The sequence below is a fragment of the Phodopus roborovskii genome, unplaced genomic scaffold (assembly GCF_943737965.1).
Source record: "Phodopus roborovskii unplaced genomic scaffold, PHOROB, whole genome shotgun sequence".
NCBI classification, from domain to species: Eukaryota; Metazoa; Chordata; class Mammalia; order Rodentia; family Cricetidae; genus Phodopus; species Phodopus roborovskii.
In genome coordinates, this window is record NW_026125397.1 from 25,999,958 (window position 1) to 26,285,544 (window position 285,587).

General features: G+C 43.9%; 3 protein-coding genes across 4 annotated transcripts; 1 reads left to right on the forward strand and 2 right to left on the reverse strand.

Annotated features, from left to right (window-relative positions):
- Window positions 1-13,820: 13,820 nt before the first annotated feature.
- Qrsl1 (glutaminyl-tRNA amidotransferase subunit QRSL1) lies at window positions 13,821-38,443 on the reverse strand. The gene is made up of 11 exons (XM_051175590.1): window positions 38,327-38,443; window positions 29,334-29,493; window positions 28,532-28,630; window positions 27,391-27,487; window positions 23,878-24,045; window positions 20,817-20,992; window positions 20,624-20,736; window positions 18,720-18,912; window positions 18,144-18,261; window positions 16,225-16,430; window positions 13,821-14,330 (listed from the first exon to the last, which is right to left on the reverse strand). Exons 1-11 carry the CDS (start codon window positions 38,348-38,350, stop codon window positions 14,113-14,115), a joined length of 1,572 nt encoding a protein of 523 aa, XP_051031547.1. The 5' UTR covers window positions 38,351-38,443; the 3' UTR covers window positions 13,821-14,112.
- Window positions 38,444-38,939: 496 nt separating this feature from the next.
- On the forward strand, window positions 38,940-72,299 carry Rtn4ip1 (reticulon 4 interacting protein 1). The gene is made up of 9 exons (XM_051175591.1): window positions 38,940-39,237; window positions 42,759-42,910; window positions 43,770-43,838; window positions 44,623-44,747; window positions 50,916-50,964; window positions 54,547-54,683; window positions 59,707-59,890; window positions 61,916-62,008; window positions 71,896-72,299. Exons 1-9 carry the CDS (start codon window positions 38,955-38,957, stop codon window positions 72,001-72,003), a joined length of 1,200 nt encoding a protein of 399 aa, XP_051031548.1. The 5' UTR covers window positions 38,940-38,954; the 3' UTR covers window positions 72,004-72,299.
- A 3,023-nt stretch (window positions 72,300-75,322) lies between these two features.
- Crybg1 (crystallin beta-gamma domain containing 1) lies at window positions 75,323-179,637 on the reverse strand. Of its 2 annotated transcripts, none has more exons than XM_051175593.1 (21): window positions 179,511-179,637; window positions 123,318-124,786; window positions 116,191-118,498; window positions 112,165-112,212; window positions 111,966-112,084; window positions 109,686-109,845; window positions 106,949-107,088; window positions 100,828-100,954; window positions 98,737-98,772; window positions 97,584-97,741; window positions 96,443-96,569; window positions 96,196-96,341; window positions 91,471-91,597; window positions 91,247-91,279; window positions 90,085-90,197; window positions 88,515-88,644; window positions 85,551-85,690; window positions 83,457-83,580; window positions 82,942-83,100; window positions 81,077-81,239; window positions 75,323-76,537 (listed from the first exon to the last, which is right to left on the reverse strand). In XM_051175593.1, the coding sequence occupies exons 1-21, from the start codon at window positions 179,550-179,552 to the stop codon at window positions 76,449-76,451; spliced, it is 5,958 nt and encodes a 1,985-aa protein (XP_051031550.1). In that variant the 5' UTR covers window positions 179,553-179,637; the 3' UTR covers window positions 75,323-76,448. The 2 variants fall into 2 exon arrangements, with proteins under 2 accessions (XP_051031550.1, XP_051031549.1); XM_051175592.1 differs by lacking the exon at window positions 179,511-179,637 and adding an exon at window positions 171,671-171,841.
- Between the last annotated feature and the right edge of the window lie 105,950 nt (window positions 179,638-285,587).

The following is a 285,587-nucleotide window of genomic DNA, read 5'->3' on the forward strand; positions in this document are numbered from 1 at the left end:
TCTTTATAATAATGGGAAAAGTTGCTTTCTGCACAGGCTACACTGCTTGGGGTCTGTGGCTCCCATTATGATGCTACACCAGGCTTCAAGTTCTGTGCTCCCAGTGCTTTTCTCCTCTGGGCAGTGGCAGGGACAGGGAAATGGTAGACATTGCATAGCTCTCAACCCAGACTCTTTTATCCTTTCCTACTGTTGGGTCTGTCGGTACATTCCACACTCTTCTCTAGACAATGCTGAATTCAGCTCTCTTCGGGTTTCCAGCAGTGTGAAATCTCTCTTTCGTCAAGGTTTGCATTATCACCAACAGATAAGAACAAGCAAAAGAACAAACTTCATGATGGGGGTGGGGATGAGCACATATAGACATATATGAAGAAGAAACATTAATGAATATGACCCTAAGTTCAAAGAAACTCCAGAGTATGTTGAGAGATCAAACCTAAGGTTCTGTGAGATGGAAGAAGCAACTGAGGTAAAGTCTAAAGGCTTACATAACATTCAATAAAATTATAGCCACAACCTAGAGAAAGAAATCGGTTTCCAACACCTCCAGGTCAGAGCATCTGATATAGTCAAGATGTCAAACAAACAAACAAAAAACCCAAAAACCAAAGGGACTATAATAAAAGTGGAAAGAGAAGGTGTGGTGGTTTATGTGAAAATGGCTCCCATAGCTCATAAATGTGGATACTTGATCCCTAGTTAGTGGAACTGTTTGGGAAAAATTAGAAGGTAGGGCCTTGTTGGAGGAGATGTGTCACTGTTGGCTTGGAAGTTTCAAAGCCTAAACAAGGCCCAGGCTCTCACCACATCCCCCGCTGCTGCCTGTGGATAAGCTGTAGCTCTCAGCTACTTCTCCAGCACCATGCCTGCGTGCTGTCCTGTTCCCACTGTGACGGGCGTAGAGTCATCCTCTGGAACTGTAAGCAAGCTCCCATTTAAATGCTTCCTTTTATAAGTTTCCTTGGTCTTCAAGGCAATAAAACAGCAACTAAGAGAAATGCCAACTCAGCAAGGCAGAAGCATCAGGATAATATCAGATCCTTTACCAACAACCATAGGAGCCAAGAAAGCATACATTACTAGCCAAGATTGATGTGTTCAGTAAAAATTATCTAAAAATTATCTCCTAAAATTGACAGAGACATAAAAACATTTCAAGACAAGCACAGTTCAAGCCAGCAAAGCAATCCAGCACAATGGAAGCTTCCCAGAGAAATAATACACACAGAGGAAGAAAGACAACTCAAAACATGAGAACAGTCAAGAATGCCTTTCATGAGGCTAACTGATGAACAGAAGGGGGGAACCAATCATGTCCAAACTAGGAAAGCCCCAAAGCCCTCCTATTAATGTCGAAGAAAAGAACCAATGACCCAAACAAGCAGAGCAACCAGCAAACTACAGCGGAGCAAATCTCAACCGCAAGCTTTAGTGCAAGCAGATTCATGCCACCATAGAGGAAACACGCACTAAACGACTGCTTTATAAACAAACAAACAAACAAAAAACAAAACAACAAAACAAAACAAAACTCTAACTCAGTGTCATCCCTGAGACACTCACACAATGAGCAGAAAATGAGACAGAAAAGTTGGAAGCCCGCTTTCCAAGCAAATAGCAAAGATTCTCACATCAAATTGACTAGGCCTCAAATCACTACTAGAAGTATAAAACTGCCCTACATATTAAGGCAATAAATCCAAACAGACCTAACTTTTATAGATGGGAGGCAGAAGCCAGAAGATTTCTGTGAGTTCAAGGCAAGCCAGATCTACATATTGAGTTCCAGGCAACCAGGGCTATACAGTGAGACCCTGTCTCAACCTGCTCCACTGAAAAGAAAGAAAGAAAACCACAGAGCCATCTTTCCAGGCCCTCCAGTACACATCTTCAAACTGTTACACATTCTTAGCCCTCAGGGAAATGGGGAGATGCAAATTAAAACTGCCTCAAATCTCAGCCCTGTTCATAATGGCTCCATATACCACAAATGCTGGTGTGAAGAAAGAAGCCCTTTCTGCTAGCATGACTGCAAGCAGGTGCAGCCACGGTGAAATTAGTGTGGAATTCTTTCAAAATATAACGGCTATCATATGGCCCAGCCCTATCACCCCTGAACACAAAACCCAAGAACTCTACATGCTGTGATAGCGGCTTACCCATTCATGTTTATTGGTGTTCAATTCACAACAGCAAGGAAATAGAACCATCCTGCGTGCCCACAAACTGGTAGATGGATAACGAAAATGTACTACATAGCACAACGGAGTTCTACTCGGCTGTAATAGAAAGTGAAATCATGAAATTTGCAGGAATATTGATGGGCCTGTAAATTATTAAGTGAGGTGTCCCAGACCTTCAGAAAGACAATGCTGCACTTTTGTTCTCCTAGGCAGACCCTAGCTTGTAACTGTCACATACTTGTATTTAAGAAGGAGTAGGTGTAGATGTGTGTCAGGAAACTAGAAGCAGGAGCCCAGGAGGGGAAAGAGATTTTAAGGAAAAGGTGTGAGGAGAAGGGTAATAGGACACAGGCAACACGGAAGTGGAAGGGTGGCTCTGGGCAGAAAAATACCAGGAGGGACAGGGAAGCTGGATAGGAAGAATGGGAGAGAGTGGGTAAAAACAAAGTATTTATGGAAATGCAACAATGAAGCCTGTTACATCCTATGCTAATAAAAAGAGAGGGGAGAATTCCCCTGTCTCCATTCTGCCTTGGACTCAGCTCCCTCGTTATCAGCTTCCTGTTTAAGATGCAGAGCAAAAGCAGCAAATTCTTCAGTATCCAGCTTCAGTCTGTGCAACCTCTCCCTTGGGGAGACTAATGAGGAATGTTACCTATTAGGGAAGTAGGGACTGGGGGGAATGTGTGCTGTTTTATTTTTGCTTTTGTGTTGTGGGTGGAATCTGGGGCCTTACATATGTTAGCGCATGCTCTACCACGGGGTCATATCCACACTCAAGAAGCACATAGGGTCAGGGAAGGTTGTACAGAAATTCTGGTAACCTTCTGTGCAGACTCAAAGTATCTTTATGTTTCAATTTAGTTGTTGCTGCCTCCCCTGTATCCCACACCCCCCTTACAAAACTTGAGAGCTTCAGCTCATTTCTAGCAGTTTCTATGTGCATTCTGTGCTCCATTTTTTGGTTAACCCATTCTTCCTGGCACTAAATATTTGCCTATTCCAGTATTTGAGTAGGAATTAAAATATTTTCAACAAATATAAATTCAAATACCACCATGTGAGTTCTGGTGAAATATGTGAACTAAACAGTAATGTCAGTGATCTCTCCTAAAATTAACTCTTCAATGACAGCAAGTGCTTTGTAAAAGGCATAATAAAGTTGCAAAATCAAAAAGAACAGGAGCAAAAAAGCCAAGAGGCATCAGAAAATTGGAAAAGGAAGGTGCCCACACCAGTTTCAGGACAAGCTTTTTAATTCCACATCACTGGAAAGCCGGCTGCCTTGTGGACTGGAAGGCGTTTAAGGCATTTGGCAACATACCTAGCCTGTGCCCACCAAATAACAGTTTTGACATTTGCCAAATATTCCCTGGGGGACATGAAATTACCTCCAGCTGGAAAACCACTAACTTAGGGGCCGTAAAGTATCCCCAAGGACAGCCTCCACATAGGCTTATTCCAGCCACCTCGCCCCTCTCACACATGAAAAGCTCAGAATTGGAGGTATTGGCAAAGAAACAGGATGGCCTGAAAATCTGTCTAAGATGCATGCTCTCTGTCAGAGCCATCCTTTGGTCTCCAATTGCAGGACCCTGGGGGCAATTGAAGTTCACATTGTAAGCATTAAGTGAAACTTTATGCAGATGGGATCCTTATCCATTGCTCAACTCAGCTCTGCATACACGTGCATCCAGGTATACATTTTAATTGCAAGAGGATGGAGGAGTTGTCTAATTAAAGGCTAACCAGGGTGGGCAGTGAGATGGATCAGAGGACAGCTGCGTTTGCTGCACATGTCTGGCAACCTGTGTTCAATCCCCAGAATCCACATCAACATGGAAGGAGAGAATAGATCCACAGGAAGTTGTCTTCATATTTCCTATGTGTGCTTGCACGGGAACACCTGGCATATACATATGCATGCATGCACATGCTATAAAAATGTCCATTTTTGAATTTAGTATATCGACACCCCCCCCCAAATCATCCAAAAACTCAACCAGTGATCCTTCCTTCTCCACTTCCCCCAGACCTTCTTTTTCAGGCCAAACATGAAAGAAAATGAGAAAAAAAAAAAAAAAAAAAAAAAAAAAAAAAGGAGGGGGCTGGCTCACTGGGTAAAGGTGCTTGCAGGCAAGTACTACAACCTGGGTTCAATACCCAGAGCAGGGAAGTAACTGACTCTACTCTGCCCTTCACACACAGGCTATAGCAGATAAACACAAGTACACACTCTCTAAATTAAAATCTACTTTAAAGAAAGAAGAAACAGAAACCAAAAAATACTGTAGGAGCTGATGGAAATCACAAATTTTAGATGAAGCTTCAGGCATCAGTTACTTGTCTCATTACTGCAGCAACATACTTGACAGAAGAAACTTGCAGAAGGGTTGCTTAAGGTTGGCTATTTGAGGGTGCCATCCATCCTGGTGGGGAAGTCACATTCATCCACATTCAGGAAGCAGAGCTGGGTGAAGGCACACACTCAACTGACTTTTCTCCTTTTTTATGAAGTCCAGGACCCCAGCCTATGGGATGACACCACCCAGACTTAGGGTGAGTTTTCCCACCTCAGTTAAATCTAGATGAATCTTCACTGGCATGCTAAGAAGCTTGTTTCTATGGTGATTCTAGGTGCCATCAAGATGGCAATTAAGGTTAGCCATCATTTATCCTTTTTCTCAGCTTGTTTTTCAAATGCTGTTCTCCCTTGGGTAAGGGACAAGAAAATGGTCTCTTGTGCTACAAAATAAATGTGCTAAATAAATGAGGAGGCCATGAAGAATACCAGGACCCCATGAATGGATGACTTACAATTTGAGAAAATTTCAAAAAAAAAAAAAAAAAAAAGTGGTGAAGGGCTGGAGAGATGATGCTCCTCCAAAGACCCAAGTTCAGATCTGGCACTTACATCAGGCAACTCACAATCTCCTTATCTCCTTAACAGCAGCTTCGTGAGATTCAGTGACTTCTTCCAGGTTCCACAGGCACCTGTGCACATACATAGCACGCACGTGTGCACACACACACACCGAATAAATAATAAAATAAATCTTATTTAAACCAAGAAGATGAGAATTGTTTATTAAAATAGGTTACCATGAGTCCACAATAAGATAAATAAAGCAGGGGAAGAAATAAGGGGCAAGGTGAGTTTTCATTTATTTAGAATTCCAGCCCTGGTACTTGGAAGAGAAGAGGTTCCAAGGGTTGCTAAGTTTGGTGTGGGAGTTCTGGCATTGGTAACAGGTATTGGTAAAATATCAGACTACTTCTGCACAAGATACCAATCTCATACAGGTATTTTCTCTGGTAACTATATACAAAGAAAAAATACAAATAAACCAACAAAACCCTCTGGAAGATACAAAGCATGGGACCACAGTAGACCTTATCTCTGTGATAGTTCTCATAAGAACTAGAAACATTGTAGCAAAGAGCTAGAAACATTGTCCCCTAGAAACATTGTAACAAAGAGCTAGAAACATTGTCCTGAGAACTAGACACATTGTAGCAAAGAGCTAGAAACATTGTCCCCCCCCATAAGAACTAGAAACATTGTAGTAATGAGCTAGAAACATTGTTGCAGGGGAAAGCTAGAAACATTGTAACATTCCTTCCAGGAGTCTGAGTTGTTGGTTCCAGTGGTAATGAGGGGTAATTGGACACACCAAGTAGACAATCATCCTACCTGATGAAAGACCTGGGCTCAGAAGCTATGAGGTAGGAAATGCCTTCAGAACCATTCCACACTTCTGTCTATGCAATGTTTGACTCCATGTGAGATTCCCACACTTTAAGGGTCTAGTAAAGATGACCCGTGACTAGCACAGCAGCTCTGGGCCATGCTGCTTCTTGGTTGAATTTTGTTGTATTAGTCATTTTTCCTCAGCTGTGAAAAATACTGGACAGAGACAGCTTACAAGGAGGAAGGATTTAGGCTTACAGTTTCCTTCTGTCTGCTGTTTCCATTGTAGTGGGGCCTGTGTTGAGGAGGAGGATGACAGGCATTATATGGCAGAGTAAACCAGCTCATCTTAAAGTGAACAAGGAGTAGACCGACAGACAGGATACTGAGTGTGAGCTATACTCCCCCAGTGACTTACTTCTTCCAACTCAGCCCTACACTGACTTTCTACCACCTCCCAATGTCTCCAGGTTCTAAATCTATAGTGGCTCTGTTATTGACTAAGCCAAATCCCTTAATTACCTCTCCAAAGTCTGTCATCTGGAAACCAAGTTTTTAAGGCATGAGCCTGGGTGGAGATGGGGTGGGGGACACTATATAGTTGTTTTATGTGGTATAGAAATTGAACCCGGAGCCTCTCAAAGGCTGCAGTTAAGCTACTCAACCCTTGGTTGAGTTCTAAATAGTTCATTGTTGCTCTTCAATTTTTGTTTGTAGTGAATTCAAGGAGATGCTATGGGTCCAGTACCTCTGCATTTTAAATTTTTGTGATTTTTGTTTTATGTGTATAGGTGCTTTATTTGTATGTGTCTGTGTATCATGTGCAGAATAGGCTAGCAGAATAGGGCATTGGTTACCCTGGAAATTGAGTTACAGATGGTTTTGAGCCACCGTGTGGTGCTTGGCATCAAGTCCAGGTCCTCAGAAAGAGCAGCCAGTGTTCCCAGCTGCTGAGTCACCTCTCCAGCCCTTAACTCTGCATTTAAAAGGTTTTAGTGTGACGCTAATTTTGGCAAGCCCTCTATGATACAATATTTTAATTCCCTACCCCTCTGTGGACGTGTGTGTGTGTGTGTGTGTGTGTGTGTGTGTGTGTGTGTGTACTAGAGAGAGAGAGAGAGAGAGAGAGAGAGAGAGAGAGAGAGGGAGCTTCAGAGCCTTCCACTGGCTATTTTCTTTCTTACTTACTTTTTTTGTTTTGTTTTGTTTTTTGTTTTTTTTTTTTTTTTTTTTTTTGTCGAGACTCTCTGTGTAGCTTTGGAGGTTGTCCTGGAACTTGTTCTGTAGATCAGGCTGGTCTTGAACTCACAGAGTTCCATTTGCCTCTACCTCCCAAGTGCTGGGATTAAAGGCACGAGCCACCAACGCCCGGTTACCGCTGGCTATTTTCTATCTGTGGATTTTACCCACAGACCAAGGAAAGTCTTCAGAAACCAGGAAATGCTATGGGTGGCTCTGCAGACCTAATAGACCCATTTTCACCTGAAACAGGATTCCATTCATTACTATGCCCTCACTACCCTCGCTGCAACCAACTACACATACATCGTAAAACCAGGTGCCCAGGACAAACTGTAAACACAAGGGCCCTTGCTCAAACAGTACTAACAAGTTCAAGAGGGCAAATGGAAGACCAAGAACCAAACCACTGTTAGCACCTTGTAAATATGAAGTCATCGGGAGCTCTGTGCCCAGCCGTCCTCAGAATACATAGTCGCACTGGGAAACCATTGTGTGAGCTTTTTCACCCCAGCCTCTTTACGTTGATGGCTTCTAGGACCCAAGCCTAGTTCAGCTCTTGAAAGTGACACGTTGTCCTATTTTTGTTGGAATAACTGCCCTCGCCCTTCATTCTTGATGTCTTTCTTTTTTTATTATGGATAGGTTCAGCTGTGCCCTTTTTGGCTACTCATGTACTTTTCCCAGATTTCGCTAACCATCTCTGCACTTCTCTCCAAGTCAGGCTCCTCAGTAGCTGCCCCCATCTTTATGATAATAGCATCCACTTGGCTTTGCTGATTAAGCACTAACCTGCCCTGCATTTTATATGTGTGTGGGGTGGGAGCATCGAGGAAATCATCTATGTTCTCTGCGTCTGTCAGTGTATTCAGCTCTTCATCCCCAGCCTATGGAGGGGGACAGCCACAAAAACCGAAGAGATGTTGGTGCATCTCACCTGTCACCAGTGCATTCATTGTTGCTTTGTCAAATCATGTATACTCTAGATCCTCTAGATCTGTGCCTTTCACGCTGTACACACTCCAGCCTGTGCACACTGTGCACTCTGGATCCACTCACAGGATCTGTGCCTTGCACACAGTACACATTCCATATTGTGTACACTGTGCACGCTGGATCCTCACTCTAGCCTGCTTACTTCTCTGAACCTTATAATCTTCTGCCACCTGCCAAAGCAGCGCTGGCATTTCTCCCTCGCTTTGAGAGGCTCACCGCTTCCCTGGCTTCTGGGAGCCTTCCTATCAGCATGTTTGCACTGTCTCCTGGGTGTCTTCCTAGAGTGCTAAATCTAGTATTCCATGAGAGCATTCCCAACTATTGCTTGGGTGTCTTGCCAGAGTGCTGAATCCTGCATTCCTTGATAATGTTCCCACTAAACAAGCCCCTTCTTGTGGTCCTACTGCTAGGGGCCCCAGAAACAGACCAAGCTACACAGTGGTCGCCCACATGCAGAGGGCATAGCTGTCAGTGCAGAGTTCATGAGCTTCCACAAGCTCAGGTCAGCTGTCTCCCTATCATGATCTTGACCCTTGCTCATATACTCCCTCCTCCATCTCTTTGAGTGGACTCCCGGAATTGGAACTCTTTGGCATAATATTAAGCCTAGTTCTAATGACTTATTATACCCACAGATTAAGTCATCTCTTAACCCTCACCAGAGAAACTTACATTTGCCATAGATGATGATAGACAGAGTACCTCAACTGGCTAATGGTGTAGAAAACAAGGGACTGTGGAAAGCCCCGTCTTAAAGGGAGCATCTGTATCCCATCTCTTTCCTCAAAGGCTCTGGGGTCATTGTGGAAGAGGGGATGGAAAGCTGGCAGAGTGCCAGAGGTGGTGGATGGCTATAAGGATGCAATGTCACTGGACACAGCAGAGCCTCTGCACACACGTGCTCACAGTGGTTACAGACAGCATATGTAAGACCTGTACAAGCTCAAGCCAGATCAGATCCAGCATGAAGAGGGGATTTGGGCATTAAGCTCCACCCCTAGCTGAGGATATTGGTTATTAGCTGCTGAAAGGGTAAGGGTCAGTTTTCTCTAAGAGTGTGTCACCCCTCAGGAAGCAGAAGCAGGCAAACCTGTTAGTTTAAGACCAGCCTTGAGTTCTAGGGCAGCCAGAGCTATGTAGAGAGACCTTGCCTCAAAATACAACAAACAGCAAGAAGAATATAGCCCAAATAAGTCAGTCACCCACACTTCTGTGTGGCAAGCCACACATCCAAGAATATTTGGGCAGCACGAATTGGCCTAAATGGTGTGTGTGTGTGTGTGTGTGTGTGTGTGACACACTTGGGTGGGAAAGGAAATGGGGATAGACCTTGGAAGAGCTGTGGGAGAGGGAATGCAAATAATGAAAACTCGCTATACACAATTCCCAAAGAATAGGCGAAATAAGGAAGAAATAAAAAGGAGGATTATTTAAAGATTAAATCTAATTACTTGGCAGGTATATTTTTCCCCACAAGGGTTTTCTAGAGTCATCTTCGGCAGATAATAAGCTTGACCGAGAATAATTTCTTCAGGTTTTAAGAGCATCATATTAATACCCAGAAAAGCATGCCCTATCTTTTAAAAGGTCACTGTACATGGTTGAAGCAGACATTCCCTTCCTATTGGCAGCAATGATATGATTTGTGCTGGAGTTTAAAGTACAAAGTTTTAATGATACACTACTACATAATGATGTTAACACGTCTTTTCTCTTATTTGGCCTTCGAAGTCCCTTCCATCCCCACTCAGAACATCTGCTCTCTTCATAATTAGTAAAACTTGTTAAAACCATTCAAATCAAATTCAAAAGGCAGAAATTCCTCTTGCCTCTTCGTAAGGGAGGTTACGCCCAAGGAGTCCACAATTAAGCAAAACAAAGCTGTTCTGGGAAATGGGGATCAGAAAAGTGGCCCCCCCTTTTCCCCGCAGAAAGGGGGAGATAGAGAGAGGATAGTCATGAACTTTCCCCTGGTGGTCAACTGACGGTAGGGGTTTATATATATATAGATTGATAGAAGTTTGGGTTAGATGGGTTAGTGCAGATGGCAAACTCAGGGAATATATGCATAAGATTTGTGCATTTTATGGTATGTAAATTACACATAAAACACTAAGTATTAGATTGAAAGTATAATATGATGAGAAGCATATGTTTTGATATATATTTAAATAGGTAGATGAGTGAATAGAGATAACAGATCACATGATAAAAACAAGCACTGTAAAATTCAGAGCATAGGTGGTGGGTACGTGGGTGTCGACTGTCTTACCATTTTAACTATTTGGACAAAATAGAGTGAAAGAGGAACCCAACACAAAGATCTCAAATTCTAATCCTCCCTTTATAGCGTCTTACCATTCAATCCACCTTATTGCTGAACCAGTGACCCAAATGCTATTGGCCATTTCCATGAAGAAAAGCAGCCTCCTAACTAACAAATAGTTCACATGTAACTTTAAAGAGATAAATGTCTCCAGGCATTATCTATAGAAGGGTCCTAGTGGAGTACTGAATTAGAACTAAACGCCTTATTATTATAGATTTTCACACTCTGAATCCAGCCTCACTTCCTCTCACTGTGCATGCTAATGACTTGAAACATTTGGATACTCTGAGTGCATTCATGCTATCAGAGCCCATAAAGTATCCTATAGTGTGCATTAAAATTGCCAGGTATTATTATTTGGTGGAAACCATCTACCATTCTCATCCATGTCCTATCTTCCTGTAGGCCCGTCTTGTAACCAATTTATCTTGGAAGATTCACCAGAATGAAATTGCTTATGACTAGATGTCACATGGGTGCCTCATTCACTTCTTTCCCTGATGGATATTCTAGTGGGCTCTTGGTAACATTTACTTTTAACTTTTCCCAACAACGTAATTGTAGCTAAGACACAGAATCCTCGGGCTTCATTTATCGGTCTATATGTTGGATTAGGACATGATCTTCATGGAGAAGAACTTAACTGCCAAAGAATTTTCCCTGTGAGGATATGGGGTGGTTGCGTCTGAGTAGGCTCCATCCTCGAGTGTCCCAGCTCCGCTCTTTGGTTGTCAGAGCCAAGGGCCTTTGAAAACCTCCATGTTTCCCAACCATGAGGTAGCCAATTCTGCATCAAAAAACATGAAAATCATTTAAAAATCTGCAACCTATCTTCAAAAAAATACTAGATCACCGGGGAGGTATATATTACAAAAATTAGGCCCGTGCCATTAATTTACCACACTCTGTCTGTGATCACGCCAGGCGAGTTCAGAGCATCACTTAAATTCAACTGTCCCTTATTTTACAGATGGGCGTAGATGCTCAGGGGTGTCACATAGTGCTGACGGGCAGTCCCCACCGTCAGAGCCCGGTCTATCTGATCTTTAAATCCCCTGCCTTTGCCCACCAGCAAAACTGCTTGGGAATTCCCCACTGTAGCGCTTTCCAGTCTTTAGTACCGTGGCTGTACCCCTCACCCTGGTTCTCATTACCACTTTATTGGTTTCTTCAACTCTTCACTTTTATACTAATGAATTTTTAATGAACTGCCTGGAACCCTTTTGGGTTTATAATCTATTGAGGTATATGTGGGGGAAACCCTTTTACTTAGCATCAATTGAAAAAAAAAATTCTCAGTTCTGTTCTGGTGCACACACTGCTTTTGAAATAACTAAGGCAAGCTACCCATTTTAAATGGCCTCTGATTGCCAGAACCACCTTTTTACTCTCCTAGTAGCCAGAAGGGGTATTGCATGCTGAAACTTAGTGCTCAGGAAGCTGAGGCAGAACTGTGAGTTCGAGGCAACTGTGATGGTCAGGGTTGTGATGGTCCTTGTTGGTGTCATCTTGACAGGACCTGGAACCACCTGGGACCCAAGACTCCAGCACACCGGAGGGAGTATTTAGACGTCGGCCTCTGGCCAGGCCTGTGAGACACTACCTAGGTTAGGCTATGCGAGGTGGGAAGACCCACCATGAAGGAGGGCGGCAGCATTACCCGTGGTGGGTCCTGGACTGCATTAAGAGAAAGCTGAGCACAGGCATTCATTTCTGTCTTCCTGATTGTGGACCCAGTGTGACAGTGTGCGTCAAGTCCTGTCACCCTGATTGCCGCAACGACTGTACCCTCAACCTGTGAGCTGAAATTAGCCTTTTAAGTTGTTGACTATTTTATCACAGCAACAAGGAAGCAAGATAGCAACTCTGGTGTCCCCGTCTTCAACAAAACAAGTGGGAACCCTAGTTGTTCTAATTCTGAAGGTATGTATTTACATTAGAAGCATCAGGCCAGGGACCGGCAAGATGGCTCGAGTGGGTAAAGGCCCTTGTTGAGAAAGCCCAGAACCTACCTGAAAGCGGAAGGAAAGAACTAGGAAAGAACTCTCTCTCTCTCTCTCTCTCTCTCTCTCTCTCTCTCTCTCTCTCACTCTCTCTCTCTCTCTCACACACACACACACACACACACACACACACACACGCATTACTTTAAACTTTTGGGCTTCCTAGATTCTCTATTAACTACACATTACCTTTTAGCATGGATTCATCCTGGTACTCAGAACAAGGCCAAACTTTCCAGGACTTTTGGAACTTTCTAGAACTATCATCTTTTTAACCTGTTAGTTTTGATCTATGAGGAGGGCATTTGACCCTCCTAGATGTGGAGGGCCAAATGCAATGTAGTTTTCTTATAGATATTCTTTTTTTCTTTCGTGAAGTCAGTTGAATTTAAGAGTACAAGTGAGCCTGGCACATGGAAGATTTTACGTATGATCAAACTGAAATCTGCAAGTGGAAGGGAAAATTGTTAATGAAAGGACAGGCAGGTTGAATTCCAGACAAAACAGTCCAGGGGCTCTGCTTCAATATTTCCTCACACCCTTCTCATTTATAAAGCTTTCTTCCTAAGCAAGTACATTTATTACTGGAAGTCAGGTTCCTACTTCATTTATCAACAATATACAGGCGTCAAACTATAGTGCCTGATGAATGTGAGGTGACAAGTATCCTGTCAAAGACAGAGGTACTCAGTGACACTTCAGAGTAAATGTAACATTTCTATTAGACGTTGTCTAATCTGGGCTCAAGAGGTCCAAACGGAGAACACCGATAAAGGGGACCAAGAGGGTACGGGACGCTGAGACACTTGGGGAAAGGAGACCTTAGGGTGTCATCTCTCTGCGATCCTCACCGCAGTGTCACGTGTTCACACTCTGTGTCACCTGGGCGCTTTGAACCTTCAGCCCTGAGCTGAAGAGGGAGGCGAGTCAGTGTGACACAGAGCTGTGCTGGCTCTGAGAGAGGTGAGGCAAACATTTAACCAGAACAGGGGTGGGGGAAGTTCTCATTTTAACTGTCTCCAGAGAAGCAAAAGGAGTCTTGTGCCTGGCTGAGGAGCCACCCAGCCTTGTATGGCTCTGAACCTGGTGGACCACTCTCTTCCTCCTATGTCCAGAGCTTTTAGCAAGGCGAGTCTTGTCTAGTTGTATGCATTTCTCACATCGCTGAGGCAACCTCTACCACAGGATGACCTGCCTGTCAGAACCTCAGGAGTTAACGTTATTGTCTTGTTAGTATTTTGCTATAAAGATGTACACATTTTGAGGCATTTATTACTAAACTTAGTTTTACTCTAATTTCTGTTCTTTTGAATGAAAATTATGCAGCATGCATTTTTTAGGAGCTCGTATTTTTGTGGTATAATAAAATCCAGTGATTGGTTTTAAAAGTTATTTAATGAATGTATAAATATTACATTTAACAACATTACAGGGATTTGAAGAAGTGATTCCCAGGGCAGACAGGCAGTGTTGACACTGAACCTAATCACAGGGCTGAGCAAGATCACTGGGCGCTCTAGAGAACAGCACCTCTTAGTCATTTTTAACAGCATGATCCAGTGGTGGAGAGTCAGTCCAGGGGCAGATGGCCTGCCTAGCAAGCCTGAGGCCCAGCGTTGGATTCCTGGCATCCCACTACCAGCCAATTCCTTGATTCATTGATCCCGATTAGGTTAGAGAAGCAGAAGTTAAGTTTCCATTTTCAAGAACCAACGAGCCATCATCCATGAGGTCTTGCAGTTGAATAATGGGAAACTGTACTTGTTTTTCAAGCCATTTGGCAACTGTCAGAAGTTGCTGGTCACAAAATGCACGTCCGATTAACTGCAGTCCTATTGGTAATCCTTGGTTTGAGAGAGCCACAGGGACACTCACTGCTGGCAAGCCTGAGAGGAAGAGACAGAAGCCATCAATTGATGAACCCTCCTTCCTCGTGCTTATAAAGACAGAATAAAGCTTAAAACAAACTAAGATAGCTAGATGTGGTGGCGCACGCCTTTAATCCCAGCACTCGGAAGGCAGAGGCAGGTGTATCTCTGTGAGTATGAGGCCAGCCTGGTTTACAGAGTGAGTTCTAGGACAGCCAAGGCTACGCAAATAAACCTGTCTCAAAAAAAAAAAAAAAAAAAAAGTTGGGCAGCCGTGACAAATGCCTTTAATCCCAGCACTTGGGAGGCAGAGGTAGGTAGATCTCCGAGAGTTCCAGGCCAGCCTGGTATACAGAGTGAATGCCACCTCTCCATCAACTCCTGCTTCTAGGTTCCTGTCCTGCTTGAGTTCCTGTTCTGATTTCCTTTGATGATGAACTGTGAGGTATAAGAGTAAGGCACTTTCCTCCCAAACTTGTTTCGGTCATGGTGTTTCATCACAGTAACAGAAACCCAAAGTCAGACACATAAATTGCTTAGGAATGATCAGGTAGCTATCCTTTTGTTTTCTTTGTTTCTGCACGCACATGTGGGTATCAAGGCGACCTAAGTGTTGGTCCTTGCCTTCCACCGGGTCTGAGACACGGGCTCTTGATCACTACTGTGTATGCAGGCTATCCGGCCAGCTGACTTCCAGGGAGTCTCCAACTCCCATCTCGCTATGGCAGCTTTGGAGCCACAGATGCACAGGACTGCATCTGGCTTCATGTGGCTGCTACGATCTCAACTCTGGTCCCTGTTTCTGCAGCCCTGTGAGCGATCTCCCTAGGCAAACAGCTTAGTTTCCCAGTGGTCACAACGGCTTTCTGATATAGGAAGTATGTGGCTTTCCTGCTGAAAGTGGCTCAGCAGGCTTCCTTTTCTATGTGAAACAACTTTAGCTTAACTCATCACTACAGCCACTGCACTGTTTACTTCATCCCCTTTCCCCTCCAGCTGCTGCCCCCTCTCCCAGGGAACCCACCCCGGCCTCCTGAGCCCTGGGGTGTGAGGTGAGCACCGCCTTTTTTCAAGGGCCCTGAGGTAAAGAACAGTTGAACCAGAACCCCATATCCAGCAAGAATACCTTTAAAGGAAAATCTAGACATTTACATGAGCAAAGTTTAGAAAATTTGCGGCCAGCTGACCTACCCTGAAAGAGAGGTGAAGGAATGTCATTAAACATGAAAGGAGTGATAAAAGGAAAGTCTTGGTCCTTCAGGAACAGAGTTGAAGGAAAACAACAGAAGTATGTGGCACCTGAACTACAGCCTGGTATAGTTCTACAAACAATCACAGATACATTGAGGTGATTACTGTAAACATTAAAAAGAGATCATAAACAAAAGCAAAATAACATTAAAAGACAGTTCTAGCACTGCTGAGAGAAATCTGAATATGGACTACATTTAGATTATTATTATTGGGCTCATAATGGTTTCCTCAGATGTGACATTGTGTTTAGGGAGGAGAATTTTTATCCTCAGATGCGTGCTAGGGTACTCAGCTGTAAAATGTCATGTCTAAAGGGTATTTTTTCAAATGGGACAGCCCAATACAATGTGTGTGGGAGGTGGAAAGACAGAGAAGAAAGCCAGGGCAAGATATTAACAAGGACAGGCTTGGGTAAGGGAGTATCATATCAGTACACAGTATACCATGTTTAAATGTTTTGAAGATAAAAATTTTGCATATTGCTTAAGAAAATGTGCTATTACAGTACGCATGCACAGGACATACACATATCCCCCTCGGCTGTTGTAGAAGGGAAGGGTACTCCCTTTAGGAAACAATCCTACAGGAACCTGCAGTGAAGACCAGGGAGTCAGTTTAAGCTTTGAAGCAGAGCACCCCATTCCTAAGGAATCCTTACCAGCCATATTTACAGCTTGTGTGAAAATATCATCCTGGGCACTTCGTGTCCTGTTGTCTTCTTTGATGAACTCCAAGTACGGCACTGCCTCCCTCAGGGTGGTCGGAGTCAGCAGGACATCCACACCAGAAGCAAAAGCATTCTTGAAATCCCTCACAATGAGGCGCCTCACTTTCTGCGCTTTGACGAAATAATTCTCATAATTTCTGTGGAAAAAGACAAAGCTATCTTAGAGACTTTTTCTGTTTTGTCTTTAAAGGCAGGTCTCTCAATTAAACTAGTTAAAGAGCCATTGGGTCTTCAGCTTTACCATCAGGGGCCACTAAGATTTATTATTATTATTATTATTACTAATTTATTTACTGTGTCGGGGAGAGAGCAAAGGAAGGGGTGAGTAGAGGTCTGAGACATTCAGCCAGACTCACCTTTCTCCTTCCACAGTGTGGGTCTCAGGAATTAAACTCAAGTCATCAATCAGCCTAAAGTGCCTTTACTTACTGAGCCATCTTGCTAGCCAATTGCTATTTTAGTTTTTGAGCATGGTGGGCCTAGAACTCACTATGTAGACCCTAGACAGTGCTGGAATAAAGATTTGGTCACCACTCCTGGCAGTACGACACTAAGATTCCTCTTTTGTTGTTTTGGTTTTGTTCGTTTTTGTTTGTTTGTTTTTTTGAGACAGGGTTTCTCTGTGTAGCCCTGGCTATCAAGGAATTTGCTCTATAGACCAGGCTGGCCTCCCAAGTGCTGGGATTAAAGGTGCGTGCCACCACTGCCCATCATTTATAATGATGAGTTTTGTTCAACTACAATGTTATTATAAAACTTTACACTGGAATTTATTCATTAGAATTTGCTACTAGATGCAATTCTACCAAATAACCACAAAACAATACTGCCCAGTAAGGAAACTGCTAACCCAGAACATTTATTTTAGGGTGAGATAGTGTGATTAAGTTACTTTCTTAGTACAACAGATTAAAAACTTGTATCTCAAAGGCTTATGCAATTCTCTATCATCATGTCTCAGTCTATCTACAGTATAATGGTAACTAGCTAGTCTCACTATGCCTGAACTAGATGGTAGGAAACAGCCCTGGGAAGCAGGTTCCATCAAGAGAAACAAGGAAGGCACCCAGTGCTGCAGTTTTGTATTTTATGAACAGTTTAGTCTAGAAGGGCAGAGATAAACTTGAATGAAGGATGCTTAAACACTAGGAAAAGATTAGGGGGAAAGCCAGACACAGACAGAACAATAACTCAGTGATACAAAGGGAAGGAGGAAGAAAACTCTTTAGCTGCTCCTGGACTCTTTACACCTTAGGTTCCTCAGGTGTAAAACTGGACATGACGCATGACAACTCCAGTTCCATTGAGAACCAACCACAAGAAGGTAAAAGTGTGGTTTTTTAACCCCAGAAGAGTGCTACAGGAACACCATGTACCCTGCCCACTGTTTGACCAACAGGCTCTGCAGAGGCACAGATGCAGGTGCACCCTCTCCCGCTCTTCACTGATTCCTTCGAGGCATGATCTTTCCCGGCAGATCCCCGTCTGCATCCCCATTGCATAGGATAACCAGTCTACATACAGGAGCTGGAGTCTGAACTGTGGTCCTGATGATTATGCAGCAAGAACTCTTTACCACTAAGCTCTTTATTTTTTCAAATCAGGATCTCACATCCCAGGTTGGCCTTGAATTCACTATGCAACCAGTGATGACTTTGAAATTCTGCTCTCCCTGCCTACATTTCCGCAGTGGATTACAGGCTAGTACTACCACAATATTGATGTTGGGCATCAAACCTGGGGCCTCAGGGGTTGGCCAGTATCCTGCTAACCGAGCCCGTGCAGTACTAGATATAAAAATTTTAAGGTTTCAAGAGTAGCAAAAAAAATTCTTTAAGAAATTGTCTTACTCTTTTAATAAGAAAAAGTTTCCTGAGAGAATTCTTCCTCGTACCACGTCATTGAACCCTTCTTGTCTGGTTGCAGCATACATGGCTTCAGTAGACACATCCATGCCAGACCTGTGACCTGAGAACAAGAAGTAAACATTACTGAGAAAGAATTAAAGGCTATAAAACAGTATTGCGAACAATATAGACCTTAGAGAACTTTCTCTCCAAGTTCTTTTTCTTTATTTGCTTTGTGATTGACTAATCAGTTAGTTATGAGAACCATGGAGAGTAAAGAAACCATGAAAGAACTTTGACATCCATCCATCCATCCACCCACCCACCCATCCATCCACCCACCCATGCAAACTTTGATTGAGTTCCACCTTGTCAGACACTACATCAGATGTGCTGGGTACACAAAGACAGTCCCTTCAAGACTTTCCCTTCAGTGCAGAGAACCAAGCATAAAGACTTTTGATGAATATTTCAAATCCAATATTAAAATAATAGAGAAAAAAATTGATTTACCTTCCTGAATTATTATAATAACTAGCATGTGAATGATCTTTAACAACCCCAAAGCAGCCATCTTACCATATTGTAGCCCATCAAATCTTGCCATATTTGAAGCCACTTCTGATGCACACAGCACGTGGTAGCAGATGATTGAGTAGCAGGTGTGTGGCAAGGAGACCTCAATCACTTTGGCACCCTCAGACTCAAAGAGGTCAGCAGCTCGGGACCAAAGAGACTGTATTTCACTTGACAACTCTGGTACCAGATATTCCTTAGAGGAAAAACAAAACAAAACACAGGAAAGTCTATACAGATTCATAAACACCTGTATAAAATCTTTGGCAATACACTACACTAAAACACTGATAATACAGCAGCTGGTAGGTTCCTTGCAAGACTGGACTAGGAATGTTGATGGCATGCGAGACAGTACTGGACAGTATTAACTGGCACAGCAGTGTAGAGCTTGGGATCCGATCAGGGGTTCATATCTGTTAGATGTCTACATTTTTCAGAACTTCTCTCTGTTTATGCTTTCACACCCCATTACACAGCTTCATCATCCGTTTTATGGATGGAAAGTATTGAGAATAGGGAAGAGATGCAGCATTCCTAGCGCGATATATATCATACCAACATGGGATCTAGGACTCAACTAGGCTCACTTCTAAAGCTATTTTGTTTTTTAAAGAAATTACAGATAGTTATCTCGATGAAAGTCTTTTTAAAGTAGCAATTCTCTATAGTAGGGGTGTCACCTGATAATGTCTGTGGATGCTTTGACTGTACAGTTGTAGTGGTGAGGGACGCTACGGGAGAGGGGTGGAAGCCAGGGACAGAACGTTCCAGAATAAAATGGTACCTAAAACAGGTTAAATGTTAATATACTGTCAGGTATATAGCTGGCTAAGGTGGTACATCCCTACACTTCAGCACTTGAGAGAGAGGCAGAAGAGTAACTGAACTGGAAATCAGTCTGGGCTCAGCACTTTAGCGCTCTTGTTTTACCTGAGCTCCGTTACCAGCACCTACACCAGTGGCTTCCCAGTGTCTATAACTACAGCTCCAGGAATCTGATGTCTCTGGCCTTGTGGACACTTGTACTCATGTATATATAGCCACATGCAGACACATATACCTACATATAACTTAAAATAATGAAAGGGGCGGGCTAGAGAGATGGCTTAGCAGCTAAGAGTGCTGGATGTTCTTCCCAAGGACACGAGTTTAACTCCCAGTGCCCTTGTCAGACAGCTCACAACTTTACAGCTTACAGACAGCTCTGTAACTTTAGTTCCAGGGTATCTGATGCCTTCTTATGGCCTCCACAGGCACCAGGCCCACAAACAGTACCAAATACACACAAAGGTAAAATATCCACACACACACACACACATTGCTTCTAAAAAACTTAAACAAAACATCACAAAACATGTATATCCAGACACATAGATGCACATACACACACACATGCATGCACGAATGTGCACATACACACACACATGCATGCACGAACACGCACATACACACACAGAAACAGGTCTGATTTTTTTTAAAGTGTCAATAATTTATTACTTACATGTATAGATTATAGTAATCAACTTTTTTTTAAAGAAAACAGAAGTATTTCTTCATTTACATATTGCCTATGGCTGCCTTTTCACTATAATGGTTGTGTTAAAAAGTCCAGATCTATGAAGTACGAAGCCCAAAACGGCATCAGTTTCTTCCCAAGGGAAGTTTACAGACCCGTGTGTGTTTTATAGGATAATCAAACTTAATCCCCGCAGCTCTCAGGGTCTGTATTTCTCTCACCCTTACTTCACAAAGGGGAAACTGGGCTTAGAGAGAAGTCGCATGCTTAAATCCACATGGCCAATCAATCACGGTGGTGGTACAGGGATGCAAACAACCAGTTGGCCTCCTAAGTCTGTGCTCTGCATTTGGCCAGTCAGCTTTTCTGAAAAGTAAGGAGAAGTTACCTTTGGGATTCCTATACACAGTCTGCTCACATCCATCACACCAGGAATCATGGGGGGCTTAATAGGGTCTTGTACTGTGGTGGAATCCTTGGGGTCATGTCCAGCCAGTATACCTGCAAGAAGGAACCCTCATGTGTGACAGACATAGTACTTTACAGTGAGGCTTTCAAATGTTACGTAACCACAGAAATACCTAACACAATCGCTGTATCATCCACACATCTGGTGAAGATTCCTGGCACATCCATCGAATTCACCAGGGGAATGAGGCCATGACGGGAAACTAAGCCATAACTTGGTTTGAAACCAACAAGCCCACAGTGGGCAGCAGGGTTTCTGGTGGAACCTCCAGTATCTGACCCTAGAGCCCTGGATTGAAAGAGAGTTCTGTTTAGAGGAATGACACTCTTTAATTGCATCTGGAATCTACTATTTCAAAGTGTACTTCCCTTTAATTATATAGAGTAACCCATACTCATCTCAAAGGACTCATATGGTATAGAGAAGCACAAAGACCCAACAATAAACACTGTTAACATTTCGGCAGATTCAACCCCCCCTCTTGCCCCTTCATCCTGAGTGCTGGAATCATGGCCTGTGACACTAAGCCTGGCCTTTCAACTGTTTAAAAATGTGTTGTCTTTTCTGGAGAACATTTTGTAATTGTAAGCTTCCATCCGTATTTTGTTTGTTTATAATGACCTCTTGATGCCATTAAAATAATAAAGATTGAGGATATTTTAAAATATGTCAAGTGACAGCAGGCAGTATGCCTTCACAAACTAAACCTTCTCTGCAGAAACCCAGACCCCAGCCTTTGCTCCACCATGGCTGGAGAGGTACTGTAATTTTTACAATGTTGTTTGCATCTGGAATGATAACTTTTTAGCAAACCCTTGTTGATAAATAACTTTACACATAAACCTCAGCTCATGTTTGGTTGCTTTTAGGTTGATGGTTTCTAAAAGGCAGGGTTAGTGAACACAAGGGTCTGTTGTTATAAATTCTTAACCTATATAATCAAATTACTTGTTGTAGATCAGGCCAATTCGTGTATTTATTTCTAGTGAACTGTGGTTTTTTTTTTTTTAGCATTTCAGTATCATCAATGAGTAGTACTTTTTAAAAATTTGGCTAATCTGATTAAAAAAACCACTTAAATATTCATTTTTGAAAAACCTATCATTACCCAACATAGTGAATGCTCATTTCTCAGCCTCGTCACCTAGAGTGCACATGTTTTTCTTATTAAAAAAAAAAAAAAAAAAGTAACACAGTTCAGACAGTATATTATGTAGTAGAAGAAACTAATTAAAAAGAGGGAAAGAAACCTCAAGAACATCACGCTAAGTGCAACAAGCCAGTCACAGGAAGACAGAAGCAGAGCACTCAAGTCCACAGATAGTAAGGAGGAGGCTGCTAGAGACTGGGCGTGGGGGCAGTTCATGGGTGCTGGGTTCCGTTTTCCAAGATGGAAAAAAAAGAAAAGTTTTGTAGATTAATTGCAAAATTACATATACATATTTTTGTCACAACTGAAATTTTAAACAATTATTTAAAAACAAAACTTCTAGATAGTACATGCTTACTGTGAAATTTAAAGTACCACACAATCATATGATATAGAAGTAAAAATAAAAAAAAAAAAAAAAAAACCTAAAAAATCTGCTGAGTGTGGTGGCGCACGCCTTTGATCCCAGTACTCAGGAGGCAGAGGCAGTCGGATCTCTGTGAGTTCAAGGCCAGCCTGGTTTACAGAGCTAGTTCCAAGACAGGCTCCAAGGCTATAGAGAAACCCTGACTCAAAAAAAAAAAAAAAAAGTAAAAGTCCTCTTATTGAAGAACCCATAATAGCCCTGTTACACACTTTTATCCAGATAACCCATGTGTGACCCACATCTGTGCCTAAGCAACGCTCACTCTTAACAGGCATTATGTATACTGTTTTCACTTAATGCACGTTGGGTAGCTTTCCACATCACCTCACAGTGCATCCTTTCTATGCAGCTCACTAACACTCTAAGAATCTTAATTTTAAAACTATAATAAAACAAACAAAACACTGCCAGGGAGACAAAAGCAGACTACTTCATAGTTTGGAGACACTCAATCTGAAGTTACTTTTGGTTGATGTTTCTGCTGATTATATACAAATATATAATCTACTGATTATATTGAAAGTAATGCTTTGGACTGAGTAATGTTCCTAACAATAACATGCCACTTGCACGCTACAGAAAATGCAAATTATATTTCCTTTCTCACCAAGTCCATTTAACTACAACATCAGTCTGTTGCTTTCATAATTTTAAAAAGATACTGTCTCTTATTAGCATTCACTGATGGCTGTGTAAAAGTAAAACCTACATTTCCACAGGAATTACATGTCAAAATGCCATCTTCTCAAAGCAGATTCAGAAAGATAACACTAAGTGGGATGATGGGGGGGGGGGGGTAGAAAAAGAAGCCGCACCTGATCCTGCACCTTCTAACATGTCAGAACTCTCATTAATATTAATGCAATGCTATAACATTCCAGAGATAAATGAAATGGCTTTTCTTCTTAACAAGCTCCACAGTTCTAAAATATGTAAATAAATTACGGGTTGCAGTGCCTGTGAAGGAATGTAGTTTCACTGGATAATTAAAGCGAGGGAAAACATATACATATTGTATTACTGGGGAAACACATTCAACTTACTTAAGATGAGACTGATAAGATAAATCATTATTTACTATTCTCTGGGTGGCTAACAATGATTGCAGGGCCAGGAGTGGTAGCACAGGCCTTTGACCTCAGCACTTGGGAGACGTCAAGAGGATCAGGGATCTGAGGGGATCTGAGGGGTCTGAGCAGCTTAGCAGCAGTGAGCTAAAGCGGTACCATTTGCATAGTGAACCGACGACAGAATAAATTATTAAAAAATAAGATTCATGAAGTTCACTCAAGTTCAATGTCTTATCTGGTAAGATCCATAAAGCCATGATTTTAAGAACCAGAGACTACAGACTACAGAAGAAAAGTTAAAATGTCATTTTAGATTAATTTTTAATGTACAAAGCTCACGTAGTGGGATAAAGCTGACTATACTTAGATGTCATTCCAATACACCTTTGAACACAAACAGCTCACCAAAAAGAAACACAAATGCCAGGCAGGGTCTCAATTCCTGTGCTGCCGGGCTTTGGGTGCAGTTTGACCTCTGATCTTTTGCACTCAGGTGGGGTTTAAAGCAGAGACAGGGACATCTTACGCAAAGCACGTGAACGATGCCACAGCGGCCGCACTGCCGCCTGAGCTCCCTCCAGTTATCAGCCAGTGCGAATCGCCGAGCTCATCATGCCGCCGCCTTTCTCTGTATTGCCTGGAGTAACTCCAGGGGTTTTTAACTGGCCCAAACACACCATCTGTGCTTCCAGATCTGCGATGGAGAAGCAAAGCGATACCTCTGAAAAACTTCATTTTACGTCCCCAGGGAAACTCATGGAACCTTTCTTAACCCACTGTGGCGTGAGTTGGAAAAGGCTGAGACTACGCACAGGCAGCTCCCCATCAGGCAGCTAAGGAGAAGGTGGTGCTCAGGAAAGAAGAAAGTTACTAGCTAAGGGAAGACTTATCCCAGTCAATCAGTTAAAGATGGTTTCCTTTGTAAGCTAAGATCTTTCAGTTGAAAAGATTCACAAACATTCAGACCATTAGAAAAATCTTTTAAAGGAATCTCCCCTAGTCAGAAGGTTTAAGAAAAGCATTAGGTGTGGTAGCTCATACCTTTAGCTGAGGCAGGAGGATATCCATGAATTCTACGCAAGCCTGGGCTAGAGTAAAACCTGTCTCAAACGGAAACAAAACCACAAAAACTATGGAGGAGGAGATGGCTCAGCGTGTAAGAGCACATGTGCAAGCAAGAGGCCCTTAATTTGAATTTCTAACACCCACACAAGACAGACAGACATGGCCACATGCCTGTCATCTCAGCATTTTGGGGAGGGTGAGCAAAGAAGGCAGCTCCCAGGCTGGTCTCGGACTCAAGAGGTCTGCCTGCCTCTGCCTCAGGTATGCGCCAATAATTTACATGACAGGTCTTTTTCAGATTTATCTTTTGAAACATTTTCTTTTTCATTTTGAAGTAGCATGTTTCAAAACTTCTTAATTTTACTCGAGACCAACCTACCAGTTTTTATTTTGCATTATGTTATGTCCTAGCAAAGAGATTTTTGCTTAAGTCGAGGTCACAAATTTTTTTTTTTAATAAGTTTTCTAAATTTTATCATTTTAGCCTTTACATTTTTAACTTCTGTTGTGGAACATTTTCATAGCATCTTTTTGCTTTTATGAAAAAAACTTCAATAGAGTGCTTCTTGATTTAAGTTTGCTACATCCCTCCCTGCTATTAGATGCAAGCTATGATTTCCAGCTAATCACAGGTGAGGGAGCATCCTCAAAGAGTCACACTGGGGACATACTAAGTCTACATTTTGATCAGCTGAGGAAAGAAAATACCCGAAAAACCATGTCTGAGTTCTTTTCCATGGATGAGCTCATTAAACACGGAAGTATCTACGGAAGTCTAAGAGATATCATATTAACGCAGTAGTCAAGGGCTGTTTCTACTAAACAGGATCACTGAACAAACATGTTATAAATGCAAAAAGAATTATAAAGTGGAAAAAAATCTAAAGTGCTTTTGGTGAATGGCTGAATATTTTCCTCCCCAATATCAGGAGCAAGGCAAGGCTATCTGTTTTACACACACCCCCATTTTAATTATTTGTATATATGCCTATGTCTATGCATATGACTGCAGATGGCCATGGAGGCCATCTGAAGCTGAAGTTACAGGTGTCCCACTGGGAACTGAACTCAGGTCCCCTGCAGGAGCAGTGAGCACTCTTAACTGCTGAGCCATCTCTCCACACCCTCCCCCCACCATTTCACTTTTTCCTCAATACTGCATTGATGGTCTTAACTGGTTCAACAAAGCAAAATGTAGATAAGTAGTAAGAATTAAAAAAATAAAACTGTCTACACAAAATATTCCAAAAAATCCATACAGATCAATTAGAACTAACAAATGAATTTTAACAAGGTGATGGGCTAGGAGGTCAATATAGGAAAAAAATTAATATTTTTTTAAATTTTTTTAATCAATGACATTTTTAATGCATTTGCTATATAAATAATTAGAAACACAGGGCTGCAGTGTGCAGTGACTCTGACACAGGGCCACAGTGTGTGCAGTGACTCTGGCACAGGGCTGCAGTGTGTGCAGTGACTCTGACACAGGGCTGCAGTGTGCAGTGACTCTGGCACAGGGCTGCAGTGTGCAGTGACTCTGAAACAGGGCTGCAGTGTGTGTGACATTAAAACGGCATCAGTGTGTGCAGTGACTCTGACACAGGGCTGCAGTGTGTGCAGTGACTCTGACATAGGACTGCAGTGTGTGTGACATTAAAACGGCATCAGTGTGTATAGTGACTTTAAAAAGAACAAAGTGAGAAGACTCTTACCACCAGTGTCAAGACAGATGTTGACCCTAGTTTACACGTGTGTTTTTGCAGTGAACAAGGACAAACTTGTCTAAACAGTGGTGAGACTAAAATGCCCATAAGTAAAAAACTGAATTCTATTCACATTATATACAAAAAAATTTAAACAACGTGGGTGACCCAGCTAAGTGTAATAAAACTAGGAGAAAAACCTGCCATTTTGTTCTGGATAAGGATTACGGAAGCATTAGTACAGGTCAACATAGAGGCACGAATCATGGAAAAAATAATGATGAGCTGGACGTTATCAAAACTAAAAATGTAGGCTCTGAAGCGAAGTCAGTGTGCTGAGTAGCACTGACTATCAATGCGGTGGGATCTAGAAGCATCTAGGAGTCAAGCCCTGGAACTAAGAGTCTGGGAGGTGGGGAGACACACACTTAACTGTGGGCAGCGCAATTCTGAACCACTCTGACTACACATAGAGAAAGCTGTGTGAGGAGCAGCAGTCATTGCTCAGCTTCCTGACTGCCTGACTGCACAGGCCATGTGACCTGAGCCCCAGGCTACAGCTGCCACACCCTCCCTGCCATGGACCCCCAAACTGTAGGCCAGAATAAGCCCTTCTTTCATTAGGGTGACATCTCAGTTATTTGTATTACAGCAAGAGAACAGTAACTAACACAGACATAATGAAAAGATAAACCAAAGACATTGAGAACAGATTTGCAAACCACCTTGGATAACAAACTTGGTCCAGAACATATCAATGAGCCCTTATAACTCAATAAATAAGCCCACTTACAAAAGAGTTGGACCATACTTTAGTGAAGGTACACAGATGGCAAAATAAGCACCCGAGAAAGCATTTAACATCATTATTCACCTGGGAAATGCATTCTAAAACTCAAACAATATATCTACACACTTGTTACACAGTGTAAGCTCACACAGGGACTAAGATGTCACTGTCCTCACGAAGCTGGAGACCTGGCTTAGGCATTTAGAGCTTATGGCGCCAGTTCCCACCACCCACACAGAGCGGCTCTAAACTGCCTGCAACTCCAGCTCCAAGGGAATCAGTGACCTCTTCTGGCCTCCACTGGCAACTGCAGATGCCATCCGCTGACACAGACACATACACATAAATAAAATAATAAAGTAGACATTTTAAAAACAAAGACTCCTCAGGAAGTAACCTTGTTACCTTTAGGTACCTAAATGCAGTGAAATTAAAACAGATTTTAAATAAAAATAGAGGAAAACTTCATTTTACTCACCCCATAGCAAACTCATCTAAATTTGTTTTCCCCATGAGTAGAGCTCCCTGATCCAACAACTTCTGAACTACTGTAGCATTATAAGGTGGTATGTAACCTGGAAAAAATAGTATTTTTATTATATGAGAAAAAACAATGAATAGGAAGCATGATTTAAAATTTTAATTAAGTAATTACTATCAGAGTATAAATTATTCCTAGTTTAAATAGCAAATTGTACTTTTTTCCATGAGTTAATTTTTCTCCTGTCAACTGTCCATTTTCCTGTCATTACATCATTCACTATTTTTATAATCTGAAAATGTTGACTTAAAGAGCACTATAAAATGTTGGGTGGTAAGATAGATCATATCCATTTGACATTAAGTCCATGTCATTAAGCTCAAAAGCTCTTTTTCTTAGATAATGTTATGTCACATAGTAATTTTTATGAATTTGGTTAGAAGTAAGCCTATGCACGCAGGAGGCAGAGGCCAAGAGCATCTCTGTGATTTCAAGGCCAGTCTGGATAACATAGCAAACTCAGGCCAGCAGGGCTACATGGTAAGACCTTGTCCCAACAACAACAAAACACACACAGACTGAAAAAAAAAACAAAAACAAAAATAAATAAAAATAAAATACCAAAAAACCCTCCTCTAGCCTTTATTCCAAAAAACAATCTAGTCTACCTAATGAAAGAAGACTCATAGAATTTTATTTACTTTTTGTGGGCAGTATTCTAGGTATCTTTTCTTTTTTTCACTTTTTTTTTTCTATTAGGATCCAAGTATTTTGATAGACATTCTTGTTTTCAGCCTGATAGATTAAAGAATAAAACTAAGGGTTACTGCACAGTTCCAGGAGATGGTGAATAGGTGCTGATGAGTTCTCTGTGTCCACAGGAGTGATGCCAGCCAATGCCAGGTCCTCCTAGAAAGGCTCCCAAACTTTGTAAGCAGTATTCATTCACAGAGCTGGCCAACACCTAAATTGATTCTGTATGTAATGAGCAAACAATGAAGGGGCAAAAATCTAGCCTAAGTACTTCCCACAAGGCTGCAGTTAATCTCAGGTTATCTTGAAGCTTTGGTATTTTCTCTTTAAGCTGAAAAACACTTATTTTTACTAAAGTATTGATGTTGCAGTCATTAGATTTTACCTTTTAGCATATTTGATGCACATGTTGTCTCAATGCCAGATGTGCTGAAGTTGTCTTTCACAGCAACAGGAATGCCATCTAAATCTCCAAGTGACTGACCTGCATTAAAAAGCCAAAAAGGTGGGGGGTGTGGTAGAAAGATGGCTCAATAGTTAAGAGTGCATGTTCAGCATGAGGTACTCAGTTCAGATCCCAGAATCCACATCAAAAGCTGGGCATGGCCACATGTTTTTCTGGAGACAGGGTTTCTCTGTGTAACAGCCCTGGCTATCCTGAAACTATTTGTAACCAGGCTGGCCTTAAACTCTCAGAGATCTGCCTGCCTTTGTCTCCCAAGTGCTGGGCATAAAAGGCTAAAAGGCATGCGCCCCCACAGCCTGGCATGTGTCTTATTCTTATGCCCACCTTCCTGTAACCCCAGTGCTATGAGGGGTAAAGATAGAATGATTACAATGGCTTGCTGGCCTCCAGCCTCTCTCTAGGTTCAGAAGGAGACTCAAAGGAATAAATTGGAAAGTTGACAGACCTGGGGGTGGGGGAAGAGACAGAGAAAGAGACAGAGAGAGGGGAGAGAGAGAGAGAGAGAGAGAGAGAGAGAGAGAGAGAGAAGGACAGAAGGACGAAACTTCAGCAATTAGTTTATACTGGAAATCATTACAGATAGGCATTATATTTACACTAAATACTCAGGAAAAGTTCTAAGTTTAAAGCTTTACTTACCAAAAGGACACTGTTACACCCAGCTAAATTGTTCCTCTTGAGAGAGAATAATGAAATACAATTGAGCATAATTTACATTTACCTTGTTTGTATCTTTTCTCCGATTCTTCAGCTTGCTTTAAGGCCACCTCTTCTGATACAGTAATGTAAGCGTTTAGATACTTGGTTTTCTTGATGAGAGAGAGACATTTCTTGCAGAGCTCTGTTGGTGTGACTTGGCCCTGTTTCAGGGCTGCAGAAACCTACAGTAGAGATAATTCAGAATTGTCTCTTTACAGATTCTGTACAAGTACAAATCTTGTATTGAGGGAGCCATAAGTAATAGAACATGGAAACAAAACATACAAGTGATGCTTGGTCTCAAAATCCAGAGAACCTACTTTTGGACAGGGCAGTGAGCAAAGGGCAGTACTGACCAGATGGATGATGGGAGTGGTGGGGAGCAATCTCCCCCTTTGTCGACTTACTTTGTTTCTACGTTAGGCTTGGGCAAAGAGTAGTTTAGGTGAGCCATGCAGGCCTGAGGCAGCTGAGCCCAGCCTGGGTGTAGGATGGGTAGGGGAGAGCTGTTCAAAGAGTAGCTTACTGTAGCCCAAGGGGTACCCAGTGGAAAAAGAGGAGCACTATATGGCACTGAAACAGATCTTTTCATCTACTGGGGATTTCAGATAAGACCTACCAGGTGTTCAGAAAAATGCAGAGACATAATATACAAACATATATCTTACATAAACTCAGAATTTCTGTCATTTTGTGCATTAAGAAGGCTGGTGGACAAAGGGTTAAAATGCATGCGGAGCAGGGCTGCAGAGATGACTCAGCAGTTGAAAGTTTGGTGCCAGCACCTAACTCAGATGGCTCACAACTGCCTGTAACTAACTCCAGGTCTGAGGAAGCTACAACTCCTCAATTCTCCTGCATGCATGCACACACCCGCAAGTGAGTGTTCATGCACACACACACACACACACACACACATCCCCCAATTTAAAAAAATGCGTGAGGAGTGACCAGTGAGTACCCGATGTTTGGCAGTGAGACCTGAGATGAGGTGTATTGTTTGTCATGTCCAGCAAGAAGTAAGAGTAAGTACTTGCTAACAAGAACTCAAATATGCTATCGGGCTTTTTCTTTGGCAAAGTTTGCTGCATTATCCACCTGTAATGTGAGTTCGGAGACAAGAGGGTCTGGAAGGGAGTAATTCTTAAGTATTTACCAAGAGCCAGGCGCTGTTGGTTTATTTGTCTCATCAATTCATTACCAAGTCAGGCATTATTAACCGCCTTGGACAAATGAAGAAACTGAAGCTCAGAGGCTGTCATTTGTCCAAAGCCACACGACAGTACAGGGTGACTTTACAATATACTCTCCTTACCACTTCTGCATCTACTCTCATGGAAAGAGTTTGTTCTCCACATTGACTGTATTCCTATGTCTTGTGTATATCAAGCAACAAGAGTCTGCGTTTAGGGGAAGGGTCTGCAAATGATCTGCTTTTGGCCACTGAAAGTATCACCAAGGCAATGACATTCTTAGGGCTGAGAGCTGTGGGGAAAAGTATGGGGAAGAGGTTTTGGAGTGGTCCCCATGCTCATGGACAAGAAAGGCCTTTTATAAGGGAGGCAGGGGAGTGGTCCTGGGATGCAAGGGACAGTGATGAGATGTCTGTTTCGTCATGCTTTAGGAGGACAGCAATAAAGATGACAGTGTGTTCTAATACTGTGGAATAGGAAGAGAGAGGACAGTGAACCCCTAGAAGCAGAGACTCACCAGAGAGAGAGAGAAAGAGAGAGGTGTAAGGGCAGGCCTGCCCAGAGGCAAAGCTCACCAGTGAGGACTCGTGCCTTACTCCTCCCTTGGTTAGCTCACCAGTGAGGACTCGTGCCTTACTCCTCCCTTGGTTAGCCTCCTAAGGCTCCGAGCTGCTTTCCAGTTTAGCAGCTGGCAAGAGAAGAAGTGTAAGCCATCACTACCAGTCAGAAAGGGTGAGTGTCCAGGTGCACTTGCTCGCAAGAGTGCTGCTCTTCGTCGGAGCCATTTTTGGGTACTCCCAATTTGACAAAATCGACGAGGAAATTGGAAAAGAGAAATGAGACCAAAGATGCTAATTAGACAGAATGAACTGAGCATGGAGTATGAGATGCAAATCAGACAGCTCTCCTGGGACAAAACTGTGGCACTACATCTAAATATAAAACACCAACTTTACTTTAAACACTGTCCCTGAAAAGTACTCTCTCCTGGAACTTCTTTGCCAATGGTAAGTGGGCTTCCCAACTTTGCTCCTAGCTATCCTGTACTAGAGTCCCTGGGGAAAAAGGGTCGGCACACAACATCCTCTCGGTCCTGTTTCCTGTTAACCTTCTCTCAAAGCCCCAGGCCGCCTTCTCCGAGATGACGCTCCCCCTCGACGCTCCCCCCTTCCCCCTTGTGCTGGTCCACAGTCTGGCGTCGCCGCCTTTCATTTCTGGTAGTTTGAGTGCCTAGTCCCCTGTCATCTTTGTCACTATTGTCAGCCTGGGTCACTTGAAGTTCACAGTCGGGGCTGATGGTTCATGTCTGTAATCCTAACATTTTCGGGGTGGAAGGAAGAGGGTCAGAAATTTGAGGTCAGCCTCAACTAGGTAATAAGTATGAGACCAGCCTAGGCTACAGGAGACCCTGTCTCAAAAAAAAAAACAAAAAACAAAAAACAAAAACAAAAAAACAAACAAACAAAAAAACCCACACACCCACACACAAACTCCTTCAGTCCATGTGCGATGTTACCTGGTCTCTCCATTCATTCCCTGGCCTTACGTCACACAAACAGTCCCTTCACGTCACTCTACTTACCTTGGTTGAGGCCTTGAGTGCAGCCATTTTCCATACCCTGAAATCTCCTAAATCTAAATCTCATTGTAGTCATCGCTCATCCCTCACCCCTTCATTGAGTATCCACACATTCCACCCCACAGTCATGAGGAGAGCCATCCATCCGGTCAACAGGAGGCTGAGAAGAGGCCTCCAAGCTCCAGATAAAGCTGCAGGCCTGGCCGACGCCATACTTTCAGCCTGGCGAGACTCCAACAGAGAAACTACTAACTATGCTCAGATGACCCACAAAACCCAGATAGGATTATGTGACTTCAAGTGAGAAGGTTAAAACTGTTATACAGCAATAGAAGATGAACGTACTTGCTTTGAGAGATTTTGGAACCACTCTTAGAAAAGTAGAAGGGAAACAATGTTTGAAAAATGCCATAATGAAAGGTAATACTTTGCTAATTTAAAAATGTGAGCAGGGCTGGAGATGGCTCAGCATATAAGGGCACTTGCTGCCAAGTCTGATGACCTAAGTTGGGTCCTTGGGACCCATGTAGCAGGAGAGAACCAATTCCTGCAAAGTTGTCCTCTGACCTCCATATGTGTGTGTCACGCCACATGTGTGCAAACATACATACATACATACATACACACACATGCACAAACCAGTGAAACATAATTAAATTTGTTAATAATCTAACTGAAATCTTCAAGGGCAGAAGAGGAAAACTACATGACCGTGTAAATTAAGTCCTTCACCTCATTAGTAACACCCAGCACATTGTTCTAGGTACCTTCCAAGACACTGTACACTGCATTTGCATCCACACATGAAGGCATGGCCAGTCATGCAGGAGGAAAGCCAGGATGGTGTGATGCCTGGATATAAGGGAAAAGCATTCCAAGGAGGGAGAGTCATGTGGGTATGCTGCTTTTCTTCTTCTTCCTCCCTCCTCCTCCTCCTTCCCATCGTCCTCATCATCATCATCTCCACCTTACAGATGAAATAACTGCCTGCTTGAGGTCAAGGAATTAGAAAGAAGCAGAGCTGGTATTCAACTAAGACCTGATCTTGTTTCCAAAATCCACTCTCGGAGCTACCAAATCACAACACTTCTCTGTATATGGCTGACAACCCCCCCTCCCAAATACGGCTATGATGTTTATTCCCCTGTAGATAACCTACAGATAACATAAGGGATTTGTGGGGGATAAAGCAGCTCTCTTTCAAATGAGAATTCCCTAGATAAAGGCAACTTTGCAAGTGAGCTTAGATGGCTCGGTGGTTAAGAGCACTGGCTACTCTTGCAGAGAACCTGGAGTTTGGGCCCCAGCACCCACATGATAGCTCACAACTGTTTGTAACTCCAGTTCCAGAGAACTAGACACGTACTTGTAGCCTTAGAGCAATCCAGATATGTATGTGGTACAAAGATTAACATTCAGGCAAACAGTCACACATAAAATATAAGTATTATTCCCTTTTTAAAAGAAACACAGAGTGGCTGATGGGTACTTTTTCTCTATTTAATACACTCACTCAGTTTTAGTGTGGCTACTGTGTCCCTGACAACCATCAGTTTACACAGTTCTAGAGCCAATAGTTGATGCCTATTTTTTTGTTTTCCAGTACCTCTGAGCAGCACACCCACACAACCTCTTCCTCCTCGGAAGAACCCCTTCCTTAAGTCCAGGCATCACACTATCCTGGCTTTCCTCCTGCCTCTGTGTCTCTTGCTTAATTTCCACTTGCTGACCTCTCAGTCTAAGTTTGTCTTCCTCACTTTTACACGTGTCCTCTCAGGTAAGTGTGTCTGGCCTCATGGCTTTAGTTACCCCCATACTTTTACCCATTTACATCCCCCCATCGCACCTGATTCCTGAGAGCTAAGTTTCTTTATCTGCCTCCTTCACAGCCCTCACTTAGATATCTAAAAGGCATCTGAAAACGGACAGCTTTAGGGCAGAACTCTGGAGAAGCTCCTCCTTACCTAGCCTCTTCACAGTTCTGAGAGTTTGTGAGAAGTGTTTCCATGTCCCTAGATGCCAGGCTCTCTCCTTAATTCATCCCCAAACTTCACATTCAGTCAAAGAGCAACCTCTCACAATAAAAACACTCCTTCCTCTCATTATTCCTATCGCTACAGACCTGTCCCTGCTGCCAGCATCATTGACTGCCATGGCAACAGGCTTCCATCTGGTCTTTCTGCTCCCACACTTCTCTTCTAGATCAGAGTCCTCTAGACTTGCCTGGAGGAACTACCAAAAGCTTAGACCATATCCACGAGCTTGAAATTGTGCAGAGGTTCTCCTGGACTTGGAGCCAAATCCCTCACCCCATCACTGGCCTACTGTGTCTCTGACGTCATCTTCCTCCAGTCTCCTCACTGATTTGCACCCAGCATGCTGACCCCGTGCATGGCTTGACTCTGTCAGGCTTGCTCTGGCTTCCTGGTGTGCACTCACTCTCCCATCCGTCCAGAACATTATATCCCAGCTCTTCTAGACCCTCCTTTCCTTCCTAGCCTCTATTAAACATCATCCACTAAACCAGAGAGGCTGTCTTCAACCAATCCCCAGTGCCTAGAACAGGCGTTCACTGAATATTGGAGGAAGAACAACAGTCTAAAACTGGGGGTCTACCTCTCTACAGAGCAGTGAAGAAATCGGTGATGACAGGTTCATGTATATTTGAATGGGCGTGGCAGTAGTCCAAAGGAGGGCTTGTTGGGGTAGGTGTGATCTTGTTGTAGAAAGTCTGTCACTAGGGTAGTTTGAGGTTTCAAAAGCCCAGGGCAGGTACAGTGTCACCCACCCTCTGCTTGCTGCCTGTGGATCCAGATACACAACTTGCAGATCTCTACCGAACCATGGCTGTTTGCATGTCTCCATGCTCCCTGTCATGATGATAAAGGAATAAAACTCTGAACTGTGAGCCAGCCCCAATTAAATGTTTTCCTTTATAAGAGTTGCTGTGATCATGGTGTGTGTCTCTTCATAGCAGTGGAACACTGACTAATACAAAATCTTTTTAGTTTGGAACCCTGAGAAGCCAACCCATACAAATGGTTGGATTAAATGCAGTAGCCAGAGTCTAATGCCAAGAGAACTGGGATCAAGCCATGATAGACTAAGCTAAGAGTCAAACCATCCTAAATACGTCTTGATAACTATCCTGCAAAACACCTTTCCCCTAAGACAGGGTCTCACTGTGCAGCCTTTGCTGTTCTGGAACTGAAACTCACTGAGATCCACCTGAGGTTGAAGCTGTGGCTGCCAGCCCTTCTGGACTTTACCTCTTATTTAGCATTACATTCTGGTGCCTTGTCTCAAGGTTCTTCTGCTGTTCTGAGCTCCATTAATGTTCCTCTAAATTGCCTCAGATGTTCATCACAGTTTCGAGCTTCTTACTCTAACTGCCACCCCAACAAAATTTCCCTTTCTTAATCAATTATCTCAACTACGGTATTAGGAAGCAGAGAACTTGGATTAAACTGGTGAGCTTTTACAACAAAGAGAATTAATCTTCCACTATTCCTGGGTATCTGCACACATTAAAAGTAATGTGTACTGAGTTAATCAATCTCTAATTAGTAAAATTTGGAGCATTAGAACAGGAACATGGATAAGTTACAAAGCAGACAGAAGACACTTCTTTGCCTGGTAAAACAATTATCAATGAGTCTTCGAATACAATGGGAATTAGCATTATCTGTTAAAGGAGTTAAGTAAAAGCTATAATGTCAAGGCAACTTCTTGGTCTTTCTTTGGGTCAACTTCCGTTATGGGTCCCCCCCCCATGAAGTAAATGTTTTCATAATGGCTTATTCAATGTCAAAAAGGGGTACGTACCATACACACACATCTCTCTCTTCCTCCATAGGTTTAAGAGAGAAAAAGCAGGCCACATTCTTTTTATAAGCTATCCTAAACAACTTTTGGGGATTCCCCCACTCCCTTTAGTGAACAAATTTAGCAAGTCTAGCCTGGGCACAAGATCCTACCTCAACAACAACAAAAAGGGAGGAAGAAAGAAAAAAAAGAATAATTTTTTTCATAACAATAGAATATGTCACATACAATGTAGGAAGGTAAAACAAAAATGTATTTTGGAGAAAAGTTTTACTAAAAGCCTATGGATTTAAATGCCTCATTACAACTTAAAATTCCTGAAACCCTGCCAAGTTGAGAAAGAAGAGACTTCCCAAACGGAGACACAAAAGGGAAATAGTAAGCAGGACAGGTACTCAACCAGAGAACCTACTGAGCCATACACTCTGGGCTTGGATCACACAGATCTTTCTAATTAAGTCTAGAGTGAGAACCAGTTCAAGTTTTAACCAAGGCCCAGGTGATTCTGAATGTGCATGCAGACTGTTGTAAAGATTGAGAGAGTTTGACCTCAAACCAAAGTCAGATGACCCATATTAAAACAAGAAGAATAAGAGGGCAAAAATAATCAAGCGGCAGGACACACTGTAGAGGGCTTAGTGGTTTAATGACCACAGGAAGTGAAGGTCAGTCTACAGGCCAATGGTAAAGTTGTGCTTTGGCGTTTGCTTCCTTGCTGGGTTGGTACAAGGCACCTTTGCTTTAGAGTGTGTTATGGGGCATCAGTAAGAGCTCTCCAGAGCTACTTACAGTTGGAGTCTAAGGCAGGGCTTCTCTCTGTAACAGTCCTGGCTGTACTGGAACACACTTTGTCGATCAAGTTTTAAGCTGTGCATCACCCACGGTCAGCCAAGGTAGGGCTTCTTAAGCCCTTTCCCACTCACAATCCTTTCCTGCCAGGGATATTTTGCAAAATCCTGGCATGTTGACATATAAGGAAGGTACACAACTCATTTATTGGCAAGTCACAAATAAATTTATTTTTAAAACAATTTAGGGAGGGCTGGAGAGGTGGTCCAGCAGTTAAGCGCACTGGCTGCTCTTCCAGAGGTCCTGAGTTAATTCCCAGCACACACACAGTAGCTCTCAACTATCTAGAACTGTAGTCCCATGGGATCTGATGCCCTCTTCTGGCGTGCAGATAGATGTACATGCTGACAAAATACCCATACATATAAAATAGACATTTAAAAAATTCTTTGGTATACATTAAAGATTAAAACAAATTTGCATACCAATAAAATGCATGTTTGTTTATTTTTTAAATAATTAAATCTTGGCTGAATATTTCGATACCACAGGATGTAGGCTGCTTCAATGTTTTTAATTTTTTTCAGTTTACCAATATTTCTTTTTGAAAATTATCAGTGCTGCGAACACCACTTTGCATAAATGCCCTGTACAAAATGGTGGGACCATGTTTAGGGCTGTATCAGAAATAGCTGAATAACCCCACATAAAAATTCACTTAATGATTTTAAGTGAAACTGAAGCCAATAATCAAGCACCTTCACACAACAAAATCTAAAGACACACGCACGCATTCCATACTAAGGGTATGGCAAGCTTAGAAATGATCTAGGAAGATACTAAAAGTTTCTGCTTCCTGCAGTTAAACGGCTACGTTTCTCTACGTTTAGAAAAGTTGCATATACTTGGATAAAAGAACCACTGCAATCCACAACACACATACAAACCCCGCCGCAGTTCCTAACACACAACAGTCTCGCTCGCGAGTTGAGATGTTTCAGGCAGTATCAGCTGGGGAATGCAGACAGTATTCAGAACCTTGCTGCTCTGAAGTCGAGAGGAAGCAATGGAGAGCGCCGTCGCAAACACCCTGAGACTCACAACGAGTTTGATTGATTTTTGAATTGCCTTTGGCTACGGTCTCTCCGAGCCCCGCCCCCTTAAAACTGCTGTCAAATTTTCTGCTACCTGTGTGTGGTTGCTACCTACAGCTTATGCAGGGGTTCAAACGTGATGTCCAGGCGTGAAGGAATCCTAGTTAGTTATTTTTGTGCGTGTGCGTGCATGTGTGTGTGCAAGCGTGTAAATCAATGAGCATACAGAATGCAGGTTTTTAAAGCCACCAATCAGTGCGTCCGAACTCTGCACGCTACAAATTCGCCCCGCCCCTAAACGAGCACAGCCGGGATGGGATTGAAATGGCCCGGGACGGACGGATGTCACTTCCCCCACCCACGGCTCGGCGGTGCAAACGCATCTCCCGACGCCCTCACCCCGGGAACGGGAACGGGAACGCGGTGTGCTGCCTGACCGGGCCGGGCCGTGCGTGGGTGACCCGGGGCGACCTTGACCTCCGAGCCCTCGGGCGCCTCCGCCCTCCCGTGTCCCCTCCGGGCCACATCCACTCACTTCTCGCAGACTCCGGCCCAGCATAATCCTCGGGTTCAGCCCGGTACCGGACGGGGCTCGGAGCAGAGGAAGAAGTCGCCGTGCGCCACTGGCGTTTACATGGGCGCAGACATCTTGGAACCCCACGGGGGCCTCTGCCAACACCGAGCGCTCGGATTGGTCGAGCTCCCGGCTGCGGGAATGATCCCTGCACGCGATTGGTTGGCGCTGCGGAGGCGGGGACCGCGTCCCGAGTCAGGAGGTTTCCAGTTGCCGGCCTGGCGGTTGCACGTGCAGTTCGCTCGCCTAACCTAGGGGTCCCTGCTTGTTTGGGTTTTTGTTTGTTTGTTTGTTTGTTTGTTTAAGGGGAAGGGGAGTGAGAGGGAGGAAGGGGCATGCACAGAATACTGGCTGGACGTGAACCGGAGCATTTCGGATGTGGGGAGCGTAGCTATTCTAGTTTCGTCCTTCCGTTGCTTCTTTAGGTCAAGTTCGTTTCTGGAAGCTCCTCCCCCTCCTCTTAATTGACTAGTGGGTTTGCAGAATTTGGCAGTGTTGAAGTGGGCTAGTTTGACCCAGTCCCGGTGGTTCCTTTCTTCCTTTTTCTTTTCGTGTGTGTTTTGAGGACGCGGCTTCATCCCTGACCAGGATGGAAGTTTTGAAGTCTTGTTTACTTAGAAGAAGGGCTTGCGCCACCGCCGCTGCCGCCTGCTTCTGGAGAAGCAAAGCTATCCCAAAGCGGCCAGTTAGAGAGATTAGCACTACGCCCGCGAGGAGCACTGTCATGCCGGCCTGGGTGATAGATAAATATGGGAAGAATGAAGTTCTTCGATTCAATCAGAACATGATGTTACCGATCATACACTATCCAAACGAAGTCATTATCAAAGTCCATGCTGCCAGTGTAAACCCAATAGATGTTAACATGAGAAGTAAGTTGTCCAGACTTTTAGTCAGAATTTCGTTGGGCGTGCAGGTGCTTTGTTTGTGTGGTTCGTTTGTTTGTGATTTAAAACAAGAGCTCACACCCTAGCCCATGCTGGCCCCCAGCTCATTGCATTGGGCAGACTAGTCTCTACTCTGCGCTCTTCCTTGCCCTGCCTCTCCAGTCCTGAGATAGCAAGTGTTGGCTTAAGTGTCTCATTCAGGTTTATTTTTGTTACATTTATTTATTTTGCGTTTGGGTTCGTGGGACAGTGCTCAAGTGGAGGTCAAAGGACAACATGTGGACGCTGGGGGAATTGAACTCTTACCAGGTTTGGTGGCAAGTGCCGCTATAGGCAGAGTCCATTTGGAATCATGCGGGACTTTTTTGATAATATCCCTGTAGTTCCAAAACTTTGAAGCCACAGTAGCAGAGGAATACTTTAATCTTTATTGAATGTGTTTGGTTGCTTCCTTTCAAGTGTGAATTGTGCCTACGGTGAATTTACTGGGTGGTGATTTTAGGGTTAGGCATAGGTTTCAGAGTTCAGTTATGCTTCCCCATTCATCCAGAATTTGTATTTCATAATTCCTGTATCCTTCTTGCTCTCCCATATTCATTCAGAGCTTCTGTTACAGGCCCGGTGGACCAAATAACAGAGCAGGACTCCAGGATATGGGCACAGTATTCTCTCATTTCTCATAGTGCATTTTGTACTGTATAACTAAAACGTGTTTCCTTTTATATGCCTGTTGAAATTGGAGTATGTTATCCTAATTTCTCTTGCTTGGCCATGTTGAAAGCATATATAATATAAGGAATGGTGAGCATTCCTTATATCCTATACTATGATTCTATAATAGTGAACAGATTGGTTTGTATTTATGAATGACTTTAATTATGGAAAAAATTGACAAAAAATATTGTCAGTCTTGCTATGGGTTCTCAGTCTGTGTCTTCTGAAGATGAACATGTTTTGAGATGACTAAGATCAGTATTAATTCCGAGGCACTTAGCCTCCTGGTGTTTAAGGAAGCTGCCATATGTTTAACCCTGGGTCAGTGCTCTGAAGGGCTTCTATGTGACTTAATGTGTGATGAACTTAATTTCTCAGTATATGTACATATATGTGTACACGTATGTATTATCTGGTTACAAATTAAAGGTAGAAGAAAATGTTTAGGTCAAACTGCATAGTGTAGCAATTCTCAGTTTTGACTTTAAGTCTCATTTGTATCTAAAAAGCACTGAACTATGTGAGCTATAACATCTTATGAGAAATGCAAAGGTAATTTCTTTTTATCAGATGCAAGCACAATGTGTGCTGTGTACAGCTTTGTTTCTGTAGAATGTGTCCATATCTTTCTAGGCTGCTATTGCATATAATACTGTAGCACATTTTACTTTATAGACTACTTTTGAGATGATCTACTGTCTTGTTACTTTACTGGGTAATACTATTTGAAAGTTATCTTCCAGCCCACAGATGCTTTTTGAGAAAGTGTTGTATGTTAGCTTTGGTAAACATTTGAGTAGAAAATTAATTAATTATTTCTCTTGAGAAGAAAACAAGAGACACATCTATTTTCACAGATAAAGGCTGTTTTCCTGGAAATGGTTGCTACTGTTGGACATAAAATAATAAATCATAGGAATGATTAAGACCATGAATAATTTTAAAATAATATAGCCAACAGCATATTCAACAAAGTTTGGTTTCTTTAGATGGGATTAAGGTCTCTGAAATTGATGACATGTTGGGGAATTTTCTAAATTAACCCAACCCTGGACAAGCCAAGCCTGTGTCAGAGGGAGGCACTTTTGTCTTTTCTAAGAGTCTCTTGTGGGCTGAGCTGGCCTCAGACTGTGGCTGAGGATGACCTGCACTCCTGATCCTCCTGCCTTTATCCCAAGGTGTGTGTCACCCAGGTGGGATGACAAGCTTAATAAACCCCATTTGGTCACCAAACAGGATCAGTTTCTCACAAAATCTGGCTGCATTCTGGTGAGAGATGAGGTTAGCTAGGTCTAGCTACTCTTGGTATATTAGCATATTAGGGTTATTAAGAAAATGGGACCACAGAAAGGGCTGAAACCCTTTTTGCAACTTCACAACTGAATTGTGACAAGGCTAAATGTACACTTGTGTTGCTCAAACCACAAAGGGATCCAGCAGGTAAATTGCTTATGTCTTAGCAGAGGGAAATGAATATGAGACGGGAAACATGGGCACATGCCCTTTGTGAGTCTCCTATACAGTGCTGTGATGCAGTGCAGTTCTAGCTAGCCAGATGGCAAATGTGGAGGGTTGGTATGGATTTTCTGGAACTATCCCAACTTTGACTTTTCCCAAGTGCCTTGTTTTTTGTTTGTTTGTTTGTTTGCTTTTTTAGAAAAACAACTTCTGCAGATCACCTACCTGATAGCACAGCTTCCCTCCTTACCTGCTTTTCACTGCTGTGTAGATTGATTGTCACTGTGCCCGCCCTCTAAGGTGGACTTCCCACTTGTCCTTTTGATCTCTCCCTCGCTCACTTACTCTGGGGCATCTGCACTCTCCTGAGTTTCTCTTCTCTTGTGTAGTGGGTCCTTCACACAAGCATACAGCCTTGTGATTTCTTTTTGTTACTTTCTTCTGCCACTGTCTGTGTTGTTATACTTAGTTTGTTTAGAGTCCCTTATTTGAAAACAGCATTAAATAGTTTCAAGGGCCTTCCCTTGGCTTTCAGAACTTCTCTGAAGTAGCTAGGCCCAGTTATTACTTTGGATTATTATTGCAGAGGAGCAATTAATTTATTTGAACCAAACAAGTGGTTTTTAGCTTTACTTATCTGCTATCTGTGTAAATGTCCTTAAAAACAAGATGTGTGCCTGTGTGTGGTACCACACACCTTTCTTTAGTCCTAACACTGGGAAGGCAAAGGCAGAGGCAGATGGATCTCTGTGAGGCCAGCTTGATCTACATAGCAAGTTTAGGTCAACCAAGACTACACAGTGAGACTCTGTTTTAAAAACAAACAAAACTCCAAAACCAATGTACCTGACTGCCAAGACATATTGCAATGCAATTGACCTGATCAGACATATCAGATGTAGTTCAGTGGCTCTTTTCCACTAAAAAATTTTTGTACTTGTTCAGAACCACTGTTCTAGATACACTTTTAGGAGATGGAGACTACAACTCAAACTCATAATCTAGTGCCTAGTATCAGCTACTTTAATATGTATGGATTCTTAAATGGCCTGACCATTTGTCTTCTTTACCAGGCTTAGTACTAAATGTCTTGTTCTTAAAAAATTTCATGTGAGCATGGTGGCACATCTCTGTAATCCCAGCATTCAGGCTGAGACAGGAAAATCATCAGTTTAAGGCAGCTGTCTAAGTAATTTTCTTAAAGAACGACACCCAGTTGTTTTTATGCTTCACTGTGTGGTAGCAAAACCGTAAAGCTTATTGTGTTAGAGTCTACGTTTGAGCAGATGACATCGACCTACCTGTATCATACTGTATCTTAAAATCATTTGTAGGCGGTTATGGAGCAACAGCTTTAAATATGAAGCGAGACCCTTTGCATATGAGAACCAGAGGAGAAGAGTTTCCACTGACGCTGGGTCGGGATGTGTCTGGTGTAGTGATGGAGTGTGGGCTTGATGTGAAGTATTTCCAGCCTGGAGACCAGGTGAGTTAATCCTTCTTCCTTATCTCCCCTCCCTTCCCCTCCCCTCTCCTCCCTTCCCCTTTTCCCTCCCCTCCCCCCTTCCCCTCTCCTTCCCTATCCCTTCCCGCTCCCCTCCCCCCTTCCCTCTTCCCTCTCCTCCCCTTCCCCTTTCCCTCCCCTCCCCTTCCCTCTTCCTCCCTTTCCCCTCCCCTTTTCCCTCCTCCCTCCCCTCCACTCCCTCTCTTTTCTTGCTTTTGTTTTTGAGACTGGTTTTCATGTAATCCAGGCTGGTCTCAACTTGTTACATAGTGTCTTAGTCAGTCTACTGCTGTGAAGAGACATCATGACCAAGGCAACTCTTATAAAAGGAAGCACTATTAAGTGCTGGGAAGCATGGTGGCACACAGGCAGCATGGTGCTGGAGAAGGAGCTGAGAGCTTTGCACACTGATCTAAGAGGCAGGGGCCTAGAGTGGCATTTTAAACCTCAAAGCCCAACCCCAGTGACACACCTTCTCTAACAAGGACGTGCCTATTCCAACAAGGCCAAACCTCCTAATCCTCCCCAAACAGTTCATCAGCTGGGGACCAAGCATGCCAGTATATGAGCCTATGGGGGCATTCTCCTTCGAACCACCCCGGGTGCCCTAGTAAGTTGTATATTCCCAGAAGAGTCTTGCTGAATGCAGCAGGTATATTAGTATGTGTGTCCAGTGTGGTTTGAGTTGATAAATCCAGAATCATATCCAGCAATGAACTGTTATCATATGAAGCTTAGTGTTTTGCACCAGAGCCCTTCCCACTCCAGGTAGCCATGAATTAGGGCATGCCTTCACACTTAGACATTTCTGTGTCTAATAAGATGCACATCTGCATTCCAGGTCTGGGCTGCAGTTCCTCCTTGGAAACAAGGCACTCTCTCAGAATTCGTTGTGGTCAGTGGGAATGAGGTAACTCACCATCCCTGCTAAAATGCTTAGCTGTATAAGGAAGGCCGGCAGGCATCTCGAAAGTCATTGGTGGTTTTTCAGATTAGGTCCATGTTTTATGGGCAACATTGAAAGAGCTAAAATAAAGACTAGGAAACTTTGATAGGTACATACTATTTGATGCTATTTATTAGCTGCCTGCATCTGTATCCACAGAGCAGAGACTTAGGCCGAGGTTTAGAACCCTGCAGTGCTCTTCGCTCTACCCAGTGTGAACCAAATCTACCCAAGAGAGAGGCATGGAGGAATTAAAGGTCATCAGGGACCTAACAATTAATAGAGAGAAAGGTATAGTGAGGGAACCTGGAGTTACTAGGGTTAGGAATTACTAGAATAGAAAAAAGTCTAGAAAATTACTTTCTAGAAAACAGAGTTGAAGAAGTAATTAATCTCAAAAACGAATTAAAATGTGTTTATTGGGATTTGAGGTTCATTTGAATTTATCTCTGGGTAGAGTCAGGTCTAATGTGACTACTATATATAGTCTTTTTAAATAAACAGTGAAGTGGTTTATCTAATAATGTAGCCTGCAAAGCATTCCTGAGCCTCTATGATACAGGTAAAGAGCTGTTTGGAGACTATTCTGAGACCAACTTTGGAATAGGGTGTGCAGTAAACACTGAGCCCAGAAGTACTTTGTAAATTTCTGTGTGAAAATTCTGGCTTTTGCATAAAGGTAAATACTTAGCTGTGTATGTAGGCTTGCAAGTTCCTGTTTAGTTTTGACCATTGTCTCTCAATGTAGGTCTCGCACAAGCCCAAATCACTCACTCATACTCAAGCCGCTTCTTTGCCGTATGTGGCTCTGACAGCCTGGTCTGCCATAAACAAGGTTGGCGGTCTGAATGCCAAGAATTGCACGGGAAAACGGTAAGTCCAGTGGTGATATCTGAAGCTTCCCTCTCTTCTTCTGGTCCTTCACAGCAGATCTGTGCTTGTTTAGATTACCATTAGCTGTGTGCCTAGTTAGGCTAACATTTGAAACATTTTATTTTACAGCCTTATTCTATGGATTCTCAGCTGAATCAAATGGCGGGTTTTTAAAGACATATAGTTGAGCTATCTAGGCATTTGAGTCTCCTATATTAGGCATTTAAACTCTTTACATACATACATACATACGTTCATACGTATGTATGCCTGTGTGAGGTTATGTGCAGCATACCAAGAGTGGTGCTTTCTTACCACCAGGACTTGCTTGCAGGTTTGTGTGTTTTAATGGGGCTACAGAATGCCATTGAATACTCTTGAGTTTCCTTGGGCTGTTTTTATTCCTTGGAGTTCAGTTCTGATGCTGCAGGGACAGTGTGTGGTTTATGTCCTCATCATCTGTATTTTCTCCTTCCCTTGCTGTTCCGTGCTCAGCCGTGGTCTGAGAGGATGAGTTCAGGAGAGTCAGATGTTTAGAATCCAGAGGGAAACCTCACATTCATGGAACTTTTGTTACAGAATATTGTTAGATTGTTTTTTATAATTTACACATTTTCTATTTATTATTTTACCCATGTTATAAACTTGATTTACTTAATAAAGCGTCTGTAGTACAGATACCCACAGTGGTTCTGAAATGCACTGCGGGGAAGGGGCTGTTACCTTTCATTCATGTTCGCTTCTGCTGCTTCATAGCTGCATGACATATCAATTGATTTCTCTGACTTTTGTTTTGAAGAGTAAATGAGATAAAGTACGTAAAGCTGGTGGCACTCAGTAAATGGTGGCTTCTGTTACTAATAAGGACAGTATAATGTTTAGAAAGTTCACATAGGGACTGTTGAGGAGGCTCAGTGGATTAAATTAAAGGCAAGCATTTACTCTAAAGGCCAACCTTGCTTTTTAAGTTCTCATGAGTTATCTTTTCCGAAGTTGCCATTGTGGTCAAACATAGTTTAAATTGAATGACCACAGACTTCCTTCCTTACTAACATGCAGACATCTTCCAGATTTTTATACCTTAATTGGAGGCTTTATTGTCTTGGTTCCTTTCCCTTAAAAATTCTAGACTCATTTTGCCTTTGTGGCTGTGTGAATGATACAGCTACAGGCCTGTGTTCCTTTTGGGTCTGGGGATCTCTGAGTGTATTTTAGTATACTGTGAAAAACAATGTAGGTACAGAAATTGATCTGATTTTCCTTAGATTCGTCACTGTGAATGTCCAGTTTGCTGTTGACTTGTGGGTAATTATTTGGCTCACTGTTACTGTCTGTTAAAGCCTGGTACTGGGAATTGGAGTCCTGAGTTCTACTCTCTTCTGCTGTTAACGTGTGGTCTCTTTGCTGTTTCCTCTGAATGTCTGATCATAAGATTCTAAACTGTGAGAAGAACTTTGAGAAGTGGGTTAATTCTGCCTTTTAAGGTCATTATATATTTTTAAATTTTAAGCACAATTTAAGTGATATTTTATTTAATTTACTTGAGTGTGAGAGAGTATGTGCATACCACACCATGCATATGCAGGTCAGAGGACAATCTGTGGAAACTGGTCCTCTCCACCACATGGGTTCTGAGCTAAAAACCAAAAACCAAAACCAAAAAACAAAACTCGGTTGGTCAGACTTGGTGGCAAGTACCTTACCCAGTGATCCATTTCGCCAGCCCCAAGGACATTAAATATGATATTAGATTTGATTTGTTAATTGATGTAGCCCTGTGAGAAAGGTCCTCAGTAATTAACACCAGGAGCTTCTCTTCATATGCATAGTGCAGGACACCTGTGTCGCAACCAGTAGTGAGAGCCTGGCACCTGTGCCCTTCACCCTTGTAGAACAAAATACCACAAAGTGGAGTCTGGGAGTTCAAGATCAAGAAACTGGCCCTCTTGATTTGATGTCTGGAGAAGGCCAGCCTCTGGCGTCCAGACATTGCTGCTGCTTCTTGCTTATCCCCACATGCTGACAAGGCCAAGATCCTCCAGAATGACCAGTCAGGAGGGCTCTGCCCACGTGACCCAGCCAGCTCCTGCCCCTTCACTCGGGGGTTAAGATACCAGCATCTGAGTTCCGGAGGGGATGTGTTACAGACACTGGAACTGTAGCAATTGGCATTGATGGCCCTAGAAATGTCAGCTTGATGAAATCTTTGTATGTGAGGTACAATAATAGCTTACCTTCCCACTTACTTACCTGTGACAATCACAAGGGATGGAAATACCTGAAAATACTACAAACATGAGAGAGAGAGAGAGGAAGAGGGAGAGAGAGAGAGGAAGAGGGAGGGGGAGGGGGAGAGAGAGGGTCTGACCCCTGGCTGGCTGGAGTCATGGTGATTGATAGCCTCCTGACAGGGGTGCTGGGCACTGAACTGCGGTCTTCGGGAAGAGCAGCAAGCATTCCTCACTGCAGAGCCGCCACTCCGGTGGTACATTAGTGTCTCTATGCTTCTTTAAGGAGACTTTAGACACCTTTAGACAGAACTGACCTGACCACAGGTTCGGATCTGGAGTTTAAGAGAGCAAGTATGGTGGCATGTGCCTGCTCTGGAGGCCAAGACAGAGGGTCGGGAGTTCAGGCCACCCTCAGCTAGCAGCAGGTTTGAGGCCTGCTCCCTGGTACTCTGACTCAACAACAAAGAAGAATGCATAGCATTATAATAATTATTCCTGTTTTCCCATGTTTTCTAGATGTGCCACTAGAACAGTCTCAGTCTTCAGCTTAAGCTCTGTGGACTAGGAAGTGAGCGGCTGTGTACTAAAAGCCTGGGCAATTTTACATTAAAGTGCTCTTGCAAGTATATTTCTTGGGCTACCTCTATATAAACCAGTGGTTCTCAACCTGTAGATCATGACCCCTTTGACAAACCTCTATCTCCAAAAATACCTACATCACGAGCCATAATGGTAGCAAAGTTACACGTATAAAATAGCAGCAAACATAGTTTTATGGTTGGGGGTCGTCACGATGTGAGGATGTATTAAAGCGTTAGGAAGGTTTCGAACCACTGACATAAACCAACCGACAGACAGCACACTTTTGGTCGCCGTGCCTAGGTTCCAGCTCCAGTTACATTTGCATGTGTAGTGTGGCCATTACAGCAATCAAGGTCCGAAAATGCCCCTCCCGGAACAGCATTTAAGTCTTGCTGTGAGGGAGGCCCGGCACGGCCTTAGCGCTCGGAGGTACTTCACGGACTAGACTACAAAGTGGGTTAGCCACAGGAACCATCAGCTTATGGCTGGCTTTAGAATTCATTTTGCCTGCAGTCCTTTTGGAGATTTACTTTGTTTGAAAAAGAATAGGCCCTGCTTGGCCCTATGCAAAACCAAAGTTTGCACGGCCAGAAAATTGTCTCCAGCACTTCTGAGCCTACTCCTTGGTTTTTCTCACTTCAGGGCGCCCTCAGGTGTCAGCACTGGGAACTGACACTGGTTGCCGAATCTGGCCCTTTTGGGAGATAATTTTGCTGTTTTATTTAGGAAATTAAGCTGCTTCAGATTAAGGGTTATGGGGAAGAGACAAGCTGACAGGAAGGAATTGGAGATGTGTCTGGAAGTTGGGCCCCCAGGCAGCCGTTATATTTGGTATCCTTTCAGCCCTGTCTTCTTGGGGGAGATGCTAGAGTCTTTTTTATTTTTTTTTAAACTATTTATTTATTTTTATTTTACACATCTGGAAGAGCAGCCATTGTTCTTAACCTCTGAGCCATCTCTCCAGCCCCCTAGAAATGAATTTCAAGCTTTGCTTTACTGGAAGAAATGTTAATGCAGGCTGTCAAGTAGCCAGGTGACCCCCGTCCTCAGGTGACAGCCATTACTGTGCTGCTTGCAGGGTGTGATAGTGAGGAGATTCTTTTTCTGAAGTCAAGCCCTGACCTGGCGTCTAGGATAGTTTGCCAGTGCGGGCTGTGACGGGAGGTCTCTGTCCTTCGGTGCCTACGAAGTAGAAATAGGTGCCCACATTGAATGAGAGACAACAGGCTCTCCACCCGTGTTAGCTTCTGAGAGTGTCTCCTTTATCCCCATGCGTGGAATGTGTTTGTCCCCGTCCCCTTACACAGAAGAAACAAAACAAGAAGCAGACAAAACACCAGGCCTCAGTGTTTCTAAGAATAATAGCCACTGACCTGCAGCTTCCCTAGGAAAATATCTTTAAGCCACCAGAGAGGTATTTTCTTAAACAAATAGCCTCCTGACTCAAAAATTACCAAGCCTTAGACAACTACAATCTTGATAAAATGCCTATCCCATTCTGTCTTAATGTAGATTAAAAGAAAAGCTTGAAGTTACTTGAAGGATAATTTCACTAATTTAGATAATGAGCAAAAAGTCAGCATCAAATGTTTTATGGGTAAATTAATTGTTACATGATCTATATGACAGGTTTCCTTTGTTACATGTTTTGGTTCAAGACAGGGCCTCGCTGAGTTGCCCAGGCTGACCTTGAACTTGCAATCTACCTGCCTTAGCCTCTTGAGTGCTGGGTTCAAGGTGTGCCCATCTCAGCTGCCAGGAGCTTTCCCACTTAGGAGATACTAAGGCTACAAAGCATGAGAGTTTGGAGGAGTGAGGCATCTCCAGTTTCTTCCTTTCTTTGCCATTAATCATTCTGTGCGATGGAAACTACTTGTAGAAGGAACTTGATTTGCAAGGAGACTTCTGTTAATTATATTTGATGGCATTTCAAAGGGAACAGCTGGCTTGGAAATTATAGTAATAACTTTTAACATATAACAGATGATAATAATCAGCCTCTGATTCGACTGAGGGACAGGAAAAATGAAGTTAGGGTTAGGATTATAGACTGAGTGTGTTCTAGATTCAGTGCGCTGGTTAGCGGTGGGTGGTGAAATTCTGTACTGTCTGGTAGCGAGGAAAGGGCCCATAAGTAGCAGTTGTGTAATAATAGTGGCAGACAGGCTGCCGGCACTCCCACCACTTAGTCTCAGAAGACTGTTCATCTGTGGGCACTGAGTTTTCATGAAACAGTCTCCCGTAACGTTAATATGTATCAGATACCAGACAACCATCATGCCGTGTCCCTACACCTCTATTGGTAACACAGCACCAAACTGCAGTTCAATACAGTTTCCTAGGCTTTGAAGCCGTACCGTCCAAGGAGGCAATTCATTCCAGAATAAAATGTAAAAGTATGGAAAGCAGTGATTCTTTCAAGTATTTTTACTTCTCTCTCTCTTTCTCTGTGTGTGTGTGTGTGTGTTTGCGCGTGCGCAGGCGTGTGCGTGCGTGCGTGTGCGCACGTGCGCCACAGCACGTGTGTGTAATTAGAGGACAATGGACCCAGGAGTCTGTTCTCCTCGCCCCCTGTGATTGAATTCAGCTGGTCAGGCTTTCATAATATGCACCCCTACCCACTGAACCATCCTGCCTGCCTGAGGCAATGACCACTGATTGTCATTCAGACCACAGACTTGTTTGGGAGTGGATGGTAGGCCTGTACCGTAGGCACACCTGTCCTTGCATTGTGTTTAGAGGCTCAGCCCTCACCCCCTTTATACTTAACCTCTACTCCCCTCTCCATGGACTCCAGACCTAGCCCCCTGTTCCATGTGGCAGGAGGGCGCTGAGTGGATGTGGTAAGAGGCCGGAGCTTGCTTGGGTGACTGTGCTGCCAGGACACGCATCTCCTTCCACAGGAAGTCATACAGAGGGTGAGTCGTCTCTGACAGTTGACTAGTTAGCAGGACATGCCTGAACACAGGGGGTTCCTTCCACCTTGGCAGGAATATGGTCAGGATTGACTTTCCTGAGAGAACTGCATTAGAAAACACCTCAGGTTCCTCCTCACAGAGGGGCGGTGGTGACTAGCCCAAGGAAATTGCAAAGCAGAGTCACAAAGACGCACCCAAACTACCAGGAAATGGGAATTGTTAGTATGCTGATATTTGTGTTCTCAGTTAACCGTTTGTGAAATGTTTCATTTTAAGTATTTGCAGCTTCTTGGTGAAATCTGTGTAACTCAATCTTGGAAAGAAGAATAACTTTATTTGCTTTGGGGATTGTCAGTGAGGCAGTTACCTCTTAAGTTCTGCTTCTCAGGCTTGTCTGTCTGAGATTCTCACTGGTTATATTTTGTTTTCTGTCGCAGTGCTTTAATCTTGGGTGCCTCCGGTGGAGTTGGTACCTTTGCCATACAGGTAAAAGACTTTTTAAATCTTGTGACTAGGAATATTTTTACTTCTATGAACTTTAATTTCATATGTTATAAATTAGTTTTCCTTCGAAGCTGGGCTTAGTGTACTGGTTAATTTTGCCAGCTTGACCAGTTAAGGAATTGCCTCTACCTACTGGCTTGTGAGCATGTCTGCGGGGCGTTTCCTTGATTCAAGTTTGATGCGGGAGGGCCCAGCCCTTTGTGAGTGGCACCATCCCTGCGCAGGTGGTCCTGGATTACATAAGAAAGCATGAGCAAGCCATGGATTACAAACCAGTCAGTAGCATCTACCACGGCCTCCGCTTCACTTCCTGCCCTGACTTCCTTGATAATAGACTATAGACTATAAGCTGAAATACTTTACTCTCCACATTGGTTTTGGTCAGTGTGGAAAGTAAGGTATCTAGTAAATGCCTTTTAATTTTAGTGAACCAAAGGGACATGTGATAACATACAAGGAAATATTAACCTTTGCAGTCATTTAGTGTAGAAAAGCTGAGTGTGTGGAATGAAGCCCTTTGGGAGGAAGACCACGGTGGCCGTTGGAGATGAAAGTTTGCAGTTTAACGGTAAACAGCATTACCAAATGCTGAGGCTAGCTTCCAGTCAGAAATGTTGCAGGCTTTTTGTAGAAACTGGTAAGCTGATTCTAAAATTCTAAAAAACATGGTAGCCAGAATACCTCTAAGAAGGTAGTGCACTTTCAGAGCAGTCTGCATATTCAGTGTAAAGCCAATAAAAATGTGAACTGCTTCTTTCCCATAAAGCAAGTTTATTCTGAAATGTATATGGTGTTGCAAAGTAACCCAAATAGTCAAAATTTTTAAAAAGAATAGAATTAGTTCCAAATTTCAAACTTACTACTAAGCTAGAGTATCCAAAATAGTGGGTTAGTGGCACAAAGATCTCTCTAAATAGAGAGGGAGGGAGGGGGAGGGGGGAGAGAGATAGGAGGGAGGGAAGGGAGAACACTAGAACAAAATAGAAAAAAGAACTATCTAGAGACAAATCTGATTATGTGTGGTCAGTTTGTATTTTATGTGTCTATGTGTGTCTTGTGTCTATGTGAGTGTTTACCACATGTGTGCAGATGCCCAGGAGGCCAGAAGAGAGTGTCAGATCCCCTGAAGTTGGAATTATAGTGGTTATGAGCTGGTAACTGATGTAGGGTCCTGTGTGAGAGCAGCCAGTGCTCTTAGCTGATGAGCCATCTCCCTGGCCCCATCATTTCATTTTAAACAAGGATGACAAAATGGTTAGGCGAGGGGAAAATGTCCTTCTAGCAGATGATGAGACAACTTGGTATCCACTTTCAAAAGAAAGGAATTGGATCCTTACCTTACACAATGGACAAAAAAGGAACTCAAGGTTAATCAGAGTTAAATGTAAGGGCACCAATCAGAGTGCTCTCAGAAGAAACCAGCTATAAATATTCATCCCCTGAGATTTGGCAGCAGATTCTTAGATGTGACACTAAAAACATAAGCATAAGCAATAGATTTAAAAAGCAAGAAGTTGAAGTTTATCAAGTTAAAAATCTTGGTACATCAAAGGGCACTCACTATCAAGGAGATTTTAACAAAGTAGCAGCCCGTATGTCTTGGTTACTTCCTTGTGGCTGTGACAAAATATTTGAAAAGAGCACTTGAGGAGGAAAGGAAGTTTTTGATCATGGTTCATCGCAGCAGGGAAGTCAGGCAGCAGGGTGACTACTAATGAAAAGAAACAGAACTCGAACATTACTCTTGAGCCAGCGCTGGGCAGGCATAAGTCCTGAGCATTGACGGCTTGCAGAGATCCTCTGTCTGTGTCACACGCTATCTGTGGTTTTCTAAAGACGCCTGATCCACTCTTGCAGCCTTCTCCCAAGGTGCAGGAAAAAAGGCAGAGGACACAGCAGCAATAGGAACTGCCCTCTGCAAACATTAGTTCCAGACGACAGGGCGGTTCTGCAGGTCTAATGGCCTGGATTCTTCCACAGATAAATTGTAGGAGAACAAAGGGATAGTATCCCATGATTTAGAAGAGGTTTCTCCCCACCCCATATTTTAAAAAAATGAACACAACCAAAATATTGTGCCTGAGCATTGCATATTTAGATGACATTTTTTTCTTAATGTCAGGAATTGATTACTATAAAAAAAATCAAGATAATAGTGACTTAAAAAAGGAGATGGTTAAGAGAGGGGCTTGTCTTGAGACAGGACAAGAAGAAAAACCTGTGAACAGCTGCAGGTTTTCTGTTTCTTTATCTAAGTGGTATTTGCCTTCTAAGTGCTTTTTGTATTTGTACTTTATTTTACATGAAAACTTCTTCACTAAACTGTTTAGTAATAGTCAAAGGTAACCTGACAGTTCTAAGTGGGTCAGGAAAAGCGAGACTTTAGAAGGGAATCGGTTGAGCTGTTTTGTTACATGATAGATTCTTCCCGAGGATTTAATGCTGTTAAATAAACCATAGGGTTGGAGGGGTGGCTCAGTGGTCAGGAACCTGGTTGTTCTTCAGAGACTGGGGCTTGGTTCCCTGCACCCTCATCACACCTCACAGCTGTCTGTAGTTCTTGTCTTGTGATCCAGTGCCCCTGTGTGACCTCTGTGGGGACCAGGCATCATGCATGTGGCACACACACACACACACACACACACACACACACACACACACACACACACACACACACATATGCTTAAAACAAATATAAATCTTTAAAGAAAAGCATAACATAGACTGAGGTCTATTTGGCACATCACTTTCTTTCCTCAACAATGCCTTGCGTGTATTTTGGGGAAAAAATGGACATCTTAGATTCCACCTGGGACTTTGACTCAGGACTTGCTGTTGAAAGCAATCTATTCCTTCACTGCAGAGTCCCTGTCTGTGGCCCCCCACACACACAAAATACACTGCGTATGTTATCCTTCCTCAGTGGTTTTCAGGGCATGTGAGTCCTTGGGAAATAATTTTGTTTTGAGATAGGGTCCTATGCATAGGCTGACCTTGAACATTCTATATGGCTGGTAATGACCTTGGGTTTCTGATCCTTTTAGCACTCATGTCCCTTTAGCACTGATGCTGGAAGTACATGTGTGTGTCACCCTATTTGGTTTGGTCTATATTAATACCAAGTTTCTTAATACATTTGAAGTATCTTGCCTGATACCAGGCTGGAAGTAGTCCCCTTTACCTCTATGAAATGGGCATTGTAGAAAAAGTAGAGAGTGATTTCAGATACTCAAATCTGAATAACATTAGAGTCATGTAATCTTATATTGAGTCTGTTTTTAAATATGTGACCTGTGTTTTAAAATGAAGAGACCATTTATCTAGGCCTTCTTACTCCAAAGGAGAGGACCTAATTTGTGTTCTACAACTGAAAGTGTCCATATTTTCGTAATAACTTGCACCTAATAGCTGATCACTGTGTATATTTCTAGATATCTACGGTGCTTGCTAAGACGAGGACCTAGAAGTTCTCTAGAGATTACTCTGATGTGCATACACCTAGCACCAACCTTTTCTTTAAAAAAGAATTCTTTCACATTCCCTGCTGTGCCCTTCCCTCTGTAGATAATGAAAGCGTGGGGTGCTCATGTGACAGCAGTTTGCTCTCAGGATGCCGGTGAGCTTGTAAGGAAGCTTGGAGCAGATGAAGTCGTTGATTACACATCGGGAAGTGTGGAAGAGCAATTGAAATCCTTAAAACTGTAAGTAGCAGGACAGTGCTCCTCCTGGGAGGGAGGGCTCAAGTACAGTGGAGTGTGCGTGTCTGAGTCGTGCTGGAATCTTCTAAAAGACTAGAAACATTCCTTGTCATCTGGATTCGCTTCCACATGGCATGTACTTGGGAAGTTATTTTTTGTACATGGTCTGATTTTTAAGGCAACAAGATTGGGAAGTGTATTCCCTCTGTGGCATCATCACAGGAAGAATAGAGAAGCCACATGATTATCCCTAAACACATTTTCAGTGTTTTGGCTCAATAAGGACATAAGAAGACACAGTGTAAGAATAAATACTGGCAGGGACCAGTGTGGTGTGTACAAAATGCCTGAAAGCCAGTCTGTGGCTTGGCCTAAGGCTCCAGATAGAACTGACTGGGGGACTCTCCCAAGCCCTGTTGCTCTTGCCTGTGACTTGTCTGTTAATTTGCTCTGCATTAGCTGAGGCAAAGCTGAAGCTGAAAGCGCAGCTCACAAGTATGTGCTACAATTTCAGAGGGTTTTCTTTCTTTCTTAAAATTCTGTGGAAGCCACACTGACTAGATGTGCAGTGTGGAAGGTTGAAAGAGCCAGCCGGAGCTGCGTGTTCTGCCTTTGTCTGCAGCGCCTGTCAGGCACTGTTGTAGACATTGGATGGATGCTGGGGAAGGAGACATTTCCTCCTCCGCAGCCTGCACTCCCTGGCAAGGGTTAGTGCCCACTGCTTGTCCTGGTCAGGGTCGCTCCTGCTGTGATGGAGCACCATGCCCAGAGCAGCTTGGGGAGGAGAGGGTGTATGTGGCTCATGCTTCTACATCACTGTTCATCACTGAAGGAAGTCAGGCCTGGAACTCACACCGGGCAGAAACCTGGAGGCAGGAACTGATGCAGGAGCCATGGAGGGAGCTGCTTGCTGGCTTGCTCCTCTTAGCTTGCTCAGCCTCCTTTCTTATAGAACCCAGGACCACCATTGTGGGGGGGGGGGGTTTGTCCCCAAGATCACATGTTAATAAAGATAGCACGATATAAAACATTTTTACAAACCTTATTTAAAGTCTCACAGTCTTACAAATTCAAACACTTCAAAAGTTCTGTTAGAAAAAAATAAAAATCTAGTCTCTTTAGATTTTAAAGTCTATAAGTCTAAAATTTCTCACTTTTTTTTTTTCTTTTTTAATTTAAAGTCTCTACCATGGGTTCCTATCTAATAAAAAATAACTGAAATATACCTTTTTTCAAGAGGGAAGAATCAAGGCACAGTCACAATCTGAACAAAGGAAAAACTAAACTCCAACAGTATAATAACTTATTGTCCAATATCTGGGATTCACTCACGATCTTCTTGACTCCTTCAAGGGGCTTGGGTCATTTCTCTGGCTCCAGCCCCTGCAGCTCACACAGCTCGTCTTCTAAGCTGGGGCAGGATCCACCCACACCACTGCTGCTTTTGGTGGTCATCGCGTAGTACAGGCATCTCTAAAATGCTGGGGTCTGTGCTGCAACTGGGCTGCGTTTTCACCAATAGCATCTCCTGGGCTTTGTTCAGGGTGCTAAGCGCTAACTTCTCTGCATGACTCCCTTCATGCTTTCCAAACCAGTACCACCAGGATGACTCTTACAGTTATCAAGTCCGGCTGCCAGTGTGAGCTACAACCTTGGCCACCTCTGGAACACAGCTTCTGTGCACTGACTCTCTAGAAACATTGCCCAGAAGAATCCACCTCAGTGATGCTGATCTCTTTTGCCGACCGGCATCACTTGTCCCAGTAACACAAAGGTGCACTTTAGTGGTTCTGGTCTTTTGTTCATCACATTCTATTCTTCAGCTTTAGCTAACTAGAACCATGGGCTCCCAATTCAGAATAGCAAATGGCTTTGAAAGAGAAAGTTTTTAAGAGACTCTTAAACTTCCCTCTAGAACTTCCCAAGCCCGGCCTCTGTGGTCTGCATCGCTCTCTGCATTGTCTTTCTAAGCTCCCACAGAACAGCTCACCAAGCTCTCAACACTCATGGATGGCTTTTCTCACCCAAAGTTCCGATCCTCCCAAAAACAACATGGCCAGGTCTGTCATAGCAGTGGCCCACTCCCCTGGTACCAATTTCTGTCTTAATTAAGGTTACTATTGGTGATGAAATACCATGATCAGAAGCAACTTGGTGAGGAAAGGGTTTATTTGGCTTGTATTTCCACATCACCGTCCATCGTGGAATTAAGTCAGGACAAGAACGCAAACAAAGCCGGATCCTGGAGGCAGGAGCTGATGCAGAGGCCATGGAGGGGTGCTGCCCCCTGGCTTGTCTTCTTGGCTTGCTCAGCCCAGGGGTGGCCCCAACCAAGAGTGGGCTGTGTCCTCCCACATCAATCACTAGTGAAGAAAATGCGGTGCGGCTGGATCTTAGGGAGTTGTTTTATCAGTTGAGGCTCTGTCTTCCCTGATGACTGTCTTATGTCTATCCAGCACGAGCTCTATGGAACACGGAAGCAAGGAAAGGAACAACAATTGGCTGGGGAGGAGGTGGTCCTGGGTGGGCTATTAAAAGCATCAGTTGGTTAGAGGCTTCAGCTGGTCGTGTTCCTGGCTGTATGTCTCCACCCAATGCTGGTGTGTGTGTGAGTGAGTGCGAGTGTGTGTGTGTGTGTGTGTGTGTGTGCGCGCGCGCGTGCGCGCACGCGCGCGTATGGGCATACACGTATGGGTTCACATGCCTATGTAAGTGCAGGCCAAAAGAGGGTGTCATATATTTCCCTCTATTACTGTCCATCTCTTCCTTTGAGGCAGGATCTCTCCCTGAACCTGGGATGCATGTTTTCTTGCCTGGCTATAAGCCAGCAAGCACAGGGTTTTCAAGTCCTGAGCTTGAGCTTTTTATTCTGTAGGGTGGAGCTAAGCCACTTGCGTCTATCTGAAGGGACTGGGCCTGGCCAATTATGGCTATTAAAACATCTTGTGGGCAAAGCCTAATGGTTAGAAGTCATCAGGGGTGGGGCCTGACTAGTTGCTAGGCTTACACAAAGGCCAACACCAGCCTATTATCCTCTATTGGTCTTTAGTAGTGTACATGTTTGTGCTTTGTTTACCAAGGAGAACCTGGCAGCTAGAAAGACACTTAGTTTGTCCCCTCAGCTTCTCTGGCAAGTTCTCATGCTTCTTTGATTGTACTCTTCCAGTAGGGGGCTCTCCTTCCTTCCCTCTCTCTTCCTTCAACAGTGTCTTGCTTTTCTGTTGCTGTGAAAAGATACCATGACAAAAGCAACTTATAAAAGAAAGCATTTAGTTGATAGTTTGCTTACAGTTTCAGAGGGTGAGCTGGTAACCATCGTGGTGGGAAATAACGGCATTGGAACAATAGCTGAGAGTTTACATGGAGGGGGAGAGGGGAGAGAGAGAAAGAAAGAGGGAGAGAGAGAAAGAGGGAGAGGGGGGGAGGAGGGAGAGAGGGAACTTGTGTTCACTAACTAGAAGGCAAAGACTTTTGAAACCTTAAAGCCCACCCCAGTGACACAGGTCCTCTAACGAGGCCACACCTCCTGATCCGTCCTGGACAGTTCCACTCATCAGATAGAATGGCTGTGGGGGCCATTCTCAATCAAACCACCACAGACAGTTTAATTGATCACTGTACTTATAACCTCTGCCCAGAGGTTGCACTCTGAATCTGCCTATAGGAATTTTTATAGCAGGAGAGAGTTACATCTCTTTCCAGTCCAGTCATATCATGGTTAAGACAGCAGAGGCAGGGGCTTTTGGGTGTTTTGTTAACTTTAAGGCCATTAATCATTCCTGGGATAATTTAGCCTACAGTTTGTTTCCAGACTTCTTCTCATATGGTGCCCAGTCTATAATAGCAGTTTTAAGTTTCCCACAAATTAAATAGCCTCATATTTGCTACTAATGCATTAGGAATACAGTAGAAACTTTGCTAATGAGAAGCATGATCCTCTAGGAATGTCACTCTCTTGCCTTTGTAGCCTTTACTTTTTGTCTTTTAGTTTAATCCCATGAAAGACTTTGGTATACTTGAAGCTGGCCAAAGCTATCTTAGAAGCTTTGATGTTTTGACTTTCCCCCAGATGAATTTGGAAGGGGGCAAACTTTACCCAATGGAATCCACATTTATACATATGCATTTTCTAAATAGAAGTTTGTTTTTTTAAAGTAATTAAAAGCTGCTGTGGGTTTCTGTCCCCTTTGAGTGTAGTATCTGTCAATGCTGTGGATTCTATTAGTGTGGGGTGGGGGCATGTCAGAGTAGCACTGAAGGCTAAGAGAAGGTGTTGACTTTTTTCATGAATTATCCTGATGCTATACATAACACACAAAAAGAACATTCCAGAAGGTAAAGAGGATGTATTTCTGGCTGTAGAGGGGATAAAAGCAGTCATTCTTACAGGCAAACAAATTGTGTGTACTGGAAAATCCATGATGACATTGAAAGACAGTTTTATAGTCTTCTTCAAAGCTGATGTCAGGATTCCTCACCTTAGACAACCTTAGCTCTTCAGTGATGTATATTTTAAGCCGGATACTTTTTTGGTGTGAGAATCCATTCTATTCATATTAACTCAAATCACCTGGATTCAGAGCCACTTGCTTATGTCTTAAGGTATAAGATATAAGAAAACTTACAATAAGAAATCAGTTGCAGGCCAGCAATAGTGGAGCACACCTTAAATCCCAGCACTTGGGAGGCAGAAGCAGGTGGATCTAGCTCTATGAGTTTGAGGCCAGCCTAATCCACAGAGTGAGTTCCAGGACATCCAGGGCTACACAGAGAAACCTTATCTCAAAAAAACAAAGGAAAAGAGAAAAGAAATTGGTTGCATTTTAACATTGGGGAAAAAAAGGCGTAAATGGAAGTGAGTGAATGTGCCTTCTCCCCTCTCAACTAGCCCTCTGTGGGATGATGTAATGCCACCCAGTGCGTGAGCTGTCACTGAGCACACCCTGTAGCCAACCGGCATCGAAGCCGAGACGACCTGTGCCCAGTGTAGACTGCCAGGGCGTTTCATTTGCTTCTTTCCCTCCAGGTTTGACTTCATCCTTGACAATGTTGGTGGATCTACTGAAACATGGGCTCTAAATTTCCTCAAGAAGTGGTCAGGAGCCACCTATGTGACCCTGGTGACCCCTTTCCTCCTGAACATGGACCAACTGGGCATTGCTGATGGCATGTTGCAGACAGGAGTCACCATGGGTTCCAAGACATTGAAGGTAGGAAGGGAGTCTTGAATGGTGGGCGGGAGCAGGTGCCTCTTACCTGCCACCTGTCCACTTTCTTTTCTCTCAGAGCCAGCTTACCACAGTGGCTGCCAGCATGGTCTCTAGACTCACATGCGGGGTTTACATTCTGACCTCTGTTTAGTAGCTGTGTGACCCTGTACACATTACTTACTGTCTCTAAACATGGTATCTTCTCCTGTAAGGTACGTTTGCTAATCTGCTATTTACTGCAGTGCTGTAAGCATTAAATAAGATAATCCTCATGAAGAGTGTGGCACAAGACCTAGGGTATCAAGGCTCTTGCTAACGCCAGCCTTGTGATTAGTGTTACTGCTTCTCTTGATTCATCTGATACATCTTCTGTTTCCCTCCTGCCTAACCCTAATGGTTTTCTTTCTCACCGGTCTTAAGACACAGTCCCTTGCACATAAGGTAGAGGCTTCACTAAGGCAGTTTCCTGCTGCTGCGCTCATGCGACAGTAGATACCCAGTCGTTTCTAGACTGAGGCTTTCTCACCCTTAGAGGTCTGTGGTGTTCAGAACCCTAAGGAAACTGTACTTCTACTTAGAGGCTATGAATACTGGTGGAACCATCATGCTGTTGCTGGGACTATATTGTGCTATCCCAACATTTCATATTCCCAGCTACTGTTGACATGATGGAAGTTTTGGAGCTTTCAGATTAATCAGGTTGACTGTCTTGACAGGCCACTGCTTCTGAGACTGCAATGTCTGGTGCCCAGATTGAATGCCCCCAGGGAGTGGTGGGCCTTGAGAATTAGTGCATATAGTCTCAGTTACAGGACTGAGGTAGGCCTTCAGTGTCTGCTCTCTGTTTAATGCCATCACCCCCTGTCCCCACAGTGGGGACAGGAGCTGATAGATTTTCATGTTATAAATTAGGATAGTTCTAGGGAATTGAATTAGAGGTGAAATGGTATACATGATAGAAGAAAAAAAAAGATAAATGTTCTTTTCTTAACCTGACTTAGTACTTCAGATTCAAGGAAAAGGCAGTAGAGAGGCCCTCCAAGTAACAGCTTCTTCCCTGGGTGGATCTAGCCAGCTGTCATCGAACTATCTTTACCTTTCCTTCCCCTTCCTTCCATCATTTTGCTTTTTTTTTTTTTTTTTTTTTTTTTTTTTGTGTGTGTGTGTGTGTGTGTGTGCGTGTGTGTGCATGATTCTTTAATGAGGAGCTTAGGGATTGAATTTGGCAGCATGGTACTAAGTGTCCTTATCCATCTCTGAGGACTCAGGCCAGGTTGAGATGTCTTGGAGCTTGGCTTACTGCTGTTTTGATAATATCTAACTCACCTCCTGCATGAAGGCACCACTGTTGAGTACAGTCTGGTCTACATGATGCGATCCTGCTCGAAAACAAAAGAGAATAACAGTTATAAGTGGGTACAGAAGTTGGGTGGAACCCTTTCAGTGTTAGATTTTTGCTTATCTTCAAGTTGAGAGGTTTTGTTCTACAAAGATCTGGTGGCCTGAGATTCACGGTAACTCCAAGGGTAGACACAGCCATGATGTAAAAGCAATTTCATATTCTTTCTTTGAAGCTTCTTTATTCCTGTCAGAATCAGAAATTAAAAAAAAAAAAAGTGATTGACTGTTGTCTAAGCATGTTTTAGTGACTCTTGTTCTAAAACAGTTTTAACTGAGTTCCGGTGCCACCTGTAAACTTTAGTGGGGAATGCCTGGAGGTCTAGGCACTAATTCCTCATAGGTGAGCAATCCAACACATGGCACAGTCAGACTTCCTGTGTCAGTCAAACATGGAGATGCCCGAGTTGACATGGATAAGTCGTGTTCATCTGCTTATTCCTTAAACATTGTGGAGTATCTGTCCTCCATCAGTTACCATGCTAAGGTCCTGAGCACATACTCATGCATCAACATAACATGGGAAATGGGTTCATTTGCCTGGTCATGCAGAAAACGCCTTTAGTTAGCTGCAGTTAGTCAGACTTCTTTTTTATATACTTACCCTGATTATTTTCCTTCTTTTAGCATTTCTGGCAAGGAGTCCATTACCGCTGGGCCTTCTTCATGGCCAGTGGTCCATATCTAGATGAAATTGCAGAGCTGGTGGATGCAGGAAAGGTAGGTCCACCCAGAAACCCTTTTCCTGGTAACTATGTTATTGACATTGTTGTAGACTGTCCTCCTCCAGGAGGAAGTGTTGGGGTGTGAGGAGGGTGCTGTGTTTTATTTCTGTTACCATGCCATTCATAGAGAAACAGCTCTGTCTGCACAGTAGCTTGCCCTGTTTAATCTACCTGTAAGCTCCTCAAGGCATGCCAGTGGTCAGGCCCTGGCCCACAGACTAGTCTAACATTTACAAGCTCTGCCCTAGCAGGAAAAAAAAAAAAAAAAAAAAGCCCAAGATCTGGACACAGAATCCCATTAGTCCCTGAGCTTGCCCCAAGTTCATTCCACAGAAACCCACCAATCCCAGGCCACCCTGCAGAGCTCTCCCTCAAGAAACCCTATAAAGCTGGCCTCTTGCTTGGTTCTCTGCTGCTTTCTCCTGAGCAGAGGCAGCCACCCTCTTGTGACTCTCCCAATAAGTGTCTTCGGTGAGGTTTGTTGTGCGGTGTGACTTGGTGGCACGCCTTGTCTCCCTACTGCCAGGATACCTCTCCCTTCAGAGCTGTAACACTTACACTATCCCCTTGGTTTATAGATCAGGGGACAAGTCAAGGAGGGGCATTATATGATATTCCTAAAGGTAGCAGAACTGGGAGCTGAGCTGGGTGACTGGTGTTTGGCAATGATCTTTAAACGATGGAACCCACTACACAAAGGGGAGAAGGTGCTAGCAATTTCATAGTAACTTCTGGAGCTTCCTCAGTCTGATGATCCAGAAGGCTAGCCACTTAACAGATAAAAGGGAGAACAGTATTGAATCTCAATCCCCTAACACCTGGGTGAGAAGTGATTCCTCAGGCCTCCATTCCAAGGTTAGTGTGTACCAGAATACAGATATATCTCAGAAGAATGCAGGTATGTGTGAGCATTGATGGAGGCTTGAGCAGAGGCAAGCAGTTGATGTTCCCTGACTGCTGGTGGCTGTCCTGTAGGATACTTCATAGAAAATGAACATTTCTAGAGTTTTAGTTCTCTCTTTTGGGGTATTAAAAGGCTTTCCTGGGCTCCTGGGAGAGGGTAAAAGGCTCCCCAGATTACCGCCTTCGGTCGCTTTTTAAGAATTCTCTCCCACCTCCCCTCTACCCCAGATCCTTAGTGGCCGTTTTTTTTTTTTTTTTTTTTTTTTGTTTTTGTTTTGTTTTTGTTTTTTGTTTTTTTTAAACATTCAAGGCTTGTTTGTTTGTCCAGTTCTCTTAAGAACTGTATGGTCTATGAAAGCCTGGATTAGTAGGAACTATTTTTGTTTTCAAGTTTGTGAACCTTTTCATGGACTTCTCAGTCTTGTGTCCTGAGTAGAACAGACTCGAGTTTTATGTTTATGGGCTTTTCCCACATCCCACAGGCATGCTGCCTTTACTGCCACAAAGAGCAGAGCTATCACTAAGTGAGTGAGGGTTTCACGAGGTTGGGCCCTGTGATCACACTGTCCTTCCTCTAGCGTGCACACATGACAGTGTTTGTCCCGGTGTCTGCTTATGCTGCCAAATGCTTGTCACACTCCCTTGTATTCAAAATATTATGGCCTGGTCTTTACTTGGAAATTGCTATTTACCCAACAGAGATGAGAGGTGAGTTGTATATATGTACCAATTAAATTTGGCAAGTAACCAGTAGAAGAGCTCACAAGGGACATGGGAGAAAGATGCCCCTGTAGTGAACCTGAAGGAGGACCAGAGAGAACTCTCGTTTTACTGCTCAGGCTGTTGGACTTGGGAGCTGTTTTTGACAGTGAAGCGCTCTGGGCCTGTATAAGCCCATAGGTGACTCTGGGTACAATGAGGCCAGGTGTCTTTTCATGTCCCTGCCATGATCTGAATGTGAGAGGTCACTGTCTTTGCATACTGGGAAACTGTGAGGAATAACAAAGCTCCAAGGAGTACTTAATGAATCTGGTTGGTGGGAGCCTGAGAGAGGAGGTGCATTGGTGTTTGGTGGTGTAAAGGCACAAAACGACTAGCCAACTGCTCTAGGTTAGATAAGTATAGGAGTTCTGCTTGTTAGACAAAACCAATATTACTAGTTTCTTGAAAATTCCAAAGGCATTCTATTCAAACAGAAGACAAAGGAGTAATGAATAATTTCTCACCTTTTTGTTTTTAAATACCCTTTTTAAATTTTATTTCCTATTAGGATATTAAAATGTTCTTCCTTCCTTATTTTGTAAATAGCTGCCAATATTCCTTTGCCCAGGTGTGCCAATATTTATTTGATCTTTTTACCAGTAACGCTTCAGTTGATAACCAGCTTTGTTTTAAGTACTAACTATGAATATATCCATTTCAGTTCATGGGAATGCAATTAGTGAGCCCAGAGTTTTTGACAAATAGTAAGACAGCCAGCTTTTGACAACCTGGTTAGTGCTGGGAGTTTCTCCGGGCCCCCGGCTCGGCCCCTTTCTGTTTACTCGCTGTCATCTTGCCTTCTTGCTTGTTTCTCATCAGGACTGACTTCAGGTGGCTGATGCAAGGCATCAGCAACAGCCGTGTAAAAAGGCAGGCATGGTACCCCATGCCTGTGGCCTCAGCGTGGGGAGGCAGAGGCTGGAGGCCCTCAGGGGCTTGCTGGCCAGTCAGTCTGGCCAATCAGTGAACTCTATCAGTTAGAAACTATGCCTCAAAACGAGGTGGAACAATAGAGAAAGACACCTCTGTCAACCTCTGGCCTCCATGTGAACACACTTAGCGCATGCCCACATAGAGCCAACCCTGCACACACAAGCATCTGACTTCAGTGTTATTAATAGAGCCCTGTGTGCGCCAGTAAGCATGGCGAAGCTCCAGATCTACGATGCCACAATGTAAGGAGGCGGTCATATCAGCGCTAGCCTCACACTGTCACTTCTGAAAACATTTCTGGCATTAGAGTCCTCGCCTTTAATGTGTCCACCATTCTTAGGCCCGAGATGAACAGGACCAGACATTTGCAGGTATGTAGGGACCTCACAGTCCTTTCTTCTTGACTGTCACTATGAGGTTTTCTGGTAATAGTAGAATTTCATGTTTATATTTACTGTAGTCATGTACAGTTTGGGTCTGAATTTTAGGACTGATATAATATTTTCATTGTCTTAGCCAGGGGTTGGCACAATATATAGTCAGTAAGCTAAATCCAATCTTAGGCCTATTTTGTATGCCCCTTGAACTAAGAATGGCTTTTATATTTTAAAAGCATTTTAAAATGTTTATAATTTATTTGTACGTGTATAGTGTGTGTGTGTATGTTCATATGTATACAGGTATGCATGCTCCTGTGTATGTGTGCATGTGTGTGTGTGTATGTGCGCATGCGTGTATGTGTGTATTCATATGTGTGCAGGTATACATGCTCCTGTGTGTGTGCGTGCATGTGTGGTATATGTATGTGTTCATATGTGTGCAAGTATACATGCTCCTGTGTGTGTATATGTGCATGTGACGACCAGAGATAAAAATTGAGGGTCTTCCTCTCCACCTTATTTTTTGAGACAGGGTCTCTCACTGAATCTTGAGCTAGACTGGCTGGCCAGAGCACTCCAGCTACTTCTCTGCCTCCTCATGCCTCCCCCCTCCTCCCCCCCCCCCCAGCTGGGTTACAGATGCCTGTTATCGTGCCCAGCTTTTTAACAGGTGACTGAGTTCTGAACTCAGGTCCTTGTGACTGTGCCTACTTTTACCTACTGAGCCATCTCTCCAGCCCCAGGTTTTACATTTGTAATGAATCTTTAGGTGATGTTTTATTTTATTTTTGTGAGTCTTGGTTTTGCCTGCATGCATATCTGTGTACCACTTGTGTGCCTGGTACCTGTGCAGGCCAGAAGAGGGCATCAGGTTCCCTGGAATTAGAGCTAAAGACGGTTGTGAGCACCCCAGTTGGTATTGGGAATTGAACCTGCGTCCTCTGGAAGAAGAGCCAGTGCTCTCTAACAGCTGAGCCATCCCTCCAGCTGCCAAAACAACACAACACACAACAAAAACTCTATCATGTGTGGCTCACAACATTGTTCCCTATTTAGTCCATTACTGAAGTTTGCTAAGCAGTGATATGGAAATTCATTCCTCCCTCAGTGCCAGGTAGGACAGCTGCCCCAAGTTCAAAACCAGCCTAGGCTGTAATATGAGACCCTGTCTTTAGAACAGACAGAGAGGAGTTGTAGTTTCCTAACCATAAAGGAGTAGAAAAAGCAGAGGGAAGTGTCTTGATCCTTTTCCTAGGCACACAGTTAACCATAGAAACTGTAACCATAGAAACTGGTCATATATAGAAAAGGCAGAGAGGAGCCCTGTGCCCGTGGCAGAATGGCAGGGAGCAGCCAGCCTTTCCTGCTAGTGTTTCCTGTCTGTGCAACTGCTGCCCAGGCTGGAAACCAGTGTGGAAACCAGTTTGATGGATCAAAGGATCGTGGTTGCTAGAGCACTGAGTGTAATGGGCTCCCTGCCTGGGCCTGCAGCTCCCTGCCATTCTCCTAAGCACAATGGGCATTTCCTGTTTTTACACTATTTAGCAAACTGTTCTGGGTTGGAAATGAAAAAGCTATAGCAAAAAGTAAGCTGTGTTTATACCATTGGTTAATATAGTTTAGAAAGAGAAACCTTGGTACCTGTCTACAGTCAATAGGCAGCCGCTGGTTAAAAAAAACAAAACAAAACAAAAAAAAAAAAAAAAACTGGTGTTAGTGGGGGAATATCTATTTACATTTGCTTATGTATGCACGCATGTTAGCTTCTGATTGAAATAAGCTACCATAAACACTTATTATTTTATAATCTTGAAAGTCAGTAGTGTGAAATGGTCTGGCAGATCTGTGTTCCTCCTGGAGGTCATAATTTGTTTGCTTGCCTTCAGTGTTTAGCAGCCATGGGCATTCTGAGACCTGCCTTATTCTAAGGACTCTATGATTCTACTTAGTTGACTCAAGGTGGTCTGCTTTGGGCACCTTAACCTAATCACATCTGCAAAGACTTTTGCCACTTATTGTCACAGGCTTAGGGAATTGGGATGTCAGTGTTTGGGTAGGGCCAGTATTCTGTCTGATCTAATGCACAAGGACCTTGGAAACTGGTTGCTCTTGAAGAAGGAAACTAGATGGAGACCAAGTATCGAAGGAAGATGTTTTATTTCCTTATCGTTTTCATATTTTTATTTAAAAAACAAATACCTGCTAGCCTTGAGCTCCTAAGCTCAAGTGATCCTCTTGAGTGGCTGGGCTAACAGGTGTTCGTCACCTACTTAGTTCCTATTGATTGAGTGACTGAGATGAGGTCTTGATATGTAGCTCTGACTGGCCTAGAACTCTATGTAGACCAGTTGGTGTCAAATTCACATAGATTAAAGGCGTGCACCATACACAGCCCCTTTTAATATATTCTTTGCACAATATTTTGTTTGGTTTTTGAGTTTGAGACAGGGTCTCTCAATATAGTCCTGGCTTTCCTGGAAGTCACTGTGTGGATCTGGCTGGCATTGAATTCATGGGGATTCAGCAGCCTGAGTGCTAGGATTAAAGGTACACACCATCTGCCTGGCTTCTTCATGAAGTTTTTGTTTTTTGTTTTTTGTTTTTGTTTTGTTTTGTTTTTTTATTTTGAGACAGGGTTTCTCTATGGCTTTGGAGCCTATCTTGGAACTCTTATAAAGCAGGCTGGGCTCAAACTCACAGAGATCAGCCTGCCTCTGCCTCCTGAGTGCTGGGATTAAAGGCATGTGCCACCACTGCCCGACTTTCATGAAGTTTTTGAAGCCCTTTGATGTCATGTGGTTAATGTTCATGGGTCTCTCCAGAATTCTAGTTGACCACTGACGCTTGGTTGGGAGTGCCGTGGTCTTGCCAGAGTTTCCTGTTTCTTATTTTCGCTGCCATCAGCAGAGCGCCTGTGAACTGGGGTGTACAGTGCTCACTGAGGACCCTCTAGTGCTCCGTTTCATGTGTCTGCTGTCAGTAGTTACCTCCTCATCAGCATTGTCCAGCAGAGCTTACTGCCGAGTTGGAAATGGCTGTCCACGTGGTCTGCAGGCAGCCAGCCACTAAACCCTTTGTGACTGTTGAGTATTAGAAAAGTGGCTAATGCCACTGGGGACTGACTTTCCATTTGGTTACTCGCTTGATGAAATGTTAACTAGTCACATGTTTAGAGGCCACCATATTAGACATACAGCTTTGAAAGGGATGCGTTGGCTTCTGAGGTAGATGATTTCCAGCCCCTTTGGGGTCCTGCTCCATAGGAAGACCGTGGCGGTTTGAGGTTGGATCATGAGACCAGTAGAGGAGGGTCCGCCTGCCTGGTATTCCAGCATCTCATCTTGTAGCCTTGATGCTTCTGAATTCTTTCACATTTTCTCCTTTTCCTTTTTGTTCCGTTTAAAACAGGGCTGTAGGTCTCACCGTATAGTTCAGGCTGTCCCAGAACTCACATTGCTTCCAAATCTAGTCCCTGGCTCTGGGGTCACATGTGTGACCGTCATGCCTGACTTTTCTGATTTTTTTTTTTTTCTAAGTTCTTGAGGTTGTTTCCGTGAGAATGATACCAAGCCGTTCTCTCCCCTAGCTGGAGAGGGGTACTTCCTGGAGTCTCTCTCAGAGGACACCTTCATCCACCATCCCCTTCCAGTCCCGCATCCATCTTCCAGCTTTAATGTCACTTTCTGGGCACAGGAAGTGCCCAGGAAATAGCAACTAGAAAAAAACTCACCCCTTCCTTTGACTTTGCTGTCTCTTAGCTATGGGGATTTGGAGTTACCATCCTTCCTTCCTTCCACTGACAGGCCAAACAGAAACTGGGACATAACTCCCAGAGATGTCTCTGGGACTGCGGCCTGGTGCCCGTTAACATGGCTGTGGGTTGGACTTCCACCAGTAGCTCTTGGATCTTCTGTGGTGTCTGCACCTGTCAGTCTATCCTGTACCTCACCTTCTGAAATCTGCAGCTTCTGTGCCTGGGGGATGCGCCTGTAGAGGATGAGGGTGAGGAGCACGGACAGACTGACTCAAAACCACCCTCATCCTGTTTGGTAGGGTAGTCACTTGGCTCTGGCTTGCCCAGTGTCTGGTAAACAGCAGTGCTGTCCTAAGGTTGGTCACACTGAGGAAAGGTGGCGTTCCTGTCATCCCTGTGTTAAAGAAGGGATGCCAGGCAGCAGGTGCTAGATCCCAGTCCTGCTAAGGAAGGGGAGGTACGCTCAGGAGACCCCACACTTGCTGCTGTGGGTGTCTCCCGGTCAGCCACCTGTGAGCCCCGGTGTCTGTGCAGCAGGAAGTGGCTTTGCCCCTGCCTGCTTTATAACAGGGCTCCCAGTGCCAAGCGGACCATAGCAGTGTCATCACATAAATGTCCGTACTTCACCTTTCCCCCTCTGTGGAGCTTAACTCTGATCCCTTTCTCTTTGACACACAAGCGTTGTAGGTCCAGTGTGCGGCTGTGCGCAGACACGGTCTCATTATCCGCCTAATCTCCCTGTGCTGTCACGCATTCCGCCAGCGGTGGCATTTGCCTGACTGTGATTTGAAAGCGCCCTCTGCCCCGTTTCTCATTGTCACTTAGGGGAACTGCTGAATGGCTCATTATGCCATGGTCAGCCCTCTTGAGCTCTTTGTCACAAAGGGCCTGCCCAGTCAGATTAAAGTGTGCCCGCTGCGGTGGCCCTGTCAGCAGGTCAGAAGGCGCAACTTCTGTGCTGCCCCGGGGGGGGGGGGGTGGTTCTGGAGTGCAGTCTGCTTTGTGTACCTGTGCTAGGCTGGTGCTTTACAGGGAGAGGCATCATGGGCAAGGTAGAATGAAAGAATATGTCAACGGCAGTGTCGGTGACTGAGGGTTAACAAAAGGGCACAGGCAGTCCATGGGAGTGTGCACACACCTCTCTGGACCTTACTCCGAACTGTTCTGTCGCCACCCCAGGGTCTGACTCCACTGTTCCAAGAAGGACTGGAGAATGTGTTTGGAGTGTGCATGTGGGTCATTCGTTTACCAGTTTGATGGCGTTCATTTAGACAGTGTCCTGCAGCTCTGAGCAGAGTGGTGGGATCTGGGTTTCGGGTGGACCGTGGAACAGCCCCGGTGCCACCTCTGTCTCACCAGAGAAGGCCGCTCAGGGCAGCGCGTAGTGTGTCCCTGCAATGTTGTGCGAGGGTCTGAGGTCCTACTCAGTGCTGGGGACGATGAATCCGTGTACACAGCACTTGTCATCCCTCGGCTGACCATGGAAGGCAGGCCAGCATTCAGGTTGTGATATCGTTCCCTTCCTTCCTGGGTGGAGATGAAAAGCAGCGGATGATAATGACAGTCTCTGTGCAGTGGTGGTGACATCAATTACATCCTGCCATATCTTTCAGCAATGGTGTGACACTCAGGCACATTAACTGAGCCCAGTGCTCCAGTTTTTTAAGATTGGGGTGACCTGTACCCCAAAGGTATGTGACTTGGGGAGTCTCCCTACAGTGAGAGCACTTCCTGCTCTTCCTGGGCATCTGAGCTTGCTGTGATTTGTGGATGCCGGAGAATCTTCCAACTCTCAGGAGGAGGAGCGTGTGGTACCCAAGAAGCCTGGAGAGTTACTCAGAGGGAATGACATCAGAGGCATCTGAATGTCATAAAACATGCCTTCCTCTTGTCAAAGGAAAAGGGTCACTTGGGGTCAGCGTGTGCTGACACCGGTCAGTGGAACTGTGAGAAGCAATCCAGTGGTGTCGAGCGCACACCGGCTGCTTCCGTTAGACATTTGAAAGGAAGAGTTCAGGTGGACTTGTGCATGGAGACAGGGTGCTGCCTGCTTTCAGCTTTGTTAGTACTGCTGCACTGTAAAGGTAGCCAGCAGTAGCCGCACACCACTGAGCTGCGGGAGCTGGTGGTTCCTCATCCTGTGCGTTGTAAGCATTGTGGTGCTTTTGAGTGGAACTTCAAGGCCCGGAGAGCTCACACTGGACTCTGCTTCCTACCGCGGGCTCTTTATTCTAGTGTCTTAGTAAGCAGCACTACATGTTGGTATTATTGACATATAGGACCTATACACAGATGCTTATACATGCAGGTGTTTAAGGCTAGAAAACAAACTCTGCGCGTGTGCACTTCTGTGAGAGGAGCACACAGGTATATGCAGCCAGGGCCTTGCTACTTTGCCACCCTGTGCTGCTTCCTGTACAAGTAGGAACACGACAGACGTGTACTTGGCTGTGGTACGTGCAGCTGAGGGGAGAGCTCACGGTACCTGAGCAGTTCAGAACCCACTGCATGTGGGCACAGAAAGGCTGGGAGGCCAGGGATGCAGGGTTGCAGACGCGAGGCAGCAGAGAGAACAGCACGTGATGTGAGAAAATGACAGGGAGGGCCAGTGGGGGCGGCTCAGTGCAGCAGCGCCTGCCAGGCAAACCCAAAGCCACCTGTGATTGCCAGAGCCAGGGCGAAAGGGGCAGAAGGAAGGAACGGACTCCCAAAAGTTGTCCTCTGATTTCTACATGCACCAGACAGCACGTGCATCTACATCCACATTACTCACACACACCCGTGCACACACATACACCACACGCACACACACAGCAGACACACAGTCACATACGTCATACCACACCTGCACCAGACACACAGAACACACACACTAATAAATACAATAGAATTTTCAAAACATGAAAATAGCAAGCAGCGTGAGGGGTGAGGTAGGGTGTAGGGAGCTCTTGCAGGGCTGAGTTGGAGTGGCAGCAAGACTGGGATGGAGAGTAAGGAGGAGTAAAGTTGAAATTGCAGGTGAAATTGGAGGTGGAGGTGGAGTGACTGGGGGAGCTGTGGCCCCTGGGCAGGCAGATCTCTACAGACACTGTGTGCCTCGGAAAGCACAGGCTTCTCCTTGACCCGTTGGTCTCTTCTTGTGTTTTGTAGATCCGGCCAGTTATTGAACAAACCTTCCCCTTCTCTAAAGTCCCAGAAGCCTTTCTGAAGGTGGAAAGAGGCCACGCCCGAGGGAAGACTGTGGTTAACGTCATTTAAATGAACGTGTGCGCGCCAGCTACTTTAGGTTACTGCTTTTGTCTGGCTGAGTGCCTGTGAGCTAGGTATCTAGCTCCCAATAGATATTTTTCCAAGTTAGATTGTAAGTTTCATGATATGTTTAAACCTAAATATGGACGGGTAAGAGGGCTCAGCAGATAAAGGTACCCGAGTTCCATCCCAGGGACTCACATAAGCAGGGAGCAGAGAACTGACTCCACAGAATTGTTTCCTGTCCGCCTTCCCCATACACATGCCTCCACAATGATAAGGAAAATAAATAATTTTTTAGTGTAGTGTTGTGTGCGTGTGTGTGTGTGTGTGTGTGTGCGTGTGCGCGCGTGTGTGCGTGCGCGCGGACACATGTGCCAGCGTGCATGTGGGTAGAAATTCCTGTCCTATCCAGTCCCATAACCCTTTATTCACTAATTAAGCACACAGATGCTTATATTAATTATCAACTGTTTGGCCTGTTGCTCAGACAGACTTATTACTAACAAACTCTTACATCTTAAATTAACCCATTCAGTCACGTGGCTTGGTACCTTTTCTCAGTAAGGCATTTTCATCTTGCTTTCTCTGCCTTTCCTCTTCCCAGAATTCTCCTTGTCTGGTCACCCTGCCTAGATTTCCTGCCTAGCTACTGGCCAATCCGTGTTTTATTAAAATAATCTGAGTGATGAATCTTTACAGTGTACAAGAGCATTATCCCCAGCAGGTGTGCTGTGGCGATCGCAGGGAACTGTTCATGTAAGTTCTGGGTGTAGAATTCAAGGCCTTAGGCTTGGTGGCACCTAGGTGCCTTTCCCTAGGAGTCATCTTACACATTTTTAAAATGTTTTTTATTGAGCCAGTATCTTTTTTAAAAATACTTTTAATATCCAGGCAATGGTAGTGCACACCTTTAATCTCAGCACTTTAGGAGGCAGAGGCCCATGGATCTCTGTGAATTCAAGACCAGTCTGGTCTACAGAATAGCTTACAGGACAGCCAGAGCTACACAGAGATACTTTATCTCTAAAAAAAAAAAAAAAAACCTTAAAATTATTTAAGTTAACATACAGAATAATTTCTTCATGGAATTTCTCTGTAGGTGTCATTAAAATATAGCCTTTTTTGCTAATCATTTACCAATGCTTGATACAAAAATGTCAGCCCCTACACTTGCCTGCCTGCAGTCCATGAGAAGTACATAGTGTTTTGTTTTAATTAATTAATTTTTTAATGTCATATGTATGGGTATTTTGGCTACAAGTATGTGCACGACATAACATGCCTTGTACCTGAGGATGCCAGAAGTGGGCATGTCATATCCTGGAACTGGAATTAACAGGTGATTGTTAGCTGCCATGCAGGTGCTGGGAATTGAACCCAGGTCCCCTGGCAGAACAGCCAGTGCTCTTAACCACTGAACCACATCTCTCCAGCCTTTATGTGGTGTTTTTGTTTTCTTTTTTTAAAATTTATTTTATATAACAAACAATTATAGACAATATGTGGGAATTTGGGCGTTGTTCTTTCCAAACTACTTCCTGCTGGTAAGGGGCGCTGTCATGGGGGGAAGTTTTTGTTTTCTTACGCTGCCTTTTCACTCAGCTTTGCAGATTCCTGGGACCTTCTTGCAAATCAAACCCCACCATCTTACCTTAATGTCTGTGTGATTCTAAAATGTGTGGTGTATGGATGGATGTCGGCATGAAGAATTCATTTCTTTCTGAAATCCACCAGTGATTATTTTCCTAACTGGCTGCTATAGGTTGGATCAGAAACAGCTCCCAAAGACCTGTGTGTGTAGCACATACATGGGACATATTGGGAGGTGGTGGAACTTTAGGACCTCCTGGGACAAGTGGGTAGGTGCTGTTGGAGGAGACATCGGGACCCAGTTCTTTCCTGCTTCTATGTCCTGATCACCTGGTAGGCAAGCAGGTGGAACATTTTCTTGATAGAATTGATGTGAATGTGCCCAGCCCATTGTGGGTGGGTTCTGGGGTGCATCAGAAAGCAAAGGGAGCCAGCCAGGAGGAGCCAGCCAGGGGCCCTGCTTCAATCCTGCCTCCAGCTTCCTGTCGTGAATCCCCCATACAGGACTATAAGGTAAGAAAAAGCCCTTCCTCCCCATTTTGTTTCTTGTTGGTGTTTTAATGCAGCAATGCAAACCTAACAGTCACCCACCATCCTGTGCTACCTCATTGTGGTCTCAGAAGCAGCTGAAACCTCCTCCTTAGATGTTATCCCAAATGATGGGAAGCCGGGCTCCCTTGTTTTCAGTGGCTACTCACTGTCCTTAGCACATCCTTAAGTGTGGAATTGCTCATGTGTATGTGTGTGTGTGTGCGCGCGCAATTTTGTTTCATTTTCTGAGACTAGGATCTCATGTAGCACAAGCTGGCCTTGAACTCCTAACCCTCCTGTCAACCCTAAAGTGCTGGGATTATGGGTATATGCTGCCACACCTGGCTAACATACTGCAAATAGGCTGGGCTTCCTTCAGCAATGGAGTTATGCCTCTGATGGCTTTTCCATGGACGCTGCTACTGTCTACTGTTGTCTGACCTCACATGCCTTACCAATAAGCCTGTCACTCTTGAATCTTGTTCAAGATGTATGTCGCTGTTTTATACTCATCTTCATTACTGCATCTTAGATACTTGTGTGTAGCCTTTCATGTACATAGACATGTTTGAAGAAACTCTACACTCCTTGTCTCCTACTAGGTACCTGTTTAGTGTTATGTTGGTTGGATGTGGGGTTCCCTCTAAAGTCACTCCAGAATTTCCTCCGAACAATTTATTTATTTTACATGTATGAGTGTTTTGTCTGCATATATGTGAGAGCAGATGGGTATCATATCCCATGTATTTGGAGTCATAGACAGCATGAACAGCCATGTGAGTGCTGGAAACTGAACCTGGGTCCTCTGCAAATGCATCAAACAGTCCTAACTGCCGAGCCATCTCTCCAGTTCCTGCACAAAAAAGCAGGATGTGGTGGCATATGCCTTCTAATCTCAGCATTCGGGAGGCAGAGGCATGCAGACCTCTGAGTTTGAGGCCAGCCTGGTCTACATGGTGAGTTCCAGGACAGTCAGGGCTACATAGAGACTTGTCTGTGTGTGTATAATTTGTAAATGCCAGTGCCACTTTACTTTTGTCTATCTAGAAGTTCTCAGCTCTAGCCCCGGAGAGCTCCCAGGTGGCAGTGGATTGCCCAAAAAGTGCCTAAAAATGCCTGCAGTTAGCCTGCTGTGCTGCAGCTTGCCCTCTGATTCTCGGCTGTCCCAGAGCTGCTAAATTGATTCTAGGGTCTCATCACATGGTTAATGAGGAATAAGTTTATTCAAGAGATAAAACCAAACAGGCTTTTGATAGGATATCTTACCCCACCATACTACAGTGACATACACAAAGCCTACAGAGATATACACATAAGAAGGCAGCCATGCTGGGTGCTGTTTGTGCACACGCTGTTTAAGCTGCAGGTAAACTATTCGGATGAGCATACGTGCCTGCCCTTCCTTGGCTCCAGAGAGGAAACAGAAGTGGCCTTGTTGAGCCTCTGACGAGAGCACCAGTGTCATGACGAGGGTGAAATAGGGAAGATGTGTCCCTGGAAATGTCATGTGCTATTTGAGCAGCAGAATCTGGAGCAGTGTACCACGGCCATTGTTCCCCTACTGCCTGTGCATCCCCTTCACTCCTGGAGCTTCGCCTATCTGCTGCCAGAACGGAGGTTGATGGTGGCCCCGGAGAGAGCAGGCTGAAAGGTCTGATGTAGAGTATGGCTTCCGTATTAGCAGGTGGCAAAGGAAGGGTTAATAAATTACGCCATAATACTGTCCTGATAGCAGCTGTAAGGAGGGCATTAAACTCTAAACTCTGACACTCGAGGGCAGCCCACAGAAGAATTAAAATAATGCAGTTCTGCTTGTAAGCAGACACCAACATGAAAATTTGCAAATTAACTGAAAATAGTGTTTAGTGTCTGAGTATACAGGACTTTCCCATTCTGCCATCCAGCAGTAAATGGTCCTGGAAAATGTTTAAGGCAGTGGATCAGAGCATTCTCCAATGCAAAAAGTCTTGTGAAGAACAAACTTGGGCCTTTATCCTTCCTGGTAAGGGAATCTATGTCCACACTCAGAGGTCTTGTCTCCTCCTGTCACTGGGAATAAGTTACGATGTGGTCTTGAGCTTTAAAACATCTACATCCAAAAGCTGCTACCAGGGCAGCCTGTTTAAGAAGTTACTGAGAAAATACAAGGCAAGAAACAAGAACAACAGGCTTGTGGCTTCAAACTCAGACGCCTTTGAAAAGATCATTTCCCTGTCGTTGCCTTCGGTCCACTTCCCACTGGGCTCCTCCATCAGCTCTGTAGTCTCATTTTTCTTCAGTCTGGTGGTCAGAGAAGCTCCTGGAAACACTCCTGCGTTCTTGGTCTGGCCTCACAGGACCATGGCTTCCCACACTTGGGTTAACTTCTCTGTGTTCACTGTGTTGAGGATGATGTGATTTTGATCATACTGCGCTCCTCCTGAATGAAAGGGAGAAAGTAAGAGCCGTGCCAGGGGAGAAGGGAGAAGGCGCATGGCAAACACGGGAAGAGCAAGAGAACCTGGGACAAAAGTGCCGTGCCCTGGGAGCAGCCATGGTACCCGGGGGCAGGGCCAACTTTCTAGGGTGTGGGATCCAGCGACTGCACACCGCCCACCTTGCCTTCCAGCTCTGCCTTTTCTACCCAGTGCTCGGAGGCCTCTCCAGCCACTATTACCACACGATGGAGTGGGGGAGATCACGGATGTGAGAGACTGGTGAGCAGGCAGGCACCCCTGGTGGCAAAGGTAAGAAAGGTAAAGGTGGGGGGAGCGGTCAGAGGCAAGGACAATGAATTCTGCACGATTAAAAAAGAGAAATAGGTGTAACGAGGTTAAAGGTTTGAATGACACCCAGACAGGACACAGAAGACCCCCACTACCATGAAGTAAAGCAGAGTAAAGCACAGCACCACTGTAAGAACCCCGTTCTTCTCTCTCATTAAGAACCTTTCTTTCCAAGGGCACTCACTGAAAATGTGAGGCGTGTTAGTGTTAGAAGCAGCCTGTGCTTTTTCAGTAGAAGTAACAGTGTGCGATAAACAGCCTCTCTGGTGCCTTATCTGGTTTAGCCGAAGCCTCTCCACCAAGGAGCCTATAGAAATGAAAATCTGCGTTTGGATGTTTCATCCTCTGACCAAAAACAACATGCTTCTCCTTTAAAACATTTAGAACATCAAAAGGGTCTGAAAGTAGCTGTCTAAGAAACTGACTTATTGTCACTTAGCACCCACAGCACTCTGGAGCTAGGTGTAGTGCAGAGCACAGGGAAAGAAAGGGAAGCCTTTCAAGCCTCCCAGTTAGCCCCCAGAAAACCCCACACTCTCCAACACAGCACAGTTGTAGGCTGGAGATACAGCTCAACAGTTTAAGAGCACCTCTTGTTCTTGCAGAGGGCCTGGGTTCGATTCCCAACAACATCATGGCTGCTCAAAAACCATCTACAGCTCCAGTTCGAGAGAATCCAAAGCCCTCTTCTGACCTTGAAGGACATCAGACACTCTGAAGGTACACAGGCATACACTTTTTTAAACAAGATTCCAAAAGTTCATAGAGTATTAAGGACACGGTATCTTTTTCATTCTGGTATTTTCTTTGTTTACCCCAGTGCCACTAGAATCACAAAACCTTCGAAGCTCCTGCAAAATAATCTGATTCATTCTTTTGCCTTTGAGAAGAAATTTAAAATATGCCAGGTTTTTTTTTTTTTTTCTTTCAGAAAACATGATTTCTGTGTGAATGATGTAGAAGACAGGTGAAGAGTTAAATGGCTATAACACCAAAGCACAAATGTGTTTAGAGACAAGAAGATGGCTTTCCTGAAGGTCAGATCTCCGGTGTGCAAATGATGTAAGCCAGGCAGCCCCTACTGGTAGTCCTGATCTACCTATGCCACCTGTGTATTCTGCGTAACACCCGCACCTGCCCGTCTGTCTGAGAAGCATGCTATTGGCACACAGGACTGGGGAGGTGTAATTTGAAAGAAATTTTACACCCTAATTAAAATAAGTCACCAGTATTCCCTTAAATGGCAGCTTACACTACAAAGATACTATCTGGTGTGACTTGTGACCCCACACACACACTTGGCTGAGCAGAGAGATTACAGATTTAAGGCCAGCAAAGGAGACAAAAAAAAAAAAAAAAAAGGTACTGCCTAGAGTTACACTTTTTGTTTTGGTTCGTTTTGAGTCTCTGTGTTTTTATATTAGTTTGCTTTGCCTGCTTAGTGTACGATCCTACCAGGCTTTTGATGTTTTTAAGGTGAGTGTGAGTCAGATTCTCCTGTTGTCATAGGATCCCCATTCTGGAACCATACTACATACTTCAGTGTCCACTAAAACAACTCACTCCCCAAATGCAAGGCGAGAAGAAAGACTTGATCTAGTAAGTTCTCTGCAGTTTTAGTAGGTAACAAGTGAAAAGCACAAGCCCTTCCTACTGAGTACAGAAGGCTGGAGTGCTGTGTATGCATTTCTCTTGCCAGGGTGCTGGCTGTGCAGCCTGCTGTCCTGTCCAGGAGGTGGCACCATGCTCCCACATTCCAAGAAACCTAAGCTCAGGGGAACAAGAAAGTACCACATTGCTGTAGTAGACACAGAAACCCCATAAACACGAGCTAGCACCCTCACTCCAGACTGGGATTGATGCCCAGTGAACACTGGGATAAAACCATAAGGAGGGTCCCATGGACAGTAGAGCCAGCCCTTTTCTTCCCTGTGGTACCCAGTGTTTAACAAAGAGCCTGGCTCACAAGGAAGCCTGCTCAAAGACTGAAATAAATGCCCTAAGGACTACAATTACCCTAGAAGCTAATGCCATCGCTAAGAGACAGCAATACTCAGCTGCATGGGGGAACTAATCATTGTGATTTCCCTCCTAACATTGAACTCAAATACCCCATCTTTCCAATTTAATCACATTTTTCTGGGGATCTTATTTCAGGGAGGTGCCATTAGGGATTGAACCAAGCATTCTATCACCCAGCTACAGTCCCAGCCTCGCTAGTGGTTTTGAAACTCACCTTGTGCAGGCAGCATGAATAGCCCTAAATCAAGGCCAGCCTCTGTGAGGTGGGCCTCTTGTCTATCTACAGATGGAGCGTGGGGGACATGCTATCTGAGCTGTTTGTTCATTTCTCATACCTGAGGGTTCCACTGTGTTTTATGTGTAGTTTTTGGTTCCCACACATCCGGTAGTCACATTACTTAGCTTTGGATATTGTCTGCCTTCCTTCACCCTAGTTTGCCTCCCTGAGCTCAGCCCACCGCCTTGGGCTCTTTGTGTCTATTCTGAGTGGTGAGAGGGCTGGCCACCCTACCTGCCTCGACCACCAGGACTGCAAAGGCACCAACACTGGCGTTCTCCATGCCTTGTTGCCCATTATCCAAAAGTGCCTTAAGAACCAAGCTGCCACTGTTGGCTTTGCTGATTAAAGTAAGAACTGGGCCCGATTCTCACCGTGACTTACAAGCATGGGTAGTATAGTGTGGCCACATGATCACCAGTTCACTGCTACAGCCTTTTCTGATGGGGACGGGTGTGTGCTACCCACTGAAGGCACCTGGGTGTGGCAGAGCACACGCCTGCAATTCCAGCTTAGGGGGCCGAGGTAGGGGGCTGCCCAGTGACCTCCTGCCTCAAAAATAAAAATACTATAGTGAACAAATAAATTGTAAATCATCCCAGTATTGTGATTAAGCTTGCCTTCATATACTCACAAAGGGCAACAGTGCCCGCTGGCTGAGTTTCCATACATTTTTAGGTTGGTTTTGATGACTGTGTTTTAAAGTCATCATCAATGGTATTGTTGATTCTCAAGCCATCACCATCAGCAACACCTAGGAACTTGTTAGAAAAACAGGTGTGGGGCTCTACCTCCAGCCATCCTGAGTCAGTAACTCTACATACGATGCCAGTAGTCTCTGTTTTAACACAAGTGCCATTAGTCCACTTTAGATTAGTGTCACTGAAATTTCACTAACTTGCATTGAAATCCTCCAGGCTGTATGTGATGGTTATTTTGGTTACCAGCTTGGCTACATGTGGAATTAACTAAAGCCCCAAAGTGGCTGGGCACACCTGAGGGATTTCTGTTCAATTAAATCATTTGAAGTGGGAAGATCCACTTCTAATCCAGATCTTTGAGGTGAGGAGACACACCTTTAATCCACAGGTGGGAAAACCCACCTATATAACCTGGGCCACACCTTCTGCTGGAAGCCTAAATAACAGCAGTTCTAAACCTATGGGTCTCACAGGATCACCTAAGACCATTGGAAACCAGATTTATATCTAGGAAAATACAGGTATTAATATTACGATTCATAACAGTAGCAAAATTACAGTTATGAAGTAGCAGCAAATAATTTTGTGGTTGGGGTCACCTCAACATGAGGAACTATATATATTAAAGGATCACAGCATTGGGAAAGTTGAGAACCACTGCTATATAAGGACATGGAAGAAGCCTCCCTCCCTCTTATTGCCCTGGCTAACAAGTCCATTCCTTCACTGGCATTAGAACCTACTTCTTCAGGACTCCAGTGTGTACTGAAGACCAGCTGAGACATCCAGCCCCATGGACTAAACAACTAGTGGATTCTTGGATGGACCTTCTGTTCATTAGCTGACTACAGCCTGTAAGTCATTCTAATAAATACTCTTTTTCTATATATAGAAAGATTCATTCTATAAGTTGTTAGTCTAGAGAACCATAACACACTGTAATTCGTTCTAGAATTAGCATGTCATGCCCCCCCCCACATACACACACACACAACCATCAACTTCATTGATGGAGTAAAGTCACACCCCAGGGCTGGGGATACAGCTCAGCCAGCACATGCTCGGCCTATGTTAGACCCTGACTCCATTCCCAGAAGAACAACAACAAAAAAGCCAGCAGGGTATTAGTAGCATACCCAGCATATTATGACAGGCTTTTCCTTAGCTACAGAAGGGAAGCAAATGGTGCTTACCTTTCACATCCAAGACTAAATTTGGCTTCAACTTGCTGTAGATCCTGCCATCGGACTTCATGCACCAGAACTGACTGTCGGCATTTTGATCAAGGGCCAGTCCAAGTTTAGAGCCAGATGTTACGAGGCTGCCCACGATCGTCAGGCAGCAGTCTTCTGCTATCTGCTTAGAAAACAACAGGCTGTGTCAGGATACACCTCAGCCTGACAAACTGATGTCTGAGACCATGGTACTCACTGGCTTCCCTCCACATGAGCCACCGCAGCTTTCAGCGGGAGTAATGGCAGCCAAACAATAGGCCTTTTTATTTCAGAAGACACAGGTGATGGCGGGTTCTCAATCCTCATGCATGGTAAGATGTCTATTACTATTACGAGAAGCCTCACAGGGACTAAGTGGGTAACACCAGCTGCTCTCTGGAAGGGCTGTTGTTCAATTCCCAGCACCCACAAGGTTACCAACTGTCTGTAATCTCAGGGGATCTGACACTCTGTTCTGGACTCCATGGGCACCAGGCATTAAGGTGATGTACAGACATATATGCAGGCAAACTATCCATATAGTTAAAAGAGAGAGGCCTTGGTGCAACAAACTGCCCACCAGCCAACAGTGAGCAAGCCAAGGCCGCATCTGCAGCTTGTCCGTGGCCTGAGTTCCCTGCTCATGCCCACTGCTCCCTGTAGCTGCATTGGAGGAGCCACAGAATGTGCCCCCAACCCCTGCCCAAAGTTACACTCACTGGCTCGTTGTCTTTCATTCATGAGAAACATCTATATTTTTCTGAATTGGCATGCTATCCAGGTATAAAAAGTAGGAAAAATGCATTGCTCACTGCTAACACTATCATACGTAAAAGCTTATTAAAAGTGGGCTATTCTGGGTAGGTGGCATGGCTGGGGGAGTGGGGGGACCTGGCTAGCACATGTAAGGCCTTGGGTATAGCTGTGCATGCATGCACAGACACACTGTTGAAAGCACTGTGATCATCTGTGATATTTCACTTTTACCTCCTTGACCTACTGAGATGAGTTATTAATAATAATGTCACTGAAATGTTAGAATTGTGGGTACCACTTTCTTGCATCTTGCATCAAGATGATCCCAGGGCAGAAGCTGCCTTTGTCTGAGCTCCAGACCTTCACTCACCCCAACTTCTCTATGCTGTTTTCTTCTGTGTGGCTAGGCAGTACCTCTCCAACAAAAGCAGATTCTCCCTCAGGCACAACAGTCCTAATAAATGGGTGTACCCTTGCTGACTCACAGACACCAAGTTTCTAAAGTATCGGGAGCAAACAGGCAAGCCCATAAAGTCAGGGAGTTAAGATTCCCACAACAGTTCACGAGCTTGTCTCATGGGATCCGGCCATTACTTCCAAACATCTGCTGTGGCAGCTGTGACAGAAGCACCAGGGCCATTTTCCATTTACAGCGCATGACCATTATTAGGAAAGGGACTGGGCTGTACCACACATCCATCTCCCCACCCTACGCAAGAGTTCTCCAAACAGAATCAGGCCTAGAGTGGTTTCTGATGCTATGTGGGTGCTCTAGTTTTATGGCTACAACATCATTACTGCCTTGCTGGATTCATGCTAGATTCCCTTCCTGTTTTAAGTTTCTCTAACCCTGATTCTTATTCTGTCACAGCTGGGAAGTATTTTCATGGGGGAAACTATCCAATTTATTTCTGAAAGGTCTCTGGGAATTGTCTGCGCAACCCTGAATGCTCACCCTGCATTTGATGCATTTCTTGTGCAACTCTAAATACTCACCCTATATTTTTGATGCAAACGTCTTGTGAAACAGAGAATGCTCTCCCTGCATTTGATTCATTTTTCTTGTGCAACTCTGAATGCTCACTCACCCTGCATTTGATGCATCCTTCTTGGTAGACCCAGATCTGGTCATCAGCACCAACATCTTCCATGACCTGGATCCTAAGAAGCTTCAGGTCCTCTAAGTTCCCATTGGTTGACATAAACAGCCCTGTTGCTTTGTTTCGAAGTCTGAAGTAAATTCGTTTCTAGAAGACAAACCCCAAGTGATAGTCACATACAGCTGCATTGTTGGAAGAACTGAGACACATTGACATTTGGAAGAATCCAAAGTGGAACAAATGGGTCATGGGGGCCCAAAGGTCGTGAGCTAAGGGTCTTAGCACTGTTCTCAGTGCTAGAGCGCTAGAGTTTGAGTACATTTCAGAGTGGCCCACCAGAGCTGACGCATACAGATGTGCTATTTGGCTTGATGGCATTTCTGGAACATCCATGCCTTACGATGCCACAAACTTGATGTCCAATACAGAGGGAAGAGGAGACCATGCCAAGCTTCCAATTGAAAATAAAGGCCTATTCACACCATGGGGAAAAATTCACATACCTGAGGAAAGGGGCGGAGAGAACCTATTTGGCGACACCCACTGAACTCATACCAATTTGGCACTTCTGCAGGAGACAGTAGGAACTGTCGGCCTCTGTAGTTACCATATTCGTAAGTAACCCATCTGAAAAGAGGAAAAGCCATAGCAATGACAACTTCCATTTGATGGTGGGTCCTGACAGCTACATTTGCATTCAGAATACCAGATTTATTTATTTAGCTGTTTACTTATCTCCCTTCCCTTCCCTTACCTTTTTCTGTTTTTGAGACAGAGTTTCTCTGTGTAGCCCTGGATATCCTAGAACTCAACAGAGATCTAACTGCCTCAGCCTCTCACATGCCCAGCTAAGAACAGTGTCAATTCTGAGCTGAATTTTAAATACACACTGGAGGGAAAACAAGCCAGTGTAGAACATTCAAAGCCATTTCTCGATAAATAGTGAATTTTTGGAGGACCAGGGATACTTAAATATTTCAGTCAGAATCCACTCTGAGAGAGAAATAGGTAACTTGTTTCCTCTCCAATGAAGCAGTGAAATAATGACATTCTCAGTGCAACTCTCCAGCCCTTTCTGAAAGTTGTTCATAGACTATCTTCAGGTTATGGGTCCTTATTGAAATAATTAACGTTTACAAAGTTCTCGTGTAGGCATCGGTGAGTGTAATGATGAGATTAAAAATAAACCCTTCACAGGTAAAGGAAGGACCTATAAAATAAAGCATGTGAAGCCATGACGGAACCTGCTACTTCCACGCGAACGAGTGACCCTTCCCGAATCCCAACAATGTTAAGCTAATTTCCTTCCACCCACCCCCATGGACTGCACACTGAAGAACCCTACAGACTGAGCTCCCTAGGATCCTCCTCCTGCCCTGTTGACCTTTGGAAAAGGATGCTCTCTACTTCAAACCCCCAAACTCTACAACGTTATCATTTCATCCATCTTACAAAAACAGTCATTAAAACTTACTAGAAAAGCATTAAAAGGTACAGTCGTAATAATTCCTCAACTATTTTTGGTGAAGATGGTACAACCCATCTATCTGCATCAGCTGCCATCCCTTCAATATCTATACATCTCGGCATGCCTTACCTCTTGTTTTGGTAAAAGGAAAATGTTTTCATGAAAATGTATTGCACTGATAAAGATTATATATATATATATATATATATCTGCCCCATATAAAGATATATATGTGTGTGTGTGTGTGTGTGTATATATATATATATATATATATATATATGCATATGCATGCCCCAATTCAGTTTCAGAATTACTCGGAGATTAAAACCAAAATTTTCCCGAGTTTAAGAAATTGGCTGATAGGGGCTGGGCATGGTGATGTACTTTTAATTTCATATGCTTTTAATCCCAGCATCTGGGAGACAGAAGCAAGTGGAGCTCTGTGAGTTTGAGGATACTTGATCTATATAGCAGGTTTCAGACCAGTCAGGAACCCAAAAGTAAAAAAAAAAAAAAAAAAAAAAAAAAAAAAACCTGGTGGTATTGTAACGTGTGTGTGTGTGTGTGTGTGTGTGTGTGTGTGTGTGTGTGTTGGGCTGGGGACAACTTTGTACAGTCAGTTCTCTATTCTAGGGACTAAACTCAGGTTATAGTGAGTGCCTTTTGCTCACGGAGACATCTTACTGCCCCTCCACAGTTGACTTGATAATTTATACATCTGCAGTCAAGGAAAAGCTAACCCTTTGCCAAGCTAAAATCAAAGGGCATAAAAGAGTAAGAAAAGCTAGCTCTCTTTTACTTGTTATAAAGAAGAGAGGCTCCACAAACTGTTCTGTCAAGCTTCCCCCAGGGATTTTGAGTATGTAAGCTAACCTTAGCAAAAACTCTGGATACATGGATGAAACAAGGATGCTTTATACAGGCTTTACCCAAGAAGAAGATAGCATGGAAGTGTGTAATGTTAACCCACATGGGAAGTAAGGGCCACGGAAATGTGTGTGTGTATTCATATGGACATATGTATGTGTTTCTGTATTTTTAATGTGCTTCATAGGAAGAGCATGTTTATAAAAGCAAGGAAAGAGAAGTTGCCTGTTCCAGTAGACCAACAGGTGGGTAGTTTACTCACATGCCACCAATGACCTGGACAGAGCGGATCTGAGTGTTGAAGCCCATGGATCCTAGGTTGACAGTCTCAGCATTCAGCTCAATCTTCTTCCCTTTGAAGTTTTCTCTTTCAAAAAGAATAATTGTTGGTTCAGAAAACTCCTGTTTGGGGGAGATTTGTTCATCTGTTAAGAGTGCAAAGCTTTTGGGGAAATATCATCTACTCTCACAGACAAGGCTCAGGACCCTGCCAGGCTTTACCTACTCATGAACTCAGCCAATCTGGATGTTTCCAGGCTGCTAAGTCAGACAGGAAGGATGGGAGGGTAGGAAGCTTTTCTGTTGCATCTAAAGGTAGGTTTAAATAGACCACAGTAAAGCAGGGTCCTGGAATAGCTTGTGCCCAGAGGAATGGCTGTATGCATGGAACACCAACCCGTTAATGGAATTTACTTTGTTGGGAGGTTTTTTTGGATGGAAAGCCACAGACATTAACAGTGATGGCCAGAAGGCTGTGGTAGTGGTCTGGTGATACTGTAACAAGGAGTCTATAAGCTCATGTTCCCAAACCCTCTCGCAGGAGTTGTGGTCAGGTGAGGAATGAAGACCACGGGTAGAAGGCACAGCCATTTTAGAGAGAATAGCAGCACCTAACTGATTTCCAGACAAGGAAAACTTCAAATTACAGACCCTCTACCTAGGCTCTAATGATAATATTCCCAAGATCATAAATGACACATGAAAAAAAAAGCACACAGGGATCACAGTTATTTCCCAGCCTGCTCCAAGCTGTATAGCAGGGGTGAGATACATTACTCCTTCTTTTCTGTGGATGTGCTCTAACGTGCAGGACAGAGTGTCTGCTATCACCTAACAACAGCAAGGCAGTGTGTGGAGGTGGGTTCCATGGTCTAGGAATTTGAATATATAATACACATGGGGGGGTGGAGCCAGAAGAACATCACAGGATTACTATCTGCATGTTTATATTTATCGTCAGATATAATTTATCGTCAGATATAATTTAATCAATCGTGAAGTGTTACATCACAATTGAAAACATATAGGGCAAAGGACATAGCTCAGTCATACAGTGCTTGCCTTGCATGCATGAGGGCCTATGTTCCGTTTCCAGCACCACACAGACATGCACAAACCCCTAACTCAGACACACAAACTGTTTAATCTCATCTTTAAGTGGCCAAATGACGTAAAATATTTGCCAAGATGGGATAGCACTTAGGAGACTTCAAATAGTTAATGTACCTAGAATTCCAAAAGCTACCTATTTTTTAAAAATTGTTGAATGACAGAGTTGCTGTTGTTGGGGTGTGTGTGTGTTTTGGAACAGGGTCCAATGTAGCCTTGGCTGGCCCCAAATACACTATGTGGCCTGAACTTCTGATTCTCCTTCTACCTTCCGGGTGCTGAGAATCCAGTGTGCCTCACTGTACTCAGTGCTGAGGATCAAACCCAGGGCTTCACGAATCCAGGGAAACACTATCAACACTGCTGTAAGCTGATGAGTTTCCTATTACTGTGTCCCAGCAGCATGTTTAAATAGGCAAGCCGGTAGAGGTGCTATAAAGCTAACACATTCTCCCTATATTTAAAGCTAAGTTCATCAACTTGGAATGCTTAAAGCATCTTATGAGACTAGCTCCCAAAAACAAATAAAAATTTCCAAAACTATAGACATGCCTAGACCTAAGTGTAAGAGCACCATCATCTGGCTTTGTTGTGCTGTCTAGAACACAGTTTATAACCTGAGTTGATCTGGAAAGAGGGCTCAGCTAGCAAGCACATTTGGTACTCTTTCAGAGAACCTGGGTTCGATTCCCAGCACCCACACCACAGCTCACCACTGTAACTCCAGTTCTCAAAGATCCAGTGTCTTCTTTTGCAGGAACTGGTACATGGTAGAGATACGCATGCCCACAAAACACCCATACACATAACATTTTAACAAGAACAGTAACAATAGACTAAACCACAAGGGATTTCTGCAAATTAATAACAAGAAAATAGGAATCTGAAGAAAGAGATGGCAACAGAAACCCCAGATGACCAGTGTAGGAGACCAAGCCACTGGTGGTCAGCCCATTCCACCAAGCTGCCAGTCACGGGCAGTGGGAGGGAGGGAGGGAGAGTTGCCCTGCTGGGGCACTGAATGGATGGCTTTGTCAGCAGATTGAAATGCTGGTCTGCACTTGAAATTCAACACTTCCACCCTGGACAGCCCAGGGGACCCCAATCCCACACACGTCCAAAGGGACTCAGGAGGCAGTGACGGCAGAGTGTGAGGCAGTCACAGTCAACAAACTAGACGTGCAAGCAGCGAAATGGCCAGCTCTTCAAAAATGGTGTCATGAATGTCTAAGTAATGTGTGTAAGAGTGAGAACTGTAGCATGATGATGATATGGAAATAAAAGTTACACATACACACTTTACAAGAGCATTCGAGCTTTGTCTACGAGACAAAGCATGGCTGAAAAAGAGAGGTACAGAAATAGGAGTCAGGGGGAAAAAGATGGGAAAGGGACCAACAACTACCAGATGGCTGTCGTGGGTGTGAATAAAGGGATGTCCTGAGCAAAACAGAGAACACCAGCAGCACAGAGCAGGGGGAAAGAGACAGCTCAACAGCAAAGAGCACTTGCTGCTCTGTTCCGGAGGCCCCGAGTTCAGTTCCCAGTACCCACTTCTGGTGGCCCCCAGGCCCCTGTAACTCCAGCTCCAAAGGATTAGACGCCTTCTTCCAGCCTCTGAGGGCGCTGGCACACAAGTGCACACATACTCATGTGCATGTACACACGCAAGCATACACAGAAATGGAAATAATTTTTGTGTAAAAGGAAGAGAACAGAGTCTGCAGGACAGAAATCTCCAGTCTAGTGCTGCCTTCACCTGAGTAAGCTCTGCCTTCCTCGCTATAACCACCATGATGTGATCAGTGCCTGCCTGTGCCTCGGGGTTCACACTCACCACATCTATGAAGCGAAGGGACTTCAAGGCAGCTCCAGGCAGGCATCCCATTGCCGAGAGGCAAGGATAATGGCCTTCTTCCAGGACGTACTGATTGCCAGAGAAATTTTCTCCATCGTAAGCAACCCAGCTAGAATAGGAACAAACACACGGCATGAAATTTGTGCAATCCCATTTAAGAAATCTGATTTTTATGCCAGGCCCGGTGGTGCACACCTTTAATCCTGGCACTCTAGAGGCAGAGGCAGGCAGATCTCTGTAAACGTGAGGCTAGCCTGGTGTGCATAGTAAGTTCTGCCATAGTCAAAGCCGCATAGTGAGACCCTGTCTCAAAATAAGTAAATAAATGAGAGTCTGATTTTTAAAGGTGTTTGCGATAAAATAAGTATAAAGCTTTTAGCTAACTAATTGTTCTTTCCAAAAAAAATCTGGATATATTTGCTGAATTTCATCTTGTGGCAATTTAGTATGCCAAAGTTGGTTAACTTTCTGGATGGGAATGAAGGCAGCTTCCTGGCTTGCTTGCTCGCTCGCTCCCTTCCTTCCTTCCTTCCTCCCTCCCTCCCTCCCTCCCTCCCTCCCTCCCCCCCCCCCCTCCCTCCCCTTCCTTCCTTCCTTCCTTCCTTCCTTCCTTCCTTCCTTCCTTCCTTCCTTCCTTCATGTTTTTGCTTTCTCACCTCCCAGCCTTCCTGTGGACTCCCAGCCAGTGTCGCTGCAAGCCCAAGAGTTCCCTTCCTTGTGTGAAGACCCTTCTTCAACCTTCAGAGCTAGTCAGTCAGTCACCAGGCTTACTTTTCTCTCCTGGGGCTTGAACTCATGTTTCATACATGCTGGGAAGCACTGTTCCACTGAACTGCATCCAGTCCTTTTTTGTACAGGGTACAGGGTCTCAGAGCAGCACTGGCCCCCACACACTGTAATATTAAATGTCCCACTGCTACTGTCATTAGGCTTAACCCTCCCTCTTCCCTCTCCTCCCCCCCTCCCCCAGCCTCTTAGTAGATGGCTCCAAGGCTTCCCCGGTTTCTCCCACTCATACGAAGCTTTTATAAGACGACTGCTTTCAGCACAGTACTTTGAGAGTTCACTGACCACCCTCACCCCCCACTCCAAGCTGCATCTGTGTTTCCTATGAGTCCATCAAATTCTGTACTCACCCTAAGGGCGTCGGACCGACCCCTCCCTAGTCCAGACTGGCTTCACTTCTGCTAGCACAAGCCCTGCCTGACCAGGATGCCGACCCTACTCTTTCTTTCCTTCCTGTAAATGAGATCTGCCTCGGAGTACCTCACAGATGTCCCAGATCCCGCCCCGTTTACAGATGCTGGAGCAGGCACAGAACACAGAAAGGGGCTGCATTTCCCTGCACACTGAGGTCTTGTGTTTCTCCAGCCTGTGTTGACACGCACGCACACATGTCATCTGACCTCTGAACCCAGATGCTGCAAAGCAAGCTCCCCAATCAGTGTAGTGACTTCACAGTACCAACTACCAACAAGAGTCAGGGACGACTCAAAAGTGTGACTTCTCTGCTCTGATGATCTGCCTCTGCCCCTTGCTGTAAGCTTACCTGCCTCCCAGAACTCTGCAAGACTTAGTCAAAAACGAATCATCAATTTGGTTTATTGTCTCATCAAAACTTTGACTTTGGCCTTGGAACTGTGGCTCTGAAAACAAGTGAATCTTAAAAACAAGAAGAAGAAACACAAAATGATTTTCCTAAACATGCTCAGGGTTTGTTTTATTTTTTTTTTATATTTTATTTATTTTTATGTGTATTGGTATTTTGCCTGAATATATGTGTCTGAATATATATGCCTGAATATATTTGTCTGAATACATGCATGTCTGGTTGCTATAGAGGTCAGAAGAGAATGTCATGTCCCCTGGGACTGTAATTAGACAACTGTGAGCGGCCATGTGGGTGCTGGGCATCAAACCTCTGAGCCCTCTCTCCAACCCCTTAGCTCGGCTTTTTAAATGAAAACCCAGTTCTGAACCTACTAGCTCTTGTTACAGTAAACTGGTGTAAATGTCACAAATCCTTTAATTTTCCACCTGATCAGTGATCAATTATAAACAGGTTGGCTGTACTATCTGTGAGTATTTAATTTAGAGGTGTCATGTGATTGAGGCAACTTTCCAAAGAGCACCCTGGTGTCACTGCTATGCTAAAGGCATGTTGTAGCTGTATTGTGCCCAAAAGTAATTGTTCATGGGTTCCAGCATCAACAATGGGCTAGACTTGGAAGCATGTAGTCTTGGTTCACCTTCTCTGAGAATGACACTGGCTGACTTTTAAAGAATCACTGCATGCCAATAAAAGAGGCTACAGTGGTGTCTCTGCTTCTGTAATTACAGCTGTCTGAAGATCTGCATTCAAAAAGGCCACAGTGAAGCTGACCTAGAGTCAGCAATTCAAGGCTTGAGGGAAACCATATAAAATGTTTTCCAATGCAAACACAGCAAGTGTGACTTCATTTTATAATGTGCCAAGAGAAGCAGGTGCTATCACCTGAATATTTACGTAAATCCAGCATTTTATAATAAAAGTATTATATAAGAAATATTTAGGCATTGGTCAATGCCATTGAGTAAACAGTTAATGTTTTCAGACTTAAGAATGGGTAAAATTAACAAAATGTCCCATACAGCTGGTATTTATACTCACTTTTTCAGTGGAAAATGGATGGTCCCTAATTAAAGAATTTTTTTTTTTTTTTTTAAGTTACCTGATTTCGTTTTCTTGGACACGTGAAAGAATCCTAAACATTTAAAAGAAGGGGGGGAAAAGATTACTAAAAGAGCCATGTTCAAAACCATTTTTCTGCTTTAGCAATTACTGTTAAAAATGATCCCAGAACACCTCCTGCAGCAATCATTTCACAAACTACTGCTCTCACAAAGGGAAGCCATACTAAATTAGTATTCCCATAAGAACCACCTCCTTCCTTACCAAGCATATAGGTTGAACAGAAGAGATCTTGCAATTTTTGCCTCCCCAATCCTCAAAGCTGGTGTACAAGCCTTTGTCCAGGACATACTGCTCTCCTGTGAAGTCAGGGTTTTCATAGGCTACCCATCTGTAGAAATGGAAATATGGTTAGAGTCCTTATTTTACAAATAAGAAAGACTGCCTCACACCTCACACATCTGAAGAGGGTTTTGTGGATCAGACACTGTATTTTTTCTGGTTCCCCATTAATAGTTGTCACACAGACAAAGCCAAACTGCCCAAAAGGACTATGCAGACTTTTTGGTATTCCTAAATACCAGATTCCTATGTCTCAAGAAGGCACCAATGAGGATAATTTTGTGTTGTGATTTTTTTTTTCCCTAGTTTCATGCCAGTGAAATACACCAGATTTTAAAATGGAGTCTGATTTTTTTTTTTTTTTTTTTTTTTTTTAATAAAAAGCTCTTTTCAAACATTGAAAGATTTCTTCGGATAATCTTAACAGGAAGCTAGGTCTCAGATATAACAAACCACAATGAATAATAAAAGGATGAAGAGAGAAAAGCACTTAAATCTTTTCAAACACAACTTAACACATGTATAGAAAATCAAAACTGAAACCGTTCCCGGGGTGCGAAGGACAAGTCGTCTCTCGTAATGTTTACATGAAGGACAAGTTGTCTCTCGTAATGTTTACATGTTAACTTTGCAGTGATCTCCAAAAGGCAAATCCAGTCAAACCAACTAACCGAGGCTACTTCCTGTGCAGAGACAGTGTGCCTTAGACGGGGAAAGGTTTTCTAAGTCTCCCTTCGACAGATTCTCAGTGTAGTCCTCAGTCAATTGTCCTAATGTCCCACTCACAGCCGAATGGCACACGCTATGCTCAAACTTTGCAAGTTGCTTGTAGATCTATTACCTCACAATGCTAATAGTGCTGGCATGCCCTCTTCACAATGGAACTCACTCCACTTACTCAGCAAACACTGACTGACTGCCCATCAGCCACACACCAGAAGCTAGACTGGCATGAAGGACATAAAGATGGAAGACGACAGAATCCCTGTCCTTGAAGTGGGCAGGTAGAGGAGCATCACAAATAACTACTTGTTGTGACACATTCAGGATGGGAAGTAACCTATCCACAGTGACGAAATCAGTTAATAGGCAGGACATGAGTGAGCCCGAGGCCGGCAAGGCTCTTTGCACTTTGTGACCTGCCCGCCTGCCACATTCTAGTAAACTCTATAGAAGTGTCAGTACCACAGCCAAAATGGATCCAGAGTTTACTGTGCGAGGGGTCAACTTGAAAAAAAAAAAAAAAAAAAGTATATCTACAGTTGTCCCCTCAAGATGCACTCCCACCCACCCAGGAGAGAAACTTCAGAAACACCAGAAAGCTCAACTCTGGCCATTTAAATGCAGAAACTTGAGTCCCAGTCTCTCTTAGAAAATAAGTCCCCTCGCCCAGCCTCCAAATCACATGGGCAGTTTTCCAAACTTCTGCATCCTCACTGTGAGAGAGTTTGGAGAGCCTGTTCTCTCCACAGTCCTGACAGTAACTTTGAGGAATCCCTTCCCAAAGTGCATTTCTATTGGAGAGGGAGGGAGCTGGCTGCGGCCCCTGTGCTGAGCAGAAGAGGCCACCGTTTTCCTGAAGTGCCACCTCTTACACACACATATCTCAGGCAAGCCTGTGGTTAGGGGGCAATGGCAACTAGAAGAGAGAGCCCAGCTCCAGCCATGGATGCCTCTTCATAAGACAAGCCACAAAAGAAGAGAAGTCACATCACAGAAGGCTGAGGCAGGACTCCAGGCTCTGTGCCTTCTGACTTGGTTTTGAGGAGGGAAATCACCAATGAAGAGCGAATGTAGCCAGGATAGGGGCCCCACAGCCCTGCTGGGTCCTTATCACTTGCTGAACTAAGGAGTGTATGTGTCCCACTTCCCCATCGAATTAAATAAACAGTGGTTAGGTAAACCTGGCAGTGGGCGAGCCTGTCTGACTCACTCCGATGGAAGCAAGGAAGTGCATTAAGACAGGGCTTGACTTGAGAGGAAAGCATTCTTGTAGGGCCTGGTTAAATCTCCCTGAATCGGGGAGAATAAGTAACATAAACCACAAATCATAACAAAAATTAGGTTGCTTATTTACCAGTAAAAATAAAGCCATTGTAACAAAGCCATTTTTCTTTGAAACTGTTAAAAAAAGAATAGGCCAGTCGCCCTCCTGAAGTAGCCTCCTGCACGGCTGGTACAGGGCCCTCTCCTTCAGTCTTGTCTACACACAGACTAGAAGCCCCTCTGAGCTGTGCATTACCAGTGTTTAATCTTGGACTCCCTCAGCAGCCGCCGTGTTCCACATAAGTGTGTGTGTGTGTGCGTGTGAGAGAGAGAGAGGTGTGTGTGTGTATGTGTATGCATGTGTACTGTGTGTGTGAGTATATGTGTGTAAGAGAGTGAGTATATGTGTGTGTGAGTGTATGTGTGTGAGTGTGTATGTGTATACATGTGTGGTGTGTGAGTGTATGCATGTGTGGTATGTGTGTGTGTATGCATGTGTGATGTGTGTGTGCATATATGTGAATGTGTGCATGTGTGTGAATGTGTGTGCATGTGTGGTGTGTGTGTGTGTGTGCATGTGTGATGTGTGTGTGCATATATGTGAATGTGTGCATGTGTGTGAATGTGTGTGCATGTGTGGTATGTGTGTGTGTGTTGTGAGTGTGTGTATATGTGCGTGTTTGTGTGTATGTGTGTGTGAACAACTGTGCCTCCCTTCTACTTTCCCCAAAACCAAACCTCAATTTCTACAGTAAGAAAATAAAAATGCCTCATCTAGGAAATTCAGCTAAAAATGACTAAAAATAAAAACGTAAAAAAGCCTAACATCTTATTCAAGCAAGCAAGGTGGGTAAAATAGCAAACTAAACAAAAAACAAAAACAAAAACAAAAACAAAACTTTCAATCCTCCACCCCCACAAAAAAGCCAGGCTCAGAGCACAATAATACCTTGTGCTAATGGTTAACCTACATCAACATCTACCCAACATCCTTCAACTTCCTCTGCTAGGGCAGATGACTGACTGGCCTGTGACTAATGGACAAGGATAGCTGGTGAGTGTCAGAACCCACACCCATTTCTCCAGGACTGAGCTGCTCACTATAAATTTTTTTTTTCAAACATAATTAGCGTAAATGCAATCTGAAAACCATTCTAGTTGCTTCTGCCATATGTTCAGACAACCCCTGCCTTTGTAGACAACCAACAATGACCACAAAATTAGGGCCACAGACAGGACCCATAGAAGCACTTTCTGCTAAAATTGGAATCCAGAAGTCACTGACGCCATTCTGCCAAGATGGGCCACAAGTAACAGCCTACACGAAGATGCAGTGCCTAACAACATCCGTAGACATGTGTCAGATATGTCAGTCTCTTGCGGGAGGGAGGCCTCAAGAAATGCAGTAGGGCTGATGCTAGGCTAACAAACACCAACCCTTTTCAACAGAAAATGTCAGCTTTTTCCATAGATCCATTTAATAACATTCTCACTTAGAAGAAAGCAGGAGAGACACCACCTGGACTGTGAGAACTGTTCCCTAGAAGAGATACCTGGCATTTGCCTTTCTGATGTTCCTGGGGAGCCCCACGCGCCAATCATATGCCAATCATATCCACTGAGCGACTGACCCTAGGGATGTGCACGTCGTCATACCGGCAAAGCTGCCTCTCTGGTTCAGGTATGTACCAATGGTCCTCAACAAAAGTTAAACATGGCTGAAGGCTACCAGGTGAAGAGGGCTCACCTGAGGTGAAGCCACAGAAGCAAGGTGTTTGATCCCTAACGTCAGTCATGCCTGCAGCAAAATAGCTTTGTGTTTGAATGGTCATTGTCATCGTCACGGCTCTCACACCGGATCTAACTACATAATGGAGGCTGGTCTTGAACTCAGTGTTTTGGCTTCCACCTCCTGAGTGATGAGATTAAAAGTCTGTGTGTTGAAAGCTGAGAACAAAGGTCTGTGCCATCTCGCCTGGCCTGAAACAAAACCTCCTCTATGGCTTTTCACTATGTATAAGCCAATGAGTTTTGTTCTCATCACTCAGGGTGGAAGCTTGGTCAGTCGCTTCTGTTTCAGAGTCTTCTTTCAGTAGAGACTTGCACTGGCATTAGCGAAAGTTCCCCGGGCCATGATTCCAGCACTTGGGAGGCTGAGGGTTGTGGGGGTGGGGTGAGTAGACAGGTCCCAAGGTCCAGTTGCATGCACTGCACAACTTTCCCGAGAACAAAACAACAAGCAGGAATTGCTAACTCTAGGTAGTCTAAACAATTGTTTTTATGTCAGCATACTAGTGATGAAACACTAGCAGGGTTGGAACTATAGGAAAACCTAATGGGACTTTGTCCCAACCTCACAGTCAATGTCAGCTTGCTCTTTTTATTTGCTTCCCATTGTGAACAAACTATCCATTTAGAAAAAGGTCTGCGTATTTCTACCATGACACCCAACAGCCTGCTCCAAGTGGGTAAGAAAACGTTACATCAGAATAGTTTTAAAGCAGCTATAGAAGAAGCACTGCTATAAATACCAAGCGACTGAATTAATGTTTGCCTGTCAGATATTTACTGAGAACCAATTCTCTGTCACAGATTCTATTAATTTAACAGAAATCTGAGTAAAAACCAAGCTTAAAATCTCAACTGAATTATTTCACTTACACTCCACTTAGCACGTTGATTGATTGTGTCTTTACTCCATATCCGGTCTCCTTTAAATTAGCAACAATTCCTAAGACATCAATACTGGAGCCTTTGGAGCCAAAGTTCTTTTCACTGTACATTATCATGTGAGCATTTGAAAAATCCTATTAAGAAAAAAAAAAATCAAATTCAAAGGGTGGCCGCTTATCATCCAAAAAAAAAAAAAAAAGAATACAAACCAGCCATTTCTTTCTCTTTGACTTACACTTAATATGGGGCGTAAGGACTGAATTTCTCCACTGTAGCCTCCCCAATCTTTCCAGTCCCCATATTCTCCTTCTTCTAGCAAATACTGGTGACCAGAGAAGCCGCACTTCTCATATGCAACCCAACTGAAGAGAAAGCACACATTAAAAATCTTCCCCACACACCAGTTTTACTGACATAAAATTAGGTGTGAATTTGTTTTACCTTTGAAATTCTCTAAATTTAGAAAGGATAGCATATAAACTTATGTGTGTTTGTGAGAACTGTTTACTATTTAAGAGAATTTGTTGACAAAACCTAAGAAGCATATTAGAGTTCTATAAAGCAGTGTAGTTGTATGTGAGTGTGCATGCATTTGGGTGTGTGAGTGTGTGTGTGTGTGTGTGTGTGTGTGTGTGTGTGTGTGTGTGTGTGTAGTAAGAACTCAAATGAGGGGCTGGAGTGATGGCTCAGCAGTTAAGGGCACTTGATGCTCTTGCAGGGGACCCAAGTTCAGTTCCCTGCACCCATGTAGCAGCTCACAACTGTAACTCCAGTTTCAGAGGACCTGACACCCTCTTTTTAGACTGTACATATGTAGTGCACAGACATACATGCACATACATACATGTAGACATACACATAAAATAAAAATAATAAATCTTTAAAGGGAATTAAAATGAAACCCAGCAAGTAAAATGACAAAATTTCTTCGAATAGTAATAAAAACATAAATTTTATAGGACTTCAGTATATATGCCTATAGGATCTATAAAATTCAAAATATCATGAAAGAAAATTAATTAACAGTTCATTAGTTTGGAAGACAATATTTTCAAAAAAAAAAAAAAATCAATCTGTGTGGCTGATTTTATCTGTCTCGCATCAGACTTCCCCACAGCATCCTTCCAGCCACTTTCTCAAGCCCAGTCCACAGGGGGCTGAAGAGAACATGAACACTGTTGAAATTCCCTGTGACACTGGGGACATAGTGTGACAGACACTGGGGGTTCAATCCTCACGATTCCCTACTCCCTCCAAAACACCATGCTATAATCAAGAATGCTCTTTGGGGGAAATGAAAGCATACTTTTTTCATTTTCTGTTTGTTTGTTTCATTAGTGAAAAGAGAGACCCTTACCAGTTGCCCATCTACTTACACGCCTCTTAGGACTTTCATAGACCCCACCGATGTAAAGGGCAGATGGTCATTTCCAGTTGTTTCTTCTGCCTCACCTCCCTCCGTGATAAAACTACACATTTCCATTTCTAGTTCCACACATCTTCCTTCAAAGAAAGGCTTTTCATAAATAACTACCTGCAATAGAAATTTGGGAGGAGTTAAGTAGCTTAACATTGAGTCTGCCATTCAATGAAACTTACTTAGGCAAGGGGTGTGCCTCTGTAGAGCACTTGCCCAGCATCTATGACAGCCACACAAGATACAGGCAGAAAACAAACAAGCTGGATGTGGTGGCACAGGCCTGCAGTCCCAACACTCAGGAGGGTGAGGAAGGAGGACCCCAAGTCCAAGGCCAGCCATGGGCTACACAATAAAGACTGTCTGGAATCAACAGAAACAGCCACCATGACGGCTCAGCAGGTAAAGGCCAAGTTCAGTCTCCCCAGACACACATGGTTAAAGCAGAGTGCCAACTCTCACCAAGTTATGACCCTCACACGTGACATGTCACATGTGCCCACACACCAATACACACACACACACACACACACACACACACACACACACCCAACAAATGTAACTCAAAGTGATAATAATAGTAATAATAGCACTAAATCCTGGAATACACATTAAATTTTTAAATCATATATAAAAATTAGCTACATAACAACACTTACTTAACTAATAGTTACAACAGAAATCATTAGGCTTCACCCATAGTGAAACACTGCAAAGCCAAGGTTTAAAAGGTACTAAAGAGCCAGAGGATTCTAAAGTTGATTTAAAAATGAAAACCCCTATGCCATCAAAGAGCATGGTTCAGGTGTAGGGAAACAGCAGCCAGGGGCCACCGGGGTAGGGAGACATTTGGCTCAAAAACTTTCTTCTGTTGCCAGCAGCAGACTCTGGGATTAGCAGATAGCAGCAGGGATGGTAAAGTTGATACCACAGTGAAGCTTGGAGGCCATGCTGAGATAGCAGTTGCCATTAGCCTCCCCCAGCATGTGAAGCAGGGTGCTTCCTCTGGCTGCAGTGAAGGGGGGCGGTTAGAGGGGAAGTCACATGGTCGCCATGTCTCTCCTAATCCATCACTACCAACATACACACATACTCTCTTCACTTGTTGTTACCTTGGGATCCGTAGGGAATTCAACTTTACGGCCACCCTGGAAAGAAAGAAAAACACCAGCACAGTAAAAAACCTAGTTCCCACTGACGAGTCTACTGTATCTCAGTGGTTGAAGCACCCACAGGGAATACTTTGTTTCATTTACATGAGTCAATGCTAGAGTTACCGCAAGGAATGGAGGAGGAGACCAGCCAGATCAGAGGTTCACATGGTGCTCTGAGCTGAATGTGCACAGCTAGTGTCTGCTTCTGTCTGTCTCTGTTTTGTTTTGTAGAGTACTGGGGACTGAACCAGGGCTGCACGAAGCTATGCAAACACGCCACCACTATGCAAACACGCCACCACTATGCAAACACGCCACCACTACGTCCTAGCTCCTCGGTTTATTTGCTTTGTGATTTTTGTTTGTTTGTTTTATTTAATTTGTGTTCCAGGAGTTAGTGCTATTTTTCTGTTTCTTTTGAGACAGAATCTCACTCACCATGAAGACCAGGCTAGCCTCAAACCTAGGATCCTCCTACATCAACCTCCTAAACTCCTTTCTCTTGCCAAATAGCCCTAAGGTTGGACACAAGGAAGCGAGCTCCACCTTCTGCACCAGCACGGCACAGGCTGGCCCTTCATCAGCAGGGCACAGGTTTGGTTTCCCAGCAGCCTCACCCTTCACATTTCCTGCCTGGCCCCTGGGGGCATCTGACTTTGCAACCAATAGCCTACAAAAGTGCTGAAGTTCACAGAGTGTAGAATAATAAGACAAACTATTATATTAGGTAGCACTTAACACATCCTAAAAGGACTGGGATCATTACTCTTTTATAACTAAAAAAAAAGGTGGGGGCTTTTTTTGTTGTTACAAAAACCCTAAAAATCAGAGAAGGGAGTATTACATAAAAATACTAAATAGGCAACAATCAGTAGTGGGTTAGCTGGGAAATGGTTCACCAATGTGTCTTTATGAGCTTAAAACCGCAGCCAAAGGTCTTCAAGTGGTCCAAATAAACTGAAATCACATAGAAACAGGAAAACTCAACCAAACCTTACACAGCCAAGAGAGTACCTTCTTAAAATATAACTTTTTGGGGGCTCAATAAACCTCAGAGTTTTAAAACCATCAAGCTGCTTTCTCAGCTTGGAATAACACTTCATGCAGTCCCAAAACTAATAAAACTGGGCTCTTTGAAAGTGGTTTTAATATTAGAAAAAACAAAAACAAAACCCTCAAGTCATGTGCACTGAAATCTTCAGATGATCCAGTCAAATGCTTTGTTACAAAGGGAAAATAAAATTGAGATAAAAATAACGTTCTGATTTGTCTCAGATCGGCTCTGAAGTCACCTCAAAGTGGAGTTTCACAAGCTAGTTTGTAGCAGGGGCTTTACTCTCCGGTGTAGCATCTAGTGTCACTTGGCACAAACCACAGCCTGGTGTGGCAGCCCACCCCACCCCCCCAACCTTCACTCCAGCAGTATAGCCAGAGATCAAGGCAAACATGGCGACAAGGAAAAGGAAGTGTGGGCTCCTTCTAAGGCAAATTACTCTGGAGGGTAAGTACTGAACACTCAGCACAGCCTCCTGGCGCTACGGCTGGGCTGGTTGGTCCTCGGCATGCCCTGCCCACCCCTGAGCCTGCCCTGGCTCTCACTTGCACCCAGCCAGCCCCAGCTGTGACAATCCTGCTCCTGGGCCTGACTCAGCTTCACTTATCAGGAAGTTTCCTAATTAAGCACCTGCCCTGCGTCTCCGCCCACCACTTGGGGCTTCATTCACCATTGCTCCCATTTTCCATAAATACTTCTTCCACTTACTAGGCCTGCTTTTAGCTGCAGCTTGACACACACATCTCCTCCATGAGGCAGAAGATGCCCTCAGGGCAAAAGACATACATAGTCTTGTCCCCTTTTCTTAGCTGTGAAATTGAGTAAGTTACTGCTTCTATTATATCTATCCAGCAATAGGACTCATCTGTGCCTGTTATGTATGTGTGTGAAGGGATAAAAGCTAGTTTTGCTTTCAGAGTCACAGCTGGTAGACTTCAGAGGTCAAGCTAACAGAGTTGCTTCCTTCAGAAACACCAATTCAGTCCCATGCTTACCATTTTCAGAGGCCGCATGGATCCAATGTATGCTTCCTCAGTATCCCAAAAGGATAAGTCAGGGTATTCACCGGGCTCTAGGATGAAAGGGATGCCTTGAAATCCAGGTTCTTCGTAGATCAGCCACCTAAATCACCACCACAGAAGCAAAGAGGCAGGAAATCATGATTTGTTCTGTTCTATCCTGTTTGGAACACAGGACCCACTTGACAGAGGAGAATATGGCCACACAGACGTGGCTGCTCCTAAGTGTGGGTGAAGAGCAGCCCCCAGAGGAGCCAGCTGGGTGGTGTCCCCCAGCCTGCGATTTCCTCTTGGCTACCTTTGCCACTTACTTTAAGCCATATTATAACGACTTTTACATGCGACTATCTCTATAACCAGTAGAGACCACAAGTCACGCCATCTCAAGCTTTCTTTTATGCTAATATGTCATTCATAAGTAAAGACTTAGAGAGTTCTACTTAATCATTTCTTGTGGTATCTAAAATTTGTAACAGCTGACCCCTTCCAAAAACTTACAAGGAAGGGCACCTAGAATCTTGGCTAATCCTCACAATAGTGCTACCAGGAGGGAATGCTCCTGTCCCTATTTTACTGGTGAGGTTAAGTCACTTGCCCCAAGGCAGGGCTGCTGCAAGCAGACCCCTGGTACCTACTCCCTGCCATTGTTTCACAGCAGTTACCCCATTGCAGGAAGTATACCAGACATAATCTGTTGTTGTCACACCCACGAATCATCCTCACTCTGTGTACCACTCAGTACACGCCCCTGTCCTCCAGGCCAAAGGCCCAAGGGCTGCCTGTTCCGAGGCGTCAATGCCTTCTGAGTGCTTGACTCTTCCCTTAAAGATATTGTGATTCCGTGTCCTTGTATTGGGCCTGTCAGGGAGTGGCAGCCCCACCCTCTCCTGAGCTAAGGCCAGGGAACCATAAAAGCATGCCCACTGGAGCTAAGTGCAAGTCTCTGGGAAGGTGTGGTACAAGAGAAGTGATTTACCTTGTGCAGATGTTACTGTCCCTCTGGAAACACAGACTAGCTCCTTCCTCTGTCCCTCCTTCCTCCTGGCCCCCAGCCCCACACAGGGGATAACTCTTGCTAGTCTGGCTGAACCATCCGGCTGTGGTACTCTAACAACCACTCTATGTTCCCAGATGTTGTACCCAAAGCAGAAGCTCTCAATGAGATCCTTCATAGAACAGGTTCTGAGCATGGGATGGCTTTCCTCTTGTTTCTGACTTTGGCGTAACACCCTCTTTTATGAAAGTTTGTGTTAAAGATGTCCTTGGGCCTTCTTTAGACCCATTACCCAGAGATTTGCCACCCGATTCCTGCTGAAGACCTGCCAACAGGTGCGTGAAAGACTGGGAGACCCCGTGTGCGGCACACGTCAGTGGAGATCAAAGTCAATAGCATCCTAGGTCAGATCACAGTTACGAAGGCAGAGGGGTCATAGGGGGAGGGGGTGGGAGAGAGAGAAGGTGGTCCGGATGACAGGGCTCCTGACCTGCTAGGGTGTTCCACTTCTAGCTTACAAAAATACACTCAGCTTAGTGCTTTTCTGTGCAGATGTTACACTTCAAATACCACACTTCAGAACAAGTCAGCATCTCTCACTATGATACCCAAGTCAACCTGGAACTCACTTCATAGTACATTAGCCTACCAAGTGCTGGTTCAACGGGCGTGTGTCAGCATGCCTGGCTCTGGGTCCTGACTGACAACAAACCAAAAACCTACAAAAGACAGTCCGGAGGCGACTGGGAAAATGTGGTTCTGGGATGTCATATTATCATAGGACACAATGCTAAGTGTCTTAGGTAAAGTGGCAGTTATTATTTCGTTATGAAGAGATCCAGACTGTGTCTGTAGGAGCAAAGGATCAAAATATCTACAGTGTACAGTCAACTGACAGCAAAGATAAGGAACACAAAGCTGGGCATAGTGGCGCACACCTTTAATCCCAGGACTTGGGAGGCAGAGGCAGGCAGATCTCATGAGTTCAGTCTGGTCTACAGAGTGAGTGCCAGGACATACAGTGCTACAAGAGAAACCCGGTCTCAAACAAGGGGTAACAAACGTGGGAAATGTTAACAATCACTGAATCTAGTGGATTGTGGGCAGGCATTTCCTGATCTATTCTGGCTGGTGTCTGAAAGCCCAGGTAAGGCAAACAGGTGCTAATAGAGTATGATCCACAGTAGAATACATATGGCTACTATAAGACAGCAATGAAAAACACAAAAATACAAGCAAAGCAATGGATGTGTGTAGCCTTAGGAGAGTGTTCATGTATGTGCAGAGTGAGGGAATTGGACCAGAGTGAGTGGCCAGTTCAAAGCATCAGAACTGTCTAACACACACCCTTGGTCCAGACAAAGTAGCCAGCCTAGCCTGTCTTCTTTGCTTAAATCATATGCTCTCTATGAAGTTCTAAAAGTCTTTGTTTTTGTTAAAATACGCCCTAGAACTATGCAAGCCTGCCTTTGCCTCAGGGAGGATGGGAGCTACTATTTGCCAGTCACTAAAGCAAAGGTTTAGAAATTATTCATACTCAACAGAATTTGAAAGGTGAATTTAGTCAAGAATTACTCATTTCCTCAAGAAAGAATATGACAAGGCCATTGACACCCTTACACATGTGCAGAGGAACTTAATCTAGAGTGAATGGGCCCAGGACTATGTTTCCTAATAGGATCTAGAGAAGTCCTGGCCCCTGCAGGACCCACAGCATGGGTGTACCAGCAGCAGGTAAACCCTCCCACCCTGGCTGGATGGGTGTGGTGGCTCACATCTATAATCCCACACTAGGGAGAACAGGGTGGATGCAGAGAGTGAGCCAGGTACACACAATCCTGTCAGCTCACCCAGACTTCCTTTGGCTCTATAAAAGCATGAATGTCCTGAGCTCAACAACTAAGCTCGACAAGCTGGACTTTGAACCATCACAGGCAGCTTCCAGGAGGCACAGAAATGAACGGTCAGAGGAGACATCCAAAGGCAGCAGTCTTAAACACGTTTTTCTTTTGCCAGCCAGATTTTACATTCTCTCCCAGTCCCCAAACATAATGGTGCCCAAGGCGCATGGCATCTTTCCCCTCCACCCTGTCCACTGGCCTCCGGGATCTAATTCGGTACCTAATTGAAAGCCTTCTTGGCGGTCATTTTTCCCTTTAAAACCTGCTTTTATCTGTCCTGCACACACAGAATCCCTTCTCGTTGGGGCAGTGCTGGGGACGGACCTCCAGGACTTCTGCATGCTGGGCAAGTGCTCTAATGCTCAGGTATATCCACAGCCTCGCAACATCTTCTCTAAGTGGAGAAATCACAGGTTCTACCTGTAACCGTTCCCTACATCCACTTACCCTCCTGCCCCCTCGTGTGAACTCGCAGTGGATCTCAGACCAAATTCCCACACTGCTCCTGCAGGCCTCCGTGTCAGAACAGGACAGGGTTCCAAGCCTTCCAAGCCCCAGCCCCCTGCACCTGTCTAAAATTTATCAGCAAATGTGCTCTGTTCTGCTTTAGGTCTTCATCCAATGACTGATGAAGGCAGATTTACAGACACTGACCCCCCCCACACACACACATACATATGGTTAAACATTGGGCTGACCTAAGGGAGTCCTGCTGAGGAGAGGGAGGAGGGATTGCAGGAGCCAGGCAGGTCAGGGACATCACAGGAAAACCCACAGAAACAGTTTCACGGGAACCCAAAGAGTCTGAAACAACCACCAGGAAGCTGTGATATGACTGACCCAGGCCCTCTTCATATATGAGACAGTTTGAAGCCTGGTCTATTTGTGGGACTCCTGGTAATTGGAGTCTGTCCCTGGTGCGTTGACTGGCTCATGGGGACCTATTTCTCATGCTGGATTGCCAAGCCCAGCTTGAATACAAGGAGAGGTGCTTGATCCTATGGCAGATTGATAGGCCAGGTTCTGCCGATGCATGGGGGGGGGCCTGCCCTTTCTGAGCAAATATGGAGGAGGGGTGGGGGGTGCAGAGAGGAAGAGGGAAGAGGGATTGGGAGGAGCAGAGAGAGGGGAGGCTGCAATTGGGCCATAAAATAAAGATAGATGAATGAATAGACAGACAGACAGACAGATATAGATAGATAAAATTAATGTATCTTAGGCCTTATGACTTCTTGCCACCATTACAGCTCCTAAACCACCATCATCTCTTGCTTGCATGATTGGAATTGCCTCCAACTTGTTTTCCTCTCTTCCGCCCTCAATTCAGCCCTAATAGGTGCCCTTCACTTGGTGGCAAGCCACCACCACTCTCTCCCTGCTGATATCTCACTTATGGAGAAAAGGGAAGCATGCATGCTCCTCCCTCTTCCTCTCTCCCTCCCCCTAAGGGGTACTAAGACAGAGGACCATATGGGACCTTCAAGAGATAATCCAGTCAGATCCAATCATGGGGCCTCTTTCTCGAGAATGGAGTCACCCATTCAAGGACTAACGGGTTGTTTCAGAGCTGCTCTGTTACTGCGGCCAAGCTGGTGGTCTCTTATGCACACCTCTCGTCCCACACAATGCTCTGCACTGCCCTGGGGCTTCACTGTCCCTGACTACATGCCTCCCACCCCCTGAAGCTGTGAGCTAATAAACTGTATTCCTCCTAGGTTCTCAGCATGCGACAGTTAGCATGGCCACAGAAAATGGGCTAAGACAGAGAGCGGTTTCCCTAGAGTGGGGACAGGCGTGGAAGGAGCACACTTGACTGCTGGGGGTTGGGGCAAAGGGTTCTCATTCTTAACCTGTCTACTTGGATACTTACTTTATTTCAAGTGTATTTCAAGTATAATTTTTCTAAGTATACTCAAATTATTAGACAAACAAAAGAACAAACAGTCATAAACGTAGCTGGTCTATACCTTATTCCCTCTTACAAAGCTCTAGATAAATCATGGTCTGTCCTCTCTTAGAATACCTCCTGAGACAGGAAGCTCTCAAACAAGGCAGCCTACTTTCATTTCAACCATTGGGAAGTCAAAGCTTACTCGTCCAGCTTCCAGCTGTTTCCCTCAGGACCCCCATGGAACACCAGAAAATGAGCAGAATTTCTACATTTCATTTACGTTCCCTACAGCCACCTGAACACTTTCAGTTCATGATTTCTGAGGATCTGCGGGTTATTCTGTCCTCCAATCTACACAATCAGACCACTTGCCCATGATAACAGCAATGGCAAACCGAGATTAATATTGGCCAACAGAATGCCAAGGCATGACTAAGGAGCACTTGCTCATTGGCCCAGAGACATCCTAGCTTTACAAGACAGACTACGAATCCTTTGGCTGCATGTCCCACTCATAAAAACCTGTCAGTGTTCTCTGAATATGTAAATAGATATATACTACATACACTACCATTGAGATAATAGTGCACTTCAGAAAACTTGTACAAAAATAAAATGTTAAAAGGGAAGAGATTTGAGTGGCAAGATGACTCAGTGAATAGATGCTTGATGACTTGAGTTCAATACTCAGGGCTCATACATTGAAAGGAGAGAACGGATTTCTAAAAGTGGTCCTCCAACTTCCACAGATACTGCATAGTGCGCATGTATGTGTGTGCGTGCATAGTCACACATACAACACGTCTACACACATGCCATATATCACAAGTAAATAAATTGTAATAACTTTTCTAAAGGAAAAGATTTTATATAAAACTTCTAGCAACTTTGCTAGGGGTCTTGGGCTCTGAGATCTGCATGCTCTCTCCCATGCTCCCACATTTTATCCTCATCTCCCCTGTCTCGGATGTTCCCCTTGCCTTCAAAACACCCTTACAGTTTTCAGGGACTTGTGTAGCCCACACAGCAGCAGCAGCGTGTGACAGTGGCAAAAGTAGTAAGTTCGGCTGACCCCATCCCACTTGCAATAAGAGTTATTCAGCTTTGAGTGGCCAGGTTTCCTCTGTGATAAGTGGAAAGTCCTATGTAAAAAATGTGATTTCCATGACTGGGAAATAGCTTAGTGTCTCTAAGATTAACCCCAGCCCAGGAAAAGGGGCAGGGAAAGCATAAAATGACAGCTTGAGTTTGGATCCCCATACCCACATCCTCTAGTATTCCCGATGGAGCCCTGTTTGTTGGAAGACTTACGTGCCCCAGTGCACTTTAATGGAGCATGTCTTCTGTATCACACCGAAGCCTTGCATTTCCTCAGCATCATCAAAGTAGGAATTCAGGAGCCCTAACCCTTCTGGTTCTGTGAACAAGTCAATTTGACTAATTCTGTAATCCTAAAAAAAAAAAAAAAAAAAAAAAAAAAAAAAACCAGAAAAACAAAAAACAAAAAAACACGTTACATATACATATATATTACATACATAATAAATATATCATGTGTTGAAGTTGTAATAAGATCATTATTCTTTCTCTTACAACTAGCTGAAAACTTTTTAAAAAAATTTAACATGTATGCGTGAGAGCCTGAATGTACGTATATGCCACTTCCATGCCTTCTGTTGGTGGAGGCCAGAAGAGGCCTGGAACTGGAGTTACAAACAGTCATGAAACGATTGGTGTGGGTGCTGAGAACAGAACCTGGGTCCTCTGTAAGAGCAACCAGTTCTCGTCACTGCTGAGCTGTGTCTCTAGCCCCTTAGAATACACTTTAAATATACACGTGCAATTCACAGGGCACTGGCCATTTCACCTTCTTCCTTTTCTGTTTCCTGTTGACACTCATTACACAACAAGGATCTCTTGGGTCAGACACCCTGCTGTGATCACACATCTCAGGGTCACACAAAAGGGTCACCAGGAAGGTACTTTCTTGGCATTTTGAAGTATCTCTCTCTTACCTTCATCCGGTATTCCTTGCTCAGAGGACTTCTGGTTCCTTTGCTCACAAGACACTATCCAAGTCTTGTGGCCCTAGTCTAAGCGTGCACTTAGGTTCTTCCCCAACTATGGGGAATCACTCCACAATGATTTTCCTCGACTGTGAGTAGGCCGCTAGGATGTTGGTTTGGCTTAAAATGGAGGGGGAAAAAATACACCCACAGCACTTTATAAATCTCTTCAATCTGGCCACTGTTTCATGACCGTGGGTCTATCAAAGTGTAGGTGTATGTGCTATAATTGTGTGTGTGTGTGTGTGGGTGGGTGTGTGTGTGTAAATGTAAAACATATGTAAAATATTCCACTGAGAGGACATCTTAAAATAGTGTTCCTCAGAGCTGGTGATTGGGTTAAGAACACTTGTAGTAGAAGACCCCAGTTCAATTCCCATTACTCACATGGAAGCTCAGGCACCAGACATGCACGCAGTGCAAAGACACAATGCAGGCAAAGTTTCCATACATGTAAAATAACATAGTGCTCCTCATCTTATATGGCTTACCACACTATGTACTCTACTTGAAAATTAAACTGGCTGTGGTGGTGATCCCTATAATTGTGGGGGCCAGGGGCGTCCAGAGGCAGAAGGATTGCTGCTATTTCAGAGACAGCCTGGGGTGTGTTGGCGCACACCTGCGGTCCCAGCTCGTGATGGGAAGACCAGGAAGTAGTTCAAGGCTAGCCTGAGCTTCGCAAGGCTGTCTTAAAGCAAACAAACAATAAGAAACCCTGATCTGGGAGTAGACAGCTCTTCTCTCTGCCAAACCTGTTCTCCATCCTTCCTCATCGTACATGAGAACCTTCCACTTTCCTCTACTGTGCTCTAAAACAACTGCCTCTATGGAACAGTCATTAGCTAATCTTCCGTTTGTAAGATGCCAGAAATTAAGTTTACAAAGATGGATGTTGACAATACCTTCCTCCTCAACAAGCAAGCAGGAACTTCTATCACCTCTATAAATGGACCTCAAATATCTCAAATAATCTGGGGTTCTGTTGTTGTTTAGAGGAAAGTTTATTTGGGCTCAGAGGCTCAGGGGTCATTTCTTTGGACCTGTGACAACCCCGGATGCCATGGAAACACGTGTGAAGAGTGCAGGGTCGCCTAATGGCAGCCATTAAGCGAAGATACACAGAGGGATTCGGATGATATTTAAATCCACAGAGAACTGGAATGGGGCACTTCCTGCTAAATTATTTCTAGATTGTCTTCCTAAAGTAAAATATCCTTAAATGACTCAAGGAAAGCAGAACTTCATGCAGCAATCAAAAACCTAAGCCAGGGGCTGGAGAGATGACTCAGCGATTACAGCATTGCTGCTCTTCCAGGGGACCAGAGTTCCGCCCTTGCAGCCAAGTCACCAGCTCACAGCCACCTGTAACTCTAGCCCCAAGGGATCCCTGGGGCTTCTTGCCTCCATGGACACCTGTGCACATACTTGCACACACATGCAGACACACAGACAAATAAAAAATAAAGTAAATCTAAAGGGGGAAAAAAGCAGGTCAGGCGGTGGTGGCACACACCTTTAATCCCAGCACTCAGGAGGCAGAAGCAGGCAGATCTCTGTGTGTTCAAAGACAGCCTGGTCTACAGAGCTAGCTCCAGGAGCCAGGGCTACAAAGAGAAACCCTGTCTCAAAAAAAAAAAAAAAAAACAAAACAAAAAAGAAAAACAAAAACAGCAGTCTGTTGTTAGAGAATTTGTCGAAGCCAGGTTACTCATTTAAAGCATTCCTCTGTAATATGAGTGGAAGCCAGAGCGAAAATCTTACCTAGTAGATTAATGATGAGAACTACCTAGTGATTAGGCTGTTTCTTTTCTAGTTATCTTGTTGTGTATACACATATCTGCATTATAGAACACATATCCAAAGAGTATCCATCAAATATTTTCCCATTTATTTCATGAAATGAGGATTTCCTTAAAGTAAAATCATCCCTGACACCCAACTCCTGATGCTGAACAAATTCTACATTTCCCATAACCAACCTGGACCACGTGTCTGATGGAACCAATCACTACAGGCTTATCAGACTCTGCTTCTTCATCCAATATCTCCTCCATGCCCCAGAGACCAGAGAGTTCCAATTCACCTTCTTCTAGAGCGAGGGAGTGCCCTTCAAAATTGGCTTTCTCATACAAAATCCAACTGAGAACAAAACAGAAAAGCCATTATCTCTCACAGGGAGGCAGGCATGATTACTTAATTCTGGCTAATATGTATTGTACATCAGTAACTAGAAATAGGGTAAGCTCTCCCTAAGACCAACCTCACTGGGTCTTATCAGGCCTCAGCTAATTAGAGAACTGCACAGGTATCCTGAAGAATGTTACTGCTGTGCCCTCGTCCATGGAATGACAGTGGGGACTGACAGGTGATCATAGGTGCTCTCTGGATGAACCCTCCCTTTGCATGTATATTACCACACATTTTTCTTAGAGGGACTGCGATGCATACATCACAGCTTAATCAATGGATTACAGTGATACAGAGAACTACATGTGTGTTAACAAAAGTACTTTTGAAAGATTCTCCCCAGCAACCCACAGCACTAAGAAAAACAGCCCAGAAAATGGTGAGGGCTCACACTCTCCCGAAGTCAGTAAGAGTTGCTAAAAAAAAAAAAATTTTGTAGAGATGGTTCAGTGATTCAGTGTGAGGACTGTGAGGACTGCTCTTGAAGAGGACCCAAGTTTGATTCCCAGCACACATTCTGGGTTGTTCACAACCACCCATTACCTCCAATTCCAGGGGGATCTGATGCCTCTGGCCTCCATGGACATCTGCACACACATGCACATGCCCTCACAGACAACCACACATACATACAATTAAAAAAAATAAGTTGTTAAGACAAAACAAAACAAAGAAGGTTGCAAAAGAGACAGTACCTCTCCCACTACGAACAAAATTGTCTTATAAACTTTGTTTTCAGCATAATTTTCAGTCTTCTGATTTGAAAATGAAGCACATTTCACTTTTCTAGTGAATATCTTCATTATTTAGGAGTGGACATTAAAATATTAAAAGTCCCATTGGAAAAAGATGTTGCGTAACTAGTCAGATGGAGATTTTGAAAAGCGTGACTTTTTTGGGTCTTAACCAGGTTTGGTGGTATACAACGTCATTCCAACTACTCCAGATGGTGAGACAGGACCACAAGTCCTGTGTACATAGTGAGAGCCTGTCTCAACTGTTTAAGTTGCCTCGTTTGCATGTGCCTGTGTGCATGAACTACGACAATCAAGTGGTGATCAGAGGGCACTTGTTTAAGTCCGTTCTCTTCCGCATCGTGTGTGTCCTAGGAATACAACTCACTTTCACCAAGCTTTGTGGCAAGGACCTGTACCCACTGAGCCAGCTCGCCAGCTTTGGGATGAATGTGTGCGGGTGTTAGTGTACGCACACATGCAGTCTGTGTGTGGGAGGGAGACTGGGTCTTGATACATAAGCACAGTCTGGCGGGGGACTCAGAAACTCTCTTTTAGCTTCCTGAGAGCTGGAGTTATAGGCATGAGCTATCCGATCCAGTTTTGCTTGTAGGTTTTTTAAACAAGTCTTAAAAAAGATTTACTGACTTTTACATGTTTGAATTTTGTGTTGTGTTTTGCCTGCAAGAATGTCTGGGCAATGCAGTACCTGCAGAGGCCAGAAGAGGAAGCTGGAGGACAGTGTTGAGTGGCGATGTGGGTGCTGGGAACCAAACCCAGGACTTCTAGGAGAGCTGAGAGTATTCCTCACTGCTAAACCAATGCTCCAGCTCCCAAATGCAATTTTTACCAACCTCATTAGATACTCCATGAGAAAAAACCTATGACGGACCCCAGTGTATCCACAACAATGTTACTTGGAGATATATGGGGAAAGTTAAGTTTGTTCTACTGTATTTTTCTGACTGTAGCTAAGCCTGCAGTGCACCCTAACCCCCCTGTAAGCTGAGCCTGCAGTGCACACTAACACCCCTGTAAGCTCAGCCTGCAGTCAGTCACCCTAAACCCCCTGTAAGCTAAGCCTGCATCACCCTAACCCCCCTGTAAGCTCAGCCTGTACTAACTCTAACCGCCTTGTAAGCTCAGCCTGCAGTCACTCTAACCCCCCTGTAAGCTCAGCCTGCAGTGCACACTAGCACCCCTGTAAACTAAGCCTGCAGTCAGTCACCCTAACGTCCCTGTAAGCTAAGCCTGCAGTCAGTCACCCTAATGTCCCTGTAAGCTAAGCCTGTAGTCACCCTAACGCCCCTGTAAGCTAAGCCTGCAGTGCACTCTTACCATCCTCTGACAACTTTCACAAGTATCACTGGAGAGAGGCGCCAAGAGCTGCAGTCCTCAATGTCCCTGAACACCTCGATGCATTCCTCAGAGACGTCAGGCTCACTAAATATCACGATCTGCAAGAAAATGGAAGTGGCATTTTGTCTCCCTTCAGCAGAGCAAGGGAGAACCCGGACCAGAAATGAAATAACCTTACCTTCCCCGGCCGAGGATTGAGTTTATTATGTACACTTCCTCTAACAGTCTGCAATCAGAGAAACAAAAACAGTAAACAATTACAGCATTATAGGCCAGCTGTCTTTCTCTGCCTGAGCCCTGCCTGAGTCAGAACATAACTCACTTCACCATTTATCAGTACAGATGCAGTATACCTCGCTTTGCACTCATTACGTTAGTGTTCTCTTGGAATTTACAAGATCAAATTACAAGATTTCCCAAATGCATTTGCCATTATTGCTTCTACTCATTTAAATGTCTAGAGTATTTCCACCAGTACTAGAAAATTCAGGGCCCCAAAGTCAGAACTACACTTTATATCAATTCACTGAAAAAGAACCAACCAGATTCACTTCAAAGAATCTGAGTAATCTCAAATTAACAAGAAAGAAAGAAATGGAATACATTAGTCACTTAATTTAGAAAGAAATAAGAGGATTTGATGTGTCCGTATGCACACCCTCCTTGGGTCTATGAATGTTGTGTTGCCACAGTAACTTCTCCCTCATGTGACAAGTACTAGTCTAAATGAAAGTGTGCAGGGCCCAGGGACTCTTTCCTGAAGATGTAGCTACAAGAAAGGACGAGGCAAGAAGATCACAAACCCACGGACCACCTAAGATACAAAGTGCATATTCAGTGACTTTTATTTGTATCAAAACAACAAAGTAAAAAGAGGGTCAGGGATTTGGCACAATGGTAGGACACTCACCTAGCATGGGCAAGGCTGTGAGTTTAATTCCCAAGTCAGCAAGAGAAAAGAGGAAAAAAGAGGTATAACACATTTCATAATATGCATGGCATGTGGTAATTTTTTTAAGATTTATCTTATGTGTATGATTTTTTTCTCCTGCATGTATGTATGTGTGCCAAAATGTTCATGGAAGTCAGAAGAGGGTGCTGGCCCTCTGGAACTGGAGTTACCAATGATTGTGAGCCACCATGCATTTGCAGGGGATTGAACTCGGGTCTTCTGCAACAGCAACCAGTGCTGAGCCACCTCTCCAGTCCCGCACATGGTATTTTTAATCCCCTTGTTTTTGATGGAGTACCTTTTTACATGGCTTCAGAAGTAATCATTTTCAAGATTACCTGACAAGACCAGTAAAACTCGTAGCGTGTAAGACAATAAAAATAATAATTACACATGTGAAATATTACAACACATGGGCTACTTCCAGGCTGAACAGGAAGCCTCTCCCGAGCCTGCCTTTGAACTCACCCCTCTTGCCTCACACCAGTGGACTATGACCACAAGGCCTGAACGAGCCTCTTTGTGTGGAAAACAGCAAGTGCTGATTTGCTGTATGCACACGTGAAAAGTCAGTAAACTGAAGGGAAAAAAAATGTAAAACAAAAGCCAAGAAATACACTAAAAATAAGCCACGATGAGCAAAGCCTAAGATCCAAAGAAAGACATTTTGAAAAAAGAAATTATAAAAAGCCTAGATGTCAGTAAAACTATTTTTTCTTTTATGTAGTCTGACTTGGCTTTGGAGAGAAATTACTTTTTCCTGTTTTGTGTGTGTGTGTGTGTGTGTGTGTGTGTATGTGCATGGGTGTTCATGTGTGTAAGCACATAGATTTTTGTGTATAGATCTAAGGCTGGCTTTGGGAGTAGTCACCTATCACTTTATATATTGAGGCAAGGTCTTTCAATTGAATCCACAGTTCACCGACAGGCTGACTCTGGGGACCTTGTCTCTACCCTGCCCAGCACACACACACACACACACACACACACACACACACACACACACACACACACACACTTTACATGGGACCCAACCAGTCCTGAAAAGCAACTACTTTAACACCTGAGCCATCTCCCGAGCCTAAGGAAAACTTTTTTAAAAATCATATTCTGTCAGGTTATAGCCAAGTAATAAATGAAATGGGAATAATTAATAGGAACAAGGGCATAATGAATGGGAAATGGACAGGCAGAAATTTTGTGCCTGAGAGATACTGGTTTTGTTTTTGTTATTTGTTTTTTGTTTTTGAGAAAACTTTTAGGATTTCTATGTGGTACAGGTAGATTGTCAAAGGGTAATGAAAATGCCCCAGGGAGACTAGTTCTATATCCGGTTCCATCCAAAGGCTGAAGCATAAAGAACACAGGTTCAGGGCCAGCCTGAGTAAATCAGTGAGAATGGTAGGCTCGTGGGCTCATTCCCCAGTGCTGTGGGGGGGGGACGTTTGTCCCCAAGAGTCTTTCTTGTTGCCCCATGAGTTCAAAGCTACTTTCACAGTAACAGAAAGTTTATCTGCCCTTTCTGCTCTTTTTCTCTGTAAGGTGTTCTATCACTCTGAAGGCTAAAGGACCTATATGTCTGTTCTCTGGTGGTTTATGTTCCCAGGACCAAGTTTTAACACAGACAGTTGCCCAAAAAAAAAAAAAACTCTTTCTTTGGAGTTCTTAATCTTTAAAAGAAAGTGCGGTCTCTGGGCGGTGGTGGTGCACACCTTTGATAGCAGCACCCGAGAGGCAGAGGCAGGCAGATCTCTGTAAGTTCTAGACCAGCCTGCTCTACAAGAGCTAGTTCCAAGACAGCCTCCAAAACCACATAGAAACCGTCTCAAAAAAAAAAAAAAAAAAAAAAAAAAACCATAAAAAAAAAAGAAGAAGAAAACAGAAAGAAAGTGGGTCCTAAGGCCAAAAGTTTGAAACCTACTAGTTCACAAAATCAATGAAAATGGATCTGTATGTAGCACGGCTGAAAACCTGTGTGTGTGTGTGTGTGTGTGTATGTGTGTGTGTGTGTGTGCTACAAAGTTCAGGTAGGCCTCTGAACTTTACAGCTTCCTGAGTGCTGTGACTGCAGACAGGCTTCGTCACAACTAGGCAACTGTATTATTTTGCAAAATCCTCCAAAATCACAGTCCGTGGTGGGATTATAGCAAAACCATCACAACTCACTGCTGCTACAGCACCCTGCTCAGAAGGAAGGTGCCAGGTCTTTTTTGTGGTCATGCCTCCCCTGGCCTGGCAGCTGTCTCATAGCTGGGCCACTGCAAAGCACGTTCCATTCACAACCCCCCTCAGCTTAACCAGCAAGCTTGGGAGCAGAAGGGCACAAATCAGCATGAAAACAATTCCTGGGCTCCCGAGTGGCTCAGTAGCAGTATGCTTGGCACAAAAGGCCCCTAAATCCAGTCTTAGGCACCAGCAAAGAGAACCGGCAGCCAGATCAGAGGACGAGATCAAAGTCATATTTTGCAGTTCCCTCCATGCAAACAAAATTTTATGCTCCAAACCTGAGGTCCCACTTAGGTACTTTCCTGTCTCCCTGGGATGAGCAGTGGACACTTGGGGAGGGGTGGGTGAAACCCACAGCACAGGAGGAAACAGAGGAGGAGGCACTTGGGTTTGGTGGGGCCTTTGCAAATAGAGGAAGTTGTTTCACGCGTCTTCAAAACTCTAAACATAGCACAGCTGAGTGTTTCTACAGAGAAGAAAATGGTTCCTGGGTCTCTTAACTCTTATACATCTTCTCTATACTTCTCACAGTACAACACGGACGACGTTCCCAAATGCCTTGAAACACATAACTTATTCTCCCTGCTGGACCACAAGTGTCTTGGGGTGGGGTGGGAGGTATCTTGGTGTCTCCCCCCCCCCCCCCTTGAAACCTCTAAGTTCCTTGTACACAGATTTAAAAGAACTTGGTGGAAAAAAAAAAAAAAAAAAAAAAGCCTGGCTGAGAGATGGTGGCCCAGGTCTTTAATCGCAGCACTGGGAAACAGAAGCAGGTGGATCTCTGTGAGTTTGAGGCCAGCCTGGTCTGCAGAACTAGTTCCAAGACAGCCTACACAAAGAAACATTGCCTCAAAAACAAAACAAAACAAAACAAGACAAACAATCAAACAACCCGCCAACAACAAAAATAGATAAAACAAAACTACAAGGTGAACAAATGGGAAGCTATCACACACAACCACCTGTAAAGAAGGGCCTGGGCCTCTAGGTTTAGAAACACCTAACTAAATAACAGTTGGTACCTACCATAGGATCTGCTAATGACATTCCAGAAAAAGAAAGGCCTGGGTCATACCGGCTGGATTTAAAAAGGCCCAAGAAGTCCGTGTCATTGGCCCCCGCATTCGGCGTGTTTGACTTGAGAACGCTTTCCACAGGGTTAGGGTTTTCCATGTGTTCACTGCTCTTCCGTTTGGGTAAGTCAGAATGTTTGTAATCTGGCAAGGGTAGGCTGCTCCGAGAAGCCGGGTCTTCCTTTTCCATGTGGCTTGGGCTTTTCAAGCCCGGCTGAGATGTATTTGATGAGTTGAAATTGAAGACCTTTACGGAGTTGTGCAGCGCAAGATGGGGCTGTTCTTTGTCTGAGCCACAGGGCGGGTCACCCTCCTTCCTGGGCTGCACCACTGAAGACTGAGATACAGATCTGTTCTGGGAAGTGCTAAAAGATGTGGTCATGGTGTTGACTGACGTCACAGAGGGAGAAAAGACTTTGTCTTGTGGCAGAGAGGAGAGCATGCTTGAGAAGAGCGTGCTTTTTTCCAGCCTTGATCTCTTCACGCCACCGTTGGTGATGTCCCTGTTCTCTTTGTCGTTCACGTCTGAGGTTGTCTGAGGGTCACTCTTCCCATTAGTGTTAGCCTGCAAGGACTTGAAGAGCACACTCTGTTCAGTGGACGCACGCTTCGCTCTCAGCTTGGATATGGGGTCATGATTCTGCATCAAGTGCGAGGCTGGCGACAGTTCTGGCTGGCTCTCCTTCTTCTTCCCCAGGCCAATGGTAAACACATTGGGATCGAACACCTTCTCCAAACTGTCCTCGTGAATCGGAGGCATGACGAAGTGGGGGGCTGGAGAGTTTGGGATCCTGGCCTTCTTTTTTTTCTGGGGCACACATACTGTGCTATCCATATTTTTAATAATTTCAGTGAATTTTTCCATATCAGAAGACGAGTCAAAGACACTGTCGTCACTACTAGCAGAAATGTTCAAAAGACTGGTAGGGGTATTCTGGCCAGTGAAATTTTGGCCTGGCCTTTGGGGACTTTCTGGATTACCTTTGCTGCTGGGAGAGTGGATGGGGCTGAACTCAGCCTTCGGGGCTGTTCTGCTGCTGTTCTGACTTGGAGCCTGGACAGGCAGAGCCTTCGAGGGTCCCGGCTGTGTGATGTGTGGGTGAGATTGTGTCACATGCTCCTCTGTGCAATGGGTGTGCACAGGTGATGTGCCAGGTACATCCTCCTGCTGGGGAGCACAAGGGGCAACAGAAACCACTTCAAGGTCATTACTGTGACAACTTGGCAACTGCACCTCTCTAACCTCAGAGCTTTCTGAGATGACCTGGGTGCTCACATCCCGAGGGCTCTCCACGGGAAGTATAAAGGACCGGACCTGGACGAGCACCTTGGATGGACACTCATTCCCCACGGTTTCTGAGCTGTGCTCTGGGGAGGAAGTGTGGCTGGCATCTCCCCCTCCAAGTTTGGAGACTGGCATTGACTCAGTGTTGGGAGACACAGGCAAATCACATTCGTTGCGGTTTCCTGACACTTTTAGATCAGGGCATGGAAAACTGCGTACGGAAACTTGAAGACAGCCATCTTGAAAAGTGTCCTCAGCAATGGGATCAGAAGGCGGGAGAGAAGACTCCCTAGATGACCCAGATGCGGGCTGTGAGTCAGAAACTGCACCCTGTGGCTTTGGAGGAGACTCTCTGGCATTGAGAATGGCAGGGGTGTCCTGTGCAGCATTACTCATGTTGTCAAGTACAAGGTTTTTGCTGTCGGCGGCCTCTGGGCGGGGCTCTCCGGGGAACTCAGGGTCCTCCGCAGGAGCGAGAACAGTGGGCACTGGCAGAGAAGGACAGGCAGCATCTGTTTGCACATCTGCATCATCCCTTTGATTAGGCTCAGGGCAGAGGACCCGATCCTCTGTGGGCACTCCTCCTCCTCCGCTGGTGGCCGGAAGAATCTCTTCTCTGGGGCTCGGGACTTCCTCTGTGCCTTTGGCATCTGTGGATGGTTCCTTGGCCACCAGGCCATTCTGGTGTCTGGTTGGTAAGGCTTTCTTTTCCGGTTGCTCCATTTCTTTGGCTTTCTTGGCTAAGTTTAGCTTAGCTCTCCCAACAAATGTCTTATTAGAGGGAGGGTTGTTCCTTGTGCTGCGGATGTCAGGGTGTCTAGGGCTACTGTTAGCCCGCTTGTTTTCAAATAAGGAGATTTTGTTGGCAGTGTTTCCCTTATGAACTGGCTGGCTAAATGAATTATGCTCATTTCCCAAACTGTCAGGATTCTTTGGGGTTTTCAGATTGAGTTCCACATTTTTGGGTCTGGCAGGGCTGCAAGGAAAAAAAGCAGTGGACAGTTAGCAGCAGCCTGGTGTTAAGTGAACATACAAACCAGCTCACAGAAGGCTACAAACTTCACATCCTCCAGGTGTGGAGGTTGCTTTTCCATGAAACCCCTTAAACAATCATACAAATATTAGAAAGTATTTTCAAGGGATATCTTACCTATAGACGACAGAAGCTAAATCTATGGAACTATTAACTTACCAAGTACTAATGTGCATTCACAGTGATTGGCAATCAATTAATATGCATTCACGATGATTGTCATTTGGATTGGAGGACATTGCAAGGTATAAGGAACTTTACAAAAAAATTAATATTTATTGCATCCCCATATTTTCAAGATGTAGATGAGTTTCCCAGATATCACTTATGCATTTTTATTTATTGTAATGTTTTATTCACCTTTAGTGTTTGGGGACAAGGTGCCATATGGTTAAGGCAGGCCTGGAGCCCACTGCTTGGCTGAAGATAGGCAGGAGCCACCAGGCCCAGCCTCCTTATAACTTTTTAAGAACTGTCTCATGCAGAGGAGAGAAGAGTTGGTTCAGTGGTTAAGAACACTGACTCTTAACTGAGTTCAATTTCCAGCACCTACCTAGCAACTCAAAAACAACTATAACTCCAGTTCCAGGGGAAATCCAACACCCTTTCCTGGCCTCTGTGGGCATTGCATGCATGTAATCACATGCAGACCAAACACCCATACACATAAAAATAAAGAAAAATAAAAACAGTTTAAGCCCACTGTTCAAACCTACTTTAAAAGGTAGAGTATAAAACATATTCATCTAGTATTGCCTCTTAGGATAGTTTGTATCTGCCATCCATCCCCTTATCTGCCATCCATCCCCTTAAAATTACTCTATGTATGTGCTCACCGTCTGAATTTGTAAAGCGTATGTATATATTTTTTAATCTCTGTGTGTGTGTGTGTGTGTGTGTTTATGCCTGTGTGAATTCAGAGGACAACCATGGGTGTCCCACCTCTATCTCGTTGAGGAACAGCCTCTGGATGTTCATCCCTGCACACACCGTGCTATCAGGACTGGAAGCTGCCAGGCCTTCTTGGCTCCACCTTCCACCTCCATACAGGAATGTTTTGAACAAAGACACACCCCCATGACCAGCTTTTATACGGTCTCAGGGATTGGAGCTCAGGTCCCTGCTTTGTTCCCACTGAGCTTTCTCTCCTGAACTGGAAAGTGTTTTTAAATCATTCATAAACCCTGCTGTCAACATTCTGCCTCATTCCCAACAGTTTCCAATGCATAAATATTTCACTAGAATGGAAACTGCTGTGTTCACTGGGCTTGGCAGCTTGCCTCTTGGTAAGAAATAGGATGAGTTATCATCATAACTTACAAGTCCCTGAATTTTTTTTCCTTAATAAGTTTTTTTTAATGTATGTATAAAATTCCATCATATGGCTATACGGTAATTTGTTTACTCTTGGGCAGTCTCCTCTCTCACTTTTCTCAGGTCTAATTACTTACTATGGGAAATAATGCCTCTGAATGGACACAGTGTGTTCTTTCATAGAAACAAAATGTGTTCTGTTGGCAACTGCTGGCCCTGGCCCCAGCCCTGGCTCTCACACCAATATCTGTATGGACTTAGCCAATAGCCAAATTATTTCATGTCTCTGGCCTATTCTCTTTTGTATCTGTACCTTAAAAAGTAACACAAAACACCTAAATGGTTTAGCAGACAGTTATTTTATCTAAAACTTCCATTAAGGGAATTTTTGGAAGTCCCCTGGAGGGGTCACACTAGGGCTAACAAAGGCTGGGAGGCTCCCCACAGCTGTTTTCAGTCAAAATCATTTCCACTATTCTATTGTATGAAGCATTTTATAAGTGCTCCTTGGGGCAGGCGGAGGGACTTGACAGTTTGTAGTAAAGGGAGACCAGGCTCGCCAGGCACTTGGCAGGTTACAAGGTTACATTTGGTTTACCCCATGTACAGCTTGGATGCTCTGTTCTGAATCGAAAACTGAGGTGTAGAGAAAGTAAACGACTCCCCTGAGGTCACAAAGCTGGCTGCAGGGCCTCCACCTAAGCAGGAGCTTAGTCTCTGACATCACATTAGAGGTCAGACTAGACAGACCTGGATAAGCACTAGCTGCTTTCCACTGTATCCCTGGGGGGGTGGGGTAGGGATGGGTGGGGGTCTTGGGGAGGGTTGGGATTATATGGGGGGTAGGTAAGAGTTCAATGAGTTATCAGGTTTATCAGATAGGGAAGTTCCAAGTTCTCCAGACTGGCATCACATACCCCACAGCTCCCAAGGAGATGGTGCCTACTGAGCCTCCAGAGGGTTACAATGAGAGGCCCAGGTTAGATATGTGAGTTTGACATGTGTTCATGAATTTCTCCTGGCACCACCTTCTCTGTTATCTCCATAAATACCCAGGCTCTCTTATTGCTGGCTCACATCTTAAAGAGCCAAATAAAAACCAGACTTGGTGGCCACTGCCTGTAATCTGGAGGCAGAGAGAATCAGGAGTTCAAGGTCACCCTTGGCAAGCAGAGTGAGTTGGAGGCCAGCTTGGGCTCCGTGAGACCCTGTCTCAAAAAACAAAAACAGAAAAACAAGCTCCAGGACTGAAGTCTGAGCTCCTGAGACAAGAAACACAGGGTTTCCAATTGCTGTATTAATTAATGAGCAAAGGTGACATCCCGAATATATATATATATATATATATATATATATATATATATATATATATTTTAAATGTGGCCAGTCAGCACAAGAAGGTGCATAGCAATGGACATCAAAGTGCATTTGGGATGCGAGTGGAAAGCACTCCAGGTAAGCCCATGGCTCCTGGAGGGTAGGAAGCATGTCTGCTTATTAAAGATTTATACCAGATCAAAGCATCTTTTACAACTCAAACTCTCTACTATTAAGCCCTGCTACCAAGAGTCAGTGCAATTAACCCAGCTGGGGCTGATTAAAAGGAAGGCTCCTGTAATTCGTGTTGTAATGCCTTCATTAAGACGTGAGAGGGAGTCCAAAGGGCCAATATACTATAAAAGGAACGTGAAGAATTCAGTCATCATTTTCCAGGTGATATGTTTTTTTTTTTTTTCCTTTAACTCTTTGATCAGATGCACCACCCCCACTTCCCAAGCCAGGCTCACCCCTGTAGTTCTGTAAAGTAGCAAAACTGCCTTGAGTTCTAGGCCAGCCTCTGCTACATGGTGATCTAGGAGCCACCCTGGGCTACAGGGTGAGCCCATCAAAGAACCAAATCACAGTTTCTCAATATCTTTGGCTAATATCCAGCCATAACAGAACTAAAGAACTAGACAAAATAGTGCACCATTGTTAAGGCATGAAAGGAATGTTTAAAAAATGAGTGGTTTAAAAAAAAATAATAATCAGTAGCGGAAAAAAGCCACTTGGCTCAGTTGTGGTAGGATGAGGACCCAGAGAAGAGTTCCATTGTAACATCCCTTCCTGAACCTGTTTACCCGGTCCCTTATTAACAGTGTAACTTTTCTGGTTTTTCCACTGCTGTCTTCTGATTGGGTGACAGGTGGAGCGTCCTGCCGCTTCTCTGAGCTGAGACTTAGCAGGTTTCTGTGTTCCCTCACACTGGTCTTCCACAAATAATGGGCATCATTCACGCAGGTTACTTTCCTGACGCTACCGTTACAGAATAAATAGCTCATTATGTGAAATTGCCTTCAGGCTGCCAGCTGGTGAGGTAGTTCAACGTTATTCATCAAGCACATTTCCCTGCTGGCTTCCAAACAGACCTGTTTCAACGCTTACTCCTTTTAAGAAATCCGATAGAATGAAGCCGTTCTGCTCAAAACGGCAAGGCTGCAAATGCCTTTTTGATCGATGTGTGAGTCAAAGCAGGAAAACTTGGGCACTCGATAATTTCCACCTGCTCAGGCTACCAGTCCTATAGAGCGCCCTCCCCGTCTTGTCCTACACGCACAAATCAGTTACCATCAAGCCCCAGCTCCTGTACCCCCAGAACCCTTCAGCAAAAATACTCCATCATTATTAAATGTGTGGGCTTCTTGCTGCCACAAGGGGGCGTAAACAATGGGGGGGGTAACAGACTGAATCACAGGTGTGAGTCATGCTTTCCCCTCCCCCCCCCCACTCCATGGCACACAGCACAAAGGCACTCAGTAAACACTTTCGAAATTGGTAAACTTAAGAGAGCGCGGGTACAGTCGGTTGTTCGGCGTCCTTTCACTTGGGTAATTTTCAGCAATAACAGCTACCATCTCCGTAACAGAAAAGTTATTTCCAGCCCAGAAACAAAAATATCAACAGGCTCCCTAGGTCACAGAAGGCGGAATTATTAGAGACTTCCTTTCCGCTTACTTTGGACAACAATGTACTAACTTCATTAAAATTTCTCATGAAATCTCCCTTGTCAGAGCCACCAGGTCACACTCAAAATTCTGCTGGCTCCCTGGGACTGCCCTGAAGCACCCTTGTACCTTTGGGCAAAGAATATAATTAGCTAAATCAAGCGGTTAAGTCTTATCGTTACTGTTTATATAAACACCGCGCGCCTCAAGGGATGCCTTATTTTTGCATTCACTTCAGATCTTATATTAAAGCAGGAATTGACAGTGGAGGCTGCCAAAAAAAAAAAAAAAAAAATGTGTCACACTCTAAACCTTAGCTCTGCAAACGGCACCTTCTCTCTTTGAAGTTCTCAACAGGGAAGGAAGAAGAAGAAACCCCCCCCCAAAAAAAAAAAATCATGGGCTACAGACAGCCGCACAACCCTGAGCAGCCCCCTGCCCAGACCGTCTCCACAGCTACTTACAGGGTCACTTTCGTGGTCACAGTGGACCTGCCCACACCGAAATGGTTCCTGGGCTTCAGGCCGTCGGCGTCGGACGCTCCTGCTCCCCTGCCCGACTCTCGGCCACGGCCCCCGTCGCCCCGGCCGTCGAAGTGGTGGGGCAGCGGGCCCCTCTTGTGCTCGGGCTTGATCTCGGGCAGCAGCGAGCTGCTCCGGACCGTGAGCTCGCGCGGGACGACGCGGCCCGCCTCCTCCCCGCCGTCCGCCGCGGCTGGCGCCCTCTTGGGTGGGGACTCCTTGGTGGGAGCGCGCGGGCCGCTGCCGGGCACCGCCTCGGGGACGCGGCTGCGACCCCTCCGCTTGGTGGGCGACGAGGCGGGGGTCAGCTGCTTGCCGCGGTCCGGCTCTCCTCGGAGCTGTCCCCGGGGAGCGGCGCTGGGCTTGGGCTCCGGGCTGGCGGCCGAGGCTGCTCCCGCGTCGGGAGTCGCGTGTGCGGATTTCACTTTCCTTTCCGCAGAGCCGTTCTCAGCGGCCGCGTCTGGCGCCACCTCGTCGTTGAACACCGCGTCGTCCTTGACCGCGCTCTCGGGCGCCACTGCGTCCGCGCCTGGGGAGTCCGTGGATTTCTGCGACTTCCTCCGCCGGCCCGAGCGGCGGCCGCTTGATCTCCTCTCCATGTCGTCCGAATCGTCGCAATCGCCTGTCTCCGGAGCTAGAGGGACCGGCTCGTCCACCTGTGCCACCTCTGTCTTGCTCAAGTAGATGTCCAAAGTTAGCACTTTGGCGGGATGCGCGCGGTCGTTGGAGCGGGCTGAGCGGCCGTTCGCTGCGCCCAGGGAGGCAGGCTCACCTGGTGCAACCGCGTCCCCGGGCCCCCCCAGAGAGCCCGCTTCGGCACCCACGCCAGAGGCTCCGTCGGGGGCCTCTCCAGGTCCTCCCACGAGGTGCTCCTCAGGTGGCGACCCCGACACACCCCTCGCGGTCTCTGGTTGGAGGCCAGCGGCGCCTGGCAACGCGTCCTCCCCCGGACTGCGGGCGGGCGTCTCTGCGCTCTCCAGCCCCGAGCAATTCCCCGGTGAGGAATGCAGCTCCTTGGCAGCGGTGGTGGCATTTGGGAAAGTCTCTCCCTCTGCCTGCGAAGGTTCTAATTGGACTGAATCACTATCGTGGCACTGCTGCACAACCCCTACACCGTTGCTGGAGCAAGGTGACAGTTCGGCGTCGCAGGGGGTTGTCTGAACGAAGCTCTCTGCAGGCTGGCCTTCTGCCTCCTGCCCGGAGCCCGCGTTGGTTGCCTTCGGTTGGCTGCCCTGAGCCTTATTTTTCTCACTCTCTGTTTCAGGGAGTTTAGCAGAGGCGGGTTTGGTATTTGAGTTGGTGGGACTCTCTAACCCATTCCGGCTGTTCCTTCTCCTTCCAGCCGTAAAAAGAGTGCCAAGTTTCCCCAACACTGGCTTCCTTCTGGCGTCTTCTGGTGGTTGCGCTCTGGACTGGAAAAATAAAAGGAGACGGGGAGAGAAAACATGAGAATCCGTTTTGTTCCCCTTTGGTATGTTACAAAACTGCTGGGAACCAACTTGGCAATCGACCAGGTGTAGCTGAAAATAAAAAGGTAGGAGCCAGGTGTGGCTGCACAAGGCTACCTGGTCTTTATTTATGCTCTAACTAGCTCTGTGTGTGTGTGTGTGTGTGTGTGTGTGAGTGTGTGAGAGAGAGAGAGAGAGAGAGAGAGAGAGAGAGAGAGAGAGAATGAATGAATGAATGAATGAATGGTGTGTGTCGCTATGTAGCTCTAGCTGTTCTAGAACTCATACAGACCAAGTTGGCCTTGAACTCACAAAGACCCACCTACTTCTGCCCACTGGATGCTGGGGTTAAAGGCGTGCATGTACCACCAAATGGCTAAATTTAGCGTGGCTAAATTTCTTTTTCTTGTATTTTTGGTTGTGAGCCTAGCCTTTAACAGGTGAGCCATCTCTCCTGCCCTAAATTTCTTCTTCTTAAACGCATTTTCGAAGCTACATTACTTAGGATAGTATTCCGTTACATATTTTTTTTTTTAATCTGAAAAGTTCAAATATCACATGTATACAGTAAACAATTCCCAGCTCTCACTGGCTTCTGCTTATCTTCTTCCTTAATAAAAATGCAAACTTAAGGCAACCAGGCATGACTTTGTGGCCCCGCGGTTCGCCCCCAAATATCTTAGGAATTTTTACAGAAACATCTCCCTTTCATTTTGGGGAGGGGGTGGATTGGGAGTGGCTCAAGGAAAAACGACTGACTAGCGGCCTCCCGGAAAGCAATAGGAAACACTTGGCTTAACCTTAAGCAAAGGTGCTGGAAAGCAGCACCACCTGGCTCCGCCCGGCGGGAATGATTACCCAATGGGGCCCGCGTGCTTGCGTTCAAACCGCGCCGGCGGCAGAGCGCTACCCCGCCTCTTCCCAGCTTCACCTGGGAGTGTGTGTCCCCCGGCTGAGGGGGAAGGGCAGGCAGCGGGCTTGTTGCACGGAGGGAGTATAGTGGAAACCCTGCCTAGCGAGGCAGCCTAGAGGGAGGGGGGCTACAACCCGCACCAGAGGCTGCGAATGAATGAAAGCCGCAAGGATGCCCCGCAAAGGGGCCGGCGCCCGGGAGTGGTGGGTTAGGGAGTTGTGGAGCTGGAAAGGGGAGGGAGCTGAGAGCCACTCCTGGCTCCCTGGCAGATTGCGTGCAGGATCAGCTCAACTCAGCCCAATCCCCTACCCCAGAACAGTCCCTTAAGAGCCAACCCTTAAGCTAAAACCCAGGTGAGAGCCTAAGCCCTGAGGAGGCAGGACACAGCCCCGCCTTTCTTTCCTACAGGGTGAGCGTTAATTCAGGACGAGAATCATCTCCACTGAGGGATTCCTGGGCACTCAACACAGATCCTTGCATCTGAGCTACAAAAGCAGCCAAGGGAGTTCGGAGACTGCGGGAAGTGTAAAAAGACTGGATAATTAGTGCACGAGCTCAAGAGTCAACACCGCCATCTGTTGAGACAGTCTGGCAGCAATGTGTCGTGTAACCCGGTTGCAGTCTAGTGAGGCAATGTGTTACCCGGGGACAGGGGCAATAAAGTCAGAATTCAAACCCATGCCTTCCAGTTCCATCTAGTGCTCCTGCTAGTCTACCACAGAGGGCCCGCAGATGCAGAGGGAACCCATGAACCCGAGTGGCCCCAGATAAAAACCCCAGGCTACACGGACCCAGACCCGCAGTCAGGGCTCCAGGGTAGGTGCTGAGTTCAGACAGGTTCACCAGAGAGCTACAACAGAGGACACAGGTAAAGGAAGAAGACACCCAGAGCTCCTAGAACTGATGGGATATGCTGCTAAATCTACCCAAATTTGGCTTAATCCAGTTCTTCGATACTTATAAAAATAATGGAGGAGGAAATTGATGTGGCTTTAAAACTATATAAAGTATTATGACATCCTAAAGAAACTTTTTTTAAAAACACGACTTCAAGTACAATACCAACTCACTGGGTCCTGCTAAGGTACTAGACACTTACAAAGTGATTTACACAACTCATCTTTCCAACAGCCCTGTCCAAAGCTGCATAGCAGGAAAGTCCTTCTGAGTCTGAAAATAAAGCCCTTTGTTTCTATGTCTGGACAGGCCATCAAGCATACCCTGAAGAAGTAGACAGGAAAACAGGCTTGAGTCTATTTGGCTCAATTCCAGTCCCTGTCAAAATTAAGCGACTAGTGCATGTATCATTCTGTCCTACAGGTGAGGTGATGCTGCAATCCATCTTTCCCATGCTGCGAAGATGCCGGGTCAGCAACCCTCTTTATTCAGTGGGAGTGCCCCATCCCCAACCCCCAATCTTGGTTTAGTTGCTTTATATAAAGCCAGTGGCTTGCTCTTCAACTTGATTTTCAACTCTTTGTTCTCTGACACCCCAGAGGAGTGCCCTATTTTCTAATTTTTTGGATCAGTTTCGTCAAATTTTCAAAAATTTCATATGCTTAGTTTGCTTATATTAGTACTTTTATAACAACTCGTTCAGGAGAGCCCAAACTGTTCATCAACTGGTGAACAGATAAACAACGGTGACACATCTATGCAACAGATTAGCACTGTAGGATAAAAAGACAAATTTTTGACATGCAAGGATGTGGATGACTCTCAAAAGCATTATGCTAACTAGAGGTGAGGAAGTAGCCTGCCTGTGGGGGTGGGGTGGGGTGGCTGTGTGAGTGGATGTGGGCGTGTGGATGTGTGTGTGTGTGTGTGAATGTGAGTGGGTTTTAGTCAGTCCCCAGTATTATCACCAGAAAACATGTCAATGGTAGTCAGAAAGGTCCTCTATCTTGATTGTGGTGATGGTTACACATGTGTGCATGACTTTCAACACTCATCAAGTTGTACCTTTAAAATGAGCAGACTGGGCACAGAGGCCTGTACAAGTTGCCCAGCTACTCAGAAGAATGAAGCAAGATAGTTTTCTTTATTCTTTTCATTTTGTTGTTTTGCTTGTTGAGAAAGGATCTCACTATGAAGCCCTGGTTCTCCTGAAATTCACCGATCATGTTGACAAGACGAGCCTTGAACTCGGGGAGACCTGCCTGCCTCTGCTTCCTAAAGGCATGCACCATCACACTCAAATAAGGGGATTTCTTTGTACCAAGAGTTTATGGCCAACCTGAGTAATACAGCAAGACTTTAGTTCTTTAAAAGGAAACAAGCCTGGTGTGTTGGGATCCCAGCACTCAGGAGGCAGAGACAGGATGATGCCCAGTACTTCTGGTCAGACTGGCCTATATAAGGATTTCTAGGACAGTCAGTGTTATACAGCAAGACCCTCTCTCAAAAAGAAAACAGGAAGGTGTGCTCAAGTGTAATCCTAGCACTTGATGGATAGAAGCAAGAGAATCACTAGTTCAAGGTCATCCTTGACTACAAAGTAAGTTCAAGACAGTTCCGCTCTGCATTAGGGTGTCTCAAAAGAATAAAAGGAAATAAGCAAACACAAAGATGAGGGTGTCCTAACTTGTTATAAGTAAGTTATATCTTAATGAAGTTGTTTTAAAGTAAAGCTTTCCCCTGGGAAGTAAACAACACACAGTTTGTGTCAGGTGCACAGTTCACAGTTCTTACTAGATGGGAGTGTGGGAGCCCTCAAGTCATTTCAAAAGCCTTTTCTATAAACAATGAAGATTTCCTCAAGAGGCCATCCCTTGAGGGACTGACTCCAGAGCCATTCAAAAGGAACCCGCAGAACAGGGCTCACAGGTCCCATTCATTCAGTTCAAGGGAATCCTCAGTCTTCGAGGACATCTTCCTTCCTTCCTTCCTTCCTTCCTTCCTTCCTTCCTTCCTTCCTTCCTTCCTTCCTTCCTTCTTTCCATTCTTAGATTTATTTATTTATTATGTATAAAGCTTTCTGCCTGTGTGTATCCACAGAAGAGGGTACCATATCTCATTACAGGTGGTTGTGAGCCACCATGTGGTTGCTGGGATTTGAACTCAGGACCTCTGGAAGAGCAGTCAGTGCTCTTAACCTCTGAGTCATCTCTTCAGCCCCCAAATACCTCCTTTCTTAATCAAGTTACACATGTCTTTACAGGCAAAGATTGTTTATGTCCAGTGCTCATGGGGAGAGACTGACAGATGAAGAACCAAACCCAGGAGACTTTAGGGTTTAGAGTCTTAAACCTAAAGTAGGCAGGCACAGACTCTGTACCTTGTCCCTTAGTCCTGCTAGGAAGAAGAATGTTTGCAAAGAAGGTCCTGGGACCTACTGGGATTTTTCATGCTCCCTTGGAGTATGCCTACCCCAGCTCTGCTTTCCTGTGGACCTAGGGGTGATTCTGGGGTGCCCTGGGGCTGGGTAATTCTGGGTTTGATATTCCCAAAGCCTATGCTCTGGGGCTTGGCATTTGTTCTGGTGAGGGACTTCTTTTCTGAATAGATTATATATCTGTGTCTATCTGTCTGTCATCTATTTATCTATCATCTATCTATCTATCTACCTACCTACTTACCAACCTAAAGCTTTACTGTGTGGTTTAAAAAACAGGGAAATTAAAACTGTTTTGTTTATTTATTTTGCCCCACTGGCATTGAATCCCTGTATAGGACCAAGCCTCTGCCCTCAAAAAAACATAGGTTTAAGCTACTCTAGTCTTCAACAATCAAAAGGAAAAAAAAGTTACAAATTCCTTCAGCAGAGTAAGAAATACCTAGGGCTAAGGAAGTTTCTCAGCTTGCCCAGCATGCATGAAACATTGTGTCCCATCCCTGATACTATTATGTATAGTGGTACATGCCAGCTATCCCAGTGCTGGGGAAATGGAGGCAGGAAGATCAGGAGTTCAAGGTCATCCTTTACTACACATGGAGTTTGAGACCAGCCTTGGGTAAATAAGACACTGTTGATTATTGTAAAAGTAAGTATCTTAGAACCATGTGACAGCTAACTAAAGGATGGAGACAGAAAGCAAGGGATGGAGAGAGAAAAATAGTCCACAGCACTTTGTTGGGGAAACACACACACACACACACACACACACACACACACACACACACACACCATATACACACACCAAAAGCAAAAACACAGATCTTTCACCCTTTTGATTGCTGTTTGGGTTTAGTTTTTACATTGGATATCACTATGTAGCCATGACTAGCTTAGCCTAGTACTTGATATGCAGTCCAGTGCAACCACAGAGTTACAATTAAAATTGCATTTCCCCACACTAAGTGTAGAGCTGACCATATCTGAGTACAATGTCAGAGACAAGAAATTACATCCAGGGAGGATCCAGATCTGGATCTTATATACTACAGATCTGGCTTTGGATTAGACTCAAACTATCACTCACCTATCATGTTGTCTTCCTTCTGGCTTTGCTTGTGCTAATATATGTGGTCCAATCTAAATACACACAGATAATGCAAGGCAATGAAATGTTCACTAACTAGACTTATTAAGTACTGATATTTTTTCATTTTAAGCCAAACAACAACCACATCCTATTGCGAAAAATTAGTTGTATTATTCTGAAAAGAAAAGAAAAAAAGAGCGGCAGAACCTTTAGTTCCCATCTCTTCTCTCTCTTTTTCTCTTTTCTTTTTTCCCCCTTCGAGACAGGGTTTCTCTGAGTAGCCCAGGCTGCCCTAAAACTCACAGAGATCCGCCTGCCTCTGCCTCCCGAGTGCTGGGATTAAAGGCGTGCGCCACCACCACCACCACCCTCCCACATCTCTTGTCTTTAATTTCCATACTCATTGGTTAGCTATTTAATTATGTAGTCAGGACATGCACAGGTTAAGAAATACTTGGACTATAAATGTCGAATTCCTGTGTCTCCTTTAGTCATTCATTGTGCACAGAGGGAGGAAAAAAATCACCAAATTAGGATTGCATATTTCTACTGCAATGCAAATTAATTCAGCCTGACAGTTATCTTTGTGAGAAAAAGGAAATAATAGCAAGACTGTTGAGTTTACGTTCTGGGTTATCTGGTACTTCTAATTAGGTACACAGTGTTGGGGTTGGGGCTCCCAGCCCAGAAAACATGCTGGGTAACCAATGAGTTTCTAATTAAAGTTTAGCCAAGCTGGGAAATGGAAATGTGCTCATTACAAAGTAGTCTACATAGTTCTCTTTATATTGGCTCGGACCTAAAAGGTGTGTTCTTTTATACACTTTAAAAACAATGGTCTGGACAACTCTGCCAAAGACCAAGAGTAATGACAATATCACCAGGGCTCATGGAGTCTCCGAATCTAAGAGCTAAGGGAGCAAGGACTAGTTTTCCAAGCCAGCAATCCATTTCCAAAGGACATGAGGAAGACTAGGGATACACTGGTTAGCAGACTGAGCAACGGCAGAAAGGCCAACCTGGCTTAGCTACACTCACACTAGACTGTGCCAGGAGGAGATGGAGGGAGGGGACAGCCATACAGAGAATCAGGCAAGCTCCTGTGACCACACACCGTGGCTTCAGGCTGCCTCTGAGACCTCCTATTTTAAAACCAGTTTAGGCACATTTTAAATGTGGCAGAAAATAGATTTATTTCTAGAAAATGGGGAAAAAGCTTACATTTCCAATTAATATATGCTAGAATACCCACCCAGTAATATGCATTAGCAATTTCCTGTAAGTCCTAGCAAGAATCCCTGACTTTTTAGCAAACTCTTTCCTGTTCTATTCTGTCCTGTTCTGTCCTAGTCAAATTGACAGGAACTTACTGTGTAGTCCGGGGCTACTCAAAGCCCATACTCCTCCTGCCTCAGACTCCTGGGTGGTGAGATTACAAGTGTGTGCCGTCACACTCAGCTAATAACTTTCAGATGAGGAAACAGAAAGCAGCTGAGTGTACACCTGGCATCCCAGCTCTCAGGAGACTGAGGCATGAAGACCTCAAGTTCCAGACCAATTCCAAATGCAGAGCAAGACCTAGTGTTATAAAAAAGAAAAGAAAGGGAAGGAAGGAAGGAAAGAAAGGAAACTGAGTTCATGCTTTCATAGAGAGATCTTGGAAATACCAAGGGATCAAAACATTTGTCCTCTCAAAAAAAAAAAAAAAGCCACATTTAAGGGTGTGAGGGATGGCTCAGTTGGTAAGAATGTTTGCGCAGGACCTGAGTTTGGATCCCAGCATGCACATTAAAAAAAAAAACTGGGTGTGTCTGAAGAATGCGGCCTGTCACTGTTGATGAACACTTAAACGTGTTATGGTTAGGACAAACCAAAACTAGAAGCCTACGCTTATATTAATTTGTGTGTAAAAACTGTGTAAGTTCATATGTTATGTAGATGATAATTTTAGAAGACAAAAACCTCACAGAGTGAACACCATGTGTGGCACATGACCTCATTTTCCATAGCTGCACCCGCCTCTACTTTTTTTGGTTTTTGTTATTTGTTTGCTGTTTTACATAATTCTTTATTGACGCCTCAGGAATTTCACAACATGCACCCCAATCCTGTTCACCTCCCAGTCCCTCCGTATCGGCCCCACACCTCTGCAGCATGCCCCCTCAAGTGAATTAAAAACAAAATAAAACAAATTAAGAACTGATGGGGAATGTCATTCTGTAAATGTTTCTCATACTGGTTAATGAATAAAGCACTGTTAGCCAATAGGAAAGCAAGAGAGGAGGGACTAGGAGACAATGAGGAAAGGGGAAGTAGGAAGGAGGAGTCAAGATGGACAGTCTGGAGAGAGCAGCTCCGGTAAGATGAAAGCACGTGGAAATACATAGATCAAGACCAGCGGCGGGAGGAAAAGCCTACTCCTTACATCTGGCGCCCACATGGCTGAAGGGCCCCCGACTTGCCACTGATCTTCCCAGCGCCTCTTCATGCATCCTGGTGACATCAGGAGCTGCAATGTGTCTCGCATTACACCCCTGTCGTCCAGCCCCTCCCACCCCAGAAATGTTCATTGCAGGGAGTCATTGGTCTACTTCGGGGGACCTCTGGCGCCCTCATTGGGCACCATCACTGGGCCCTCATTGAAACTCCTCTCAGATACCCTGCTCACAGTCATGGAGACCCTACAGCCATTGCTCTGCAGCCCCAGAGCAGGTCACAGGTGGGGCAGATGTTAGGTAGGCCAACCCAAGGCCCAGGGTATGGGTCTGGGTAGTAGAGCTGGTTGGTCCAGGCCACTGGGAGCGTTCCTTTCAGGACAGGGACAGAGCCAGTTCTCCTAGGTCTATACCAGCGGGGTCATCTCTTCTGAGTGTGAGAGTCAGTTCTCTCATAGCAGGGGTGGGACTAGCTCTCCTGCTGTAGTGTCCATCAAGGGGCAGGGCAAGCTACCCCAGGGCCAGTGAAGGGCAGGGCTGGCTCAGCATGGCCCTCGAATTTCACCACCCATGATTCCTATGACCCCCTGTGGTAACATGAGCCACGGACATCAGCCCAAACTCTGGCTGCTGTTCAGCCCTGGACCCAGACATAGTCCTTGGTAGCAGCCAGGGCTTGGATGTCACCATGGCCCCATACAGCAGCACAGGCCCTAGGACACCCCAGTTGTCAGCCAGCCCATGGCATTGGTATTGCCTTGGTTGGTTTCAGGAGCAATGGACAGTAAACACATACCCTGGCTGCAGTAGGGCCATGAACCCAGACATGGTCCCTGGCAGCAGCCCAGGCTGCAATGTCACCATAGACCTAGGTAGCAGTGAAGGCCACTCAGATTGGCATGGCCTTGCAGGAGAATGGCCCCTGGATGCTAACATGGCTCCAGGTGGCTGCCCAGACCCCTGGACATCAACTCAGACCCTGGCAACGGTAGGGCCATGGACCCATACATGGGCCTCAGCAGAAGCTCTGGCCCCAGGAGGCGTGGCCCTGGGACTGGTATGGTGTTATTTGTATGCTGGGACTCCTTAGTGTTTGTCTGCCTTTCCTTTCAGAACATGGGCCCTATGGGGACAGGAACACAGTCCTTTTAGCCTCAATGCTTGGTGTCAATAAGCACCGAACACACATTTACTAGTCTGAGGGACACAGCATCATCATTTTGTAGAAGCCTCTTACTCTCCAACCTAGCAAGAGGCAGAGTGCAGTGCATAATGGAGGCCAGCAGGAACTAGCCACATTGCACTGGCAGCCTCCTCTGATGATTTCCCCAAATCCCGGCTCTGAAATATTTGTCCTGTGGGTGTCTTAAGACCCGAATGAGGTGGTTGTAAAATACCTAACACTGTTCTGGGGGAGAACAAGGAGGTAGGAAGGGGAAAGGTCACTGCTCCAGTTTGGATCTGGAGTGACCCCAAAGAGATTGGTCCCCAGCCAGATGCTATCGGGAGGTCTTGAGGTCACTGGGTGGCATATCCCACCCAGCTGTGAGGCGACTTGTTTTACTTTCCATGTGTTCCCTGACACATGCCTGGTCACATGCCAAAAAGCAACGGCCGGAACTTTCAAAACTGGGAGACAAAACAAAAACAAAAAGACCTTCTTCTCTTTATGAGCCGATTAACTCAGGTGTAATGACAAAAAGCTGCTGGACTGGCATGGTAGCACACGCTAGCCTGGGGCACATGGCAAATTCCAGACCAGCCTGGATTACAAAGTAATACCCTTCAGACGAGCAAGCAAGAAGGCAAATATGGAAACCATAAAAGAAATACGCATTAATATTTGCAAGTCAGAACCACAAATAAGGTTGAAAAGGAAAAGTCCCCAAACACCTACTAAGGCCACATTACTGGTACCTCAGGTCTTTAGTGAACTATGTAATACCGTTTCATATGTACTATTTGGCATACTAATCTGTCACTGAGCTAGTGTTATTATTATATGCAGTTCTATATTAATATTAATCACTGTAGTGATTAATTCTGTAGTGTCCACCATGCCCACCATGACCATCATGCCTCGGACGGTGGTTTATTTACCACAGAGAGGACCACAGCTTCTCTGTACACAGATCTTGAATTATTTTCACAGGAAACGTTTCTAATTAGATACCAGGAGAACAAACAGGCACAGCACGAGGTGTAAAATCTGAACAGAGTAATCCCAATACTGGAGAGGCAGGAAAGGGTAGCTCCCACACGCTGGAGGCCACAGTGAAAGCTGCTAATGAAGGAGATAAGCTCAGCATTCCTCATGGAGCAATCCTGCTCCTCCTATACTCTCTAGGACAGAAGTCCTCAACAACTTGGTTTTAGAATCCCTTGACATTCTTAGAAATTAAGGACTACAGGAGCCTTGTTTATGTAGATTATGTCTAGCAACAGTTAGGTTAGAAATTCAGCCGGGTGTGGTGGCTAGCTCTCGGGAGTCGAAGGCAAGCAGATCACTGAGTTCAAGACTAGCCTGGTATACCTCCTGAGTTCAAGGAAAGCTGGGGCTACACCAAAGAAGGAAGAGGAGTGGGAGAATGAGGAGGAAGTTATTCACCAATACACAGGGCACTCTTTGGCCACTAGAACAAGACACCATTGCATATTATGTTGCCTCTGGTTGGACCCCCACTCTACACTCATAAGGGCAGAGGTAAGAAAAGGGCAAATGATATTTAACAGGATTACATGAACGTTTTTACATTTCCAAGTTCCTCAAATACCTCAGGAGGTCCCAAAGGCCCCAAGACTTTGCTGTGAGAAGGAACAGTCACCCTTGAGAAGTCTGTGTGTGCTGTTCCAGGATACTGACAGTTGTTACAGCAGTAGTTCTTGTTAATAATCCCCCATCAAAAGCAGGCCAGGTCCTCTCAATAGTCGGATCAATGAACAGTGAAGCATTCAAGAAGCAGAAAACTCCACAGCAAGAGAGAGACCACTGTCAGCCATCCACCATCCACGCGTGAGTTCATAAGTGTGACGGTTAGGTTTTGTTCTCTCTTTGTTTCATTTTATTTTAGTTCGTCTTATGGTAGGCAATGGCACTGTAGCCCAGGATGACCTGGAGGTCACCATGTAACTCATTTGGGAGGCTGAGGTCTCCCCTCTTAAATGCTAGGAGAGCATTTAATGGTGTGAGTGGCACCACACCCAGCAACATAAATATGATGTTGATTGAAACAGATATAGGTGAGGCTCTAACATAAAATTCCACTTATGTAAAATTCAGGAACACAAAAACTAAATTGTATTGTCTTGGGGGGGTATGCTTATTAGTGGTAAGTCATAAGGAAAAGCAGAGATATGGCTATTACAGCACTTAAGATAAGAGGTATTAGGGCTGGATAGATGGCTGGGTAATTAAGAACTACTCTTCAGAGGACCCTGGCTCAGTACCCAGCATCCATGTGCTAGGTAACAACTGACTGTAACTCCAGTTACAGAGGATCCAGTGTCTTTTTCTGTCATCCATGGGCACTACATAAATAAGGGACACAGGCACATAGGCAGGAAAAACACTTCTTAAATAAATAACATAAATATTTAAAAAGATCATGACCGTCTCTGTGTGATATAGATCCTTATTTAAAACTTCGTCACTTTATCATGGCTATTTCTTCTCATTAACTTTTAACTTTCAAAATACGGCACTAATGCATTAGGTGTCTTCATTACTGAGTGTTTGCTGTTCTTCACTCTCTGGTTTTGTTTTTAATTGTTTGTTGATGTTTTTGCTGGTTCTCCTTGGTCATGGGCCTCACACACCTCCCCCTCTCCATTCTGATCCTGGCCTTGGTGATGAGGTATTGCTGATCAGAAACCAGGAGGAAGTAGCAATATCCTACTTCCTAGGTTGTTTCTAATTACACCAGTGCCTGCTTTATAATTATCCACTATGCCCCACATTTAAATTTTATACACTTTTCTGATGCAAGCTATATTTCACAATAACTAGGAACATTTATTTCTTTGCTTTCAAAAGGCAATGAATGTGTGTCCTATACTAATTGGCCTTTTAATTTTTCTCTTTTGTGATTTCAGTAACCATACTTAAAAATTTTCCTAGTGCCTGGGACCTCTTAATGGCCCTGTGAGGGGGACAGGTACCATACTTCACCCCTGAGCAAACTGCCCAGGCTTGCCTAGCAGGATTCACAGGATGTAGGTGGATCAATGGCTCAGTACATTTCAGGTGTTTATGATTATGCAGTAACACCATGGTTACCCAAAAGATCAGGAATTTCACTGACTAAATTTCAAATGCTTTTAAAGGATCATAATCACAATGCTCCTGAACCCACATCTTAATTTGTTTTTAAATTGCCAAATCATTTAAAAAAGCCATTTGTCCTGGGGGGGGGGGGGCTGGAGAGATGGCTCAGTGCTTAAGAGCATTGGCAGCTCTTCCAGCAACCTGAGTTCAATTCCAAGCAACCACATGGTGGCTCACAGCCATCTATAATGGGATCTGAAGCCCTCTTCTGGCCTGCAGGTGTGCATGCAGATAGAACACCATATACATAAAATAAATAAATCTTAAAAAAAAAAAAAAAAGGAAGCCCTTTGCTTAAGGGCACAGGTGTGTTTACAAAGATGTTTGGCTATGCTACTCTCCCCCTCCATTTCTTGTTCTCTCTCTCTCACACACACACACACACACACAGAAGCAGGGAAGGAGGTTGTCTAAGGCACAAAAGGAGCTGAAAAGCTATGGCTGCCTCAAGAAGTTGAGGCCACCTTGGTCCAGGTGGGGGTGGGCAGGTGCCTGAAGAGGTTGGGAGCCTGTGTTTTGGGGGAGCGAGGAGACTGTGCGAATCATCACGCTGCTCCTGTGAGTTTGAAAGTGAGATGTTCCATCACCTCTCATCACTACGCCTGGCAGGATGTGTGAGCTCAGATGCCTTCTTTCTCTCTGCCTTGGCTTGGGCGTCTGAATTGCATTTGCACAGCCCTCTCCTGCCTGTGCTCCTGTACGGGCTTGAGGCAGACAAGCCTGCACACCCAGGCTTCGCTGCACAGTGCCAGTCCTGACTATGCCTGGAGATATGGGCAGCAGGCTCTGCCCATTTCAACATTTCAAATTAAAATTCAGTTGTCGTCCTCACTAGCCTTATGCCAGTGTAGGGCGCTCATTTTGTTCGTCTCCCTTTATCTTTAATCTTGTGGCACAGACATTAAAAACAGACATAGTTTCCAGAATGATCAGCCCGGCCCATTTACCTCCCCAGCCCAGCCCAGCCCAAGCTCACTCACCTAGGAGCATCCACACGCTGAACTGCTCCATCTAGAGCCTGGGCCCTAATAGGACCACTGACTAAAACATACGAAATTTCACTTTTTAAACTTCAGATGCTTTTGATGGGGCGTATTCGTGATGTTCTTAGACTTACACGGCTGATTATTGTAATTGGCAAATCATTTTTGGAATTTGTTTTGTTTTGTTTGTTTGTTTTTGGTAGAGCATAAGGTATTAGCTCCTTTAAGATGTCTGAGAAAAGATCAAGAGGGTCAAAGAGATTGCTAAGCTGGTAAAGATGCTTGCCACCATGCCTGATGACATGGGTTTCACCCTTGAGACTCATAGGGTGGAGAAGAAAACTGACTATTGCAAATTGCATTCTGATGGTGACATTAGTACAAACTCACACACGCGCACATGCACACACACACATACAATTTTTAAAAAGACTAAGAGCTCAAACCTAAATTTAAAGTCTGTCTTTTTCTAAAGTGCCAAATGATGGGAAGGGGTTAAATGCTAAGAGTTCTAACAGAAAACAGAGGCACCAAAGCCCACCACACACAGGGGTTTAATGCTTATGCCTCTGTGATCAAACCAGTGTGGCAAAGTTTAATAGTTCTTATATACATTTTTTTTCTTAAAAGTTTACGAGATCGCTCTTTTTCTCTTACCCGAATCCTTAGCACTTCTTGAATAATAGGTTGTAACAAGCCAAGATGTTCCCATAACACTTCTGTGTCCCAGTAAACCTCGTTTGGGGAAAGCATGTGCAATACATAATAACTTGTTACCGGGCAGCCGGTGAGAGCAGCCGGCAGCCAACACCCACTGGAGACACATTTGAAAAATAGCCTACATCTGAGAAGGGTGAGTAATAGTGTTTTAACTTCTACCACTGAGAAAAAAGAAAGTCAATCCTGACTCTGGAAACATTTCTGGAAACATTTCTTCCCCTGGAGTGTCATCCTCACCCCCAATCCTAACCCCAGGCGGAAAGATCTGGTATCAGCTTGTCTTTGGAATCTGAATAGACCGAAGGGACAGAAGCTGGGTAAAAGGATCAACTAAGTCCTTCTAGTACACCCCAGAGCAGGACTGTAAATCAACATGAGAAAGGCCGATGGCCCATCCGGAACCCAGATGTATTTAACAAGAGTAACTTGCTAATGATCCCGATTAGCTTGCTAATATCATAAACACCAGAGAACTGGCAGACAGTGTGGACCATAGCCAGGATGTTGCCTTCCCTCCTGCCGGCCGAGGTATGTGGTTCCCACGGGTATTCCTCTTATTTGCAATTGCTCAAGAATTTGCCAGATCTAGGCAGAAAACACTATGTTAGTTAAAAACACTACTATGTTAGTTAAAAACAAGGTCTTGGCAACTGAGAGACAACCAGACTGTGGTCACTGCTTACCATGCTGATGATGCTTCTCCACTTCCTATGGATTCACCAAAAGGACACAGGGAGCAGCTTGCAGCCAGGCCGGCATCCCCACCGCTGGCTGCCTTCTCAGCACAGCTCAGCTGTCCACCTCCAGTCTGCCCTGGTCAACTCTGGCCAGCTCACACTCCCTGCCGGAGCTCGGGCACAGACACTGACGGTTCATGTGCAAAGCTCATTTAATAAGGGTGTGTTTGATTCAACAGTTGAACGGGTTAAGGAAGGAGGTGCGCCCTTTTTTGGGTGTGACACTAAGTCAAACTTGCTGAAAAGACAACCTAAGGAGGTGGTAAGCAGGTAGTTTGGGGGAAGTGCCCTGCATATATTAAACTCTTAAAAATTAAAAATTGTTGTTTTTTTTTTTTTGAAAAATGTGGGTGAATGAGAAACACGAGGAAGGAAAGTCACAGCCTTGCTCTGATTTTTAATTCTCTGGTAAACAAAGTCTATCGTATTTAATACTGGGTTTTTAGCCTATGCTGTTCCAGCCTTATTTACTTATACTTTTTACTTCTCTACAAAAGCATGAATTATATTCCACAAATCACATCTCATATAATATTATTAAAATGCATGTGGGGGCGTCACAACAGAGTAAACATTACATCCTATTACAAAGGGTAAAAGGTACATCCATTTAGTACTCAAATAACTGACACCTGTATTCATCAATAAATCTAATCCAGTAATTATAAATCATTATAACGTTAAGTCTAAAAGGCTTAGTGTTTGGCAGCCTTCTGTTCCTGTAGCCCTCTTCATGCTTGTCCTTTTGGGGGTAACATAGGTCAGATAAACAAGACAGCTGTCTTGTTCCATTAAGATCATGGTCCTCCTAATTTTCCAAAGTTTTATTTCCAACTTAGAAAGCACACGGCACACACTTAACCATCTAAACAGTTTTTAAGCATATAATTCCGTAATGCTGACTAGACTCGTATTGCTTTGCAAGATGTCTCTAGGACATTTTCATCACACAGAAGTAAAATGCTATCTCTGTTAAACAGCGAGTCCCCAACTCTCTGCCCTGTGGCTCTCGAAACTGCCACCCTACATTCCGTATAAGTGTCACTCACTGCTTTGGGTTTCTCGCTCATGTGGAGTCATACAGTGTCTGTCTTTTTTGTGACTGACTTGTTTCCCAGCACAATTACTCAGTACGAACCTGGCATGGGAGCATATGCTTGTAATCCCAGCATTTAGGAGGCAGAAACTGGAGGATCAGGAATGCAAGACCAACCCCCTCTCTGGGGCAAGTAAGAGGCCAACCTGGGCTACAACAGATACTATCTCAGAACACACACACACACAAAAAAAAAACACCTACCAACCAAACATTATCAGCAACAAAACCACCCCACAATTACTTAGTATAACCTGTCAAAGTTGACCCATGTTGCATGTCATCTGTTTCATTTATTCAACCCACAAGATCATCAGGCAATTATTGGTTGCCAGCTCTATCAGTCACAACGTGGGTTAAAAAACAAGAGATATGTGGAGACACATCTTGTGGAGGATGGCACAGATGTGTGGGGAAAACACAATAAATACTGTCACTCAGAGGTAAGTATAAAGATATGACGGGGATGTAGAAATAGCCGACATTTAGGGGTGGCACATGCAGAAAAATGTATGCTTTGTTATGTGGATTAGCTGAAACTTTCTTCCTTTTTTGAGAATTATTATAGTTTATAAGTTACTATTGGTTTAACAAATTACTCTGTAGCTATCATATATATATTAGAGATTTGTGTGTGTATGTGTGTGTGTGTGTGTGTGTGTGTGTGTGTGTGTGCGCGCGCGCATGCATGCGCTCACGTATGAAGGTACCCATGGAAGCCAGAGGCACTGGAACCCCTGGAACTGGAGTTAGAAGTGTTTGTGAGCTGCCTGACATGGGAGTTCGGAATGGAATTCAGAACCTCTGGGAAAGCATCAAGCACTCTTAACCACTGGGCTCTCTCTCCAGCCTGCGCAACCGTTTGTACTGAAACCTTTAGACACTACAAGAATATGTAACAGGGAATGTGACTTAGTAGCTGAGTGCTTGCTTGGCATGTATGGAGTTCCGGGTTCCACTCTCAGCACTGCATAATACCATGTGACACAAAATCCCAACATTTGGGAGGCAGAGCCAGGAGAGTCAGATCGAGGTCATCCTTGGCTACATAGTGAGTTTGAGGTCAACTCAAGTGACATGAGACCTTTCCTCAAAACAAACAAACACACAAACAAATAAAAATAAAGTGGAGGGGGAGAGGGGGGCAACAACATAACTTAAGGCAAGATTTCTTCTACCCACTCAACAAAAACTATACAAGACATTAATGTCTACATCCTTTTACCATGTATTCACTCTGTGAGGGGCAAACTAGATAGCTTATTTTTGCTTCTAGAAGCTTATAGATTTATCCATAAAACAACCGCCACTGTGCAGGCAGGTGTATAATTAAATGCACCAGTAGGCATAGAGACATTTGTAATGCTTGAGGAGTTCAAAGGGAAGGAGATTGGCATGGGTGAGCCTTGAAGCATAGGTTTAACAAGGCCTGGGTGGAGGGAAGGCACTCCAGGAGGGGGCGGGGCCTGAAGGAAGTTGGCCAAGTGAATTCAGGCACAATAGCCAAACTAGAGTTATGGGGCACAGTGAAGGCTGGCAGAGCCTTCTGGAAGGCTGGATAGTAAACTCAGTCTCACTTGGGAAGAAGAACCTTGAGGAATAAGTCGAGAAGCTGAGGTGTAGAGTCGTGGGAAGCAGGACCTCCCGCAGGTTTCTGAGCAGAGAGTGGCACTGGAAGAGGTTGGACATGGGTCAGACCATGTGGCCCATGGGTCAGAGGAGGGAAGGGGAGAATGTTCAGTGAGAAAGAAGACACTGGAGAGAAGGATGAACCCAGAGGCCTGGAGGACAATGATAAGCTCCAGGGGTGGGCCAGGGGCAGCGTGGGTCATGTGGGATTTAGGGGACCGTTACTATCTATCTCCAAGTGGAAGGATTCATGAACCTTGGAAGTTTCATTCTCAAGGCAACACATTTTCATTTAGTCTGAACCCTAAATCAGTCACTATGGTCACAATCTGAAAAGGAAAATACAGGACTGTCTATAAATGTGCCCTTACGTGGTGTGGTAGTATTACGTCAACTTCACATAAGCTAGAGACATCTGAGAAAATGCCTCCATAAGATCAGGCTGTAGGCAGGCACATAAGGCATTTATTTTCTTAATTAGTGGTTGATGCAGGAGGGCTCAGTCCTTTGTGAGTGGTGCTATCCCTGGGCTAGTGGTCCTGGATTCTAAGAAAGCATGCTGAGCAAGCCCCGGGGAGCAAGCTGGTAAGCAGCTCTCCTTCAGGGTCTCCGCATTAGCTCCTACCTTGACTTCTTTCAACGATGGACTGTGATATAGAATTATAAGCAAACCAAACCTTTCCTTCCCTAGTTGCTTTAGCCACAGTGTCGTATCACAGCAATAGAAACTCTAACTTGGGATCCATGGCTAGAACTCAGGTCATTGGGCTCACGCAGGAAGCACTTTTGCCCACTGAGCCATCTCCCCAGCCCCTCCCTCATCAGATATTTTAAATCATAAGGGTCAGTTCATATGCGTGAGTGACTTTAATCTACCAGGGCCACAGCGCAGGCTCCCGAGGAATGGCAAAAGAAAATAGGACATATTGCTAACCATGGTATGTAAGGAGCAAGGTTTTTCCACCCGCCACTGGTCTTGTCCCACCGCTGCGGGACAAATACAAAGGCTCTGTATTTGATATAATGCTGTTGGCCAGGTACTAGTTTCTTATAGGCTAGCTCTGCCTTAATTATTAACCCATTTCTGTTGATCTAATATTTCCACATGCTTTCTTCTTACCCGGGAATGGGGCAGGCATCTCGTCTCCCCAGTCTCTCCATCTTGACTCCTCCTTACTACTTCCTCTTTCCTCCCTGTCTCCTAGTCCCTCCTATCTTCCTTTCCTTTTGGCCAACAGTGCTTTATTCATTAACCAGTACGAGAAACATATTTACAGAATGACATCTCCCATCAATGGTATCCACTATAAATTTTGGAGAAACGAGGAAGAGAAATTGTCTGGGGCAACGAGGGCACAAACGTACACGTGAATAACTTTGTGACATAGAAATAAAGAGCTGATTGCCCTCCGAGTGGAAGGGTGCCCCACCATTCAGAGAGGTGCACTTAGGCGGCTGATCCACAAGGATCCATGGAGTTGTCTGTAAAGTACACAGTGGTCATGAAAAGTTCACGTGGTCAGCAGGCATTGAAGGAAGAAAAACACATGTGCGTATGATCACAAAGCAGCACGTGTTTGGATCTCCATGCATGTTAAAAGGTTGACTATTTTCTTGGCTTAGAAGGGAAAGAAAACAGGGAGTGCTGGTATACACACACCTGTAATTGCTTAGAGGGCAGAGGCAGGGTTAAACATTCCAGGCCAGCACCAGCAGAATGACTCTTCCTGCCAAGCCTGATGACCAGCGTGACTTTGCTCCCTGGGACCAATGTTCAGTTCCCAGCACCCATATCAGATGCCTCACAACTATCTGTAACTCCACTTCTAGAGGATCCAATCCCCTTCTGGCTTCTGAAGGCCCCTGCATGCACATGGTGTACATAAACTCATGCAAACACACACACTGTGATGGCTGTTCTTGGCTGTCCACTGGAATTAACTAAAAAAAAAAAAAAAAAAAAAAAAAAAAAAGGCTGGGCATAGCTGTGTGAGGGATTTTTGTTTATTTTGAAGTGGGAAAAGCCACTTCTAACCTGGATCTTTGAGGTGGAAGGATACACTTGTTTTTGTTTATTCAAGACAGGATTTCTCTTTGTAGCCTTGGCTGTCTTGGAACTTGTTCTGTAGACCAGACTGGCTTCAAACTCTTAGAGATTAATGGTGTGCACCATCAAACACTCAGAATACCTTTAACCAGAACTTTGGGGGCGAGGAGGTTCATCTCTAGTCTAGGCCATCCCTTCTGCTGGACACCTGTAGAAGGACACGGAAGACGGACGGAAGCCCCCTTCTTTGCCCGCTGGCTCTCACCTCGCTATCAAGTCCATTCCTTCGCTGACTAATACACACACCCACATAGATATAATAATAAAAGTTCAAAAATAGGCATGGTGACACAGTTATAATCCCAGCACTTGGGAGGTAGGAACAGGAAGGTCGAGAGTTCAAGGTCAGCCTGGGCTACATCAGACATTCTCTCAAAACAAACAAGCAAACAAACAACACAGAGCTAAGGAAGGTCCTTTGCTCTAACTTCTTTTGTTGCTTTAATTTTTTTTTTTTTAAATTTCATGTGTATGAGTATTTTGTCTGCATGTATGTCTGCGTACCACATGCATGCCTGGTGCCCAAAGAGGTCAAAAGAAGGCATCGGACACCCTGGAACTGTAGTTACAGTTGGTTGTGTACCACCACGTGGGTGCTGGGAATGGGACGTGGGTCTTCTCAAGGGCAGCACATGCTTTTAACTACTAACCACCTGTTGCAGCCCCTGTTGCCATGTTTTGATATAAGATTTCATGCAGTCCAGGCTAGCTTCGCCCTGAATATGTAGCTGAGAAGTATCTTGCTCTCCTGGGTTCTCCTTTATCCACCTTGTAAGTACTGGGGTTAGCTGCATCCATGGCGGTTCCCAGGTTTCTCACTGTCTTTTCTGAAGTTGGCACGTCTGCCTCCCAGCTTCTTGACTTCTTGTTTACAATAAACACCCAGTCTTTTCCCACCCAGGACTCCCCAGGTGTCTTTACTAATGAAAGGGAACTTTTACTATTTCCAGTGAAACAGCAATTCTTTTAATTTTTATAGGAGGCTGGGCTGAGTATGGAATGGCACACCCAGTATCATTCATAAAGTTACGCTGCTCTCTGCCACATAAAGAGCTCATACCTAGAATCTAATTATGCTACAAAGAAGACAATAGTTTCAGATGTCTGATGCATTTTAGGAGAGAGACAACCAAAATGAGGTGTTCCTTGATCCTTGAGCAGAGAATTATTATTATTATTATTATTATTATTTTTTTTTGGAGACAGGGTTTTTCTGTGGCATTGGAGCCTGTCCTGGAACTAGCTCTTATAGACCAGGCTGGCCTTGAACTCACAGAGCCTGCCTCTGTCTCCCAAGTGCTGGGATTAAAGGTGTGCACCACCACCACCCAGTCAAGAAATAGAGATCTTTAGGATGGCAAAAGAGTATCAATCTAGGTATTGGGAAGTAGGTTTTAGAAACAGTGAGAGGAGAAGGCCAGTGTGAATTGTCTAGTATGTGGAGTGACTAATGATACTTTATCAGCAGCAGACGGCAGTACAGTTTCCTGTGGTGCCAAGCTGTACCAAGCCTCAGTAAAATCTACTGTGGCCAGGCAGTGGTGGGGCATGCCTTTAATACCAGCAGCTGGGAGGCAGAGGCAGGAGGATCTCTGTGAGTTTGAGGCCAGCCTGGTCTACAGAGGGAGTTCCAGGACAGCCAGGGAAACACCATGAAACCGTGTCTTAAAAAAAAAAAAAGAAAAGAAAAGAAAAGAAAAAAAAGTTTCTACTGTGCTTATATAATCATATTAAGATAGTGGTGCCTTGGTAAAAAATAAGAAGAAAACTAGTTCCAAGCACAAGGTGGTACAAGGAAGGATAGGAGGAAAAGTATGAAGGGGTGGTCTCAGGGAGCGACTACAGCAAGTGGTGAGGGAGTCGGGGAAGGCCAGCCAGCTTTGCCTGGCATGTGCAATTGGAATTTCCATCAGGGCAGGTGTCCTTGGATGCCCAGGAGTCTCAGGGCATAGTAGACAATAATATATATATATATATATATATATATATATATATATATATGTATATGTATATGTATATATACATATATATATATACATACATACACACACTGTGTGTGTGTGTGTGTGTGTGTGCGTGTGCGCACACTATTTCCACAAGCTGTGCCTGTGAGGGTTAAATCAACTATGCCTCGTGCATTTTGGAAAGCATTTTACAGACCTAAAGTCATTGAATGTAAAGAGGGTGCATGCTATTGTTTCACTGCTTTGAAGCTGTCACCTCTAGTGTAGGACATTCCAGTACTTGCTTCCCAGTTGGTGGCACTGTTTGGCAGTTCTCAGTGATCCTGCTGCTCTGAAGAGATACCTTGACCGTGTTTTATCAAGGAAAGCACGCGGTAGTCTCACAGGGCTGGAGGTGTGGTGGCAGGCAGGAAGGCAGGGTGCTGGTGGCGGGGGGGGGGGGGGGGGGCAGCTGAGTTCTTTACATCCTGAATCACAGGCAGGGGTGGGAAGAGGGAGGAAGGGAGGGGGGACAGAGGGAGAGAGAGGAAGGGAGAGCCTCGGCCTGGGGTGGGCTTTTGGAACCTCAAAGCCCACCCCTAGAGACGCACCTTTTTCCAACAGTGCCACACCTCCTAGCCCTTCCCAGACAGCTCATCACCTGGGGACTGAGCTTGCACATGTATGAGCCCATGGGGGCTATTCTCCTTCAAACCACCACAGGCAATTTAGGAGATGTGGCCTTGCTGGAGGAAGTGTGTCACTGGGGGTAGGACTGCGGTTTCAAAAAGCCACACACCTTCAGTGGGCTGCCCCTGCTTCCTGTTGGTGGTTGGAGATGCACACTCTCAGCTCCGGGTTTCAGGGTCCAAGCCACTGCTGTGTTGGTGATGGACCTGCAAACCCCAATTCAACCCTTCCTTCTCGGAGTTGCCTTGGTCATGGCACCCTGAAAGGCAGTCTCGCAGACAATGAGCAAGAGAAGCCAAGCAACTTGTCTAGGGGCTGCCAGTAAGCAGCGCCCCGAGGAGGACCAGCCACTCCTCTCTACCAGCAGCTTTCAGCACCTAACTCTCCAGAAACCCCTGGTTCTCTGGGTCCCTTGTTGTCGCACGACCTCCTTGCCTAGCTTTCCTGCGTCCTCATCCTCATCTCCAATTGAACGCCTGCTTCGTGGGGCCTCAGCTATCTTCTGGGGCTTTTTATCAGTACATTTCCATGCCACAGGACTGAATCATCCTCAACCATTCAACTCCCCGAGGCTAGAGGACTCTTACAAGCTGCATGCATGGGAAGAACGAAGGCTAGGTGCTCTTGAGCAATCCTTTCTCCCTAGTGACACTGATGGTTCTGTTGGGAGGTGGCCAGCATGGCTGCCATAATCCCCTCAGCCATTGTCCTGTGGCTTATATATAGGACTATATAGCTACTGTCCCAGCACTAACTAGCTCTCTCTTCAGCGTGAGCCCCTTCAGTCTGGTCTACACACCTGCTGCTCTTCTGGATACCTTCCCCAGATTACCACATGCTCTTCATCTGTCACCTTGGAGAAGCTGCCTTGGGACCCCACAACCTAGTTAGAATAATACTCTCTTGCTGTCACCTCTACCCGCTTTCTCTGTTCTGTTTTTCATCTAGTACTTGTCTCTAGCTCACCAGATTAAAATGTGTGTCTCTTTGTTTCTGTCTCCCACTGGAACATCCTATCCTGAGAACAGGGATATTTGCATCTTCCTTCACTGGATGTTCTCACAGCTTCGTGATGCTGTCTTGCGACAGGTGTACCAAATACACAGTAGGCACCCTAGAGCGTTATAGAATGGATACATTGGTCTCACCACATGTTTTACAGGCAAGCCTTGCTCAGCACAGCACATAAACCCTCCAGTGGCGAGAAAGAGCTTTGGTGAGACCCTGCGGGAAAGAATGGCAGAAGTGGGGTGGTCTGATGAGTCTAATAAAGGGGCAATGATGGGCACAGAGACCCCAAGAGCAGTGTTCCAGAACAACAATAGTAATAATCCTACAGAGAGCTGCGCCAAGTCCTTACTAAGTCATCACATAGACAGGCAGGGTGTGTCCAGACATGCAGAGACTGTTAAGGACATTGCCAGGGTTCCATCATATTTCTTAGGGCATCGTCCTCCCACTGGTCAGAGTTTCTAATCATTCTCTTCATGAGTTTAGTTGGTCAGAGTCCCATTAAATCCAAATTTCATTCCACAAGGAGCAGTCAACTTTCTCTTAACATAAACACTCCAGCTAACTCCAGACTGAGGTGAAACATCCTAGCTTGACCGAGGGCTGTGGGCATCACCTGAGCTGTTCATACTTGGCCCCCATTCTGAATTTCAGTCCTGAGCTTTTTTTTTTTTTTTTTTTTTCTTCCTTGGCACTTCACCACTGAGGAAAGAGATTGTATTTCTAACAAAAATGCAGGGTCACTTCCATCTAACCCCATACCCCAAATCCAACGCAAAGCAGATTCAAGATCTATGGGTAACCACTGAACCTATAAAATGGGAAGGTAGGTATAAATCTAATCTCTTGATTGATTAACATTTGTTCCATATGAACCTAAAGTATAGCCACCAAATAAATAATAAATAGGGTTTCATCAAAATTAAAAGCATCTATGCTTCTAAGGGGGGGGGGGAGAAAGGATGGCTCACAAAACGGACATGAAGAGACACTTTTCCAAAGAAGATATGGAAATAGCCAATGAGCACATGCAAAGATGCTTAACATTATTGTTAATCAGAGGAATTACAGTCAAAGCCACAATTGAAAAGCACCCTGTACCTATCAGGATGGATAAAATAAAAAAAGGATACACCAAGGGTTAGTGAGAAGATGCAGAAGCAATGTATATTATGAGTTGTTGGTGTAAATATCATAATACCCCATAATTCCATGACTAGTAAATAGCCAAAAGGATCAAAAACATCTACATAGAAACTTGTAGGTCAATCAATGTTCATTACAGAATTATTCATGAGTTAAAGCAGAAATAGCCCAAATGTTCATCAACTGGTAAGTAAATAAAGGCTGACACTCTTGGTAATAAAGGAATAAAATCCTGACGTAACCCATGATGTGGAAGGACCTTGGAGACACTCTGTTAAATGAAGGAAGCCACATCAGGAGTTTACATAATAATTGTATTTATACCATATGCCAGAATAGAGAAACAAAGTAAGAAAAAGAGCTGGTACTTGCTAGGAGCTTGGCAGGGAAGGAAGGAGGAGTAGCTTCAGGGCTTCTTTGGGAGAAATGAAAAGGCTCTGAAATCCGGGGGTAGTGGTGGCTACACTAGCTTGTGAACACACTAACATGTACCTCCTTGGACATTTTGAATGACGGACTTTATAGATTATGAATACCTCAATTTTTAAAATGGGTGATAATCAATAATGAGGCAGGATCCTTCTAGACTCCTCCTCGTCTTACACTCCAGGAAATTGGTGAGAGCAAATAAGATGTTGCAAGAGAGGATACATATGGGTTCACACTGAAGTTCCAGGGGACAGGAATGAGGCCCAGGGAACACCTCCCATGAACTTCACAGAAGCCTGAGGTCTAACCAGGGGAACCTTCAGACCAGTCCAGATGGCTTTTCGGGGGTGGGGGGAAGCTCAGACACCAGCTTGCGCTTCTAGATGACAGTAACTTCTCAGTTACAGGGAAATGATGACAGAAACTTTTGTTCCTCATAAAATTCAATTTCATGTAATGTTTCACAAGTTAATTTTATTATAGATACTGAACTTACAAATTGTTTCATTATATGTGTTTCTGTGTTAGGAACATTTACTGGTGATCGGAAGAAATAGCTCTGAGGAGAGCATATCACATTTGAGGCCCTAGTTACCACCCTCAACACCAAAAAGTAAAAATAAAAACAAAACAAAAGGATGAATTTGTTAACTTATTCGTAGTACAGGTGTGTTAGAGCATGCCTTTAATCCCAGCAGAGGCAGGCAGATCTCTGTGAGTTTGAGGCCAGCCTGCTCTACCCATGAAGCTCCAGATCAGCCAGGGCAACGTAGTGAGACCCCATTTCATTATAAATGCACATTTTCTGATGTACCACTGTTTATAACACCACTTGGACATTCTTCTTACACTGTTATTGTTCCCATGTGTTCTACTCCTCAGTGTTCCCACTTAGAAAGAAAAACAGCAGTGGTCTGGTGTCTACCTCATTGTTGTTAGAAGGTGTTGACAAGCCGCTGTGTGGAGGCCTGGCAGCTCCAGAAGCTGTGTGATGCAGGGAGTGATGTTCCAAACAAGCCCTCCCCATCGGGGCAATACAAGATAATGAGCAGGTGCTATGGACTGCCATTTCCTTCCTTCAGAGTCATATGCTGAACCCTTGCCCTGACATTAATTGTGTGGTGCTAATAGGATGTGGGGCCTGTAGGGTATGATCAGGTCATCAGGTGAGCAGGGTCCTCAGTCCTGGGATAGTGCCCTTGTAGGAGTAAAGACACAAGGAGGCAGCTGTCTACAGCCCAAGGAAAACACGGTCATTAGGACCTAATCCTGCCGCCCTGGCCACATCCAGGACTGGGAGAAGTACATTTCTGCTGTTTACTGTCTTCTAGCCTCTGGAATTTTGTTACAGCAAGACTATGAACATAGCTCTGCATGCAGAGTAGCACAGTGTGCAAATGGGACTCCCTGCTGTCCTGCTGAGCTTCCAGAGACGAGCAGAAGCAGGCTGGGGTTCATGACGAGGTGACTGGGACCCACAAAGTGCACAGATGATAAAGGAAGCACTTCTAAATCATAAGTGAGAACGTACAAGAGTCAATGGGGGACACTGCAGAGCCTGTACCTGTTAGAGCTGGTGTACTGTTGGCCTCTCTGCCTCACGAAGAGAAAGAACAGGCAATGCAATACCACATCCCGACCACCCACCCCTACCCCCCCACCCCCCGGGATTCATGTTTAGCTGGGGTGGCAGTTTTCTGAGCAAAGTGACAATTGCTATGTGAAGGCCGGTCAGAACTGTGTTCTTTCACTCACACGTCATGGCATGGGTGAAAGCTTCTCTTGTCTTATGCTTCTGTTTAGAGGCATGCATTGCTTAGAACAAACCTTCCTTGGCTCCAAAGGCTTAGGAAGTAAAGCTATGCGATTTAGTTCATTCAGACCATTATAGCAGAATGGCACGGGCTGAGCAGCTAGCTTACAGGTAGCCAACTTATTCCTCACTGTTCTGGAGGCCGGGAATGTGACATCGAGGGGCTGGCAGGGTCAGTGTTTGTTAAGGGCCTTCTCTGTATATCTTCACACAGCCAGCTCTCTACATTCATTCCTATTTTGTCTCTTTTCCACTATCCTCTCTCTCATCTCATTCCAAGCTGGTCTCTGCCTTGCTATGTCTTTAAAGTTTTGGTGGCAATTCTCCTGCCTCAGTCTTCCAATTTCTGGGATTATAGGAGTGGACCACTATGGCTCTGACATTAATAATAATAATAATAATAATAATAATAATAATGATAAGCCGGGTGGTGGTAGGGCACATACCTTAAATCCCAGCACTTGGGAGGCAGAGGCAGGTGGGTGGATCTCTGCGAGTTCGAGGGCAGCCTGGTCTACAGAGCGAGTTTCAGGACTGCCAGGGCTGCTTCACAGAGAAACCTTGTCTCAAAAACCAAAAACAACAACAACAACAATAAATATAATAATAATAAATATAATAATCACATTCACAAAGGTTCTATGTCCAGAAACCAAAAACTCCCCCCTTCCTAATACATTATGGGATAGATTTCCCAACACATTAATTAGGGAGGGGACACAAATGGTCAGTCCATATCGCAAATCAGCAATCAGAAAAGGCATTCTACTTAAAACGTCCAGTCTGGGGTGGAATATAGCTTTGACTTGGGCACAATTTCCACTGGGTTACTCTCTGCCTAATGTCACACGGTCTTTAGCAGATCTGTGAGAGGCACAACCCAAACCTTCAGGCAGCAGTCTACCCAGCAATTACTTCCAGCCAGGTTCTATAATTCAGCATGCACATCAGTTTCCATATTGTAGCTATCACTGGTCTCGTGTAAACCACAGTTTAACAGGCTTTATCTGATTATAAACATAATTGGAATTAAGGTTTAGGAAGGCAGATAAGGCAGATCTAATCTTAACACAAAAGGAAAACAGGTACCCACTTATTATTTTCATTATTTTAGTTGTTGTACACCCTTAACACTTTTAAGGTTTTACATGGCATACAGACAGATCTGGCCTAACAGGACGGCACGAGAAAGTTTATCTGGGTCTTCTAAATCTACTGGGGTGGCGGTGTGACCCAAGCTCCTCTGCAGCTGGTCTCCCTGCCGCCGCTGATCCACATCCCAGCTCAGGCACAGCCTGCTACTGGGAGACCATTCACAGCGCCCGCTCCTCCTCCTTTGCTCAGGGCAGGGACTACTGCTCCGCCTTTCCTGTTGCCACCAGAGGAAGTGGCAGCTTTGCGCACTCCTTCCAAATGGTTGCAGCAGCTTTCTGCTCTGCACTAACCCAGGGAGGATAAAAAGCTCTCTTTATGACTAGAGAGCCTTTTGAAAAGAAGGAAATTTTCACACCCACTTCTGATGAACTCCACCAAAAAAAAAAAAAAAAAAAAAAAAAAAAAAGGCTCTCTCTCAGCCACAGAGACAGAGACAAGCTCTGAAAACCCTGGCCAGAAAATTGCTGGCAGCAGCTCAGATCTCAAGGAAGGGTGTGGCCACGAAGGGACTGTATTCATGTTCTATGTCTCCCCCCACCCCCCACCTAACTCTTATGGTTTGGATATTTGGTCACAACTCAATCCACCAGGGATGAGTGCCGGGACATTTCACCAGGGGGTCTCCGAAGCTCGGGTGAACGGAGCCTAACTAAGACAACCAACCTAAGGAGATGTGTTCAGCCGCAAGCCAAGTGGCAACCTGGCATAAGCTGTAGTAGCTTGAATGCAGCCGATCTCGGGAAGGCTGACTTTCTGCCTCAGCTGAACTGGACACTGCAGTTCCCCCAGTAAATACTCCTGTGATGAACACTGACTCATCAAAGCCACGGCCTCGCCCTGCATCCACTTCTGCCCCTCAGCCTCTCTTTCATTGTGAGACATCGTGAAAGTAAAGTGTCCGCCCCAAAGAGACAAATATTCATCCTAAGCAAAATGCAAATAATGTGACCACTGTGCCCCTTTTGGAGGCTTTGGAATTAAAACCACACGAATTCCAGGAAATAGGACCAAAATAGCAGAGATGATTCTGAACAAGAAAAGCTAGGTCCATACAATTATGCCTTCAATTCTAGATGCTGGGGTGCCTTTCCTCATAAATAGGACTCCTCCTCCTTGCTCTTTATGGTATCAGCAGAATTTCTGCAGATGTTTGTGGCGAATGCTATTCTTTTAAGATTATTTGTTTTTATTTTATGTGCATGCATGCATGTCTGTGTGAGGGTGCCAGATGCCCTGGGACTGGAGTTACAGACAGTTGTCACTGCCTTGTGGGTACTGGGAATTGAACCCAGGTCCTCTGGAAGAGCAGCCATCTATAGCTCCAGCCCCCAGCAGATAGCCTTCTAAGTGCTTTGCTTGGCGTAAGCAGAGTGACTTGGTGAAGCCTGAAGCTGGCTTAGTAAACTAAAGCACTCAGAGGTTTGGTAACTACCGCAGGCTCTCACAGAGACTGGACTTGAACTTTAGAAGAGGGGACTCTGGAAGCCATGCATTTAACCAGCTGCTTGTATGTAGTCCTCCAGAAGGAACTGACCTCACTCCATGGCCCTCGTGAGCAACCCCCACCCCCAATTCACAAAAGGCTCCGCGGCACGTCCAAACCCCAATTGCAAAAGGAAAATCATCTATTAAATTTTGTCTAAAGCTAACCTATTTCAAAGGTGAGTCAGTCTGGAAAGGGAGATATAATTTCACACACTTAATGGTCCAATAACCTTGATACACGATCAACATTGAAGAAAAAAAAAAAAAAAAAAAAACTCCACCTAAAGTTTCCCACGAATTAATCACAGATAAGTCTGTTGCTGCATCGGTCTCCTGTGTCATAGCTGCCAGCAACTTCAGCTAGAGTGTGAGTCAAAGCACGTGTGAAATCCATGCCTCAGCACGCCCTTTTGGTGTGAGGCTAAATTGTGTAACCGTAGACCTGCTGAAACGGTCTTTCCATGCATGGACTTTCTCTCTTTACATGGCACCGCTCAAGAAGGAGGGGATGAGGACGCCCAGGTTCCAAAAGTGGCTCAGTCCAAGGAGCATCAAGCAGACAAACTCCAGGCTTCCCACAGATGCCCTCCCCCTTTGTCACACTACTCACCCCTCCCATGTGAGATTTTTATGTGCAAAGAAGGGACAGGTCTCACGGGGGTAAAGGCACTTCCCTATTCTCTGTGTGGATAGATTAACTTAAACATATCCTGACCAGGGGGGCTGGAGAGATGGCTGAGGGGTTAAAAGCACTGGCTGCTCTTCCAGAGGTCCTGAGTTCAATTCCCAGCAACCATATGGTGGTTTACAACCATCTGTGATGAGAGATCCAGTGTCCTCTTCTGGCTTACAAGCCTACAGAACACTATATACATAATAAATAAATCTTTAAAACAAAACAAAACAAAAAAATCCCGACTGTTGCCGTCTAAATGCATGTGAAACCCTTGCACTATAAGGTTGATGCTGCTTGTGTTTACTTGGTTTTTAAATAGTTGTGTGTGGGGGGGGGAGCGTGTGTCTGTCTGTGCACACAGGCACAAGTGAGCCACAGCAGGAGTGTGGAGATCAGAGGGCAACCGTGGGCTTTGCTCCTTGCCTTCTACCTTTCTTTGAAACAGTTTCTTTGCTGGCCTGTGAATATCTAGACATTCTCCTGCCTCTGTCTCCCATCTCCTTGCACAAACTTTGGGATTAGAGACACTTGAAACACCACCCAGCTCTGGGGATTTGAACTCAGGGCAAGTGCAGCCATCTCCCCAGCCCTAGAGGGGGGCCTTTCTTGTTCTCCATTTGTAAGAAGCAGATGGGCAGCATAGAACACCAGGGGGCACGCAATAGTGTAGTGGGAATGAGTGTCACTTTTTGACTTACAAGATTTCTTTTTTCTTTCTTTCTTTTTTTTTTTCTTTCTTTTCTTTTTCTTTTTCTTTTTTTTTTTTTTTTATTTTTTATTTTGCGCAACAGGGTTTGTCTGTGTAGCCTTGGCTGTCCTGGAACTCACTCTGTAGATCAGGCTGGCCTTGAACTCAGAGATCCTCTTGTCTATGCTTTCCAAGCACCGGGATTAAAGGTGTGCACCACCACTGCCTTGCAGGAACACATTTTCTATTATTTATACTTCATTATTATCAACCATCTATTCCCAGAGCAAACCTTTGGTGTTATCCTTGAAAAACAATAGGCATTTTTATTGCTTTCCTGTTTCTTTTTCTTTTCTAATTTTTTTAACCTTTATTTTTATTTTACATGTATAAGTGCTTGCCTGCAAGTGCGCTTGTGCACCACATGTTTGCAGTGCCCTTGGAGGCCAGAAGAGGGTGGCTGATCCCCTGGGACTGGAGTGACAGGCCTTTGTAGGCCACTGTGTGGGTTCCAGGATTCGAACTCAGGTCCTCCGGAGAACAACCTGTGCTCTTAACCACATAGCCGTCTCTCCAGTCCCCTTCTTTCTTTTCCTGAGTGAGGGTTGTCACTTACTGGCTATTCTTGACCCCCCCCTCTGCCCCAACTCACAAGTGCTGGAGTACAGGTTTGAGCCACTACATCCAGCCCAGACAATGATTTAATTTCTATCAGAAAGGAGTGTGTCCTTTCTAAATGTCAGATCTCTTCTTTGGTCCCTGATCTCTGGATCTCTCTTATCTGCCCAGTTCATCTCTCAGCCAATCCCTGCAAGCAAAGCTGTTTGTTATTTCTTCTAAGTCGCAGCTTTTGTCCCATCATCCACATCTCAAAAACTCAGCCACTGTCCACTGTCTTCAAGATAAGGCCTGCCCAAAATGGCATGGTCTGTTTTTGAAACGGTCCTTTCTTTGTGGTTCTGTACAAACTGTCCATTCTAAGCAAACTGGGGTGACCGTTCTCAATGCCCTAAACACAGGCTGTCCTTGTCTGTCTCCCTATCTCTGCCTGTGGACTTCTCCCTTCCAAAACGCCACCTCACTCTCCTGTTCCAACCCAACTCTGATTCACAGGGCAGAGCCCAGCCTGGAGGCCTCCAGACAATCCAAGCCAACTGAAATTTGTCTCTTAAAGCACTGGCTGTTGGGAACTCGCCTTTCACAGTCACTGTTGTTTTAGGCTCCGTCCCACATGGGCATTTCTCCTACCTTCCCTTTCAGCTTACAGATTCAGCTAGAGCAGGAAACACTTTTGCAGCAAAAGCATTTCCCATCAAACTTTATTCCTCAAACACATAAAAGATGAAAGGCTTGGCTCTCTGACTAGCTCACGGCAACACCCAAGCAATCCTTGCGCAGCTGCTTAACACACTTGGCATGATCTTGTAAGATTATTCTAGAATTCCACAAGTTAATGGGACATGTGTATAGGAATAGCCTCATACCTATATTCATAGTGAAAGTCAAATATGATCTGCTGGATCTTTAGTAATCGGAACAGGAAGACATTCTGTTGGAATAAAGAATGCTTCTTTGTTCCGATTTTTGAAAAACCTAGTCAAACTCTGGCAAGTGAGATGATGGCTCAGAGGGTAAAGACACTCACCAGGCAAGCTGGGTTTGACCACTCAGCTGAGTTCCACATGTGACTTTGGCATTTGTACACACACACACACACACACACACACACACACACACACACACACACACTTCTTTAAAAAAGCATCCAGATTTGACTAGCCTTTGAAAGGAAGGGGGTCAATGGAGGTGGGAGGAAACAGGAGAGGATAATGGGGAGAAAATATATCAAAATGCAATGAAGGAAAACATTATAACATTATATGTACTAAAATATTTTTTTAAATTGTCCAAATCTACCCAAACATCAATTTAAAAAAAAGAGAGAGGGAGAGAACAAGGTTCTAAATGGAATATTCCACACCATATACTTAAGTGTTTTAAAGTTTTGAGTCAAGCTAAAACAATTATCAAATAATGTTCCAATTTCTTTTTTACGTTTTAAATTAGCTTAGACAGTGGGCTGGAGAGATGGCTCAGTGGTTAAGAGCCCTGGCTGCTCTTCCAGAAGTCCCAAGTTCAATTCCCAGCACCCACATGGCAGCTCACAACTGTCTGTAAGGATCTGGTACCCTCACACAGACATATATGCAAACAAAACATCAACACGCATAAGCTAAATAAATAAATAATTTTAAATTAGCTAAGACATTATTAAATATCACTAGGGCACTTTGACAGTGTGCTTTAGTGGGCCCCTCTCCCCTTTGTCTTCCAAACCCTGAGGTCCGTCACCCCTTTCCTAGCCCTTCCCTTGGTCTCATCGTCTTCCGTGTCCCAAGGGTTCTGCCCTTTCGCCTTTGAGAAGCACAATTTTAAATTGTTTTTTTCCGAGAAGCACAATTTTAAATGTATCCCTTGCACACCCTGCCTCCACATTACACACAAGAGGCATTCCGCACCTGCCCAGGGACAGCTCAGCTTGCATATGCACACTCTGAATGGAGGCCCTGGACTACCCCTTGGTCCGTTGGTCTTGGGAAGCCCTTCCAGCTGCAGGGTCTACTCTCAGGGGAAGAAGAAGAGATCCAAGCAGGCCCCAGAATCAGAGCCACTCTTCCTTCCATGCAAAGGAGACACTAAATCTATGTAATTTCTTTTTAAAAAGAAAATTACACTTATTTATTTTTATACTGTGAGTGTTTCGTCCACATGCATGAATGCGAACCGTGTGTGGTGTGTGCCTCAAGCCTACGGGTGCCGAGAGGCTTGAGGCTCCCTGGAACTAGTTGGGAGCCCCTGGTGTGGCTGCTGGGAATGGAACTTGGGTCCCCTGCAAGTGCAGTCAGTGCTCTTACCCACAGAGCCACCTCTCTTGCCCTCCAAATCCATTCTTAGTATCTCATTTCTGTTGTTGCTGCCACGAGTCAGGGTTTTACTATATAGCTCAGGCTGACCCCCAAACTTAGCCTATGGACCACCACGCCTGGGTTCGTTTTATAGTCTGAATGCAGCTGAAACTTCTGACTGAATTTAAGAAGTCAGGCATAGAGGAGCTGGCCTGTAATTCCAGCACTGAGAAGGCAGAGTCAAGGGGATTGCCACAAGTTGAAGGCCAGCCTGGGCGACATTGTAATAAGGCCTTGTCTTCAAAGCAGCAACAATAAAATACTGAATAAAAAGTAAAAGCATTGGGACTTTAAAGACCGATTAAACTTTGGAGGGCGTTTTTAATCTGCCTCAATATTGAGGGCACATGAAAAGGGAGAGACTGTAATTACCAAAGTTTGTATGTTGTTACGCACGCTACAGTGATTCCCGGCAGGCTGCTGACACATTTGACAGCGAGATGGCTTCTATTAAACGCACCTACACTGGGATGAGGGTGTAGCCCAGCAGTGGCGTCTTGCCTAGCTCCACCTCCAGTGCCACAAAAAGAACTAAGAGCATGCTGGCAAAGGGTATAAGACCACAGCTGACTGTCTGAACACAGAGTATTTTTTTTTTTTTTTAAACATCAGATCTTCAGATGACCATAGACATATTTCACAACACGGTCACATGCGTTTTCTTCAACCCTACAGCACTCAGCTCTGAGTCAGTGTAGCTGGGCAGACATAATCTTCACCTTCATTCCTGCTGAGTAAGCCACGCTCCCCTGATAGAGACGTACCCGTGCACCGCATTCCTCGGTGGACAAGGAAACCCATTTTATCTGAGTGCACACACAGGACAAGTTACTGCACAGTTAGTTATAGTGCAGGGGGTGACGACAGACCAAAGGGCTTTGAGAATTACACATCTTGAAAAAGTGTCTTTTGTCCCACCGAAATAAAAGGGTTAACATTTACATAGGTAAGAGAATCTAGGAGAGAAAAGGCATAGGAGCTCAGGGATGGCAGTCAGGGTCGCTGGAGTCCACGCTGCCAAAGCACACGACATGCCTTTCCTGCTCCTGGTTGCCTGGCCTCGTTCTTTTTAGGGTTCACTGTACTGTGCCTGCCACCTTTCTTTTGGCTGTCTCTCTCTTTCTTCTTTCTCGCTCAGGCATGAACTCAGCCAGTAAAAAGGTGTCAGGGACTGTTCACACTTGCTGGAGATGTCATCCTCTGCCAGCCAGATCTCCCTCCTTTCCAAAACTGTACACTGTTGTGAGTGTTCTCTCTCTCTCTCCCCCCTCCATTTATTTGTTTTGTGTGGTATCTGTGTGTGGGTGCAAATGAAGGGCCATGGGGTGTGTGTGTTGTATGAATGTGTTCATGAGGGTGTTAGTGAACATGTTTGTGCATGCATTTAGAGGCTGGAGGCTAATGTAAGTTGTCTGCCTTAATCGTCTTCTATCTCATTTTTGGAAACAGGCCCTCTTTCTGAACATGTAGATCATCCATTGGCTAGGCTGACTGGCTCCAGTCATCCATCTACCAGTGCTGGGGTTATAGGTGCCCACCACCACATCCAGCTTCTGCACAGGTTTTAGGGATCAGGACCTGTGCAGGCTGAGACATCTTCCCAGCCCCAAAAGTCCAATTCTAAAAGGTGAAAAGCAGGACTGGAGAGACTTCTCAGAAGTTAAGAGCACTGGTTGCTCTTCCAGAGGTTCTGAGTTCAATTCCCAGCAACCACATGGTGGCTCACAACCACCTGTAATGAGATTTGGTGCCCTCTTCTGGCATGCAGGCAAAATGCAGTATATATAATACCTATAAATCTGGAGTGGAGGGGGTGAGAAGTAGCAGTGGCTCATAAACCTAAAAATCCCACAGCTTCTAGTTGTTATTTTCTGATAAAATCTGCTCATTTATATGATTCTTGCATAGTTGCAAGTACAGCACAGACAACAAGAAAATAAAGGCCCGATCTCTGGAGATTCCATTATTCCAGAAACCGGAAAATAAGGGAATTTAAATCAAACATTTGTTCGGTTTTTCTCATGTGCCCTTTTAGGTGGCTAAACACTCGATGAGGGCAGGTTCTTCTAACAGAAAAGCCCCAGCTAATAAATGTGGGTTAGGAGATGGACCTAAGCCAGAGTCATTGGTAGCTGTAACACTACCTGGTAAGAACTTTGAAAGGGAGGCATCCAGAGGACCATGTTACTCTTCACATGAAAAGAATGAGAAACTGGTACGTGTTTCATGATACAGTGCACCAGTAATATCCTTCCCCGAATAGCTGCATCAAGGCTGCGCGTGAGTTTACTATTTGCCAGTGAATACCAGGCATGGAGGGAAAAAGCTAGAGGAACCCAGGATGGGGGACATTTCAAAAAGCCACAGATACAATTTTATCACCATACTAAAAACATTTATTGTTAAATTTTCCATGTTATCAAATACCCAGCCAGTGTTCTAATTTCTCCTATCATCTCAAATGTATTTCTACAATTGATTTGAGTCAAGGTTAGAGCCACATCTGTATCTGTACTTCTAATAGAGTTACAGGAATGCCTCTTTATTCTGTTCCTCAAAGTGCTCCAGCTTTGGCTGTTAAGGGTTTTGTTTTGCTTTTTTTTGTAGCCAGCTGCCTTTCTTTCTTATATACTCTCACTGTTATGTTTTTAGACATGAGTTTTACCGTTTTTTACTTCCTGCCACCATATGGTACTTCAGGTTCATCGTACATATTCTGTGCACTAGTCCAAAAGTAAGATGCTTTCCCAGGGAATGCTGGCTCATCTGCCAGCCAAGAGGTGTAGGTATGCTCATTGTCTCTAGGACCTCTCGGCTGACAAAGCAAGGAACTGTACGGGGAGCTAGAGATATGGCTCAGGCGTTGAGAGTCCCTGCTGCCCCTCCCAGAGCACCTGAGTTTAATTCCCAACGTTATGGCTTACAACCACCTTCAGCTCCAGCTCCAGAGGACTAAATGCCTCTGGTTTCTACAGGCACGGGCACTCACTTACGTACACTCAAAACTAAACAAATCTTTAAAAAAATCCAGCAAATAAAATGTATGGGTATACACTCCAATAACTTAATTACAAATAAATATCAACATGTGTGTGCACATCTATTTGTATCTATAGTACGTTAAAGACGAGTGCACATTGGTTTGTCCTTTTTAATTTTTGAAAAATTATTAGCACGTGTGTGTGTGTGTGTTATGTATGTTCCTGTATGCACCCATAGTGTGTCTCTCTGTGTGTGTATGTGTGTGTGTGTTTATGTGTACTATACCATATGTGTGGAGCTTACAAGGCAACTTTGTGGAGTTGGTCTTCTATTTCTATCTGTCTGTGGGTACTAGAAATTAAACCCAGGTCGCCAGGCTTCTGGCAGCCGGGTTTGGCTTTTAATTCTGTGTGTGTCTATGATGGGTTTGGGATGGGGTGTTGGTAATTGTCAAAACTGGATTATGTGTAAATGGAAGTGGGGTGTGGTGGCAGTTCATTATTTTATTACCTCTATTCTTGTGGGTGTTTTGAAGTTACTTTACAAAACATGAATATTAGTAAGACTAGAGCAAGGGGCTCAGTCAGCAAAGAGCTTGACATGCAAGCAGGAGTACCTGAGCTTAGATCTCCAGGACCAACATAAAAGGACATGTATGGGGGGAGGTGCCTGCAATCCCACTACTGGGAAGGTAAACACAGATCTTGGGGCTTGCTGGACAGCCAGTCTATCTGACCAAGATTCAGTCAGAATGTAAGGTGATGCCTGAATGAGGAAGACACTCAGTATCAACTCCTGGCTCCCACATGAAGACATGAATATATGTGTACACACAGAGAGATGTGTACATGCAGGTTTGGGGATGGCAACTCTGGCCCCATGACTCCAGTGAGCACTTTGAGCTAATGTCCAAGCAAATAACTAATTAATTAAGCATCAGCACCTGAAAAGGTACACGCTGACAAAAGAAATGACAGGTAACAAAAAGGAAACGTCTAGAAAAAAAAAAAAACTAATAAAAGGAGTATACAAGCGGTAATTTGCTATAATAGCAGATAGAATACGCACTTCAGGGCTAAGAGTGCAGCTCAGTTGATAAGGAAGTATGTGCTCAGAATGCACAGATCTGTGAGTTCACCCCCTAGTGAACATGCAGGCTCTCTCTCTCTCTCTCTCTCTCTCTCTCTCTCTCTCTCTCACACACACACACACACACACACATACAAAAACTCTCACACATACATACACACACGTACACACTCATACATACTTTCTCACACACACCCACACACTCTCGAATCTCTACCTGGTTGTTAGTGTTTAACCGATTTGGGAAGTAACTGCCAGCTAAAAGTCAGAAGTCTCCTAAGAGGACCCTTGTGAGGCGAGGTGGTCCAGAAACCAACCCCTAGGTGCTGCGTCACTCACTGGGTGTAGAACAGCTTCCGGGCTTATTTGAATAATTTATACAGAAGACTAAAATAGATCCTGTGGAACTGTGACTAGCAGAAACTAGGTAGCCTTCCCCTTCAGCAGTCCAGGCAACCACCATGAAATGCATGCAAAACCCCACATGGGGCGTGTGCATGTGCGTGTGGTGAGCTGAAGGGCTTCTAGAACTAGACTTGTCTGTTCTGAGCTTATAGAATTTATCAGAAATGTTCTGGAGAGGAATGCCAAGTTGCATGTTCAGCCCTCTCTGCAAAGAATAACGCGTGTTTTCCAGATGTAAGTAACAGTCTCAAAACGCTCAGGCGACATCTCTCTAAAGACCAGAAGTCACAGTATGTCCCTGATTCTCACTGAGGCGAGCCTTTTGTCACAGTCCCTCCTCTCCAGTTCCCACCAGGCCAAGCAGAAAGCAGTCTTTCATGCAGGAAACCACAGACTGGAGTTGAAATACATTGGGAGCACAACCTGTTTTGGAGTTATTCCCACTGGGCAGTCTAAAGCAGGAATGTAGCTAGACTCCCCAGTTCGGGAAACACATCTAGAACGAAGAATTCCAAGATTCTCTATTAAGCTTGGTGACTCGATACTCAGAGCCTGGGCATTGGTAACTTTTCTTTTCCTTGTTTGCAAAGCAGAAATAATGATAGCCAGCTCAGGGGCTCGAGTATGGGCTAATTAATGATTGCATGGTGCTAATTGTAAGCAGGCTTCATGGCTCCAGCAGGCAGCATGGCCTTGAGGAATGGTATGAATTAATTATATACTGTTAGAGCCCGGCACAGCTGCGTCAGTCAGTCACTGGGAGGGGGTGGTCTGAACATATCTGCACTCACTCCATTGAATGATTGCTTGCTGAACTTTGGGTTCCTGCTCTGCGCTCATCTTCATGAGTGGGTTCCGTGAGGGTAGGGTATGTCACCATAACATGTTTATCTGGCTGCTACTGAACTGGAGAGGAGAAGAGCAGGAAATGTCCCCAAGCAAACAAAGGGACCGTTGGAGTACTCAAGAGCGTCCTGGCACAGGTGACAGCCAGGATGTGGGGCTGAGGCACAGCCACCAAAGCTGTTGGTCACAAAACTGCTTCCTAACCCAAAAATGGCTTTTTGCTATGTAAGCTATCTATCTATGAGGGGAGATTAAAAAAATAGTTTGTTATATTTATTTTATGTACATCGGTGTTTTTAAAATAGTTTATTATTTTTATTTTATATATATTGGTGTTTTTTTTTTATTATTAATCTACTTTTTACATTCCAGGAAGATTTTTTTTTAATGTTGTCAATGGGGGGGGGGTAGTGGGTAAGAAAGGAACATAACAGGTCTTGGACTTAACTGAGGAACCTCACAGGACATTACTCCCAGCAATCGCCACCCTGTGCTGGAGAGGAGCAGTGTCCCTAATACCATGTCATACTGAAGGGAACAAGTCAAACTGTGTTTAGAAACTAACAAACTCCTAATGCCTGCTAAGTGTTAAGAGGTCCTTGGGAAGCCGGGCAGTGGTGGGGCATGACTTTATCCCAGCACTCGGGAGGCAGAGGCAGGGAGAACTCTGTGAGTTCAAGGCCAGCCTGGTCTACAGGGCAAGTTGCAGGACAGCTAGAGCTGTTACACAGAGAAACCCTGTTTCGAATGCCTCCCCCCCCCAAAAAAAAAGGTCTTTGGGAAGTAAAACAGTTAAGCAAATAAAAGGACCTGAACGAGTATGTTTTTCCTCAGCCAGAAAACTTCACTGAGCACTCTGTGTGCCAGGCACGGTGCTAGGACCGGGAACTGCGGTGAGCAAGAGTCAGAAATCCCTGCTTCCTGGTTTGTGTTGCAAGGGACGGAAGATAGACAAAGACAAACAGGAAACTATCACGTAGTGATTTGTACTCTGCGGACAACTCCTGTAGGCTGAGATGTCGGAGTGGCCTTCCTGCAGAGGTACCATTTAAAGGAAATGTGAAGGGTGAGTGGCAATCAGTTCCTGAAGATGCCCCAAGGTGTGTTCTAGGCCAAGCAAAGAGGGGCTGCTATATTATTTTCTTATCAAGAAAGAGTTCAGGTGGGATAAGGGGGTGAGTGTCTGGGGATGGGCAGTGAGGGAGGCAGGTGCACACACTGGGGTCACAAGGGGCTGAGAACCTGCGGGAGATAAGGGGTTCGACCTGGGACACAGGCAGAAGAAGGATGCCATGGGATTGCTACATAAAAAGATGGTCCCAGTTCCTCTGTGCAGAAAGGACAGTAAGGAGAGGACAAAAGGAAGGGACCAAATTGCTGCCCCAGCCACAGTCTTAGACCTGGGATGGCGACTTGCTTATTTTTTGGGAAACCCAACAACCAAGGAACACATGTTGTTTTTTGTCTCACAGGTCACATGTCTACTGCGAGAATAGAAGGACCCCACATTTCTGTAGGTTGGAACTTTTACATCCCATTGAGTAGCATGACGGTCATGGCTAAGCATCCCCTTTGGGGTCTAGACTATGAGTCCATGACCTTCTTTTCATCCTGGCCCTTCTGCAGCCATGAGTTTCCCGTCACCTCCAACCACACCTGCCACTGGTTATCAGGTGGTTATTGACAAATCATGCTCTTTTCAGACACCAATTTGCTCATTTTCCTACAAAGAAAAGTATCTCCAGCACGGATTTCTTCATGTTTCACTGCCAAGTTCTTAACTGACAAGTGTCTTTTACTCTACAAAATGATGGGCCATCACACTCAACACCCCAGTCTCCAGTAACACATCCTTTCCTCGTGCTGAAGCCTTTTTAATTCTGCCCCATCTCTTTTGTGCCCTTCTTGGCTTCTAAAACTGCCAGGTTTGTCCTAGCTTCTCCAAGAGCCTCCCCCAACTGTGTATGTGTGACTCCCTGACAGCTACTACCCACCCATTCTTGACTTCTCCATCATCCGGAGGACAAACCTCAGGCTCCGCTTCCAACAACGGGTCTTTAATTGTCTCACTTAAGTAGCATACATATTGCCATCAAAACTATTAACATATCATGCTGTACACAGAGACTATCTTCCTCAGATTTGAAGGTTCATTTGAAATATTTCTGTTTCCAAAGAGCTTTTCCCATGGGGTAGAAGACTTGGAGTAAGTACAGAGAAGTATGGCCACCTGCCTCTGGTCCCACGATCTTTAAGGACTCTACACATCATTCCTTTTGCCAAATCCAATAGCCTTATTTTACCTAGTCTTTTGAATTTCCTCTTTTTACATTTTTTTCTACTTGTTTCTGTTTGAGACTTAAGCATTCACTTGAAGCCCATGATCATTTATTTGAATGCTAGAGACAATCTCTGTGATTCTGTAAGCTACCTCTGAAGTTGCTACAAGTCTTCCATTCCATATGAAAAGTTCCTGGAAACAGAAATACTTCAAAGAACCTTCAGATTCGGGCAAGATGGTCTCTGTGTATAGCATGACACATTAATAGTTTTGATAATAAAATAGGTATTACTTACTCAAGTGAGATAGATAATTAAAGACATGTTGCTTCATATCTGTCCTGGTTAGATTTTGCTGACAAATAAATTTTGATGGTAATTTAGAAAATTTAATTAAGTAATTAATAACAGAAAAGAACCTTCAGCAGCTTCTCATTTGTTCTGAAAATATTCCAAATCTCTCTAGCTGGTTTTCAAGCGATTACTCCAAGCTCAGCATTCTCTAAAATGAACAGATGGGTTCCCACATGAGACAGGCTCCTTACAAAGACTCAAGTTTGTCACCACAAGCGTGTCACCAGCCTCTGAGTCTAAGCCTTTAGAATCATGTGTGTCCACCTTTGCTCATGTGATGCAAGCGATTTGTCACCCAGTGCCTTTATTTTGACCCTCTCAACAGCCTCTGGTACTGTTCAAACCCACAGTTTGGATGGCCACATGAGCAGTTTCTCAGAATCCCTCTTTTCAAAAGCTTTTTATTCCCTTTTACACAACTCTCCCGTCACACCAAGAAGACCAATGCCACTGTCTTTCCCACGTTTAATCTATTATAAAGTATTTTATTTTCTTAAGACCTCCCAACAAGTTCTCTGTCTGCATTTAGTAAATGGACCCCCACGCAACACTTGTGGGGGAAAAGAACTTCTATTCAGGTTCATATCTGTGACCTCTCTTCTGCCCAGAGACAGTCTCCATGGGCCAGCTTATTCTCTCATTCAACCAGGACCTTTGCCCCTGGTGCCTTTCCTAGATGCAGAGAACAAGGCGGTGTTAAATATAACCACTACAACGCCCCTCAGTTTTAAATCTTACACATTGGTCTGTCATTTCTCTCAGTCTTGGTTCAGGCTAAGCATCAGTAATCTAGATAATTCTTTATCTTTTGCCATTCCCTTCTTTTCTGTTGCATGAAGAAGCTCCCAAGATAACTCATCAAGTATTAAATGAATAAGGAAATACCATACATGCCAAGAAAGAGACAAGGGATAAGACACGACAGAAGGTTAGCAGTAAAACTGCAAGACAAAAGGAACTAGAGAGATGGCTCAATGATTAAAAGTAAACATTGCTCTTGCAGAGGACCTGGTTCAATTCCCAGCACCCATGCAGGGCAGTTCACAACCACCTGTAACTCCAGCTCTAGTGTATCCAACCCATTCTTCTGGTCTCTGAGGGCACTGCACTCATATGCACATACCCCTCTCCCAGACACACACACACGATTAAAATTAAAAATAGACAGGTATGGCACACACTTTTAATCACAGTATTTGGAAGGCAGAAGCAAGCAGGGATCTCTGTGAATTTAAAGCAAGCCCCGTCTGTGTAGGAAGCTCTCAGTCAGTCAGGACCACACAGTGAGACCCTATCACAACACAAATCAAAACCAAAATCCAAACCAATAATAATAATAATAATAACAACAACAAAAGCCCTCATAAGGGCTAGGGCCTGTGCTGTGGAATAATATTTTTGTATACTGTGAATATGTATTACTCTCATTGGTTAGTAAAGAGCTGACTGGCCAATAGCTGGGCAGATAGAGGTTGTGGACAAAAAGAGCTCTCGGGGAAGGAGGAGGGTAGAATCACCAGGAGACTTGGGTAGATGCAAGATGAACATGCCACACTGAAATAGTTATCACCATGTGGTAGAGTGTAGATAAGAAATATGGGTTAATTAAAGTTGTGAGAGCCAGTTAGTAATAAGCCCAAGCTTTTGGCGGAGAATTTATAATTAATATTAAGTCTCTGCATTTATTGGGGAGCTGGGGGTCCCAACAAAAGTCTCTGCCTCCAGGCATGTCAGTAGACTTGGGTGAATGCTGAGCACATGATGACTTTAATCGCTTACTTTACTTCAAGCACTCTGTCCTCTTGGATCCACCTAACCCTCTGGTTACTGTTCATACTCTGAAATTACACATAGCTCCATTTTCTACTTGGGATAGTGGCATCTGCATGTTTACTCACAACAGGGACAGGAAGCTTTCTTGAATGTAAACAATATTTATAAGAAGTAATAGGTAAGCTGAGTTTGTAATAGTAGAGCAAAAAAGATCTCTATGGATATGGTTGGGTTTAGGAAGTTAATGGTATCAATGAGGTAAAATTTCTCTTTTTATTTTAAATTTTTGTGCATCTATGTATTTATTTATAGAGGGAGTAGGCATTAGTTCTCTCCTTCCACTATGTGGATTTGAGGGAACAAACTCATCAGCAAACACCTTTACCGGATAAGCCTTCCCACAGGCTCCAAGCCTGTTTCTTTTCAAGAATATGAGAATAAGATGGACTGATAAAACTAGTTCATAAAATAAGGCACTAGAGGCAGAAGAATGTTATATATAATCTATTCTAGTTGTTTCCAAGAGTTTTTCTGGAACCTCTATATTTTATTCAAAAGAAATCTGCATAAATTCAGCCAAATGTCAAAATCAGACACAACGCGATGCCAGTGGTGGGGTCTCCAAGCCTTGAAGACAGGGGGCCTGATGAGGACAAGCCCACTTTCCTCTCCCATTCGGCTTCCCCTGCCTACCAAAGCCTGGGAGGCGTTACCACGTGACACCGAGGCACCATCTAACCAAAGCCTAAACACTCATTTTCAGAAGCCAAAGCCTGTGGGCTCAGGTCTTCGGCTGCAGTTGGTGCCATATTCCCACGAAATGGCCCAGGGAGTGAAGGCTCTTCCTGTGCAAGTCTGGTAACTTTGGGAGATTCCATCTCCCGAAAGTGAACAGGGAGAAGTCAGGGAGAGGAAGTGTTCAACGAAGTTGTCCTCTGAACCCCAAGGTGTGCCGTGGCACGTGAGTGTACACATGTATCACGCACAAATAAGTATGGGGAAATTACTAGAATGTTACAAAATTCCATGAGCAATGTCAGAGAAGACTCCAGAAACTCAGAGAACCTTTTCAAATAAGGTAGTGTTTAAACCGAACTTAAAGAGAAACACATATTTGGATTATTAAAACAAATTTAAAACAAAACAAAACTGGAAGATGGTTCCCCTGAAACATTTTTAGTTTACCATGTATATTGTAACTTTGTAAAGTATTTAAATATCCAATGTTTGTCGTTAACATGCACATTATGGTGAAACATTAATTCCAAAATTCTTAGAACTTTTTCTTTTCCCACGAGGACTGAGCCAGGGATTGAGGGCCATATGCATTCTGGGTGAGTGCTGGAACTCACTACAGCCCCTGCCTGTTTACTCATTCGTTTAGACACAGGGTCTCTAAGTTGAAGAGGATGGACTTGAACTCATTCTGAATTTTTGAACCTCCTGCCTCAGCTTATATTACAGGCTTGTGCTCCCAACCCTGGCTATAAATTAACTGTTTTTTTGTTTGTTTGTTTGTTTGTTTGTTTGTTTTTTCCTTTTGGACAATCCTGGAGCTCCCTATGTTGACCAGGCTGGTTTTGAACTCACAGAGATCCTCCTGCCTGCCCCTCCCAAATGCTGCTATTAGAGGTATGCATTGCCACTCCAGGCCTAGAAAGTTAACTCTTGAAGAAACACACTTGTCTTAGTTTTTAAGTTATTTTAGGCAATGACCATCAGAACACCTGAGGGCTCTGCCTTGAGTGGCATCATCATTAATGGGGAGATATTTTATAGTGAATGTTTTAATACTGATGACCTAAATATGCTCTACTTCTTTTACCTTAAGGTTAAGCAAACTTAGTCCCTCGACATTCAGGGCTCTCAGTAGGGTCACCTTGGAGCAGCATGTCCACCCTCGGCTCCCAAGCGCTCCACTCAGTGAGCTGGGCATAGGTTCTTGGACCTCAGTGTCCTGAGGTGACCCAGCTTGCCTGCAGTTACTCACAATCAAAAGCTCTCTCCTAATCATAAGTTGCCACCAAGTCACTGTGCATTTAAGTTAGTGCTACTGGGCCTGTCTGACAGCCACAAATTTGAATTCTCCCCGAAGTTCTTCTGGACATTTTCTTTCAAAATGCTGGTTGGAAACCATTAAAAACATCTCTAGAGAGTTGCCAACTAGCCAATAATTAGCAAAGACAATTAAGGTGGTGTTTAAAACGAAGAATCTTCAGATTTGAGGACCATCAGGCACAGGGGCAGGAAGAGGCACCTGGAGGCCACAACAGTAAAGCCAACAGTCGTGGGGATAAATAGTGACTAAGATCTGACATTCCCAGTATAGGACACATGTGAAAAGATGCTTTGAGACTGATGTGGTCAGAGAAGGGCCAACATCAAATGCTTTATTCTACTGAACTGTCATTCAACACTTAGACATTTTTTTCAAAAGTGTGTTTATATGTACATGTATGCAAAAACACACACATTTTAAAATAAACTACCTGTTTCTTTCAATTATGGGTTAGAACAGTAGTCTGACAGGGGAAAAAAATACATCAAAAGTTTATAGGACACGCTTTTTCCTAGAGCATATTACAAAACAAGGCTGACACACACTCATGCATTCCATCCAACAGCTTCAAAGTTCCCATGCACAGAACAAAGCAAATGTGTATATATATATATATATATATATATATATATATATATATATATATACTATTACAGGTGGAGAACAGGATGAATAAACATCAAAGCTAGCCTCTACACTTTACAGAGCAGTGCAGGTCCTACACACAGAGTAGGGATGATGGGGAAAGCCATCCAGGTTGAGAGCTAGAGCCATCTCTCCATCTTTCAGCTGGTGAAATGTGGTACACAGAAGGCAAATTTGGGCTGTGGGTTAGAATCTGAAAATAGAGGCAACAGCAGAGCTCTTGCCTCACACAAGCAAGCGCTGGGCTTGATCTCCAGCACTGCAAACAATAGAACCAGAATCTGAAAACGATGATCCACTTTTCTCAAATGCCACTCCTCAAGGCATCTTGATGTTTTTTTTTTTTTTTTTTTTTTTTTTTTTTTTTTGAGACAGGGTTTCCTGTATCCCTGGCTGGCCTCAAACTCACTATGCACCCAAAGATGACCTTGGAGTCCTGCCTCTATTGCAGTGTTGGGGTCATGGTCACAGGCATGGCCACTATGCCTGTTTTATGCAGAGCTGGGGATTGAACCCAGAATCTTGGGCATTTTAGGCAAGTGTTCTACCAACTGCTCTGTGTTCCCATTCCCCATTCTCCAAGCATGTTTATGGTTTACTATCATCTAGCCCCAGTAAGAACTTGGTACCCTGCAGATGAGCTGAACACAAAGGAAGACAGTTTTAGAAAAAATAGGAAGCAAGTTTCATCTGTACATTTTCAACACTCTATAAAGCTTCACACAGAGAGGGCTGAAGCTCAGAGAAGAATACCCCACAGTAAATGCACTTCGGCGGCATTTACTTCGCTAACAAAGCCATAGCCAATTAGAAGAAAAAAAATCAACACAAGGCAAGGGGAAGAGGGGGCAGAGAAGAAGAGGAGAATGCGTATTTTAATTGTACTGATCGGGATATTGACAAATGCAAGACTAAAATGTTTAGCGATCCACAACAGTAATAAATGCTGGTTCCCACTCACGTATTTCATATTTGAACACTCTTAAGGAGATACTGTAAACAAGGCGAAAAACCCAATGCCACAGAAGACTCAGTAAGAACTCACCTCAAGATCCCGGTCATGGTACCTGTTTCTGGAATTTTCACATCTATTCAGGGACTCCAGGCCCCTGTTTCGAGAGTCGATGCTTCTGCTACGATTGTTAGCACAGCCATTACACCTGCCACAGCCACAGCCACAGCCACAGCAAGTTCGACCCCCCATTGAGGTGCTGAAATGGGTCAGCCTTCAGATTTTCTCCAAGAGGGCTGAGGAAGCACCCCAGCCACATATGCAGCCGGGGGAGGTCAGACTAGGGGGGGGGGGCTCAGCTCTCGATCCCAAAGAGGGACTCCTGGTCAAAACAAATGCTCTGTTGAGATGAGGAGAGACCCTGTAACCATTCAAAAGAAGGCCATGCTCAACTGTGTCATCTCTCCAAATGAGAGATCCTCTCTCAGTAGCCTCAGGAAAACAAGTGAGCATCACTGGCCATGACGCCTCTTTATGGTAGGCATGATGTCATCACAGCTTTAATTTCCTCCCGTATTGCATTTGCTCGCAGGAATTCAGCTTGACATTTCAGGATGTCAGAACAATAATAGTAATTACCACTGTGCTGAGCTTTGCTTGCATTGTCCCTGTGGTTTTGGACCACTGATGATTCCTTACGGCAGATAATGCTGCTCAGGACCGTCACCGCTCTGTGCTCCCAAGAGGGGGAGGCCTGTCTCCCCTGAAGCTGCTTGCAGCATCCCAGAGGACCCCGCTTAAGTGTTTTCAGACCCCGAGTTCTAAGTCTGGGAAAGAAATGAACTTGAAGAGAGGGAGAGTGCAGAATGGGTCTCTGTAGCTCTTAAGCTTTCACGTCAACAATCGCAACTCCCACGACTGACTGCTCCTCACCTGCCTGACAGTCAGTCCCTCTAAGGATATGGAGTGGAAGGGAGGAGAAGGATGAGGGAGGGCAGTGGGGAGGAAGAGAAGGAGAGGAATGGGGAGGAAATGATGGCGTGGAAGATAAAAATTACTTCATACAAAAAAAACTTATCAAGGCTGGACATGGCGGTAATGCCTTTAAGCCCAGCATCCCAGGGGTAGAGGCAGGTTGATCTGTCAGGTTAGTCTGGACTAATAGCAAGTTCCTGGACAGCCGGGGCTACATAGAGAGACCCCGTCTCAAGAAAAGTAAATAACAAAAACTTTAGTCAGTGCTGAGCATCACGGATTGTCACAGCATCTCTCCACACAGACAAACCAGGGAAGACCCAACGAAAGAATAGGAAAAGAGAAGTCATGACAATTCATTGCAGAAGTATACAATGACCAAAAACAACAACAACAACAACAAAAAAAAAAAATCTCAGCCTCATTTATTCATTCTTTTTTTAAAAAATTGATTTACTTTTCTTTTTTTGAGACAGGTTCTCATTCTACAGCCCAGGTTGACCTGGAACTCAAAACAGTCCCCCTGCCTCAGCCTCCCAAGTGCTAGGATTACAGGATGAGTCACCACTTCTGACTTTTGACCTCGTTTAATTGAAGAATTGCGCATTTAAATAACACAATTATCAAGAGGCTGGCGAGATTTAAAAAGTTTGGTTGCACACATCATATGAAGAGGGGAAAAGACAGACAAATCGCTACTGGAACGTGAGCTGGTTAAGTTCTTTTTCTGTGGCCAGTCTGAGGATATATTCCAAAATACAAATGCTTTAAATTTAGCAATTCTACTTCTAAGAGAATTCAGCTCATAGAAGTAACTAACAAAAACAAAGCAAAACAAAAAGGTAAAAAGGAGAACACAGGAGAAACATGATAGTCTATCCATTATATCACACACGAAGAATACTACTTATCACAAAGGGCCTGCTGTTACAGGGTAGCTGTGAAAAGAATTACCAAGATTTCTTAGTTAAGAAAAAAGCAAGTTGTCAAGATCATTCTCAAGCTATGTAACAAGTTCCAGGTCAGACTAGACTACTACAGGTGACTGTCGGGGGTGAGGGGTGGAGAAAAGAGCGAAGAAGGCGGAGAATTGTATGTGCTACTTGAACTTTCTGTTAAAATTAGCCCACACAGAACCAATGGCTCATACAGTAAGCAGTAAGAGATACAAACCAGGCCAGTTGCCTGTCAAGGCAGAGAGAGCCTTAAACCTTTGTTTTGTATATTTCACCACAACTGGACATTTCTTTCACCACAAGAAAAAACAATTATTTAGGAGAGAAATATGCTACCATGTTGTTGAAGAAAAACCACGCCCTCTCACAGACAAAGCCTTCTAGCTTGGCAGAATACAGGAAATGGATTGGCTTACATATATTTATGTGTTTATTTATACATGTGTAAATAAACAACACCCACAATGGCTACTTCAAAGGAAGAGACAGCATGTACTTGAGAAGCAAAGAAAACAAACTCCTCTCTGAGCTTGCCTGGTGACCCTGACACCATCAGATAGAAAGCCTGAAATCATAATCAGTCTCTCGCTCTCAGATACTTAGTTTTTAGGAGAAAATCGACACAAGGGACCCCCACTGTTTGAAAGCCATCTATAGGTACCAAAGCAATAGCCTCTGGCACACAACTTGTGAAACTTGTGAGCCTTCCTGTGCCTGGGAAGACTGTGCTATCCAGCCGAGAGACGGGGAGATAAATGTCAGGGTACTAGGCCACCGGACAGACAGCGTGAGGATGGAGGAAGTGGTGGAGGCCCACACGTGGTGGCTGATCTGCATACACATGCGTTCAATGAGAGTTCTTGATCTTCTGTAAAAACCTAAACAAAAGCACGGTTCAAACTAGCACTGAAATGCTGCGTCCGTGACATCCTTGCCTCCTCCTGCGGACAGACTGACTACTTTCCAGCTGGGCAGGACTGTTATGACCCCGTCTGTGTCACCTCAAAGCGCCCGACAGAAGCAGCTCAGGGAGGGGGGGGTTTATCTTGCTCAGCCCATCGCGTGGGGGAATTCATGGTGGCAGGGGAACTGAGGATGCTGGTCGCACTGCAGTTACTGGGAGTCTTCCCGCATCATATAACCTAGAGAGTCCTTCACGGGCAACAGGGCCATCACGCAGAGCGGACAATCACTATAAACCATCAGAGGCCCTCAGAGTCTCCTGATGTAGCAAGGGGACATGATGACAGCCCAGTAAAGGCTGAATTCAGAGTACTCTTAAGGGAACTGGCCATACACAGAGAAGAATGAACAGTTTTCCTGGGCATTGGCCGCCGAGGAAGAGCTTGTCTACAAGTATATGAAAGTAGGGATTCTTGGGCATGGGAAGGTGGTGTCCAAAGGCAAGAGACTGGCCTATAAAGAACCCCTGGGACCAAGCAGAATATTCCAGACAATGCAGGCAAGACTGTCACAGCTTACAGAAAATAAGAGGGTCTGGGAAATCATGAATATACTCCTAAGTCTTAACTTCAATCACAACAATGTTTACGTTATTCCCCTTATTTTCACACAGCTCCAGGACAGAAATGCAAACTTATGCACCATCAAAGCTTGTGTCTCCTACCTGTTTATTTCCTACTCTACTCCAGCACAGCTAATTATTACTAGTGTGAGTTAATTAACTAGAGGCTTTGCATCACCCTATGTAGAACAGGCTAGTTTGGAACTTGGAATCCTCCTGTCTCAATCTCCCAAGTTCTGGAGTGTGCCTTCATACCCAGCATTGCTAGCGTTCAATGTATACTTCTCTATTCAATGCACTGATGAACAGATACATGTATGTTCTATCCTGCTGCCTTTTGTATAAGCTACAACATGCTGTTCACTCTGCTTCCTGTCTTAGACGTTTTGTTTTGTTTTGTGTTTATTTTTATTCCTTAGATCAATAGTGACTAAGCATAGAGACTCCTGCTGTGAAGACACCTTGAACTGAAAGGACCAGCTGAGATGAAGTACTTACACACCTAGGTGGTGTTTTGTTTTTGTTATTTTTTTTAGTAGTAGTGAGTGAACGTGGAGCCTCACTCATACTAGGCACAAACTCTAGAACTGAACTAAATCCCAGTCCCTTAAAGTACCTGTGCAAACAGGCCATGTCAGGGCATGTTAAAGAGAACTACACACAGCAAGAGCAGACTGGAGAGGGACGCAGAGGGACAAGGTATGTAGGTACTAGTGCACAGCAGTCTCTAGTCTCAATACCAAATGGCACAGAGTATCCAAAATAAAATCGCTGGTGCTGGAGAGACAGTTCAGTAGCTAAGGATTCTCGCTGCTATTTCAGAAGACTGGAGCCAGGTTTCCAGTACCCACATCATCAGGTGGCTTACAACCAACTATAACCCTGGATCCATGCAACCCTGTACCCTCTCTGGCCTCCTCAGGCACACAGACAGGTGGACATGCATGAACACACACGCACGCGCGCACACACACACACACACACTTAAAAAATGAAATTGTAATATGAAATGTAATGCAGGATCGAGATGTGCAGAAGAATGATGCTTTTAAGTCCTCTAAATAACCTTCACTGGTAAATGCCTCCATCTCAGCACTAGAGTTGGGTGTTGGCCTTCGGGATGTGGGAAAAATCACAGTTCTTAAAGATGAACTATTTTTAATAAAACTGGCAGCCAGAGTATCTTAAGACAGCACGGGATTCTAGTGATGATTCTGTCCTGTGTCTTGGGACAGCTTTCAGAGAGAGAGGCATGGCACTATTGCCTGTGGGATAGTGTAAGGCTGGGGTCTGGTCAAAGCTGGAGGCCTCTTAAGCACAGCATATTAATCTTCTGTATGGGATGAGGTTGAGGAATGGACACTCAATGAGAATGTTACCTTTGTAATTAAGAATCTTTATTTCCGTGTACACAAGCAGGTATAGTAAATGTCATCTTGTTTTGATGGAAAGACTCAATATAGTATTATTAGCAGCCTTAAGGAATGTTGTTGTAATACTTTAAAATTAGCAACAAGTAAATATAGTAATACAGATTGTGTGGATCCAATAAAACTGTGGATGATTTCTGTTTCTTGGGGAAATGCAAATCTCTTAGCTTTGCAAATTAAAACTGTAAACATTAGTTGGATAAAGAGATGTATCTGCTTGGGGGTCTTGGGAGAATCTATGCCTTCTCCATGGGAAGCAAGGCCATGGGTGGTCCTGGTGCAGGTGCCTCAGTAAATCTGAACTGCACAGAAAACAACTAGGTCTACTAGGGAGAGTGGATGAGACTTTTGGGAAGCATAATAGTACAGGGCATTTATTGTAGGTGAACCGCAAAGAATTTCCTTTTTTTTCCTCCATAGAGACTGACTCCAGGGCCTTAGATGTGCTAGACAATTGCTCTGCCACTGATAGACACCCTGGCCCTGACCTACACAGCATTTAAGTTGAATCAACTTAATTCCATCCAAAGTGATGGTCCTGGAGGAGGATCTGGTATCTCTGAGATACAGGTCCAATTGGACCTCTCAGCCATAGTCTCCAGAGATATGAAGTCAAATGCACATTGGTGGGCAAGAGCGAGGGGCTGTCAACACTTACTGAGTAGGCATGAGGGCTGGAGTTGGGACCCTGGGACCCATGTGAAGGCTGGATAGGCATGGCTGTCCACCTGTAATTCCAGCAGCACAGGGAAGGCTGAGACTCCCTTTGTCTAGTCCATCTAACCAGACTTGCCAAGTCAGTGAATCAAGGAAATTATGCACCAGGCATTCATGTACATACACACGCATATGGACACACATCACATGTGCATGAGAAAAAAAGCAACCACGTTGGTGATGATGAGAAAGGATATTGCACCCTCCTCTTGTTTTAGCCCTAATTAGGGTGATAAATAAGAGAACGAGAAAGATTATGAGAGCCACGGCTTAAGAATAAGAACGAAAAATGAGTTGGAGAGAGGCTGGGGGGCGGGGGGCGGGTAGAAAGGGGGAGCAGATCAACAATGGCGGAGAAAGAGACAGCAGCGGTATTTTGATCATCCCCCCGGGAAGAGCATCACACAGTGTAGGACACAGGTGGTATCTGGGCGACCCCATTCTAGGTGATGCCTGGGGACGGTGCGAAATCAATCCTTTCCTGACTGGGGCTCCGAGCTCCGATCTCTCCACCTTCCCTGTCTCCTCTCCCTGGTGGCCTGGGGTCTCTCTTGGGTAATGCCCAGGACCCCGAGTGAGTTTCTTGGCGGGGACATCCCAGAGCCTTCACCGCTCCTCCCCAGGGCGCTCGTCTATTGCTGTAATTGTTTCTACACAACACTTTTATTTCACGTGTGTGAATGCCCAGATGTACCGCATGTGCTCCTGGTGTGCACGGAGGCCGGAGGAGGGCGCTGCGTGCACCGGAATTGGAGTTACTGGCAGTTGTGAGCCATTGTGTGGGCTCTGGGAACCAAACCCAGATCTTTTTCAGTGATCTCGACCTCTGAGCCTCTCCCCACACCCTCTTTTGCTTTATTCTGATGCTGACGCCAGTCACTTCCCGGAGTTCAGCAACCATTAAGAAACCAAAATGAACTGTATTTACAGAACTATTTTCACCTGAAATGCTAAAAGGCATGGTTTAATACTACTCTGAAACTCTAGCTAAGGTCAGTGACCAGACTTTACTAGGGCTTTCCCCCATAGTTATAAATAATTCTATAAATAAATAATTTATATGGAGAGAAGAAAGTGAGAAATCAACTTGAACATAAATATAAAATATAGGAAGTTTATTCATTTAAATTTGAGTTTTCACTTATATTTGACATATTTCTCACATGTATCATATTTGATATTATGCTGTTCTGAGTCAGATCTGATTCTGTGGTAATAAAGATGCTGCTTTTATCGAGTTTGTCTTTTATATGAAAATCATTCTGCATTTTTTTCACTGTCTATTTTTGCTATGTTCTGATGAAATACAAGGTGTACTCCTGGCTGTGACTGAGGGTGTCAACCTTTTCTTCTATACTGTAGATAAGTACATAAGGCATAGTGTTTTTATGCATACGAGCTAACTCAGCAAGAACACACACCCGCCCATTCCCTGCCTCAGTGAAGCCTTCCCTACAAGAAAATGTAATTAAATCAGATCCCAAGTATACAGAACGGTATGGGCAAACACCAGCTAGCAACTACTACTTCCTGGGAGAGGTATCCATGTCTTTAATCCCAATGCTCAGGAGGCAGAAGCAGGAAAGTTTTTTGTTTGTTCCAGACTAGGCAGGGCTACATAATGAGATGTTGTCTCAAAAACAGATGAATAAATAAAAATTAAAAAAAAAAACAAAAGAAAAGCAACTAGTAACAACATAGTAACTAGTAACTAGTAACCACAGGAAAAAGGCTAATGCTTTTTATGGGAAAGAACCACTAACTCCAAATGCTGATGTCATAGTCCTTGATATGTCCCAAGTAAAAGGGAAGAGGTAGACAAGGATCCATGATAGTTCAGAAAAATGGCTAATGGCAGCGAAGGCAGGGACTCAGTATGTTCAATGAAACTCATATTATACACGTCAATATATCATGTTAGACTATATGTTATAACACACACACATATATGGTGTCACACTGAATTAGATAATCACAAAATGTTATAAAATAAGCATAACTACGTAATAACACATATCTATATATAGTACATAATGTTCCTTATAAGTATGCGTTGTTTAGCCAGATGGGTTACCTCAGATGTTTTAATTACTAAAAGTATATACTTCTGAGAACCATGTATTGAAAACAAAGCATTAAAGGTGGGCATGGTGGCACACACCCTTAATCCCAGCATTGGGAGGGGGGCAGAAGCAGGTGGATCTCTGTGAGTTCAAGGCCAGCCTGGTCTACAGAGAAGTTCCAGGACAGCCAGAGCCACACAGAGAAAGTCTGTCTGGAACAAAAATAAATAAATAAATAAAAAGGAAAGGAAAGAAATGAAACATTACCTTTTTAAACAAGGCAGACTCTGTAGGTGAAGGGCCAGGCATCTCACTGGGGTTGTGAGGTAATTGTGGTTCTGCACCTTGCAGTGTGAACTCCTGAGACTCCCCTTGGCTTCCATCTGGTACACCAAAAGCCCTAGAGAGGATGGAAATGGTCACACCAGTGAGTTATCATGAGTGAGTACTGAAAGCTGAAAGAGACTTAAGGACATCATTGTGGATAATCCGATCCTCTTAAAGCACACCGTAAGTCTCGGTGGCGTTACCATGTAGCTAACTGAATTCTTTCACATCCCATGTGAAAACAAATCACAATGGATAAGCATACAGACAACTGCATGGACAGGCGATTCAGACATGAGGGACAACATTAGAAACTTCTGAGACTTTCTATAGTATGCCAAGGATAAAGAGACTAAAGGGGCCGTGTTTTAGAATTCAGAGAAATTCAACTCAATGAGGTTGTACTATCAGTAAGGAAACTATGGGAATAATACGCTTGAGGGTTTTTTGTTTTTGTTTTGTTTTGTTTTGAGTTAGGGTCTCTCTCATGTAGTCCACATTAGCCTTGAACTTTCTATGTCATCAAGTATGACCCTGATCTCCTGATCCTCCTGCCTTTGCTTCCCAAATATCTGGATTACAGGAAGAAACCATCATGTCTGGCACTATATATGCATAATTTGGGGAAGTCTACCCTGCACATCTTTGGTTAAAAAATTATTCTTTGCATGACATAAAATGAGAAGTTACATTACAAGTAGTATATTTTATCTTCTTTCTAGACACGGGAAAAAATTATGTCAGTATAGGAAGGAACTGAACTAAAGGATCTCACAAGCCTGTCATAGTGAGGTACTCTGTAACCCTGGCACCTAGGAAGTAGAGGCAGAAGGATTTGGAGTTCAAGGCCATCTGGGGCTGCAGAGTGGGACTCTAAAGGGGGAAAAATGTAATTGTATGATTTCTTTAGCTAGAACATAACTTCACCCTCAACAGATTTAATTCATGCAACATGATACTATATATAAGTCATCTTGGGCTGTGTAGAGAAATTCCATCATATAACAACAACAACAACAACAACAACCCTCCCAAACCCCAAAAAAGTCCTTCAGGCAATTCCCTCTTTATTAAAGACAGAGCCAGGTGTCGGTGGCGCACACCTTTAATCCCAGCACTTGGGAGGCAGAGTCAGGTGGATCTCTGTGAGTTCGAGGTCAGCCTGGTTTACAAAGTGAGTTCCAGGACAGGCTCCAAAGCTTAAAAAGAATTTAAAGGCAGTGCATATAAAGGGATGTAGACACAGGAATCCTCTGGAGAATCAGGTAGCAATGAAAAATGCCTGACAGCTGGGAAAGGATGAAGACTTACCACACGTGTTCCTGCCATCAAGCCCTGTCGTCAGAAGCTAGTCCACTATCCCTAACAATGTTCACCTGCCCTTCTGCTCCCAAACACGCCAAGAGGATAAAGACACTTAGAGCTCGAAACGCAAAAGTTACTTCTTATGAATTGGGACAGTTAAGCAAACTGTATAGATAGATAGGCTGCTTGCTGTCCTTAGTTTAGTGTTGTTCCTCTTTGGAGGGAAATATCAAATTGCCCAGGAGTAAAGAGGGGCAGTGTTCATGTGCGCTCCGCAAGCAAGCATTATGATACAGAAGGGAGAAAGGAGCCGCCCCTTCCGACTGCACCACCCACGCTAAATGCTCTAAAGGTGGCGCACCTGCTCTTCCCACACATTTCGCTGCGTGTCAGTCTTCGCCTCTGTACAGATCCTTTCCCCTATAAGTAACACAAAGTCTAACTCAGAGAAACCATGTTCTAAAAGTTTGTTGACATATAAAACGAGAGCAGCTCCTGAGTTCAATTGGTGAATTCAGTTGCTGGCAATTCTGTAGTGACTCCAGTCACAGGAATGGCAGGCTACCTTCCTGTGTGTCTTTAGAAGTGAGGAAATACTCTCCAGGAGGCATTCTTGCCACGTGTCATTACATCCCAAACCAGTTCCTGGACCTGTTCCTTTGAGGCTGGAACCTGAAGGACATTGCTGTCCAGATGGCTGTCTGAAAACCCAGGATTGTGGTAGGAAAGAGTGAGTGAGGAGAGGTGGGAATGGATGCTCGTTGCCAGCTACCTGGCTTTCTCGTGACGCTTGCTCCCACACTTACTGGGACATTGGTAGAAGTAGAGTGGGGACGTGTTAAAGATTGAATCTGAGGCATCAAAGTAGAGACTTGTGTGATTTAGGCCTGAGAGAAGGCCAAACCCAGGCCACCTGCCTGCCCTCTTAACTTGCAGGGTTAAAAAAACAACAAAACAAAACGAAAGAGCAAACTTGTGGTAAGTAAGGCTTAGCTCAGATCCAAGGGTAGATTCCATTGCACATGCCTGTACTCCTGACCTCCAATACTCAAGAAACCAGCCTCAGGATTATGTGTTTCTATCAGTGGCCAGAGGAGGACAGAACTACCATAGGAAGTTCCAGGGAAGGGCCTTGCTTTAGTGCTAGCCTGGAACAGGAAATGCTGTTTGTGGCACACCCAGAACTTCAGGCCTAACCCTGAGGGAGGTAGAGGTTGAAGTACTGGTGACTTCCCTTTCCTTGTGACCCAGATCCAAGCAATGCAGCTATGCACCTGCTGGGCCACACAAGGCATCCTCTCAGATTCTGCTCCAGGACTTAGGTGAGAGGTCAGGAAAGGCCATGTGATATGTGGGCTGAATTGTCACAAGACAGGCTTAGCCCCAGGACAGCCTTTCACACAACCCAGATGCTTCCATCATCCATAAGTACTTCCAACTTCTGTTTCCCCTCAGCCACAGGGCTCCTATACACAACAGGTTTACTATACACATGTTTCTCCTAAAACACCATGCTTTTAACCCCAGCACTTAGGAGGCTGGGGCAGGAGGATCTCTGTGAGTTCTAGGACAGCTAGAGCTATAAAGTGAGATCCTGTCTCAAAAACCAAACAAACAGACAAGTAGGTAACAAACAAACAAACCCACACTCCCCAGACTGAAGAGCAATGGCCCAAAATATAACCTGCACAATGTTTTGTACAGAAAGAAAATGCTCAGAATCAGGGTAGAAGCTCTGTAGATTCAGAGTTAACTTTATAACTGTTTATTTAGATTTTTAGCTATGTCAGGTTATCAACGTACATTAAAAGTTACAAACCCATACCCGACCTCTAGGATACTGAGGGTCTATGAGACCGAGGGCTGTAACAGCCTCAGTTCTAAAGAACTAGATGCTGGCAAATCTCCCTAACCTAAAAGCCAACCGTGATGAGATATTTGCAACATCAAAGGCCATTTGGAAAGTTGCATAATTGTTCATGTCTAAGGAAGTAAATTTTGGTTTCACTCCTAATAAGTAGGCCATAAGAAGGGCTAAGCCTGTTTCCCTGGTGAGAAATTCAGGATTTGGAAATGTGTAAGCAGTTTCATTTGAAAATAGTCATTGCTGAAACATACATATAAGTAACATTATATGACTTGAGCAAGTGTGTGCGCGCACATGCGCGCGTGCACGCGCGCGCACACACACACACACACACACACACATGAAATTCATATCTCAAAAAAACAAAAACCTTTTAGAACAATAAAAGTCATTACTGGTCAACAATCATTTTGCTTAATAAAATAAAGTCAAATCCTCACAAACAGCTTGCAATGGAGAACATATTTATTCATTTGTTCCCCCCCTCCTTTCTCTCTCTCTCTCTCTCTCTCTCTCTCTCTCTCTCTCTCTCTCTCTCTCTCTCTCTCTCTCTCTCAAGAGTCTCTCTATGAAAGCCTAGGCTGATCTGGAACTCACAATGTAGACCAGGCTGGCCATGAACTCACAACATTCTATCTGGCTCTGTGTGCTTGTCTACACTGGGCTTAATTAAAACTTTTCCTGTGTCCCTTTTAAGCGACAGACATTACTCTGCCATAGTAAATATTTGTTAATGAATTTACTCAGACTCATTTGTAACAAGTGGACATTTGCCAGTTTATTTATCTTCCTATTGCCCTTTATTTGACTTACTTTTAAAAACTGGTCCACCTCCTCCCTGCAGTTGACCTGGTTACCTGGTCCACTTCCTCCCTGCAGTTGACCTGGTTACCGCTATTTTGTTATAAATAATGGCAACACTGTATCCTCGCTAAAGTATCCTTTTTAGTTAAAGAGCCACATGCCTGTTCTCAGACCCAGTTTTGTGATGTCTGAGGCTTACTTGGAATGGGCTATTGGGCTTTTTAAGAAAAAGACGACCTGTTTGGATGGTGGCAGTGTTGAAGGCCTCAATCCCAGCACTTAGGAAGGAGGCATAGGCCCAGGTCATCCTGGTCTACAGAGCAAGTTCCAGGACAGAGGAACCCTGTCATGAAAACCAACAGCAGCAGCAGCAGCAACAACAACAAAAACAAAACAAGAAAACGAATCCTCAGCCATGGCCACACTTCTGTAGTCCTTCTAGGTCCTGGCCCATGCTTCTGATGTCCTCCTCAGCCCACAGCAGACAGGTCTGTGCAGCTCTGTATTGAAGTGGGTAGTGAGTGGTAAATGCAGAGACTGTTCCTGAGTGATTGCGAATGCTCAGCCATAGAAGTAATGTCAACATTGACACTGCTGTTTGTTGCACACATGAACTCAGCAGCTGCAGGTACCTGCACAAGATCAAGACACTTAAAAAATTCCAGCATGGAGGTATGAGGGACTCCTGAAGCCCCAGTTCTGGCTGAAGGAGGGAGGGAGGAAGGGAGGGAAGACAGAGAGAGAGAGAGAGAGAGAGAGAGAGAATCACTTTTTGTTGAGGGAGGGTGACCATTGATAGGTTACCCATGCCCCAGTGGTTAACCTCACAGCTATGGGAGGCATTAACTGGACTCAGTAAATCATTAAAAAATGAGAACAGGAAGTTGGGAGGGAGATGTATGGGGGTGTAGGGGAAGCTGGAGGGAGGAGGGGAGCGAGTCAGAGTGAATATGATCACAGTATAGTGGATGCACACATACAATTCCCAAAGAATACTTTTTTTTTTTGTTTTTAAGAAAGAGAAAACAAAGCATTATACTGTTTTCAAAATTTGCAGTGCTGATGTCCTCTGAAGACCCTGGTGGCCCCGAGCCTTGAGGTTCTTTCTGCATTCTACAACTCCACCTCAGGTGCAAAATAATTAAAGCAGAAAGGATTAGTGCTGTGGAAGCAGTTCTCAACCTGTGGGTCTCAAACTCTTAGGGAGGGTTGTGTATCGGATATCCTGCATATCAGATATTTAGGTTACAATTCATAAAGTAGCAAAATTACAGTTATGAGGCAGCAACGAAAAAATTCTATGGTTGGGGGAGGGTCACCACCACATGAGAAATTAAAGGCAGCTAGGATTGTTGAGGACCACTGGTTCTTATGCTGCAAACTGATATACAATAAACTGATGCTGTAGTGCCCTCTGCTGTCTAAATTACATTATTACAGCTTTCCCCTAAACCTTAACAGTCGGTGATAGAAAAGAAAGGCGTCTCCCGGTGCTCTGAGTTTGAGGTACCACTTCTTTGAACAAGGCACTGGATAGAAGGATTCATAAATCTACTGGCCAAACACAGAGAGAGACAAAATCTATGTGGTATTTCTTTAGTTCAGCTGCTACAAGATAGGGGAACTGGGAAATCTCCACCCCTCTAACTAATGTGGACACACACCACTGTATAACAGAGCCCTGGGGATTACTTGGTGTGATCTACTACTCAGTGCAATCTTGAAAAGACACAGTGCTTGAGAAACCACGAGGCTGACGGAACCTGGAGCCTGCTGGCTACCCATGTGTGGAACGGCAACCTTGGCTTATGGGAGAGTCTCACAAAGATGCATCTACTGACAAGTATGGATAGAACCATGTAGATCTGATATTTAACAAAACAGGATAGAAATCTATTTCCCTTTCAGGTTCAAGGGTTTTATATTTTATTTTAAAAGCAGCACTGTCTTCAATTTTACAACTGTTTTTCACCAGATGAAAGGGTGAGATGTAACAACAGCACAGGCTCATGGAATTCAGAGCATTCCAGGCTAGCCACTGGGTATTTTAGCTAGTTCTGTAATGTCTCTAAGCCTCAGTGTCCTCATCCAAGGTAATAATCTGATAGTAACAAGGGAATTAAATTATAAAATAGCCATAAAGTGTATGCCCTTAAGCTCGTGCCTTGTAGGTCCTCAATAGACAGCTGCTACTACGGTACACCTGGATGGCAGGTGACATGTCCCGAATAACAGTTAGGAAGGTATCATGTGGATGGCATTTTGAGGAGACACACTTCCCAGAAAGAATGTCTAACTAGCAGCCAAATCAGATGAATTCACAGATGCTCAGAGGTGTTAACTCTTCACTTTCACGGGGCTAGTTAAGACTAGTAGTTCTGCTGGGCATGGTGGTACAGAACTTTAACCCCAGCACTCAGGAGGCAGAGGCAGAAGGATCTCTGTGAGTTCAAGGCTAGCCTGGTCTGTTACACAGACGAAACCCTGTATCAAAAAAACAGAAAAGACTAGTAGTTCTAATTTCAAATCCTCAGCTAACGAGTTTTTGTGATCACGAAACACCCCCGTTGGATGGGAGAATAGAGATAGTTATCTACGCTTAACCAAGTTCCAAAAATTCTAAAGATTTTCAGCATTTTAGCTATATAAACACCATCAATGCTGGTGTTTAGAGTTAACAATGGTAGCAGAATGCCTAAACTGCCATCTAGTGGTTGTACGAGAATGCTAGTCTACTGGGTCTTTGCAGTTTTGTAGTTCTTGGTTCCCTGTGGGCCTTAACTCCCAGGTGACCTCTACTTCCCTGGGCATACTGATGTAAATACTGACATGAAAGCCAAGAGCATCTCTCAGTATGGTATGAGCACAGAAATGCCCAAGTGCCCTTAATATCTAGCCAGTACAATGCAGACCATCTAGCACTTGGGACCTTTGCCCTTTGGTGAAATAGGCTTTGGGAGCTTCAGAGCCTGTGAAACTTGGCAAGCTATCTGAGGGTCAATGCTGTGTGAACTTTAGTTGCTTGGGCTCACTCTGCCTCATTAGCCAACTATGAAACCCACCCAGACCCAGGCTGGTCTCACAGGAAGGAATGATCCCATTTGAGGCAGGAACAAAAAATAAGGTTGAAAACCATACAACCCCAGACCCACTACACTATGCTCCAGAGAGCTGAGAAATTCCAGAGAGCTCTGAACCTCGAGGATGGGCTCTGTTTACCGGGAGTCTTGAGTTTCATTCATGGCCCCACACACTCTTGTCCACAGCAGCTGAAGACCATGCCCACCCCACCCCAGCTTCACTTTCTAACATACAAACTGGGCAAGTTCATACCCTTGTTAAAATGTAAGGGAAGGATTTTGATTGCTTATTGTTTCCTTTGAGGCAGCTCAAATTCCTATAATCTAGTGTAACAAAGAGAAAGCAGAGCGTTTCTCTGGATGGCATATGGACCCTGAATGGAAGGCTAGTGATTCTGCCTGTTTGTAAATAATGGGTTAACAATGCAGGGGAGGGCATTCTGAACTGACATCTTACATTATATTTTATAGTGTTTAAATGTGTATGTACACACCATGGAGCATGTGTGAATGTCAGAGTCTGTCTTCTCCTTCCATGGGGGGATCCAGGGACTGAATTCTGGTCATCACACTTGGTGGAAGCAGTTTTGCCTGCTGAGCTATGGTACAGGCTCTAAATCAAAGCTACAGAGGACTACACCATCATGGGCCAGGCAGGGGGAAGAGGCCTAGAAAAATATGGTTATAGGGTCCTTGGTAGAAAGGTCATCCTTCAAATCGCCAGAGGCAGGCTGAAGGTGCCCTTCCCGAGGAGTCTTCTGCTCCAATCGATTCAACTCTAACCATTTACTGAGGACTCTGCCAATCACACTTGAGCTTGCTTTGGGGGCTACAACAGGAGTGGCCTCAGGAGAACTCTTTGATAGACACATTGTACTTCTGACATTATCTTTTTGATACTGTATCTCTAGGGATCTATAGGGATTGAAGGGAGAAATATGGTTTCGTTGAGTTCCATGAAAAGCTTTGTCCCCTCATCTGAAGACCCTCAGACAATGTGGGGCATGTATCCCAATAATGAACCAGTATTGGGAATTGCAGAACTTTATGAATGCATTTCCCTGCAAACTTTTTCTGGCCTCACCACACTGCCCTCCCAGTCCTTTCTTGTTCATGGAGCTGACTGGATATAACTTACTATAAGTCCTTTAGAGGCGACAATGATGGGAGACAATAGCTCCCAGCTTACAATATCAGTAAGTTCAGTTTAGTAAGTTCCCAGCCAGTCCCTACTGCTACCACCCTACCTTCACAAACGACTGACCACTCTGCCGTACCCTTATTTGAGAGCCATTTGGTGGTTCAGCACAATAAGAAATGACAGTTCTGAATCCAGTCTGCATTTTCCTGGCACCCTTCCCCATCCTGCATCCCAGGGTATTTTAGTTCCATTATAGTCACCTTGGCTCCTCCTCTCATTTGGAAGAGCTAACTCTTAAGAGGTTTCTGATGTGGCACAGGACAATGTCATTCCACACATGTTCAGGGAGGGATTCTTGGGTGAGCGAACAGAAAGTCCCTTTTGCAAAGGTGGGCCATTCATGGTTTGGCAGCCGCTTGCAGATTCTGTTTCTGGCTTGAGTTTCTAACCCTGTCAATATAAACCTTTGGCTCAAAAGCACCTCTTTCCAACCACAGGAGTGCTAGCTTGGGCTGCTTCGTCTGATATTATTTTCCAGAAGTTCATGGTGATATCACAGGCTTTGAAGTTGACTTAAGAGCATGTTTAATATGCACCATCTGCCTGTTCTGTTTACCTTTGCTCCACCTTAACTCACTAGTCCAAGACGACTCACATCACTGACAATTAATAAGAGTCTCTGAAACTCCAAAGCTCCTGGAGCACTTGGCACAGCACTCACACACACTCAGCTCTCCAGACACTCACAAGTCATTTTCACCAGTCCAATGCCCTGATTATACCTGCGTGTCTATAAACATTGCTACTTCGGAGGCCCTTCTAGAAACAAGGTTTTAAGAGAAATTGTGGTAACCATCAGTTGTATCAAAATCGTTCGGCATTTGCTATTCTTCCCAAACTCTCTATGTCTCACAAATCAGATCCTCAACTTTCCCCCAGCTATGCATCAGAGGTTTAGAGGCTGCCTTCCACATGGTGGTCCTATAAATCCTTAAAAGTCCTGTGAGAAAGGAGTCCTTAAGGTTACCAGATGTCTAGCCTCCAGGTATGATGGGCTCATTCCTAAAAATACAGCACCAGAGGGGTTGAGGCAAGAGCCTAGGAAGAGGAGTAAAACACTAGCTTCAAAAAGATAAACAAACAAAAAGACAGCTGAAATATTCTCACACATAGTAACATACTTACAGTACAATTTTCATAATCGTATGAAAATAAATTATTTTAAAATATAAGGGTTGGTGTTTTTATCTTTAATTTTTCCAGGTTAAAGCTTATAGAGGTTAGAAGTGAGGATTTGTTGCTTGTTTTTGAGACAAGATCTTGGTATGTAGCTGCAGCTGGCCTGGAATTTGCCATTTACAACAAGCTGGCCTCGAACTGCTGGCAATCCTCCTGTCTCTGCCTCCTGAGAGTTCTGGGACTAAAGGCAAATGTCACCACACCTCAATGACAGAAGTTAGTTTTATTTTTATTTAAAGATTTATTTACTTACTATGTATACAGGGTTCTGCCTGAATGTATACCTGCATGCCAAAAAAGGACACCAGATCTCATCAGGGATGGTTATTGAGCCACCATGTAGTTGCTGGGAATTGAACTCAGGACCTCTGGAAGAGCAGCCAGAGCACTTAACTGCTGAGCCATCTCTCCCCCAGAAGTTAGTTATTCTATTAGTTCCTTCTTGTTTCCTCATGCTCAATTGCCCAATTTCTAAGTACTGACCAGATAGTTCTTTAGCAGTATAAAATGGCCAGTGATTAATACATAACTCATGACTGCTTGAATCACACTTTTGGCTTGTCCCATCCATTTGTACCAGGTAGGTCAATTCCACAAGAGACCAGAGTTGTTTAAGGGCCTCCTACATAACATCCTTTCATAGTGACTAGAACTGCCATCATATTCATAATGAATGAGTCCAATTAGTGTCTTTAATTGATGCTAATGTTACAAAAGAAAACTCTAATTAAAAATGCATCTAATTAAAAACCACTTCTAATTAAAAACCAATAAGGCTACATCAGGGATGCAAATTTGCTATCTGAAGGAGACAGTTGAGGAACTCAATTTGAGATGGATTTATAGTGATCATCTCACACCTCAGGAACAGGGACCTTCTTGGGCACAAACAATTGCCACAGTGTTCCTACATTCCATATAGCCTAATACTTCTGTTCTTTGAGAGATGCTGTTTGGATGATCTGAACATTTGATTTAGAGTCCCCACCCTAAGGTACCTTCAGTAGCGCTCTAAGCTCATCAGTCTCTCCCCCAAACTTAAGACTTCTTTAAAAACTGATTATTATTGTGTATCTGGTGTGTGTGTGTGTGTGTGTGTGTGTGTGCACGTGCGCACATGCACTCCACATGTATAGGAGTACATGTGCTTGTGTGTACAAATGTAGAAACCAGAGGAGGACATTAGGTGCCCTGGTATATCCACTGTATTCCCCTAAGACAGAAATCCCACTGAAAATGGAGTTCTGTTGGCAGCCAGTAAGTCCTAGCAGACCTTCTGTCTTTTTCCTCCACAGCAATAGTTACAGATACATGAGATCACATCCAGATTTGCCAGTGTTGGGATTCAAACGTAGGTTCTTATGCTTGCACAGCAAGCTAGCTCCCTTGGCCAGTACGGCATTACTCAGTCCCAGAATCCATTTGTGGTCATAAATACTTGTTTGCCATTTCCTTCTATACAGTTTGTACATGTCATTGCTTGGGTTTCCTGTCAATTTCCCCCCCTCCCTTTGGTATCTTTGGCCTTCAAATGCCAGCAAATCTAACTTGCAAAAATCACTCCTCCAAGCTCCTGATTGAAGGTAATTGATTTATACCTCTTGATACAGTGTAAGAACAGTGATTTGATCTCTATGTAATGTCCTGAAATATTAAACCACAGGGACAAAAAGAAAAAGAATGTCATTATGAACCATAGACTTGCTCCAATATTGGTCTTAAAAAGATCAAGAAAAGCAATAAAATAGTCTAAGTGTAGATTTTTATTTTATGTGGAAAATAGAATATTGAAAAACAAATCAGGGCCAATCAGGAAGGGCTGGTAGTTGGAGATCTTTTCAGATCATGCAGGATATTAACTGTCTAGGGCTTTCCTCCCTACCGGAAGCTGCTCTGTTTGCTTCTCCTGAAGACTCATGTCTTCCCTCCTCTTCACACAGAGGTACCGCTAGCCGTAACCTTGGGCTTTACAGCCACCCGCAGAAGGATGGAGGCTTACAGTGGGATGGAGGGAGGGACGAAGAATGGGAAGAGGAGGAAACGGAAGAGTGAAGAGTACTTGTTGTTCTTGCAAAGGACCTGGGTTCGATTCCCAGCACCCACATGATAGCTCACAACTGCCAAGCACTCCTTTGTTGTAAATCCATACACAGGAAATATGTTCTAAAGATAAAAATTAAAAAAAAAAAAATAGAAGAGAATTGGGGAGTGAGAGGTTTTCCTCGGCTAGGACTAGGAAGGAAGAGAGGAAGGAATCTCAGGTAAGATGAGGCTGCATTCGGGATAGGAGGGAAGTATATAGTGGGGGAGGAAAGCAGGGGCCCAGCCCAGCAAATGCACAGCACAGGAAGATGAAGACAGGAGACTCCCGCTCACCCCAGCTCAAAGGCATTAGTCTCTTCACCGAGAAAAAAAAAAAAAAAAAAAAAAAAAAACCTGAAGGACATGTACAGGCAGGTGCTGGACCTGGTTTCCAACCAGGATGGGGGCATTATGAAATACACTATTGTAGATAAGTTGGCAACTTCCTGTGGTTTTGTGTTGTTTATTAAGTGTTCCTCGTTCTCAAGTCAATTATAGGCTTTTAGAGAGCAAAGATTCAAACATTTTCTATCCCCATAACGCATGTCCAATAATTGCTTTTATTTATTTATGGCTTTAGTGGGATGTTATAAAACAAGCCTTTTCTTGCACTACTGGTTAGTTGGGAATCCAGGTTTCCAGCTCAGGGAGGGAGCTGAATCACCAAACCACAAACATTCTGTCCCAAGAAAATATTTATTTTGTTTAACAGGACTGTAAATGAGGGAGTGTTATCTGTCAGTAGAACGGGACTGTGAGTCAACCATCTGCGTACATAGCTGAGTCTTAGTTCCGAGCTGAAGATAAAGACAGGGCTTTTATAATATTTGAATATGAAAATCCAGCACAAGCTAGCAGAAAGATGGCTCATTTTAATTTTCCTTGCTAAAGTATTTCAACCCTGGTTTTATAACAAACATGTTTAAATATAGTCAATAATTTACAATGGATTTATTTATTTACTTATTTATTTATTGCTTCTTGAAATAGGGTCTCATGTAGTCTAGGCTAACCTTGAGCTCACTCTGTATCTGAGGCTGGATTTGAATGCCTAATCTTCTTGCCTCTGCCACCTGGGTGCTAGAATTATAGGCATATGCCACCACCCTTGACTTAAACTTGTTTTTTTTTTTTTTTATGAACAAGGTAATATCAGGCACATAAAAATACTTCTAAAATAAGCAATTCATAACATTAAAAGGGAAATAAGTTGCACTACTATTTTTCATTTGACATATTGTCTAACGTTAGAGACTACATTGGCATTTCCAAGCTGTAGAGGTTGTTTTTTACTGACAAGAGTAAAAATAATTTTAGTTGCAAAGCTAATTTCCTATAAAAGAAGAAAGAATTTAGGCTGTCTTCTGCAGAAACATTGAAAGTGAAGCCTTTCCTCTCGTCATCACCAAATCAAGGGAAAGAGAAGAGCCGGAGAGCTGGCTCGATGCTTAAGAGCACTTGCTCTTGCAGAGACCTGAGCTTGGCTCCCAGCACCCACACTGAACACTCACAACCACCCCTAACTCTCATCTCCAGCATCCCCATGCTCCAGTTCCAGGGCATTTGACTCCCCCTCTGGCCTCCATGAGTGCACGTGCGCGCGCACGCGCGCGCACTCGCGCACTCGCACACGCACACACACACACACACAAAATTAAGTTAAAAATATTAAAGAGAGGAAGGGAATATTTACTCTGAAACAACTGAATGCAATTTTGCAAATTGCTCCTGTATTTGTCTTCAGTGCTGCTGAAGGGTTCTGGTTACAAACTTTTAGTAGGCAATTTATCTGTGATTATTAAATGTCACGTGTGCTAGCACATCCTACATCTCTGTTTCTAGAAAGTGATTGAGAAAAATCAATAAAGAACACTTCACTCATTTGCAGTGATGCCTATGGCAGCATTGTTTCTTACACACACACACACACACACACACACACACTCTATGCAGACAACTAAATCCATTTAGGCAGACATGAAATAGATGCACTTCCATGTCACGGCATGCCATTTCCCCTTTAAGACACAGCAGTAAAGCTTCTGATGTGATGGTGGACAAGAAGACAAGCTAGGACCTGCCAACTAGGTAATGCAGCCAGAAACACAGTGGGGGTAACACACAGCATCTCTGGCTAACTGGATCACGAGGGTTATAGTCTCTCCTGTGTTCTCCAAAATCGCCACACCTCCTGTTTTAACCAAAACAAACAGACAACAACAACAAAACCAGCCAATAAAACACGTTGGAAAACTCCCACTGGGCTCCTCTGGAAAGTTTAAATAGGGATTTTTGAGCAGCAACAATAGAAGGTGGAATCCTGGAAGGAATGGAACTCACCACGTGAGCTAATGGACAATATTAACACAGCTTTTCCCCTACCGATCTCAACTTTCCTTTCTTGATTCCTTAGGCTGATAATTCCCAGCCTAAATCATGGGCTGCTCTAGGTTACCGTCAGTGATTTCACAGGTGTCTGGTCTTGGATGATTTCCAAGACAGCATCTGTTGGAAAAACAGGACTCACAGGGGCCATCACCTGTGTGAGGTAAGCACTGTCTGTCCAGATGTTTGCCAGAGAATTAAGCAGCAATCATTTCAAGTAATTGTGTGGTTCTGGCAGCTAGACTGAGGTGGATAACAGAAAAGTTACAAAATTATGCTTGCTTTCGTTCTTTTCCTCTCTCCTCTCTCTGTTGCACGTGTGTGTGTGTGTGCATGCGTGTGTGTGTGTGTGTTTGTGTGTGTGTGTGAGACATGGACATGCATGTGCATATGTGTGCAAGTGCCCTTAGAGGCCCGAAGAGGGCTCTGGATCCCCTGGAGCTGGAGTTGCAGGTTGTGAACTGCTAAACATGGGTGCTGGGAACCAGATTTGGGTCTTCTGCAAGAGCAAGCCCTCTTAAGCACTGATTCACTCCCTGACCCCTCATTTTTTAAAGCAGAGTTTCCTGGGACCACCACTGCCTCAGTAGCAATTACAATAAAAGTATCTACAGCTGCTTCTACACTCAAATGTCAGACTTGAGCAATTACAACTGATGACGCCCAAGATACTTACCACCGGCTCTTTACAGAAAGAGTTTGCTGGCCTCTAGTCTAGATTATAAATTCCTGCAAGCTTTCTTTATTCACTTCTTTATGTACTTCTGTAGCTTTTACTGAACAGAAAAAAAGCACTTAGAAAATTACTAAATCCATCAAGCAAGTTCAAGTTTATCCATATGTGGATATACAAAAACAGGAAAAAAAAATGGCCCAGTCAAATATAGGAGTAAAAACCTTAGTAATTTATAATTTGCCCAAGTTTTCTTGAATGTTAGAGTCACCCTTTATGATGTCCTATATAACCAAGCAACCAGAGAGTAAAGGGTCCATTCTGTCCTAGTTAGGACCTCCATTGCCGTGACAACATCTAGTCCTATAAGAAGCCACTGTGTACCCATGACAGCTTTTGACCTAGAGCCAAAGAATCCTGTGTTCCTTTCCCAATTTCTTGAGAAAATCCCCATAACCTAAGGACTGAAAGTGGCCAGGCAGTGGTGGCACATGCCTTTAATCCAAGCAGAGGTAGGTGGATCTCTGAGTTCGAGGCTAGCCTGGTTTACAGAGCAAGTTTCAAGATAGCCAGGTCTACACAGAGAAACCCTGTCTCAAAAAAATAAACAAAACACAAATCAAAAGGTCGGAAAGTGGAGATCAAGAAAAACACAATTGTGAGACAGTTTGACCACTCCTGCACAGCTGGTGCTCCCTAATCTAACCAGCTTTGGGGATGAGTGAATCCACATGGAAGCCCACAGGTGTCCTGCAGCTTAGTGTTTGTGTTTTAATTCCACAGAGGAATCGTTTGCCTAAGTCTACAATACCCTCAGAGTCTACCTCAAAATTTCCCCAAATGGTTTAAATCTTGACTTGAAAAGGCTGAGAAAGAACTAAACTGAATCAAAGATTGAAGCCAGGAGTGATGGTACACAGCGCTTGCAGTCTCTTGCTAAGGGTTGGGAGTTCCAGAGCAAGCTGAGCTGTATAGAAAGACTCCATCTAAAAACAAACAGGCAAACAAACAAAACACAGGGGAGAGGCTGTACTGGCATGACCTCTCAGTGGTTAGAGCCACTTGTCAATTCCCAGAACTCACACGATGACTCACAACCACACATAACTCTAGATCTGGGACTTTAATGCTCCTCTGACTTTTGGGTACCAGGCAAGCTCAGAGTACACATACATGAAGGGAAACACATATACATGTAGAAGATTGTAAAGTATTTTTTACAATTTTTAAAAGGAAGATGTTTTTTATTTAAGTCAGGCTGTAGGCTTGGTTCCCAGCAACCCAATTACAGGGCTCAGAAGCACCTGTAACTCCAGCTATAGTGGATCTGATGTCTTCTTCCAGCTTCTGCAGGCACCAAGATGCATGTAACACACCCACAGACACACACACACAAAGCACATACATGTACACATAAAATATATGTAACTATATAAATACATGTATATATTTAAAGACAATATATGAATGAATTTATATAATACTTGGGCAAGTTATCAATTTTTGACTTTTTTTTAAATTAATAATTAAAAAAAGATTTATTTATTTGTGTTCTACCTCCATGCCAGAAGAGGGCGCCAGATCTCATTACAGATGGTTGTGAGCCACCATGTGGTTGCTGGGGAATTGAATTCAGGACCTCTGGAAGAACAGTCAGTCTTAACCTCTGAGACATCTCTCCAGCCCTAATTATTAATTTTTAATTATATGTGTCTACTGTAGTGCAGTGCCCTCAAGAGTCCAGAAGAGGGCAATGGATCCCTTGGAACTGGAGTTACAGGGCGTTTCCAACCGTCTGACTTGGGAGCTGGGAATCTAAACTCCCACCATTGGTACAATCAGCAGATACTCTTAACCACCAATCTCTATTCATTGAGAGATGGTTATTCCAAAGTAGGGAACAGACTGAGCATGTGTTGGGAAATTTAAGTACTCGTCCCTTACAGCTCTCTCCCTCCCCACCCAGCTGTAGAACTCCCGAGCTCTCAAGGTTGATCAGACAAGGTTGTTCTCATAACTTTCCGGTGTGCAGTGCCCATGCCTTGACCCCGGGTGTGGGCGGTGCATGACTTCCTCCTATGCTTAGCCCATCCCCTGGCCTGGGTTTATACTCTCTGTAATGAAGGGCAGCAGCTTCCTCTTCACCCCTCGTGGTGGTCTGTTAAGTGTTTTAATCCCGACACCCTCTGCCAGCCAGCTGGGTACTCCTTCCTCAAGCCTGGCTGTGTGTGTGTCTATAGCCTCCTACACAGACAGGAGGATTGTTTGAGTTCACAAGTTTGAGGGTAGACCTTGACTCTTAAAAACAATGGGAGCTTCTGGGTAACACAGCACACTGGCCTTTGCTTCTGCGAGCCAGTGAAGGAGGGTCAGAGTAGGGGAAGGTGGAGGGGGTCTCTCCTGGTGACAGCAGAGGAGATGGTGTGACACAGAGAAGCAAGCCAGGCACTACTCTAGCCAAGCGGCTCCCTAATGAGGACGGGGGCAGCAGATGACACCTAGGGGAGGTGGGCAGCCTGAGGCCTCAACTCTGGTTGTGAGACAGTCATCTGTGGAGAGAGTTCCACCTTGTTACACTATATGACAAAGGGGGGGGGGGAGGGCAGTGACCAGAAGCCATCTTCAGAGAAGATCTATTAAAACCTGAGCTGAGTGGGACATGGGTGCATGCCTTTGATCTCAGACTCTAGAGACCGAGGCAGGCAGATGTCTGAGTTCAAGGCCAGCCTTGTCATAGTGAGCTCCAAGGTTATGTAGAAAGAGCAAAACAAACATAACTGGGCTGCCCTGTGGGTCTGAGATCAGGGAGCAACCCTGGACCAGAGAACCTCAGTTTGGCCTGCAATGGCTCTTGGGTAAGGGAAGTCCCAAAGAGACAGTTGTGGAGAACAGCAGGAGGGCCGGACGCTGACAAACCAAGCGGTAGAGAGGCCACATGAGGTCGGGCTCAGACTGGGAAGTGTATATAATAAGGAAGGGTTAGTCTTTGGTGACCAGGACATCATCACATCAATGACGATAACCCTGGAGTTTCATAGCTCTGCTGCTGAGGCCAGCAGGTGGATTAAACCCCACAGTCATCTACCCCACTGTTATAGAGGCTGAGAATTCTTCAGTTTGAGGATGCCCTCAATACCCACAGCCGACTCTTCCATCAGGGTGGCTGATGCTTAGGAGGCCTGGGAGTACAAAGACTGGCTTCAGTGCCTTGGTGGCTTCCCACATTCTCAACACACCGGGGAGACAAACACCCCTCCAGCTGCAGTGACAGCCGCTGCAGGAGTACGGCTTGGGGATTCTAGCAGAGGCGAGAGACCATGCCCAATCCAGACTGCACGGCTAAGTATGGCTGTTGTCAGTTGTTTTTAGACCCGTTTTACTCTTTGGGGCAGGGCACTACACAGCTCCCAAATAAATCCACATGGAGACTTATTATTACTTATAAACGCCTGGTCTTAGCTTGGCTTGTTTCTAGCCAGCTTTTCTTTAATTATCCCTCTGGGCTCTTACCTTTCTCTGTTCTGTGTACCTTTCTTTACTTCTTACTCAGTGGCTTGCTGTGTAGCTGGGAGGCTGCCCCTGGAGACTTCCTGTCCTCCCGTTTCTGACTCCTCGATCCCTCTTCCCAGATTTCTCCTATTTGTTCTCTCTGCCTGTCAGCCCCTTTCTCTTGCCTCACTATTGGATGGATGTTCAGCTCTTTACTAGAGCAATCAGGTGTTTTAGACAGACCTAGGAACACAGCTTCACAGGATCAAACGAATGCAGGATAGAAGAAAGCAACACACCTTTGCATCATTAAAACAAATGTTCCACAGCATAAACAAGTGTAAGACATCTTAAATTAATATTCCACAACGTGTGGCCAATAGAGGAGCCTGGCGCATGAAGAAGGAAATCTATCAAGGTACAGACAAGTCTGTCCTACATCAGACATGTGTCCAGCATAGGCTTAGCAACTTTAAAACACACAGGGAAGGTAGGCACCCATCAGTCCAACTGACCCTACTGAACACCTAGGGCCATGAGCCTCCTATTTTCAGAAAGAAACTACTCCAACATCGCGTCCTGGTTTTTTTTTTTTTTTTTTTTTTTTTTTTTAAGATTAATGTTCCTATTATTTAAATGAGTGCCACTGCGTGTGTATGTGTCTGTTTGTGTGTGTATGTGTTTGTGTATATGTCTGTGTGTATCTGTGTATGTATGCATCTCTCTGTGTGTCTACCTGTGTATGTACATGTCTCTCTGTGTGTTTATCTCTGTGTGTGTGTCTGTCTCTCTGGGTATGTGTACCTGTGTGTCTGTGTGTCTGTCTGTCTGTCTCTCTGTGTGTATATGTCTTTCTCTTTGTGTGTGCCTGTCTATCTCTGTGTATGTGTCTGTGTGAGTAAATGCCCAAGGTGTGAAGGTACCCTAGGGGGCCGGAAGAGGGTATCAGAGCCTTTGGAGCTGGAGTTACAGGTGGTTGTGAGCTGCCTGACATGAGTACTTCTAACTAAACCTGGGTCTCTACAAGGGACACAGCTGACAAAATACTACGTCCTGCCATCAAAAGGGATGATAAATAAGCAAGATCACAATATCCAGTAACTCCAGAATGCAACCAACAAATCAGACCTAAGCATCAACTATGAAAATGCCCGGCGAAACCCAGGGATTTTATGCTAACAACAATAACAACAAAAATTGTTAAGTGAGGGGCAAGGAAGGCGCCTCCCATTTCTTAGTTCACTTACAGAGTCAGTGTATGTGTGTTTTTTCTCTTCACTGCATTTTCAACTTGATAGTAAATGTTATTTAAAACAACAAACAAAACCAAGGTGACTCTGAGGCAAAGGCTAGGGGAACGCATGTAGGAGGCTGCGCTGAGTCTCCTGAGGTGACCCAGTGTGCCAGAGAGAGAGAGAGAGAGAGAGAGAGAGAGAGAGAGAGAGAGAGAGAGAGAGAGAGAGTGAATACAAATGTCCAAGGAAGCCAGGAAAGAGAGATATTGGATGCCTTGGGGCTGGAATTACAGGTGGTTGTGAGCCATCCAACATGAATGCTGGGAAGTTAAACTCCAGTCCTCTGGGAGAGCAGTGCACATTATTAACTGATGAACCAGCTCTCCACCCCACATACGGTCATTTCTTTTCTTCCTCTATTTTTTTTTCTTTGTTTTGAGACAGGGTTCTCTGTGTAACTGTCCTGGCTGTCCTAGAACTCACTCTGTAGACCAGGCTGGCCTCAGACTCAGGGAGATCTGCCTGCTTCTGCTTCCCGAAAGCTGGGATTAAAAGTGTGTGCCACCACCTTCCAGCCCTGATCATTTCTTAAAGAAAACCTTCCACAGCAAACACAGCTCTACTAGGTTTAGGTGGCATTTGAAATCTTTTGAAAAAAAAAGGGTAGATAGGTCCAGGGCAGATTTTAAAATATGTTTCCTAATTTGACTCACAATATTAAATGAAAAAGGCATCAGGAGAAGGCGGATAAGGAGTCAGTTTTTTTGTGCTCAACACCTTGATGACTCAGGGTTAGCAGCCACTTTTTCTGTCTCTGCTCAGCACTACGTACTTTACTACCTTATGACCCCGCAGGGACACAGGACCGATGCTCCCACTGGCAGTGTATTCAGGTGGAGAAACTGAGGCTCAGAGCTAAGGGATTTGCTTACAGTCACACCAAGAGTCATTAAACCGAGAGCTCCAATATAAAACAGCTTCCTCATTTTGTTACTTGTGTGCCTTGTATTGACAACCAAAAGGAAGGGCCACTATTTTGGTTCCCGGACGTGGCATGAGTATTCTGTTTGCAATTTGGTTTTCTTTTGTGTTTCAATGAAGGCACCTGGTCACGATTACATAACCTCAGGAGGACGAGGGGGAAATCCCTTACACAGTTTAGATGTCTGTCCTTCTGTCGGTTCACCTTGTGTTCCCCAAAGAGCTTCTATTACATAAAAGGGGTTGGAGGCCCAGCCACCCGGTTACAATGACTTCTCCAGGTCAGGCCTCATTGTGAACTCTGGCCTTTTGTTTTCCCTCTATTGTTGCTGATAGTGCCTGACCCACTGTTTCTCCATCCTCCTAAAGCCTCCTTCTACTGGAGTGAGGAGCGCGGGCACGAGTCATCTTTCCATTTTCAAAGAGAACTTAATCTTCGTAGTGGTGATACAGCGCAGACTTACAAGTGAGGTTTTCTATTCTCCCAACTCTAAAATGTTGTAAAAACCCCCACAAAGGGAATGTGGTCCATGACCAGATTCAGGGGCAGCTCAGCTTGTTTTTAGTCCGCCATTGAGCAGCCGGCACTCACAAAGGGGGAGAAGGAAACTCGTTCATTGGTAAAAAGCCTGAGCAGCTCTTAGCCCTCAAACACGGGATTTGATGCTGCCACGGTGATCCTTCCCGGCTTCTTAGGCCTCTCAGACTGTTGGAGAATACAAAACGACGCTTTACATCCCCGGAGTTCAACAGACAAAAGGGCTGGTTGACACACCAGTTTATAACAAACATTTCCAATTGCCCTTAAAGTGGGAAACTTCTTTGGCGTCAGAACATCTTGCATACATAGCCTCTGCTGCATCTGATGGTATCTGAACCAGAGAATCTCTCTGATGTTAAGATTCTTCACCTGTGAAGGGGGAATGATGGTAAAACAGCATCTTTCTAAGAAGCTCAGCATTGTGGTTCATGCCTGTAATCCCAGCTTTAGGAGCTTGGGGCAGGAGCACTGTCAGGAGTTCAAGGCCAGCCTGGGCTCCACAGTGAGTTCCAGGCTAGCTTTAACTACAGAGTGATGCTTTCCCTTAAACAAACTCCCAATCCACAAACAGAAAGAACGGGCGTTACTTTAGGTATACATTTGACATACACTTAAATTGCCAAGCTGTGGGGAAGCAAGGGTATAAAGAGGAGGTCAAAGCAGCAGGACACAAGAAGGGTCCAACCTAGAGATGGCAGGCTGGGCCAGGGTGGCAGCAGCGAACATGCTAGAAGACAGCCAGACTCTAGGCATGTGGACTGTAGGGTGGGAGAGTAGTGGTGGGAGCTGAGTCATGCCTCGTGCATTGCAAGCCCACACTCTCCCACTGAACCAGGCCTTCAGGTCCCAGGTACACTTGCAAGTGTGGAATGGTGTTCATGGTGACATAAAACCATTTTTTTTCTGAGTCATCGTGTTATTCAGATTTACTAAGACGGTGAATTCAGAGTGAGGGAGGAGAATATTGAGGAAAAGTCAGGAGTGGGATTTTGGACATGCTATGTCACAGGGACTTACAAGAAACCCTACTTGGTGACACACACCTGTGTAATTTCAGCACCTGGGAGGTGAAGGAAGGAGGTTTAGAATTCAAGGCCATTCTTGCCTACATAGTGAGTCTGAAACCAGCTGGAGACATATAAACCCCCCCCCCCCAAAATGGGGTAGGGGTGCCAGGCATGGTAGCATGTGTCTCTAGTCTAAACAGGTAGATCTCTGTGAGTTCCGGGCCAGCCTGGGCTACACAGTGAAAGCTGTGCTCCCCACAGGCTCATAGGCTTGAATGCTTAGTCCCCTACTGATGATGTGTTTGGAAGGAACAGGGGCATGTCCTTGCTGGAGGAGGTGCGTCACCTGGTGAGGGCTTAAAGGTTCCAAAAGCCCAGGGTAGGTGCAGTCTCTTGGTCTCTCTCCCCTCCCCCTCACCCCTCCTCACCTCCCCCAGGCCCTCTCCCTGTCCCTTTCAGATCAGATGATCAGATGTGAGCTCTCAGCCACTGTTCCAGTACTACGCTGCCTGCCTGCCCGCATGCCACCATGCTCCCTGACACGATGGTCACCCTCTGAAACTGTAAGCCAACTCTCAAATAAGTGCTTTATTTTATTAGTTACCTTGATCATGGTCTCTTCATAGCGATAGGACAGTGGCTAAGAAACCCTTTCTTAAAAGAAAGGAATGAAGGAAAAGGGGAAGAGGGAGGGAGGGAAGGACATCCAGATAAGTCTGGGATGCAGAAGAAAAGCTGGAAATACAGATGCAGACGGCACACAAAGCTGCAAGGCTAACGCGCTCGCCTAGAAAGAAAATGCAGAGGGAAGAGGTCTCCAAGGACTGAGCTCTGAGGTCCCCAACATTTGGGAGCTTGGAAGAAGGAGATTTCAGGGAGGTAGGAGAAAAATGATGGCAGGTGTGTTACGGGACACCACGGAAGGTGCTGGGGGACCTCGTTAGAGGATGTGGACATGAACTTGACAGCTTGGCATCAACGTCAGCCCCAAACTTCTTTGTTTCATAGCCAGTGTAAAGCACTCATGTAAGGGACTCTGGACCTGTGTCCTCACTCAGCCTCCATGGAGACAGTAACTGCTCTGGTGGGCAACTGTGAGCAGAATTAGCCTGGCAGGCTTGCTGGATCTTCTTCCTCTCAGGAGCCAGTGGCTTTCTTCCCTGCTTCCCCAGGGGTGGCTCTGCTCAACCTGAGACGTCTGGACTTTCCTGGTTTGTATAGGGTCCTAGCAAGGAGAAGTGCCCTTGGCCACCTCAGCAGAAAGTGTTTCCCAGTGGGGTGGGGGTGTGATTTAATGGCGAGGGAGGCAGCAGTATAAACAATCCTTTTGTCTGGGCTTTCCCTAAGAGGGTCAGAGAAATGAGGTAGATATTGGGTCTAGAAAGAGTGAGTGTTTACAAGAGCTAGCTGAGGTGACAGCATGATCCAGGTGTGCCACGCTGGGGCAGAATGATGCCATGGTTCTGGCAGATAATGACGCCCAGAATGGGAGGGGTTATTCCAGGCCAAAGACTTCCCTAAGCAGCAGAGAGAGGATGGGATCAAGAACACAGTGGGGAGGAGCATGGGCATCCATGGTGTCCGAAGTAAAATCGCAGGCGGGAATGACCGGAGGTGAGTTGGAATGGGAAGGGTGTGGGATTTCTATGGCTGATTCTGTTCTCTGGGAAGAAGAGGCAAAACTGTAGTGTGAGATGGAGTGCGGGGGGGGGGGGGGGTTTGAATGTTGGAGGAGAGCTGAAGGCACAGGGAAATGGGGGACTGAAGGGACAGGCAGCAGACTGTGCCCTTGGGTCTGTTTGGCACTGTGCTCACAGTCTCAGAGGGAAACCAGCCGGCTTGGTTGTGGATGTCTCCCCAGGCCGTTTCAGTTAGAGGACTGTGTGTGTCACGCAACGGAGGGAGTCAGCCAGCGCAAAAGCACAGTTCCAGGACTAGGGGCAACTGCGGGTTTTGGAGATGATGAAACGACTCATAGTGACAAGATTCTGGGAGCAGAGATGGACCCGTTGGAGGTGAAAAGGGAACAGAGAGAAGCCAAAATGCAGGAGGAGTCATCAACAAGGATGCAGGGTCGCCAGGGGCGTGCCCAGGCTGGTTCTGGAAAGCGAGGTGCAGTAGGTACAGGGATATTCATCAGGGAGGGATGGAGTACCCCCCCCCTCGAGTGTGTGTGTGTGCGCGTATGTGCGTGTGTGTGTGTGTGTGTGTGTGTGTGTGTGTGTGTGTGTGTGTGTGTGTGGTGGGGGAGGGAACTGGACCGACTGGACGGGACTGGAATGCGGCAGGCTGTGTGAGTCTCCAAGGCTCTGTGGAGGAGGGTGTGCAGCAGGCTGGGAAAGCACAGAGAGGAACAAGGAAACACAACTCTGTGGGGTGAGGAGTGGGCTGCATGGAAAGAGACTAAGGCTGGCATGGGTGAGGGAGGCAGGGAAGGCGGCATCCTGGGGCAAGGGGTAAGGTTAGTGCAGAGAAAGTCAGCTCTGCAGAACATTTGGGGGTGTGCTTGTGTCTGCACCCAGAGAGTAAGAGGACACAGAAGGACTTTGGGAGCGAGCCAGAAGTAGGAAGGAAAATCCCTGGGGACAGCGAGCATCCAGAGGGGCCGGATGTCTGGTACTGAGGGAGACAAACTTGTGGGGCCTGGCGGCATCGATGCTCATGGTAGCAGAGTGGGAGGTAGGACCAACTCCAGTGAGAAACCATACCCGCAGGCTGCTCACCTAGGCCACGTGTGAGGGAAAGACGCGGGGCACAGATGAGGAACTAGTTATGAGAGCCCCAAGTTATCGTTAGGGTTTTATTGAAGCACACGTGGTTGGGCTGCCGAGACAGCTCAGTGGGTAAAAGGGCTTCCGGTGCAAGCCTGACAGCCTGAGTTTGATGCCCAGATCCTGTGGTGGAACAGGAACACCCACTCTAGAAAGTTGACTTCTGACTCCCACATGTGCACACATGTGCCGACAACCCCACCCAGACTGATCCTACAAACACATACACACAATAATGACGATCATGAGAATGGCAATGATAAATAAAAATGTAAGAAGACACGCCTATCAATGAATTTTATAATTTCATTTGGAGGCTCAGGAAAAGCTAATTGATTAGTGTTCAAAGAAAGTGCAAGTAAAAACAAAAACAAAACAAAACGTATTGTTGTTTTGCACTACGTGTTCTTAAAAAAATTCCTTGGCCAGGGAGTTTATAAACCAAAGCACGCTTCTAAAGGGAACTAGATAGCTTTGTAAAGTAGAGGCTTCTCTGCAATATAAGTACTCTTTTGCCTCATTTCGTAGACTTTGGTGTGTGTGTGTCTGTGTGTGGTTTTTTTTTGTTTGTTTGTTTTGTAATAGGGCCTAACTCCGAAGCTCACTGGCCTGCTGAATGTGCTAGGAGTGTAGGTTGGCCTCCAACTCGCTGCAATCTTCTTGCCTCAGCAGAGCTCTTTGGGGTGAGCCACTATGCCTGGCTAAAAGTTGTAAATTGGGTTTTCTTAAATCACGACATGTCTGAGAGATGGGAGGTGTGCTAGAGCAAGGGCAGACAACAAAGCGAAAATATTTAAGATTGTCAGAGCCGATACACGCACACAGTTCAGCCAGGAAAGTTCATTGGCTCAGAGCTGTGTCACTGCTTTCTGTGGTGACCCCGACAGTATTCGGGCCTTCTACATTTCCTGTTTGCTAGAGATCAACCATCAAAGTCATTAAAAAGGAAACGCAGGTTGGAGGTGCACAGGCCCTGGGTTGGCATTGCCAGAAGAAAGCAGGTGTGGGAGGGGGGTAGTACATGACTTTCTATGCATCAAGGAGTAAGCACATTCCCAAACGGCAGCTGGAGGGCCTGCAATACTTGCTGGCTTGTCTACAGGAACGACTCACTTCCAGGGTTGAAGGCTGTTTTTGTTTTGTTTTGACATGCAGTCATTTAGAAGTGGCAAGTCTGGATGGAAGCTCCTAAAAAGGATGATAATGAGTTCTTTAGGCTCCAGAGTAAAGTCCAGGCCCCTCAGACATCTGGTTGATAGCTCCTGCAGTCCCAGCACTAGAAGAGAAGCTGCAAGGGCAGGAACTATCTTCCACAATCCCCACAGTAATCACTATGGTGGTGAGTAAATGAAGGAATTCAGGGGTGGCCCAAGTCAGAGGCAGAAGAAAGAACAGAGTATGCATTTTGTTCTTGATATAAAAAGTCTATAATTCTTGACACCAACACCTACTGAGCTGTATTTGCCAATGGTTCCCAGGCAGAACTTAATGCATTTTTAATAAGGGGGGGGTTGGGGAAGAGGGTCAGAAGAGCAAGAAAAAGGAAATAGTTATTGGGGTTATTACAAGAGTGGGCACAGTTCAGTGCTAGAGTTTTTGCCTAGCGTGCATGAGAGCCCAGGTTCAGTCCCCAGTAAGCAGGGGGACATGCTGTAAAGTAAGATGGAGTGGCATAGGCTTACACTCAGCACTACAGAGGTTGAGGTAGGAGGCGCTACACGGTGGATTTGAGGTCATCCTGGGCTGTTGGAACTAGATGGTGAGAACCTTATTGCTGAAGACACCAGCTAATATCGGATGAGGAGAAACAATGGTAGGTAGGCAAGGTGACAGTGGGCAAAGGCCCTGGCCACCAAGCCTAATGTCACAGGAGCTTAGTCGCTGAAAGCTGCATGGTAGGAGAGAACTGACTTCCGTAGATTGTCCTGTGCCCTTCGTACCCCTGCTATGCCCATACCGCCACCGCCGCCGCCGCCGCCGCCACCACCCCCAACAGCACGTGCATTCTGTCTCTCTCAAATAAATGCCATTAAAAAAATTTTAAGAATTCTGCAAAAGGCAAATGAGTCTAAGTAAACACTAATAGAAAACTGCTACACTACCACAGAGAAGAGAAAAAGGCTGACAGGGGCAAGGGGGCAGACTGGAATTAAGCAGGGAGCTTCTTCCATGATAGCTATTCATGGTACCAGAAGGTGTTGTCTTCTAGGCAGGCTGCTGGGAGGAAAAAAATCAACATCCTACTCTACGGACCCTACGTGCTATATTATTGGCCTTCCGTGAAAAAAGCGCCTGCCGGTCCAATAGTGGCCTGACTATTCGCGGGTAACCAAGTACTTTCTGATTCCATCCAGAGGATGGTTTATGTCTGGTACAGTAAAGCTGGGGAAGACATAAGCCTAATGGGTGAGCTGTTGCTGCTGTACTGCCAAATGGGCATGCTGTCCCTGTCAAATCGCCTTCTAAACATGTATGCTCACCCTGCGGTCAGTTTCCATCGGAGACGCTTCCCGCAGCAGGTGTCATCTACTGGTCAAAGTATGGAGAGCAAGCGACGGCTGAGTGCTCAGCCTTACACAGGACATCTACATTAGCCCTTTCAAAGCTTGGAGAGCATTGCGGAAGAGGGAACAGGAGAATGCAGAGCTGGAGGATGGGATGCAGTGATACAGAACACTGTCTTCTGGGCGTGGTAGGACCATCACACTCTTCAACTCTCAGTAGCTGTGATTTTGTGCCGATGCCCTACGTAAGACTGGAGCTGTCCATACTCTGGTGTGAGGAGAGAGCTCTGGAGGCCCCACCCATCACTGAAGATCTATAGGCAGCTGATGGATGGTAAGAGAGAAAGGCATTTTTTTACCCCCCCCCAGTGGCATAGCCACTGTTAAGCCGCTCCGACTCCTAACGCCTCATCCACTTCTGTAAGCAGCCGTAATTAAACTCAGTGGGTCCCACACACATGGAAGACGTAATAGCAGAAAGACTACTCAGAGAAGGGAATCAGTGGGTGAGGAGAGAGAGGAGAGACTAATAGGGGATGACTATGATAAAAGCATATGTGTATGAAATGTAATGAAGTTCGTTGTTGTGGGTCAGTAATATAGTCTAATAAGGCATGTCTTAAAATGGATTTTGTAAGTGCTTACTCACGTAAACACTGAATTCTAGCTCAGTTGTGGCAACAAAAAGGGAGAAGGTGCACAGGCTGCATCATGCAGGCGCCAACTGTGAGACATTGGGGAGATCAGAAGCTGACATCAGGATGCAGAGCACAGAGTTGGGGGTTGTAGAGTCCAGGCTAGAGTGTAAATTTGGGTGAGGTGATCTTGGCACATGCATCAACAGGGCGAGACAGCGAGTTGTATCTGGAGTAAGGACAAAACGGCGTTCTATCCACGGCCTTCTTCTTCCTCGCTCCCCCAGGTCAGCCTCTGTGGTCCTAAAAGCACTGTGGACCCAGACTCCTAAAGAACACATTCACAGATGGCCTCAAAAACTTGCACTCATCACATGTACAAACAGTTTCTACCACCCGGCACGCTGCTAACAAATGATGAAGGAGGCTGGGGAGATGCCCCACAGGCCGGACAATCTGAGTTTGGATCCCCAGAACCCACGTAAAAAGCAGACACAATAGCACAGGCCTCTGCAATTCCTCCAGTGTGCCCCTACCAGCAAGCAGGAGGGGACACAGAAGAATCTCTAGCCACTTGCCAGCCAGCTGCCCTGATATATACAGCAACAGACAAGGGAAACCCTGTCCCAAACAAGGTGGAAGGGAAGGACTAACACCCACAGTTGTCCTCTGACCTCCACCTGTGCACCTCGGCATGTGGGTACCCACATTCACACATGTGCAAGGGTATATATATACACATGCACATAAACACACACACATACCACACCACACTCCATATACAAATAAACCACACACACACACACCACACACACACACATACACACACACACCACACTCCATATACAAATAAACCACACACACACACACCACACACACACACACACCACACCACACTCCATATACAAATAAACCACACACACACACACCACACACACACACATACACACACACACCACACCACACTCCATATACAAATAAACCACACACACACACCACACACACACACACCATACCATGCGCGCGCACACACGCACACACACCACACACACCACACACACCATACCATGTGCACGCACGCGCACACACGCGCACACACACCACACACACACACCACACACACCACACACAGAGCAGGCAGGATTAACTCATTTCTCTATTTTTCCATTTCTTCCTGACAGCTACTACCATGGTGTGATGCTCCCTGCAGAGTCTGGCTCACACAGGCTCATCCTCCATTGTTACTGTTACTTCCCAACATCCAGAATAATCTCTTCTGCTCACCTTCCCTGCTATACTGCTTGTTTTATGTGGACTTCACACAAGCTGGAGTCATCTGAGAGGAGGGAACCTCAAATGAGAAAATGCCTCGATAAGACCTGACCCTAACCCTAGCCCTGATGTAACTTCACCAAAAAAAAAAAACAAAAAAAACAAAAAACCCACAAAAAAACATAATCCTTTCTTCTGGGTGTGGGTGGGGGAAGAGCAAGGTTGAGACAGAATCTCTCTACATAATCCTAGAGCTCACTGTATAGACCAGGCTGGCCTTGAACTCACAGAGATCCTCCTGCCTCTGCCTCCAGAGTGCTGGCATTAAATTCGTGTGCCACCACACCTGGCTCAAAAAATAAAAACAACAAAACAAAACAAAACAAAAAAAAAACTACAGCCATTTTTGAGTGAACCTTTTTTTTCCCTTTTGAGTCCGGGTGTCATGTATTCCAGCCTGGACTCCATTTGATCCCCAGTTTCAGATAACTTTGAACTTTGGAGCCTTCTGCCTCCACTTCAAATGCTGAGATTACAGGCCTGTGCCACCACCCCAGCGTGTGCAGCTCTGGGAATCAAGTCACGTCCCCTCCCTGCCCCCTGCATGTTACACAGCCACTCTGGCAACTGGGCCACATTCCTAACTCTGAGTAAAGTTTCTGTCCAATGAATTACATGCTTCTTTACCCTAAGACTATGCTAAAGAGTCATCTTCATCAATACCCAAGATTGTATTGAAATATAGGAAAGGTCTACACTTCGCAGCCAGCTGGAAGACTTCCACGACAGCCATCCATTCTGCACGGGGGTCTCGCATGCTAGAGGCATAAGTCAGAGGCAGAATTTTAGATCAGCGGACAACCTTATGGGTTTGCCAGCCTCTTGTCCAGAAAGAAACAAAACTTGTAAAACACTTGTATTTGCTGCTATGACAATTTCATCCTGCCTGGAGATCCTAGACAAGTCAGAACTGAACTCGCTAGAGGCTGCCTGCCAAGTTACTAGTTTAAAGCCTGGCACAGCACAGCATGTGTCTGTAATGTCAGTACTGGAGAGTAGAGGCAGGAGGATCAAGAGTTCAAGGGTATCCTCAGCTGCATCGTGAGTTCTGGGCCATTTCAGGCTATGAGACCCTGTTTCAAAACAATAACAGGGCACCTCTATAATTCTATCCATTTGTTTTCAGTGCTAAGGATTGAACCAGAGCATTGTACATAACAGGCAAGTGCTTTACCCCTGAGCCGCGTCCCGGTCCCCCTATGTTTCCATCATTTCAGCACTCACCAGTCTAACTTTAGCTCTTGTATTCCCTTTTTTCCCATGGTACAGTCCCACGATACATGTCATCATGACTGTTAGACACTTGGAAAAATAGGCGGAAGCTGGTGGTGAGCCTGTGCAGGCGAAGGAGAAGTATACCCTAGCATCCTGGTGGCCACATTCTTCTCTCATCTGCATCTCTCCTACAATGTGACTGCCACTGCTCTTTAAAATTTAATTTAAAAGTTGATTTAAAAAAAAAAAAATGTGAACTCCGTCATCACCTCTTCTCTGCTGAGCAAAGTAAAACACACTCAGTACAAAATAATTCGAGGAACAGAGAATTGCAAAAAGGAACTGGGATAGGACTTAGTGGGCAGAGTGCTTGCAAGGCTCATCCCCCAGACCGCAAAGAAAGAGCGGGAAAACAAAACAAAACAACAACAAAACCAAAAAACAAAAAAAAAAAAAAAAAAAAAAAAAAAAAACAAAAAAACAAAAAACCCAGAAATTGAGTATTTATAGTGAAGTTCCTACAGATTGCTCCTGGAGATAACTATTGCATATCTGCATGGTTTTAGTGTCTATGTATATGTGCCCAGCTATGCTGAAGAGCCACACACACATACATGCTCATGACTATGCTATAGATGGTTCGTTTATAAATTTACCAACAGTGTGTCACAAGTGTCTTCTATATCAGTAAACCCATATGTGTCTAATGAAAACCCTAAGTCGTTTAGTAAGTCTGTGTTGAAGGACTTTCAGAGTCATTCGGTCACTTGCTTGTATTAATCAATGGATTGTTTATTCACTTTATGCACAGTTTGTATTAATCAACGAATCACGAATTCATTTACTGAATCTATCTACAACTTCCTTCCTTTTTGGTTTGAAGCCTCCACATTTGAGGACAATGGGGACAGCTTATCGGGACAAATCTGTGGCCCACATACCACAACGCAATGGAACCAGTCAGGCAGCTTTGAACCTCCACCTTTCACCTCAGGCATGGATCAGATACAGCTGGAAGCCTGAATGAGAGGGACGAAGAGCATGTCACAGTAAAAGCTACAACCCTACAACCCATGTGTCATCCCCTATCCTGCTCCCACCCCTCAGCCTTGTCTGTTTCTCTCCTGAAAACAAAGCTGGCATGTGCACTCTGAGAATACTCAGTGGGAATGAAGACTGCCTGCCCACTGTCTCTGCCTCTCTGTCTCTCCCTGTCTGTCTCTGTCTCTCCCTGTCTGTCTCTGCCTCTCTGTCTCTCCCTGTCTGTCTCTGCCTCTCTGTCTCTCCCTGTCTGTCTCTGTCTCTCTGTCTCTCCCTGTCTGTCTCTGTCTCTCCCTGTCTGTCTCTGTCTCTCTGTCTCTCCCTGTCTGTCTTTGTCTGTCTCTTTCTGTCTCTGTCTCTCCCTCTCTCTCTGTCTGTCTCTGTTTCTCTCTGTCTGTCTCTGTCTCTCCCTGTCTGTCTCTGTCTCTCCCTGTCTGTCTCTGTCTCTCTGTCTCTCCCTGTCTGTCTTTGTCTGTCTCTTTCTGTCTCTGTCTCTCTCTGTCTCTCCCTGTCTCTCTCTGTATGTCTCTGTTTCTCTCTGTCTGTCTCTGTCTCTCCCTGTCTGTCTCTGTCTCTCTCTGTCTCTCCCTGTCTGTCTCTGTCTCTCTCTGTCTGTCTCTGTCTCTCTCTCCCTGTTATGCTATGTGCACGAACTTTGGGCCAGGGACCATTCTTGGGAGAGTTTGCTTACTATGCACTGAGTTTACGGACATCCACGGACAAAGCCAATCTCCTGCTAGAATTCTGAAAGCTGACGGAGGAAGAGCAGGATCACGAGAGGGAAGAGTCCACAGCAAACGAAGTCAAACTCACAGGGGTTTTCTAGGTGGGCACTGTGTTGTCCTTACTGGGCCCCCAGGAAGCCCTGTGTGCTGGGGCTAGACACTAAGGCTGAGTGAGGAGTGGGCTGCCGGGGCCGAGATCCGGGAAGGAATCCCAAGGGCAGGGATGTAAGGAATGTCGCAGGGAGAGAGAGGCCACACTACCGGGACAGAGAGCAGCGGGCATGAGAATGGACAGTCAAACTGCACCAGCTAAGGAGAAAGACTTCCAGGGCCTTCCTCTGACTCCTCACCCACTTCCCAGCTTTGATGGCTTTGAAATAAAGAAGCAGCCCAGAGGAATACTTTTCTAAGACAGACTCCTCAGAAAATTAAGCATTCACTATATGGAATTACGTCACCCGTTGTTTTTATGTGATCATGAAAGTCACTTCCTGAAATCAATTAAATACATCTCAAATGTATGAACATGTGTCTTAAAGAGAGACTTAGCTTTATTCAATGTGACTTGAAATTATGGGACAGTTTTTGACGTTCTGTCAATTTTGGCTTTGTATCAATGACGTGACTGATACACATGAAGACCAGGGTTCCTTCTGATTCCTGCCACTGGAGTGCATTTGCTTTCATATTGCAGTTAACAAGGGTGTTATTGGTACGGCTCCCGTCCCTGATGTTGCTTCTACCAGAGGAGGAGATTACAAATTCCGTTCTATCTCAAAGTCACGTAGATTGGAACATATCTATCAAGAAGTCTATAGAGTTTGGGTCATTTTTTGTTTATTTGCTTGCTTTTCCAGACTGCGTGGTCCTGGCTGTCCTGGAACTCACCATGTAGACTGGGCTGGCTCCAAACTCTGACCCACCTGAGTGCTAGGATTAAAGTGGTGCTACCACACCCCACTCTGGTTATTATTTTACATATATGACTGCTTGCTTGCCTGTGTATCTGTGCACCTTGTGTGTGCAGGACTCACTGAGGCCAGGAGAGGGTGTCAGATCCCCTGGAGCAGGAGTTACAGGCTGCTATGGGCTGCCTGCCCTGGGTAGGGGAACAGAGGTTAGGTTCTCTGTAACAGCCATCTCTCCAGCTTCTCAGGTGACGTTTGCTTGAGGAAATGGGTTAAAATCCTACCTCAGCTTCTCCACTGTTTTGAGATTCACAACATTGTGAGGCTCCGGTCTCTTCTTCAAAGGGGCAGCATAGAAAGGACACTTTCATGTTCCCCTCATGCAGGACACCAGCAGCACAACAGCAAGATTTGCATCTGTGTTATGAGGCAAGACTTTCCCTACCTCTCTCCTAAAGAGAGTGGAGGACTTGAGACATCATTTTAAGCTTATCCCTCAGAGCTAATGGCCTCTGTGTGGAAGAGAAAGATGATTGTGTACTCCCAATACTTCGCAAGAACGAATGAACAAACAAACAAGAAACCTTTTTAAATGAAGTAATTTCAGGCTCTGGAGAAGCAGAAAGCATCACACAAGACCTTCCTATGGCCAGGCTTGTGTGGCAATCCACACTGGGCAGAGGGCGGCAAGTGTTGTGCTTTTGTGGTTGTTTCTTTACCAAAGGAGCAAACTAAGGTATATACAGCTGAGGTCTGGTGGAATTAGGGTCGAGATTTTTCACTATTTCTAAGATGGTGGAGATGTCTGAAGCACTCAAAAGAAGTTTACAATAACAGTCACTTTAAAAAGATTTATTTTGGACTGGAGAGATGGCTCAGCCATTAAAGTCTAGGCTCACAACCAAAAATATAAAAAAGGTTTACCTTTATTTATAATTTTATATGTGTGTGTTAGTGTTTTGCCTGCTTGTATGTCTGTGCCATGTGCATGCAGTGCCCATGAAGGCCAGAAGAGGGCATCAGATCCCCTGGAACAGAATTTATCACTGTGACCTGTCATGTAGGTGCTGGGAATCCAGCAGTGGTCTCTGCAAGAACGGACAGTTCTCTGAACCTCTGAGCCGTCTCTCCAGCTCAAGAGAAATTTATTACAAAGATTTTGGTTTTCTTTCTTGGTCCTAAATATAGAAGTAGCCATATTTTTACATATCTACTTTTCCTTTCTCTTTTTAGTTAGTTTTTGTTTTGTTGTTTGTGTTTGGTTTTTGAGACACTGACTCCCTGACCCAAGATTCTGAGATTAAAAGTATTCACTTACTACAGGTGTGGATTATTCCTTTATTTTCACAATTTTTTTCTTTCATTTTACCGCGCTGTTCTGATGACTAATATTAAGGTTTCCTGGAATTCTTGGTAGTACTTGAAAAAGAGACTTAAACATTGCTATTTTGCATTAAATGTCATGAAGTGTCAAACAGAAATGAGAACAGAGGCAGACATTAGATGTTTCCCTCAATTGTTCTTTGTCTTAATTCTTGAGACAGGGTCTCTCAAGGAACCAGGAACTTGCTGGTTGATTAGACTGTGGGGTTCCCCTGCAGCTTTACAGCAAGTAGGGGAAAACCATTGGGGTGAGGTTAAGAATAAAACTCAATTCAGCCAAATTTTATCGTAACCAGCACTGGACCAGGACTTCTATCGTCTGGCCCAGATCATTTTGCTTTAGCTAGATTTAAGCACAGCACAATTTTGGAAAAAGTATTCAGATAACAATTAACTGAGTCCTAAGTGCACAATAATTTAAGCCATGTTCTCCCCTTCTCCTTCATCCCTCCCTCTCCTCTCCCCTTCTAATTTTCTCAGGAGATTGTGTCTATTTCCCTTTCCCAGGGCATCCGTGCATGGCATAACATCCCCCTCACCCTCAGGAAAGCAGTTAGAATTTTCAGTGTCTAGCCAGGGGGTGGTAGTACATGCCTTTAGTCCCAGCACTCTGGAGGCAGAGGCATATAGATCCAGTGAGTTGGAGACCAGCTTGGTCTACAGAGTGAGATCCAGGACAGCCAGGGCCACACAAGGAATCCTGCTCCCCCACCCCACCCAAACTCCCAAATTTTCAGCAGGCTTGAAGGAAGGGCTTTTATAACATATCAAATCCAAACTTGGATAAGCCCCTTTAAAACTCACCCTCTTGTCATAGTAGGCACCTGTTCAGTCTTGCCAGCCCAGGAGTCTATCCAGCGCTCTTGTAATTGTAGCACATGGATTTCTATCTGGGAAACTATTCCTTCCAGGCTCTGATTGTGTGGTTCTTCTGGAACTTGATCAGTGCCCAAGTGTGGGCCTCACCACTGTGACCAGAGGTTAGAATATACTCACTTCAATCCACAGACATGTAACCCAAACCAGGCTAATGATCCAACTGACACCAAGTTCTTCATTTCACAGGGTCTGCTAGCTGTGGTGTTGATGGGGCTTAGAACTGGGCTCAAGAGAGGGCACATCATGTAGAGGGTGGGAGCTTCCCGCAAATGCTGCCCTCACAGAAGACAGAGCCAAGCAAGCAGAGGCAATGACTTGGCCCTCAAGACTCAACTCTTGGGGGGTGTCATTCTGTATATGTGTTTCTCTTACTGAGTGATGAATAAAACACTGATTGGCCAGGCAGGAAGTATAGGCAGGACTAGGAGATGAGGAGAATTCTGGGAAAGGTAGGCAGAGAAGGGGGACACCATGTAGCCGCGGGGAAGATAGGACCCATCGACATTCACTAGTAAGACAAGGCCAAGTAAAATTACGTAGATTAGTAGTTATGGGCAAATAATTAAGAAAGAGCTATCCAGTAAGAAGCCCTGCCATTGGCCAACAGTTTAATAATTAATATAGCATCTCTGTGTGTTCATTTGGGGCTGAGGTGGCTGCAGGGGCAGGTGGGACAAGAACCTCTAGCAACAGTCAACCATTCCCACAGCTGGGAACACCTTACATTTCCCAGGTGTATGAGTCATCAACCATTCCCACAGGTGTATGAGTCAAGGCGACCCTTTTTGTTCTCTTTGATTAGAATGTGCATGGCTTTCTGTACTTGGCCCTGACAGGGTTCTGAGGAAATGGCTGATGGAACCCAGGGCCTCAGCTTTGTGGGCTTTCCACATTTACTGGTGAGAACAGAAGAAAACGCTCCAGTGTGGCACCTCAGCGAATTCCCCACTGGAGAGCAAATAAGGACTAATCAATCTTTGGATCATTAATTTTCACCAGCTCAGGCCAATGCAAATAAAGACAGATGGCCCTAATCACAATGGCGGGTTGTGTATTCCAGCACCCATCAGTAAGCAGCTCATCGCAGCCTGGCAACACCATCACCATACCCTCTACCAACAATACCTGCCTCCTACACACAGTGTATGGTGAGACAATAATGGAATCATGGATGTTTGTTTTCTAACAGAGTCAAATTCTGAAGTAATAGGATTTGGGTTGATATGATTAAAAAAAAAAAAAAGTAAAAAAGGTACTCCAAATACAGAGAAAAATCTGCATGCCTTATAAATTAAATGTTTTAAGTTAATAAATACACCAAAGTAAAAAAGTAATTTTTCATTTGTGTGCATGCACATACATACATGTGGCAGTGCTAGAATTAGTTTTCTCCTTCCACCGTGTGGGTCCCAGGGATGGGATCCAGGTCATAAGGCTTAGCAGCAAGCACCTTTACCCACTGAGCCATCGCTTGGCCCCCAAGGAAGAGAATTTAAGAAAATGGAAGATGCTCAGGGTAAACAGTGCCTGTCGACACCTGGGCCAGCTGCACACGGTAGAGCTGGCTCTTTAGAATTTATTATTTTTTATGATGAATGTATTTCCTTAGTACTTGTTCCCACTCTTGCAACCGCCATATTTTGTAACACACGTTGGCCGGCTGTTCATGCACAAGTACACCTTTATGAAACACTGGACGCGAGACTGCTGAAGGAGCCGTTCATGCTTGACGGTCAGCCAATGGAACGCTACTAGCGGCTGTCCTAGCACAGAAGGGTCAATGGGCTGAAAAGCATCGCAGCCAGCCTGTAACCCCAAGTCTTTCTTCACTGTATGTACAAAGCAGAACAACACAATGGGAGGCTCACCAGCCTGGTGATAGATAAGGAGGGTGGGAATCTGGCCTTTACCAGTCTTCTCCTTTGGAGACTTGCCTTGCAACCAGCTACCTCCCTGCTTTGGTTTCCAGATGTCTAAGATGGAGATTACATCAACAGGCCTCCAAGCCCCAACTTGTCTGAAGATAGAATCCTGGAAACCTGGACCAGAATCCTATTCTGATAGGATTCCCACGTGTCCTCAAGAAAGCTGATACTTTTCAACTGAATTCCACAACTGCTACCTACTATGAGTTACCTTGGCCAGGTGCTTAGCACCTCTGCAGATTTCTGCTTCACCCATTTTGTTTTATTTTGTAGTGCTAAGGACAGAACCCAGGGCCTTGCGCGGTAGATAAGTGTTCTCCAATTGAGCTTCCCTCGTAGCTTTTGTATAGCAGCTTTAAGCCATCCATCCAATATCTATGTTTTTTTTAAAAAAGAGATTTTTATGTGTATGAACATTTTTTCCCTGCATATATGTTATGTGCATTGTGTGCATGAAGTGCCCTGGAGTTACAGAAGGTCGTAAGCTGCCTGTGTTGGGAATTGGACACAAGATCTCTGAAAGTGTGCGCTTAACCATTGAGGCACCAGCCTACTTTTAAAATTCCAGATGTGTGATGACTGAGAGGCAACAGGGCACAAAATGAATTGTAGAGCAGTAGCATTTGCGCTTAGAGAGTCAGGAAAACATACAGTGAACGCTAACATAGAATTACAACATGAAACCTGAGATTCCTTGCAAGCCCACTGCAAACACAGCCACAGTGTCTGACCTACTGACTCACACCAGGCTTTCCTGTGTACAAAACTATCGCAGTGCTGACTAAACGGTTTTCCCAGGGAAGCAGCTTTGACAGGAAGTAGTGAGGTGAGTCATTAGGTTTCCTCACTTATTTTGAAATGTCTCGACCCTGGCTGGCAGTGAACTGGGCACTTCTGATTTAGCATGAGTTGCTGGCTCCTTCTACTGTGCACAATAAATTGTTTCTCTAGTGAATATTCTTCCCAGGGAAGATTTAATTTAAGCTGACATATAGTCCCTAGAGTAAAAGCCAGTAAGGGCATGATTCCCTCACTGGCTCCTAGGCCAGCCTTTAGGAAGGATGTACAAGGCCACACTAGGCATGTGTGTTGGATGGCGGCTGTCTCCAAGCTGCTCAGGTTCCACATCTTATAGGAATGGAATGTCTGAAGAAACTAAGGTTGATTTTGCTTGGAGCAAACCAACAAGAGTTCACAGAAGTCATATGGCAATGGTTAACAGCTGAGAAGCGGGAAAAGGAAACAAAAGAATAAATAGTAAAGATGGCTAGAGAGAGAGAGAGAGCACTAGGGTATGGGTCAGTGGTAGAGAACCTGTTTAGCATTCTCCAAGCTCTAGGTTGAGTCCCCAGAGTGTGCATGCACGCACACACTCTCTCTCTCTCTCTCTCTCTCTCTCACTCTCTCACTTGTATCAACAAGGTGGCTTAGAAAACAAGGTCTCCTAGCAGAAGTCTTTGAATATTTGAAGATGTAATGTAATAGTTCAAATGAATACACCCCATGTCTCTTTTGCTATTTTATTTATTAACTATTGAAATGACTTTGGAATTTACTAGTTGTTCGGTTTGCTGGATTTTTCAAATGACTGTCATTCTATGCCATGTCTTGTGCCTGAGAGCCTTCAAAAGTAAGGAAGGCAAGCAAGATTCCAGTCTATATATTGACTTCAAAACTTCCTCAAGAAAAAGAAAAAAAGAAAAAAGAAATGTGTCCTACTCACAGTGAGACCTAATGCTTACTGGCAAGCTGAGTACCACCGAGCACTTCTGATGAAATACCCTAGACTTGAGAGACATCAGTTTTCCCGAGGGTCTCACTGACAGTACAGCAGAGGTCTGAGCAGGATTCCCTGGAACCCTACAGGGTGTAGGTGTTATTACACTTAATCTCCACTAATCTTGTTAGGAATACCCTAATGCAGAGATCATCACCCAGTGATCCTGGGCTCAGGAGTGATCCAGCAGATGCTTTCACAGTGCAGTAGCCTTCCACTGACCCTGAACCATCTCAGACAGGCACAATGTGCCTGATGTGGAGCGGTGTTCCCAGATAACACCCGCCCTTTGTCAGAGATGAGAGGGATAAGACGCAGCCTGTGGAACAATCATGCTGAAGCCCTGAACTGAATCAGGTGAATTAAAGGTGCCCAACCCTCAGAACCCTTAAATTTTTCTTTGATGTTTGTACTGATGAATCAATCTTCAAAACAGCAATTCTAAATTTGCTTTGCATGTATAGTTACACTCCCAGTAAAAAGAAAACAATTTCAGTTATGCAGGAAGGAAGAATTCCAGAGGATTATTGCAGCGCAGTGACTATAATTAATCTACTGCACTGTGGCCTGACCTGGAAGTGCACGCCTATAATCTTAGCACTGGAGGGGCGAAGGCAAGAAGGTCGGGAGATCTAGGTCAGCTTTGACTATGAAGATTGCTCAAGGCCAGTCTGGTATTCATGAGGAGACCCTGTCTCAAACAGACAGGCAGACAAACCTATTACTATGTTGATACTCAAGTTTGTTAAAATAGATTTGCTAGCTTGCTTGTTTATTTTAGGGGCTGGGAAGTGAACTCAGAGCCTCACATGTTACAAAGGCCCTGCCAATGAGCCATTAAAAGCCTCCTCCAAACAAAAGGTAGCCATGTGGATTGTAGACATGTTAATTAGCTTGGTTGTGGCAATCGTTCTTTCTGTCTCTCTCTCTCCCTCCCCTCTCCCCCCTTCTCTCTGTCTGTGTGTGACCCTCACAATGGCTAAGGAAAAGAAAAAAGAATAAAGAATCAGAATTTGTGTTGGGTGTGGTAGTGCACACCTTTAATCCCAGCACCTGGAGGCAGAAGCAGGCATATCTTTGTGAGTTTGAGGGCATGGTAAGTTCCAGGACACCCAAATCTATCTAGTGAGACCCTATCTGAAACACACACCACACACACAACCACTTGCAAAAACAGAGGTTTTAAGTCCTGTGTCCTCATATGGCATTGCCGCACTCTAGTTGAGACATTTCCACACATTTTGAGTGTCTGTTCCTGTGGATGAGAGCTACCCTGTAGTCTTGTTTTTCTATCAGAACAGGGTGTTGACGAGTTCAAATCTTCTCATTTGGTTTATAGGCAATCCCATCACACTTAACTCTTCTCTAGTTGTTCAAGCTCACATCTATAAGCCAGACATACCAGGTGGGTTTTTTTTTTCCCCCCTGTCTCTAGTGCTGAAGCAGTCAAAACAAACAGAAACCTGTTCCCAACACCTATAGCGATGGCTCACAACTGCCTGTAACTCCAGCTCTAGAGGATCAATGCCCTCTTCAAGCCCTCAAAGATGCACATACACACTCACACATACTAGATATTGTAAGAAAGCTGAGTGGGTCTTCTTGAAATGCAAGCAAAGAAATAACATACTCCAGCTCTCCTACTCTGCTTTCTATTTTTGTGATGAATACCACAACCAAAAGCAATTTAGGGACGTGAGTGTTTGTTTCCCTCATGGCTCTCAGCCTTCCATCACTGAGGGAAGCCAGGGCAGGAGCCAGAGCAGAGACCACAGAGGAACCTCCTTCCTGGTTTGTCCCCCATGGCTTCCTCAGCCTGCTTTCTTAAACAACCCAGAAAAACCTGCCCAGAGGTGGCACCACCCACATCAATGTCAATCAAGAAAATATGCCACAGGCCAATCTGATCAGGACAACTTTTCAATTGAGATCCCCTCTTTTCAGATGACTCCAGATTGTATCAAGTTGACACAAACAAACAAATACCTAAACAGCACAGCAGTCAAAGTTATATAATTCTGCCCTGCCAGAAACTGACAAAGTCACACACAGAGAACAATACTAGAGTTACTATTTTTTTTTTTTTTTCTTTTTTTACGAAGTTCGTGGATGCTTACAGGTCCACAGGCGACGATGGCCTTCTTGCTGAGTCCTGGGGTGGCATCATATGACAGGCAACATGCAGCACAGGAGGGTCATGCCTGTGTCTCAGAACTATAGTTACTTGCTTTTAGATACAGGAGAATTCTGACATCTACTGAGCTGATGAGTTCATTCACCATCCCTGATCAAATAGGATTAAATTCTGTTTACTAAGAAAGAGGCCAAAACATAGTTGAAAGCCTAACACTATAAGTACAAGAAACTTATATAAGAAATTATTTGATAAACTAAAAATTCCCTTTTGAACTTTGCTGTGTAGCCTTGGGGGGGTGTACTAAGTACCTCTTGTGTGCTAGACAAGCACCTCACCACTGAGCTGGCCCCTCTGTATTCCTGATTGATCTCCTATTTGCTACATAGCCCAGACTGGCCTCAAACTTACAGTTCTGCCTCAGCTTCCCAAGAACTAGTCACCAGGCACCCACAAAGTGCACAAACATATATGAAAGCAAAGCGCATGTCTACATAAAATAAATAAATCTTTTGAAAAAAATGTGCTTGAATATTTTTTGAACTTTAAAAGAAAAACATAGATATGCATTAGTATTCTTTGGGCATGTGGCAGAGTTTCAAGTTTTCAAAGGTAATCTCACATTTAACACACTCTAGAAAGATAATCTTATAAATAACAGTTTTAATACCTGGAAGAATAATTCAATGGAACAGATCCCTCAGTTTGCCAGTCAGTTGTTAACATGGGTAATTTCTCTGCCCTAAAATGTCCTTTACAAATCGCCGTGGAAAGGCTGAGCTCTATGAGATGCACTCATGCTCTATGATGATGGCAAGCTGTGTGTGTGTGTGGTGTGTATGTGTGTGTGTGTGTGTGTGTTCTTCTGTGTTCTCTCAGTTAATGCCTAGATATCTCAGAGAGAACCCTGGGAAATTCTAAAAAGCACTTCCTGTTATGCTCATCAACACACTAAGGAAGGGCACCACAACTAAGAAATACTTTTTCTTTGACGGATTGAACCAGTCACATTTGAAGAAATGCGTTTAATTTCTATTTACGTGTGTGTAATGATGTGTGCCTGCATGGATTTTTGTGAACCACGTGCCTGCGGGCGCACACGGAGGTCAAAGGGCATCAGATCCCATGGAACTGAAGTTACAGGTGGTTGTGAACCTCCTGATACAGGTCCTGGGTCCAGAACCTGGGTTGTCCTCTAGAGTGGCAAGAGCTCTTAACTGCTGAACACTCCCTCCAGCCCCGAAACAAGTATTTTTAGCTCATCATCAATAAACAGAAATTACATAGGTTGCCTTAATGCATTATTATGAAACAAACCTATTTGTTCAGAGTCTCCTTAACTTTCAAAAGTAGTCTATATTTTTGAAAACAACTTTGAAAGTAACTGTTTCTCTCTCTTTTTCTGTAAAAGATGTGTGTGAGTGTGTGTGTGTGTGTGTGAGTGTGTGTGTGTGTGTGTGTGTGTGTGTGTGTGTGTGCTAGTGAAGGAGGAGGAAACCAGAAGAGGGGCCAGTTCCTTTGGAACTGGAGCTAAAGGTGGTTGTGAACCCCTGATATGGGTAGTAGGGATGAAACTTGGGAGTTAATGGCAGTTGTGGTCCACCAGAGTGGCCCCAGGGCTGCACTCAGGTCCTCTGCCAGAGCAGAATGTGCCCTTAACCACCGAACCATCTCTCCAGACTTACATCACTTCGCTTTTGCTAGATGTAAATAAAAATAGCAGGAAGGACAAACAAGGCATGCAAGTCTTTCTAGAATGCACCCTCTAAAATCAAATTCTACAATATTCTTGAAAAACATAAAGGAAGCTGAAAGAAAAAAGGAAGAAGAAGAAATTATACTAATTTCTCAGTTCTCTGGCCAAGGGGAAATGAAAACGTGACAGAGATAAAACATAGATGTCGTCTGGAAGTTTAGTTCAGAGGTAGGGCATTGGGTTCTATTCCCAATAGAAACAGACACATAGATATTAAATAAGCATCTGATGCTCACAGGACACCTGTGAGCCTAAGACAGTATTGTACACAGGAGGAAGGGGAAGCAGCTGGGATGCCTAGTCCTTCAGAACCTTCTGGAAGCAGGAAAGAGGACAAACTAAGCCAAGGATGTTAAATAAAGCCCCTTGTTAACAAACCCTAATCCTGAAAATTTAGGATCAGGAGCTTTCACCCTGCCTAAACTAAGGCTCCCGAGAGGCTGAGCAAAGAGGATTAGCTGTGAGTTCAAGGCTAACTTGGGCTATACAGCAAGTACCAGAAGAGCCTGAGCTACATAAGACCTTTCCTTAAAAAATATACATATAAAAAGACCCTTTTTCAGCCCAGTGTGGTGGCACACACGTTTAATCCTAGCACTCTAGAGGCAGAGGCTGGAGAATCTCTGAGTTTGAGGCCAGTCTGGTCTACATAGAGAGTTTTAGGACAGCCAGGACTACATAAAAAGATCTGTCTCAGAAACACACACACACACACACACACACACACACACACACAAAACCAGCATCAAAAACAACAACCACAACAAAACCTCTCACTGAAAATTGTGAAAAGTGGACACAACTCATATGCACAAGAGTGATTCAGCGATTGAACGTACAAAACAAATTGTAACACAGTCGTATAATGAAAGTCATATAATGGAGTTCATAGCAGTTACTGCTGCTATACAAAATACAGTCGACTGTCACAGAAATAATATTGAACACGAAGCCAGACACATACCATATGATTCCAATTAAATGAAAATCAAAGAGTAAAATTAATTTATCATGAATAGACTAGGGAGGTACGAAAGAGCTTCTGGGTGGTGGTCACATTCTACATTTTAATTCGAACCATGGATATCTGTGTCTATATCTATGCCTATAGATATATAATCATTGGGATGTCCTCCTAATTTTATTTGTCTCTGTAAATTACAGCACAGCTAGGAAATGAGAGAGGAATAGGATAGAAATGGGAACGGGAGGAGATCGGATTTACTTCATCATGCCATTGTTTTGCCCAACAATTTAATTTGACAGCACCAAGAACCGGTACTAACTTCAGGGTGTGTCGCAGTAACTCCACTGATGGACTGCTTGCCTAGCATGTAGAAAAAGACCTGGGTTGGATCCCCAGTATGGGGGCTCAGACTGGAATCCCAGCAGGAGGATTAGAAGGTCTAAGTCATCCTTAGCTACATAGTAAGTTTGAGACCAGGCTAGACGATATGACTCCTGGTCTCAAAACAACAAAAAATAAGTCCTGTTTTTGTGGAGGTCTAAAAGCTCGGCACTTTCAAACAATGCAGTGTTTGTACTTTGGTTATGTTGCCCATCTTTAGAATGATTCATCCTAGCTCTATTTGTCCTGGAACAATAGCAGGCTTTATGGACACAATGAGTTAAACCACTTACTTAGACCTAAGGACCACTGCCAAGGAGCATCAAGCAGGACACACAAATGGTGTGGCTGCCGAGCAGTGAACACTGAGGGAGAAAGATTGGGTATGGCTTGGGGTGGGGGGAAACCCTCGCAGAGGTTTTCTCAGAAGTACAGCCTCGCCAAAGGTGAGTACCTACGTTACATCTGGATACCTCAGAGAGTGGGAGAGCGGCTCCGCAGTAAAGAACCCTGGCTGTGTGGTGGAAAATTAATAACTAAGAGGTATAAATTAGAGCTTATGGCAAGAAGGGAAAACTAGAGAGAAGAGGAACTCCCTGACCACAGAGCACAGAACCAGAGCCCAGAAGATAAAGGAGAAAACTGGAGCCCACCACCAGCTGTGTTAACATCCTCCCTGCCCCATTATCTTAAAAACAAGGCCAGTGAGCCTGCCAGTCAGGAAGAAGGAGGAGGAGGAGGAGAATGAGGAGGAGAAGAAAATCCCCCTAATCTTGCAGGTGTGCTAATCAATCTTGCCTAAACAAATGACAGGTTCTATTCACTTTGATCCATGATGACCTTGTATGGAAACTTGGTATTCTATGAAATGTCTGTAACCTTGGAAACCTTGTAAGCTGAGACTAGAGGTCTAAAGCCTCCTTTTCTCTTTCCCCTTTTAAAAACACTTCACAATTCTAAGCAGGTGCCTTACTCTTCCAACAGAGTGAGGTCCCAGCCACTTTGGTTCTTAGCAATAAAAACCTATGGTTTTGCAGTCGGGAGTCACTTCCTTGGAGGCTGAGGAAACACAAGACTTGATGGCCTCTTCCTACACCTTGAAAGACCCAGAACACTCTGGGCCCATGATTAGGCTGAGTTGAATCCATAGCATCCTTTCAAAAGGAAGTTGAGCAGAGTCTGACTGCCCTTGATTACAATCTGCCTTCCACGGGCACAGACTGGGATTTCTTGGCAGTCTTTTTGGGTGTTAGTAATTGGCAGTAAGCGGGTTGCCTAATAGTAACAAAGTGTGGTGCTTTTTAACCATGAGCTTTGCTTGCAACATGGTTAACTTGACGACTCAAGGATAATGACTTACTGGGTCATATTTATCGTTAGCTCTGTGTGTGTGTGTGTGTGTGTGTGTGTGTGTGTGTGTGTGTGTGTGTGTGCGTTAGGTAAGCACTCTGCTTCTGAACTACACTCCACCTCTGTTGTAAATGGTTCTTGTAAGCACACATTTTAAGTGACTTTTGCTGTGTCGCTTAAGCTCCCCTTGAGCTCCTGGGCTCAAGTCATTCTCCTGCCTCGGCCTCCTATGTCGTATGCCATTTCACTCAGCTTAATCAAAAGTACATGGATTATCAAAAGCATCTATTAGCTTCTGCACATTAGTGATAGGGGAAAAGCTCATAAATATTAGCTCATTATTGGCACAAATGCTAAGAATAAAGCCTAAACTTTACAAAAAACCGAAATGACCATCTTAACAGACTACACATGTTTTTCCTCTGCAACAGGAGCAACCAATAGAAAGATTGCTTCTCCAGCTGTGGTATCAACTGTGGCTCCAGCTGTGGAGCCAACAGTACACGGCATGCCAAGCAAGGACTCTAATACTCAACTGCTCTCTTGGCTCCAAAAGATTATTTTTAAAAACAGACCTCACCTTTATGATGCTGAAGGGACAGGAATTGGATCCATGCCAAGCATTCCGTATGACTACATAGATGTTTCAAAACCTATGACACCGGACACTGATTGCTGGTCTGATTCTCTTTAGAAAATTCTTTATCTCCTAATATGCTTTCACAACACATTAGAGAACTTCCTTCCTTGCCATTCCCAGCATGAGTATGGTCCTCATGGATGTTACTCCCTTTAAAGTGTTGTGTCCTTGGTGTGGCCGGTAGTCAAAAGGCTCTACACTTCTGACTACTGACTGTTGCTCGTGACTGTTGTCAACATCCCTTTTTGCAATGTGCATGATGAGCCTCCCAGAACAACATCTCTTCTTGCAATGCCCATGACAAGCCTCTTAGACCTAATAGACACTCAAGAGCCTGACCCACCCTGGCTGCCACATGCCACTGTGTTGAGAAATTGGATAGGCTGTCCTGAAGCTGACAAGGACTCTCTCATCCTGGGTCCTTCTTGAGTTCCTGGGTGGCATTTCCTTCTAGGAACACATCTCTCTCACTTGCCGCTTCACAGACAGCAGTCTGGATGCACTGCTGGCTGTACACTTCAAAACACAAACAAACAAAACCACCGACAGTTGCTGTCTTTGCCCTGGTCCATGCAACCGGGGATATTTAGTTGTACTTTGAGATTCGAGAATCCTCCAGCACAGAAGATGCCCCAGTCTGGTTGCCCCAGCAGCAGCCAACGACTAGCAGACCATGGTTTGTGGGTCCTCTGCTTCTTGTCCCTCAGGGGTGGCATAGCTCTGAGCTTTATACCCTTTCCTCCCTTTGATTGTTCCTGTCCTAACAAAAGACTTTCTGTCACAACAAGAAAAGTCACTAGGACACTTGATGACCACTGACCTTCAATTGTCCCACAGCAACTAGTTATCCTCTAGACCGATGGAATACAAAACCTGGAAAGAGGTCACTACGGACTTTTATCCCAACACTGGCTCCTTCACAAATGAGAGAAGTGAGCTACAAAGAGGTGACAACCGTGTTTACTTAAGTGAAATAGAAATCAGTGCGTCAGAAACAGAAGTTAAATAGTTTTGTCAAAAAGGTCAGAGTTGAAAAAACTGTTGCAAATCTGTTAAAGAACACAGGGTGATTTTATATTATTTACAGAAGTTTATATGTGTTTTACACACACACACACACACAGATGCACAGGTTAAGATATACAGGATGAGAGTATAAAACGGGTTATTATATTTTACTCGGAAAGAAGTCACTTACACAAGAAACCAATGACCCACAAGTTCCCGTTCCAAGGATCCATGCCCAGGCTGCTCTTCATGACCTGACCAGAACCAAGAGAGAGAGACCTGGCTGGGGTCCTGGACCCCAGACCTAGCCTTCCCCCTTCACGTTCACACCTGTGACCACGCCCAAATAAGGATATCTCACTACACACACACACACACACACACACACACACACACACACAGAGGTTTATGCTTGTAGATTATGTGTAAGTATTCATTGTGGCAGCAGCTGCGTGTATACAGGTGCATGAACACATGTGTGCATGTTCTTGTCAAGTCTCAAGTTTGATCTTTGTCCTCCGCCATTGCTCTCTATGTTCAGTACTGAATGGGATTCCTGCTGAACCCGGAGATCGGCATTTTTCTAGGCTGGATGGTAGCTTGCTCCAGAGATCCTGTCTTTACACCTCCCTTTGCACTGAGACTCCAGGTGAGACACTATTTCCACCTCGATTTTTCTACAGATTCTGGAGACCTCAACTCCATTCAAACTTCACACCTGCATGGCAAGTTTTTACGAGCCGAGCTATCTCCCCAGCCTGAGAGTGAAGTCAAAAGATACATTTTGACTAATAGAAGCTATAGGTAGAAATGCCTTTCCTCCTTCCTTCCCTCTACTCTACCTTCTTGCCCAGGCTGGTATCAAACTCCAGATTCTTCGTGCCTCATCTGTGCTGGGAGTAGCCATGATTACAGGTATGGGCTACTGTACCTGGCTCTGCTTTCTTATTTCTGACTCTTTGTCATCAGTAAGATCTTCTAGGCTTCAGGCATGAATGGACTGCCTCAGCGTGTGTTCATGAATTAGTAGAATGGAGATCACTCTCTTCTGGCCTTCCTGGGCACCCGCCTGCATGCAGACATGCATGCTTGCATGCACACACACATGCACACACTCACACACACACATACACAGTCTCTGTCTCTCTGTCACTCATAGGAGAGCACACACTGTCTCTCCTCCCACCCCACCACTCACCACAGGAGTAAAAAATAAAATAAATTTTAAAAATGCCTATAGCGAAACAGTGGGAAATAAAGGCCCAGAAGCCCATCTGTGGAAGGTGCTCTGCCAGGAACTCCTAGTGGGGAAGCTTCAGCAAGACTCCCTGTGATTTCTTCTGGGAGATTAAGTGCCTTGTGCCAACGATGTTATCTGTCTGCAGTTTACTACTTGTTCTTTCCCTGGGAGCCTCCCGTAGAAGGGTGCTCTGCTCCACCCAGGACTCCTGATCCAGCTGGCGGCCTCACTGGGGCTTCCCCAGCCAATTTCAGCTGAACACTGGTAAATTCCCAAGTTAACAATGTCACATTTTGTTTGCTCTCTCCATTGACCACTCCAGTCCTCTCTATTTTCAGTCTACCCAAGCAGAAGATGACTAATATAGTAGGGGGTGGACAGCAAAGGAGAGTAAGAAAGGACAATGGAAGGCTGGAAGGTGGCTTGATGGCTAAGAGCACTTACTGCTCTTGTGTAGGAGCAGAGTTCTGTTCCCAGAACCACATAAACTGCTACTAGCAGCTCCAGCTCCAGGAGATCTGATGCCTTTTTATTCTATTTTATTTTTGTTTTTCCAGACAGAGTTTCTCCGTATTGCTTTGGAGGCTGTCCTGGATCTCACTCTGTAGACTAGGGTAGCCTCCAACTCACAGAGATCCACCTGCCCCTGACTCTGCCTCCTGATTAAAGGTGAGCGCCACCAAAGTGCATGCGGCCAAAGATTTATTTATTTTCTATATATACAGTGTTCTGTCTTCTGCATGTATCCCTGGAGGCCAGAAGAGGGGACCAGATCTCAGTATGGATGGGTGGGTGTGAACCATCATATGGTTGCTGGGAATTGAACCCAGGTACTCTGGAAGAGCAGCCAGTGCTCTTAACCTCTGAGATATCTCTCCAGTCCCCTGATGCCTTCTTATAGTCTCTCCTGGTACACACACGGCATATACCATGCACACATACACACACAATAAAAACAGATCTTTGCAATAAATAAATAAATAAATAAATAAATAAATAAATAAAAGACCGAGTCATGAGAATCAATAGCTATGTCCCCCACAATTCCACATTCATCTATCTGTGGGTTTAGTTTTTTTTCTGCCATCAGTTGTTATTAGCAAATGAAAATAATTTTGTATAGTGAATTTAAGGAGAATTATCTTTCCATGCACCTATATTAGAATATAACTAAAGTAATTCATTTCCATGGGAATGAAATATAACAATGTCCTATCTAGATCATGAATACATGTATTCATATGTACACACATGCATGCTTATATACATACACACAGACACACACACACAGACACACACACACACACATGTTTGTTGTAAAGGACTAGGACTCTAAGTGACCTATTGAGTCCTGGAGTCTTAATAGTTTGCAAGGTCAATGACCACCTAAGCACAGCAAAGGTAACTTGTGACTTAAAAGATCTGTGAAGAATTAACAGTCCCAGTAAATTTGATGATTGCTGCAGAATATGTTCTAGGAAAATCATAGACTGCCAATCAAGAGCTGCCAATCAAGGGTGATGCAAAGTCAAATGAAGCTGGCTGCCTGCAGCATGCTCTGTGCCTCGTTTTAAGTCCGAAAAGGACAGTGCTCACACGCACTCGCAAGTCCTCAGAGTGCTTTCTCCAAGGGGATGTCTGGAGCAAACATGCAGAAGCATAAGAACAATGCAAGTTCACACAAGGGACTTTACACATGGATGAGCAAGCCACCCAAGGACAAGAGGGTAAAACCAACCTGATTTACCAGAAAAGCCACAAAGGTAGCTGCAATGACTGATAACATCCGGGGCTGGGGGAGAAACTGAGAACATTTGCTCTGGAAGGGATCCTGTTCAGATCTTGGGTACAGATCATGAGCCATAACAGGTGCTGAAGGAATTTGATGAGGGATGCCCTTCTGTATATATGTCTCTCTTAGTGGTTGATGAATAAAACATTGTTTGGCCAATACAGGCAGAGAGATGGGCAGGGCTAGGAGATGAGAAGGCTGGAAGAGAGGCACCTCGAGAAGACACCATGGAGCTGCCAAAAGCAGTAACAGGTCCAGGCATTCTCTGATAAGCCAAGACCACGTAGAAACACATAGATTATAGAAATGGGTCCTTTATCCTTCAACACTATAACGCCTCAAAGCTGAAATATACTAAAAAGATTATGTCATCCAGATGATACATGTTGAAAAGTGTTCAAAGACCTGAGTTTACAGGTGAGGGAAGACATAAAAGTCGGCAGGGCTCCTGAGCACTCCACAGTAGGAGGCCATTACTGTCTCTAGGCAGAGGCATGGGGAGGGAGTGCTGGAGTTGGTAAGTTCTGAGATACAGGGTAAGTTCACCCATTGGGAACTGTGGTTGTAAGATACCAGAGTGCCCTATGCTTACAATTACATTAGTGGAAAACTGTGGAATCGGTCTAGGTGTCCATCTAGATAAATGGATGAAGAAAATGGAGCACACCTTCTGCATGCTCAGCCACAAAGGATGAAAGGGTGACATTTGCCAGACAAGCACATCACCGCTCAGGCTGCTCTACACATGAAGCATACAGATATCTATATGAATGTCTCTAGGGACTTAACCACTCATAAAGTTCACCCCACTTCACCCCACTCCAATGTGTCATGCAAAGGAAGACAATGCTCAACCCTACAACAAATTCTAACAGCGTAAAATACCTCAAGACTTCTGGTGTGTGTGTGTGCGCACGCATGCGCGTGTGTGCGTGCGTGCGTGTGTGTGTGTGTGTGTGTGTGTGTGTGTGTGTGTGTACATGTGTAACAAGGTAGTCTCTCTACATAGCCCTAGTTGTTGCAGAACTCTATCTGTGGTCCAGGCTAGCATCAAACTCGAAATCCACCTGCCTCTGCCTCTGACTGCTAGGATTAAAGGCAAGCATGTCTGGCTTAGATTTCCCTCTTCCTCTTTTATCCCTGCTCTCCTGATGTTATAAACCCAAGTTAACCTGCCACAGGTAATCTAACACTTCATAGAAATATAAACAAAGTCCTAGAACATCTGGATGTGCATAAGCCTGTTTATATACAAACACATGCTGTGCACATCTGTCTTTCATAGACGTGCCATCCCCTTTGCAGAGTGTACAGCTGCGCTTCTGATCACGCCCATGTGCTCCTGCACTGACATCACTTGCAGCCCCCTGCAGCTCCTTCAGCTGGAGAACTCCTGAGAGGTTTAAATGCTTTGTCTCCTAGGAAGTCCAGCTTCTTATTCCTCAGCATATTGCACACATTTAAACATGTCCTCTCCTTTATTGTGAAGGTGAGTGTGGAAGTGCTTCTTTGATTTAATGGTGGACTTGGCAGCATCTCTGGAAGGAAGATGGGTTTGGGACTATCCTTTATAGAACTGGAAGTGGTTTATCACAGTACAGTGCACCCAGGGCTCAGCACACAGCAAGTGCTCCACATGTTTGCTCAGTGAATGATTTATAGTCATTTCACACTCATAGACACAGTCACTGAAGACCACTACACCACAGAGCACAATATACTCCAGAGGCAGAGGCAGAGGCAGAGGCAGAGGCAGAGGCAGAGACAGGAGGACTGCCATGAGTTCAAGACCAGTCTGGGGTAAGTTCCAGGCCAGCCTGAGCTACCAAGTGAGACCCTACTTTAAAACAAACAAACAAAAAATAAGGAATGAAAACAGCGTATATGGGGGTCAGAGGAGAGAGGAAGGCAACCAATGCATAAAGAAAGGAGAAATGGGAGGGAGGGGAACAAAATGTAAATAAGAGGGGCCAAGGAGATGGCTCACCAGGTAAAGGTGATTGCCGCCAAACCTGACTACCTGAGTTCAATCTCTAGAACCCCCACAAATAGTGGAAGGAGAAAACCAACCCCTACCTGCAGCTGACATTTGGCCTCTATAACACACACACACACACACACACACACACACACACACACACACACACACACACACACCTCACTCTAAATACTTTCTTTTTAAGTTTAAAGGTAAAAAATGAAGAAAGAAAAGATGCTTTATCAAGATGCTTTGGGGGCTGGAGAGATAGATGGCTCAGTTTTTACAAAGGACCCGGGTTGCCACATGACAACTCACAATGTTTGTGCCTCCAGTTCCAGGGCATCTGGCCTTCCATTTCTGGCCACCTCAGACACCAGGCATGGACACGGTGCTCAGACATAGATGTGGAGAAAGAAAACACTCATGCACATAAATCGGTCTAGGAGCAAAATTCAGGCTTGATGATGAGGCTTCAAGAGAGGGTGGGGCACAAAGTAGGGTGGTATAGCTGAAATGGGATGTGAAGAGTTAGCTACCTACAAGCCTCAGGTGGTCTGAGATTCTCTAAGAGAGGTCTGTTGGCTGATGACATCTGTGGAAGCTTCTGGTAAAATCATATACCAAACGCTCTGATGTACACCACTTCCCGACTGCATGGGAACTGTCCAGCACACAGACTCTTCCGTGTCCAACATCTCCCTTTGTGTCCTATAAAACTCCAGGACTCCCATGCCACGCACACACAGTCTACACTTCCTTAGAGAAACTTGGGTCTGTTCAGTATTTCTGATTAGAGGAACAACTCCGCTTCTGGAGAAGTTTATCTGTTTCTTTTTTTACCACCACCCCCCCCCCCCAAGCTGCCTGGATGAATCCAGAGCTAACGGGGTGGATCTTGGGAGGAGTTAGGGGAAGAGGGTGAATATTAAAATCCAGTGTATGAAGTTCTCAAAGAATGAATAAAATTATTTAAACTTTTTAAAAAATATTTTAAAAGTATACATGGGAATAAATAGTCATTTGTGAGCATAACTTTAAAAGTTTGTCATACCAGGCACAGTGGATCACATCTTTAATCCGAACACTCAGGAGGCGGAGGCAGGTGGTTCTCTATGAGGTAGAGGGCAGCCTGGCATTCATAGTGAGTGACAGACCATCCAGGGCTACATGGTGAGACCCTGTCGCAAACAAACAAGATGAAAGTCGTTTGGGTACAAGTGGAAACAGAAGCTAAGCTCCAGCAAGCATTCATGCTCTTTGTTTCCTAGTGGTGCATGTTGTAACCCATTGTTTAGGAAAATGGGCATAAAAAGTAATTATTTTAAGACTATTTTTTTTTCTGAGAAATGATTTCACACTGGAGCCAGGTACCAGCTATGTGAAGGAATTTATAGAAACTTTCTATCAAATGATCCACATCTTCCAAGTCAACAGTCTCTCCTACACATGTGGACTTCAGAGAATCCACTTTCTGCCTCTTTCTAAGGGTGGCAGTCCCCGTGCAAGAGTCAACACCCTCAACACCCCCCCCATGTTCTTTACGTGTGCAGAATCATCAGATGCAACAAGTTTAGTTAACATTCCAGGGTCTGAGTCACCCATCTTCCCCAAACTACCTGTTGCAAGTGCCCAGGGAAAAAAAGATAACTCATGAATGTCTTCTTCCTGGGGTCCCAGAAGGGTTCAGACTATCAAAATAGAGAAACTCTCTTTCCTGGATTTTAAAGGGTGACAGTAACTAGTACCTGAGTTTTTTTCACCCCCTGCTTTTTTTGAGACATGGTTTTATGTAATACCATCTGTGTGGCTACCTTGTTATGTAGTCAAAGATGTCCTAGAACTCCACCCCACCTCCAAAGTGCTGGGTGTACAAACACCCTCCAACAACAACTTGATTGCTAGGCTAATTTACTTTCCTGGTGATGTGGTGAAAATATTATGGGTTTGGGTATCAGAAAGAATTGGGTTGAGATACTGTGCTGTACTTAGTCATCTCTTTCTGTTCTCTCAAAGGTCAATGTAAGTCTGAATGGCCACCAGCATTATTGCACGGCTTCTACAGACTAAATGCTACAATGTATCAGAAAGTAACTGTCATTGAGCAAGCACTCAATATCAGTGCATGACCCTTGGCATTTTTCTTTCTCTTTTTTGTTTGTTTGCTTCTTTGTTTTGAGACAGGGTCTCACTATGTTGCTCTGGCTGGTTTCAAACTCACAGAGTTTGTCTCTGCCTCTCAAGTGCTGGGATAAAAGGCATGTATCACTACAGTGGGGGGGCTGTTTTTTTTTTTTTAACCAATGTTCCTAAGCTTATTTAATTTATAGGAGAGACTGGGAATTAATCATCTGGCAGGAAAAAAAATTCTTTCTCCATTACCCCAATGCCAAGTCTATCTTCCTTAGAAAACATGTCTAAATCCTACTTATTGTCACTTTTGCCCTTTGTTGATCAGTTATTGAGTGGCATTAGGAAAGAAATCCAAAGCCTATGTTGATGATCCATACTTGAAACTCCAACACTTTGGAGGTGAAGGAGTTCGTGATCTGCTTCATATTAAGTCTGAGGTCTGTATGAGTTACATGAAATCCTGCTTAAAATAAATAGTGTGTGTGCATTTCCCTTTAACGTCTGTAGGCCTTGTAATGAGTCGAAGAGGGGCTCAGACATGTCTCCACACAGAGAAAGGCGAGCAGAAAGCCTGTATAAGCAGGGAAGTTCATGGAGACAGTCCCTGAGGATGTTCCCTGCCTACCCTTCAAAAGTTATGATTCACAAGGGACTGGTAAACCCCTTTGAGGCATTTTAAGAGCTTAATAAAAATTAAATAACCGTGAAGGGTACAATTAACTCTTAACAAGGCAGGAATGCGGGGACATCTAGAAACTTCCTATGGGGTAAGATCAGGACAACCTTAACATGCAAACTGGCAAGAGTCTAAACTTCGAGCAAATTCCAGGCATTCCACCACACGTTGCTTTTCATCTTGAAGAATATCCAACATGTAGCTTTGTAGTCCAGCATGCTGGCACATGCTCACCTCACCGACACATACTGGAATACAGAGCTTGATTCCTTTCAAAGATGATCCCAAGAAATACTCCCGATCAATAATTGTGCAAGCTCCCAATCGTTTGCTTTGAAAACCCATACTAAAACTACCCTTGCAGTAATCACATTTTCTTGGTTTCCAGGCAACAACAGTTTTCAGGAGAGCTAACAGCTGGGAGTGAAGCCAACATTTGTGAGGCAGCAGAACCAAGAGTGGCTGGCAGGGCCTGGGAAAGCCTCAGTACACAGGCTTGGAAAGGGTCTGCTCCTGGCTTCTCATGGCACACAGTAAAGAAAGCACTTCAACTAAGGTGCCAACAGAGTTGCTTCTACTGACTCTTTCTCTGATAGCAGATGCAAAAGCAATCAAGCTGTGCATTCATGGGATATTTATGGAAACGTTTAGATGACGAGTCATAAATAAAATATGGTGTGCCTCTAACATCAAATCCCACAAAGGGAGTTCCTGCATATGGCATAGTACAATCCAGGCTGACTCCATAGTTACAACGACATTTTATAACTTTAAAATCTACTTGTGACCAGGCATGGGTGTGCACACCTTTAATCCCAACATTCAGGAGGCAGAAGTAGGTAGATCTCTGTGCGTACAAGACCAATCTGGTCTATATAGGAAATATCAAAGTCAACAGCCAGGACTACATAGAAAGACCCTGCCTCAAAGAACCAATAAATAATAAATAAACAATTAATTGAGCAAATCTTCTTGAATCTAAGCAATAGTGGAGAGGCTACCTTAAATGCCCTTCCCCTACAATGAGATTGATGACTACCTTAAATGCCATCATAGAGCCTTCATCCAGTAGCTGACAGGAGCAGAAACAGAGATTCACAGCTAAACACTGAGCTGAACTCCTGAAATCCAGTTGTAGAGAGGGAGGAGTGATGAGCAAAGGGGTCAAGACCATGCTGGGGAAACCCACAGAAACAGCTGACCTGAACAAGCAGACTCCAGACTGACAGCTGGGAATACTGCATAAGACCGAACCAGGGTCCCTGAACATGATGGTTGGGGGGCTTGGGCAGTTTGTGGGGCTGCTGGCAGAGGAACCAGTATTTATCCCTAGTGCCCATCCTGCCTCAAAAGACTTTGATGATCCCCCATGGGAGGTCTCACCCTCCCTGAGGAGTGGATGGGGGTGGGGTAGGGTGGGGAGATGTTGAGGGGGGGCTGGGAGATGGGGCGAGAGGGAATGAGGATTGGTATGTAAAGTAACATTGTTTTAAAAATAAAAAAATTAAGTCTTCCTGTGGGTTGGAGAGCTGCCCAGTGACTAAGAGCTTGTACTGCATTACAGAGGACCTGCCTATAGTTCCTATCACCTTACCCAGGGCCTCACAATCATCAATAACTCTACCTGGGGGATCTGATGTCCTCTTGTGACATGCACAGGCATTGAGCTCTGTACATATATACACAGAGACACATAATTTAAAATAAAATAAACTTTAAAAAATAAATTTGAAAAATCTGTATTTTTTTTTTCTTCAAAATATGTGTTAGGTTGTTCGTTTTGGTGACAGGGAAGGGACCAGTTAGCAGAAACTCTGGAAGCTTCAACCATATCCATAAGCAGTCTACATTGCAGGCATCAGTTAACTATTACGACCCAAAGTAGGAGTCTTTTGGTCATGGAACAAGGAGAAGATTTCCAGGGGTGTGGTCACCAGAAGGTGGGTGAATGACCTGAGCTTTGTCACAGGTGGACATGGGCTGGGAGCTACAGTCAAACCTGTCACCCAGGAGACCTCAGAGCAGAGGAAAAACCCAAGTCTGAGACTGAGTTCTGCTTTCTCTCTCTGGATTATCTTCTCTGAACTTCAGTTTCCTTCTCCGCCCAAGGGTGTGGACTCCACAGGGCCTGTCTGAGCCTCCACAGGATGATGTAGCAGTGGGGGTTGATAATCTGACAAGTGTAGGGTCAACCTAAGGAGGGGTCTGTACAAGGCTGGTTAGTACCTGTGCCCTACTGCCACAGAGAAAGGCTGGGATAGAAGACAGGCTGACCTCTTGGTGATGCTGCTTCCTGAAGGTTGGGCCAGAGGTCCCAGAAAGGATGCAAACACAATACTTTCATTTCTGTATGCAGTATGTTTAAAATATTTGTTTATTTTTATTGTATGTGTATAAGTGTCTTGCCCATATGTATGTCTGTGTACCATGTGTGTGCAATGCCTTTGGGGGCCACAAGAGAGTGTCATCCTAGAACCGGTCTTACAGATGGTTGATTGCTACCCCGTGTGTCCTGGGAACCAAACTTTGGTCCTCTCCAAGAGTAGAAGCTCTTACCTTCTAAGCCATCTTTCCAAGCTCCTGCACTTTGTATTTCTTCAATAGAACAACACAGTCTTGGCTATAACTTGTTGGTGGGAGAGGCTGGCATTACTGCGCATGGAATTTTGGATATACTTTCGTTGCTGGAGTCTTCATAATTCATCACAATGGTGCTCTGATGTGAGAGGTTAACTTCCATGGAGCAGACTGTCCAGAACACAACTGGACATGATCAGCTTTTGGAAGACTGAGACATAGGACCTCAAGTTCAAGGCTTTCCAGGGATACAGACAGAATCAAGACCACCTGGGGCAACTCAATGACATAGTCTCAAGACTAAAACAAACAAACAGGAATCATTTCAAAACCGATGAAAGAGATGGTGAGATGGAAAAGGAAGTAAAGATTCTGCCAGCAAATCTGATGACCCGAGAGTTCCATCCCTCACCCCACACAGTGGAAGGAGAGAGAAGCTGATTTAGATTTTCAAAAGTTACCTTCTGGACTCCACAAAAACACATGCGCGCACACATGCTTTCACACATGCTCTCTCTCTCTCTCTCTCTCTCTCTCTCTCTGTCTGTCTGTCTCTTTCTCTATGTGTGTCTCTCACACACACAAATTAAATACAATGTAATTAAAAATTATCTGTGTGGTAGAGTTCAGTGGTACAGTGCTTGCCTAGTATAAGAGTTCCTAGGTTCAATTCCCAGTACACACAAACACACCCGGACATGTAAGATACAAACTCATACTTCGTTGCCCTCTAGATAAAAGACTAGAATTATTATTATTTAGAGTGAACATTGGAAAGACATATGTTGATGTGCCAGGCACTTTGATTATGAATGTAAAGAAGCTTAGTCTTAGTGGTGATTGCTTTCTTTTCTTTTAAAGATTGAACCAAGAGCCTCACACATGACATATCCTCAGCCAAGATATGGATCCCTGCAGCCCAGCACCCAGGAACTGAGGCTGGAGGGTTGCAAAAGTCAAGGCCAGCCTGAACAACATAGCTTCTGTCTGAAACAAATACAGAAACAAAAACAAACGAAAGAAGAACGGACAAGGCCAGAGCCTCACAGCAGTGCCAGGCTCACTCAAGAGATCAAGAAGACACCGATTCAGCTGTGCACTGCAAGGAACACCCTTCTTAGATGCAAAGGCCCACTTCTTTGTCCAGAGCCCTGAATTTCCAGTCAGCAATTCCAGCAGCGGCATCACTTTACCCTGCACCTTCAGTCAGGGATTAATATCAGTGTGCCACATTCTAATGAGAAGGGAGAGCTGCACTAGCCCTGGGTTTGAGAGAGCATGTCTGTACAACCCTGGATATGCGCCTGTGGTCCCAAGTGTCCACTGTGAAATGAAGTTTCTGGGCTTTTCTTGTGGTGTGGGATTGAATAATATCGAAGACAATCAAGATGTGGAGCCTCTAATGATTTGTCTATCAGAGAATAAAATTTCTCATGAATTATTCAATATGAATAAAGTTTCATGGGAAAGAAAAAATAACCTTCTGCTTCCTCAAGATCATCCCTCCTTTGACCTCGACACATTGGATTAAATCTTTTATTTCCTCACTGAATGCTTCATAGGCTCCTTTACTGAGTTTCGTGCACATGCCACACCCTCCACTAGACTGAAGGTTTCTTCTTAGTGATTGTTCTAGTTCTTCGTGTCAGTGCTTCATGTTTGCTGACTCTTAAGAAATGCCTCTCGGAAATTCAATTCATCTCATCATGTCGATAACAAGATAAAGACAGGTGTGTAACAGCCCATGCTTAGCAGTTTAGTATGTGAGAGACCTAGGGTTCAATCCCTGGTACACAAACACATACACATACAGAGGCACATATACAAACATACTCACACACATACACATAGACACACAGACACATACCCACAGACACATACATATACATACATACACACAAACACACACATATGCATACATAAATACATATACACACATATACTCACACATACACATATACACAGATACACACACATGAACACACACACATACACATATACACATACACAGATGTACACACAAACACTTCACTTATGCACAGATCACACAAATACTTATACACACATGTACACAGGCAGACACACATAGATACACATACAAATGTGTACACAGGCAGATACACACATATACACAAATACACACACAAACACACAACACACACTTGTACACATACACACGTGAACAGGAAGATGCACACACATACACACATACACATATATACACAGATACACATACAATAAAAGAGGGAACTCATGGCATAGAAAAATCCATCAATAATCCTGGCCTGCATAAGCAGGGTCTCCAGGTCTTTTATACAAATAATCACTATGTAGATGGAGACTAAGCAATTATTTCATAGAATTTTTGAAGGGTGACAGAAAAGTACAGAACTCAAGCTTCAAGTGATCTTTTCAATGCAGTCAGACACGGGCCTTTCAGTATATAAATCACTTTCCTTCTACTTGTACACTTCTCAAACACAAATGACCCTTCAAACTTTAAGACAGGCATGTGTTTGTAATGGTCCTACTAGGATAGGCATTTTAAGGCAAACTATTCTCAATATCTAATCTGTTCAACCCACTGATACACTCATGCTCAATAAATAAAGCAACCGTTTACTGGTCTCTGGTTTATAATCAAAGCTGAAGAATCTGGGCAAGGGTTATGGCTGGATAGTGAGGGGCTTGCCTGGCATGTGTGAGGCCTTAGCTGCTTCCCTAACACCTGCCTCCAAAGGAGAAATCGATGAAGCTGAAGCAAAAAGAAGTGAACCCAAGTCTCAAGTGTCTTTTAAGAATCTCCAAAGGGCTTCAGTCACTTATCATGACATAAGCTATGACTCAACATGTGGAGACGGAATGAATGAAGTGTCAATGACAGATAAGTGACAAACTTATCGACACCAAGTTTAGGCTCTGAAACCACTTAGGAAAGCAACTCCTTTTGGGTCTATGTTGGCTTCTTAATGAGACACACCAAAACTCTTCTTTCTTTTTTAATTGTTGGAGCTGTGATTGAACCTACCCATCAATGTTTTTAAGTCACCGGATGCATGAAGGGCCTTGCTCCTATACACTATCAGAAACATCCTTAACCTGGGAATGGTGATGCACACTTTTAATCCAAACACTTGGAAGGCATGGGTCACTATGAGTTCAAGGGCAGTCACATCTACATATCAAGTCCCAGGCCAGTCAGAGCTACAGAGTGAGACCCTGCCTCAGGAAAAAAAAAAATCCTTATATTTACAGGACTTCAAAGACTGTTGGAGACAGTGGTAACTTCTAGGCTTCTGAAGTTCTTTACCTAGTGTACGTGTGCATTAAAGACCCTCGAATTACTAAGATAACAGTGACAGCTCTCCCTGCTGTCACTCCTTCTGCAACCACCTTTCCCAGACAGGATGTGGTGGTGTGAATGAAAACTGCCCCCATACACAAATAGACACTGCCATTATTGGAGGTGTGGCCTTTGGAGGAAGTGTGTCACAGGGGTGGGCTTTGAGTTCTCAGAATCTCAATCCAGGCCCAGTTGCTTTCTGTCTCTCTATTCCTGCTGCCTGGCAATCCAGATGTGGAACTCTCAGCTCTTTCTCTGGCGCCACATCTGTCTGCATGCCGCCATCTTCTCCCATGATGATAATGGACTAAACCTCTGAACTGTAAGCCAGCTCCAATTAAATGTTTTCCTTTATAAGAGTTGCTGAGGTCATGGTGTCTCATTACAGCAATACGATATTAACTTAGGCACAGGGCCTTTCCCTCTGTATACAGAGGGATGTAAGGGAAACATGGTTATTTCAGTTTGCAGGTAAAGGAATTGGAGGCTTATAGGGGTTAGAAGCTGTTACAATGGAAGAGGCTGGCTTGGAGAGCACTAGTCAGCAGTAGTGTACATGCCTACTCTGTGCTGGTCCCTGGGTTTATTCTCCAGGTCTGCAATAATCAAAACTAAAAGGGGACAACACTGAAGCTGGGTCTGCTAACATGGAAGGCAGTGGTCTTCTCACGGCCATCTGCTCCCAGAGCTCCCATTTAGTAATCATCTGTGATTTACCAGGTTCTAATATGCTTAAAGCTCTCAAAACCAGCTTTGAGAGATGGGATCATAAAACTGATGGGGAGCAGTACTCATCAAGGAGCTGTGGCTACTAAGTCCCAACAATGAATGACATTCCCTATTTACCAGAGTTCAAATAAACTGCAGATGCAACGGAAATAACTCAGTGTTAACCAGTGTAAAAGTAACATCACAGAAAACATAACTAGGCTTCCCCTGTTTTTTTTTTTTTCTTCCTGGGGCTGGAGATTGAACCCAAATCCTTATACATCCTGACAAGCACTCTACCAGGAATCTCAGCCCCAGCTAGATTCTATTACTTTAGAAAATCAGGAAACCCATTTAGACTTCTCCATACTCAAGTGGCCGTTAGAGACTAGAAACCAGAATCCATTTTAAGTTACAAAGATTAACACCACAGCTCCACAACTCTTTCAAATAACAGATTATTATTATTTTAAAAGTTAAAAACCTTCAAAAAATTTTATTTCTCCTGTGGCATTCTACAGACATAAACAGGGAGTAGAGAGAGAAATTCTGTATGAACAGGACAACTACAGGATGAGCCAGAGCCTGCTCACCCACCTGCCCAGTGGGGTGATGGACTGGCTAGATTCATGCCAATTTGACACAAGCTAGTGCCATTTGGAAATCTTGAATCTAAATTAAGAAAATGCACCCCCCAGGTTGCCCTGCAGGCAAGCCTATGGTGTGTTTTCTTGACTGATGATTGCTGTGGGATCTCCCTGCCCAGCTTCTTGTAGGCAACACTATTCATGTTCTGTTGAAACTGAGTGTTACAAGAAAGTGAGCTGAGCAAGTCAGCCAAGGAAGCAGCATTCTCCCATGGTGTCTGGGTCAGCTCCTGCCTCCAGGTTTCTGCTCTGATTCCCCTCAGCGATGGACCGAGCTGAAACAAACCCTTTCCTCACAACGTGCTTTCGGCCATATTTTATCACAGCCCGCACTCGCTCGACTTGTCTTCCAACTGATGCAAGTGTAGCTGATTAGAGCTAGACAAGACCCAGCCACCATTTGAGTTTGACTGTCTTGCAGAGAAAAATTACTACCACTTCTAGGTTTGAGTTCCTCCAAGCTCCAGGGCAATCATTGCCGTTCACTCTCTTTGGCCTTGAGCCAGAAGCTCTGTTCAAGTGAGGGGTCTGGGAGAGACACGGTACCAGAGATGAGACCTAGGGCTAGAGGCGTGCTAGGCAAGCAGTTTACCAGTGAGCCACAGCACTAACACCATTTCATTTTATTCCAACACATACACACACACTCTCTCTAATTAAAAATAAATATTAAATTAAAAATAAAACAAAAGAGAAAACACTAGCAAAAACATTGTCTCTGTACTGAACACACAGAGCCATTTTTTTCCCTTGACATTTCTTAGGTAAGATATGTAAGAACCTGTTGCACAGCATTTACATTGTATTAGGTATTAAAAATAGTCTAGAGATGATGAGGTACGTGGGAAGAAGTCATGATGGTGACACAGCCTGAATTCCCAGTGTTTGGAAGGCTGGGGCATAAGGATGGCCTTTCCTTGGAGTATACAGTGAAACCCTAAATAATAATAAAAACAACAACTATGACAAAGTATGCAGTAACACCCGGGCATAATGGAAGCCACCAGAAGTTTGGCCATCCTCTTTAAACTTCAAGAATCCAAAATGGCTGAAGACACTTAAGAAAGTGCTCAACATCCTTAGCCATCAGGGAAATGCAAATCAAAACAACTCTGAGATATCATCTTACTCCTGTCAGAATGGCTAAAATTAGAAACACCAATGATAGCTTATGCTGGAGAGGATATGGAGAAAGGGGAACACTCCTTCACTGCTGGTGGGAGTGCAAACTTGTAGAGCCATTTTGGAGATCAGTATGGCGGTTTCTTAGGAAAATGGAAATCAGTTTACCACAGGACCCAGCAATCCTACTCTTAGGCATATACCCAAAGGATGCACATCCATGCAACAAAGACATCTGTTCAACTATGTTCATAGCAGCACTATTTGTAATAGCAAGAACCTGGAAGCAACCTAGATGCCCCTTAACTGAAGAATGGAAAAAGAACATGTGGCACATTTACACAATGGAATACTACTCAGCAACAAACAAAACAAAACAAAACAAATGAAAACAGCAAAAAACCCAACAACCCCCCCCAAACAAACAAATAAAACAATGGAATTTTGAAATTTGCAGGCAAATGGATGGAACTTGAAGAAACCATTCTGATTGAGGTAACCCAGTCACAAAAAGAGGAACATGGTATGTACTCGCTCATATATGGATTTTAGGCATAGAACAAAGGATCACCAGCCTATAATTCACACTGCCAGAGAAACTAGGATACAAAGGGGATTCTAAGAGATTCACACAAGGTCCCTCACAGAAGGGGAAAAGGACAAGTTCTCCTGAGCATATGGGGAGTGTGGGGGGCTGTGAGTGGAGAGGGAGTTAGGAGAAAGATAAGGGGAGGAGAGAAAAACATGTGGAACTAGGAAGATTGAATCAGGGGACGAACAGATGAGAGCAAGAAAAGAGATACCATAAAAAGGGGAGCCATTATAGGTCGGAAGAGAAAACTGACTCTAGAGAAATGTCCAGGGATGACCCCAACTAACAATCTGAGCAACAGTGGGGGAGGCTACCCTAAATGCCCTTCCCTGATAAGTGAGATTGATCTAGTAGCTCAAGGAAACAAAAGCAGACACCCACAGTTAAACACTGAGCCGAATTCCTGGAATCCAGTTGCAGAGAGGGAGGAGTGATAAGAAAAGGGGGCCAGATCAGGCTACAGAAACCCACAGAGACAGCTGACCTGAATAAGGGGGAGCTCATGGACCCCAGACTGATAGCTGGGAAACCAGCATTGGATTGACTCAGGACCCCCGAACGTGGGTCTCAGTTAGAAGGTCTGGGCAGTCTAAGGGACCTCTGACAGTGGAACCAGGATGTATCCCTGGTGCACAAAAGGACTTTGGGAGCACATTCCCCATGAAGAGATACTCCTGTAGCCTAGAGGCAGGAGGGTGGGCCTAGTCCCTGCTCCAAATGACTTGACAGATTTTGATGATCCCTCCTGGTAGGCATCACCCTGTCTGTGGAGTGAGGGATGGGATGGGATGGGGGAGGAGGTTGGGGGGGCATGGGAGGGGGGAGGAAGAGGGAACTAGGATTGATATGTAAAACAATACACACACACACACACACACACACACACACACACACACACACGAATTTTCTCCCAGCTGTAAGTGAATATTTGTAAAGATTTCCTGACTAGGAAAATATCCCCCAAAACAAACAAGTACTATTTATTTTTTCAGAGTTTTTGTTAGTTTTCTGAAGGAAAGAATGAAGTGTTTCCTCACTGGCCTAAAATACACGAAAGCTCTAGAAGGATAATCTATTGGTAGTGTCTGTATCAAATGTCTTTCCTTTTGAATAAAATGCCAAGAGCCATGTGTTGTTGCGTTTTGATAGACAGGGAACAGGACTGGGATTCCATTGAGCCAACCATCAATTCTGATAGGGTAACTGAACAGTTACACGTTTGCAATAAAGCTAGCACAAAATTAACATACAATTTAAAAGTACAGTAACTATTATTACCCTTTTGTTTTTCGGTGTTGCCGAGTGCACCTAGGCACTGGCACAAGCTAGGCCAGCACCGCGTCAATGAGGTATTGTCCGGATGCCTGTATTTTAACAAGTAGGTACTCTTCGGGTTTTGTCACTGATTCTACTGGGGACATTTACCCTGGGGCCTCGATTTCTCTTTCCTTTTTATAGAGTCAACTATGCCCGCCACTTTCTCCCCGCTTGGATCTTGTGAAGATAATGGAGATTAAGGCGCTAAAATCAACATCTTTCCAGAGCTCCAAGGCATTCCTAGAGGCATTCTGAAGTCTGCCCTTTTTCTGCCCTCCTGCTTTTCCGCAGCTGCCAGTGCAGACTACTGAAGAAAATCAAAAGTTGCTGGTGCTGGGACTGAACCAGAGCCCGTAGCACGGTTTCAGGGCGGGATGAGCCTTGCAAAACCGGGGGAGCCTAAACTAAGAGAGCTGGCACGAGATACCTGCACACACAGCAGGGCTTACCTGGCCTCACCAAGCCCCGAGGGCGGGTGCGGGACGAACACCCCACAACTGGACGACGGAGACTGCTTCTTCTTGGAGCGCCAGATGTGGAAAGTGGGGTGCTTCTTGGGGGCCTTGGACGGGCTGGACTCCCTGGGTCCGTCCTCCTGCGATGGTGGCGACAGCGGCATCTCTTCGCGTGTCTCTTCTGCCGGCTGCTCCAATGCTGTCTCGGGCTCGCAGCCGAGGTGGAAGAACTCACCTGGGCTCCAGCTCGCCCGCCTTTCCCTGGACCCCGCCCCCTTGTCGCTCTTGCGGAGGACCGAGGAGGATTAAAAAACAAGGACCGAGGAGGCCGGCGCGGGAGCTCCCGGAGCACGGCCGGGTCGTCCCACAGCGCCCCCACGTGGCCAGGGCTGCAAGCCCAGGTGCGGCGACCTCGGGAGCAATCAGGTAACTCCGGCCCGCCCCTCTGCTCCGGCTGCGCGGTAGCGACACCTACTGGACATTTCGGGAACGGCGTCCCCGAGCCTGGTCGGGTTCTGCAATGCCTCTCTGTAGCTGCCATGGGTCACCTGCTGGAGTTGGTGGCCTCTCTTGACCTGTGTCCGGCTGGCAGCAGGAGTGGCTGCTTAGCCACGAACTCCACCTGGGGACGGATGGGAGAGGCATGTCCCCAGGCCTGGCCGCCCAGCAATTAGGACTCCTTCGCTCTGGGTGGCGTGGGTAATCATGTGCTGGGTGGTTTCTGATACTGTTTGTAAGCACGAGTGCCGACTTCTCCACTCCTCATGAGTCTGAATAATTTTTGGACTCACATCTCATAAAGCGCCAGGGGATTAAACACACGATGAAGGGCATTAGCTAAACTTTCCAGTTCCTAAAGGGCTCAATATATTCCCCACAGTCAGTCCCATAAGATACACGTCACCTACTTCACTGCACACCACTTTCTTTACTGAAGCGCCACTAAGATGACTAAGTAGCAAAGGCAGCGATATTAAGTGACAGACGACGGACGTACACTAACAACTCGGCGGCAGCATTAGGATACGAAGAGCTTTAAGACCACTGCTCTAAAATGAATGCCCCCATGCTGCAACGCCTTCCTCTCTTCTTCGAAGATGCAGCTCAGGCTTTCATGCCCTCACTTACTTACTCATTCGGAGGACATGCACTGGTATATTATCATTTCTCTACATCTACATTTGAATCCAGATATAAACTACATAAGGTTAAAACGAACAACCCATGACAGGTGTGGTGGCACATGCCGTTGATCCCAGCACTTGGGAGGCAGAGGCAGGTAAGTTCAAGGCCACTTGATATACATGGCTGTTTTCAGGACTGTCATGGCCATATAGAGAGACTCTGTCATAGCAACTCAGGATTTTTCATATTTAACTGGTTGGAGTAGTAAAATGTTTTCAGTGAAGGGCAGATGATGTTGTCCTGCAAACTCCTTCTTCGGGCTTGTAAAACACTGTAGTTGGAGCTTGGCACTGAGTGGGAAGTGCTTGATTAGAAATCTAGAAGCTCGGTGCTTGATCCTAACGGATAATGAATTAAACAAAACAAATAAAGCCAAACAAAAGCAAACCAGACCAGATAAAATGCCACTACCAAAACCGTCTCCAGCATCTGTCCAACCATGTTCATAGCAGCATTGCCTGTTATAGTCAGAACCTGGAAACGACCCAGACGCCCCTCAACTGAAGAATGGATAAAGAAAATGTGGTACACTTACCAATGGAGTACTACTCAGCAGAAAAAAAATGACATCTTGAAGTTTGCAGGGCAAATGGATGGACCGAGAAAGAACCATCCTGAGTGAGGTAACCCAGAAAGAAAAACACCGTATGTCCTCACTCATAAGTGGATATTAGATGTAAAGCAAAGGATAACCAGGCTACAGTCCACAACTCCAGCGAAGCTAGAAAAACGGGGACCATAAGAGGGACGCACATGGAGGTCCCCAGGAAGGGAAAATAGTAAGATCTGGGTAAACTTGGAGGGGGTGGAAAGGAAAGGATAGGGGATGGGGACACGAGAGACCAAGAAGACCGAGTTGGGGGAGGGACAGAGTGGGAGAGCAATGAAAGAGATATCTTGATGGAGGGAGCCATTATGCAGTCAGGGAGAAACTTGGTGCTAGAGAAATTCTCAGGAATCCAAAAGGATGACTCCTGCTAAGACTCCTAGCAACAGTGGAGAGGCTGTCAGAATGGGCCTTCCCCTTTAATCAGATTAGTGACTACCCTAATTGTCATCATAGAACCTACATCCACTATCTGATGGAAGCAGATACAGTGACCCACAGCCAAGCACTGGGCTGAGATCCTGGAGTTCAGTTGAAGAAAAGGAGGAGAGATCATATGAACAAGGGCGGGGGTGGGGGTGGGGGGAGGTCAAGATCATAATGGGGAAAACCACAGGGACAGCTGAGCTGAGCTAGTGGGAGCTCTGGACTATGGACTGGGAGCTGAGGAACCTGCATGGGACCGAACTAGACCCTCTAAATGTGGGTGACTTGATCTGTTGTGGGGGTCGGACTGGTAGTGGCACTAGGACCTATCTCAGGGGTGTGAACTAGCTTTTTAGAGCCCATTCCCTAAGGTGGGATACCTTGCTCAGCCTTAATACAGGGGGGAGGAGCTTGGTCCTGCCTCAACTTGGTATACCAGACATTGTTGACTCCTCAAGGGAGCGGTCAGTGCTCTTAGCTTCTGATCCATCTCTCCAGCCCTGAAAAATATTTTTAAATAATAAAATGTTCATAAAAATAAAAACCAAAACCAAAATTGTCTCCTCTTCAGAATCTTTCTCCTAACCCTTCCTGTGCATGAACCCTCTAAGAGTCATCCTTTAATCCAACCTTTCTCACCAGGATAAACTGCTTGTGTTAGAACTTCAGTTAAATAAATCTAAATATATGTTCTTTTGATTTGAAATTCTCATCATTTACCCAGTATTAATCTGTGAATACTGTTCATATTCTTGTTTTTAGCCATTTAAAAAAATGTTTTATATTGATATTGCATGGTATGGCTACACCACCATTAACGGTGGGTGGATATTTAGAGTATTTTCATATTGAGGATATTATAAATGACGTTGACGTAATTTTCAGACATTCAATGATTAATCATTCACTGGTGTTGGAGACACATATACATTCTCACACACATACATACATAGACACACAGAGAGACAAACACTCACATACATACACACACAGATACACATACACACTCACACACAGATATACACACACACACAAATGCACACTCACACACAGATACACACACTCACACAGACACACACAGATATACACACACACACAAATGCACACTCACACACAGATACACACACTCACACAGACACACAGATATACACACACACTATCACACACAGATATACACACACACAGACCCACACTCATACACACAGACATACACTCACACACACATACTCACACACAGACACACATACACTCACACACAATCACACAGACTCTCATACAACCAGTGGCCCAAGCTCTGAGGAGTAATAGCACACTAGAGGCTCAGCATTGGTGAATTCAACTGGTAAAATGTAAAACTTGGTTTTGCAGAATTTTTAAGATTCTTCAACAGTATTTGAAAATTCCAGTTTTTAAAGATCTCCATCAAAACTTATCCTAAGCCAGGCATTGTAGCGTACACTGTAATCCAAGCGCTCAAAAGACCAAAGCAGTAGAATTGTTGGAGTTGAGCTAGCCTGGGCTATGTGGCATGTCCCAGGCCTGTGTGGACCACTGTCTGAAGGAGGCAAGCATTCTGGGTGTAGCACCACTTACTTTTAATGTCAGCACTGGGTAGGCAGAAGCAGTTGAGTTTCCTAGTTTGAGGGCAGCCTGGTCTACATGGCAAGCTCCAGAACAGACAGAGATATTCAGTTCAGTGAGATCCTATCCAACTCCCTCCAAAGAAAGAAAGAAAAAAAAAAAAAAAAAGGAAGGAAGGAAGGAAGGGAGGAAGAAAGGAAGGAAGGAAGGAGAAGGAGGACAAAGAGACATGTAGATAATACACATCAAAGGATAAGAAATCATTAGATATTTCAAGGCATATGAGACTTATGAAAAGTCCCAGCATACAATATTAAGGACAAAGATAGGGAACTGTCAATAAAGATTTGTAAAAATCTGTCCCTCAAGTTCCTTAAAAAGCAAATATAATAGTAAGAAAAAAAGTTGGAGATGGGAAGAGAGAAATGGGGAAATAGAAGAAATGAGGGGCAAGAAGAGAGGAGAGGAAACTTTATTCTTTATTATTCTTTTAAATTTCATTTTACATTCCAACCACAGTTCTCATCCCACGCCTCCTCCTACCCTCTATCACCCGACCCCCAGCTCAGTCCCAGTCCATTTCTTCTTACTGGTAAAGTCTCCCATGAGGAGTCAACAAAGTCTGGTACAATAGGTTGGGGTAGGGCCAAGCCCCTCCTCCATGCATTAAGGTGGAACGTGGCATCCCGCCACAGGGAATGAACTCCAACAAGCTAGCTCATTTCCAGTTTTGTTTCATGGTCCCACTGCCAGGGCCTCCTCAGACAGTCCAAGCTTCACAACTCTCTCCCACATACAGAGGGTCTAGTTCAGTCCCCTGGAGTCTCCACAGCTGTCGGTCTAGAACTCATCCGTTTCCATGAGTGTGGTTCTGCTGTCTCTGTAGATTTCTCCATCCTGATCTTGACTTCTCTTGCTCATATGTTCCGTCCCTGAAGAGAGGCAGTCTTATGTGTTACTCATATTTATGCTAGCAGTAAATCAGTTCTTTTGTTTTTCCCATTTTAGTAATTAAGTTCCTCATTCCTGACTTTTTCAACCAAGTGCCTCCCCTTGTTTTGTTTTCCCATTAGCCTAAGAGAAATGAAGGGCATTTCTCATTTCTCTTTATAGTTTCAAGGGACAAAAGGTCATTAATTGAGATATTTAGTCAAACCAATTGATGCTGCTGACCAAGCTGGACATCTAAAATGTTCAGACACAGATCTTTTAGACTGTACACACCACATAAACAAAAGTCACGAGGCTTTCACAACGATTATGTTCTTAGTGACTAGAAGAGGGAATGACTCGGGGTAGGCATTCAACATATACTCACAATATAAGCAGTTCAGGAAATTCATATTAAACCAGGCATCATGCCTATCACTCTAGCTCTTGGGAAGTTGAAACAGGGGGATGATCAATTTCAGGCTAGCCTGCACTACACAGGGTAACTCTGAGTCAGGAATGATGGTATGCACTTTGTAATCTTAGCACTGGAGTGACTGGGCCAGGAAGTCTGCTACTAGTCTGCAGCCAGCCTGAACCACACTGAGGAGTAAACTACACTGAGGACTGGACCAACCTAAACTATAAACAATACAACTAAACTATAAACAATGCAACAAAAACAACTCTCCCTCAGAATGCCAAACAAGCATGGGAACAGATATTTACATCCCAGCACTTGGGAAGCTGAAGCAAAATGGTTCATCACACATATATGAGGCCAGTCCAGACTAAAATTAAACTATCTTTAAAAGCTAGGCATAATAATGCATGCTTATAATCTACACACTCAGGAAACTGATACAGGAAGAGCCCCCAGGAGATAGACACTGCTGAGGTCCTGCTGCAGCCTGTGTTCAGATTCTGAGATGGGGAAGGGGCTTTGGCATAAAGAAATAAATTGTTCAACACCAGATGAATTTCACACAAGTGGTCAGCCCTAAATAGCTTCAGCCAATTATATTTATACATTAAAAAAATAAGCAAGTTTTTCCATAACAAGTAAGTTTTTCTCTACCTCCACAATTAACCTCTGACAAAAAATAAATATGTCAAATATCTTTTCTCCAATTTTTACATCAGATCATCTTTAAACCCAAAACAAAACTTATCATTTTTCTAGGTTGACCAACTATCAAGCCAGGTACATCCACCCTGTCTTTACAAGAAGTGATGAACATAGACACACATTTTCAAGGACAACAATTTGGTTCAAAACTTATTTACAGAACAGGGTCAGCACATCTGATTCGGTCAGCACTGAATCAGAACAGCTCCCAGGGTCTGGAGTGTAACAGCTGGCATCCCCAGACAAGAAACCTGAGAAGCATCAGCTCCCTAAGAATTTTAGGGTGAAATAGTGGAGAAAATTGGGGTTTCCAGGAATGATCACATCTGTCCCATGTGTGATTGACAAAGTGAAACTAAAATCTGCCAAGAGAATCATCAATATCACGAGAGAGAAGAGAACTTGTTCTTGCCATGTGGCACTGTCCCCTTGGACTTTTGGCTCATCTGGAGACCCGTTGGACTAGCATTCATATACTGGCTGCACAGCTCCTAACAAGACCCTGTCCCCAAAGGAAAACCAAAACCAGACAAGACAAAGGAAACGGGAAGAACACATAGAATACACAATAGCTGTGGTTAACGATGTGCATCAAGACAGGCAATCAGATCACAAGGAGTAAAATTGAAACAGATTCTAGTAAGTGTATTTCAGACGTTACTTTTCAGTTGATGCAGATACAGATTCACTCAGATTGTTTGAAGGAGTTCATTCATCCAGAGACTTTAGGTGGCTTGTAAAATATCTGGGAGGGCTGGGGACTCAAACATTCTCAACCCCACCCCCCACCCCCCGACAAGATGTTCTAGCAAATGATCTCATTGTCTCTCAGCATCAGACACTACTTACTACAACTCTACCACTGGCTGCTCCAAGAACCCAAGGCCTGTCTACTTTGACTTCGCTGGATAATCAGTCTCCTGCCTCACTCCCCTGGAGTGCACATACCTCATTCTTTGGACTTGGGGAAATTCTATTCAGGGCCACCTGATTAGAAGAGTCTGGGTCCTTTAGTTGCTTGCTAACTACAAGGGAGATTTGGGCTTTCTAAGTTACACCTCAGAGAAATGGAATTCCTGTGGTTAAAGTATTGGCCAACAGAGAAGGTATTCAAAGAGGCTGTGTACACAGTGTGAACAATGGCCACTTCTAGAGCAAAGGGAAAAAGGAATAAGACTCCAGAAGTGACTAAGTGTATCTTGGTGGCTCAGGGAGGTGACCAGTTTGTGAGTTGTCCTGATGAATAATGAATAAGAATCTCCAGAGAGAAAAGAGAGGGTGTATAGTCTAGGAAGAACAAACAAGACGAGTCAAAGGTAAAGATTGCAAAAGGGCATGCGTTATTAGGGAAGCTGAAGAGAGGGCAAGAGGCAGGAGATACGGTGTGCAAAATTGGGCAGAGCTGATGGGACAGCACAGGGTGAATCAGCCTCCTAGAGTTTGGCCTTGGCTCTGTGGGCAAGAGAACTACAGTCTAGATTGTAAGTATTCATCAAAGGTGCATATAGTAAAGGCTCAGGCCCCATTATGGTGTGATTTGAAACTGGTGGGCCCTTTAAGGAGGGGTCAGGAGGTCTCCAGGTCATTGGAGGTATGTCCTGGAAGGAGATAATTGGATCCTAGGCCCCTTCTGATGGGGGATGTCCTTCTGTATATATGTTTCTCTTATTGGTTGATGAATAACATTGTTTGGCCAATAGCCAGTGGAGGCAGGAAGATAGGCGGGGCTAGAAGGTTAGGAGAATTCTGGGGAGAGAGGCAGAGACGTGTGGCGAAGGGACGCCATGTAGACCATAAAGGAGTAACTGGTCTAGGCATTCTCAGGTAAGCCAAGACCAGGTGGAAATACATAGATTTATAGAAATGGGATAATAGTTAAGACAGATCTAGCCAATAGGAAGCCCTAGCCATCACCATCAGCCAACAGTTTTATAAATAATGTAGCATCTGTCTGTCTATTTGGGACTGAAGGTACTGCAGGACCTGGTGGGACCACACCCTTCTCCCTTCCTCCCTCCCTCCCTCCTTTCTCCCTTCTTCTTCCTCCCTCCCTCTCCCTCCCTCCCTGCTTCTCCCTCCCTCCCTCCCTCCCCCCTCTTTCTTTCCTTTTGTATTGTGACCCCATGAGGCGAGTGGTCTTTCTCTGCCCTCACCCTTGCCATGTTGGGCTGGCTGACTACAGGCCCAAGAGCAGGGGCCGACTTAACACAAACTACGAATCAAAACACATCCCCTCTCTTCGTAAGTTGATGACTGGCAGAAACAGAACTAACACAGGGACCTGGTTATATTTTAGGCAGAGAAGGGCCATGAACAAACTTAGGTTTCACAAAAAAAAGGCTCCCTGAATGGCTCAGAGTTGGGAGAACTCTATGGTGAAACCATTCAAGCTCAGAGTTTTCTGGAAGAAGTGAAATGATGGAACCCATAAAGAAGGGGAATGGCTCAGCCAGTGAAGTGCTTGCCTTTGAAATCTGGGTCAGACCAAATGCTTGGGAAGGCAAAGATGGGGAAATCCTTTGGCTTTGCTGCCTGAATCAGTGAGTTGTAGTAAGCTTTCTTGCCAGACTTCCTTGGACCATCAGCTCACAAATAAAGACACAGAGAATTATTTATTATTGATTATGAAAGCTTGACATCAGCTTGTGCCTTTCCCCAACTAGCTCATATAACTCAAATGAGCCTGATTCTATTAATCTACATTCTGCCACTTGGCTCAGTTACCTGTCCTCTGTATTGTGTGTCCAACTTGTTTCACATCTCACTGGCATCTCAACCTTTCTTGTTCCCAGAGTTCTCTCTGCCTGAGGTCTCACCCATTCTCTCCTGCCTGAGGTCTCACCCATTCTCTCCTATCTACCTATTGGCCATTTAGCTCTTTATAAACCAATCAGAAGACAACATCAACAGAGACACATTTTTACAGTGTAAACAAATAGGCCCCAACAGTGATTCCAGTTTCAGTAAGAGACTCTGTCTCAACAACTAAGATGGAAACTGGGAAGGAAGACAACGGTTGTGGGGTATTTACCAGAGAATACTGCTCAGGCGGGGGGTTAAGTCAATAGAAAGTTTTATTAGCTGGCCTGTGACTACACTGGGACTTTGGGGTCCCAGTGTAGCCCAGATCCTTTCTCAGAATGAGCACAAAAACTATGTCCTGGGGTGACATACTTCATTAAAAAATTTAGCCAGAAACAGAGCTGCAGAAGCCAAAAGGCAAGGCTAGTACATTGGAGACTTTCCTATAACTATTGACTTTAGTAAATTAGGCCTTTGTTTTATTTTATTTTATTTTATTTTTTGTTGGCGGTGTTGTCTATGTGCCGAGTTTTACAGCCTGAATGGTACTTATGTCATGGATTCAGTTGTGTTAAGGTCTGGGGGCTACTACTAAGTCCTGGGGCTCTGCTACATTCCCCACAGGTCTTACTGAATGAGCCAAATTCTGGACTCATACTGTTTTAAGATGCAGGGTCCTGTTGTTAATCCAATAAGATTAATGAGAATTAAAGGCCCAGCCAGTCCTGATAGAAGAGTAGTTAGCCAGGGGAACCAAGGAAACCGAGATTGGTATCCATTATTTCCCCAATAATGACAAGATTTTTTTCTAGTTATTACTGCTCAACTGAAATAGAAAAAGCAGGTTTACCCCAGAGTCATACACAATGGATTTTTTTTTAATCTCATGAGAAATCTAAACCTCTCCAATTTAGTAGGACAATTTCTGAAATGGAATCTAATTGTTATTTTAATTTAGCAACACACTTTTAATACCTGTAAGTCCTGATCAATCTATCTGCTTAGTTTGGAAAACATTGGAAGAGGCCTGCTAACAGCTGGTCTCTGAGTTTTGGAGGCAGTGAGGGAGGCCTTCCAAACACAATTTCATAGAGGGTAAATCCCTTCCTATATGGGTATAGCAGGCAAAAGAAAAGCAAAGGAAGGAGGCCTATACATCCTTTGCTGGATTCTATTGAGAGTTTAGTTAGAAGTTATTGGTTTTTTTTAAATTTCTTTTTATTATTGTTTTAATATCCTGTTTATTTTTTAAACTTATTTTTTTATTTTTAATTTAATTTTTTAATTTCTTTTTTAATTATTGTTTTAATATCCTGTTTATTTTTTAAACTTTTAGCTCATGTAAAGGCCACTGTGATGTCATGTGATCAAGGGACAAAAGAATGCCAGGATTAGACATATACATTTATCCTACAGAGATATAAGATACAAACACTGTATTATGCCAAAGTTTGAAAAATAAGTGTAGCAGCTTTGTCCTGAGGATTTTTCTTGGGCACTCAGACCATTAAGATAGTTAGTCACATGCTGTACTCAGGACGTGGCTTGGAGATTTTCTATGTAGTATTCTTGAAACCACAGAGCTTCCTAAAAGTTGGGTTATGGGTTGCTGAGTAAAAATGATTGCAAAAGATAACTGCTTTGTTATGACTTATCAATGATGAGTAAAAGACACACAAGAGAAAGTGAAACATGTGTCTGAAAACAAAGAAGATATGGCCTATGTTTGGAACAACATGAATCTATCCCTGTTTACTGAGTTCTATATAAATAAAGAAACACCCTGGCTGTTAGTCAGTCAGGCTTCAAGATTCTCTCAACCATTGTACCTGGGTCAGTTCTCCTTTGATACTCCTTGCCTCCTCTCTGGAACCTGTTCATAGCCAGGGCTGGCCCCTGGCCGGGTTAATCCTTAATTATAAACAATTAACAACTAGAGCAAAATAAATGAAGGAAAAACCTTTAATTTATGGGAGCAATGGGCAGCACAGTGGTATGACTCATGATAAAAAACAAAACAAAATGAAAAATACGTTGTGTGTGGTTGGTCATGTAACAACTGTTCTTCTGTGTAGAGGCAGTTTCTGGAATGTATCTAGACCTAAAGAGAGAAAAGTGGACTTTCTTACCTGACAAGACAGATTCTGGATTTGTTTGTTTGTTTGTTTGTATTTTGAGACACAGTTTGATTGTGTATCCCTGGTTATGCTGGAACTTACTCCCTTCATTAGGCTGGTCTTGAACTCAGAGATCTTTCTGACACTGCCTCACTCATGATGGGGATTAAAGGAGGCATGTGACCACAGCTTGGCCCTGAGATTAGATATACTTTTTTTTTTTTTTTTTTTTTTTTTTTTTTTTTTTGAGGAGGCTGAAATGGCTGGATGTTATGAATCAAGAATTTTTTTTTAAAGATGATGCACAGAATTTTATATATCAAAAGAAATATGCAACAAGGACCGCTGGAATCTGCTGCTAAATATCAATCTACACACAAGTAACATGAATCTCCACAAGGAATGGTGGAAGCAAAGGTTTCTAGACTGAGGGATGTACAGACTCTGAACAGCCAAAATACTGAATCCTTGAGAAATTCAATGAAGATTAGCTGAAGGTCATCCAGCAATAGATGGGCTAACTTAATTCAGAGCAAACCTCACTGAGAAATTTGCTATTGACCTGCCCAGGTGGCTTAGAAGGCTCAGCACTTGCTACTCTTCTAACAAGAAATTCTACTGAAAGGGAGAACAGTATTACTCATATGGAATCCTGTAACAACATCTAAGGAGATACGCAGTTTAGGAAGAAATCTGGACTAGAGTCACTTTCATAAGGAATCTTTTATGTTCTGTCTTAGTCTCGGTCTTCTGGGAAGTGACATTACAAAGGGGTTGAATTCGACAGTACAGCATTAGAAGGCACTGCTGTGATAGCAATCAGGAGGGACTCCGAAGGGACTGGGAAAGCCAACCATCAGCATGGAGGAGAAAAGCAAGCAGATGGAAACCAATGCAGACAAGAATGGTGCCGTAGGATATTCTGCAGTCTTCAAGCCAAAGTCATCAGTCAGAGGGGTCACATGTCGCATGTCCTCCCAGGAACAGGATGGCCTTAGAGTAGGAGCTGTATTAGTTTCCCAGGAGCTATCAGTGGGAGAGAGTTTCAAAAGTAGATTGTTGAGCCCTTGGTCAGTATTTTTCATTTGCAAGGCTCGTCTGGTATTTACTAACAAATTTTCACTGATTTTTTTTTTTTTGGATATTTGTGGTGGTAGCTTGTTTGTTTTAATAGGATATGTTTTATTTACATTTCGACAATTTCATATATATATGTAAACAATGCATCTTGATCATATGTGCCCCAGCTCCCCCTCCTCCTTTCTCCAGGAGCTCCCAACTCCTCCCTCTTATCCCCACAGGCATCCACAACACATTCCACTCCCCACTTCATGCCTTCCCCTCTTGTTGGTAACTCACTAAGTTCAATTAGTGCTGCCTGTTGGGATGTTGACTGATCTTGTTGATTTGATCTTGTACAGGTAATCATAGCTACAGTGAGTTCACAGGTGCAACAAACATGCCTTGTCTCAAAGACAGCATTTCACAACATTCATCCCCATCTCTCTTTCTGCCCTTTGCAGATGGTCCCTGAACTTTGGGAAGGAGGATGTTTGATATAGATGTCCTTTGGGGACTGAGTATTAAACAGATACATATTCTCAGCATGTTGGCAAGTTGAGTCGCTACAGTGATTGGTAGCAACCACTTCAGAGAGAAGCTTCTCTGGCCAATGTTGAGGAAAGCACCAATCTATCAGTATAGGTACAAATATTTAGAAACAAAAACACAGTAATATGTTTCTCCCTAGGACTGTGACCTCCTAAGCCATGGCCTTTTGTCCAAGTTGACAGTACCTGGTCTGAATTCCTTTATGTGGAACAGGAAATCTAGTCCAAAGCAACTGGTCACCCCGTAACCTTCGTGCCATTACTGCTTTTTGTTGTTGTTACTGTTTGTTTGGGTTTTGTTTTGTTATACAGCCTGAGACAGGTTTGAAGTCTTGATCTTGCTGCTTCAACCTTCCAGATCCTTGGATGGCACACTCCAGTGTGTTTTAATGTACATATAATCATAAGTAAAATTCCAATATAAACCATTCTTGTGATCAAGAAGTCCTAAGATAGGCTGTGTTCTTTGACCGAACAAAAAAAGGAGCAGGGGGAGTGTTCTGAGCCAAGCATGATGGGGGATGCATGGAATCTCAGCTCTCAAGAAGATGAGGCAAGAGGACTACAAGTTCAAGGCCAGCCATGGTCACATATAAGGTCTTGCCTCAAACAATTCTTTTTAAGATTCTGATGATATCTACAGCTAGGTGCATCCTAGAGGCAATTTCAGACATTGTTCTCCCCTTTACAGTCCTCCTTAGCTGACATCCTTTATTAATGAGCACATCGACCCTGTGCTGCTGGTCAACATTATCCTAACCTCACACTTCATTTAGAAACCAAGCGATGCTGTGTGAGCTTTCTCCCTCTGATCTTCCTCACGCAACACTACTCACATCTACTTGTCCCTGGATTAATCAAATTGTTCTTGGTCCTCTTACATTTGGACAAGATTTTCTTGGCTTAGCATGGTAGTGGCAGGACTATAAGATTTTTGTTTGTTTTGTGACAAGGTCTCGTGTGGCTCAGGATCAAATCCAGTAAGTACAGAAGATGACTTTGAACTTTCAATCTTTCTGCCACCATACTTGGCTTACTTTTAATTTTTATAAGTGGAAATCTGCCTAATGTATGATAATAGGGGCTTTGAATCTAGAATTCTATAATTAAGGCAATGGAGAATCTACAGTCTGTGTAAATGCATGTATACGAAGACGAGTAATGGTATTTCAAAGGTGAACTCAGAAGCCCCATAGATCGAACAAGCAATCTGAGTGCACAGGGAGTGCTCTGGATACTGGGTGCTATAGTGAATGAAGTAGATTATCCCACAGAGAAGTCAGCCACAGCAGCCAGTTAAACAGTGTCTGAATCAAGCTGCATCAACACTCAAGCGCTAATGATAGTATATAAAATTGCATTCCACATTTCTGGGTAGGGAAACCAAACCACATAGCTCACTGCTGATGTGTTATCTGTATTTAATTCACCTGCCTCACATCCTTTTACAGAACATGACAAATACGAATAAATAATCCAGTGATCCACATAACTTGATAAGCATTGCAAATGAGAAGAAAGGCTATTTCCATTTCTTCATATGATGATCAGGTCCACTCTTGCAAAACCCTCACTCTTCAGTAAGAATTATGAATTATGCAATGTTCCCTATTTACTATCGTTAAGAAATGCTTAGCTTGTGTGGTATGTGGATGTGTCATAGCTTAGTTCCAGAGCAGAGCCTCACTCAAGCAATTTCAAGCATTGGTTTTGTTCATAAGAGTTATTTAGGCCAAGATAGTGAGGGAGAAGTAATAGTGAATGAAGGTATGGTCAAGAAACAATATAAAGATAAAAACTTATGATGCATTTTATGCATTAAAATTGAAAGCTGATTATCTATGATAAAATCCACTTAAAGCAGCTACAGCTTTTTAAAAATGCACGAATGTTTGCTTACATATGTGTGCATGTACCGTATGTGTACATGGGGATGCCTATCCCCTGGAACTGATGTTATAAATGGTTGTGTGCTACCACATAAGTGCTGGGAGTAGAAGGCAGGTTCTTTGCAAGAGCAGTCAACACTATTAAAAGCATCTCTCCAGCATCTACACCTTAATTTTGTTGCTATTAATTGTTGTTGATATTATTAGTCTTGCATGTTTAACAAGGTCGTAAACTCATAAAGGATGTTTTAGGATTCACACAGCCCTAATCAGTATTCTTAGCAATGTTCATTTATTGGCTGAGAGATATATACTAAGCATTCCTTCTGACTGGTATAGTTCACATCTGTAAGCCCACACTTGGGAGAAATGTAGCAGAATTGCCATGGGTATTAGGCCTCCCTGGGCTACTTAATTAGTTTGAGGCCAGCCTGGTCTAGTGTGTGAGTCTTTAAAAATAAAATCTTAAGTAAGCAAACTTGCCCTTATTACTTATGATGCAATCTGCTATTTGTATTTTATTCCCTCTACAATTCTGTTTTGCCAAGAAATCACCACAAACCATTAAAGTGATAAACTGATCTCACAGTCCAGAAAGAAATGTCCAGAGCTCTAGAAAATGACCTGTAAAGCTCTCCACTTTGGTTTTCAATCCCTTTTCTCATATCATCCCACACCAATAACCCTGATTTCATTCACTCATAAATAGTCCTTGATGCCCACTGCCACTCATTAGCCAGGGCATGAATAATAAGAGAAGGCTCAGTGTCAAGATGAAGTGTTTTGTAGAACATAAGCCAGTAAAAAAAAATCCATTGTCATTCAATAATGAAATGAAGATAAGTGCATTTTGTTGTTTTGGGGGTTTTGGTTTGAAATACGTTTTGATGGCCGAGGAAAAGCGTACCACAGGAGGAGACTCATAGACTGACCCATCAGATAATTAGGAGTTAATCAGGAGGGGGCAGGGTGACAGGTCATATCCTGTGCACAGGAAATAGACTCATTGGCTCAGAGGCTGTGGACATCAATCAACACAGACCCCAGCTGCAGCAGGCATATGGACCCTGGTAGCTGACTAGACCTCAGTGATAACAGGAGCCACAGACACCAACTCAGACCCTGGCTTCCACAGGTTCACAGACCCAGATATGATCTAGGGCCTCCTGACACAAGGGCTCCAGGTGGCAGCACAGGCCACTCAGATCAGCATGGCCTTAGCAGCAACATGGTCTGTGGACACCAAACACATAGAAAATCTAGTGTCTGAATATCTATTAACAAGTGATGAATAGACAACCAAAGGCCCAGCTGTAGACTAGGGCAGCTGAGGACCAAGAGCTGTGTACATAAGCTTGCTCACTATTGAGCAGCTCCTGGAAAGTGTGACAGCCCTGAACATTAAGACCTGAGATGCTGCCAGGTGTAGTGACAGTGATACAAGCCTTCGATCCCAGCAGTCTAGAGACACAAGCAGGGGGGTCTCTGTGAGTTCAAGGTCAGCCTTGAACAGAGTGAGTTCTTTCTAGTCTATCACAGGCTATACAGCGAGACCCTATCTCAAAAAAAAAAAAATCAAATTGAGTCCCTAACAGGAGGTATCCAGGTTTTGAGGACCTGCCTTTGGACAGCTTTGTGGGACTCCATTCCTTTCTTTTTTGCTTCTCTCCTTCAGGGAACGATAAGGCTAAAACTGCTAAGCCAAAATAAAACATTTCTCATTATGAGTTAGTTATCTTGAGTTTCTGTTGCAGAAAGAAAAGCTGGACAACACAATTTCTTTTTATCAAGTGGTGTGTATATGATGATTGTTAACCGGAACAAAGGATTTTACATATGCAGGAGAGGTACTCTTGTAATACCACAAGTGTGAACTTTATCATTCTACCGCTGACTTTGCCCAGTGTTTCTTTCTTCTCTGCAATTCCCAAACACTCCTTCCTTCCTTCTGCCTCTTAAGTCAGGCAGTTCCTTTGAGCCTGGGCTTGTACATAGATCTGAGAAACAAAGTACCAACAGAGCGTTTCAATGCAGTTAATGTTGTACATTGCATTGTCTGGAGAACATGAAAAGTAAACCATGGAGTGTGTGTGCAGGTGATTCTAGTCACCAAGACAGATGATGAGGGAGGGCTGGCCATGGCCTCAGATCCAGAAGGTGAATGAATAAGAAGATAGGACTGTCAGCAGCTCAGGACACCTGCTGCCTTTACTGAGGACCCAGAATCAGTTCCCCCCCATCCACACAAGTTCGCAACAGGCTCTAATTCCAGCTTCAGTGTTTCTCATGCCTTCATCTAGACTGCAAAGCCGCATACAGACACAGAAACACACACACACACACACACACACACACACACACACACACACACACACAAAGAAAACGATAACAACTACAAAATATTTTTGTCAAAATTCAGCATGGCAGTCTTTTTGTTTAGTTTATGAAGTAATTGGAGTATCTTAATTTAAAATAAAAATTAGTCTTTATAATCATATTCACTTGGGGGATAGAAGCCAGCCATAGCTACATAGTAGGTGTGAGGCCAACCTGGATTGCATAAATCTGGTCTCAAACACACACACACACACACACACACACACACACACACACACACACACACACACACACACTGGACTCCTAGAGTTCAGTATTTACATGTGGATCTCTGCTTCTGCTTCTATAAATTACTGGGTAAAAGTTCTAAGATGACATGTAATTATTATTCTCATTATAGAAGAAGTGCATTTAAAGTAGCATCTCCACTATTACTTTGATGCTTATGGGGTCATCCTTGAGGATCCCTGGACATTTTCCCAAGCCATATTTATCTTTAAATCTATGTTGGCTTTCTCTATTATGGTATCATTTTCCAGTAATTAATGAACCAGAGACAGAGATCCACAAAGAAGCAACTGGCAGAGCTCTGGGAATCCAGTCAAAGCAGGGAGGAGGAAATATATGTGATAGGCAGGTGTAGAACTTTTTGGAGGCAGTTACAAAGACACCTGAAACAAGCTCATGGAAACTTGTACAGATACTGTGCAAACCACCTGAAAACACATTTGTTCAAATGTATGTCAAGTCTGGCAAATATCTGAGCTAGTTGATTTCATCTCACTTATCAACCTTTGACTTTTAGGATTTGAAAGGAATTGCTTCAGATTGTTCTGTGTTTCAAACTTTCTCTTTAGAAATCAGTGGTTATTGTTGGGTCTTTTTTTTTTTTTTTAATATGTGAATTGGGATTTTTCTTCAGTACACCTTCCTTGTTTTCTTTAGAAGGAATTTAAAGTGGGTATATGCCATGGTGACTCTGTTTTACTTTTCATTTAATATTCTTTCATACAATATATTCCAAACAAAGATTTCCATTCCATCCCTCCTCCTAATCATCTCCTTTCATACCTTCTTGTCCAGATCCACTGCTTCTCTGCTTTTCTACATAAAAGAGCATGGCAACAGTGCTAGCAACCACACTTGACCTGGAAGATGCAATAAGACTAATAATATACCTTCATAGTAATGTGGTAGAAAGATACACAGCAGAAGAAACTAAGTCACACAGAGGGCATATAGTCATAGTCACCAACATTCCCATCATTACTGAAACAGAAACCCTGTACAGCTTGTAAGCGCAGGGCTGGCTGCGTGATTACGTCTTAAGTTTCTCTGAGACACTATGAGCTTACCTTCATTGACTTTGTGGGCTCTGTTCTCCTTGTTTCCCCTTCCCATCTGGCTACTTCAATTCTTCTTCTGAAATACCTGGAGATACCTTTCTCTGCTTGCTCTTTGGCCTTAGGCAACTATGTCTTCCTCCATCAGGACTGGTAAGAAGCCTCTGATGACACTTCAGCTAGGCACTTTTCCTGTGAGTATAACACAATAATGTTAGCTACCATCATATACTCTCTGTGTGTATGTGTTGCCTGTGGTTCTAACCTAGGTCTCAGAGCCATCAAGGTTCTAGATTCTGGCTGTTTTTGAGCAAGTATTAATCATGGGTACCCTTTTGTGGTGTGGCGCTTAGGTGAGACCAACCACTCTTTGGGCACTACAAACATGCTCTGAACAAACAGGCTCCAATGCACATTGCAGACAGAGCAGGTTGTAAGTCCCAGATTATGGAGCTGGCTTCCTGGATCAGTTCTAGACCTGTGTGCCTCACATAGTAAAGATCAGCGATTCACACTTTATATTAAGTTACCCATTACTAGGAGTACTTGCTAATGTCAACTTCATAGGTTCCTGGAAATTTCTATTGCACTGCACTGCATTGCGCTGTGATTTCTCATTGCCCATTAAATACATAAAGTCTTCTGTTTTAGACAAGCATGCATAATAAGCCCATGCATGTTAGATCATTCTACCTTTCTGAGCTGGAAGACTTTTCTCCAAATCTATGTCTGCTCTGTGTGTGTTAGGGACAGAATATTATTGTTTGGTATTTAATATGTGTTTTTTTAAAGACAAGATTATTTGTGATATAAATTGTACTGATTTAATAATGACTGAAGAATGATGAATTTTCTATTCTGTGTCTTGTATTTTTGCAAACTCATTTTCTTGGAAGTAAAATATAATCTCTGAAAACCATGCAACCTAGAAAGAAAAAGAGAAGAAAAAATAGAGGAAGGTGAAATATTACATCTGAATATCATAGGGAAATTTGAATCCATACTAAGCCATTACATGAAAAAATTACAATAAACAATAAATGATAGGTTTGCAACTGATTGCAACATCCAATCCCATGGATGCATGCTGCAATTTTCCACAAGTGAGATAAAGGAGAAATAGTAGGCAAGGAGTACTTATATTTAGATGAATTTTGTAAACAATCAAAAAGTGCTAACATGGAAAATTTCAGTGGATGGAGTAAAAGTCTGTCATCAAAAAGCAAATTGTTTACATTGTGATCATTTGTATCATATTTAGGTTTGAAGAGACAAACGTTTTGACAATGAGTTCAAGGGGAGCATTCTCACTGTTAAAAATAAAGTTTAGAGAAAATCTAATCACTTTTCTCACTGCAAAATTGAGAAACAGTGGAGTTTTCCAATAGTTCATGGAAACAAAGGGAATGCTTCATTGGAGACATTGCTGATGAATTAGTTAGTTGCTGTACCCTTGCTACAGGCAAATATGTTACTTATGCAGTCTGAGAAATACCCTCAGATTTTATTGAGTATTTCATATATATGTCTCAGTTCTGTTTTAATTAACCAGCACATGGAAAGTAATGTGAGGAAGGGGTCTCTCCAAATTCTTGAAGCTGTGTTCAGATTCAATATAAATGCTTGTGCACAGTACAAAACAGAGCATTAGAGGCAATTAACCACGTTGTAAAAATATCCACCTTCACCTGTAACAAAATCTCCCAATGCTGGAAATGAGAAACAAAGGTTTGACTTTCTTCAATTGATCATGGTTTCCACACCATTGCTGTGTCACAGGGCAACAAATGATGATGACATTTTTTACCTGCTTTCCAGTCTCCAATTGTGTTGGAAGTACAAGATACAGGTGATTTAGCCTTTACACACAGAATAGTTTCAGAGGTGAAACTTTAATATAAACTTCTTTACAGGGTCCAAAAAGGGGGAAAGGGTGGATGTGTTCTTCACAGGTAAATTCGTGCACAAGAATAGGACACATTGTCAGTCCACACAGAATTGCTTTATTTGAAGAGCTCTAAACCGTCAGTATAATTGCTCCCAGTAAGAAAGCTGTTTTTTCTGTTTTGTCATATTTTCACTATGAATATTTTATTATTGCTCTCATCCTGCTTTCCATTATTTCCTGCCTCTTATTTTCTGGGATGACTTATCTCCATCACCACATCCCTGAAATATTTAAGATTTTCTGACATTAGAGATGAATGATGAAACTCAATTCCAATGAGGAAAACTTCAGACATTCTTTACCAGACATCATTTATCAAAATGAAGATTTTAGATGTTAGAAACTTTGATCTCTGTGACAAAAAAGTCCCACCATCTGCTCCTCTTCATATATAACATTTCAAAATTGTAGATTCATTACTGATAACACAGCTAATTCCTTCATTAAATATTCTTCCTTGTGACAAAAAATGACTCAAACATTCATAACTAGGGGAAACTTAATTTTCATTTCAAAATCAGTTGACTTTTAAGGATGTGGCCATCAATTTCTCCAAGGAGGAATGGGAATTACTAACGACTTCTGAGAGGGATTTGTACAGAGATACAATGTTGGAGAATTACAGCAACCTGGTTTCTGTAGGTGAGAATAATTTCTTTCTTTCATTATCACATTTTATCCTTTAGAAGATTCAACAAATTGTATTTTTATTTTGAATTGTTTTTCAGCAATGAATCCAGCTCCCAATAATTTTTGGATATTGGTGATTGTAATATTTACTGCAGATTCTCTTATATTGTATGTCATTCTAATTGGTCTTTTTAATTTAGCCTAAGATTACATTCAACCCATTATGGTCCATCTTGTAATCACTCAATAGAAAGGATGAGGGGGATGCATTTTGCTTCCAACAGTTTTATTTTTATAATGAGGTAATGGAAGAGAATTAATAGGTATACAAAATTAAAAGTATGGAATTCTCATAAGACTACAATACCAGCCAACTATGCACTAAGTGTTCACTAGTGAGTTTCTCCTTATGTTCCTTCAAATCCAAAGAGTACAACCATGTGTTAGAAGCCAACTCTTCCACATCATGTAAAGAAACTATCATATGTTTTTTTCTCATTCACAGGACTTTCTGTATCAAAATCAGAGCTAGTCATCTGTCTTGAACAAAACAAAGAACCATGGGTGTTGAACACAGAGAAAACAGAAAGCACAGAACACAGTAAGTTGAAATGAAACAATGGTTCGTGTGTGGAGACAAAGCAAGGAATTAAAAATAACTGCAGTGAGATCTTGTTACCTCCTCATAGAATTGATGACTGAAAATTGCTGTTATAAATATATACTAGCTATAAAGAAGTTTCCCAGCTTCAGGAGGTCCTCTTTATGAATTGTCAATTTCAGTGTCTCTGCTACTGGTGATTGGTTCAGGAAATGGGCTCCTGTGCCCCCGTGTTCAAGTATACTTTCCACACTTGCTTCTAAGAAGTTCATTGTTACTGGAGGTATGCTGAGGTCTTTGATGTAATTGTACTTCAATTTTGTGCGTGGATATACATATTAATCTACTTGAAATCTTCAACATGTCAATATCCAGTTATTCCAGTACTATTTGTTAAAGATTCTTTCTATTTTCCTTTGTATACTTCTAGCTTCTTTGTCAATTGTCAGGTATTCATTGGCGTGAAGATTAATTCTTTGATTCAATCTATTGGCTTAGTTCTTCAAAGTCTCCATATTAACCTTCTATAGTGAAGGTTGAGTACGCATAAAACTATAGGTATAAAAATAATATATTAGTTTAATGCCGTGATCATTGATCAGAATAATATTTTTTTTTTAAATTTATTGCCTCCCCATGTTCAATTTGATCTTAGTTCCTTTCTTAGCTACAATAACATTGTCTAGTGTGGGTACCACCAAGGGAGTTGGCTTTACTACAATCAAATACTGGTTAGCTATTGCCAACACATATATGCCACATTCGCAAATATCTTTCAATCTAGTCACAACAAAAGTCCAGGTGGTTCATAAATAGGAAAAATTGATGACTACTTTCTCCTCATATAAAATAGATGATAACTTTTATTACTAAGAATATATTTCAGCTGGGTTGGAGTAGAGGGTTTTACAGAAGATTGATGTCTCCCCATTCAATGTTTAAGTACATTGATCTTTTCATTGGGTTTCTGATGGCAACTAATTACTATGGCAATATCGTCTATGTTTGAGGCATAACATCAGAAAAAGGTCACATATTACTCATACCATAGATTTTATTTGTTGGTGCATAATTTCAATTTCGTATACTCAAATTCACAGAGGTCCATCTACCTCTGTCTCCATAGACCTGGGATTAGAGGCATGGGCTATCAATGCCCTGTTACAATACTTGCTTCAATTGTCACTTCTTTAAAAAAAGCACACATTGTCCCCATACTAGCTACCTAAAGTATGCAGACATCTTTAGAAAACATAGAGACCAAAGTCTTAAAGGTAATATGAACAAATTTGAGAAAACTTTTAGAATTTGTCTTTCTAGTTCCAGTCATTTAGAATAATAGTTTTAAGTTCCATCCATTTTCCTACAATATGTATAATACAAAAAACGAAGCTGATAAGGGATGTCCTTAAATACATATGTTTCTCTTAATAGTTAATTAAGAAAACACTAATTGTTCATAGCCAGGCAGGAAGAACAGACAGGGATATAAGAAATGGAGAATTCTGGGGAGAGGATGAAGAGAGGAGCTGCCATAGGGTTGCTATGTAGCAACTGAGGATATAGGATGCCAGGCTTTCTCGGGTAAGCCAAGACCACATGGAAATTATTAGATTAGTAGAAGTGGGTAAATAACGATAACCAATAAGAAGTCTGAGCCATCTGACAAACAGTTTATACTTGTCTCTGGTTGTGCAATTGGGGATAAGAGGCTGCTGGTCCAGGCATGACAGAAACTCCATCTACACAAAGGGATGGATTTCTTAGCATATAAGATAACAAAGATGAACCACAATAACACATATAATTTAATTTATCAAATCACATATCCTCAATTTAAATAGAAGGAGTAATAAAAACTTCTCAATTAATGACTGCGAAATGGATTCAGGAGAGAATCCCACCAGACCTACAGAGAAGAAATAATACCAATACACTTCTAAATAAGTGACATAATGGATTATTTCCATTACAAGAACACTTGAAATTGATCATCTACAAGGATCTTTGTGGTTCATCCAGGAGATGCTAGTAAGAATCAAAATAAGCACAGAGTATAAAACAGAACAAAGGATCTTTTCATTAGATGCAGAATAGGCTTTTGAAATAAAATACAACAATACTTCATGATAAAAGTTCAGGAGTAGGAAGGACAAATATACTTATAAAGAATATTTTCATAGCATGCCAATTATCAAAACAAATATTCTAAATAGTGAATTAAAGAAGATCTTGTATAATTTAAGTAAACAAGGGTGCTCACTCTCTAAATGCCTGTTCTATATTATGCTGAAAGTCTTAAATATCAATCAAAATAACATGAATTCCAAGGGGATACTGATAGGAAATACAAAAGTGAAGGGATTCTCATTACACATACTATTTATTTTATAAAAATCATTAAGTGAAGATTCTTGTACTGGGACCAACATTATTTTACGCTATGTTTTTGTGTGTGGTATTGTCAGCTCGAAAGTCATTACTTCCTGTAACTACTTAATGTAGCAGGAAAATACAATAATATGTTCTTTAGGAATTATTATACAATGTTGGTGTCATTTGTCTCCCAATCCACCTTCTCGTTTTGTACTGACTTTCCTTTCATCATAACAAAAGAACACTCATGAATGTCTCTATTCCAATTAATAGTGTATCTCTATCTCAAATCCCTAATCAAAGGACTATGGACACCAAATTAGTTCTGTGAGGAGAATTACATCCTGCCACAAATTATCACCACTATTGTGTGTCTAATGCCAAGTAGTGAGACCTAATGATACAGTCATTAAAAATAAAAATGAACTAAAATTCTTTACTTATATCTCTTTCTTAAGCATCTATATATAAACTAACATATATGTATACATACAACAAAAACAATTACAAAGCATACATTATATCATTGATGAGGGGGTAGGTACAGGAATATTTGGAAGAAAAAGACTAGAAAAAACCTTGACATGGTATGATATAATTGTTTATACTTTAAAATTACATTAAAAAGAAGCTGCATATTTCACATGTTAACTCTGAGTTCTGATTTTTACTTTAAAAGTGTATTCAAAATTTCAGAATCCTTTGATAATAAAAATTTTATCAAATAGATCTTTTATCAATTTAGGATTATTCTTAGGAATGAGAAGAATTGAAACTCCTATAGAATAAACAATATAATTGTGGATAGTGTGAAACTATTTCTTCTCATATCCATATATCAATGTGGTTTAGATAGGTATATTTATATTCATGATCATTTTGTTTTTTAATAATCACATTTCTTAAGTATTTTGAATCACTTTCAATTAATAATAATAAGTCATAGAAAATCTATATATGATAGCATTTTCATTTTTGTTATTTTCTCATTTAAGTGTTTGGAAAGGCGATTTTTGACCTAAATCAAAAATGCAATTTTGATGTACAAAAGGTTTATAATATTGGCAAGTAGTTTCACTTGAATTCTAACAATTTTGTTTATACTTCTGTGTTACATGTTGAAAGAGGATCCTTTTGAATTTTAGATGTTTTGAAATACAATTTCATGAAATATCGTTCCCCATGTTCATCATGTTTAGACATTTGCTTCCTTATGGGAGTAGTGCTAAAGATTTACAACTCACCTTTTTGTTACAGTCCACACATTGGTGAAACTTTATGTATCAGTTTTATATTACGTTTAACCTCTTACACAAAGTCAGATGACGAATGCCTTTCATTTCTTTCAGCTCTGCTTTGCCATTCTTTTATATGTGAAGCACGTGGAAAAACTTTTACTCTGAGTTCAAGACTTAACATTCACCAAACAGTACACACTGGAAAGAAACCTTACAATTGTAATGTATGCTGCAAGTCCTTCAGTGAGTTCTCAAATAGGAAAGTTCATCAAAGAATACACACTGGAGAGAGACCTTACTATTGTGAAGTATGTGGCAAGTCCTTTACAAAAAGTTCAAATCTTCAAGTTCATCAAAGAATACACACTGGAGAGAGACCTTACAATTGTGAAGTATGTGGCAAGTCCTTTACCAAAGGCTCAAAGCTTGATCATCAGAGAATACTCAATGGTGAGAAAACATACAATTGTAAAGTATGTGGCAAGTCCTTTAGTGATTTCTCAACATGTAAAGTTCATCAAATTATACACTCTGGAGAGAAACCTTACAATTTTAATGTATGTGACAAGTCTGGTAATACAGAGTAAAACTTAAAATTCATCAATGTTACACACTAGAGTTAAACCTTTTAATTTAATGTATGTGTCATGGCCTTTACTGTATATTCAATATTTAAAGTTCGACAAAAGACACACACTGGAAAGAAACCCTACTATTTTAATGCATGTGACTAGTCCTTTACTACTGGCTCAAGAATTAAAGTTCATCAAAGGAAACACACTGGAAAGAAACCTTACAATTGTAATGTTTGTGTCAAGTTCTTTAGTGAATTCTCAACAGTGAAAGTTCATCAAAGAATACATACTGTGGAAGAAAGTTAAAGATGTTCTGACTTGACAAGTACTGTGCCCATGTGTGACATCTTCAAAGGCTTTACAGATGCACAGGGTCAGAACCTTAAAATAATAATGACTATGTAATATGTAATGTCATTTTCTGATGGACCATCCCAGAAAAAAACACTAAAACCAGAATCCTTACAAATGCCAAGCAAGTTCTTTAAGAACTCATCTAAGTTCTTAAATCTTAACAATTATCACAGAATCCATAGTGGAGAGAACACTTTCTCAGTAGTGAAAGAAACAAAAAAAAAATGTACAGAATATATAAAATTTCTTTACAAGAAGCTCAAAACGTGGAGCATGTCAGAAAATTCAAGAAAGCAACAACATCCATCCATAGGTACTTACTGACCCAATACTCATACAATGACAAGTTTCTTTCCTTTTTTTCTACTGTGAGTAATGGAAGACAGTTTTGGTAAATGTTCAAACCTTACTGAAATTCAGATGACTGAAATCAGGAAGCAATATCCTTGGTTTCTTTGGTGTGATTTTACAAACATTTTACCAATGAGTCAAATTTATGTTCACCAAAATGTTTCTTGGCAAGATATTTATATATATCTCAACACAGAATTACACAGAAATCATGAATTAAATGATATTGGATTAATATGACAAAAGATGAAAGCAATAGTACTTTGAAATGGGAAGAGTCATGACAGTAAGGGTGCTTGTATCCATATTAAGTCAAAATCTCGGGATAATTTTCTGTATATTTTATGTTACAGGAAAGTGAGCACAGAATGATGGACCCTTTATGTAAATATTATTGGCTCTGTAATATTATGATTTGATGGAATATAATAGACTGCTTTGCACTTCAAATTAATCCCCAATTTTCTCAATTACAAATAAACACAATAAAATTCATGTTCAGTTTTTGATGCCTTAAAAGGTCGTATGTTCATTTTATACTGGTATAATAGAAGAAATGTCAGGTACTACTTTACATAGATGTAATGATAACATGTCTTGAAAATTCCAAATAATTTGCTTTAGAAATGGTCTAACATATTCAGAGAGTGTGTGCTTGTACGTGTGTGTGCATTTGAATGACGATTGGGTATCAGAGCAAACTTGTGCTGTTTTCATGAGTAGATCACAAATTCTTCTTGGTACCCCATAGGGTTATTTCTCTTGAACCTTCACTGATGGCTTCCTCCCCTAAGCTTGTCACTCTGGTCTCCCCCTATGAAGATTATTCCTTCCCTTTGTCATTGGGATTGTAAGACATTTGGAAGGTTATTCAGAAGCAGAAATTCCTGTATTCAGAGCTGGTGTTAAATTTTCCCTATGAGAGAGTGCTCTGTAGAGCAAAGGATTTTCTTCTGAATCTGCCCCCCCCCATCGTGGTAAAATAAGGATCAGGATAAACAAATAGGCAGAATAGATGTTTATTCAGGGAGAAATAACTTACAACCTAGACAGATGAATACCAGGAAATTCAACCCGATCCTCTCCTGTCCGTCACGCCAGAAAGAGAGCCTTTCCTGGCCCCCTCCGACCTCCTTCCACAGGTCACTTCCGCCCATGGCTCCACCCCCAATGGGCGCGGTCAGTGCCACAGAAGGACTATCTCACTACACCCCCCCCCCCCTTGTCTGGTCTGTGTGTTCATTTGAAGTAGATGTGATGATTGGAGCTGTCAGGGGAGATGAGAAAAAGGGGGTGTAGAAGGAATATCAGAGAATTGCAACTCTGAGTCACATCTCAAGAAAAAAAAAAAAAAAAATGATAAGTGCCAGAGTAGAGCTAGAAGGAAAAGTATGAATGAAAGCTGAGTCAGGGAAAGGAAGCCAGGATTCTGGGTGAGCCTCTGGTACTTCTGCTCTGCAAATAGGACAAAATAAAATCTGCATGTGCATTACAACAAACATATTAAAATAGTCATTAAAGACTGCATTGGAAGGAGTACATATAAAGTCGGGTAAGAGCAAAACTGCACATACATATGGAACATTCTGCTTTTCCTTTGTGCTGGGGAATCAAAGCCAGAGCCTCTCACATGCTAAGTAAACACTGTCCAGCTGACACATGCTCTCTACACAGAATGACATACCACATAGCACCAAGCATACCTGTCCCAAAGTGGTTGATGAAACACAAAAGGAAAGATTCAGCTGCAGCAACAGATCCTGTCAGTGTACACCAAAGAATCCCAAGTACTTGACTAGATCCAGGCAATAAGCATCTAAAAAGGTCAGAGTAATGAAAGGCTTCACACAAGGCAGCAAGTAAGGGATTTGTAGAGGAAAGTACATCTATGAGCACAACCTCCTAAATGTCTGCCTCTCAAGCCTCACACTGGAGAACTGAAAGTGATAGGCAGGACAGTTCCAGATCGTTTGCCCAGTTTTTCTATTCCCATCATTCCTTCAGTTTGTGTTTTCTTTATCATTTCTATTTCAGTTTTCAAGTATCGAACTGTTTCCTTCACCTGTTTAATTGTTTTTTCTTGGCTTTCCATACTTTCTTTAAGAGATTTGTTAATTTCGTCAATCTTTTCTTTAGTTTTCTTTCTTCCAGTCCTTTAATAGATTTTCTCACATCGTCTTTGAGGGCCCCTATCATTTTTATGAAGATATTTTCGAAGACGTCCACTTCTGCTTCATCTTCTTTGGGGTGTTCAGGTCTAGTTGGTGTAGAGTCCCTAGATTCTGGTGGTGTTGTGAGTCCCTAAATCCGGGGTCCTGATGGGCCGATGGGAGAGCCCTGTGACACAACACCAAAACCAGGATATGCAACAAGCAAGAGGTGTTTACTGAAAGAGTGCACTCGGGTGTCAGCAATCTCAGGGAAAGCTGCACATGCCTCAAAAGGTTTAGGCTCCTTTTTATAGAGACAAACCACAAATCAGCATACATGCTTGGGGCACGAGGTGATTGATTATGAAGTATGATCTCATGTTTGAGAAATGACCCCGGTATGACCTGTTCTTCTTTAAAGGATAAACCATAGAATGACTTTGAAAGTCTCCAGACTGTCTATTGGCCAGGTATGACCCAGACAGGACTATTCTTCTGAGACCATTTGTTCGAGGGTTGGGGGCCTATTTCCTTGTTGTGGGCCAAGACCTGTGAGAAACTTCTTTCATACTCTGGCTTTCTCTTGGCTGTACATTTACAGTCTTCCGTTATTCCACAAAGGTTTGATGATTCAGTAACTAGCCCTATTTAACAAGACCAGCCTAGCATATAACCACTAGCCCCAACACCATAGTAACCTTTCTTGTTCTCATAATTCCTGATCTTTCCATCCATGTCAATGTCCATTCTTTGTGATTTTCTATATTCTGCTTGCAGGAACTATTCTCCTTATCCTTTTCTACATCCTTGCTCTGCAAACTAAAGTCTTTCAGTGTCATGCTTGTCTTTCTATTGTTAGGTGTTTTCTTGTATTTCCGACTTGCCATTGCTTCTTACAGTAAGTGCAGTTGGGGTCTCTATGGTACTATTCCGGTGGACTTAGTTGGGTCGGAAGTTCCATGTCTGTAGCTCTGGGTGGTCCAAGCTCTCTAGGAGGTCTCTCCTCAGGCAGGGGCCTGGCTATGGGGGGTCAAAGATCAGGCTCCAACAGAGGCAGGGTGAAGGGGTCAAAGATTCAGCAGGATGATCCCGTGGGGATAGGCAAATCTCTGCCCGGGCCCAAAACTCCAATAGAGAACCAGAGTAGGGTCAGAGATCAGGAAGGCAGGGATTCAGGGTGGTCCTGCATGGATAAGCAGGTCTAGGGTGCTCAGAGCAGCTCCAGGAAGTTCCCCAAAGGAGGCAGGATAGTTGGATCTGCCCTCTGTTCCAGTGCTCAACCAGAATGGTGGGATGATCCATTTAAACCCTTGAGTGAATTAAAGCAGTCATTAAAAGACTCCCAACCAAAACAAGCCCAGGTCATGATGGCTTTAGTGCAAAATTCTTCCAGATTTTCAAAGACGAGTTAACACCAATACTCCTGAAATTTTTCCACAAAATGGAAACAGAAGGAACATTGCTTAATTTCTTTTATAAGGCCATATTTACCCTGATAACCCAAGCCATATAAAGACTGATCAAAGAAAGAGAATTATAGAAGACCAGTTTCCCTTATGAGCATAGATGCAATGATACTTAATAAAATACTTACAAACCAAAACCAAAAACATGTCAAAAAGGTCCCCCACTGTGATGAAGTAGGTTTCATCCCAGAGATGCATGGATGACTCAATATATGAAAATCTATCAATACAATCCACCGTTTTACCAAACTGAAAGAAAAAAAAAACCAAAAATATCATCTCATTGCTTTGACAAAATCCAGCAATGCTTCATGATATAGTCCAGGACAGATTAGGGATACAGGGGACGTACCAATACATAATTTACTTATTGTATAACCAACATCAAATTTAATGGAGAGAAACTCAAAGAAATACCACTAAACTCAGGAACAAGACAAGTTTGTCCCCTCTCTCCATGTCTATTTAATTTAGTACTTGAAGTTTAAGCTAGAGCAAGAAGACAACTGAAGGTAATCAAGGGATTACAAATTGGAAAGGAAGAAGCCAAACTACCATTATCTGTGGGTTATATGATAGTATTCAGAAGTGACCAAAAATTCCACTATAAACTTGTACAGCTGATGAGACTTTCAGCAAAGTGGCTGGATACAATATTGATTTTTAAAAATTCAATAGCCCTGTTTATACAAACGAGAAATGGGCTAAGAAAGAAATCAGGAGGAAAAAACATCTTTCACAATAGCCTCAAATAATAGAAAATATCTTGGTGTAAGACTAACCATGAAAGTGAAAAACTTGTATGATAAAAACCTCAAGTCTTGAAGAAAGAAATTGAAGAAGATATCAGAAAATAGAAATATTTCCCATGCTCATAAATCGGTAGGATTAACATAATGAAAATGGTCATCCAACCGAAAGCAATCTGCAGACTCAACACAATCCTTATCATATTTCATCACAATACTTTGCAGATAGTGGAAAAACAAGCCTCAACTTTATTTGGGAAAACAAAAAACCCAGGATAGCTAAAAACAATTCTGAGCAATAAAAGAATTGCTGGAGGTCTCACCATTTCTGATTTCAAGTTCTACTACAGAATGATATTTATAAAAACCACATGGTGTTGGCATTAGAGACATGTTGATCAACAGAATTGAAGACCCAGCCATAAATACACATACCTATGGACATCTGAATTTTTTATGAAGAAGCCAGAAATGGGCACTGGAACAAAATAAGGCATCTTCAACAAATGTTGCTGGTCAGATGGATTTCTGCATAGAGAAGAATGCAAATCACACTGTACAAAACTCAATTCCAAGGGGTCAAATACCTGAACATAAAATCAGATATACTGAACTTAAAGGGGGGAGGGGAATTATTTTGAATGCATTGGTACAGGAAATGACTTTCAGAACAGAACACTGATATTGCAGGCACTAGGATCAACAATTAATAAACAGGACCTCAGGAAACTGCAAGGATTCTGTAAGGCAAAGTACACCATCAATCGAACAAAGCTGCAGTCTACAAAATGAGGAAAGAGTTTTACCAACTTCACATCCAATGGAGGGCTGATAACCAAAATATGTAAAGAACACAAGAAAGTAGGTATCAAAAACCAAAATCATCCAATTTAAAAATGGGGCAAAGATCTGAACAGAAAATTTGTAATAGAGGAAACTCAAAATATCTGAGAAACAATGAAAGAAATGTTCAGCCTATTTAGCCATCAGTGAAATGCAAATCAAAACCGAGATTCCATCTAAGTGGCTAAGTCAATAACACAAGTAGCAAGCAGCTCGTGCTGGAGAGGGTGTGGAGCAAAGGGAACATTCCTCCATTGCTTGTAGGGAGTTGAAACTAGTACAGTTGCTTTAAAAATCAAAATGGTAGTTCCTCAGATAGTTGGGAATCAAACTATCTCAAGACCCAACTATACCACTCTTGGACATACAGCCAAAGGATGCTCCATCCTACCACAAGGACACTTGTGCTGTCATGTTTTTTTGTGGCTTCATTCATAATAGCAAGAAACTGAAAACAATCTAGAATGGATTTTTAAAATGTGGTATTCTGTTACATAATGGAGCATTACTCCATTATATCTTGAAATTTGCAGGCAAATGGGTGGGACTAGAAAAAAATTCATCTTGAGAAAGATAAATATGGTATGTATTCACTTGTAAGTGGATATTAGCTGTTAAATAAATGATAAACAAATGATAATCTATGCACCCAGGGTGGTTAGATAAAAAGGAGGTGGAAGGTGGAAAATGTCTCTCCTTGGGAGGGGAAACAGGACAGATTTTATGAGCAGACTGGAGTGAGACAGAAGTAGGTGTGAAGAGAGAGATGGTTAGAATTAGGGGCATTTTGTGGGTGGTATGAAAACATAGTACAGTGGAAGTTTCCTGCAATTTATAAAGAAGGTCCTAATGAGAACTAGTAATGGGACTAGAGTGTCATCTGGCATCTCTTGTAGCTAGGCAAGGCTTCCTGTGGTAGGGCAGTGAGAGTAGCCAACCAATGTCTGATTTGATCTAAAGCCCATTCGATGAGAAGGAACCTATACCTGACCCTGTTTAGGCAACCAAGAACCAGAACCTAGATAGCCCCGAGATCCAGGGTAAAACTAAAGACTACTGGTCAAAAGAAATAATGATAAAATAAATAAGTAAACAAAATGCTTCCTAATGATATTCAACTATACTCATAGATCAGTGCCTTTTCCAATCATCATTAGAGAGGATTCTTCTGGCAGCAGATAGAATCAGATGCAGAGACCCACAGCCAGACGTTATACAGCAAAAAGTCTAAATTAGAGATCTCCATCAAATCTCTCATCTCAGAGCTGAGCCTTGGAGGTGGAGGACATCAGGAGAATAAGGTCCTGTGAATTAACTAAGATTCATATGGTTTCACAGAGACCAAAGCAGCAACACAGGGTCTATATCAGTCCGCGCCTGGTCCTCTGCACATATATTACGGTTATTAGCTTAGTATATTTGAGAGATTCCTGACTGTGAGAAGAAATAAGTGGGTCTCTGACTCTTGTGCCTATTCTTTGGACTCTTTTTTTAATTAAATCTGTTCATTTATTTTACATTCAACTGCAATTTCCTCCTGCCACTCACTCCCCTACCTCTCCCTCCCCATTCACTCATCCTCTGTTTCCATACAGAAAGGGGCAGTCCTCCTATGAGTATCAACAAAGCATGGGATATCAAGTTGAGATAGGACTAAGCTCCTCCCCTTGTATTAAGGCTGGGCAAGGCAACCATCTTGACTAAAGGTGACTGTATAGCGTGGGTCCACCAAGGAGACATCAGGTCTCCAAGATGTTTTGGATTAGGATCTGGTTCTGTATGATAATTTCTGTTCTGTCCTAAAAATGAGGTTTATGAAAGATAATATTTAAAACAATGCTGGTTGGTTTAATGAGGTATTAAAGCTATACCTCCATGTACAGGGAAAGCTTGCTGGCTGCCCAATTTTGTAACATGACTAACTCCCTTTGTATACTGATTTTAGAAACAGTAAATTGTTTACACTGTGGAAACTGGGCTTTGCCTTGCAGAGATACTAAACTGCTTATATCTTATGCTTCAGAGATCTAAGAATATGGCATTTAGTAAAAAAGCTTTTTGTGACAGAGACATGCCAGCTCCTAGCAGCATCCCTATCTCCTCCATGAAAGATGGATGGGCACAGAAAAACCTCCACCAGGAGATTGCTTTAAATATAACAAATCCAATCATTGAGAGAATAAAAACTGCCTTTTACCACAACTGCTGCCAAATCCTATCCGGACTATGAACAAGCAAAACACTGGGGAATTGATTACCCCACTTTGCCAAGACAAGGAAGGACAGTGTCCCCAAATTCCTACTCCACAGGAAAGTCTATCAGAACTTCTGGGCAGCTGTGGACTGGTACTGCCCTGGGATCTTTGTCCCTAGCAACCACAGAGGAACCTGGGGTAGCTGTCTAGGAAGCTGGTAAGTTGTTTCACTTTACTTACTTGGGTGAAATTTATCCTTTTTCAGATCTGATGGGGTTTGATGACTAGGATACTGATAGATTTGCCAGCTTAACTGCTCTCATCCCTACATCCCAAGGCTACAACCACTTTGATAGTTCATTAGTGAAGCTTCTTGTTTAAAATACAGATGTGTTTGCCTTGTTCACGGGCTTCATAGTAAAGGATAAACAGGCTTCAAAGTTTTAGCATTGATAAATGCAATGTTGATAAACTGATACAGCATTGACCACAAACAGTTTTCAGAAATTTTTAAATTTCTGTGGATTTTACTGGTCCCAGTTTTTAGGTTCTTTATGACACTATCAGGAATGCATTAGAATCTTTTTTCAGCATTACTGTATTGTCTTCAGTCACATATGGCAAAACTCTGCTGAAATACTGCTGAAAAAGCATGGTGCTGGTAACAGTTCAACAATCTGTGGCTGCTTGTTCTTGCTAACTCCCCCACCTCTGAAACAGGCTAGCACTGAAGATGATTTGAAAGCCTGCATGCATGTTGAACTCTGCTCTTCCTTCCTCCTCAGCCTCCTTTCCTACTCCTCCTTTGCTTGTCCAACCTCTTTTGTTCAGTAAATTTCTTCTGCTTGTCTTCTAAGAATAGACTTAAAGGTATGTTTCATTGGGCTAAAAACAGGCCCTAGGAAAAACGTTCATAGTTTTTAACCCAAAGCCATAACCTTTGCTGTGACGCCAAAGTATAAATATGTTCCAGCTGTTTTTTACAGACACCTGCATGTTCCTAAGAAAACGAATATTAGTCTCCAGAGCCCCTCTTTGATCCCACTCATCTTCAAGCCTGTATTTTACAGGCCCACTCCTCCTGCCATGGGTGTACCAAGGCCAAACCACAGGAGGTCCTCCAGATATATCAGCCCTTGCACCAGCTCCAAGGATACCAAACGGGCTAGGAAGTCTGACTTTACCCACACGTGCATGCATAGGCAGCTCCTTTAACTCCTAACTCTTGTTAGGAGATGTAAGATGTTGTGGATGGAGGCATTTCCCACCTCCAGGGAAACAGCACCTGTGATGGCTCAGGTACCCCAGGAACACATTATCCCTCAAAATCTGGCATGCCATCCCCCACGCTCCTGGGTCATCTGTGCTGGTACCACCTCTCCTGGCTCAAGCAGTCACATACCGAGGATAAATAGTCTGTCCAGCAACTGGGACTGTCCACCCTTTTCCAAAATGTCCCAATGAAGGGCATATCTGCTCTTGTGTCTTTCTTATTCCCCTTTGTCATTCACCATCGCCTCTTCCACGCAACCAGAGCACATCTCTGCCCTTTCTTTATCAGCAGTCATCACTTTTCCCATGGCTAGTCCCATTCATAGGTGTTAATGATCTGTTTTTTTCTCCTAGCAACTCGCCTTCCCTGCTTTCTCAAGAAATGGATTCCTGAGGTCATAGCAGTTCTGGATGTTTCTTCATCCATCCCTCCCACTGAGCATGAGCCCACTGACTCCCGACTCCCACTCTCCATGATGTCTCATGCCAACAGGAAGTAGCCAGATTTGAATCGGCACCCATATACCCAAGAAAGTTCAGATGTTTGGCTAGACCAGCTCACCTCAGCTGAGAAAGCTCCATTCCTGCCTCCCCAAACCTTACCCTCTGCCAAAAGTCCAGAAAAAAAAATCAAATTTAAGATTAATAGTTTAACTGTGTCAATAGTAATTCAGTGTCAATTGGAAATAAGAAGTTCAGTGTTGGAGTGAAATAATATGCATAGGGGGATGAGATTAAGGATGAATGAATACTTAATTGATGAGGTGACATATAGAGGAAAACTATGGATTTTGTGGATGTTAGGGTAAGTATAATTGGCAGGGTTAGGAGAAAGAAGATAGGAGCAATTATAGATGTAATGGTGTTAATTACTTTTATTTGAAGTTGAACAAGGTTTTTGGCTCCTAAGACCAATAGATTACTACTATCCTATAAAAGTAAGAAAGCCACATTATCATATATGGGGACATGAGTTAGCATCTCTTGCATACTTTCTTGGTAATTAAGGAGTATTATCTCCTGTCTTCAGATTCAGTCTGACGTTTGTTTATATAAACCACATCCACATAGTGTGAGGCCTATGGTTTGGGGTTAATAGTAGGACTAGGGGAGTAATGTGACGTATTATGAGAGTCAGTTCTCATGTGTGAGAGGGCTGGAGATTATTCATGTGGAATAAAGTCTTTCTTCATTGTGTGGTAATTACTATGTACAGGGAGTATAGGGCTATGATTGGAATATTAATTCCCACAAGAATAATGGAGATACTTGATCATGAAAATAATGAAATTCTAATTATAAGTTCTCCAATTAAGATAATGATGTACAGATTAAGATACATGGGGCAAGAATAAAATATGGGTTCCTATAAATCCTAGTATGGTTGTAAGGGGAATACTGTTTAAAGTCCCTGAGCCATGATTATAGTTTGGTTATGAATACGTTTGTAGTTAGTGTTGGCTAGACGAAATAATAATGATGATGTGAAACCATGTGCAATTATTAGTGTTGAGGCCCCTATAAAGCTTCATGGAGTTTGAATCGTGATAGCTGAAATGACCAGTGCCATATGGCTTACTGAGGAATAGGCAATGAATGACTTTAGATGTTTGTCATAAGCAGATTGTGCTAGTCATAATCATACCTCATAGTGAGGGGACAATAAATGGATAGGCTATGGTTTTTGTTATAGGGCCAAGGATAATGGATATCCACATTATTCCATAGCTCCCTAGCTTTAGTAAGATTGCTGCTGGCACTATTGATCCCATGATGGGAGCTTCTACATAAGCTTTTGGAAGTCATAAATGAACCCCATCTAGAGGCATGCTGTTATACATGCTAATCATAAAGTGTGGTTAGATCATGTTGACTTTAGTTTGTATTGTTAAATGAAAGAATTATGATATGTAATGTTCCTAATGTGTTTTGAATTGAGATAAGGGCAACTCGAAAGGGAATAGACCCAATAAGGGTGTAGAATAAGAGATATAGTCCTGAGTTTAGTTGTTCTGTTTGGACACCTCATCAAGTGATAATAATAAGTATTGGGATAAGAGTAGCTTCAAATAGAATGTAAAACATAATTAATTCATTTGCAGAAAATGTTATAATTAGAAGAATTTGTAGGGTCACTGGCATGGAAATATAAACCTTTTTAATTAATTAATTTTTTAAATTTTACATATTGATCCCAGTTCCTTTTCAGTTCCCCCTCCCTCTCTTCCACCCTCCCGTGCCCCCACCACCACCCTCCCAACCCATCCCCCCCCATTCCACATATAGGATAATGCCTTCCTGGAGGGGTCATCTAAATCTGTCAAGTCATTTTAAGTAGGGACTAGGCCCCCCTCCTGCCTCTAGGTTAAGGGAGTATCCCTCCATGTGGAACTTGCTCCCAAAGTCCTTTTGTGCACCAGGGATACATCCTGGTTCCACTATCCGAGGTCCCTTAGACTGCCCAGGCCTTCTAACTGAGACCCACATTCAGGGGGTCCAATGCTGGTTTCTCAGATATCAGTCTGGGGGTCCATTAGCTCATCCTTGTTCAGGCCAGCTGTCTCTGGGTTTCTGTAGCCTGGTCTTGTCCTCCCTCTCTGCATTTGGTTTCCAGTTTGGCTCAGTGTTTAGCTGTGGGAGTCTGCTTCTCTTCCCATTAGCTACTAGATGAGGGTTCTATGACGGTGGATAAGTTAGTCATCAATCTCATTATCACGGAAGGGCATTTATGGTAGCCTTTCCACTGTTGCTCAAATTGTTAGTTGGTGTCAGTCTTGTAGGTCTCTGGACATTTCTCTAGAGTCAGTTTTCTCCTCAAACCTACAATGACTCTCTCTCTCTCTCTCTCTCTCTCTCTCTCTCTCTCTCTCTCTCTCTCTCTCTCTCTCTCCCTCCCTCTATTCCCTGACTCAATCTTCCTAGTCCCATGTGTCTTCTTCTTCTCTTTCTCCTAGGTCCCTCTCCACTCACTGCCCCCCCCCCACGCCCAATATGCTCAGGAGATCTTGTCCCTTTCCCCTTCTGGGAGGTGCCTTATATGAATCTCTTAGAATCCCCTTTGTATCCTAGTTTCTCTGGCGGTGTGAATTATAGGCTGGTGATCCTTTGCTCTCTGTCTAAAATCCATATAAGTGAGTACATACCATGTTCCTCTTTTTGTGATGGTTACCTCATTCAAGATGGTTTCTTTAAGTTCCATCCTTTTGCCTGTGAATTTCAAGATTCCATTGTTTTTCCACATTGTTTTTTCCACAAGATTCCAGTGTGTAAATGTGCCACATCTTTATCCATTCTTCAGTTGAGGGGCATATAGGTTGCTTCCAGATTCTTGCTATTACAAATAATGATGCTACAACCATAGCTGAACAAGATGTCTTTGTTGTATGGATGTGGATCATTTGGGTATATGCCTAAGAGTTGGATTGTGGGGTCTTGTGGTAGACTGATTCCCATTTTCCTGAGGAACCGCCAAACTGACAAAATGGCTGCACAAGTTTGCACTCCCACCAGCAATGTAGGAGTAAAGCACTGTTGGCCAATAGAAAAGCAAGATAGGTGGGACTAGGAGACAAAGAAGATTGGAGGAAGTAGTGAGGAGGAGTAAGCATGGAGAGACTGGGGAGACCAAATGCCAGCCCCTCTCCGGTAAGATGAGATCACGTGAAAATACTTAGATTAATAGAAATGGGTTAATACTTAAGACAGAGCTAGCAGATATGAAACAAGTAACTGGCCCACAGCATTATATCAAATACAGAGTCTCGGTGTGTTATTTGGGGCTGGCGCCGCGGTGGGTCCAGACCGGTGGCGGGGAAAACTACTCGCAAGACTCTCCAGTATAAATGTTCCTAATTTTAGCCATTCTGACAGGAGTAAGATGGTATCTCAGAGTGGTTTTGATTTGCATTTCCCTGATAGCTAAGGATGTTAAACAATTTCTTATGTGTCTTTGAGCCTTTTTGATATCCTCTATTCAGAATTCTCTCTTCTGTTCTATACCCCATTTTAAAAATAGGGTTATTTGGTGTTTTGGTGACTAGTTTCTTGAGTTCTTTGTATATTTTGGAGTCAGCCCTGTGTTTACTATGTGGTACGCATGTGTTTGGTGGGTAGTTATGTATTATCGTGTAGATAAAGGCTTACAAGGAGGGTAAATACATAGGCTTGGATTACAGCAAACTCTAGTACAGTAAGAAGGACTAAGATAGCAAATGTAATTGTGGCGGTAGGTGGGCTAATAGTTGTAAAATAAGGTGTATAAGCAGCTGTCTTGTAGTAATATTGGCTGTCAAACAAACTACAAGGGCCATTGTTTGAAAAAAATAAGCTAATAGTTTCAATGATGATAAGTATGGAAATTAGTGAAATTGGGGTTCCCTGGGGTAGAAAGTGGGCTGATGAGTCTTATTTTGTGACGGAATCCTAAAATTATGCCCCCTACCCATAGTGAGATGGCTATTATGAGGTTGGTAGATAGTTGGGTTGTTGGGGTAAATGTATGAGGTAGAAGACCTAGAAGGTTTGTTAGGGAAACAAATATTAAAGATCATTCTCATCCTTTTGTTGAGTGGATCATCATTATCTGTTTAGTGATTGATTTGATTAACCATCCTTGGAATGTGTGGAGGCAATTATTTACTAGGCATTTGGAAGACATTAATAGTATTGAAGGAAACAGTGATAGCAATTACAATAGGAAGGCCTTGTTGGGGTAATAAAAGAGGCGAATAGATTTCATTCATTTTGATTCTCAAGGGTTATTTGATTTTGTATTTTTAGGTGATTATCGAGGGGTTTGTAGAAAAATTTTGCAAAGAAAATTTTAATTGAATTAGGATGAAAAAATGTAATTGTGGAGGCTAGGACAGTGATAAATCATGTAGCTGTGTCTAACTGTGGCATATCAGGGAGATACTGTATCTCTAACTTTAACTTAAAAGGTTAATGCTCTAAGCTTCACAATGACATTAAATTATTGATACAGATCAGTTTTCAAAGCATTTGAGTGGCACTATTTCTAGGACAACAGGTATAAAGCTGTGGTTGGACCCATAGATTTCTGAACACAACATTCACCATAAAGTAACCCAGGTCGGTTGGATGAGATTGTAGCTTGGTTTAGGTGTTCTGGAATTCCTTGGGCTTTTAGATCTAGGGATGGTACAGCTCACGAGTGAAGTACATCTTCAGATGAAATTAATATATGAATCGGTATGAATAGGTAAAACCACTCGGTTATCAACTTCAAGAAATCGAAGTTCTCCTGGCTTAAGGTCATTTGTTGGGATCATGTAAGAGTCAAAGCATGAGTCTTCATAGTCTGTATACTACTCATCGCTCCAGTACCCTTGGTGCCCCATGGTTTTACTGCTAGTACTGGGTTATTGATTTTGTCTATTACATATAGGAGTCATAGGGATGAGAGAGCAATAAGAATAAGAATTACTGCAGGCAGGATAGTTTAGATAGTTTCTACTTCTTGGGCATCTATTGTACTAGTGTAAGTTTTGTAGTTAATATCAGTGTAATGATATAAAGGACTAGGGAGCTAATAAAGAAGACAGTTATTAGAG

Bases quoted from the DNA above. Each gene is read 5' to 3' on its own strand.
- Qrsl1 (XM_051175590.1), bottom strand. From the start codon at position 38,350: ATGCTGGGCCGGAGTCTGCGAGAA. The intron at 28,631-29,333 runs GTAAATGTAAAT...TTTTTAATGCAG, and splicing joins GGAGAAAAGATACAAACAAG to GTCAGTCACTTGGAGATTTA. The intron at 14,331-16,224 runs GTAAGGATTCCT...TCTTCCTCTCAG, and splicing joins ACAAGCTGTAAATATGGCTG to GCTTGCCAGCAGTGAGTGTC.
- Rtn4ip1 (XM_051175591.1), top strand. From the start codon at position 38,955: ATGGAAGTTTTGAAGTCTTGTTTACTTAGAAGAAGGGCTTGCGCCACC. The intron at 39,238-42,758 runs GTAAGTTGTCCA...AATCATTTGTAG, and splicing joins AATAGATGTTAACATGAGAA to GCGGTTATGGAGCAACAGCT. The intron at 44,748-50,915 runs GTAAGTCCAGTG...TTTCTGTCGCAG, and splicing joins AAGAATTGCACGGGAAAACG to TGCTTTAATCTTGGGTGCCT.
- Crybg1 (XM_051175592.1), bottom strand. From the start codon at position 171,829: ATGGGGGGTCGAACTTGCTGTGGCTGTGGCTGTGGCTGTGGCAGGTGT. The intron at 100,955-106,948 runs GTAAGTCTTCCA...GTGGTGATTTAG, and splicing joins ATTAAAGTGCACTGGGGCAC to GTGGCTGATCTACGAAGAAC. The intron at 96,570-97,583 runs GTAAGTAGATGG...CTTTCTCTTCAG, and splicing joins ATGAAAGTCCTAAGAGGCGT to TTGGGTTGCATATGAGAAGT.